Consider the following 288,358-nt stretch of genomic DNA (forward strand, 5'->3'; position numbering starts at 1 on the left):
GGTAAGCCTGTCTGCGCCCGGAGGCGTTCGGCGCCGGCAAAGCTGCCCAGTTCCCCTCTGGTGAGTTTCTTCCACTGTATTGCAATAGGGAAAAACTGCTTAGCCTTAGGCGGCTACCATTATGTCACTGTACAGCCGCTGATCCGAGGTTGGAGGTAGGCTTTCGATGCAATAAGTGCAACTGGACTCTCCTCCAGCCCAGGCAACTCTCACCCAATATCCTCCCACGCAACAATAAGTGTAAAAACAATAAGAAAACAGAGGACTTAAAGGCTACCCTTTTAATTTGTCCCTCTATACAAAAGAATGAACCATACATTTATGGCCTACTTTTAGACTAACAGTCTGATCTTTTATTTCTCACTGAGACCTGGCTGTCTGAAGCCTCCAACCCTACTATCACCTCGGCCATCCCTACGGGTTATAACATTCTTAGGAGGGACCGATCGAATGGGAAGGAGGGAGGTGTTGCCATAATTTACAATAAAAAACTAGACTGCTTAGGCTTCTGTTGTACCTTATCCCCCATCATAGCATAGCTGGATTTCTGATTTACAGACCTCCCAGTGCTATTGGAAATGTTATTACTACGCCACAGCCACCACCTCCCTAGCCTTAAAATACAACAACTGCCTCATTCTGGGATATTTCAATATATATATGGACAATGGAAAAGACCCTCAAACAATTTCCTTGTTGGAGGCGCTGCAGGCCTGCAACATGTTTCCATCTGTTTCTTTGGCCACCCAAGAGAAGGGCCATACCCTAGACCAAATCGTTCACAACTTTGACATATCAGTAAGCCTACCTCTTCCCATTACCTGGTCTGACCACCTCCTATTAAAATTAGTCATTCCCAACTCTGCCACAGCCCCTTGAGCTAACACAGGGCAGATGGTCTCTAATTACAGGACGTTCCATAAAATATCCATCCCGATGTTAGCAGACGCCCTCGGTCGTTCCTCACCAGAGCTATCTGGCTGCCCCGACTCGGACGCCCTCTTAATAGATTCATGGCTCCGAACCAACATTGATGCAGTGGTACTGGTTGTTTGCTGCTCCTCAAAGAGGTCACCCCCACCAGCTCCATGGTTTAACGATTCCCTTAGATCTCGCAACAGAAATTGTGGAACAATTGAACGGAAATGGCGTAAATCCTATGTACCCGAGGACAGGAAGGTGTATAAAGACACCTTAAAAGCTCATTACATTCTCGTGAAGGCAGCCAAGAAAAACCTCTTTCAAACCAAGATGGAAAATGCCCAAAATTAGAGTAAGGAAATCTTTAGCATAGTTAAATCCTTTACTGCGCTGAGAGCCAGCACAAAGGAAGGGCCATGCACTGAAGAATGGTCTAAGTAAATAGTTGAATTCTTCCACAAAATGATCTCCATGATCCAACAAGCCTTCACTAACATCTCAGAGGAAGAACTGACCTTCTACCTTAGTTCTAATAGCAAATTTCACCTCTTGGATCCTCCATCTTTACTAGCTTTCCCTGAGTTTCAGCTTGAAGAGTCACTGACCCCTCTCCAAAGGATTAAGTCTGGCTCTCCTACTGACCTATGTCCAGGGAATATCTTGAACCTATTAGCTCCCACCATAACCACACAGTAAACCAGCTCTTTAATGCTTCTCTCTCTTCAGGCAACATGCAGAAATTATGGAAGAATGCTAAGATTCTTCAACTGATAAAAAAGGCCAAACCGACGGACCCTGCCAACTACAGGCCAATCTCCCTGCTTCCGACCCTCTCCAGAGTACTAGAGAAGCATGTAAACAAGGCCCTCCAAAAACACATTGAAGATGGGAAGCTCCTTCATGACTCCCAATCCGGTTTTAGGGCTAACTACAGTATGGAGTCCGCTCTGCTGGAAGTGACTTAATTTTCTCAAGGGTAAGCTGGACTAGGGAGGCAAGACTGTTCTGATACTGCTCGATACGTCCGCGGCCTTCGATATGGTCCCACATGAGAGGCTCCTGGAGAGACTTGCTAACATCGGTCTGGGGGGGACCGCCTTAACATGGATGTCATCCTTCTTGGCAAATAGATCTCAGGACATCTGGCTCCCCCCTTTCTCATCGCCAGTTCCGGCCATGAATGTTGGTGTCCCTCAGGGCTCCATTCTCAGTCCTACCCTTTTTAATATATATCTATCCCCCTTGCATTTCTGGTAGAGGAAGAGGGCGCCAAAATTGTTTCCTATGCTGATGACACTCAGCTGATTTTTACGTGTGAAAAAGGAACCGGCTTTGACGGGGCAATGATTAGGTCTTGCCTCACAAAGGTTTGTAACTGGCTTAAGATCAATCAGCTGAAGTGCAATCCTGACAAAACTGAAGTTGTTTTCTTTGGTAATCCATAAACGCCTGATCGGAGCGCTTGGTGGCCAAAAGATCTGCCGCCCCCACCCGCTGAAAAGTAGAAAGTCAAAAACGTAGGAATTGTCATAGACAAGACACTCTCCATGTGCTTTCAAATTCAAAATCTAAAGGCACTTGCTTTGGCATACTCTGGATGCTAAAAAAACTCCTGCCACTGTTACCGCTTGAGAACAGAAAGATCGTGGTGCAGACTATGGTGACATCAAAGTTTGACTATGTCAACAGCTTGTACCTCTGTCTTCCCAAATCCCTTATCCAGCGCCTACAAGTGGTACAATACGCGGCGGCCAGAGCCATCCTGAGACCTAAACCCAGATCTAGTTTGACCCCTATTCTTAAGTCTCTCCGCATAAAAGAACGGATCGGCTTCAAAGCGATCTTCTTTAAAGCTTTCCATGGCTTAGGAGCCGGCTACATAAATAAGAGCGTTAATCGCTACACAACAGCTAGACCCCTAAATTCTTCCAATGCCAACCTGGCCATCATGCCTAAAATATGCAGTGCCCGCATTGGAGGCAGATCCCACGGCTTTCTAGGCCCAAAATTGTGGAATAGCCTCCCCGAGTCTTTGAGACTAACCACAGACCTTCTCTCTTTCATGAAAGAACTTAAAAACCTGGCTTTTTGATAACTGATGGGTCTTTTACGCATGTTTTCCTCCCACTGTCATGCGCCAGGACACTCTAGTCTGAGTAGCTGCGCGCTTTATTAAATACACAATTTCATTTCATTAGGTCCCTGACAGTGCAAAGGAACACTCGTCCAAATTCTAAGTGCCTTATTTATGAGGCTTTGCTTCCCTTTTATGCCGCTGGTGCGTCACTTTTTGTGACGCACCGGCAGCATAAAATATGTGCAATGTTACGCCCTATTTACAAAGTGACGCATCTAGGCAGATGCTTCACTTTGTAAACCCCTACACCGCATTATACCTGCACCAGGCATAATGTATGCAGGGTGGGTGTTGCCCCGCAAAATGCCTCGTAGAAGTGGCGCATTGAAATCTATGAGAACTCAGTGCGCCACTTCTAGGACGCCATTGCGTCAATATCTTACACCTGCCACACAGCAGGCATAAGACTGATGCAGGCCCTTTCACATGGGGCTTGCCCCATGTGAAAGGACACATTGCTGGAGTTGTGTCTATTTTCAGACACACCCCAGCAATGCATCACTTTTGCGCATACAGATTCGTCAGAAATACTGACATATCTGTAACTCCTTGCGACATGATGCGTCATACAGTAAATATGACACATCCATCATGTCGCAACGAGGGCGCACTAATAAGTGACGCATCCCTGTTTTCACACAGCAATGCATCACGTCTCATAAATAAGGCCCTGATTGTGTTTACATCTAATATTCAGGGATATTTATGTGTGTTTTCAATATTGTAACACAGCAGCAGCTCACCAATATTACTGCAAATAATCTCTGTGACGCCCTCCCATTTCTTATATGTTAGGCCTTGCTTTGATCTAAAATAAACGTTTTTTATGTATATTGCATGAAACATAAACACAAAATTTCTCTGCAAAATGGCTGTACTAGACTCTCACACATCAGGTACATAAGAAATAAATGAAAGGAAAACAGAATTTAAAACAAACTGTTTAGGAAATATTCAAGGTCATTAGGGCAAAACTCTGGAGAATGGAGCTGACTGTCAGGGGGCCCCCTGAAAGGCTGGGGCCCTGGGCCAGAGCCCACTTTGCCCATGCATTAAAACGTCTCTGCCTAATACTAGTGCATCATGGGAGTTGTAGTCTACTCAGGCAAGTGTGCATGTAAAGGGGTAAATGCAATAACCATTCACCAGATCAGTAGAAGCTGGGTATAGACAGTATATTTAGTGGATCACAGAGGGACATGTATGTGTACAACACTACGTAGGTCTAACTATCCCACTAACCATGCACTGTTTCACACACAGATGCATCACCTGGGGATTCAGATGACAGCGGCCAGCTGGTAATCTCCGAAACACCGGTTGATTCAGACCTTGAGACAGCGCAGGATGCCCTCACATCACCTACACCTGCCACCCCACCAGCACCACCAGCACCAGCAACACCAGCACCAGCAACACCAGCACCACCAGCACCAGCACCAGCCACACCAGCTGCTGCCACGACAGCCACCAAAGCGCCGCGGCGCAGGTCCCAGGTTGCGCCCTTGCCGGTGATGGAAACACCCACCACACAAACGGGACACGGTCAGCGCGCCATCACACCACCTGATGCACCACCTGTCCGCGCCAGGCTAACACAGCGGCGCAGGTCTCGCCAACGTTCGGTCTCCTCAGGCAACCTGGATCTCCAACACACTCCTGGCATTGAGGAGAGGATGCTGTCTGTACAGCGCGTGCAGAGCCGCCACATGGCAACCATCAGCACCAACATCGTGCACCTTGTTCGTGAAATGCGAGCCATGACTGCCGCAGTAACGGCCATGGGCACGGCGGTCAGGGACATGAGCACTGTGTTGGCAGAGGGCAATGCTTACCTCAGGGAAGATGTACAGGAGCTCACCAGTGCCATGAGGGAGGGCCATGAGTGCCAGAAGAGGAGGCACCGACAGCAATTGTTGCGTTCCGCTGCCGCTACTAAGGCTATCACGCGCCACAGCAACAGTACCGCAGTGTTGGCACGCCGCACTGTGTCCTTGCAGGTCGACCTTGGGCACTTCTGCGGGGATGTGGCAAAGGCATTGGGGCAGTTGACCACTGCTGTGGAACACTTCCAGAGCAGCACATGCAGTGCTGCAGCTTTGGGGGGGGGATGACGCTAGTGAGGCTGCCTCCAGTGTCAGCAGCGTGTCACTGGCAGAGGCCAGCACCAGGCGCCGCAGTTCGCGGGCATCCACGGGGACAGGCCGTGGTGAGGCAATGGAGACACCTGAGCGGAGGCTTGGGGTACGTGGCAAGCGCCACTAGACAGTTGAACATGCATACAGGACCATGGTGGGGCAACCATGGACATCCACTTACTGAGTATGCACAGGCGTGAGTTTAAGGCACATTTGATTTTAATTTATGCAATTGGAGCATGATTTACATAGCTAGTTTTGTTGCACAAACCTCAGTGCTACTGTGCATTAAACAGTTGCACCCCAAACAAAATTGTAATGTTTCATTCTCACATGTTTCAAAAATGATTTTGCATGATGTATGTCCGCCTCCTATGGCCCTCTGCTGTGTTAGGGACGTGTGCCTGTCGTTGTTGGGCGGGTGGTTGGTCATCCCGGTGGTCGTCATTCCTGTCCACCTCTATGGGTATCCCCCTTCTGGTCGCAATGTTGTGCAGCATTGCACATACAGCAATTATCCGGCAGCATGTTTCAGGCTTGTATAGCAAGGCGCCGCCAGTCTTATGTAGGATTCTGAAGCGACTCTTCAGAATCCCAAATGTCCTCTCTATGACATTCCTAGTGCTGATGTGTGCAGCGTTGTAGCGATGTTCCTGTGGGGTGGCTGGATTGATGTATGGGGTGAGTATGTATTCACGCAGGGCGTAAGCACTGTCACCTAGAAGATAGAAGCATAGACTTAGCATTGGTGATGTACATACATGTGTGGTATTGGTGTAGGGAAGCGTAATTTTTACGTACCTAGCAGGAGTCCCTCTCCAAATTCTCCGTTGATTAGTCGCCTGTGCATTCCACTGTGGCGGAAGATGTAGGAGTCGTGTGTGCTCCCCGGGAATTGTGCCACTAGGTCCGGTATGATGTTATTGGCATCGCACACAACCTGCACGTTGATTGAGTGGTATGACTTGCGGTTCCGGAATATGTACTCATTTGCTGCGGGTGGACATATGGGGATATGCGTACAGTCGATGCATCCAATTACATGTGGGAATTGTGCCACCTGGTAGAATGCCTGTTTGGTGCGGTCCAACTGCTGTGGGGTTGTGGGGAAGCTGATGTGGGTGTGCAGCATTGTCAGCATGGCATCTAGGAATTTCTTGAAGAAGCGTGACAGTGCGCTTTGTGATACGCCTCCGGACACCGCAATTACCCCCTGGAAACTCCCTGAGGCCAGTAGGTGCAGGCTGCATAGGACCTGAACGTGCGCAGGGATTGCATTGGTCCAGTGTGTCTGGTGCTGCAGTAATGGTTCCAGGTCTGCAATCAGGCGCATGATCATTGCACGATTGAGGCGATACTTCTCGTACACCTCGTCCTCATTCTGCCCGAGCAAGGTTATGCGCAGTCTGAAAACTCGCTCCTGGACCCTTCTCCTGCGCTGTCCTGCTGCATTGATACGCATCCTCCTTGCAAGCACGTAGAGGGCAGACATTTTGTGGGAGCCAACAGGGTCTCCTGGGCCACATTTAAGGGTTTTGTGATTGCCTCAATCATTTGCACATGTTGTATTATTTTTTTTGGATTCGCTTTTTTATTTTTTAACTTTACCTCCAGGATTTGATTCCCCTTATTTAGCTCGGGCAAAATAGCGATTTTTGGGATTTTCGTTATTAGCGACTGTTGTTGCATTGGGGTGCGAATCGTTATTTGCTATTGGCACTTTCCGGGAGCTAATAGTGATTTCGGTATCTGCTAATTCTGTATTTAGCGATTCGGTAATTTTGCATTTTGGTTATTAGCGATTCGGTATTTTTGCAGATTTATTTTTTGCAATTCGTTATTTGCTCACGTTTTGGGTTCATGCATTTGAAGTAGGTATTTTGTAATCGCTAACGGGTGATTTTTGCGATTCGGTATTTTACCGACTGGATTTTGGCTTGATGAATGAGGCTGCAAGAGGATTCTCCGGCTCCTGTTTCTGGCGGTGGCTCTATCTTGTGGGCGAACAGCTTCCTAGGATTCATCCTGGCAGGATAACCCTCACAGATAGGGTCAGCTTAACCTGCCAAGCTCCTCTTATACATAGTGGCCCTGCCCTACAGCGCTACTACAAGGACATCTATTTTGACACAAACATATTTTTATTTATTAAAATTAATTTAAATGTATTCAATATAATTTGAATTTAAACATTTTTAATTAATTATTTCATTTTTAAATGATAAAATAATCAATTTGTGTATGTTACATAGTTCATTTGCATTGTAAAATACCACTACCATTAAATTTAAATGACCTTACTAGCATTATACACCGCTTATACACAACCCATGCGGGAATCCTATCCTTGAGCGCTAAAAACTCCTCACTAACCCTATGCGCTACCCATTCTGTAACATTAAAAAGACAATTACTATCCATGTACAGAACCAGTAAAAAATAATGACACTATTTATTAAATAACCTAAAATAAAAAATTATTACTTACATTTAATTTAACATTAATAATTTAATTCTAATGTTAAAATTATTTTGAACTTCTATATTCACTTTAGCACTTGTGACGAAGGGGCCGATTATGATGTCGGGCGAAAAGCCTCCTCCTGACAGTCGGATTCTCCTTGACCATGTCGGAGCCCTTCTGACCGACTCGGTTGGTTCACATTCCGTCCACTAGATTACGATGTTCATAGTGGGAAGGTAAACCTTGCGGTCATTCCGAATCGGGTCTGACCGGCTCTCAGAGTATTTGCATCGGTCAGAACTGTATCGTACACCCCTATAGACAGCGTTTCTGTCCTCGGGATTACGATGTTGATTTCCAACAGCCGTTCCGTGTTGGCATGTCCGACACGAAAAGGCTGTCGGAAAGTGACTTTGGAGATCCCTAGCAGGGCCCCCTTCATCCTGCAGCCTCCAGTTGGGCGCCGAGGAGGTAACTAAGGGACCCCCCGTAAACCCCTGCACTGTGTTGCAGGCACGGTAGGTTGCCCACAGCAGGGCAGGGTTTTACACACACACCCCATCGTAGGCGCCTGTGTTACAGCTGGTTGTCGGCGTAACACGAGCTCCCATAGGAAACAATGGGAATCCGCCCACCACATTACGTTCGCATCGTAATGTGGTGGGCGGAACCGCTGACCCCGAGTCAGTCGGTCCCGATTCCGGGTCGGTGTTGGGCGGAGGTTTTCCGCCCGACATCATAATCAGCCCCTTAATGTTACATTAATTTTACTAAATTATATTTAAAGTAATTACATTTCATTTACTGTTACAACAAATAAAACATTTGCATATACATGTACATATATATATATATATATATATATATATATATATATATTATGGTGGTGGTGCAGGGCAGTAAATAAATAATTTTGCACCATATCTTTGGGTCCGCGTTCGTCTGGTCCAGGGAAACTGGATGTCAGGAGGCGAAGCTGGTGACATATATATATGTGTGTGTGTGTGTGTTACTACACTGAAAGAGTTTTATTATATTCAATTTGTTGTAATCTCATATGAATATGACCAGTACACTGCAGAATACAAATGTACATAATATTTTAGTTCACAATCCCTTTTATAGATATTATGAATATGGCATGTTCCAAAATGAGACAATGTGCTCCTATGCTTTGTAGATGTTTATGTTTATTTGCATAGTGCCCATTTATTACCAACACCAGCAACAGGCTCCTAGACCTCTGAGACAGGCCAAGTGCCGAAACACGTCAGGCCGTTAGCTTACTAGGTTGAATAAAGCACTTGGTGGGACAACACGAGGCAAGTGAGCGGGGTTTGTCATCACCATATCAAGGAGAAGCAGAATGGTTTTCGTTTTTACATAAATGGATATATTTATTATTTAACCAAAAATATATACAAAAAAGATAAGTTAAAGTGACAACACACGTTAAGACACCAATTCACCGAAAAAAGTGTTGGAAATTCACCTTTTTTGCATGGTCATTCCAATTTGTTTGCCTGTTTTTGCTGAAAGGATTTTTTGCTGGCTATAGAACTCTGTGCTTTTTCTCCTCCTTTCAACAGTATGAAAGTGGCATACCACTAAGTGGCATATTTTACTAGGAACCTATAGGGAATGACCCTGCAGAAAAAGAGGTTTTAGGCCTTTGTGGGCAGTAATGCCTACTTAAAGGTGACTTATTAATAGTTAAAAAGAGAGTTTAGGCCTTTAAAAAAGAGGTTAAACATTTGCAGTTTAAACCTACACATCCTGAGTGCTGGTGGCAGGCCTGCAGTTATGTCTGCATTGTCACTGCAGTTGGTGGCACAATGAGTGCTGCACTCTACTGGTGGTATGAGACGTACATGCCCTGGGTACCCAGTGACAATGCAGACATAAGTGCAGGCCTGCCACCGGCACTCAGGATGTGTAGGTTTTAACTGAAAATTTGACCTATCATAATAACCTCTTTTTTAAAGGCCTAAACTCTCTTTTTAACTATTAATAAGTCACCTCTAAGTAGGCATTACTGCCCACAAAGGCAGGGTGCGTGGAGTTTAAGAGTAGGAGATGTAACATTTTAATATTAAACATGGTCTTACTGTGAAAAAGGCTGAAAGACTATTTTCACTGTAGAAGAGTTAGTTGTTTGATATAAAATCATTGGGATAGAATAATAAGATTAATAAATGTCATCTCTGCCTAAGAAATAGTATTTCAAGAACTCTTTGTAATAGTTAAACAATATCCAATTTAATGGTAAAGTCGAATTTTGTCTAACTATTACAGAAAAACATATTTTAGAAAAGTTTACCTTTTGGGTTCCTAAAGCTTCTAAAACCTTTCAGTGCCTTCCAGCTGACACTTGTTTGCTGATGGCTTCAATGTGGTGAGGTGTGAACGGTCTCAGGAGCAAACAATAGATTGACCTGAATGGGAAGAGATCACCCATATTAACGTGATAGAAAATGTAGGGGAAGCTGGGAGAATCCTCTTTGACACTAAAGTGCAAAATCCTGCTTGAATGGCACATCCTGCTCGACAGTTCTGCTAGGGTTTTTCATATGGCACTTGAAAAATGATGAAAATAGAATGCTAAAATACTTTGAGCCTTATCATGATGTCGGGTGGACGCACTGTATCAGTATGGAAACCACTCGTCCATGGCTCGGCGGTTCTCCATATCTAATTAAAATGTGACCGCACATGGTGCGGTCGCAAATTCCCATTTCACTATGGGAGCTTGTGTTGCGGCTGTACATTGGCCGTAGCACAAGCTCCCATAGAGAAATAGGAGTTTGTGTGAATCCCTACACCGTGTAACAGGTACAGCACGGTGCCTGCCCCACGGTGCAGATTCACAGGGGGGCACCATAGTTGCCGCCTCTGCCCAACCTGAGGCCACAGGGTGAAAGGGGCCCTGCTAGGGCCCCCCAATGTCACTTTCCGAAAGGCTTTCCATGGAAAGCCTGTTCGAAACCGACTTCGTAATCCCAACGGTGGAAACGCCGTCCATTGGGATTACGTGCCGTTCTCCGACTGGCCGACAGGCTCCTTTTGAGCCTGTCGGGATCCAGCCGCAATGAAAGGCCAGTTTCAGTTTTGACCGCCTGCATTGTAATGCGGTGGTCCACAATGAAAATGTGATGAGGCTCGGAAAGTCTCTGACCTGCGGTCGGAGGCTTTCAAACCCTGATTGTAATCGGGCCCCTTATGTGTATCCACTCTAAGGGTGCTGAAAGCTCAGCTTTACTTTTACCGGACTTCTATCTCTGAGTTTGTTTGGGGTTCAGTGACTACCTAAAACTGGATTTCATTGTTAGATGTGGGAGGACACCGGGTTACCATATTACACTCCCCACACACACACCCAACCCTCGGAGCCCAAGTTTAATGTATCTGAAGACTTCGGCCATTTTGAAAATGCGCAAGGTGGGTAAGATTTGCTCCAGGGATCTGACCCCATTGGATAGGGCATCTCCAGGGTCATTCACACCCAGTGGCTTGTGCTAGGCATAAATGTGGCACCTCCAGGCACCCACTTAAGAAACACTCCTGGACCTTTGGAAGATCAGAAGAGGACTGAACCTGCTGTGTGAAACCTGAGAATAGCATAGAAGACAGCACCTAATCTCCCTCCTGTATGCAGGATAAAGAAGTGGACTCCAAGGTTCATAAGGCTGTCCTCCTGTTAAAGCCATGTGGGCACAACAAGCTACTAAGTGGCCTTTTCCTGCTACTGACTAGCTGATCAGTGGCAACTGGACCTATACTGACTCTCCTGTTGGCCTATGCCTGCTACCCTGGGAGTTTCTAGGTACCTCCCTCGAGGTCCTTGGGTCTTTACAAGTTTACTCCTATGGTGGATTGTGACTAAAATTAGAAGGCAAATTCCTTGACCAGGACGAGCCTGGTTAGTGTATCTGACCTCCACTCTAATGAGGTAATAGTCAAATTGTGCCTAGATCATGTTCAACGATCATTGACAATCATTGTCCCTTTTTGTCGCTATATCTCAATAAAACTTTAAAAACTCACTGGTTCCCGTCATTGAATTTATGTCATTTTGGTGTCATTCCGTTTATTAAATTTTACTCTGTTTTTCTAATTTGTTTAGGGATTTTTGTTGTTTTACCTTTAGATTTTATTACCGTTTTAGTACTGAATTAATACTTTACGCATTGCTTCTAAATTAAGCCTGTCTGCTCTATGCCATAGCTACCATGGGTTGAGCTCAGGTTTATTTAGTGCAGGGATCTCCAATCTGTGGCTCGGCAGCTACTGGTAGCTCACCAGTAACCTGGAAGAATCACACTGAAGTGTAGTCCACGATAATACCTAATTCTTAAGGTCTACTCTAGCCATGTTAAAGCAGGTCACTTTCCAAGAAAAAGGCTACATTTTCTTTTAGTCTGTTAAACCAAAATAGGAGGTGCATATTTGAAGGAATATCATCTAGAAACTGACATACTGAGGTTTGTAAACAAAAAGATTGAAAATCCAAAATACATTTGAGCTGCTCTTTGAATGATAGTTTATTCAGAGATGTGGAAATGTATAGCTTTTAGTATTTCCTTTTTGCCAGTGGGCACTTACTGATGTGACTGTGATGTCAATAGTCATGCTAAGGCATTTTATCATGATAAAACTTTCCTGGCACTGCTGTTAGCACACCTGTCTTATCCATCGGGGTGGTTGGTGCTCAATTACAATGTCGAATTTGAAATATCATCCAGCTAAAATATTTTTTGCAGCACATAGATTATTGCATTATTAAAGTAAGTATGTAAAGGTAAGTATAGTTTTATTTGTGTTTTTAACTCAACATCGATTTATCTCAAACATGTATATCTTTTAGCAACGTAGTCAATATTCTGAATATGATAGTTTGACATCACTCTAATTAGTGACATACATCTGGGTGACCAGTCCTAATAATTCTGCAAGGTGTGGCTACTATTGTGATTGACTCTGATGTGCCCAATTCTGAAACAACTGTCAAAGTCATTAGTAGCTTGGGGCAATTTGTATCGATCAGAAACAGATTTCATCATAGAAAAGGTTGGAGACCTCTGATTTAGTGACTTTAGTGGTTCACCCTGACAAAGATTGTGATTATTAATTTAGGTGGGTACTCACCCCTCTCAACTGGTAACAAAGGTTCTTACATTGGTGCTCAGCAGTGGGATCCAGGATTTGAGCTTTGCATTACCCGTCACTGATTTGTCTAAAAAACTAAACACTTTTTATAATCCATTTTAGATTTTTGAATTATCCACTTATTTTTGATTGAACATTTTGGCTTTTTCGTAAAACCTACTTCTATCCTCATATTTTGCACCGGTGATTTTTGGAAGAATTGAGGTGGATTTCACCAAAACTGAGAGCTTCAAAATGGCAGAGTTGAACCTGAGACCTGAGAAGACTTTGGGCAGCATAACCAGCACCCCCAAAAAGAATGTGTTGCTCTCTACTGAAGAAGAACAACTATCCTGAAACACGTGGCCAGAGATACACAGCACAAGCTGCACCAACAAGGATGAAAAAATAAAGCCTTTCACCAAAGTAAGTGTTATCATGCACTGCATTTACTATGATGCATAGGAGCAAACTGAGTGCTGGGATGTGAGGCAGTGTGCGCCCACCCTCCTCCTGTTTGAAAAGGCTCCCTTCAGCTATAGAGCTGACGAGCTCGGGTTGATGCACCTGCACCTAGCGAGGTGTACAGAGATCTGAGAAGACTTTGGGCAGCATTTCCAGCACCCCAAAAAGAATGTTTTGCTCTCTACTGAAGAAGGACAGCTATACTGAAACACGTGTCTAGAGATACACAGCACTTGCTTCACCAACAAGGGTGAAAAACTAAAGCCTGTCACTGAAGTATGTGTTATCATGCCCTGCATTTGATATGATGCATCGGGGCAAACTAAGTGCTGGTATGTGAAGCAGTGTGCGCCCACCCTCCTCCTGTTTGAAAAGGCTCCCTTGAGCTAATGAGCTGACAAGCTTTGGTTGATGCACCTGCGCCCAGCGAGTGGTACAGAGACCTGAGAAGACTTTGGGCAGCATTTCCAGTGTGCGCTCACCCTCCTCCTGTGCAACAAGAGAAGGTTGAACCTGGCCCAGGGCTCCAAGAAGCTGGATTATCAGACAGCCCTCTGAGTCTGGGAGGAGGTCCCCATGCTGCAGTCTACAATACAGGAATGAGAGCAGTTAGGAATTAGTGTGGGGAGGAGTTTGAGGGAGAAGAAGAAGATAACCTTGCAGTGGGTCCAGAGCTAGTGGGAGAGGAGAATACTTCTGAGGTGGTCCCAGAGCCAGAAGAAAAAGGGGGGCCCTAAGAGTAAGGTCATCTGCCCCATCCACAACTGAGCACAGTGTGCCCTCCCACAGAAGAGAAGAAGACCCTACTCACCCATGAGATGAGTCAGAAAGAGCTGGACTTGAAGGCAAGGAAAATCTTTGAGTTCAATAAAGATGTTGGCAGCATCAACAAAGTGACTAGAGGATGTAAAAGGGTCACCATTCCAGAGACCTGGGAACTAGCTTTGTGGTTGGGGATGACATTGATTTGAGGTCTATGAGGTGGCCGTTTTCATGTACAGAGTCCCAGAGGTGGACTGGCAAACTAGTCTATGCCCACTATTGACCCTTGAGAAGGCTGACAGGATGTGATGTGTCCTCATGAAGGAAGCCCTTGCTGTGTTTGATCCCTGAAAGGTATCACTTGTAGGTCATCAAGTAAGGGACTGGATGGTTAGGTGAAGAGCAGCAAAGTAAACCATTAGGATAGGTACTGGATCGGACCCTTTCTGCAGGGTAACCCCAGATTTTGGCCTTCCTCTGCTGAACCGATTTTTGTTGGCTTTAGGACTTTACCCCTATTAACTGGGAGTAAAGTGCCTGTACTCTCTCTCTCTAAGATATGGTAAAATTGGCCTTCACCTAATTGGCATCTTAAATTTACTTATAAGACCATAGTAAATGGTACAAAGGAAATAAAAATGAGAGGGGCCCCCTCAATCAAATGGGACAGGGCTCCGTATCAGACTGTAAAGTCGCAACATTTTCCCTTTAACATTATGAATCACCACAAGGACTCATTCATTATTGTTCCATCACACATAAATCTCTGACTTATCCACAACTCATGTACACAACCCAAACCTAAGTAAAGTGCCACAACAGTTACTAATCAAATATAAAAAAAAAAGAAAAGTTTTTGCATAGAACAATGAACATGTAATATAATCTGATCCTTCATGTGAATAATACAACATATATTTAAAAAAAAATCCTACTTAATTGTTATGAAAAGTTCATAGTGTCACAGAAATTACATGAGAACAAACGGGGAGAGTTCAGATGAGCGGAAGTCCAGAGAGCCCTTTTCCTGCCCAGATGTTATGACCTTTACCAGTCAGGGTCACAAGAAAGGGGACTCTAGTCTTCCTAGAAAACTTCCCACAGGCTGGCATTCAAAAGGGGTGGCCAATGTTGCCTAGTAGTGAGATTGTCTCCAGGAAGAGGGGATGGAGCATGCACTAGTGTCCCTTAGTTGGGACATGGACCCAGAAGGTAAGCTAGTGATCCCTCAGGGTGGGAGCCATCACGTCCCCCAGACCACACTGAATGTGATCTCCATCACTGCTGAGCTATACATACCCAGCCAGATCATGATGAAGGAAAAGCTGGTTTCCACAGAGTATCTACCAGCACAGGCATGTATGGTAACCCAGGCCAAGGGGCAGGACATTTTCCACCCTTGGACCTTGGTATCCCTCGAATGGTGAAGTAAAGTGGCCCAGAGGAGGGTTATTGTCATTCCCCACATGTCTTTTGACTGCATCCTTGGTAATAGGAGAAGAGTTGGGTGGGATGGCTGGACCAGCACACCAAACACTCTGACTTCTAGGGCTACTGTCTCCAGACAGAGAATATAGAGGCACAGATGGAGAGTAAAGGGTAGGAAGTGGAGGCAATTTATAGTGGGAGGATCAGTAGTTCAGGGGTTATCTGCTCAGAGAGAAGAGCACCTCATGACTGATCCTGGTGAGGCCACTTCTGACCTGGAGGTGATCATGGTGTTATTACAGGGGACCTACCTTAAAGCAGACTCCTGCATGACACAGACAGAGTTTGTCACCCATGAGGGGGCTGTGCTCTCCCAAATGCCCTGGACTGCTAGGCACCTGTCCAGTCTCTTGATACACACCCGGAACTAAGAGGTCAATCTCAGGGTACCACCTCTGAGGTGGCAGACGTAGAAGTGGAAGGAGGGTGTCTATCAACTGAAAGTGTAATCCCCCATTCTGAGAAACCTAGGAGGCCAGGAAGGTCTCGAGAGCAAATGGGACGGAGACTCCTTACCAGCCCCATAGCTAGAGGTGAAGCCTACCCAAAGTCCCAGACTGGAACCGCCCCCTGGCAGTGGTTGGCCTGGTGGCTGGCTCTTGACACTGACAGCTGTCAGTGATCTCTGATGGTTGCTGTCATTGTGGGCAGAGGTTTTCCTAGGTTGGGGCAGAAGTCTAATTTAGGGGGCAGAATGGGCCACCTCACCTTATTGGCCATGGTGGTATTATCTGCATATTGAGATGAATCTGTGAGCAGACTATGAGCCTCACAGATGTGGTGTGCAGATAAAGTGTAGGGTTCCTTCTGAGCGTGATCAGTGGCACAGGAAAATGATGACAGAGGGGCACAAATAGGTTCAGAGAGACATAGATCAGACAAGTGCCACTACAAAACAGTCAAATCGTCCACATTTTATAGCCTAAGCAGAGAACTCCATGGACGTATTGATTAATCTACCCTGGCTTTTGGCTGAAGTAGGGTGCCGGTGTTTGCAAATTTCTATTTTGGCAGGGTCACCCAGAATTGTTGCTGAACATGATTTTTTGCTGGCTATAGAATTCTGTGCACCCTACCCCTACTAAACAGTGGAAAAGTGATTGTGCTCCTCCTTTCAACATGATAGAATTTGCTACCCATGGTTGGCATATTTGCCTTACCTACAAGTCCCTACTATATGGTAACCACTGGATACCCAAGGCCTGTAAGTTAACGTCACCAGCGGGCTGCAGCACTCCTTGTGCCAACTACTGCAGTGACAATGCAAACATGACTGCAAGCCTGTCACCTGTATCATGGCTGTTCATGTGTAAACTAAAAATTAGACTTTTCAAAATGACCCCTTTTGGCAGGCCTAAACCCTCCTTTTAAATATTGATAAGTCAACCATATGTACTGCCAATACTGCAGGGTGCATGGTATTTACAAGTGGGACCTGTAAAAGCTTAATGTTAAATATTTCCTTACAGTGAAAAGGTTATTTATGCTGTAGCAGAGTTAGCTGTTCCATAAGAAAGCACGGGGATACAATATTAAGTTTAATAAATGTTATGTCCAGGAGCGAATGCAGCCAGCTTTCTGTACCATGTGTCCCATGGACCCCTCCCATTCCCTCTTCTCCTGCCCTATCGCCGACCTCAACTGCCCTGGCGGGCGCTCTGGGGCAGCCGAAGCCGGCCGTGGGGCTTGCCTGTAAGGGGTGCAGAGGTTATTTGCTCTGGAGCGTTGACGGGACTTCTATCAACGGTGGTGGGGCTGGGGGCCTCAAGGTTTCCATGAGTGCTACCACTGACCTGTCATCTGAGGCTGGTCTCATGCATCCAACGCTGCCTTTCCTTCCCAGACACACCTCCAGCATATTGGCATGAGAGCACAGAGGTAGCATTTTTGGGGAGGAGAGAGAGAAATGATTTCTGGCTTTGCTACTACCCTTGGAGGATGGATGATGTCTAGGGGGCTGTGCACAGACCCTTCACAGACCACAGTCCTCACTGACCCAACTCACCCACACGCTTGGGGAACGGCACCCTCCGTGTTTGGAACAGCCTCAAAGGCACTCCTTGCTACTTTTGCTGTCCCTACGGCAGGGGGCAAGCGGGCCAGACAACAGCTGCCTCCGACTCCTCACCCGAATTTCACTACCAGGACTCCGACAAAAGGTCAACACACCTCATGCCATGGGGAAGGAAAAAGGGTCGACGGCACACGCCCAAACCAAAATGGATAGATTCACCACTCATCCTAGCATTAACACAGGTTCACAAGGAGCAGTCCTCTCACAGCAGAGCCCGATGGAGACTACAAACCTTGTTGATGCACTGCAGTCCATCCAAGCATTTCGGGAGGTGGTTTAAACCAAGAAAGGAGAAGTCAAGGTGGAGATCACACTTATTTGCCAAGATTTTGAGAATGTGGCTCACAAAGCTACTGAAGCGGAAGTGAGGATGTCCACTGTGGATGATGATGCAAACTTCTCCAACGCAAAATTAGTTACGCTTCTGTCTATCACCACCACCCTCAACAAAAAGATCTAAGGATGCAGATAATAGATCGCAGCACAACAATCTCGATTTGTGGGCTTCCCGGGAGGATCAGAACCATCAGACCCTGCAGATGGTTGTAATCAAGGCTATCTAAGGACTCCTTGTCACAGTGGTTTGTAATAGAAAGGGCTCATAGATCCCTAGCCCAGCACCCCCCACACCCACTGGTTGCCAGGTTTCTCAGGTATCGTGACAGAGATGCTATTCTTCGTGAGACCCGCAAAGCTAGTTCACTAACTTTTTAAGTATCCCTCATTATGATTTTTCTGAATTACATCAGAGAAAGGCAATGGCGGTCCTTCGATGAAGTGAAGCAAAAACTCAGGGCCCTTAACCTGAAATATATGCTTCTGTTCCTGGCGAAACTCAGGGTGATTCACAATGGTCATTCCCACTTCTTCGACACCCCAGATGCGGTAAGTGAGAGTGTGAAAAAATGCCTCTGCGAAGCACCCAGCCGGATTGAGGGCCTCTACGTCACGTAAACCGCAGATATTAAATGATTAATTTAATTGGTATTTGTTTAATACTTTATAGATTTATTTGATACCTTTAAAATTTAGGTTCTAGGGGTTTATTGGGGGATTGGCTGAGTAAGGTTTGAATAAAATATATTTAGTATGCTAATAATTGATGAATGTATTAAATAAGCTAATTTTGTAATTGAATGTTTTTTATCTATGGGCCTGATTCACAATAGTAAACTTATACTTTGTAGCAAGTTTAAAAAATGTGGGTATTCACAAAATAAGATTGTAATTTTACTGATTGTAGTTTTACAACTGTGGAGACCTCACACTTGTTTTGGAGACTCTGTACATAAAAAGCTACGACAGGCCTTCTTTTTATGTACAGAGTTTTTTGCCCCTACTGTGGAGCATGCACAGTTGTAAAATTACAATTAGTAAAATTAAAATCATAGTTGGTGAAAACCAAAATAATAATAAACCTACTTCAAAGTGTACGTTTATCATCATGAATCGGACACAAAGGGGTCGATTACGATGCCAGTCAGACATGCATCCAACTGGCATTGTAGAGGAAGTGGGACTGCCCGTCAAGGCGTTCGAGGTCCTGCTTCCCAGATTACGATTTGACCGCTGTGTTGGATCCTGTATTTTTTCCAATGCGACTTATGCTGCCGCTCGCAGCACAAGCCGCAATGGAAAGAATGCAGAGTTTAAACATCTCTGCACCCTGTGGCAGGCACTGGTATGTTTAGGGGGGAGCTACAGGTGCCCAGGCCTCATAGCAGAGGGCCAGGGGGGGAGGAGGCCCTGCTAGGGTCCCCCAAAGTCACTTTCTGCCTGCCTTTTTTATGGCGGGCGGACCGCAATGAAAGGGCAGGCAGAAAGTGAAATTTTAACCCAGACAGCAGAGCCGAGGCTGTCTTTGCTGCCATTTGAGGATTACATTTCTGACTGCCGCCCTGACGGATTCCCCCACGAGTTTCCCTCTGACCTCCAGTATCGTAATACGGCGGCCGGATGGAAACCTCGGATGTCGGGCAGAAAGGATCCGACGAGCTGTTGGATGGCTTTCTACCCGACATCATAATGAGACCCAAAATGTTTAATTACATTTCATTTATAAAAATGATTCTTTTTTAAGAATAGTGTGATTTTTTGGAGCCTGTGTGGGTATTGTTATTTTTTAAGTGTATTTTTGCTATTTTGTTGATGTTTTAATGTTTGATGTCTTCTGTTTTGCTTTTAATCTATACAGTTTTCACTTTTATTTTGGTATGCGGAGTACATTGGGGAATGAGTGGATAGTACTTTTATTAAAAATATTTAAATTATCATTTTAAAAAAATAACTTTTTTCGTTTTGTTTCTTTATTTCGGTTTGTAAACCATAAAAGAACAGACACAGATAAGAACAAACCATGCTAAAACAGTTAAAAAGGCTAAAGGTCATGATAAAATCAATTTCAAGTTAAAATAATTATTGATATTAAAATAATGAGAAGGTCAATCACGTAGCCCAGTCCATGGTTAAACTTTAAGAAAACTCATCCGAGCCCACCACATAGAACTTGGAAAATGAGATACCGCATAGACAATAACAAGTTCAGTGTTATCTTTTAGGAGCCTGAATGCTTCTTTGCAATGTGTTGTGCCAAGGTTCCTGCACAACTGGATCAAGAATCTTTGACTAATTTTATGGTACCCCGGGCAAAAGAAGAAAACATGGAATTCAGACTCCTCACCCGAGCTACAAGCAGGACACCCCAAAGTAGTACCACTGGACTATTTATTGGTGAAGGAACGCAGGGTAAGGCAGCCATGCCGAAACTGGACATACAGTTTCCTGGCTAAGGCCAGTCAGATTTCATCTAGGCATGGCTCAATATTATACATATGCTTCATCACCAGAAAGTTTGATGTAAGAGATCCGGTGGTAGAATCTTCATGGAGTTTATCAAGTTTGCCCACTCTATAGCTGGTTACTAGTTGTTTACGCGGGATTCTCAAACAGGCTGAATCTGGTTTATACCATAAATCGTCTCTGCCAATAGAACGGAGACCTTCCCTGATATGTGCAAACCATGACAGCTTACCTATGCCGTGGAGTCTCAAAATTTCTAGGAGCTCGGACATGTATTCAGCCAGTTCAGGTGTCACCCAGAGGCGCCGCCAAAAGAGTAGAGGTCTGCAACCAATTTCCTCTGCGATGGTGCTCACCCCTAAATAACTTTTTTATCATAACAGAATATGTTACGTTTCTTTTATGTCTGTTATTTTTCAATTTGTATTTAAGTAATTGTGTGCTCTTTTTATATGTTATTTTTAAAGTATTTTATTTTGGTTTAAATTTTAATATATTTAGGATGTTTAAACTTGTTATTGGTGATTGGCGGTGTGAAAGACCTCCAGTGGCCTGACCCCACCCCAATAGAGACATTTTTTCCAATGTCCGTTAGATTGAAATTAGCATAGTGAATCTAATTGTCAAGGTTTTTGCTTTGTTGCAGAGTGCCTTGTCAGGCTGCCTTTTCCGCAGCTTGTGCCAAAATCTTTTTGGCATATCTGTGGTACAGTGAATAGGGAGGGGAAAAAGTGGTGGATGTGTCATGTTTCTATTTTGGGCTTGGTTATTGGCAATATGGAAGATCTCCAGTTGTCCTTGAAAGAAACAGGAAATGTTGTGAGACCACAGAAATGTTGGCGGCCATGTTGAATAGAGCCACATATAGATAGGGAATCGTCATAACTTACACTACTCAAGATAAGTAACTTTTGGGAGTAGCAAGACCTTCTAGAGAAGACTCAGATCCAGGAATCAAGTGAGAAGCAAAGCACTGCAGTCTTGAGGCAAGCACAAGAGCAACCAAGAGGCTGTAGTGTGAGACACCCGTTTGAAGATTTGTATTTAATGGGGAAAAGGCCATCATTTTGATTCAAAAGGCAAAGGTTTGCTGCCTGAGAGAATATTCCAGAGATATACTGACATCAGGAAATAGATTTCAATCAAACATAAACAAGACATTTTGTTTTATGATAACGAATTGGAAGGCATTTCTTAAGTGTGAAGCAACACTTCAAGGACTAAGCCAGAAAAAAACGGTGTTTGTTGCTTCAATGCATGCTTAGTAGGAGAAATGTGAAGATCTGAAAAATTTGTCATAACAATATCAGTGATACTTTTGAATGTTAAGAAGCAACTTCTAGGCGGTACAAAGAACAGTCCCTTTACTTAAAGCAATAGAGATATATATAACTAAATGTAATTGATGGTGGTCATGACAAAACACTACTTATAGTGTTCCAGATATCCCTCCCATAGTTCGTAGCCACACACCCTGAGCTTATCTGGTCGCACCGATACTCTATTGCATACAATCTGAGTTGGTGCTGACACAGGTTGTTCTGACACTGACCCCCAATCTATGTGTTTTCTTCAAAGTTTTATAGAATGGAATTTGATTAGTAAATTTGACACCCCTAGCCCCCACAATGTATCCATTTTCCTCAATTGTTTACAAAATTGCAATTAGACTAGTGGACTAGTTAACATTTTATCTTGTAATAATTTTGGAATGGAGTTAGGTTATATACATTATTTTATCATGAAGTTTCTTCTTTAAAGATATTGTTAGCATATTTAATTTAACATTATATATTTTTTAAATGTCTTTTTACATTTTTTGTTGTGCTTTGTTTTAAAAAAAAAAAAAGATATTTTCCTTAATACTTTTTAATGTATTTTTGATATATTTACATATTTATAATAGTTGAATAAATTGAAGATAAGTTTTCATTGTTTGCTTAAAATGATTAATTATGTTTATGTGATGCTTTATTCTGCAGGCAAATTACTATTTCTGAGTAAAATAAATGTATTGCAATTTATAATTTAACATTTAATTTAAATTCTTATTAATTATGTTTTGATAAAGCTATGTGTATTTTTATTTAAAAAAAATTATTCTTTATTTGCTCTATTTTCATGGTATATGCTTTTAAATCTATTCATTTAAAACAATAAACTTTAATTTGCAAATAAATATTCATACTTACCAATATAATGTCGATATTTTTTACCACAATATTTGTGTATTTTACATTAAAAAATGTGTAAAGTTGATTTTTTTGGGTCAATATTTTTACCATGGTTTGCCTACAGACCAAATGGCCTAGACCAGATTGTGCAAACAGAAAGGTACTTTCTGCGCTATCCGAGGTTTGCAGGTCACACCCAATAGATGCCTCCCATTGATTTTGACATTTGGAGCGGAGGGGCATATTTGGGAAGAAGTGGCGGAGCACGGCATTTGCCACCTTGGCTTAACGCGGTGCTCCGCCACTCCCAAAACCAGGGCTGCACCGTATTTACAAGGATACGGTGCAGCCCTGTGTTTCCCCCTGCGCTGGCGCTAATATTAGCTGCCTATCGCCAAAGCAGACACACTTGCACCATAGTGCAAGGGGGCCTGCATTGCAGGGTAAGATTGTTTATATGCAGGAAGGTCTCCCTTCCTGCACATAAACAATCTGAGATGGCATTTTGAAATTTTTATGTTTGCTGCTAGACGCAGCACATATAGAAGTTGCAAAACGTCATTTTTTAAATTGATAGTTTATGTGCAGGAAGGGTCACCCTCCAACACATAAACAATCAATGGCCTTTTGCTGTTTCTATGTGTGCTGCACAACGCAACACACATAGAAACCGCAAAAATGAGGAGAAATTAAACATTTCGCCTCGTTGTGACTGGTCTTAAATTTGGCGCTGCCCCATATTTACGCTGCCCTTGTAAATATGGGGCAGGCTCAAAATCAATGGGTGTTGCAGTGGAACGCCCACCACAACATCCATTTTCCGCCCCTTTCACGCTAAGTATAGCGTGAAAGGGGGCCTTATTCACAAGGCGGCGATAAGCCAAGTTAATTGGCTTAACTTCGCCTTGTGAATAAGGCGAAGCCCCTATTGCCACCACAACGTCAGAAAAAGTGGTGTTGTGGTGGCGATAGGGGCTTGTAAATATGCCCCTGAATGTCTAAACTGCCAGCAATCCGCTTGCACCCCATAGCTGTGGATGCAAGACAGGATGGTGCTTTCTGGCCATTAGAAGCATATCTGCCAGATGAGTGCATCATTTCACCTTGAGCGGTCGGTTGACTTATCTACAAGGGCCCTGGAATAACTGGTAAAAAGTAAAGTAGCGACAACGCACCACTGACCCCCAGCTGTGCATGTGCAGCAGATGCTTTTCTCCTAAGAATGTGTGAATCACGTGACAACCTGTACGAAACCTATTATTGAATTGTACGTACTTATCTTATTTATGTATGAAAGCACTGGAAATGACCTCTAGGGATGGGACCAGGACACGTGTGCCAAGGTGTCCCCTATCCACCATAAAAAAAACTATTCTTTTACAAGCGAGTGCGGAAGACTAGATTTCTGCGCCCACTTAATACTTTTTTTTATTTAATTTAAATATTTTTCAAGATGAAGCAAAACTTATCTACAGAGTTGTCCTCTTATTGGTCGTTTTTCCTTTCTATATATTTATTCATGATATATTCATTTTGTCCAAAGACAATATATTTGAGGCAATGTGTTGGACTTGATTAAAAAAGAAACATAACTCGCCAATAATTTACATTATATTCATGTCTAAAGAGATCTTAATGGGTCAGAACGGAGTTACGGGCCTTTTGGTCAAAGTTTTGCTGTTGGAAAGGAACACTCCAGGAAAAGTTCCAGTTCATAGAAATGGCTGCTAATGCATCCAGTTTGATAAAATACGCACAATGATTCATGTTGTTGTTATACATGTCATCGGAGTTGGTTAACTTTGGGCCGAAATGAGAAAAAGTTGTGATATGTGTGACTGCTTCCCTGCATGCCTAGTAATTTGCTTAGTTTCCATCTTGATGGCTTAACTCAATAGGTTTCACAACAAGTGCCCCTTGTACTGCAGTGCCTGCTGACATTGGTATTAGATGGCAATCCTACCTTTGCAAGCAGTCTGTTTGAGTTTTATTTGTGTTTATGCTGCCGCCTTCCCACTTCTCCTTAGGCCTGGGTGGTAAATTCCGTTCCGCTCGCGGAATTTGCGGAATTTGGGTAATTTCGCGTTCCGCGGAGAACGGGGAATTGCCCAAAATTCTGCGATCCGCGGCTTCGCGGAATTTTTTGCTTGTTCACGCTTTCAAAATGCGTGTTCGCGAGATATTTCTCCCCGAGCGTGCAAACAGCATTCGCGAACAAGAAAAAAGCATCGCGAACAGGCGGAACAATCAATTCCGCAAAATCGCTGAACTTTTCGTGCTCGCGGAGATTTTTTACAGTTTCATGGAGCTTTGCGTAGCGCGGCTACGCAAATTCCGCCCACCCCTACTTCTCCTGGTGGGGGCTGGCATCTCGGGGACTTGGGCTGAAAGGGTATAAGGAATGGCTGGGTGAAATTTGAATAGTTGTGCGTCTCAGCAGGGACATCTTAAGGATTTTGGAGGCCCTGGGCTCAACGTATTTTGGGGGACACTTTTTCCAATACAGCTTTGATTTTGTGATCCAATTTCAACGTTTTCAAACCTTTTTTGATGACTGATTCTGCACAGGCACACTGGTCGAAAATCTACTTGTGTCGATCTATTAGGGATTGTGATGGGTGTTTTCAACATTGTACTACAGCAGCAGATCACTATTATTATTGCTAATAATTTCTACAACCCCTCTCATATGAAAGGTCCTGTTTTGATCTAAAAAGATCTTTTTTATAGATGTTGCATGGTGCTGAAGAACAAACCACTTTTCTCAGCAACATGTGTGCAATAGACTTTCACAAATCAATCATATTAGAAATAAATCAAAGGCAAACGTTAATTAAAACAATTCTATGTTTATGAATCGTTCAAGGTCATTAGGGCAGGACTGTGTGGAGAACAGAGCTGGATCTATCAGGAGCCTCCTGAAAGGCTGGCCCCCGGGCCAGAGCCCACTTTGCCCATGCCTTAAAACGTCTCTGTCAGGTACTGTGAATCCACACTCTTTCTGACTGATTTACTAATTTGTCGGTAGCATTGCCTTCATGATCACTGACTGTCCCCCTTCCTCAGAACTCTAATTTTTCTGATTTGACTCATAATATTGATGATACACCTATTGCTAGGCTAGGTTTAGCTCCTCCTAAGCTAGGTTTAGAATTGTGTCGTCATAACAGAAGCTTTAATATCATACATCCACACTGCTACATCCATTATCACTTTTGTGAGTCGCAGAAAAGTTCACAACTCCTAAATTACACAAGTAGGAACTGCATACGCCCCCTTAGGTCGTTCCTGTGTACTGTGCATTAGAAGTTAAATCAGAAGTTTGTGGTCACACCAAGATGTTTGTTGTTGAACTCTACAATTAAAGAAAAAATACACTGCAAGCAGGTAAAGCATAAGAGTATAATTTCATTTATTTTTATTTAAGCCGCAAAGGTAATGTCGATTTTACATTGTGATGCTAGTCTCTATCGAAAGGGTGATCACATGCCTCAATATATTTGTTTAAAGTGATAATATGTCATCAAATAGTGTCACACAGGTGAAGACAGTCCAAACATTTGAAGACTCAGAATCTACTACTTGAGGTACAGGACTTCACCCACTCATAGGTATGCACCATTCCACAAACCAAATACTTTAGGTTTTAAAACAGAAATCTTAAAATAGAAGCAAAATGGCTGAACGAGTTAAAGGTTCGCTGCTGACGGCTGCTAAGTTCTGCAGGTCAAGAGTTTGAATCCTGGGAAAACCAACTCAGCCTTCGAACCTTCTGAGGTTGGTAACTTGAAGGCCAAGATGAAGACCAACTGGGCAATAGTAATACCTGTTATTTACAGCGCTCTGAAACAGACATTTGGTAAGAAGGGCTATATAAAACAAGAAGTTACAATGCTGACATTAAATACTGTTGCTAGGTTCCAGGAGGGTCATGAAGCAGACAGGATGCAGAAGGCATGTTTATTTGTTTTTGGTGATTAAGATTATGGACTGAATGCTAAGAGCTTTACTATTTTACAGCTGTTAATTGCTTTCTCCTCATGCACATATGGCTAAAGCCCATAAAAGCTGGATCCCAATTAAAAGCATTTTACCCTTGTACAATTTTTGGGGGGGACACTGCTTGTCATGTTGTAGGATATCTAGGTGTTATTTTATTTTTAAAAAATCTTGCATTTTAGTAAAAAGGCTAAATCGTCCTACAGGGAATCTAGCCTATGACCTTCTGGGTAGGTAGGGGGCGCAGCAGCTGCTTAACCCACTGAGATATTTTACCATTCAGCACATGGGAGTCCTGCTTCCAGAGAAAAAGATTAGCCGCGAGACTGCATCCTTTCTACGGATTCAACTTGTTTTTGCTACACCATGCAGCCTTTGAGGTGTCCTTTATTGGCAGAGGTTTTAATCGATAAGCTTAGCCTCCTGGAAACCAGACCAACAATCTGCTGACAGGCAAAAAAAGAACGAGGTTCTTAACGTGTACTCTAGTAAATTAAATCTATTTTCAACGATGCTCCTGTCCTCTGAAGCATGAATAAAACAACACATTTAAAGACCTTCCTTCAGCGCGCTGGCTTCTTTAATATTGTCGGTTACAAATGACGAATAACCACTAATGCAGGGGATGTAAAAAGCACTGATTAAATAACTAACGCAAAACAGCACTGCAGTAAAAGTGCCCTTGTGGTGCCAATGTGTTTGTAAAGTGAGAATTCCCTGTGGATCGCCATAATGTAGAGCTGTAAGGCTGAAGGGGGCAAGAGCAGGGTGACTTCTACTCTTCTCAGTTGCCGGAGCCCATTCACGTCTCCTCATTCGCCATTGTCACCCTGTATCAGGATCTTGCACTAAAATGGACAACAAAACATGCACCCCATGCCCATGTAAGCTAGACCGAGCTCAATGTACAACCATCTATCCGCATGGTTAAAAAATGTAGGCGACACTACTTGTCTAAACCTTTCCCGATGCAGGGGGTGCTAGGAATTTCACTAATATGTGTTTTCCGACCCAAGTACAATTTTATTTTATGTTGTATATATAAAAAGCCAGCCTGGCACTGAGGTTCTTCATGGTCAGACGGTGAAACAGCAATCCTTGGTGGGAGCCAAGGAGGTGAACGGGGTTTGCAAGAAGATCAAAGTGGCGTGGACAATTAATTTCTTTTTAGGTTTGATGCACAATGGCGCTTAGACCATTCCTGGTGAACATACTGTATTCTCTACAACCTCAAAGTGGCTTTCATTCAGCCTCCCTCAGCCATTGGGCTCTTTGGTTTAGGAACCTTCAGCCGTTGCCAATCACATCTTGGGCCAGCACACAGAAGAATTTTAGTCTCACTTTCTGTCAATTTGCTGCCAGGGTGTTTCCTTCCGCCCCCACTGGAATTCACGAGGCACTATTTCACAACTGTCATCACACATTTCATTCTTTAGTGTTACATTACCCAAGCATTGAATACAAAAAGCAATTCTTTAATTGTTCACCTCTGCAGTAGGCATTTTGTTATTATTTTTGTCAGTGCTCGAGTATGTGCATCACAATGTTGGCTTTGCCAACGCATGCATAGAGGACTGTTATCAAGTGATATAGTCACTGCAGTATGCTGAGTGAAAGAATGCATGCAAATATCATCAATGAAAGAGCATGTTTTTCATAAGGCACACGTTGTGAGGTGACTTATTAAATGTCCCAGGCTTTAGTAACTGAAAGGGGAGCACTTGACATCTCCGGAGACTGATGTCCTATGTTTATTTTGCATGAAAGCATGAACTGCATAACTCTGTTGCTTCCAGGCGCTTTTGAGAGAGGTAATACGAGTGCATGTACAGCTCTTCAATTCAGTGCTAACTACTCCTATGTCTGTCCATGCTAAGTGTTGAGAATGGGAGCGAAGAATGAGCTCCAGCAACAAAGGACGATGAAAGTCACTCCACTGTGTCCTCAGTCCTGGAATTACCCAAATCCCACAGGTTTTAGTGGCATCCCGATCACTCTCCCATCACTCTCCTCCCCTCGCATTACAGCTTCACTCAGCAAATTGCAGACAGGAATAGCAGGATGACACCTCAAAAAGGGCAAGTACTACTTCCTACTACTACTTCCTAGCAAATTCTTCGGAAATGTCGAGGAAAAACACCGAAGGTGAAGGAATTTTTGCTATAACTACAAAAGGCAACAACACAACAGGCACTTGGGGCAATTCTAAGTAGAGCTTTCATCCGGGCTAAAATGTTCTAACACAAAAGATCCCAAGGTGTGAGATTTACTCTCATAAATGCAGCACTGCCAGGAAGGGGAAGATCCCCCTATACTTTCCAGACAACTTCATCCACATCTTAAAACATATATCCTGAAAACATCAAATGAACATTTTAGGGAAGCCATAACTGCTCTTAGTCTAATAGCAGCCGTAAAACTCCGGATTAAGTGTTTTCTCACAGTCTCAAACAAACACAAGATGGCACAAAGAGATCACAAAAAGTGTAGATATCCCTGCCAAACTGTCATTTATATTTATACATGCCCTAGCCTTTAGGTAGAGATTTTTTAGAATTGGAAAAACCTAGATGGAAAGATGAATTTAGGCAAAATTGTGAAAAGGACATTCCACTTTACCCGATCAAATGTTTTCTCTGCGTCCAGCATTACAATGGCTGCCTTCATGCTCTGAACTGCAAAATAATCTATCGCCTGAAATAGGTAATGTATTTTGGTTGCCATCTGTCGACCTAATAAAAAAACATTCTCATCCCTATAAATAATAGATGGAACTACTAGGGCTAGATGATTCGCTAGGATTTTAGTGAACAGCTTATAATCGCAGAACAAAGTCCTGTGCACACGTATATAGATAGTGGCTTTTGTGTTAAAACCAAAATTCAAACTTTCTTGTTGCTGAAATCATGAGCATCGACATCAGAAATAGCTTAGATGAGGATTTTAATTTCAATCCAGATCAATACCAAGTGAAACAAACCAGCCGACACGTGTTTCGTCACAACGTGGTACAATTGTGACTCTTCAGGGCTGTTATGGTGGCAATTACATGGCAATTCGTAGTACCGGTGATAATTCCGACCCGGTGTCCGAAACAGGTTAGATCAAAAGTCACAACGGGAAAAGGCAAGTAAACCTCTCCCTGCGTCCACAAATTAAGGGACGTAAAAGCACAAGACGGGTGCGTCTGTACAATGGAATCTACGTAAGGAACCTGGTAGCAGGAATCACGCCCTCCTGTCTGGGTTAGCGGAGATGCGTCACTTTCCCTGCGCCACTTTGAGAAACCCTTGCGCCACTATGGATGCGCCGTATTTACAATACAAAAGACTCACAATTGATGGACGGAATGCAGAATAAATCTAAACATTCTCCCACAGTCAAGAGATCTGGGTTAAATCCATCATTCTTTTGCTCACCATGCCACCCCAGTTTAGACCTGGTCATATGCAAATCAGTCTTGACCCTGTGCCTCATGGGAACAGTCTAGCCCGAACTGCCTAGCCAGGACCTCCCTGGACCAGAAACAAGCATACTAGGACCGGTTTCAGGGTTACCAGGCGCACTTAGGGCGAGAAAGCAAAAGACTCACAATTGATGAACGGAATGCAGAATAAATCAAAACATTCTCCCACAGTCAAGAGATCTGGGTTAAATCTGGGTTAAATCCATCATTCTTTTGCTCATTTACAATACGGCGCACCATGGCGCAAGGATTGACAGATGCGTCAGAAATTCTGACGCATCTGTTGACGCAAAAGTCACGCATTGCTGGAGTCGTGTCGCAATCACGACGCAACTCCAGCAATGCAAGGGGATGCCAATCCTCATTGTGCTGCGTCACTCCTTACGCCTGCTTCAAGCAGGCATAAGAATTTGACGCAGTGGCGTTCTAAAAGTGGCGCAGTGAAATATCGTAGATTTCACTGCGTGACTTCTACGAGGCTTTTTTGCATTTGAACGCCCATCCTGCATACATTATACCTGATGCAGGTATAATGTGACGCAGGGCTTTACGGAGTGACGCATCTCCCTAGATGCGTCACGTTGTAAATGGGCCGCATTTTTACGCTGCTGCTGCGCCACAAAAAGTGACACAACTGTGGCGCAAAAATGACTCAAGGGGCTTGTAAATCTGCCCCTATGTTTGCACCCAAACCCATCGATCTCCTAGATCTCTATAAACCTTTTCTTATATCTCACATCAAATCTCTGGTAATTAAAATCACGACCACCTTGATAGCAGCATGAAATGAGGCATAAAAAGCATGTTCAATATACCCAGAATATTGAGTAAAGAAGCTTGGTACTATAAGATGTGAGACACGCCAGGGCTGCCAGCTCTCCCTTATTTTGTTTTTATTATTCATTGAGCCACTTACTTGCGCTATTTGTCAGGATCCACATATTAAAGCTCCGGTGGCAAAGACAGCTAAATTAAAACTGTTTGCCGATGACATGGTTCTTAACTTAATAGCAAATAAAACTAACAGATCAAATGCATAAAAAATAAAATAGGTGTATTCTTAAAGATGGGAGGCTATAAGATAAATCATGCCAAGTCAGAAACCCTTCTTTTTAATTGCTCTCCACATGCATTAGCTCTCACAATTCAATCTCATTATTCCCCTACCTTACCTATAAGTTATTTAGGGATCGACTTGTACATATTGAATTTGAAATCTAATTTAGATAAAATTCATAAGATATTAAGTCAACAGCAAAACTTTTCTATGACGATTATGGGCCGGGTTGCCTTGGTTAAAATAAGTATTCTTCCGTTATTATTTGTTTTTGCTAATATTTAGATTACAATTCTTCAGTCTTTTTTTGAGTTAGTAGATATCGAAATTCGACACTTTATTTGGCAGGGTAAAAAACCCATACTGAAAATGCATGCTATCCAGCTAGATTCGAAGGAGGAGGGTTGGTGCTGCCCAACATAAAATGTAATTATCAGGTGTCACTTTGTGACTGGTTGGTAAGGCCTGCTTCCAACGCCTCAAGTGATGCAAATTTGTATTTGGTGAAATCATCGAAAAATTCGCTTTTCCCATTCCTGAAAATGCCAAGGCTACCGAAGAGGTCTCGATTTAAGACACCCTGCGCCATTGAAAAGCGTTTTTACCAGGATTTCGGAAGAATGGGAAATCCCCAAGTTTCACCCCCAGCTGAAATTAGCAGAATGCATCCCACTGGGCTTGCGTCTGTCCATTCATACGTGCAGTAGGCGGGGTCAGCTGGTGTTTTTGAGCCTACTAGATTTTTTTCACAATAATGAGTTTTCACAGTGGCAGTTGTTGGTGAATGCGAACCCCAATGCCAGCACTTCGCTTTTCTTAGCTATGTCCAAATCAAGCATTTTTGTGATGGCTTTGTAATAAGAGATGGATCTCTAGCAGTTTCCCTTAGTAAAGCTACTTTATTTCTAAAATACAGGGCACAGGGAACTGGTGCAGACTACTGCACCCCAAGAGAAGTGAGGAGCTGATTGCTGACTTACTGCAGCAAATTGAATCTTCAATGGGGTGTAGACAGGAGACAGTCGCGGCCAGTGCAGGTAAACGCGGTGGGGTGGTGGAGCGGGGTGGCGGGTTTGGAGAGTCCACAGGCGATTGAATGGGGAAAATAAAGTAAATACATAAAACCACTTACCTTTCACTCGCCGCATCCCCGACTCGGCGATGCAGCGAGCGCCAAGTAAGTGGTTTCATTTATTTATTTATTTTTCCTATTCCATCATCTATTGACTTAACCTCCACCCCACCGTGCTTACCTGCACCAGCAGCGGCTGACTGGAGATCTCACAGTGGAATTGTTTTTAACCCCTTCAGTGCCCATGACGAGATAGTCTCGTCATGGAGCGCGGTTGCGCTGTGCCCATGACGAGACTATCTCGTCATGAACCCCGCCCGCTAATGAAACGCCCGGCACAGGGCGTGGAAAGGGCGGGGCACTGAAGAGGTTAACCAAATTAGTTTTAAGGCCATGCGAGCTGCTAATTTAAGAAGAATTGCCTTTTTTAGCAAGTGGATGTTATATTCTCCTCCAGCTAAGGTTCATAAAATGTATCCAGGGGCAGAGTCAAACCCACGGAAGTGTCAATTAGGCAATGACAGTTGGTATTCATCTCCACGTTGGTGGCAAGATCATTAATTCTGGAGAATTGGAAAACATACAAAGTACCCCCAGTTTCCGAAAGAATGAATAGGATGCAGAGTCTATACACTCAAAATAATGTACGCAAAAAGAATAGTGTCCACTCTGAGGGCCTGATTACGATGGCGGTTCGACATTCGTCCGACCGCCAGCGTAGCAGTATCGGGTCTGGCCACCTGTGAAGCGGCCTACCCACCTACAGCATTACGATGCGACCGCCACCACGGTGATCGCATGACCTATCTCTTGTATTGCGGCAGGGATGCGGTTTACAGACCCCACCACAATACAAAAATAATTGCATACGGTGACTGCCACATGGTGCAAGGATATGTAGGGGGGCTCCATAGGTGCCCCAAGGGTGCTTGCCCAAGGCCCAGGGGGTATGAGGGACCCGCTACAGGCCCCCAAATCTGTTTCCACCTGCCGTTTTGTGGCTAAATGACCGCCGCGAAACGACCGGCAAAAAAGGATATCATTATCCCGACGGCAGTGCCCATCACCGCCGCAATGATGGGCAATGCGGCTGCTCCGGCAGGCGGTCGGACAGACCGACCGCCACGTTTCTGCCCACCATTGTAATCTGGCAGGAGGAAAACTGCAGTACGATGGTGGAGGGCCCGCCTTTGACAGGCTGTCGGTGGTGGGCCTTCTGCCATCGTAATGAAGCCCTTAGTATTTCAAATTTGGAAAGACTGGGAAAAGCCACTTTGAATAATGTATGAGGTTTATGAGGTCACTGTGTATTTCTTTTTTGCTAGGAGGGATTTGTGCAGAAAATGATAGTTTCTTTTTTCTTCATTGTGATTTGTGCCAGGATACTTATCTGTGGTTTATATGTATGATGCTGATACATCTGTATACATAAAAACTTTAAAACCAAAAGTGTAGATATCCCAATTCAATAAAAAATATAACCCTTGCTATGACTGACATCAAGTTTAGGATCACTGAAAATAACAGCAGGTTTTATTGGCCAACTGAACACTGCTGTATTTATAGACATTAGAGGGATAACAATGTGAATCAAATACACATCTTCAGGCATGATCTGTCGGTTATACACAGGTCTGTGAACCTAGGGGTGCAACCCTTGAGCTACTGTACAGAGGGCTCCACATCCAGGGTCCTGTGAATTGTCGCAGATTAACTGATTTATGCACAGCAGGTTGGATTATATTTAATATACTCATGCATGGAGTTTTGGACCCTATGCTACTTCAAATAAATTTGGCAGAACTCTTTGACGACATCTCGTGAAGATGTAGAGTTTGTAGTGTGATGAAGTCAATCAAAACCTTCTGCCGGCCAGTTCATTTGCTTGAAAAAGTTGCCTTTCACATGTCGAGAAGTATTGTACCGTTCCAGCTCTAACCCTGGGACAGTTGATCTCCATCCAATTAACCCCATTGTTGTCTTGGGGAGGGCAGGCGATGGTGAAACCTGAAAACGAAAGACAACATGAATGCATTGTACAAACATCTATTATTTCTACAGTATACAAAATTATTTCCAATGCACAAAACCACATCACTAAGAGAGTTTCCGGTTGATGGCTTTGAGGCAAAACATGCCACATGGTCAATTATAGGTCAGTAATCACAAATGGGGCAGCTCCCAGCTGGGTGTTCTAGATGCTACAGTGTTTCTATAATGTGAGTGAGGACATCTCACAAAAAGTGACGGACTGGTCTCACACACCACCTGGTGTCATGCTTCATCATTGACCAGTCCTCGCCCTCTAAAAACTTGGTTTCATAGAGGGCGGGCATACACCTGACGACAGGGATGCACTTCAAAACTAAGTTAAATTAGCTGAGGAACTCCAATATGGCGCGTGTTATACTGAACAGCGCCTTCACCCTTTTCTATGTTTATGTCCTTTGAACTGAAACTATTTTTATACCGGAAGAATAAGCGGCTGTGCAGCGTTAGTACTGATTACTCGTACACGAGGTTTCTCTTCGTTCGACAGGTAAGATATGGGAATTGTGGCAGATTTGGAGGTCATTTAATAGTTGGGGAGACATGATATAGTGATTGTTTGCTAGATAAACGTGGTTATTTTTGTCACAGATCGGAATTTACTTGAAGCATTGGATATTGTGAGATGTGAGACTTGGTGAAAAAATTTCTGGCTGACGGTGACCTGTAAATTCGGGTAAGCACAAATTCTTCTTTTTGAGCACTACTAGGCTGATGTGGCAGAGTGGATATGTACGCGGACTATTGAGTCATCTAAGTTTCGCTACAATATATTTTTTAGGTGTTATGGGACCATGATCTTGGCGTTTAAGGACCGAAAATTACATGAGAAAAGATATTTGAGATTACTACTAGGGATTACACGGAGCTTTTGAAGGTATAGTTGTACATTTAAATATCCTGTTGGCATTGTGATACATCGTGCCTCAAGTGAGACAGAGTCAGTTTATTTGTGAGGTAATTAGATTTCATTTATTTATTTTGCAGGTTGAATATATTCCAGTTACTCAGGTATAGATTTTTATATAATATTGTTTATGACCATAAGAAGCATGTAACTCACGAGGGTGGTGAGTAAATAATGTAGGATTTAGAGAGTATTGGATTGACACAAAGTTATTGAGATACTGTATTTGTATATACAAAATGAAAGCATTGATATGTTTATGTCATAACAGTTATCAAATGCCTTAGGTTATGGGGTAATGTACTACAAGGCACCTGTATGCACGTGTGATTACTCTGCACTTGGTACACATCTTGGGGGCACATTATGTGTGATGCCAATTATTAATACTGAGTATTACAATGGTTATTCATTACTTCCAGCCCTGAAGAAGTCGTATGGGACACACCCGTAAAACGACGAAACGCGTTGGGATTGGAAGGATCTTACATGAATAATAAAAGAAGAACAGAAGTTCATATGTGTTAATATCGTTTACTGTGTATCTTTATTGTTAACAGCGTGTGCATCAATATTATTGCATCTTATCAATCTTTGATTGAGCCTGTAGGGAGTTTGGGTGTTATTCCCTAATTGATTGCACCGCTACTGATTTCTATTTTTCAATTTGCTGTTCTAAATAAGGTGTGCAATTTTTGTTTGTTGCGCCATTTAGCCTTTCACACCCACCTTAATACATCCCGTAGCTGAGGTTTACCTCTTTCCCTTACCGAGTCATGTACGTCACAGCGCTAGGGGAAATCACAATGGAGTCCGACAGATGGTCCCTATACTATAGCCACAGCCTGGAGTGGCAGCACTGCAAGGCCCTCACATGCGAACATGCATGCATGACTTCGAGAATGCAGGAAGCTAGCAGACCTAGGAATCTCAGGATCTTCAGGACTGGAACTCTTGCTTCTTGCTGAAATAAAGGCACTTTTCCTTGATGTTTGCAGAAGGAGGAAAGGTGTTTCGAAAGGTGTTCAGTCCCAATCCTATTAACTGGAGTCACTGGGAGGGCCCTTGGTGAAAATTGGGCATGTTGATCAAAAAGCTCAGGTCGAACAGAAGGATACGGTTGACTGCAGATATCATGAAGCCACCTCTGGCAAACAAGCTTTGTTCAGCTTATTCAGATAGGGAAAAATCGGAATGCCCAAAATCTGAAATGGGCCACTACCATTGCCATCACCTTGGTGACGGCTTGAGGTGCCAATGTTAAACCAAAGGGAATTACTGCCAACTGGTAATGCGTAGAACCCGCCACAAACTGCAAATACCCTGCATCGACTGTATGATTGGTATGTGGAAATAAGCATCCTGAAGGTCAGGATACGCCATTCTGTTTCCAGCTTCCAACACCAATAACACTTGTGCTAAGGTCAGCATCTTGAACTTCTCTTTTTTGAGAAACAAGCTCAACTTCTTGAATTGTAGGATCAGACTCAGACCACAGTGCATTTTGGGCACAAAGAAATAACCAAAGTAGCATCCTTGACTCTTTCCCTGCACTAGCACTAATTCCACTGATACTTTCTGCAGAAGTGCCGCCATCTTTTGATGCAATATGGCCAGGTGATCTTGAGTGGTAAAGGAAGATGGGGATGGAATGAGGGGTAGGGCCGAAGGGAAGGGAACAGTATAACCTCGTAGAGGACCCACTGGTCAGAAATAATGGCCTTCCAGAACAGCAGAAAGGAGGACACTCGCTCTCCGCAAAATCAACAATTGATGGACAGAATGCAGAACAATGTCATACATTCACCCCAGTACAGAGATCTGGGCCAAAATCCATAGTTTTTTTGCTCACCATGCCATTCCAGTTTGAAGCCAGCCATATGCAAATCAGTCTTGACCATGTGCCCCATGGGAACAGTCCAGCCCGAACTGCCAAGCCAGGTCCTCCCTGGACTGGAAACAAGCCTCCTAGGACCGGTTTCGGGCTTTCAGCCCTCGTCAGCCAGGATAGCTTGATTCTAGTGGCATGGAGAGCACGGGACTCACGTCTGAGCATACCCTTCCCACTCGGGGTGACAAATGCAAAATCAACAATTGATGGACAGAATGCAGAACAATGTCATACATTCACCCCAGTACAGAGACCTGGGCCTAAATCCATCGTTTTTTTGCTCACCATGCCATTCCAGTTTGAAGCCAGCCATATGCAAATCAGTCTTGACCCTGTGCCCCATGGGAACAGTCCAGCCCGAACTGCCAAGCCAGGTCCTCCCTGGACTGGAAACAAGCATCCTAGGACCGGTTTCGGGCTTTCAGCAGGATCCAGGTGTGGTTGTGGAAAAGAATTAAGACTGCTTTCTGGGAGGCAGGTGAGGACAAACAGGAGAAAGAGGTCGCTGGAGAGATCCTTGACATTTTCCTCTACCTCTACCCTTATAATGGTGGGCAAACGGGTTCTGAGGTGATTGACCTCGTCACTGGTAAGGCTGTTGCTGCCAAAGGGAGGAACACTTAGAAAAACCTCAAAAGCAACAGAACTGCCTGTAGTCCTCCTAGGGTTGCTGCTGTTAAAAGCCCAGTAAGCGAGCCATCAGCATGTTGGCTTTAAACCTCTCTATGACACCATCCGCTTTATCTCCAAACATATGGGCCCCATCGAATGACGGGGCCATAAGACTGGTCTGTATGTCACTGGAGAATCCTCATGATCTAAGTCAGGCATGGTAGTGAATAGACATGGAAGTGCTCACCACTTTTCTGTGGAGTCAACAGCATCCAGGCCCGACTTTATAATATGCCTAGAGGCATGTTGCCCATTTTTGATGATCGGCTGAAAGTGTGCCAGTATGCCTTATAGTACATGAGGAGCAATGAGCTGACCCATATCCCATGAATTATGGGTTTAACGGACTAGCAGACGTTCACATTTATTGCTTTGAGTGCCATACTTCCTACAAAGATGATTTTCTTCCCCCGTGCCTCCATCCATGTGAATTCTCTGTCCGACAGGACTGTTAGGTAATGACCCGGTGGGACTGGCTTGAGGAGCACGTAGCTTGGATTACCTGGCTCTCTAGGGAAAGGTGGTTGATAGAAAAGTCAGGTCTCCTGGAGCTGGACAATAGTATCTGGCTACTAGCCTGTTACAAGCTAGAGCTAAAGAGGGTCTCTCCATGCTGCCATGGTGGTCTCCTGCAAGGCATCTTTGAAGGGCAGTAATGGTTCCGATGTTGGGAGCCCTAGTTAGCAGCACGTCTGTGAGGAAAATGGTCTTAATGTTGACTGATGGTAGCTGGAAATCCAGTAACTCTGCCGCCTACGTGATCACTGAGCGAAAAGACATGACTTCAAAGGTTGGAGTTCCAGCTGAAAATGTCATGTCCATTTTTAGAGAAGAATCTAACTCACTAGCAGAGGATGACCCTGCCACTTCATCGGGGTTTTGTAAGCCACCATAATCATAATCATCGTAGTACAGTTTCCACACATAAGGCTGGGCATACGGTTGATGCATTATTTTCTAATAATACAGATATCACGAGTCTCAAAGTGCTACCTCTAGCATGGTCTGATCATGCAGCTATCGTTTTTTACGATTAACTGCCCTGCAGTTAATACACTCCAGAGTAAGAAGCATCATTCAGATCAGCACAGGGCTTTGGCTACTATTGATTAAAATCAATTACAGCAGATACTAATGTCTTCAACCCCCCGGCTGTCGAAAATCCTGAGCTTGCAGCAGTCATATTCTGACTGGCTCAATTCTGCCTTCGCACAAATAGTTCCCATAAAGAAAAGGGGCCAAAGCAGGACTCTTCCGTCTGCTCCCTTGTTTTCAGATGCCCTCAGGCTCGAAAAACAGGGCTGCAGATGCCAAGAGAGGAAATGGAGAGCCCAATATGACTCTTGTGTGAGAAAAATTCATAAACTCTCACTAACCAAATACAAATCCCTTCTGATAACAGAAAAAGAAGATTACTTCTCATCAAAAATTGAATCAGCTAAAAACTTAGCCAAAGAACTTTACCAAGTCATTAATAAGCTTACTAAACAACCAGATTACAAAGGGGACTAGGTTAGTCAGTCATTCTGCGATGAGATTGCCTCGTACTTTAAAGATAAAGTAGATTCAATTTTCAACGCCTTTGATCACATGGACAACCATTATCCTCTGTCTAACAATCAAGACAATGAGGTTGGCAGTCCTAACAATGACTTAATAATGAACACTCTCCACTCCTACTCCCTGGTTTCTTCTACGTAAATAAAAGATCTAATTTTATCCACCAAATCAGGCTCTCCAGAGGATCCCTGCCTGCCTTCAGTTATCAAGTTAGTCCCCGACATTATTGCAGACCACTCTTCAAGCACAACAGGTTTACAACAGACATCTTTCCCTCCCAATGGAAACAGGCCTCCATTTGGTCTTTTTTAAAAAAAACGAATGCAGACCCCGAAGATCCCGTCAACTACCGGCCAATCTCCAGACTCCCCTTTGCAGCTATAATAGTTGAAAAAGTGATGAACATTCAACTACATCAGTTTATCAAGAATTTCAATCGCCTGGACCCCACCCAATTTGGCTTTAGATCAGAGCATAGCACAGAGACTGCCCTGATCAAGGTCACTGAGGAACTAAAGTTTAATCTGGATGAGGTGGCGATCAGCCGCTCTCATCCTGCTGGACCTGCCGGCAGCATTCGACATGGTGGATCATTCCATCCTGATCCACCGGTTGGAAGCAAAAGGTATTAAGAACCTTGCCTTGAAACTAGTATCTTCCTTCCTGTCAGACAGGAAAAATGTGATCAATATTGATGCCTTCTCTTTGAACTCTTTCCGTCTTCTCTGTGGTGTCCCACAAGGCTTCACTCAGTCCCACCCTTTTTAATGTTTATGTTTCAGATCTGGCTCCTATGGTACAATCCTTTGGGTTTTCTCTTCCATCATATGCTGTCGACACGCAAATAGTGCTATCAGCCACTAAGAATGCATACAATACCAGCCTTTGCATTAATAACTGCATGAAACGCATCTATGACTGGATGAACAAGCACTGTCTTAAGGTCAATGCCGGGAAGATCAATGTGATCTTACTCGGCAATAACCCCAATTTCTGGTCTGCCCCTTGTTGGCCTGCAGATATGGGACCCCTTCCTATCCCCGCAAGGAAAGCCAAAAGTTTGGGGGTCATTATTGATGATCACCTACTTTTAGGGCAATCAAATCAATACAGTGGTCTCATCTTCCTACATCTTAAGAATTCTCCAAAAAATTCGAATCTTTCTGCCTATGTCAGTTAGGAAATCAGTGATCTCCACTTTAGTACTATCGAAGATAGACCATTTTTAGGGCCTCTACTTGGGCCTTCAGGCCCAATATCTGAATAAATTGCAGGTTTACCAGAATTCTGCATCCAGACTTTTACTTGAACTGCCCCGCACCATTAAGTCTCTGCTGCATTTAAAGACCTTCACTGGCTGAAGGTTAAAAACAGAATTAAGTTCAAGGCCCTCTATCTGACCTATAAAGCGCTAAATGACTCTGGACCCACCTTTCTGAAGGACATTTTTCACTGGTACACCCCAACCAGAAACCTAAGATCATCAGGCTTGTGCAAAATAAACTCTATTAGATTTAAAAATATAAATGGGGTGGCAGCAGTTTTGCGGTCAGAGTAGTTACATCCTGGAAACTCTTGCCTTTCAGCTTAAGGTCTGCCCCTTCCTTGCTTCAGTTTAAGAAACTTTTGAAAACCTGGCTTTTCAACCAGTAGGCTCTATTACTCTGCTCATCGTGGCTCATAGAATCTGTGCCAAGAAACCTTTGGGTATATGTCGCACTTTACAAACTGGGTAAAATAACAGAACATAACTATATAGGTTAAGAGGGTTGGAGTCCGAGCCAAAGAATTCACTTATCCTCGGTCTGCCCTCTTCAACTTCAATAAGACTTTGTGCCTCCCTTCTGGACCGTTTGTAAGGAGGAGACACTATGGGTGGAGGAGGCGGTGCCGCTGACTATGGCTCCAGAGGCGGTGGAGGTAGCGGTGTCGGTGGCTTCATTCATAGCGCCGGGCACAAACGTTATTATTATTATACAGTTTCTTGTAAAGCGTTTGGCTACCCAGATATGGGCTTCCCACCGCTGACAAAAATCGCAAGCAGTACAGAGGACAGAAGTTATGTAAACAAGTGGGTATTTAATTGTTTTCTAAAACTGAGCAGATTGCCTTTAGCCCTGAGATGGATAAGTAGGGAATTCCATAGCTTGGAAAACCGATAAGCAAAAAAACGCCCTCCACTTCTGACCCTTTTAATTCTGGGAACTGCCAGACGAAAACAGTTATTTGATCTCAGCTCGCATGCATTGCTGTATGGAACTATAAGATGACTCAGGATGTTGGAACCCTGAGCATGTGTTATCTTGTGGTAAAGGAAACGCTTACAGTAACAGCCTCTGGGACAGCTCCGATTCCGACCCACAGACTGTGAAGTCGACCGCTTAGGAGTACTAGAAGTCCTTGTCAAGAGCTTCATTCATCGCTTCCGTAGCGCCTTCGGTTTCAGCCATTGGCAGGCGTCGCACTCTTCAGCATTGTGGTCCTCACCCAAGCATCACATGCAGACAGCATGAGGATCCATACCTGACATCTGCCAAGCACAAGAACCACAGGATTAAAATCCAGATGGAATAAAGAGCCCTTGCACACTGTTTCATATGGAAAATCATCACAGCAGACCAAAAAACAGCCAGAGATACGCTACTTCAGATCTGCGTTACATCCCGGAAAAGAAGAAACTGACGTCTGCGTGCCAGAGGGGACTTATATGGTTCCACTAATGTCACAACTGGAGTCAACGTCATCACAGAGCCGTACAGCGCCGTTCCCCGAAACACAGAGGTACTTCTGAAAAATGTATGGACCCAGTCTGACACCTGGGGAGAATTCAAAAGTTAAAGAATTCTGCGGCTGGATGGCTCTATCAGATATCAATTATTTTCTTTACTAGCAGCCAATGAAGGCTGTTTAAAGCAGGGCATGCAGACTGACATTTAGGAAGGCTCAGCATAACATGTGCTGGGGCATTTTGAACAGTCTGTAATCTTGTTTGGACATAAGCAAGGCTGCCTAGGTAATATTCAGCTATGAACAAATGAGAGCTTGCACAACTATTCTTTGAGTTGCCGCAGGAAGCCATTTAAGCGTCCTCCTCAAGGCACTTAATGTTCCAAAACAAGTCCCTGCAACTTTTTTGGCCTGGGTATCCAGAAGACCTCCCAGGCTTTTAACTTATAGTGTCGGAGACGGACGGTCCCCCAGACATGAGGACCAGCCAAAGTGGTCCAAGAGATTGGGATTATTTCCGACCACCATGACCTCTGTTTTGTCACCATTTAATTTGAGGCAACTACAGGCCATTCAGTAGTTGACTTGCGCAAGACAGCTAGAAAAATTCACCTCAGTTTGACTCAGATTAGTGCCAAGGAGATGACAATAGGAGTGTATTCAGTGTAAGACACCATAGTCCGGTCATATGAGCAAATAAGATCAGCTAAAGACCATAGATATATATTAAAAAGAGTGGGGCTCAGGGAAGATCCTTGAGGCACACCACACTTAAGCTGGTGCACCACTGAGAGACCTTCCCTGACCTGAAAGCTTCTATTATCGAGGAAAGAGGTCCACCATTGTAATGCTTTCCCAGTTATACCTAACAACTACAGCTTATGTTGAATTATGGAGTGGACACAGTGTCGAAAGCTGCACTCAAATCCAAAAGGATGAGCGCAGCTAATCCTCCCTGGTCAAGAGTTCTCTTCAGGTCTTCTGTAGCCAGCAGCAAAGCCATCTCTATGCTGTACCACGGGCTGAAGCCGGTCTGAGTTTGATGCAGAAGATTATGAGACTCCAGAAAATAGGTCAGATATCGGTTGACTGCTTTCTCTAAGATCTTACCAATACCAGAAAGGAGAGACATCGGTCTGTAGTTTTCCGCCTTGACAGGGTCTAGGGAGGGTTTTTTAAACAATAGCCTAATGATCGCATGTTTCCATCAATCAGGAATTGGCCAATTATCCAGCGATACGTTGTAAACGTTAGTGAGAGCTGGAAGTAGAGTGTCTTACTTTCATCATGATGTCTATAGGCACTAAATCAAGGGGAGAACCAGACTTAATTGTTCTTGCTGCTTCCCAGGCAGTATTACAGCAAAGCTGGGAGAAAGCTGAAGGAACCGGGGAGATTTTTGTGTCTAGCAACCCCTCGTTCTCATTGTAATGCTGTTTTGAATCCCCTGCCAAAGAGTCATAAATGGATCTAACCTTAATGAAATGAAATTTTGTACTTGTATAGCGCACTGCTGCCCCAGCAACGGGGCGTCCTGGCGCTTGTACTCATACCGCTGTGGAACCCTTCCTGGCTTTCCCTGTGAAATGTCCACTCCCGGGCACCCCCAAGGTGAAGCCAGGCATCCCCAGCGCTGTTGGGGTCGTTGTGGAGATTAAGCAAGCTATTGCCCAGAGTTGCAGAGTGGGACCCATGATTAGAGTAGGCACCGAGGCGAGAATTATCAGGTCCGAGGAAATTGAGCCCAGGACCCGCCGAGGCGGGAATTGAACCCTGGTCCCGGGCCAGATCTCTGCATCAGGGTCTGCCGCTCTAACCATTGAGCCACACTTCTCCACTTAATAAGGAACAAAATTGGCCAATTCATTGCAGCATTCCTTAGAAAGGGGTGGGCCTGCTCCTGCCACTTTTGGTACCAGGATGGGGTTCACAATTGTGTAAATTTCCTTCGAGGCTTGAGAGGACTGAGAGAACCTTTGGGCAAAGTCCGCCAGCCTAGCTTTCCTGACAGTGCATTGATATTTTTTCAACGCCATTTTATAAATGGTCTTCCTCTCTTTATAGGGTGCCCTCCATTTTCTTTCCTATCTCTTGCAGGTCTTCTTAAGCTTCATAAGTTCTGGAGTGAACCATGTGCTACCAGGGCTCGTTCAAAAGGGTTTTTGGGGTCTTTGTGGGATAAGAGTGTCAAGAGAAAACTCCATCCATTCTTCGAATGCCTGATAGATGGTATCTATATCCCCACCCAGACTCCAGAAATAGGCCTGCAGAACTTCTGACCAGAGTGTGATGTCCAATTTGGACCACAGTCTTGACAGCCTGGTAGAGGGGGTGCTAAGTTAAAGTGGCCCAGTCCTTTGAATAAAGAACTCGATCAGCAGATAAAACCTGACCAGAGTACAGGGTCTGGCTCTTTCACTACCATATTGGTCAAGTTTGTAAAGACAGGATCCAATGGGTTGCCTTTAATGTGTGTCGAACACATAAATAACTGCACAAACTGGATTGCTGCAAGATTGTGTATAAGATTCCTAGCTTGGGAGACCACAATTCATGGTATAGCTAGCATAAATTGTCCAGAGGGCCAATAAATATGGAGGGCAGAAAATGCAAAAGAATATGAAAGTCTTACAGAGAACAACAGGTTTTCACATCCTGCAATATTTAACGGGGAGGCCCTACATTCATAAATAATACTTTTTGAAAATAATAACGACTCCAGTATCAGAAGGGCAGAGCTAAGATGGCCGACTGAACGGATGTACTGGATCGGAGCTCTGGCAATTTTTAACTCGTGGAATACCACACTTGGCTTCACAGGTTCCCCTCGGCTTTACAGGTTACTCTCAGACGCTGGAGTGATTTATTATGGAGGCCTCCCCCTGGTGTGCTAACTCGTATGGGGTGGGAGCCTGAATTGGCGCAGTCGCCTGGAGAGGCCTGGTGGATCGAACCTCCGAGCGCAGGCGGTGGAGAGATCAAGCCTGAGCTGGGGTCAACAACCGGGTGGAGAAGTGATGGCTGGACCGTTTGGCGGCCTCGGCGGTGAAGGTAAGAGCAGTTGCCAGCGGAGGCTAGTGGCGGGACAAGGTGCTACCGGTGATAACCGGAGCGGGGCTCTTGCGGCCCTGCTTGGAACCGCATGGATTGAGAAGAGTACAGCTTGAAGAGGTACGATATTGAGCGTGGGAAGGTGTGCTACGATCCACCCCTCCCATTATGCTTTTCTGGAAGTGGAAGGTGCTGCCCCTGTGCTCACTTGGCGAAGTGGTCTTTCACCTGCAGGGTGCTCCGGATGCCTGGGACATACAGACTCATCATACGCATGCCATAAGTAACTGGCATCGGAGAATTTTAGAAGGCTTGCAGCTGGAACATACACATTGTGTGTTTGTAGTGGACAAGAGGAACCACTGTTCCGGAGACTCACAATAGCAGTTGGGATCTTGCATTAGATGACCCCCCCCCTGTTTTGCTGCTTTTCTGCCAGTGGTGGCCTGGAGGGAAAGGGAGAACTTATGGGTTATTTTTTCCACCAGGTGGCAAGAGAAGGCCAGGATCCTTCCAACTGAGTTAGAAAGAACTCATTGAGAGACCATTAAGCTTATCTGGTGTGTAGTGCGGAGAGTAAAATATAATAGACCAGTGGTGGATACAAGGATGACAAGTCACCACATTGTAATATCTTGCATCGCACCTATCGGACCCCTTGAGAACGTACAGAATATTCTTGTAGTGGTCACCTAACTGCCCTAAATGTGAGAAGGATAGTCACACTCCTCCATCTGTTATGGGACTGCAGACTGGTGAGTTACTACTGGGCAGACATTGTTGCAACTCTTACCAGGGTGAAGTGTATACAGGTGGCAATGGATGTGAAACAATGTTTACCGGGACTTGTACCAAAACCCAACAAGTGCAAAATACCACAAAGATTTGCTGCTTTGGAATTTAGTCTTGGGGAAAAGGCTTATTGTGATCCATTGGAGCTTGTTGAGAGTGCCCACGTATGGTGCCTGGTTCACAGGACATGACTTAGTGAGCGCTGATTGAGGAGCGGTGCCTGAGTGAGTTCTGAACCGACGAGAAAGAATTGAATGACATTGGAAAGTTGGGGGACATGATACATAGATAGACGGAGATAGATCCACTAAGTGGTGATGGGTCTGATGATACTAATAACCTTGACTGATAACCGGTCAATAGACCAGATATTCCACCCTTTCGGCAATATAGAAGCTGTGCCATAGTATACTCCAATAGGCATAGGCAGCTGGAACCTACTGCCATGGTGAATATGTCAACGTCCATTTCAGAACCGGCGCTGTGGTCAGCACACCTACACTGGATGTCCTGCATATAATACTGCTGTTCCATCCTCCCCAGCTGTTGTTTTAACATTGACATCTAGTTGGAACTGGGAGATGGAAGGTACCTAGAGAGGAACATACGAATCTGTACGGCCAGAGACTTATTGCAATGTACTTGAGATGGTCATTCACGTATCAAACTGCATGCCTATTTACCACCGTTTATGTATTGTTACTATTGTATCGAAAATTTCAATAACAAAGATTTACAAAAAAAAGGATATACGGCTGACAAGAAAATTAATTTAAAACAATTTCACGAATGGAAAGAAAAAAAAGCATTTACAAAGTAAAGTATTGGCTCACCACCCTGGCACTGAAGAGCAATTCTTTTCAATTGGATGGTGCAGGTGTTATTAGGTAAATACTGTCACTCACTGTACAATGGCTGACCTACAGGCCCATGCTCTATGATGTAATGGGTGGAAGCAAAATGTGAGTGACAATTAAATAGACCAATAGATGGAGACTGCAGATGCAAACCCTCTCTCTGTATGCATTTTTGTATGCATTTCGTATTTATGTATTTTTTTATTGCACGAGGATGACGAGACAGCTGAAGAGGCCTCTAAATATGTGTGTATTTTTTTTATATGAGTTTGTTGCATGAGGCCGGCGAGACAGCTGAAGCTGCATTTAGGCCAGCCCTAAAACTCCACGGCATGACATACTAAAAGCATTGCTGGAACAGACCCGCAACAACCCCTTTGCTAATGTGCTTTTATCAACTACTTCATTACAAAGTGATAGACATCCCTCCATTGTTATAGAACTCTTAACAAGCTCACTGGAATACCTATTTCACTCAACAGGCAAATCAATCATACACCCGAAGGTGATGAAAACAGGTCATCTGAGGTAAGGAACATTTTTTTTATAACCTTGCTCAATGAGAAAAACTTGTCGTGCAAATGGCGAAAAGATAGCAGATGAATTCAAATTTAAACTGAGTTAGTATGCAAAACTCTCAGAACTGGTAAAAAAGACAAAATAAGGTATCTATGTATGTGGTATGTGCATAGCACCAACCTAGCCAAAAAAGGTGGCTGGTGCTGAACAGGATCAAAGGCAAGAATAGAGTAGATGAGTTATAGGAGGGGCAGCGGGCTACTGGATTGTTATTGCATTGTGATGTAGTGTTCTTTAAAGAGGTGTTTCTTCAATTCTTTTCTACATAGGAGCAGCATTGGGGCAGTTCTTATGGATATGGGAATGTTGTTCCAGATTATGTGTGCGTAGATGGAAAAGACCTACTTCCTTGCTTTTTCTTTTTTACACTTTTTGGTCTACAGTCTGATGGTGTCCTAGATGCAGGGGTGCGAATTGTGGCCAGAGATGATGAGACTGCTTGTCTGCAAGATAAGCGGAGGTGCTGGTTTAGAACAGCTTTTCCAAACTGCCACACTGGACAAAGTTGCACAGTGAAAAGTGTCCAACTGAGAAAGCACCAGCTCATTGGTGATGCAGAGTGAGTGAGTGAGTGAGTGGCGTAAGCCCAAAATTTCTTTATCATAGTTAGAGCATGTATTTCACAGGCAAATGAAAGCCTGATCTGCTGAAGTTCAGGGATCGGAGCAAGTTTGAAGAAGTAGAAATGGTTGAAACAGTAAATGTGTGCAATAGTGCATCCATTGCTTACTTTGTGCTGTTGGTGAGCACCGGCTCTCATTTTGTATTTTTCCTCATCAGACTTTAGCCAAAAGCAAGAGAAAGAGGTTGAGTAGTAAGCTAGTAAAATAGTTACATAGAGAGAAAGCAGGGGCAAACAAGCATTGGCAAAGCCAAAAGGTTTCTCCTATGCAGGATCTATTGGCTTAGTCATGAAAAAAAGTACTATGATGTGACCAACGTTAATCGCGTCATGGTGCTTTTTTTTCTTTTCAGCATCCTACATAAAAGGTCATAAGCATTAGGAGAGTTCACGAATGGTTGTTAGTGAGAAAAATAAAGGCATAAGGTTGACAGTGTGCCAATTGAATCCCCAGGCAATATGCTACTACAGCTATACAACAGAGGAACAGGGAGCTAGAAGCGGTTCAACTCTTTTGAACCAGTCAGCCATTCCATCCATAACTGGAATGGTTTTCTAGCTGTGCCAAATCAAACACTCTTCTAAAAAGCCCTATCATAATCTACAAAGATTCAACTGGCCAATAAATGACAAACTTACAAAAATATATATATGCCAGCTCCTCAATGGATTTTAGCTCAACATTTAAAAAGCGCAAAAGTCAGCTATTTAAAAGTTTTTGCTCCTACAGTTGTGCAAATTTGATAAATGAGGCAGGGCAAATTATTCTAATATCGACCAGGAAGGAGCACGTACTTAGGAAAAAGTCAAAAGGCAATAATTATTGTTGCCAATAAAAGGTGCTGCCTTGCGGAAATAACACTTCGACACAGCATAGTCTGAAAGGACCAACCCGCCAACTCTGTAAACAAAACCAAAGTTCACAGAATACGAAAAGGCAACCAATCAAAACATCTGCTTACGCTTATTTCCAATGACCGAAATCCCCAAGATAAAGACAAGATGAAAGCCCTAATTCAATAATTAACATCACACAGTTGATCATCATAGAATTACTGCACAAGTAGTACAAAATAAAAATGAACAGCAGTTTATAAATGTCAAGCCGGGTCTTTAAAATAAACATATTAGGGCATATTTACAAGAAAGTGACGCAGCGCGGAACCGCAAGCCATATGGATGCGCCGTGCTGCGTCACTTTCAAAGCACAAGTATGTGTCATATTTACAAAAATATGTCGCATCTCTGTGCTCCAACTGTGCTGGCGCACACTTGGCTGCCATGCGCCAAGCAGGCACCCTTGCACCATGGCGCAAGGGTGTCTGTGTTTTAGAGGAGATTGTTTTTGTGCAGGAAGGGATACCTTCCTGCATATAAATAATCAGGTCAGGAGCTTTCCTCTTTCTATGTGTGCTGCAGAATGCAGCATGCAAAGAAAGAGCAAAATAACTAGGATAAATATGATTTCTCCTCATTGCCCCTCCTTACACCTCTCCTGGGAAGGTGTAGGATTCTGACGCATTCCCAGGTTGGCTAAATGTTGTAAATCTGGGAATATGACAGAATCCATGTGTGTTGCATGGGAACACCCACAGCAACATCCATGGCACGCCCCTTTCATGCAAAGTGCTGCGTGAAAAGGGGCCGTATTTACAAGGCCATGAAAAGCCAGGCAGGGTGGCTTTACGTGGAATGAACTAGTTACTTACCTTTGGTAACGCTTTTTCTGGTGGATACAGTATCTGCCTGTGGATTTCTCACCTTGTGAATATCCCCTGTGCCAGCATTACACTGAATTTTTCCCCAGCTCTCCACGCCGACGTGGACGTCATAATACCTCAGCTCCGCTCGCGACTCCGTATGATGTCACCGGAGCCATAAGAGAGCCACGTCGGCGTGATGACGTCAGTTCCATCCATTTTTTCCGTGCCTCCGAGGCAAACAGGTGGACCGTCAACAGATTCAAAGTATACACAGTATACAACATTCGAACAAATATACATAGTACATATACAAAAGGAAAGCTAAAGAACATAAGCATTTCCTATAAATGTACCAGATAGAAAGAAGATACAATGTGTTAGAAAAACACTCCCACACTGGAAGGGTGGTGGTGTTCTCCCAGACATACACTGTGGTAGCTTGGCTCGAGCGGTCGGGGGTCAGGCACCGTGCTAAGCATACGTCATACCCACATAATAACCATGCGTGCATCCGTTCCAAAAACGACACTACACCTTAAAAAGTATACTGAAAATATATCTCTTTATCTTCTTTTCTCTTAGTTGCTGATTAAATAAATAATAATACAATCACAGTACACAAGGCTTTTCCTGTGGAAGGGTAAGTCAAATAAATAATACTTCAACGATTCAATAAATAAGGTAGATCATAAATAATCAAGGCATAAATATAAGTGCATTACATAAAAGGCAATTAAATATTATGAGGCAATAAATACTGCGAGACAAATACTGTGCGACAATAAATACTGTGAAACAATAAATACTGTGAGGCAATAAATACTGTGAGGCCATAAATAGGATGAATACAATAAATACAGTGCTCTCAATAAATAATAAAAAGCCAACAGTGACACTTGAAAATCAGTTCACATTCCTGAGGTACTATGGGATGATTTGGCCCAATCCCAGCTTGTAGAGTTTTGGATGACCTGAGGGGTGTACTACCTGGCTTGGACAAGGCTGAGGCCTAAACTGAGGTAGATCAAGGGGGAATCTAGAGATCTGGCTCTCCCACACTACACAACCCCTCTGTATTAGTCTCAGCTCACCCCTGGCACTATCCAGCTGGTTCCAGCACCTCTCTAGCCTCTAGGATGGTCTCTTAGGGCTTCACAGGGCCTTAGGCGCCCTCTATTCCACTTACTGCCCTTTTTATGAAGTTCCGACGCCGCCGGAGTCGTGTCGACGCCGTGAGGCGGTTCCGGTTCGATGTCGGCGGCCTCGGCTCAATGACAGTTCTTGTCGACGCCGGGAGGCGGTTCCGGTTCGATGTCGGCGGCCTCGGTTCGATGACGCCGGGCGGTCTTGGCTCGATGTCGACTTCGGGCGGCTCCGGTTCGATGACGTCGGGCGGCCTTGGCTCGATGTCGACTTCCGGCGGCTCCGGAGTGCGATCTCCACTCCCGACCTCCGGTGCTCGTTTCCTCAGGTTCCGGCGACTCCGGAGTGCGATCTCCACTCCCGACCTCCGGCACGCTTCACCTCGGTTTCCGGCGACTCCGGAGGGCGGACTTCACTCCCCCGTCGACGCCGCACACTCGACCTCAGGTGACTTCCTCCTCGACCTCTGGTGTCTCCACGACCTCCGTCGGCGCCCTCTCTCGACCTCTGGCGGCTCCGGGTACGACGTCTGCTTTCCAGTCAGCGCCGCTTCTTCACCTCCGGCCCCAGGTCTCTAGGCTTCTCGGCGTCGGACTCCAGGAAGATACCAGTAGACAGGTCAGGAACTTGCTGTTCTTTACTTTCAAGGCCTGTTCCGGCTGTTCAGGTCCTTGAATTGGTTGTTCTTGACTTTATCCCACACAGGGCTCTAGGCTGGGCTCAGTCAGTAGGGACTAGTATCAAGGGTGGGTTTCTGAACCCCACTCCAGGCACAAGTTTCCACCCCTGCTGCCTCACTCCTTCCTCCTTCAGTGTTGTGCTGTTCTCCCTTCACCAGTCAGGTGCCAACTGCCAACTCCAACTGCCAACCTGGAGATGCCTTCCCAACATTCTAAACCTGCCTCACACTGTCACAGGGTTCTGGAATGTTCTGGAAGGTGCTGGTAGGTTCCAGTGATGTCACAGGTGACAATGGGTGGCCACCATTTTGTGTTTCAGGCCCTCAGACAGAAGTTCCAGGGGTAGGGAAAATGGCTCCCTGACCCTGCATCAACACTAAAAAGTCTGGTGGTTCCCAAAAAGGAAAAAATACTAACAGGGTTTGAGGCAAGAGTGGGACAAAATAAATAATGATGAGGAGGGACCACCCAAAGGGCTGACAGGTCTAACACGCGTCCCCCCCAGCTGAAAGTGGGGAGAGCTACCCAACCCCTTGGGAGTTCTCATCACTAAGGCGGAAATACCTTGAGAGACCGTCTGCATTGGCGTGGTCCACTCCAGGCCGATGTTCCACCTGAAAGTCCATTCCCTGTAGGGAGATAGACCACCTCAACAACTTGGGATTCTCCCCCTTCATCTGCATCAGCCCACGAAGGGGTCTGTGGTCGGTCTGAACTAGGAAGTGCGAGCCAAACAGGTATGGCCGCAACTTCTTCAGAGCCCATACCACTGCAAAGGCTTCTCGCTCTATTGCACTCCACTTCTGTTCCCTGGGAAGTAGTCTCCGGGATAGGAAGACCACGGGTTGATCCAGACCCTCTTCATTGAGCTGCGATAACACTGCCCCAATGCCATGTTCCGATGCATCCGTCTGGACAATGAACTTATTGGAAAAGTCTGGGGGCCTTAAGACCGGGGCCTCGTACATGGCTTGCTTCAGCTTTACGAAGGCCTGCTGACAAGCCTCCGTCCAGACTACCCGTCGAGGTTGCTTCTTGGACGTAAGCTCCGTGAGGGGGGCCACGATGGTACCGTATCCCTTCACGAAGCGGCGGTAGTATCCGGTGAGGCCCAAAAATGCTCGGACCTCAGTCTGAGTCTTGGGGGGTTCCCAGGCCATGTTGGCCTCGATCTTCGCCTGGAGGGGTTGCACCGCTCCCCTACCCACCAAGTGTCCAAGGTACACTACCGACCCCTGCCCGATCTGGCACTTGCTGTCCTTGATCGTTAATCCAGCTTGTCTCAGAGCCTGAAGAACAGCTTGCAGGTGACACAAGTGATCCTCCCAGCTGTTACTGAAGACGGCTATGTCATCCAGATAAGCAGCAGAGAAACTCTCCATTCCGGTGAGGATCTGGTTCACCAGACGCTGAAACGTGGCAGGGGCGTTCTTGAGCCCAAAGGGCATCACACAGAACTGGTAGTGACCCTTGGGTGTGGAGAAGGCTGACCTTTCCTTGGCTCCATCAGTCAGAGAGATCTGCCAGTACCCAGAAGTAAGGTCAAAGGTACTTAGATATTGGGCAGCTCCCAGCCGGTCAATCAATTCATCCGCCCTTGGGATCGGATGAGCATCAGTCTTGGTTACTGAGTTCAGTCCCCGGTAGTCCACACAGAACCTCAGTTCCGGTTGGGCACCCGGTGGTGCGGCTTTTGGTACTAGCACCACCGGACTGGACCAGGGGCTGCTGGAAGGTTCGATCACTCCTAGCTCCAGCATCTTAGTGACTTCACTGTGAATGCTGGCCTTCACCTTGTCTGACATCCGGTAGATCTTGGACTTCACAGGTGGGCTGTCTCCTGTGTCCACGTCATGGACGCACAGGTGAGTCCTACCCGGAACAAGGGAGAACAACGAAGAGTACTGCCCCAGGACCTGGCGGCAGTCCTCCTGCTGTTCAGGAGTTAGAGATGGGGAGAGAATCACTCCCTCCACCGACCCATCCTTCTCTTGAGACGCAAATAAGTCGGGGAGAGGCTCGCTTTCCACGTCCTCTGCTCCGTCAGTCACCATCATCAAAATGACTTTGGGCCTCTCGTGGTGGGGTTTGAGGCGGTTGGCATGCAGCACCCGCAGGGGCTGACGAGGGGTCTTAAGATCCACCAAATAGGTAGCCTTACCCTTCTTCGCCAATACCTCAAAGGGTCCTGACCAGCGATCCTGGAGGGCGCTAAGCTCTCCTGGTTCGATCACCCACACCTTCTGGCCAGGCTCCAACTCCACCGGGTGAGCGTTGTGGTCATACCACGCCTTCATTACTGCTTGGCTGGCCTCCAAGTTGTCAGAAGCTTGCTTCCACAACTTAGCCATTTGGCTCCGGAAGGCCAGCATGTAGCTCACCACATCCTGGGGAAGCTTTCTGGGAGTTCTTTCCCATCCGTCTCTCACCAGGCTGAGAGGTCCACGCTCAGGGTGCCCATACAAAAGCTCGAAGGGGCTAAAGCCCACTCCCTTCTGTGGCACTTCCCTGTAGGAAAACAATAGACAGGGTAGGAGGACGTCCCATTTCCTCCGCAGGCTTTCAGGCAGACTCCTGATCATGCCTTTCAAGGTTTTGTTGAACCTCTCCACCAGACCATTGGTCTGGGGGTGGTAAGGAGTGGTGAACCGGTAGGTCACTCCACACTCCTTCCACATCGCCCGCATGTATGCTGACATGAAGTTGGTCCCCCTGTCGGACACAACTTCCTTGGGAAAACCCACTCGGGTAAAGATTCCCATCAAGGCCCTAGCCACAACAGGTGCTGTAATGGTCCTCAGAGGTATGGCCTCTGGGTACCGTGTGGCATGATCCACCAGAACCAGGATAAACCTGTGACCAGCTGTAGTAGGCGGATCTAATGGACCCACAATGTCGATGCCCACCCTTTCAAAGGGGGTGCTAACGACAGGAAGTGGTTCCAGGGGAGCTTTCAGCTTCACCCCTGTTTTCCCACTGGCTTGGCAAGACACACATGTCCGGCAGTAGGTGTCGGACGACACTTTCATCTGAGGCCAATAAAAGTGTGGGACAAGACGGGCGAAGGTCTTGTCTTGCCCTAGGTGTCCTGCCAATGGGATCTCGTGAGCCAACTCCAGAAGGAAGGCTCGATAACGTTGAGGGACTACCAAGGCTCGTGACGATCCATGTAGGGGTGCCTTGGGTTCACTGTAGAGGAGGCCATCCTCCCAGTAAACACTGTAGTTCCCTTCAACGTTCCCTGCTGCCTGGGCTTCGGCCTGTCGCCTCAGTCCCTCAAGGGTAGGGCACTCCCTCTGGCCCTGGCAGAGTTCCTCCCTGGTCGGGCCTCCCTCCACGTGCCACTCGGCCGGGATGGGGAGGTCCTCCAGTTTGGTGACATCCCCCACCGCAGACTCCTGGTCCACCACCTCCGGTGGCCTATCCGTCCTACGGGGTGCGGACGCCGAGGCAGGCTCCTCCTGTCCTCTGTTCTTCCCTTGATCGGCAGCTGGCTGGGCCTTTGTTCCAGGCTCCAGCCTGAACGAACTCCCTCTCCGGGTAGTCGCGGACCCTGTGCTCACACAGGCCCAGACAGGTGTACCCAGCATCTCAGTGTGAGTCCGGTATTCCACCTCTTTCCAAGCATTGTGCTCCATGTCATTCCCCAGCAGACAATCGACTGGCACGGCAGGGCTTACGGCAACTCGAAGTGAACCTGCAACCCCTTCCCATTCAAAGGGAACCTCGGCCACCGGATAGTGGCCCATTCTGCCGTCAGCCATCGCGGCAGGGTGGAGTACATCGGGAATCACCTGCTCTGGAGACACCAGTTGGCTACGCACCATAGTCATACTGGCTCCTGTGTCTCTCAGAGCCTCCCCTCTTTGGCCGTTGATGGTGACCCACTGCCCATACTTTATAGTATTTGCGGGCACCTGGATCTTAGGAACCATCTCCCGTTCTCCCAGGGACACTAAAGTGACACCCGCCCACTCCCTTCCCTTAATTAAAGGCATCTCCTCCCAGAGCACTACACTAGCTACTCCGGGGGCCTTTCCTCCAATGGGAGGGGGTGGTCGTTTTGGGCACTTCGCATCTCCCTTATAGTGTCCAACGCCACCGCACTCGAAGCAATGGACAACCCTTGGCTGCTGACTCTGGCCAGGATTAGGGTTTCTGGGTGGGTTAGCCCTAGGGGTGAATCCTGTTCCCTTACCTTGGAAATTATTTTGGGGGCCTTTGGAGAACTCCTTTTTCTTTTCCCCTCCCTCTTTCTTCTGGGGGGCGCCCTGTCCGGCCTTTTGAGTATCCCCTCCAGTCCCCCTTGTGGACACCCGGGTACTAGCCCAAATGTCCGCCTCCTCAGCAAGCTTCCGGGGATTGGTCAGCTTGCAATCCACCAGGTGTTGACGCAGTTCAGGGAAACATTTTTCGAGCAGGTGTTCCTTCAATACTAAATCAAACAACCCCTCGTAGTTCCTCACTTCACTGCCCTGAATCCAACCCTCTAATGCCTTCTTTGCATAATCCAGGAAGTCCACCCAATTCTGTGTGCCCAGTTTGTGGCTACCCCGGAACTTCTGTCTGTATTTCTCGGGTGTTAGTCCAAACTTTCGTATGAGCGCCACTTTCATGGTGGGGTAGTGGGTCTGCTCATCCTGCTCTAGGGCCAATAATGCATCCCTACCAGCTGGAGGCATGTACCTGTACAATCCCCCTCCCCAGTACCTCTCTGGAACCCCATGGGCCCTTAATGAGACCTCATAGGCCGCTAGCCACTTGGCAATATCGTCGCCCACACCATAGCTAGCCACTATGTCTTTCGGCAAATAGGGTTTGGGTTCCCTGGTGAACTCTCTTTCTTCGCTGCCACCATTAGGAATAGGGTGTGCCCCGACTCGTAGGATCTGGAGATCTATCTCCCTTAACCTCAACTCATGAGCCATCCTCTGTTCCTCCTTCTCTTTCTCCAGCCTTGCTAAGTCCCATGTGAGCTGTCTTTTCTCCCTCCGGTCTGTTAACTCCACTTCAGACAAGCCACCGCTAGAGGCACTGCTGCCCTTCCTGGAAAGTGTCCTGGGCCCCCCTAACAGGTTCCCCACCTCAGGTTGGTACAAACCAGCTCCCTCACTGTCGGGCTCTCTACCCCTGTCCTCCTCCTCAGCCTTGCTTTCTCATCGTGCCTCCCCCCAAGCCCTCAAGCTGGTTTGCAGTGCACCCTTCTTTGCTCCTGGGGGACAATACACCCCCTCCCGCTGACAAAACTCCCTGAGTTGGGCCACAGTGTACGTTTCTAAATTCTCCAATACAAACTCCATCTTGCCCACTCAGGTCAGAGGACAGTTATTTGCAGAAGCTATACAGGGGGGTACCTTTTATAATACCTCCTCCCACCACCAGAGTAAATTTGAAAAAACAAAACTCACAATTAGGAAGTCCGCTTGGAGAAAACTCCCGGTGTAGGCCTATGGACTACCCACAGTTATTGTCGAGCATACGTAGGCACAGCTCTATCCCACCGCTGAACACCAATTATGTTAGAAAAACACTCCCACACTGGAAGGGTGGTTGTGTTCTCCCAGACATACACTGTGGTAGCTTGGCTCGAGCGGTCGGGGGTCAGGCACCGTGCTAAGCATACGTCATACCCACACAATAACCATGCGTGCATCCGTTCCAAAAACGACACTACACCTTAAAAAGTATACTGAAAATATATCTCTTTATCTTCTTTTCTCTTAGTTGCTGATTAAATAAATAATAATACAATCACAGTACACAAGGCTTTTCCTGTGGAAGGGTAAGTCAAATAAATAATACTTCAACGATTCAATAAATAAGGTAGATCATAAATAATCAAGGCATAAATATAAGTGCATTACATAAAAGGCAATTAAATATTATGAGGCAATAAATACTGCGAGACAATAAATACTGTGCGACAATAAATACTGTGCGACAATAAATACTGTGAGGCAATAAATACTGTGAGGCCATAAATAGGATGAATACAATAAATACAGTGCTCTCAATAAATAATAAAAGCCAACAGTGACACTTGAAAATCAGTTCACATTCCTGAGGTACTATGGGATGATTTGGCCCAATCCCAGCTTGTAGAGTTTTGGATGACCTGAGGGGTGTACTACCTGGCTTGGACAAGGCTGAGGCCTAAACTGAGGTAGATCAAGGGGAAATCTAGAGATCTGGCTCTCCCACACTACACAACCCCTCTGTATTAGTCTCAGCTCACCCCTGGCACTATCAAGCTGGTTCCAGCACCTCTCTAGCCTCTAGGATGGTCTCTTAGGGCTTCACAGGGCCTTAGGCGCCCTCTATTCCACTTACTGCCCTTTTTATGAAGTTCCGACGCCGCCGGAGTCGTGTCGACGCCGTGAGGCGGTTCCGGTTCGATGTCGGCGGCCTCGGCTCAATGACAGTTCTTGTCGACGCCGGGAGGCGGTTCCGGTTCGATGTCGGCGGCCTCGGTTCGATGACGTCGGGCGGTCTTGGCTCGATGTCGACTTCGGGCGGCTCCGGTTCGATGACGTCGGGCGGCCTTGGCTCGATGTCGACTTCCGGCGGCTCCGGAGTGCGATCTCCACTCCCGACCTCCGGTGCTCCTTTCCTCAGGTTCCGGCGACTCCGGAGTGCGACCTCCACTCCCGACCTCCGGCACGATTCTCTTCAGGTTCCGGCGACTCCGGAGTGCGATCTCCACTCCCGACCTCCGGCACGCTTCACCTCGGTTTCCGGCGACTCCGGAGGGCGGACTTCACTCCCCCGTCGACGCCGCACACTCGACCTCAGGTGACTTCCTCCTCGACTTCTGGTGTCTCCACGACCTCAGTCGGCGCCCTCTCTCGACCTCTGGCGGCTCCGGGTACGACGTCTGCTTTCCAGTCAGCGCCGCTTCTTCACCTCCGGCCCCAGGTCTCTAGGCTTCTCGGCGTCGGACTCCAGGAAGATACCAGTAGACAGGTCAGGAACTTGCTGTTCTTTACTTTCAAGGCCTGTTCCGGCTGTTCAGGTCCTTGAATTGGTTCTTCTTGACTTTATCCCACACAGGGCTCTAGGCTGGGCTCAGTCAGTAGGGACTAGTATCAAGGGTGGGTTTCTGAACCCCACTCCAGGCACAAGTTTCCACCCCTGCTGCCTCACTCCTTCCTCCTTCAGTGTTGTGCTGCTCTCCCTTCACCAGTCAGGTGCCAACTGCCAACTCCAACTGCCAACCTGGAGATGCCTTCCCAACATTCTAAACCTGCCTCACACTGTCACAGGGTTCTGGAATGTTCTGGAAGGTGCTGGTAGGTTCCAGTGATGTCACAGGTGGCAATGGGTGGCCCCCATTTTGTGTTTCAGGCCCTCAGACAGAAGTTCCAGGGGTAGGGAAAATGGCTCCCTGACCCTGCATCAACACTAAAAAGTCTGGTGGTTCCCAAAAAGGAAAAAATACTAACAGGGTTTGAGGCAAGAGTGGGACAAAATAAATAATGATGAGGAGGGACCACCCAAAGGGCTGACAGGTCTAACACAATGTAAAACAACATGTCAAGCAAGGCATACATAAAGGTATAGAAAGGTGGACAACGGGGAGGCGGGTGGGTCAGTGAGGAATCCACAGGCAGATACTGAATCCACCAGAAAAAGCGTTACCGAAGGTAAGTAACTTGTTCTTCTGATGGATACATCTGCCAGTGGATTCCTCACCTTGTCAATAGATTCCCACAGCAAACCCACTCCTGGAGGAGGGTGTCCACCTTGCTATACCAAAAAGTCCTGCAAGACAGAGCGCGCAAAGTGGCCCTCCCTCCTCATCTCAGAGTCTAAGCAATAATGCTTTGCGAAAGTATGGAGGGAGGCCCAAGTCGTGGCCGTACAAATGTCTGCAACTGGAACACCCCTGGCCAAAGCAGAGGTGGAAGACTTACTCTAGTTGAATGAGCTCTAATACCCTCAGGAGGAACCTTACCAGTAAGGGCGCGGCAGATCTTGATGGTTAGGATGATCCACCTGGACAGAGTGCGCTTGTGCACAGCTTTGCCTTTAGTGTGTCCAATATAGCCCACGAAGAGCTGATCTTCCAAGCGAAAATCCTTTGTTCTGTCCAAATAAAAGCTCACTGCTCTTTTAGGGTCCAAGCGATGAAGTCTCTCCTCCTCCTTGGAAGGGTGAGGGGGAGGGTAAAACACAGGGAGAGTAATGGACTGCCCCAGATGAAAGGGAGTAACTACCTTAGGTAGGAAAACAGCCCTGGTCCTGAGGACCATCCTTTCAGCATGTAAGGATAAAAACGGGGGTTTCGAACTAAGAGCTTGAAGGTCACTCACCCTCCTTGCCAAGGTTATGGTTAGAAGAAAGACAGTTTTAAAAGACAACAGTCTCAAAGGACAGCTATGAAGGGGCTCAAAAGGGGACCCCATCAAAAAAGTTAAGACAAGATTAAGGTCCCACTGTGGCATTACAAAGAGAGTAGGTGGAAACCTGTTAGTAAGACCTCTGATAAATCTTAAAACAATAGGAGACTTAAATAACGACGGCTGATCTGGAAGACACAGAAAAGCCGATAAGGCTGATAAATAGCCCTTAACCGTGGTCCCAGCACAACCTTGCTGAGCCAAGGAAAGAGCAAACTGAAGCACATTAGAAAGATGGGCTTTTAAAGGGTCAATGGATCTCTCTCCACACCATTTTACAAACTTAGACCACCTGTAGGAGTAGATAGACTTGGTGGAGTGTTTCCTGGCCAATAAAATAACATCCACAACATCAGGCGGGAGAGAGAAAGAACTCAGGTTGCCCCGTTCAATCTCCAGGCATGAAGGTGCAGGCTCTGGAGGTGGGGGTTAGAACTTGCCCCTCTAACTGCGAGAGGAGGTCTGCCCTGAGAGGGAGACGGAGCGGAGGGTGCGATGAAAGGTGAAGTAGATCTGTGTACCACACCCTTCTTGGCCAATCCGGGGCGATCAATATAACTTTGGGCCCGGTCTTGGCGAATCTTCCTCAGAACCCGAGGAATCAAGGGTATGGGAGGAAACGCATAAAGGAGTTGTGAGCCCCAACTCAACTGAAACGCCTCCCCCAACGCCCCCTGCATTGGAAACTGGAGACTGCAGAATGACGGGCAATGCGCGTTCGAGAGTGGCAAAAAGGTCCTCCCGAGGACTCCCCCACGTCCGGAAGATGTGCTGAACTACCTCTGGATGAAGCCTCCACTCTCAGTCGGCAGAAAACTGTCAACTGAGACTATCCGCACGTACGTTCAGCACACCGGCCAGATGATTCACCATCAAGAAAATCCGATGGTCCTGAGCCCAGGACCACAGACGCCGGCCTCTCTGCAGAGACGGTACGACCCTACTCCTCCCTGCTTGTTAACATACCGCATCGCGGTAGTGTTGTCCGTCAGGACTTGTACCGACTGACCGCGAAGGGAAGGGAGGAAGGCCTTGAGCGCCAAACGTATCACCCGCAATTCTAGAAGATTGATAGGAGACAATCTTTCCTCTGGAGACCAAAGACCCTTGATCTCCAGATCCCCCAGATGAGCACCCCACCCCAGGGTGGAGGCATCCGTTATCACTGTGGCCACCGTTGGAGGAAGATGAAAGGGCTTTCCTTGAGAAAGGTTGCCCTCTACGCTCCACCAAGACAGATCCGCTGCAGCTTCTCTGGAGATCCTGATTGACTCCCTGAGATCTCCGTTGTGCTGATACCACTGCCTGCGGAGACACCACTGAAGTGCCCTCATGTGCCAGTGTGCATGGTTGACCAACAGAATGCAGGAGGCGAACAGACCGAGCAGGCGAAGGACCTTCAGAACTGGAACAACCGCTCCATTGTGGAATAAAGGGATCATCTCCTGAATGTCGAGAATTCTTTGTGGAGGAGGAAATGCTCGACACACAGTCGTGTCCAGTACCGCCCCTATGAAAAGGTTGCGCTGAGAGGGCACCAGGTGAGATTTGGGCACATTGATCGAAAAACCCAAGTTGAATAACAGCTGAGATGTTACCTCTCTCTGGGGACCAGTCGTCCAGGTAGGGGAAAACCAGAACCCCCGACCTTCTGAGATGGGCAGCCACCACCGCCATCACCTTAGTGAAGACTCGAGGTGCAGTAGTAAGACCAAACGGGAGAACCGCAAACTGGTAGAGTTGCGACCCAACCGTAAAACTGAGATACTTCCTGTGCGACTTCAGGATTGGGATGTGGAAATACGCATCCTGCAAGTCGATCGACACCATCCAGTCTTCTTGCTGTAACGCTTGAAGAACCTGTGCAAGGGTTAGCATCTTGAATTTCTCCTGTTTCAGGTAAAAATTCAAGACTCTGAGGTCCAGGATTGGACGCAATCTGCCGTCCTTTTTGGGAATCAGGAAATCCCGGGAGTAGCATCCCTGACCCCTTTCCTGCTCTGGAACCACCTCTATCGCACCTTTTTGTAGCAATGCAATAACCTCCTTCTGCAGAAGAAGCAGATGGTCCTCTGAGCAAAAACCTTGGCAAGGAGGGTAAGGGGGAGGAAATTCCCAAAAGGGAAGGGTGTACCCATTCTCCACAAGGTTTAAAACCCAAAAGGTCCGTCGTGACGGATTTCCAACCTCGCGGAAAGTGGGACACCCGACCCCCAACAGGCCTCACATGATCCAGGATGGGGGATCTAGGGCTGCTTCCCTGTAGCTTCATTGGGAGCAGAGGAGGCGGGATTGCGACCAGAACCACGCCAACCCCTTTGTCTTCCTCTATAGGATCTATAGAGAGGATTTTGCTGCTGCTGTTGCTGAGGTTGACGGAAGGAACAAAAGGATGACCTCCAAAATCCTCTATACTTCCTGAAGCCAAACCCTTTTGACTGCGTCTGCAAACCTAAAGATTTCGCAGTAGCTCTGCTATCCTTAAATCTTTGCAAGGCGGAATCCGCTTTTTCCCCAAAAAGCTTTTCCCCATCAAAGGGTAAGTCGACCAAAGAGGCCTGAACATCAGCAGAAAAGCCGGAAGAACGAAGCCAAGCCTGCCTTCTAGAGGCTATAGGAGATCCCATAATCCTAGCCACGGAATCAGCCGTATCTAGGCCCGACTGAATAACTTGCCTAGAGTCCATCAAAGCACGAACATAGCGGCCCAATAAGCAAGTGGCATTCGTTGGTTTAAGCGCCATACTTCCAGAACAGAAGACCTTTTTAGCTGACTGTTCGATCTTCTTAGAGTCCCTGTCAGCTGGAGTCTGTGGAAAAGCACCTGAAGATTGTTTCGAACAGGATGCCTGCACTACAAGACTCTCAGGAGAAGGGTGCAAGGAAAGGAAGCTCGGATCCCCCGGAGCCACTCTCCTCGCCACAGTTCTGGAAACCGCAGGTGAAGAAAGTGGCTTGCGCCAAACGCCCCTAACAGGGTCTAACATAGCCTCATTAAAGGGCAACAAAGGCTCAACAATGGATGAAGGTGAATGAAGGACTTCAGTCAAAAGGTTAGGCTTGTATTTCGCAGAAGGCAACTGTAAGTCCAACAACTCCGCAGCCTTCCTGATGACCAAATGATAAGGAGCCAACTCTTGAGGAGGAGATGACCTGGAAGAAGAATGCTTCCATTCAAGAGTAGTGTCCAACCCATTAGCCTCCTGAATGCCCTCAAATTCGTCAGTGGAGTGACCCACTTCACCTTCCTCCACTTCCTCTACCCAATATTGCTCTTCCTCTATAATCCTCTAAGCCTCTCTTCGAGATCGGATCCGAGGACACGGCGTCGGCGGCACCGAACGTGGAATCGGCAGCGCCGGAGGAGTCGGCGGCATCAGACGCGGTGCAGCTGGAGTCGGAGCCGGCGTCGAGGGAGGCTCCGATGAAGGCAAGTGATCCAGTCAAAGCCGGGAGAAAGGCTCTCCAGACGGCGCCGGGAACTGCCATGATGGATCCATCGGCAAGAAGGGCATAAAAGGTGCCTGAGCATAGTGTTGCGGCACGCCCAAACTGAACACCATTGGACGCATGGGACCTGAAGGTGCACCGGATGGCAAGGCTGCTCTTTGGAAAACACCATAAATTGCATTAAGGAAATGCGTCGGATCCGCACCCGGAGTCGAGAAATGCGGGTATGGGTACGAACCTGAATCCGGCCGAGGAGTAGCTGGAGCCGAAGTATCCTCTACTGGAACCATAGGCTCACCTTCTGGCACTGGCGAAAGATCAACAACCTGCTCCGGCTCGGCGTCGGAAGCTGGAGAATCCACCGGCGCCGGAGACTGCACCGGAGTTAACTTGGGTGAAGGTGACCTCTCCGGAGAAACACGAGGAGAAGGGGAAGGCGACGGAGATACAGAGTCCTTACTTCGACGTTGAGGCGACGGTGACCTCGAAGTCTTACTCTTCGACGATCGGCGCCGAGAGCTACGCTTCCTCTTCTTGTGTCTTCTCGACTTCGAGGAGTGCGAAGTCGACGACTCCGGCTTCGACTTGTCTCTTTTCCTACCTCTGCCCTCCTTCTTCGCCTTAGCCATGAAAAGCTTTGCTTCTCTCTTTTTCAGTGCCTTAGGATTCATTTTCCTACAGCAGGAACAGTCCTCCATGTCGTGGTCCGACGAAAGACACCATAAACAGTCTTCATGGGGGTCAGTGATGGACATGTGACTCCCACATTCCCTACACGGTTTGAATCCTGACTTCCTCGACGAAGACATGATTAATCCAGAAACAGTAACTCACAAGGAGACTACAAAGTAACAGGAGAGTGCTGGAAAACCGTTACGCGTCGACGGCGCGGAAAAAAGGTAACTAACGTCATCACGCTGACGTGGCTCTCTTATGGCTCCGGTGACGTCATACGGAGTCGCAAGCAGAGCCGAGGTACTATGACGTCCACGTCGGCGTGGAGAGCTGGGGAAAAAATTCCGCGGAATGCTGACGGAGGGGATATTCACAAGGTGAGGAATCCACTGGCAGATGTATCCGTCAGAATGTAAATTTGGAGCACCACACAGCGCCGCCAGTGCATCAAAAAACAGTGACGCACCGGCGGCGCATGGGGCTCGTAAATATGCCCCATCAGTTCTTGCTCAACTCAGTTCAAATCTCAGATGAAACTCGGTAAAACGTGCAATTCCTTTCACATGACTGGTCGTGTATATCCGTGGGCTTGAGGTCACCCGACACCTAATAACAGGGTGACCAGGCATCCTGAATTGGCCCAGACAGTCCCAGCTTTTCACCAGCTGACACAGCAGATATTGGCAATTTTGGCTCATGTCCCAGTTTTTAAAGAGGAGCGACTGAAAACAGTGAGAGGCACTTTTTTAGTTGTTCTAAAGCTGTGCTAGTTAGCAGCTGTTATAAATAATCAATTTAATTAATAGGTAAAAAAATGCTATAACACGGTCATTGTTTACCACGTCATAGCTTTTTTTTTTTTACTAAAGATATGTTGCACAGCAGCAAAGCGTTGCTGTGCAATATGTGTGAAAACAGAGCTGGAGGAAACACAGGGAGGAGGGAGGTAGGGTGTGGCACAATAAAATACAGAAAGCAGGAGGAGGGGTGGGACAATAAAGCACAGGGGGAGGGGGTGTGCTAAAGCAAGCGGGGCACTTTTTTAGGTGTTCTAAAGCTGTGCTAGTTAGCAGCTGTTATAAATAATCAATTTAATTACCAAGTATGATGCTGGTTTTAGAAATTAAATTGTACTTATTTTCTTAGTGCCTCTTCTGTTTACCTAAGTTGATGAAAGACGTCATTCTGCGCCACTCTGTTGATGTAAAATTGCAGTCCGTCTTCTATTTTTGCAAAGAGTCCCGATTTTTGGTTCTCAAGATCTAGTCACCTTACCTAACAATCTTGCCCCATCTCCACCGGTTAAGAGAGAGCACAAGGCAGACAGGAGTCAGAAACAGCTGACAGTTGAAAGCCGAAGGATCAGCAATTTTAGGGAGTCACACACACAAAGTGTGCGAACATGCTTCATGCAAAACGAGCGCACAGCTTGTATTTCTGCGAAGTAAAACAAAACGGAACTAGTACAATGGAAGAGGGTGGAGTGCCACTAAGCATGAATAAACAAGAGTGACCTCAGAAACAACCAATGGTACACAAGAGGCAGGCTTTGGGCTAGTGTTAAGCTTTTCTTTTGCTTACAAGAGATTTTGCAAGCACAGTGCAAGCACTGTGCAGGCGAAACCTAAAAAGTGGCTTTGGAGAGCCCAAAGAATAGTAGGTTGCACCGCATGCTTTGATATTCCAGGTCTAATATTTTTCTTTCCATTTCTCCAAACCTTGGTTAATAAAGAGATATATGTAATGCCTTGTATTTTGATTCTGCCAATTTGTCGACTCTGGTCATGTCATGAGGCTAGAAAGGTCAGTACAAATCACTGCAACTTATGTTTTTGCTACATCTCATGGTTTTTCGATTCTTGTTGCTGGCCCATTTAATGCTCTCATTTCTTCGAGGAGGGCTTTATTGAGCAGGTGCTTAATCACGATTTACCCAATGTTGCCAGCGCCAGATGTTCTGTTTTTTTATCTTATGTTATTTTTGGAGGTACATTTTCAATATCCTTGTCTTTATTTGAAATTAATCTGCTCTTACACACTTGTACTGCAGAATGTATCTAACAATTGACCAAAGGCCTTAGCTCCATCATTATTCTTTTGATCCTTGATCCACTGGTAATAGCATAGGAATTAGCATTTACAAAACAATGTAGTAATCCAGATTCCAGGAGGTAGAGGAAAGGTTCAGAGAGCCAATTCATTCAGGGAAAGGAGTGAGTCTTTGGGGTAGCGAATAGATATAGACTTATGTCCTGCAAAACAGTACATCTCAAATCAGCAGACTTTGCTAATGGATTTGCCTTCTACAGTAGGGTAGACCTCATTAATTCTTTTTTATAACACTATTAGTTTTGATAAGACCCTGTGGAGCAATAACTGACATTGCAGCCCCATTCAAGGGGTTCCAGTAGCCGCAGTTGCACTTGCCTGCCCATGCCATCACACCCCCTTGAGTGCATATGCTTGTGATGCCTTGTCCATATTACGCTCACCATTTCCCCCATAGACCTCATTAATTTAACCTAATCACATACGCAGTGTACAAAATGGAAAGAACATCACTGATGATAGTCCTACCCTAACACAGATATGGCTGCATTACATACAACAGGCACTGGCAACTCCAAGTTAAGACAGAGGGCCTGATGTAGATCTCGGCGGAGGGGAATACTCTATCACAAACGTGATGGATATCCTGTCCGTCGTATAATGATCCTGTTATATCCTATGGGGAACTAATATGTGGGAAGGGATATCCGTCACGTTTGTGACGGAGTATTCCCTCTGCCGAGATCTAAATTAGCCCCAGATTCCCGGACACAGTTTTGGGCTTACTGGTGTCTTAAGAAGGTGAGCTGGAGGAGCGATACTTTACAACTTTCGTTAGTAGTAAATAGTTGCTTGTCATAGTAACTTTCAAGGAATACACTGCTTTTGTTTGGAAATTTAGCAGCATTTGGTGACATATGTAAAGAAAACAACTGAATATAACAAAATAACATACACAAAACATGAAAAAAACATTTGAACGTAACCTGGGATATCACAACAAAACAGTCAAAACTGAACATAACACAACACAAATCATTTACATTGCAATGGTGCAGTAAGAAAAAATACAGCAGCACAAAAAACAAGCCTTTGCAATGCAATCGGTCTCGCCTTTGGGACCTTATCTGTATTTAGCTATGCAGCACATTAGCCTGGGTGCTGAAACATCTACTGTTCTTTAACATGGAGGGAAATTAAGCACCAAACTGCGTGACACGCCAGCTATGGGAACACATGGAGAGAAATATTGCTTTTCAGCGGGAAATGGCATAGTCCAAAGCTCTGATTTTAATATAAAATCAGAAAGTCATATCACTGAAAATACAAGCTTTGAAAAACATATTGTCGTCTACGGGTGCTCATGGAAGATAATTTCTATGGACTGGAATATAGAGAATGCTAAAGTGATTCTGGTATTTTGCAGACCTCTGCTGGTCGTTTTCTATCAAGAAAGTTAAATAGAGGCAGTTGCCAGAAAAATGAAAAAAAGAAAGTCCCTGGGCAGAAAGCAATTCTGGTATTTTTCTGACCTCTACTGGTCGTTTTCCATCAAGACAGTTAAATAGAGGCAGTTGAACAAGCAGAAAGCAATTCTGGTATTCTTCTGAACTCTACTGGTCGTTTTTGATCAAGAGAGTTAAATAGAGGCAGTTGAACAGAAAAAAAGTTCCTAAGCGGAAGCAGACAAGTCCTAGGGCTGATCTCCAGAGCCCACAAAGTCCATACACATATAAGTATATACTAAAGTATATACAAGAGATCTTGAATGCCCAACCTAAAAAGAAAACATCACTACCACAACAACAATGCCACCCAACAAATGAACATAATAGTAAGGGTGGGTGGCGAAATCTGCTCCGCCTGCGTAGTTTTGCCAATTCCACCCTCCATTGGAGCGCGGAATTTGGCAAAAAACTCTGACGTGTAGCGGAGTAGGTGCCGCCGCCCACTCCTAGTTTCCTCTCCGCAGCAGCTGCTCTTGAGGTGCAGAGGTCCGCTGTGAGGTCTCCTGGCAGACTGCTTCTCTGCTGTTCCTGTGGACTCGAGGAGCTGGATTCCCCCTGGGTGTCAGGAATTGCGCACTGATAAATGCGCTGCACGCATGCTTTTCTTGGTCCGGGAGACATATCAAGCATCATGCTTAATGCGCTGCCACAGCCAAACAAGCCTTTGTCTTCTGTGCTCACAAGAACCCAGCGTTTTGTTCATAGTACCACGCTGGTCCCTCAGTCCTGGCGCGAGAGTTAGCAGGAGACTAAGCAAGCAGTGTGAACACTGAGCCATAGCTGTCCATCAAGCAACAGGTGCACAAACTCTGGTGCGTAATAATTCACAATTAGTGATTTTATTTTTTGTGTCAGAGGATAACGTGCATGTCTGTGCTTGGACTATGGCTACTATGACCCTGCCCTGTAAAACCACTGGATGTGTTGGAAAACAGCTCCGAAGTAATAGTCTTGTAATGAAATATGGTGCAGGCACCCCCCCCTCCTTACTCACCCCACAGTGAGCGGCTCCTTCCGCTGCTGGATCTGGCATGCACACGGAGACGCGCTCACAGTGCTGCGAGCCGCTTCCAAACACGCATGTGTGGGGGACGTGATCCGCGGTGTTTCACTTTCTTCTCCTCTGTAACTAAGGAAAGTACTAGGAAACCCCTTCCTTGCAGGACTCGCGAGGATTGCGCATGCGCGCACATGGAGAGTGGAGATTGGATCTCCATGCACGCGCATTCGCAGTCTTTGCGAGTCCTACAAGGTTTTATTAGTTGCAGGAGAAGAGAAAGACCGCGGATCACCGCCATGGCGGCTCAAGGGGTGGCACAGGGAGCACCGTGCACCTAGACGGCTGAGAAGTAAGTTCGAGGCAGGTTGCGACTCTGCTGCTGCCATAGGGCGTAGCAGAACTCAGCGGAATTCTACTGAGTTTTAAGGCAACTCCACAGAATTCTGTGTAGTGCACTCCACCAACTCCGCCCACCCTTACATAATAGTTCTTGTCACACATTACCACCTCCAGAATCTTGTTTTCATAATACAGTGGTAAAAGGTGTTTGGAGAACGCACTCTCTTAATTTAGCACCATAGCTCCAGTCAAAAACATTTTGTGATCTGACGCTGTTTAATGCAGTTTTTTCTATTTTAAAGGGAAAGGGTACCCTTCACAATGCTGTTCAAACGATAACACCCTCAGTGGTAATCACGGGTAGCTAGAGAATGTGAGGCCTGTGGAATATCTTCAGATGAGGGACTATAGCACAGTCATGGCAGACCAACACGCAAAATGAATTTCCTCCCTAGGTGGCCAACAGGCCACAGGGTGAGAGTTGCTAAATACTTCCATTTTCTTGCTAAATTGAGTGAGCTTTAATTGCCGCATGGCTGTGAAAAATTAATTTTGCTCCGTGGATAAAGCATTATGGCTGGGTCTGTGATTAGGGGGTACTTTTGAGGATTGTGGCAGCACAAATTGTATCAGCAAGGGGTTACAGTAATTTACTGCAAATATTAGTTATAAAGATGATTTATACTGTGGAGCGAAAAGGCGCGCATCCAACGATCATACTAGAAGAAAGATGACTCAGCAAATCAAAAGCTCCCACTTAATCAGCAATTAAATGAGAATCGGCTGCGCAATTCACTGCTGTGTTTACTTTGCCTAAATGATCAAGGCGCGTAAAAAAGCACGCTCTGCTGCATTTAACATCTGGGGATCTGCTGAGAAGTGAGACACCCAGCAAAAAATGAAGTGTTTAAGTTCCTTTTGATTTTCTTTCTTCTTTGGCCAAGGTTAGAAGCTGTGGGGTTTCAGTGCCATTTATTCCTTTTAAAAGATCATTATTATGGCATAAAGGCCACCCAAACAGTATAAAGCTGGAACACATCACATAGCTATATTTGCCCTCCCTTCCAGTGACAAACGTAGCAGAATCAACTGCACAAGAATCTTTGTTCAATAAATAATTCATTCAGAAAAGCCGAATAAGCTACCACTGTGTGAGACAGATGTAGGTGGGTAAAACCAACGAGACAATTCTATCTTCTTATCCTGTTTTCTACATATAATTGCAAAAATGTTCCTGTCGTATCTTATTATAGAGCAAAACCAAAGGAAATGATGGACGGAGTGTTGAACATTGCAAGCACTCACCCCCAGTCAACTGATCTGGGTTTAATCCATCACCGTTCTTTAGCCCACTCTGCCACCCCAGTTCAGACATGGCCATATGCAAATCAGTCTGACCCTGTGCCTCATGGGAACAGTCCAGCCCGAACTGACAAGCCATGTCTTCCCTGGACCGGAAACAAGCTTCCTAGGACCGGTTTCTGGCATTTCAGCCGTCTTCAGCCAGGCTTGCTTGAATCCAGTGGCAAAGTGAGCAAGGGACTCACGTCTGAGCATACCCTGCCAACTTATGGCGAACAAAGCAAAACCAAAGGAAATGATGGACGGAGTGTTGAACATTGCAAGCACTCACCCCCAGTCAACTGATCTGGGTTTAATCCATCACCGTTCTTTAGCCCACTCTGCCACCCCAGTTCAGACATGGCCATATGCAAATCAGTCTGACCCTGTGCCTCATGGGAACAGTCCAGCCCGAACTGCCAAGCCATGTCTTCCCTGGACCGGAAACAAGCTTCCTAGGACCGGTTTCTGGCATTTCAGCCGTCTTCAGCCAGGCTTGCTTGAATCCAGTGGCAAAGTGAGCAAGGGACTCACGTCTGAGCATACCCTGCCAACTTATGGCGAACAAAGCAAAACCAAAGGAAATGATGGACGGAGTGTTGAACATTGCAAGCACTCACCCCCAGTCAACTGATCTGGGTTTAATCCATCACCGTTCTTTAGCCCACTCTGCCACCCCAGTTCAGACATGGCCGTATGCAAATCAGTCTGACCCTGTGCCTCATGGGAACAGTCCAGCCCGAACTGCCAAGCCATGTCTTCCCTGGACCGGAAACAAGCTTCCTAGGACCGGTTTCTGGCATTTCAGCCGTCTTCAGCCAGGCTTGCTTGAATCCAGTGGCAAAGTGAGCAAGGGACTCACGTCTGAGCATACCCTGCCAACTTATGGCGAACAAAGCAAAACCAAAGGAAATGATGGACGGAGTGTTGAACATTGCAAGCACTCACCCCCAGTCAGTGGCAGGGTATGCTCAGACGTGAGTCCCTTGCTCACTTTGCCACTGGATTCAAGCAAGCCTGGCTGAAGACGGCTGAAATGCCAGAAACCGGTCCTAGGAAGCTTGTTTCCGGTCCAGGGAAGACATGGCTTGGCAGTTCGGGCTGGACTGTTCCCATGAGGCACAGGGTCAGACTGATTTGCATACGGCCATGTCTGAACTGGGGTGGCAGAGTGGGCTAAAGAACGGTGATGGATTAAACCCAGATCAGTTGACTGGGGGTGAGTGCTTGCAATGTTCAACACTCCGTCCATCATTTCCTTTGGTTTTGCTTTGTTCGCCATAAGTTGGCAGGGTATGCTCAGACGTGAGTCCCTTGCTCACTTTGCCACTGGATTCAAGCAAGCCTGGCTGAAGACGGCTGAAATGCCAGAAACCGGTCCTAGGAAGCTTGTTTCCGGTCCAGGGAAGACATGGCTTGGCAGTTCGGGCTGGACTGTTCCCATGAGGCACAGGGTCAGACTGATTTGCATATGGCCATGTCTGAACTGGGGTGGCAGAGTGGGCTAAAGAACGGTGATGGATTAAACCCAGATCAGTTGACTGGGGGTGAGTGCTTGCAATGTTCAACACTTCGTCCATCATTTCCTTTGGTTTTGCTTTGTTCGCCATAAGTTGGCAGGGTATGCTCAGACGTGAGTCCCTTGCTCACTTTGCCACTGGATTCAAGCAAGCCTGGCTGAAGACGGCTGAAATGCCAGAAACCGGTCCTAGGAAGCTTGTTTCCGGTCCAGGGAAGACATGGCTTGTCAGTTCGGGCTGGACTGTTCCCATGAGGCACAGGGTCAGACTGATTTGCATATGGCCATGTCTGAACTGGGGTGGCAGAGTGGGCTAAAGAACGGTGATGGATTAAACCCAGATCAGTTGACTGGGGGTGAGTGCTTGCAATGTTCAACACTTCGTCCATCATTTCCTTTGGTTTTGCTTTGTTCGCCATAAGTTGGCAGGGTATGCTCAGACGTGAGTCCCTTGCTCACTTTGCCACTGGATTCAAGCAAGCCTGGCTGAAGACGGCTGAAATGCCAGAAACCGGTCCTAGGAAGCTTGTTTCCGGTCCAGGGAAGACATGGCTTGTCAGTTCGGGCTGGACTGTTCCCATGAGGCACAGGGTCAGACTGATTTGCATATGGCCATGTCTGAACTGGGGTGGCAGAGTGGGCTAAAGAACGGTGATGGATTAAACCCAGATCAGTTGACTGGGGGTGAGTGCTTGCAATGTTCAACACTTCGTCCATCATTTCCTTTGGTTTTGCTTTGTTCGCCATAAGTTGGCAGGGTATGCTCAGACGTGAGTCCCTTGCTCACTTTGCCACTGGATTCAAGCAAGCCTGGCTGAAGACGGCTGAAATGCCAGAAACCGGTCCTAGGAAGCTTGTTTCCGGTCCAGGGAAGACATGGCTTGTCAGTTCGGGCTGGACTGTTCCCATGAGGCACAGGGTCAGACTGATTTGCATATGGCCATGTCTGAACTGGGGTGGCAGAGTGGGCTAAAGAACGGTGATGGATTAAACCCAGATCAGTTGACTGGGGGTGAGTGCTTGCAATGTTCAACACTTCGTCCATCATTTCCTTTGGTTTTGCTTTGTTCGCCATAAGTTGGCAGGGTATGCTCAGACGTGAGTCCCTTGCTCACTTTGCCACTGGATTCAAGCAAGCCTGGCTGAAGACGGCTGAAATGCCAGAAACCGGTCCTAGGAAGCTTGTTTCCGGTCCAGGGAAGACATGGCTTGTCAGTTCGGGCTGGACTGTTCCCATGAGGCACAGGGTCAGACTGATTTGCATATGGCCATGTCTGAACTGGGGTGGCAGAGTGGGCTAAAGAACGGTGATGGATTAAACCCAGATCAGTTGACTGGGGGTGAGTGCTTGCAATGTTCAACACTTCGTCCATCATTTCCTTTGGTTTTGCTTTGTTCGCCATAAGTTGGCAGGGTATGCTCAGACGTGAGTCCCTTGCTCACTTTGCCACTGGATTCAAGCAAGCCTGGCTGAAGACGGCTGAAATGCCAGAAACCGGTCCTAGGAAGCTTGTTTCCGGTCCAGGGAAGACATGGCTTGTCAGTTCGGGCTGGACTGTTCCCATGAGGCACAGGGTCAGACTGATTTGCATATGGCCATGTCTGAACTGGGGTGGCAGAGTGGGCTAAAGAACGGTGATGGATTAAACCCAGATCAGTTGACTGGGGGTGAGTGCTTGCAATGTTCAACACTTCGTCCATCATTTCCTTTGGTTTTGCTTTGTTCGCCATAAGTTGGCAGGGTATGCTCAGACGTGAGTCCCTTGCTCACTTTGCCACTGGATTCAAGCAAGCCTGGCTGAAGACGGCTGAAATGCCAGAAACCGGTCCTAGGAAGCTTGTTTCCGGTCCAGGGAAGACATGGCTTGTCAGTTCGGGCTGGACTGTTCCCATGAGGCACAGGGTCAGACTGATTTGCATATGGCCATGTCTGAACTGGGGTGGCAGAGTGGGCTAAAGAACGGTGATGGATTAAACCCAGATCAGTTGACTGGGGGTGAGTGCTTGCAATGTTCAACACTTCGTCCATCATTTCCTTTGGTTTTGCTTTGTTCGCCATAAGTTGGCAGGGTATGCTCAGACGTGAGTCCCTTGCTCACTTTGCCACTGGATTCAAGCAAGCCTGGCTGAAGACGGCTGAAATGCCAGAAACCGGTCCTAGGAAGCTTGTTTCCGGTCCAGGGAAGACATGGCTTGTCAGTTCGGGCTGGACTGTTCCCATGAGGCACAGGGTCAGACTGATTTGCATATGGCCATGTCTGAACTGGGGTGGCAGAGTGGGCTAAAGAACGGTGATGGATTAAACCCAGATCAGTTGACTGGGGGTGAGTGCTTGCAATGTTCAACACTTCGTCCATCATTTCCTTTGGTTTTGCTTTGTTCGCCATAAGTTGGCAGGGTATGCTCAGACGTGAGTCCCTTGCTCACTTTGCCACTGGATTCAAGCAAGCCTGGCTGAAGACGGCTGAAATGCCAGAAACCGGTCCTAGGAAGCTTGTTTCCGGTCCAGGGAAGACATGGCTTGTCAGTTCGGGCTGGACTGTTCCCATGAGGCACAGGGTCAGACTGATTTGCATATGGCCATGTCTGAACTGGGGTGGCAGAGTGGGCTAAAGAACGGTGATGGATTAAACCCAGATCAGTTGACTGGGGGTGAGTGCTTGCAATGTTCAACACTTCGTCCATCATTTCCTTTGGTTTTGCTTTGTATCTTATTATAGTTCAAATGTTTTCAATATATTGTTATTATATTATATTGTGAACCTGCTACCTGTTATTTCCCTTTTTCCTACTTAATAAACTTAACTTTTAAAACTTAAAAACCAATGAGACAACTCATCCACGCAGCTGTGAAAAGTGCAGTAACCATGGGTGTGGCTATGTATAGTGCAAATAAAGCAAATACAAGGAGATGATGGACGGACTGCTGAATCTTTTTAGACACTCACCCCCAGTCACAGATCTGGGTTGAATCCATCATCATTCTTTAGCTCACTTCACCACCTCAGTTCAGACCCAGCTATATGCAAATCAGTCTTGACCCTGTGCCTCATGAGAACAGTCCATCCCGAACTGCCAAGCCAGGTCTTCCCTGAACCGGAAACAAGCACCCTGGGACCGGTTTCTGGGTAACACCCTTCATCAGCAAGGACAGCTTGAATCCAGTGGCAAAGTGAGTAAGGGACACATGTCTGGGCATACCCTGCCAACTTGGGGCGAACAAAGCCAACACAAGGAGATGATGGACGGAGTGCTGAAACTTTTCAGACACTCACCCCTAGTCACAGATCTGGGTTGAATCCATCATCGTTCTTAAGCTCACTTCGCCACCTTAGTTCAGACCCAGCTATATGCAAATCAGTCTTGGCCCTGTGCTTCATGGGAACAGTCCAGCCTGAACTGCCAAGCCAGGTCTTCCCTGAACCGGAAACAAGCATACTGGGACCGGTTTCTGGGTAACACCCTTCATCAGCCAGGATAGTTTGAATCCAGTGGCAAAGTGAGGAAGGGATCCACGTCTGGGCGTACCCTGCCAACTTAGGGCGAACAAAGCAAACACAAGGATTTAAGCTAGCCTGGCCGATGAAGGGTGTTACCCAGAAACCGGTCTCAGGATGCTTGTTTGAGGTGGCGAAGTGAGCTAAAGAATGATGATGGATTCAACCCAGATCTGTGACTGGGGGTAAGTGTCTGAAAAGTTTCAGCGCTCCGTCCATTATCTCCTTGTGTTTGCTATATTTATAGTGCAGCAGGTGCATTGGCGCCTGTCTGAGGAGTAAGGGGCACAGTGCTCAAAGTTCTCCAGTTACAGCTGTGTTTTTTTACTACTAAACCAAGCGATAGGGCTGGGGGGGGGGGGGGCTTGGGGAATTCCTTAGCTTGTTTCATAGCTCGTTGTGACCTTGTTTTAAAGCAACACAAAGGTCCGAGATCGTCACAAAGATGCAAAGCTTTAAATGCCACATATGAACGTTTTCTCAACCAATCTCATGCATTTTAATGTGTGCATTTAGGGAGACTGCAAAAAGTTACGTGTACAGCAGTGGAATAGTAGACACGTCCTAGGACGCCCCCACTTGGCATTGGTTGCCACAGCATACAGTAACTGGACCACTGCTTCCTATGCTGTGGCAGTAAAATGACTGAGGCTGGGATTTAGGAATGAATAAAGACAGCCTAAATGGATAGTTTCGCCGATAATCTATGGGCCCTGGGATTTTAACCTGTACGTGCATCCGGTTCTGGCTGGCATGTGCCACTCCATGTTCACCACCAGCCCCCGCATGGCCTAGTAAAGTTAAAGGGTACCGGGTTTGCCTTCTGGGAAGTACATGATGCAGTTTACCATAGTACTCCTCACATCACTACAGCATACTGCGTTTTGTTGCAGTATAATACGGCATAAAACTGCATGCATGAAGCTGCATTACACCGCATGTGAACTGAAGAACAAGTTACTTACCTTCGGTAACGCTTTTTCTGGTGGATACAGTATCTGCCTGTGGATTCCTCACCTTGTGAATATCCCCTGCGCCAGCATTCCACGGAACTTTTCTTCCCCAGCCTTCCACGTCGACGTGGGCGACGTCACAATACATCGGCTCCGCACGCGACTCCGTACGACGTCATCGGAGCCATAAGAAGCCCACGTCGGCGTGATGACGTCAGTTCCACCCATTTTTTCCGTGCCTTCGAGGCGAACAGGTGAACCAACGACAACTCCAAGTACACCCAGTATATAGCATACCAATATATATACATAGCATACAAAAACAAAGGAATGCTAACCAAACATGCATTACCTACAAATGTACAGAAAGCATCAAAACATTCCAACAAGACCTCTTTCATGGCATACAAAGGTGGACAACGGGGAGGCGGGTGGGACAGTGAGGAATCCACAGGCAGATACTGTATCCACCAGAAAAAGCGTTACCGAAGGTAAGTAACTTGTTCTTCTGATGGATACATCTGCCAGTGGATTCCTCACCTTGTGAATAGATTCCCACAGCAGTCCCCACTCCCGGAGGAGGGTGTCCACCTTTCTATACCAGAAAGTCTTGCAAGACAGAGCGCGCGAAGTGGCCCTCCCTCCTCATCTCAGAGTCCAAGCAATAATGCTTTGCGAAAGTATGGAGGGAGGCCCAAGTCGCGGCCTTACAAATATCTGCCACAGGAACACCCCGGGCCAGAGCAGATGTTGAAGACTTAGCTCTAGTAGAGTGAGCACGAATACCCTCAGGAGGAGTCTTACCAGCCAGGGCGTAGCAGATCTTGATGGTCAGTATAATCCATCTTGACAGCGTGCGCTTGTGCACCGCTTTACCTTTAGAACGACCAACGTAGCCAATAAAAAGCTGGTCATCAATACGAAAGTCCTTGGTCCTGTCCAAATAAAAACTCATAGCCCTCTTCGGGTCAAGGCGATGGAGTCTTTCTTCTTCTTTGGAAGGATGAGGGGGTGGATAAAAAACAGGGAGGGTAATAGACTGCCCCAAATGGAAAGGAGTAACAACTTTTGGCAGGAAAGCAGCCCTGGTCCTGAGAACCATCCTTTCAGCATGTAAGGTAAGAAAAGGAGGTTTGGAACTAAGAGCTTGAAGCTCACTCACCCTCCTTGCCGAGGTTATGGCTACAAGAAAAACCACCTTAAAGGACAACAGCCTCAAAGGACAATTATGAAGAGGCTCAAATGGGGACCCCATTAAAAAGGTTAAGACAAGATTAAGGTCCCACTGAGGCATTACAAATGGAGTAGGAGGAAACATGTTTGTAAGGCCCTTGATGAACCTCAGAACAACCGGAGATTTAAACAACGAAGGTTGATCTGGAAGGCACAGAAATGCCGATAAGGCCGAAAGGTAGCCCTTGACCGTGGCCACTGCACAGCCCTGCTGAGCCAAGGAAAGAGCAAACTGAAGCACATCAGAAAGATGAGCCTTTAAAGGGTCAATGGATCTCTCTCCACACCACTTTACAAACTTAGACCACCTGTAGGAGTATATGGACTTGGTGGAGTGTCGCCTGGCCGATAAAATAACGTCCACCACATCAGGTGGGAGAGAGAAGGAACTCAGGTTGCCCCGTTCAATCTCCAGGCATGAAGGTGTAAGCTCTGGAGGTGGGGGTGTAGAACCTGCCCCTCCGACTGCGAGAGGAGGTCTGCCCTCAGAGGGAGACGGAGCGGAGGGCACGAGGAGAGGTGGAGAAGATCTGTATACCACACCCTTCTTGGCCAATCCGGGGCGACCAAAATAACTTGGGCCCGGTCTTGGCGAATCTTCCTCAGAACCCGAGGAATCAAGGGTATGGGAGGAAACGCATAAAGGAGTTGCAAACCCCAACTCAACTGAAACGCGTCCCCCAACGCCCCCTGCATCGGATATTGGAGACTGCAGAATGACGGGCAGTGCGCGTTCTCCCGGGTGGCAAACAGGTCCACCCGAGGTGTCCCCCACGTCCGAAAGACGTGACGAACCACCTCCGGATGGAGCCTCCACTCGTGGTCGGCGGAGAACTGCCGACTGAGACTGTCCGCACGCACGTTCAGCACCCCGGCCAGATGATTTGCCATCAGACAAATCTGATGGTCCTGAGCCCAGGACCATAGTCGTAAGGCCTCTCTGCAGAGACAAAGAGACCCTACTCCTCCCTGTTTGTTTATATACCACATCGCGGTCGTGTTGTCCGTCAGGACTTGAACTGACTGACCGCGAAGGGAAGGGAGGAAGGCCTTGAGTGCCAAACGAATCGCCCGCAATTCCAGAAGGTTGATATGAAGCAACCTTTCCTCTGGAGACCAAAGACCCTTGATCTCCAGATCCCCCAGATGAGCTCCCCACCCTAGGGTGGAGGCATCCGTTATCACTGTGGCCACCGATGGAGGTAGATGGAAAGGCTTTCCTTGGGACAGATTGCCCTCCACGCTCCACCAAGATAGATCCGCTGCAGCTTCTCCGGAGATCTTGATCGACTCCCCGAGATCCCCGTTGTGCTGATACCACTGCTTGCGGAGGCACCACTGAAGCGCCCTCATGTGCCAGCGTGCATGGTTGACCAACAGAATGCAGGAAGCGAACAGACCGAGCAGGCGAAGGACCTTCAGAACTGGAACAACCGCTCCACTGTGGAATAAAGGGACCATCTCCTGAATGTCGAGAATCCTTTGAGGAGGAGGGAATGCTCGACACACAGTAGTGTCCAGTACTGCCCCTATAAACAGGTTGCGTTGAGAGGGCACCAGGTGAGATTTGGGCACATTGATTGAAAAACCCAAGTCGAACAACAGCTGAGCTGTCACCTGCAGATGACGCTGCACCATCTCCGGGGACTCTGCCTTCAGAAGCCAGTCGTCCAGGTAGGGAAAAACCGGAATCCCCGACCTCCTGAGATGAGCAGCCACCACTGCCATCACCTTTGTGAAGACTCGAGGTGCAGTAGTAAGACCAAACGGGAGGACCGCAAACTGATAATGTTGCGACCCAACCGTAAAACGGAGATACTTCCTGTGCGACTTCAGGATTGGGACATGGAAGTACGCGTCCTGCAAGTCGAGCGACACCATCCAGTCTCCTTGCTGCAACGCTTGAAGAACCTGCGCAAGGGTCAGCATCTTGAACTTCTCCTGTTTCAGGTAAAAATTCAAGATTCTGAGGTCCAGAATCGGACGCAATCTGCCGTCCTTCTTGGGGATCAGGAAATACCGGGAGTAGCATCCCTGACCTCTTTCCTGCTCCGGAACCACCTCTATTGCGCCCTTCTGAAACAAGGCTAGAACTTCTTTCTGCAGGAGAAGCAGGTGGTCCTCCGAGCAATAACCTTGGCAAGGAGGGTAAGGGGGAGGAAACTCCCGAAAGGGAAGGGCGTACCCAGTCTCTACGAGGTTCAAAACCCAAAGGTCGGTTGTAACAGATTTCCAACCCCGTAGAAAGTAGGACACCCGACCCCCCACAGGCCTTACATGATCCAGGATGGGGGATCTAGGGCTGCTTCCCTGAAGCCTCATTTGGAGCAGAGGAGGAGGAGGAAGAAGAGGGGTTACGACCAGAACCTCTCCGACCCCTTTGCTTCCCTCTATAGGAGCGATAGAGGGGATTCTGCTGCTGTTGTTGCTGCTGCTGTTGTGGCTGTCGGAAGGAGCGAAAGGATGATCTTCCGAATCCCCTAGCCTTACGGAAAGTTGAACCTTTAGCAGGAACCTGCAGACCCAAGGACTTCGCCGTCAACCTACTGTCCTTAAAACGTTGAAGGGCAGAATCTGCCTTCTCCCCAAACAACTTTTGTCCATCAAAGGGCAGATCCACCAGCGTGGCCTGGACATCTGCAGAAAAACCTGAGGAACGGAGCCAAGCCTGTCTCCTTGCGGCAATGGACGACCCCATAATCCTCGCCAGAGTCCGCCGTATCCAGCCCAGACTGGATCACCTGCCTGGCAGCTGCACAACCTCCATGAAGGACGACTTATCCCCTTCAGGTAACTTAGGGGCCAAAGTTTTTATAGAGTCCATCAGGGCATGAACATAACGCCCCAGCAAGCATGTGGCATTTGATGACTTCAACGCCATGCTTCCTGAGGAGAATGTCTTTTTGGCCGCCTGATCAACTTTCTTTGACTCCCTATCAGCAGGAGATTGGGGGAAAGCACCCGAAGCATGTTTAGAACATGAAGCCTGCACCACTAGGCTCTCCAGAGAAGGATGCGTGGATAAAAAATCCGGGTCTCCTGGCGCAACCCTGTACCTCCTTGCCACCTGTCTGCAAACTGCCGGAGCTGATAGAGGCTTCTTCCACACCTCCAACACTGGTTCCAAGAGAGCCTCATTGAAAGGTAACAAAGGCTCCGAAGCCGACGTCGGAGAGTGCAACACCTCTGTAAGCAGATTGGACTTGTATTCCACAGAGGGCAGCTGCAGATCTAACAACTCCGCGGCCTTCTTGATCACAACGTGGTAGGGCGCCAATTCCTGTGGTGGAGATGACCTTGCAGAAGCATGCTCTCACTCCGGGGTGGTATCCAAACCACTTGCTACCTCTATACCTCCAAACTCATCCGAAGAAGAGTCGACTTCACCTTCTTCCACCTCAGCCCGATATCTTTCCTCCTCCAAAACCCTTTGGGCCTCCCGCCTCGATCGGATCCGGGGAGCCGGCGTCGTCGACGTCGTACGTGGCGTCGGTGGAGCCAAAGGCACCGGCGTCGGAGGCGCCACAGGTGGAGTCGGCGGCGCCGGATGCGGCGTCGATGGAGTCGGCCTCGGCGTCAGAGAAGGCTCCGAAGATTGACGATCCATCCGAGGTCGAGCCGGATTCCCAACCGGCGCCGGAAACTGCCAAGAAGGCGCCATCGGCATAAAAGGCAGAAAAGGAGCCTGAGCGTATTGCTGCGGCACTCCCAGAGAAAACGCCATCGGACCCACGGGACCTGCTGGTGCTCCGGATGGGAAGGATGCTCTCTGAAAAATGCCATACATGGCATTCAGAAATCCCGAAGGATCCGTACCTGGAGCCGGGAATTGGGGATAAGGAACTGCCCCTGTATCCTCCTGTGGAGTCACCGGCGTCGGCTCCTCAGAATCCTCCACCGGAGCCGCGGAGTCACCAGGCACCGGAACAGACTCTTCCTGCTCCTGCTCATCCAAATGCACATCAGATTCCACCCGACCCGGAGTCGAAGCCTTGGACGGCGCCGGCGTCGGGGAACGAGCTGGAGTCCGCTTCGGAGAGGGAGACTTCGAAGACTTATCAGGAGAAGGCGAAGGAGACAAGACCTTGCTCTGACGTCGACGAGGCGAAGCCGACCTCGACCTCTTAGACTTCGAGGACCGACGCCGAGAAGAATACTTCCTCTTCTTGTGGTGCTTCTTCGACTTCGACGACCTCGAAGTCGAAGACTCTCGCCTGGACTTCTCCTTTTTCCTCCCTCTCTTCTCCTCACCGATCTTCTTCATGAAGAGTTTGGTCTTCCTCTCCTTCAGCGCTTTAGGATTCATGCTCCTACAGCACCCGCACTCATCCACGTCATGATCAGAGGAGAGACACCATAAACAGTTCTGATGCGGATCCGTCATGGACATCAGGCCTCCGCACTCCCTACAGGGCTTAAAGCCCGACTTCCTCGTCGAAGACATACCGATTTAAACAAAAATACACCACTAGATTACAAAGTATCTAGAGAGCACTGGGAAAAAACCGTTGCGCGTCGACGGCGCGGAAAAAAGGGAACTGACGTCATCACGCCGACGTGGGCTTCTTATGGCTCCGATGACGTCGTACGGAGTCGCGTGCGGAGCCGATGTATTGTGACGTCGCCCACGTCGACGTGGAATGCTGGGGAAGAAAAGTTCCGTGGAATGCTGGCGCAGGGGATATTCACAAGGTGAGGAATCCACTGGCAGATGTATCCATCAGAAGGTAGGCTACCAAGGACGGCGGTGAAGAAGGGTGGCAGAGGAAGGCAAAGCCCATCTAATATCTCACATCATAGGTTCCACCTTAGTCAGGGACTTGTGTCCCACCCAGGGGCGTAGCGGGGGGGTGGGGGGAGGGAAGTTGTTGGGGAGTTACACCTCCTGCCTGATAAATGTATTATTCAGTAAAATAGTTGGGTGCAGGAGCTTTCAGTCGAGTAAGATAAGGTGTCTGCCGGATTTCACCTAGGATTTTTAAATACTCATTCAGACCAAAACTCACGCAAGCTCTTCTGTTTTGAAGGTTTTAAAATGTAGGTATTTTACAAAATACTGGGTTTTGTACCCCTCACAATTCACACTCCTTTCCCTTTGCCCTTACGCCCAGTGGCGTAGCTAGGCCTTAAGTCACCCGTGGCGGCCCCTGTAAAGGGGGGGCTGCTCGGCCCTCCCGCCCACATGGCGTTGCGGCGCCCCCCCCCCTCCCCCGGCCTCTCGGTGGTGGGGGTGCGTCGCGAGTCGATAGGCTGATGCCTCCCCCGTGACCCGGAAGCAGCTGTACAGCTTCCGGGGCAGGGGGGCGGGGCGGGCGGGGGGCGGGCCGGCTGGGCCGGCGACCCCCTGGTGGAACAGCGCCTTAAAAGGCCCGGGGAGCAAGCTGGGTGCCCTCTTGCCCCTGGCTCGCTCCCCGCATACCTCGTGTGCCCCATGCTCGGGGCGTGTAATTTTCTTTCTTTGTTCGCGTCCTCATGTCAGCAGCAGCGGCGGTTCGGGCGGGAGCAGCCCAGCGACTTGCAGAGCAGCTGAGGGCGGAGCGGAGTGAGCGTAGAGACCGGCGTTGTTGTGTTCTGGGCGGCGCATAGTCCGGTAAGGTGTGGAGGGGTAGCGGGTGCCGGTCGAGCAGCGAGAGAGGCAGCAGGGAGATCGACGGCCCGCCTGCATCAGGGTTTTGTCTTTTTCACGCGCTGGGCCAGATCATTGCACGTTTGATTTTCCCTGGTGGGAGGCGAAGCAGTACCCAGCAGGGCAGCCACTGGAGGGGAGACCAATGAGTTCGTGCTTGGGTTAAACTGTTTAAAGCCGGTTTTTGAAGCATAATTTTGAGACTGGGCTAATTTTTGACACTGGATAAGGGTTTCTGGTTGCTGAAAGTTTTTTCCAGGCACTGGGATTGATTACACAAAGTCTTTTGCAAGCTATTAATATTTGTTTTTTCGTAGGAAGCTTGACTGTGGGTTTTTTCCAGTGGCAGACAACAGTTCACGGGCGCAGAGCACAGCAACGGGCTGAGGACACACGGGTCATCGGTGGTAAGGGGAGTGAGGCGGGCCTGCACTTCATTGCTTCTGGGGGGGCCGCAGGGCTTGAGACCTTCCTACGAGGGGTTGGCGCTCTCCCACACGCTAAGACTAGCTTGGTGTGTTTTGCGGTCACAGTTGCATGGTGCTTACGGCCATCTTCACATCCTCCATCTGAAAGAAGGTACAATTGCCTGGGTTGGCTAGGATTAGATTGCATTGAGTATTGTGGAGTATGCCGTGGGCACGAGTTAATAAGAGTGCCCGCATGGAGCAAATGATGCAGACTATGATGCGCAGGATGACGGCGATTGATAGGCGCTTGGGTAAGGTGGATGAGTTAGGTAGGAGTGTGGCAGAAATTAATCAGAGGTTGGACGGGCCTCCTGGTCCACAAGGCAGGCCAAGAAGGATAATCAACCCACCACCGCCTAGAGGTGATTTTGTCACCCCTCCTAAGAGGGGCAAGTCCAAGAAAACTGCAAGCACAACGCCCAAGAATACAGCTGAGGGGTAGGGAATGCCAGTGGGAGTGCCTGAGGATACTCCTGTGATGCCCCCAATGGCACCGGCTGGGCCAGCTCTTCCTACGCCAGCATTGCCGGTTGCCCCACTCGGGGTCATTGCCCCCGTCGGGGTCATTGCCCCCGTCACCCCCGTGAACATTGCCCCCGTCGGGGTCCCAACCCCCCCGAATAACTTTGTCCCGGTGGAATTTGCATCCCAGATAGCCGCCTTTTTACCCTGGTTACAGTTAGGGGGGGTATTGCCATCTTCTCAAGATCATTCAGCGGAAGCCTTGAAACTGGTTGAGATGATTAAGTTGGCAAGGGCGGGGGAAGGGGCACCATTGGCACCAATTACTCCCCTAACAGGTTCCGCCAGCGAGCAGACGGCAAAGAAGGATGGTGCTACGTCACAAGGCATTGACAGTGGTAAGGAGGTGGCTTTGCCATTACTTAAGGATGGTGCTATGCCCTCAAGGAAGGAGAATTTGGCGCAGCATGCGTCTCAGGCTGTGAAAGAGATGATCTGGGCGGGCAAATATATCATAATATTCTCCTTGCTGATTGATAATAGGGAACTTGAATATGCCAAGTCACAAAAGGAATGTATGTTGCCCAGTGAATGGAGAATAGAGTTGGTTAAGTTCAGAGTTGTGGAGACATTTGTTAACTGGATGAGGACCTTTTCCGTGTTCAGTGCCATTACAGCTGAAAGGTCGCCCCATTTACTAGCAGAAATGGCCTGCTACCAGAGCAGGATTGCCATGTGGAGCGAGACACAAGTGGGGAACGGGTGGAAGGAATATGACATTTCATTCAGGAAAGCTAAAGAATTCAATCCCTCTTTAGCATGGGATATGGTGGATTCCCTGTCATGGTACAATCAGATAACTGGGGGGGCAGCAGCGATGGGGGCAACTGGTGCACAGAAAATATACCCGGCCAAGCCCCAACAGCCCTTTCGGCATGCGCAAGGAAGTGAGGTATCAGGAAAGGGTAAGGGTTGGGGAGATAAAAAGGGCGTATGTTGGGATTTCAACAAACGGTCCTGCACTAGGGCAGCGGGCACATGTAAGTTCAAACACGCCTGTTCCTTGTGTGGGCACCCCTCACACCCCGAGACCTCCTGCAGATTTAAGGGTGGCAACCAGGGCTCCAGGGGGAGAAGGAAACTTGAATAGACAAGAGGAGGGTTTAGTGTCACACACTCCCATTGATGTCATGGCAATGATTCCCTGGCTGAACAGATACCCAGATCACGCAGCGGCTAAATTACTTCAGGAGGGATTTTCTTGGTGTTTCAGGATACCGGCAGGAGGGTACACAGGTAAGACTGAGTGCAGGAACCAACTGTCTGTAAAGCATAACCCAGGGGTAGTGGCTGCAAAAATTGAAAAAGAATTACGCCTGGGTAGGATAGCAGGACCATTTGATGAGGTGCCAGTGCCCAACTTTGTTTGTTCCCAACTTGGTGTTGTCCCTAAAAAAGAGAAAGGCGAATATAGACTCATTCATAATCTCTCAGCCCCAAGGGGGGCATCCTTGAATGATGCTATAGATGAGAATGTCTGCAGTGTAAAATATGCCTCTTTTGACCAAGCGGTGGTGTTGCTTAGGGGCCTGGGTTCAGGGGCATTGATGGCCAAGTCTGACATAGAGTCTGCATTTCGTCTTCTCCCTGTACATCAGGGGGATCACCACCTTTTGGGGTTCAAATTTGATGGGAAGTATTACATGGACAAATGCATGCCCATGGGTTGTTCGATCTCGTGTGCCTATTTTGAGACGTTCAGTTCCTTCTTGGAATGGGTAATGAGGCAGGCAACCGGGCATCAGCAGGTCATGCACTACCTGGATGACTTTCTCTTCCTGGGTGCGGCTGGGTCTCAGAAGTGTGCGCGGGCATTGCAGGAATTTTGCGTGCTCATGCGGGCTCTTGGGGTCCCGCTGGCGCCGGGGAAGACAGTGGGGCCAGCTACTTGCTTAGAATTTCTGGGCATTGAAATAGACTCTGTGGAGGGTTGTTTCAGGCTCCCAAAGTAGAAGGTGTCAAAATTCAAGGCGGCACTACGCGCGTGCCTGGCCAAAGAGAAGGTCTCTTTACAACAGCTTCAGGAAACAGTGGGCCAGTTGAATTTCGCGTTGAGGGTGATACCAATGGCTCGCCCCTTTTCTCGCTTAATTGCGCCGGCTATGAAGGGTCTGTGAGAAAAACACCACCGCACTAGACTGTCGCTTGAGGTACGCCAGGACATGCAGATATGGATGGCATTCCTGGAGGACTTCAACGGCAGGGTTGTGTGGTCCGGCCCCCCCACTACGTCAGCAGAGTTAGGTTTATGGACTGACGCTGCTGGGAGTGTTGGGTTTGGTGCCATCCTTGGAAACAAGTGGGTCACCCACAGGTGGCCGGACGAATGGGTGTACAGTGAGTTGACAACCAACATTGGTTTTCTGGAGCTGTTCCCCATATGGGTTGCATTAATGGTCTGGCCAGAACTTCTGCGTAACAAATCAGTGATATTCTGGTCAGACAACATGACGGTGGTGGAGTGTATCAATCAGCAAGCGGCACGCTGTAGGTTCATACTCCGCCTCTTGACGGAGATTGTGTTTACATGCTTGAAATTGAATGTTATATTCAGGGCAAAACATGTACCAGGTGTCCTTAATAATGCAGCTGATGCAATCTCTCACCCAAAAATGCAGGTATTCAGGGAACATCTTCCATCAGCAGAGCCTACACCGACACACTTCCCGTCAGCACTCTGGCAGATTGGTGACCCAAATTACAGGACCTCGTGGCTGCTAACTTAGCCCCCAAGACAAGGACAGCGTATGAAGGGGCGTTTGGTTCATATTGCACTTTCTTGGGGCGAGACTGAGAATCCAAATGGGCTCTAGAGAATAGTTTTACAGATTATCTGGGTAAATTGCATCAGGAGGGTCGCTCAGTGGCAACAGCTAACAGGCATAGGGCAGCTGTCTCCTTCTACGCACAGGCAAAGGGAGTAAAAGACCCAACTAACAGCTTTGTGGTGCGGAAGGGTTTGAGGGGTTGGCGCCGCTTACAGGGCAGCACGGCTGACACTAGGAAACCAATAGGCTTGGGGAGGCTGACGGCATTATTGCCTGCATTGCATGATGTCTGTAGTTCAGACTGGGAGATACAATTGTTTAAAGCAGCTTTCACATTAGCCTTTTATGGAGCTTTGAGGCTGAGCGAGTTGGTTGCAGCCTCCAAGGCAGATAGGCAGGGGGGTATCCAATTCCTGAACACAACAATACAGGGAGACACATTGTGGGTGACAATTTTGAGATCAAAAACTGATCAGGAGGCGCAGGGGGAGACTGTGGTACTGCACAGGGCGAGGGCCAATCCTTGCTGCCCGGTACACCATGTGGAGACTTTCATCAGGCAGAGAGGTGGATTGTTGGGTGGGTCGCTCTTATTACACGCTGACGGCACCCCTTTAACCAAATACCAGTTCAGAAGAGTCATGGAGTTGACTATTACCAGGGTGGGCCTTGACCCGAAGGAATTTGGCACACACTCCTTTAGGATAGGCGCAGCCACTGAGGCAATCACAAGGGGTCTGCATGTGAACAGTGTTAAAAGAATTGGGAGATGGTCACCCAATTCCAATTGCTACAAACGGTATGTGCGGGTACACATGTTGTAAAGTACCTAGAGTTTTCTGACGTTGGGTTGTTTTTTCTGGTTTTGCAGTTTCTTCGCTCTGTGACGCAGGCGGAGAACTCGTTTCGGGTCATCATCAAGATTTATCGGTGACTCATCGCGGCGTGAATAGTCAGGAACACAGGACACGGTCAGGCAGGGTTTGGATTGTTGGTCATTCATATGTTAATCGTGCTAAACATGTCTTTTATACAGGCAAGGGTAGAAGGGAGCTAGAGCACAAAGGTTTGTCCATCTCCTTCTTTGGGAGGGGGAGTCTCTGCCTCAGTCAGTTTCGGGGATTCTAAGCAAAGTTGGTCGCCCAACATGCAGCACCACCGGCGGTGGTGATTCTTCATCTGGGGGGGAATGACCTTGCTAGACTGGGTAGGAGGGTCCTCCTGGAAGAGATCATCTCAGCAGCGGGTTGGGTAAGGAGGGTGTGCCCTGACTGCACTGTAGTATGGTCCCAGCTGATACCGCGGCTGCAGTGGCGTGGGGGTGATTCCGTCAGGGCATTGAATCACACGGTAAAGAGGATCAATACCAAGTTAGAAAAACTTTTCCGAACCACGCACTTACAGACCATCCCACATGGGACTATTTGGGGGATGAATTGTACTTACAGGATGGGGTCCGTTTGACTGAGGCAGGGAATACAATATGGTGTGATAATATCCTAGCTTGGTTGAAGGGCTTTGTGAGGTAGGGATGACCTTCAGGCGGGAGTTGTGGGGGGGCCAGATCGTCGGGAAACAATGCTGGCCTGTGGCGGTAAGGTCATGATCGGTGAGCAGCAATTTAAGGTTCTAGGGGGGGCGTCACCATCCACGGAGGGGGCGGCCCAGGGTGAGGGGCCACTGGTCCCTCCTAGAACTTCAGGGACAGGAATATCCGCTAGCTGCTAAAGATGCGGGGGAAGGAGTCACGCTTTCCTTAGGCTGGTAGCCACCCCGCACATACATCATGACGTCAGCAAATGACGCAGAGTGTAAGGGCCCTCCTTGTTGGTTAAATGGAGTTCACGATGCCGACGGGGTAGGCGGTCCCCTGTCGCGCATGCGCACCTGTAAGTAAGGGCGTGGTTAGTAGGACTTGACACCGGTTAGCGACCTTGCCGTCGGGCCAGAAATGTTAGAATGCAAATTCAGGCAGGATGTTAGATTCGGATAGGAAACACGCTGTATTAGACTTTTGTTAAGGTTAGCCTTTGATATTTGTCTTCAATACTGTAGATCTAATGTCATGAATTTTGCGTTTCTTAACATAATTGATGTAATGTTGATATTCATCCTTTATTGTTTTGTATAATAAATACGACTGGGGGGTCCCTGACCCCCCGCCTTCCAAAGACAACTTGCCTATGTCAATCCTTCAAGGTGGTGTGGGAAGCTGGGAGGGGAGGGTAGCCAGTCACGGACCATGTGCATTTGCAGCCCCGTGACGGCTGCAGGTAAGGCGGGGGTGTGTGAAGGGGTCGGGGAGGCTGCCGACTGCCACCCCAAAAACTCTGGCCGCCTGGGCAGAACATACACACCCGACCCCCCCTTGCTACGACACTGCTTAAGCCCTCTTCAGGAGCTGATTCTCATACAGTTAACATAATGTGCCACTGTGATTGACGGAGAATCTAAAGCGCACCATTAGTAACTCACTGACCAAGCTACGCCCCTGGTCCCACCACACCCCTTCCCACACAAAGTGACCCATTCCCCACAATCCTTGAAATACTCAAGGGCGTTCAATGTGATTCAGCCCCTCACAGTGCTGGCCACATGTCGCAACAGAGGAAGAACATGCACATGCCATGTGTGCCAGAAATGGGCCCGAACAGCCTGCTGAGGAAGAAGGATCTCGGCCAATTTTCTGAAGCTGCAAGAATTCCAAATATCTGTGAAACAATAGTTCCAAAGGATTTGCTTTTAGACAGAAAAGAATCCTTATAACTTATCGGTCAGAGGAGACTCTTGTCTGAATAATAAGAATGATAAGAAATTAATCATTTCTATCGCTGCAGGTGCATCAATGCAAATAATAAATTGAATCATAACACTGTGAAATCTGATCATACATCAATAAATTGTGTTCTGAGCTAAATATTTACTACAAGGGTGCTACAAGACAGTTGGTTCTGGTGTGGTACACAAGGAAAGGAATATGTAAAAGTACAAAAGGTAATAAACCACTGTTATAACGTTGAAAAAAATGGTTTGGCCGTTCTATAACTTGTGGAAATGTGGATTTTCCTGGTCAGTTATGTCCCCTATCTTGGACCCCAACGGTTCTATATGCATGTTACAAGTACATGTATGTTCCCTCCAGTTCCAGTTTCTAAGACGCAAACATATGTGTGTCTACCGTCAACATGTTCTCTGTCAGATCCGCCATCTATGGGCTGGATATTCGATTCCTAGGTATGAAAGGCCACCGACTTTACATGGCTAAGTTACTCCATTTTTACAGTTCAGGCGAGTAGGCCCGATTCTGTCCTCAAAGCCTTTCTCTGCTCTCTGTCTCTGACAGCTTCAGCTTGAGCTCGCATCTGTATCCATGAACTTTGTCCTACTCCCTGTGCAGCTAACGGTGCCTGCCTCGGCCAGTTTTCGCTTGTCTGCCAAGAAGTTGTATTTCACCTTCGAATTATCTATTTTCCCCCTCAGCCGATGCATTCCTGCCTAGTGATTTAGGTAAACATTTCCTTTAGCTCACAAGCAAAGGACTCAGCCTTTCCGTCCTCCTGCAAGTGATTCATAGCCCTGTTGCTATGGAAAGTTTTCTGCCCCTCGCATCTCATATAGACACTTAGACGCTTGTACACGCACATAGTCAGTATAGAATAGATTCTGTCCGAGAGTCTCTTCCTTGTGGATAACATAGTTCTTTAAACATAGGATGTTAGATATGATTTGGGATTAGGATGACTTGACCCCAGACTTCTCGTCTCCACATGTAGAGCTAAATGTCAAATCCCCTTCACCCCCTAGTTACACGTCAATTACACGTCATGCTGCTGCGCGCGCATCTATGCCAAGTATTATCTTATAGATCCACCTATGTCTGATAATCCTAACCAATCATGTTTCTTTTATTCCTTATTACGCCTAGTTTCGATTATGTCACTGTCACGTCATTTTTCTTATCAAATGTTACGCCTTCTACATTCGTTTCATTGTAATGTACTTATTATAAAAATACATGTCTGTTAATAAATTATTGTACTTCACTTCCTGAACCCTCGTGGTGACGGAACCTGAAGGCCGCCACTCGAGTCGGCCATTTTGAATGGAATAAAGCCCATTAGAGAACCTCTTATACCACGGATTCTGCCTCTTGTTATTTTGAGCTATTTTACTTTATTTTAAGACTCCGTACGAAATTCAGTCAGGTAATATTTATTTTATTTACCACATAATGGCGCCCGAATAGGGACACTTTCTCATCTCACGCGCCGGCGGTGCGTTGCAGGCCCGGTCTCCTGCCACAGCTGGACGGACCATAAACGCGTACCAGCAGGATTTCCTGTAAGCTCCCTCCGGTCAAGCGGGGGCGACTGAGGCTGCGATCAACCCAGACGAGGCGGTGAGAAGTGCGAAGTATCCCGACCAGAGCCTAGCTGAGAGAGCAAGATCCGAGGTATACAGAGGCCCACCAGGTTTTCCGAAATCCCGATGTGCAGAGGGTCCGATGTCCACAGTCGTCGAGTCCTGTCCATTCTCTGAGGCCTTCCGTTTCAAGGAGCTACTCGGTGAGTACCATCGCCGGGGAGGCGTGTTGACGTGCACATAGGTTGTGCCGGTCAAGACGGATTTGGGTACACAAATCCGGTCTGCACTGTTTAGCAGTGTATATGTACTGTTTAGCAGTATATCAAGTATTCCGAAGTATTCAGTTATCGTCAAGAATTCAGCGTGGTGATTAGTTAAGCAGACTGTCATCATTGTCGACCATTATTAAATGTTTAATGTTTAATGTTTAAAGTATTCAGAAAATGTCTTGCATATTGTGGTATGAATGACTGTTCATTGTTCACTGTTCATTATTGTGTTTCTCGTATTAAGTAAGTTCAAGAGTAAGTATCAGATCAGGTGTTAATATGCCGCTCTTCTCGAAGTTAAGACAGATTACTACCAGAAAAGGGGTGCTTGAAGAAGCAGTTCCTATTCCTCCTAGAGACACTCCAGGACATTTCATGTACCATAAACATGGCTTAGATGCCATATTGTTTCTTGATCTATGGGTAGATTATACCAAGGGATTACCGGAAAGTCAAAGGTGGCCCGCAACGGGAACCTGGGATGCAGAGTGCATCATGAAAGTGGAGGAAGAGTTATGGAAAAGAAAGGTCAGACAGTCACAGAAAGACGCTATCGAGTTATGGCGTAAAGAATCTCATAGACGAACAGAAAAAGCACGTAGACAAGAAGAGAGGAGTAAAGAAAGTTCAAATAAAGTTCAAGAAAATCTATTAATTGAGGAAGGGATCCGAGTGAAATCAGAACAAGTAAATAGACAAAGTAATGCTCTTATGAATGGTATGTATCCCCTTCTAGCCGAAGGACTACCTAAGGCTGCTCCAGAGATGCCAAAAGACTTGCCACCCCCATTATTTCCAATTAAGGTACATCCAAAAGGGCATCCCAGAACCGCAGAAGACGTTTTCCTTTCCTCATATCTAGATGATGCAGCCCCCGAGTATGCTAACGCCACACCACATAGACCGTCTGGCGGAGGGGTTCAACGTCAGGATCAGGTATCTGTCCCCGTGCAACAGCAAGTCCCGACGCAAGCTTCGGCAAGCACATCTGTTTCCGCATCTGTCTCCGCAGTTGACTCTACAGGGGTATCGACACCCATAGTTGCGGTGTCACGTTCGACGAACCCATTCACGCCCGACGCCCCAGATGGGGCCACGGGAGGTGCTAGCAGTACTTTTACACCACCTAGAATAAATAAACTTGTCTTTCAAGAGTCAGCACATTCACGTACACCTAAGTTCGTAAATGAACGTACGCTTAAGGAACTCCTTGTAAATTGTAGATATGACCCGGTGGTTGGTAAAGAGGATGAAATGGTTCTGGCATCATTACGTATCAGGCGAGCCGCAGAGTATTTAGCAAGGTTACCAGGAATGACTACGCATCTGGATAACATATATCATTTTGTTCAAACAGGACGAGATCCAGGATGTATTAACAGAGCTATGGAATTCCAGAAAGTAGAGATACAGGGGGAACTGTTGCGTTTTCTCATAAACTGTGTGATCAGAAATCAAGATCGTCCGGGGGTAGACCGGAATGCAATGCTTATTCTTACAAGATGGAGTCAGAATATATCAGAAGGGAGACACGATAAGCAAAATTGTATAATAGCCATGTGCCGGAAAATACGTAAAGAAATAGAGCGTATTCATGAAGAGAGATTGGGAACAGACGAGTTTGAGCAAGATGAAGTGTCCGAATCAGAGAATTCCGCAAGACAGTCAGAAACCATAGCCTATGTAGGCAGAGGAAGATCCTGTGAAAATACTAGATGTTTTTCTGATCCCATACATTCTGTATGTCCAAATAATAGCAGAACGTATCCAACGCCTGTAATAAATCTGAAGTCTCCTGAACATTCGTTTCAAGCCGCAGATAAAATACTACGAGAACGAAGGGGTTACCACCTCCTCGATTCCATGGATGAGCAAGAATTAGCCAGATCAGCCGTTCACTGGATCGTTAGTCCTGAAAAATATGGTGATGAGACCGTAGCACACACGTTTCTCAATCTCAGTACAGATGAACAACGTTTAGCTGGAATCTATATGATTCAGCAACTCCTCATATTATATAAGAGCCAACATGCTGATCCTGGTCCTTTACCTGATATATTAACGGAACTACTCACGAACAGATGGAGAGGTTCTAGTAACAAGTTAATTAAAGAGATATTAGTGTCACGTAAACAGTATGTCCTTTTTGTAAGTCCGGATTCTCTCTCGCTGCCCCATAGAGAAAGAACGCCGTACTATATGGATAGACAAAATCCTTTACGAGAAGTGCACCCAATAAAAGGCGAAGACAATGAGTTTCACCGTGTATTTGTTTACACACCTATATCAAAAATGGAATTATTAGAAATGAAGAAAGTAGTACCTAGCCATGATAAAGACCCAGCGGGTTTCCACCGAGAAATTAAAGACATGTTACTGATGGGAGAGTACACCTTTCCTGATATTATGACGATATTAAAGGTGCTTTTGCCTGCTGGCATTTATGAAAAACTGAAAGAAAAAGAGTGGGAAGTGGGAGACCAAAAGATAGACTGGACAGCATTAGCAGAGGAAGAAAGGGGCCGAACTGCAGGTTCGGGGCTCGGGGATAAAGTTAAACTGTTACCAGGTTTACTAGTACAGGTACTGCCACGTTTATTAACTACAAAAAAGGAAGATTGGGGTGCAATCACAGCCTGTAAACAAAAGCAAGATGAAGACACAAGCGATTATTATGCTCGATTTGAAAAATGTTTTGGTATAAATAGTGGTATAAAAGCAAGTAGTGACTCATATCCACATTTATTTGTGACAAAATTAGTGGAAAATGCATTACCTCCAGTAAAGAATAGAATATTGAAATTCGAGAGTACCTGGCAAAGTAACACTCCGTCGCAAATGCTACAAATGTTACAGTATCATCACAATAGAATTAGGGATGAACAAGAACACGAGCATAGACGCATGAAGGATACAAAAATGAAAATGCTAGTTTCTCAGACAGTACCAGCAGATGGTCACAAAAAGGGTGTGACACATTCTGGTGATTCTGCAGTTCCTGTAAAAGGAACCTGCAATTACTGTAAACAACTGGGCCATCATGTACACGATTGTCCAGTCCTGAAACGTAATATAGCTACAGGCATTACAAAGGAGAGACCACGATTAGTTAGACAAGATCAGAATGAACAAGGAGCTATGCAGCATGGACAGTCCATGCCAGCCTCACAGCAACCCATACAGTTTGTGCCAGCTGCACCACCGTTGCCTGCTACTGCCACACAAACCGCAACACGACAACTGTATCAGACTGCACAGTATGAATACCCTGAATACCAGCGTTACGCATGAACCAGCCTAGAGAGGGAAGTTGACTTACCACTTATCGAGATTCCTGTAGATCAAGAAGGACCTTATGTACATAGTGAATTATTAGGTCAAGATAGAAAATTCTTACTCGATACAGGGGCAAGTCGAACAACTAAAAAACGTAGCGAAGTTCCAGGGGCACCCCTCTCAGGCTCTCAAAATGTTTCCCTTGGTTTTTCAGGAAAACCTATTGTTAATGAAGTATCAAAGCCTCTACCACTTACAATAGGACCTTTGACACGAACTACAGATTTGTTGCTTACTAAATCATGCCCAGAAAATTTGCTAGGAATTAAAACTCTGAAAGCACTAGGAGCCATAATATGTTGTTCTCCGGAAGGAGTAAGGTTGTTTTTACGTGATTTTAAAGGTCACTATGTGTCTAGAGACATGGATCCCCGACTACAGACTTTACCAGTACATCTATGGGCACAAGGCCCTACGGATGTTGGCTGCATGAACATTACACCCTATCGAGTCACACTGAAAGCAGGGGTGGTACTACCACGAATGCGACAATACAAGTTACCGCATGATGCTGTAGTGGCTTTGCTGAAAATCATTGATGAGCTAATTGCCCAGGGAGTAGTTGTAGAAACAGACTCCAATGTATGTAATTCACCGATAATTCCGATTCTTAAACGAACTGATCCTACTGCCCCACCAGTGTACCGATTGGTTATTGATTTGCGTGAACTAAACAAGTGTATTGTACCACAATTCCCTGTGGTCCCTGATATATCATCATTGTTGACAGCAATTGATTCCGAAGCAACATTCTTTACTGTAATTGATCTCAAGAATGCCTTTTTCAGCGTCCCAATAGATCCGGAAAGCCAATACTTGTTCGGATTCAGTTTAAATGGGCGCAGCTTTAAATTCTCACGCGCTCCTCAAGGATTTACAGAAAGCCCCAGCATCTACAGCCAAGCACTGAAACGAGAACTTGACAGTATCCACATGCCAGTCAATACTGCACTGCTTCAATATGTCGATGATCTGCTGATCACCGCGAGAAGCGAGCCAGAATGTGAAAAAGCTTCTCTGACAGTTTTACATTTCCTAGCCGACAAGGGGCACAAGGTGTCCCCTTCTAAGCTGCAATTCTGTGTTCAGCGAGTTATTTATCTTGGTCACTCGCTGTCCAAGGAGGGAAGGCAGCTTACACCAGACCGTATCCAGTTAATTGCTAACATGTCAATACCCCAGACACAAAAGGAGGTGCGGGCTTTCATAGGCCTCACTTCATATTGTAGACAATGGATCCCTCAGTACGCATTTCTAGCAAAACCACTCATTCAGTTAACCACACAGGAGGCAGCCACATCGACTGTTCTCCCTTGGACTCAGGAACATACACAAGCTTTTGAAAGCCTAAAGGAAGCTTTATGTCAAGCACCTGTTTTAGCAACACCATGTTATAGCAAACATTTTACACTCTTTGTTACAGAACGCGAAGGTACTGCCTTATCAGTACTCACTCAGGATCAAGCAGGATCACGCAAGCCATGTGCTTATTTTTCCAGTACATTAGATCCCGTAGCTCAGGCTTTGCCTGCATGCCTGAAATCAGTGGCAGCGACAGCTTTAGCAATCAGACAAAGCGATGCCATAGTTTTAGGACACCCATTGACAGTACAAGTACCACATGCAGTAGAGGTTCTTGTGAACCGAACACAAACACAACACTTGACCATAGCAAGACTTACTGGTTATGAACTGACATTGTTTCAACCACACATAGAGATCCGACGGTGTAATACATTGAATCCTGCTACACTATTACCTGTAATTGGAACAGACCCACTAGCTCATGATTGTGTTGAAATCATTGAAATAAAGACGAAACCTAGACAAGACTTGACAGACGTTCCATTGTTAGATCCAGACCTGACGTTGTATGTAGACGGATCGTGCATGAGAACAAATACAGGAGATTTAGTGGCCGCGTATGCAGTCACAACAGACACTGAAGTTATTGAGACAAATTGTATAGATACTTTGTCAGCCCAAGCAGCAGAACTTATTGCTCTAACACAAGCCTGTATTCAAGCCACAAATAAGAAAGTTAATGTATACACTGACTCACGTTATGCATTCGGAGTTGTACACGACTTCGGCGTACTGTGGCGAGAGAGAGGTTATTTAACTTCCCATGGTGCCCACATTCAGCACGGACCCCTCATTCATGCCTTGTTAGACGCAATACATCTACCCACTGCTATATCAATTATGAAATGTAAAGCACACACGAAGGTTACTGATACCATTTCTCAAGGCAATGACTTAGCTGACAGAACAGCTAAACAGACTGCTCAGAATCGCACATTAGACATGACAAAGCCAATAGTTCAGACACCAACACAGTGTATGACAATTAAGGATCCCGCACTTGACGTAATTGACATACAGACACATGCCACAGCAGAAGAAATAAAGAAGTGGACTGAACTAGGAGGGATCCAGACAGATCAAGGATGGATGACGAAGGAGAAATCTGTATGGTTTCTCCCTGATTCCATGGTTCAAGCCATTATAGCTACAGTTCACAGTCCAGCACATTTAGGAGAGAAGGCAATGCTAGACAGCATTCAGCACATTTGGTTCAACAAACATTTACGAGCAGCAGCTAAACAAAAAGTTCGTACCTGTATGATATGTTGTCAGTTTAATCCAGGAAAGAGTGTTCCCGTAGAGCAGGGTGGATTTCAGCCTCCTGACCATCCTTTTGAAGTCCTCCAGATGGATTATATTCAGATGGAACGTTGTCGAGGATTCAAATATGTCCTCGTAGTTGTCTGCGCTCTCTCCCGTTGGACAGAGGCGTATCCCGTATCAGATTACACTGCCCCGACTACTGCCAAACAGTTAGTTCGAGAATTCTTCCCACGGTACGGTTTACCACGTGTTGTATATTCAGATAACGGTCAGCCTTTCTCATCCGAATTAATGAAACATGTCTCACTCTTGTTGGGATATCAGTGGAAATTCCACTGTGTCCGACACCCCGAGGCAGCAGGTCTCGTAGAAAGACATAACCAGACACTGAAAATCAGACTGTCCAAAATATGTAGAGAGAAAGGTGTCGACTGGATAGTAGCATTACCAGTTGCACTCTTTTACATGAGAATGGTAGCACACTCTAGAACAGGGCTATCCCCGTATGAGGTGATCTTTGGTAGACCACCGAATATGTGGGGGACGCCTATACCACGTAAAATAACTGATGTTGACTGTAATATGCTGACAGATTACCTGGCTTCCTTGATGTCTGCACTACAATCTTCTCGTTCACAGGTAGCTGCAGCTTTTCCTGACAACACTGAGGTGAAACCCCATGACGTGGTCCCCGGGGACTTTGTCCTGGTTCGGAATTTTGATAGGAAAAGCCAATTGGATCCTAGGTGGAAGTTGCCTAAGCAGGTCCTGCTGACGACCAGAACAGCTGTGAAGATCGAAGGACGGAAAGGATGGGTGCATTCCACCCATATAAAAAAATTTCATGGACTTCCTCCTGACACAAACAGTACTTCCCGTGTGTCTTCCCCCATTGACTCAAAGCTACCTTTGGCTGAGGCCAGTAGCACCGAACTCTATAAACAGAAACTCAGGTCCAGATCTAAACTGTCGGACGATTTGATTGTTTAAGTCCTCTCCAAGGTGAAGCGGTTGAATCTGTCCCGACATGTATCCCTTAGGTCTGAATGATGTAGAGTCCAGAATCATAATGAAACGACATGCTTATTGTAAATTACTGCGTAACCACTGTATTGTGACTTTATTAATTTTGTTTTCCTTGAGTTTTTTAATAGTTATTGCAAGTATATTGTTGCATATGTATTATCCTGTTTCTAAACGTGTTCTCAATATAACTGATGAACATTCTTTTAGTGACCTACCGCCACATGAGTTGTCCTATAGACTTGCGCTGCGCAATAACACATTCATTAGTATGTTACATCATTCCCATCAGACTAGTAATGCCACCAATTGTTGGGTGTGTGGCCGACTCCCTCCCTATCAGAATAACAAAGGAGTTCTGCCTTTTTTTCCACATCCATTTACACGCAATGGCTCCTGTGGAGCATGGTTTAGTTTATTAAATTCCATAGACCCAGACACAGCAGTTTATCAACAACATTGGATATGGGGAAATCTGAATCTAGTTTTATTCAAAGTCTGTCACCCTAATAAGGAGGGTCACCCCAGTAGAACAGGAACTGATTTAGAAAATGAAGTGTATAAATTAGGTAATTTTACGCCTAATCTTATGATTTTGAATGTCAAATCCGAAGTTGAACTAATTCTGCCCACTATGTCAGTATTTCCAGTTAAGGGTGAATTATGTGTGAGAAAAGTTGGTTCCATACATATGGGCCATAGCCAATGCGTTACTACAGTAGAATATAGTGATCAAGGTAAATCTTCATTTAGAGCTTCTCGCCATTCTTACTTTATATGTGGTCAGACGGCATATATGCGTCTGCCTCTAGATTGGGATGGTACCTGTTATATAGCATTCCTTCTGCCACCTGTTTTCCTAGCTCCCCCTGATTATTATCGAAATGTTCATTTAGTACACAATAGAGAGCGAAGAGATCTCCCAGTTGTCGATTATACTGAGACGGCATGGGACAAGTATGTAGATTTCAATAAAGGTATCTTTCCCTATATAGGTACAATATCAAATAGTAAGCTGATACGCAGACTCACCAAGACTCTTGAAGCTGTAGTAAACGAGACTATAGCCGCCCTAGGCAATCTGACAGAGGAACAATCAGTGATGAGAATTGTTGTTCTCCAGAATCGTCTTGTCCTTGACGTCATCCTGGCCGATAGGGGCGGAGCTTGCAGGGTCATCGGATCCAGCTGCTGCATATTCATACCAGAAAATTCGCCATCTGTATATAAAGCTATAACACGCCTTCATAAGATTGTAAGCCAGATACACGAGAATCCAGGCACTTGGACGTGGTCCGGGTGGTTTTGGAATGTGATATCAGCCTGGGGATGGAGAGTTCTATCTTTCCTAGGTATTGGCCTTCTTATGCTCTTCAGTTGTTGTCTATGCCTGCAATGTGGACCAGCGATTTGTGGTCTGTGTGCCACATCGTGTATTCCACATCAAGGTTTTGGCTCAAGATCCCGGAAGAAGAAAGAAGAAGAAATGATGCTCCATGAGCAAATCGATGGAATGATGAAGATTGATATCTCTTGAAGGGCAAGAAGGGGACAAGGAGGGAATGTGGAAATGTGGATTTTCCTGGTCAGTTATGTCCCCTATCTTGGACCCCAACGGTTCTATATGCATGTTACAAGTACATGTATGTTCCCTCCAGTTCCAGTTTCTAAGACGCAAACATATGTGTGTCTACCGTCAACATGTTCTCTGTCAGATCCGCCATCTATGGGCTGGATATTCGATTCCTAGGTATGAAAGGCCACCGACTTTACATGGCTAAGTTACTCCATTTTTACAGTTCAGGCGAGTAGGCCCGATTCTGTCCTCAAAGCCTTTCTCTGCTCTCTGTCTCTGACAGCTTCAGCTTGAGCTCGCATCTGTATCCATGAACTTTGTCCTACTCCCTGTGCAGCTAACGGTGCCTGCCTCGGCCAGTTTTCGCTTGTCTGCCAAGAAGTTGTATTTCACCTTCGAATTATCTATTTTCCCCCTCAGCCGATGCATTCCTGCCTAGTGATTTAGGTAAACATTTCCTTTAGCTCACAAGCAAAGGACTCAGCCTTTCCGTCCTCCTGCAAGTGATTCATAGCCCTGTTGCTATGGAAAGTTTTCTGCCCCTCGCATCTCATATAGACACTTAGACGCTTGTACACGCACATAGTCAGTATAGAATAGATTCTGTCCGAGAGTCTCTTCCTTGTGGATAACATAGTTCTTTAAACATAGGATGTTAGATATGATTTGGGATTAGGATGACTTGACCCCAGACTTCTCGTCTCCACATGTAGAGCTAAATGTCAAATCCCCTTCACCCCCTAGTTACACGTCAATTACACGTCATGCTGCTGCGCGCGCATCTATGCCAAGTATTATCTTATAGATCCACCTATGTCTGATAATCCTAACCAATCATGTTTCTTTTATTCCTTATTACGCCTAGTTTCGATTATGTCACTGTCACGTCATTTTTCTTATCAAATGTTACGCCTTCTACATTCGTTTCATTGTAATGTACTTATTATAAAAATACATGTCTGTTAATAAATTATTGTACTTCACTTCCTGAACCCTCGTGGTGACGGAACCTGAAGGCCGCCACTCGAGTCGGCCATTTTGAATGGAATAAAGCCCATTAGAGAACCTCTTATACCACGGATTCTGCCTCTTGTTATTTTGAGCTATTTTACTTTATTTTAAGACTCCGTACGAAATTCAGTCAGGTAATATTTATTTTATTTACCACAAACTCCTTCACGTACCATGTTACTAATGACACACTGTGTTTTGGACTCAGTGGTGGTCATATTTGTCATTCAAAAATTAGATTATTCTACGTTTCAACCGCTGTATTAAACACTAGGGCTCTTCACCAGGACCAAAGGGAACGTCAGTTGGGTACCAGCCCCTAAACCAGAATGAAAATATTTTTTGGGTGGAGAGGAGGAAATCCCAAGAACTGTCAAACTAGAATAGTCGAGTTCACTTGCACTGGCAATTAGTCCGTATGTATTTAAGAATTGTCAAAATAATACCCATATTCCATGGAACAAGGGTTACCCAGCCTTTTGATATGCAAGTATTCCTGAAGCAGATGTACTAAAAAAACAACCAAAAAATCCACCTCTCCCAGCTTAGTCAAACTTAGTGCCCACAAAACTATTGCTGATGTATGGCACAGTAACAGAATATGGAGTACAAAATATCGTGCTGCAAAAATATCCTTCCAAAATAGTGAAGACCAAACTACTAGCATGGTAAGTTTAAATAGTAAGGTTTAGATATAGGCAAGTGAGAACATGTGCTCATTAATAAATATAGCAATTGACGCTAAGAAAATCTTCCTGAATTAAAAGAAAAGTTTCAATCAGCTAATCCTTATTGTAGGACCTCTCTGTTTTCTACATAGTCTCCCCTGATTTTTTGCTTTCATAGATTTTATTTTTGTTGGTTTTATGACTTTGTGCACTTTGACGCTGCCACTCAATTCAGCAGTGTTTGTACTCTGGCCTTAAAATTGTACTTTTAAATTGCCTAAACCCAAATGGTTTAGTGAACTTTCCAATAAGATCATGGCTACTGGAGCAGAAAACGCACCAATGGCAAGGAAAGGCTTCATGGAAGGGCTGCAGTGTGCATTTACACCACCCACACATATGATTATGGTATATGTCTCCGGACAGCACCACTGTGCAGTAGAGGACCTGTAGTTTCCAAAAACATTCTAGGGACATGTGGCAAGGAAAAGTGATGTATTAGGCAGGAAAACATTTTCTCTTAGGTCACCCTCTAAGTATGCCTTTTACAGGGCTGGGTGCACAATGTATGCAAGTGAAACATGCTAGATATTAAGGAAAAATGTAGCTCCGTTGTGAAAAGGTGCAATACGTCATGTATAGGTAAAGCCACATTTTCTATGAGCAGCCCTAGTTATTAAAAACATCCTATTTGTGTAACTTCACCCCCGAAAATAATAGAACTTTCATTCAAAGGGAGTTGTCAGTTGACATTAAAAATCTAAGTACGTGGTGAAAGCAGAGTTTTGAGAAAAAGCAATAAAAAAAAACCTACTTTGTGCTGCCCGGTAGCAAAATGGTATAGACCCAGTTTGTTCCATAGCGTGCCCCAAAGATGGGAGCATCCACACTGGTTGGTTTAGGACTGCCCTCCCAGAGGACAATGGTTTGCCTCTGGAGTCAGGAAGGCTGATTTGGTGTCAGCTGTGACTATTCAGCAGGTATGAGTCCTCAGGGAGGGAGGCAGCAACAGATGGATCATAACAGGCCCATACAACAGCTATTCCTTTTGAAGTGGAGATCCCACATCGGGTCTCAAGAACTAAAACCATTCAAGCACAGAGCCAACCGGGACTCTGCTTCCAAATAGAAATAAAAAAAACAGACTTAGCACTCGGATGGTTGAAGTTACCTCACTTCCATTTGGGAATGGCTATAAGGAAAGTCAAGGCTCCTGCATATGGAAGAAGCCTGCAGCCATTAGGGTTGGGTTTTGGCTGGAAATTTGCCAGGATATAGTATAGGCAATATTCCTGTCACTGGCTAATGCACAAGGTAAGACTAGTATCTCATCACCAACAATTCAGAACAGTCCTGGGCCTTGAATAAACATCTGGAAGAAAAGATTCTTACTGACTGGTGGGGAAAGAAGGCTGAAGGATCAACACTCCTGATGGCACCCAGGGTTGATACCTGACTTCAAGGGTCAAGTGGTTAGTTTCCTTTTCCTGCCACAGAGACAAAAAAGGCAGACACAAAGACACTATAGGGACGCAAAAGAATGAAGGGCTCCTAGCTCTTAAGAAGGCCTAACTGACCTGTTGAGATTGGACCCTGAAAGAAACTTAGCAGGAGAGAGACCTGGGAGCCTCCTTATGTAATTGGCACACTGTCACAGTTTATGTCTAGCACACCTTCAACAAGGGGCACAGGCTCAGACAGTGCACCCTATTACATATAATGCACTGCACCCAGGGTGGCAGCAAACTCTTGCTGTCCTCGGGGCAGCGCATTAATGAAAGGTGGACCGACCGATTGAAATAACAGGTCTGATTTTCACAGTGCAGGCAGCCTGAACCTTCAAGGGGGGACAGATATCTGCCAGCAAGTGAGTGACTGAACCCATCTGCAGGGGGGCTTGGCGTGGCGACAAGGGGCTCCCTTTCCTCCCTCCAGAGGGCCACTCTTGGTGCGCTACCTATCTATGTTGGACACTGGGAGACATCCTTTACCGCACAGTCATTACCACGGAGTTCTGCAAGTGGCAGAGTGTGAAAGATGGTGCTGCTCGCACTGATTTTTAGCGCTGGGAGTTTGTCCAGCTCTGTAAAATCACCGCGAGCAGCACTACGCATCACACCAGAAGGCTCTGCTTCTTTCTGCCACTCTAGTAGATACTCTACTCGTGCAGCAGCTTCCTCAACACAAGTGGCAGAGTTCTCAACACAAGCCACAAGGTCTATTATGATACAGGAGGCATCACACACTACCTGCACATTGAGCGAGTGTGAGCTTTACCTGTTCCTGTACATGTATTCATTTGCTGAGAGGGGGACATATGGCAATATGTGTGCCATCAACATAGCCAATAACATTGGGGAACTGTGCTACCCTGCAGAACATCAATTTGGTTTGTTGCAATAATTGGGGGATATTGGGGACTGATATATATTGGTTGACTCTGCTCACCATGATGTCCAGAAACTTGCAAAAGAACCTGGACATGGCACTTCGTAACACCCCCCTGCCACTGCTATGAACCCCTGGTAGCTGTTAGAGTCTAAGAGGAGTAGGCAACACAATACCTGCCTATGTGGTGGGATTGTGTTGTTTTGAGTGTTGGGCCCTGAGATGAGGTTGTAACACAGCAATTAAATCAAGTATCGCCTAACTACTGAACCTCCACCTCTGTCTGTCCATACAGGGTGACCCTCACCCTAAATATCCTCTCGTCCTCCTTCTCTGCCTCCCAGCCAAAATCCTCATCCTCCTTGCCAGTACGTACAAAGCCACCATTGTGAAAGATGCCCGATGCATTTTGGGTGCCTTTTAATATGTTTGCACCTGGTTACCACCTGAACCGATTCAATGGTAATTGCATTTCCTAAATGGTCATTTTGTGACTAGTCGCAATTAGGAAATCCGTTGTACATGTGGTTTGTGATTCGCATTTTATAAATCGCTATTTGCAATTTCCTATTTTGCGACTACCAAAATGTGATTTCTACTAGGCAGGAATCACATTTTGCACTACAGTAAATGCCTTTCATGCATTTTGCTATGGCATTTTGCATTTCCTAACAACCCCAAATTACGATTCACACCGTTAGGAAATGCAAAATGCCTTTGTCCATATGGGCCATTGTTCTCTTACTGAAAATGACCCTCAAGTCTCCTTCTCAAGTCCCTTTGCTCACTCATTTTTCCCACCCATGATCAGTTTTAGCTTTGTCACCGAACAGCTTTTCGCAGCATCTTCCCTTTGCACCTATAAAGCGCTTTTCTAACGTGACCTTTAATTGAAAATGAAAAATGAAATATGCTTTGTTCTCTCACCATTGGCAGCCGAAGCAATGTCAATCACACAAGACATACATCTGGGCACAGGACAAAAATCCACAGAATACAAATATCCCTTACATGACACAATCTGGGGATTAGGATACTCAAGAGACAACACAGACAGCATGGATCACAGAACTAGGAAACGGCACAGCCTGTGGGAAAAAAGATACTGTAAAAGCAGCACTTGTACTGTATGTTCATCTGCTACTTTGGCTCAGCCTCCTTCCTGTAGGACCGCACACGCTTGCACTGCCTCTCTTACTCCAGATGGCAGACGAGACAGTTTAATCATTTTCCAAAGGACTCCAAAAGATTTTGAGAGCATGTTAATTGCTTTAGAAGTTCAACAGGAATGAAGGACACTTTGTTCAGATTTCTAAAGCAAGACTACAGGACCCGTTTATCTTGAAGGAAGGCCAGGTCTGAAACAGTGGCAGCCAGCGACCACATTTCAGAGCCGTAGTGAACTGTCTGAGCAGCACACAATACCCAGAGGCCATGGTAATGCAATTAACCCCATCAGGCTCAAAGGGCAGAATATGGATGAATAATTATAATAGTTGTAAATCTAAGCAAGGTTAGTTCCAAATGACACAATGTTTCCCTCAGGATTCTGCAACATATTATGTATACATTAACCCTCAGGACAGCAATCAAGAAACAGATCATGCTGGATCGATCGAGTGTGAAGTGATCAATTAAAACACACACAAACATACACAACATCACTCTTTTCACTGAGACGCTTAGATGGAGGTGGTGTAGGTGGAAAAAACAAAGGTTAAAGTTAGGTGAATATGTCAGCGACAACATTAACGTTTTGAACAAAAAATCAAAAAAACACAGAATCTCACCAGTTATAGCTAGCAGAGCTTACTATAACTTGAACCCCGTCATGCGCTGCTCATGAACTCACATATTACATCACTCATGATATGCTCTATGACATCATTTATGAAATCACTGATATCTCAAATTACATAATTGATGACATTACTGATGACATACTCAAATGAGTGTGTTAGTTTGTTTTACAGTTTACATATTCGCAAGTAGCTACCATATAACTTTTCTACCTAATTTTGTACAGCCTGTCTTTAATTAATGGCTGTAAGTGTTTACAAAATGCATGTGCTCCTAATGAATAATAGTTGTGTAGAGGTATTAAAAACATTTTAAATATTTCCACCGAAGAGTAACTCTGTGTGACAGTTGATGACTTGTGTTCAGCATGTTCCACAAAAGTTTACATGCCAAGTATTGTAAGCAGCCTTGAGTTATTAGACAGAAACGTCACAGCATGACAGTTTCACATAGAAGACTGTGTGCTCTAGGTACTAACCTATGTACATGTGCTTCTTTTGCTTCAGAAGATCTGTCAAGTTTTCACCACAGTATGAAGGCTGCAGGTAGTATAATCTCTAGCACCTTCAGTCCTTGGTTATTTTAAACAAATAGTGTTTTTTTAACAAGTGTTGCATAGAGTGTACACTGTTCTTAGTACATAGTTAATGCTATGTGGTGTATTTATTATGAGAGTTTCACTGTCTGCAAACAGTGTTGTAGAGCGTAACCTATCTCCACAGAGTAAACACTATTCACAGTACCCATTATCTACTCATATCAACTTAATTTCTAAACGTAGGTTCGGTAACAGTGAGGGGTTTGATACAAATAAAAGCTGGCCGTAGTAGGGCATTAATTTTCTAACAGACATTGGGTATCTTGAGTATCTTGGCTTTCTTTGTATACATATTGCAGGAGCATTTCTAAAGCTCCTCCTGCTGGGAGCAGACTCTGTGTTTGCTTCCGTTTGGCAGGAGTTTTAAAAATGCTCCCACCAGGCAGAACCAAACACAAGTTTCACTGCCCGCGCTGGTGCGGGCAGGGCAATTGCTGTGTTCGGGAGTGTGCTCCCCAGAACACAGCAAGGGAGCCGGTCCAGGGGGTTAGGGTCCCCGTGGATGCATGCGGCTCATGGAGGGCACCACGCACCCTCCTCCCCTAATCATTTAAATAGGGCCGCAGGGGATGGGGTCTTCGGGGCCAAATGTGGCTCAGGAAGGGGCTGCTATTTTGTTGGTGTTTTTTTCCGATCCAGCAGGATTGTAGCAAAAATTGCAGGCTTTTTTATTTTCAATTTTGGATAGAGGGGTGTTCCCTCCGAATCCCCCCGCATGTGTCCTTTGGGGAAAGGTTATCCCTACCTTGCCCCCTAATATATTTTTTTTTTTATAATTTCAGGAAAGGGGACTAAGTCGCCGAGTCCTGTAATGGCTGCCATCAGTATTTTTCACATGTTGCTGGCAGCCACTCCGAGCGCTCCACAGGAGCAAGATGGCCAAAGGGAAAAACAGCTCCCTGGGCCAACCAGAGTGCTCTATGTTTTAAAATTCGGTTTGAGGGACTCTTGTGAGAGTCCCACAAACCCAACTGTCCAGATAAACTAAGGTTAAAAAATATTTGTATATCAAAAACTTCTGAACGGATTACACCATATCACAAAAAGCACAATCTGCAGACCAAGAACTAGCTTCCTGCCAAATTTGATGTCATTCCCTTCAGCAGATTTTGCAGTAGTGCTTCTTAAAGAAGTCTATAGAAACTACATGTACATTTGGAGGAACAAGATACCAAATTTACACTGAACTGGATTTCAAATGAGAAGGCTTAATTTAGCAGTGTAGTGCGCCCCAAAAGGTATTTTGACTACCACTATGATACCACTATGATAGTGCTTTGTGCAAACATCTTTTACCACTGTGGTACGAAAGCAGTTTTTTAGCGGTTGTAATGTACGCCAAGGTGGTTTGTGTATAATTGTTGTGTGGAATTTTGTGTGGGGATGGTTTTTTGTGCTGCATTATTGCAATGTTATGTTGCTGTGTGGTACTGTGGTTGTTGCTTCTTTTTGACTGTTTTTCCAGGGTATTAATTAATTGTTTGCTATGCTGCTTTTATAATGTTATTGTGTTGTGTTCTGGTGTTCATTTTAGAGATGTGTACAAATGGTGCTACTTTTCTAACCAAAAGAGTACATTTCTTTAAAGTTCCATTGACATACATCGTTCACCACTGTCTAAGGTGGTAAAATACTGCTCCCCAGCTCTCCAACTATTCAACATACCCATTATCCCACAACTATGGCAGAGATTGTGTCATAACTTAACAGCGGCTGTTCTCACTAAGGGGTTTATTACCTCCGGTCGGCGGTCCCGACCGCATAATTATGATACTGTCGCATACACACATTTGCCTTTTGGAGCATGTGTTACGGCCGCAAATCAGCCGTAGCACAAGCTCCCATAAGAAAACAGGAGGTTATGTTCATCCCTGCACCGTGTGGCAGGCACCTCAGGGTGCCTGCCACACGGTGCAGGGATCAACAAGCCATAGGTGGCCCCTAAACAAAGCCCACAAACAGAAGGGGGCCCTGCTAGAGGCCCCTCAAACACACTACAAGACAGGCTTTCCATGTCGGAAAGCCCGGCATGGAAAGCCTGTCTGCAACCGTGCATCGTAACCCGGATGGCGGAAAACACCGTCCATATGGATTACGTCGGAATCCAGCCAGCATGACCGGCCAGTTTTACTTCCGATCACCTAAATTGTAATTAGGCAGTCGGAAGTGAAACCAACAATCTTGGTTGGAAAGCCTCCGACCTAAGGTCGTAGGCTTTCCGACCAAGATCGTAATCAGCCAATTAATGTGAAAAGGCCGTGGGTCTGTACAGAGGTGCAATCTGAGAGCTTTGTGTACACATGTGCACAGTGTAAATCAGGAGAGGAAGGCCTTGTTATAGTTTCATGAATGCTCAGTGCTGGGAGTTGGTGCACAACATGGTGCAGGCAGAGATAGCTACGCACTGAGGGAGATCTGCATAAACATATCAGCAGCTGGCATGTAGGCACAGTAGGGGGGCGGGCATATGTGGTGTCGGTGCACACATCCATGCAAGGTGAGTGGTGTTCGTAAATAAAAACACAATTACCTTGCTTGCTGCACAACCTCAGACGTCCTCCTCGCTCTGGTCTCCTCGGGCTCCAGTAAATTCCCCTTAAGCAATCCTGGCACTGCTCTCATGCTGGTAACAGCATGAGAGAAGCGCCTGGATTGGAGGGAGCGGTGTCTCTCAGTGCTCTCAAGAGCACTGGAGGCCTGTGCTTTCTCTAACCCAGCTGTCTTAAAACAGCTGGGTTAGAGAAGTTTAAAATGTGCATGTCTGGATGGCCGTCGCAAGACAGCCAGTCAAAAAGACATGCGCACTTTAAACTAAAGGGCACATGTCCCTGCTGCCACTCAGCAGCAATGATCCCGCCCGGTCCTGACACTCAGTTCAAGAAGGGAGGGTGGAAAATAAAATGGTAATAAATTAACTTTATTACCATTTTATTTTTCATCCCTAGGGAGCAGTGGGGCAACGCTCCTCCGTACTAATAGACGAGGCGCTCCTGGATAAACATTCAGACAGGGGTGCATTTTGTGTGGTCAGCCTATATTTCAGCACTGACAGGGACATCAGTGTATACTGAAAACCATGACAAAGAGGCATTGTGAGCGCTCTATAGTCAGGTAAGCACTGAGATTTAAGTGTATACTGCATGTCAGGATGGAGGTAAATCTTTCCACTATCAGTGCTTAATTGGTAAAAAAAAAAATATATATATATATATGTGACAGGGCTCTCGTCAGGAGGCCACTGCAGCTTGCACCACACATTGCCCCTGCTTTGATGCTAATAATAGTAACAACACAACTACTAACCATCACACTCCTACAAGTGTGACAATTAGGACTATTTCAGGCCGCCATGGCTATGAGAATGGCTTGGGCGGCAGGTAATTGTCATTTTTAAAGAATATAGACAGCGCCACCTTGTGGCAGACTGTCACAAACACCGGTGTTGACATTTAAGTGCTGGTGTCAAGCTCCGGAAACCAGTAGCTCAAATTAAGCACTGGCCACTATGTAATTTTCACAGTGTTGAGAGACAAGTGAATATTGTAACTCTGTATGTGCCACTGATGAAAATAGGCGAGAACAAAGGTGCACTGTGGATGTTTTCGCAGCTTACGTCTGCTGCAAGACGCAAGTTAAAAGTGTATTGTGAGAGCGCTGTAGCTATCATACTCCTCTGATAATTGAAAGAATGAAGATCCACTCAGAGCTCTGTAGATGTCTCACAAGTGGTATATTGGTGCATTACTGTCAGAATAGATGCCCAGTTGTAAGAGCTCTATGGATGTCTCAGAACTGGGTTGCTGTTGAACGACAGGTCAGGAAGAGATTAATCCGGAGGTCTCTTTCGGTGCCTGGATACCAGACAGTAGGGCACATAGCCCTTCAGATTAGGAGACCTGCCAACTTAAACGGTGCTTACAGGTGTAACACAATATCAGATTCCTGCACATGGTCACCCAGTGAGGAGCCGATATCAGATAGTGGCAGGGAAAACAAAGCTGGAAACCACTGCAAACAGTGGATTTCCAGCCCATATTTCAAGGCTTTGAACAGCCTGGGAAAACACCCCAGGTCATCAGCACTAGTCTCACCAAGCTTTTTATTGTGGGAGGAGGAACTTTGGTGGGGAGCTAAGTGCCTTTTATGTACTCTTCGGCACAAGGACCCCACCACTCCAAGGTTCTGCAAACTCCCCAAAATGTGTTTTTTCGTATTTTTTAGTTAAGAGGTTTGGAATAGAAGGACTTTGTAAGAGCCTTAACAGCAAAATGATTAACTTAAAAGTCTAAATGTTTTCAACTCACCATGAGTGCATTGTATAAATTATTTGTGTTCAATGTAGACAACTTAGCACTATGATGGCTCATTTGTATTACAACACTGCAATGCGCCCTCAATCGTCATTTGCTCATTGTGCCTATTACCTTCTGCCGATATGGCTAAAAGGCAAAGGAATGGCTTTTGGGACAGTTGACTTGCAAAAGAGTGAGCGAGTCAGTCCTGACACTTTAAAATGACAACCACTGCGCTTTAGCCACCTGGAAGTGCTGGGACTTGGACTGAGTTAATCTAAGAACCAGGATTTACTCTCATTCTCCAAAGTGGGACAGATAAGGTGTGTTTATGTCCCGTGTGAGAGATTCCAGAGGAACAGTATCTTCTTTCTCATTGAGGAACAGATCAAACCTAGCGATGACCTCTAGCTTTTTTCTATTATATACATCCTAGAATACTCTGCAATTCAAAGGTACATTAATTAGATGATTGGAAGGTAATCTACCATAAAGGCTATTTTAATAGATGTAGAAAGAGTTCATGAAAGCCAAAATCAATACTGCTCTATTGTTTCTGGATGGAAGTGAAAAATTCTTGAACGGTTGCTACACTGAACATAAACAGTCTTAACCGCAATGCAAACACGTGGTTTGAACAACATATCTGAATCTACGAGGACGCTGGATTTTCTGAACCTATGAAAGTTGAGATCAATAGTTGTCCATGCAAGATATTTTCATGACTACCAACAGTGGCTACTTCTAGGGGATTGCACCTAACCGGAAGTTCCCTTATTACTAGATACCACCTACTGAAGAAGAACCTTCTAAACCACTGCAGCGTGGAATCTTAAGCGTGGGTTACAGTTTAGAGACGATCTACGAGTAAAGGATAATTCATAAGATAAAATACAACAAGAGAGTTGAGAAGAGCAACAATGTCCCTCACTGACTGTCCATAATGGGTGAGGCCACACTGGATGAATGGCTGACCAAGTTCCTTGTCCTTGTCTGAAACCAGACCAGTTTGGAGTCAAATATCAGTAGGTACATCTTAGTTATTCCTGGATTTGTCTGTGCACCACACAATCTATCATTTCTAATGTGAATGCTTCCCTGATAAAATGAATGCAACATCAGGTCAGTTATAGTTAAACTTGAGGACACTTCTTTACAGTTAGAGCTAAGATTGATAAGACATAGTCTGCTTTCAAACCTTAATATACTTTTCCAGTGGAGACGTGGATCGAACTTGCAAATGTTCCGGAAGATTTAGCCGGATTGGTTCCTTCTTGCGTTCGCCTGCATCATTAGACAACTAAACACAAGCAGGAATTCAAGTATTACACATTAATTTCAAGACTTTTTTTTTAATTTATACATATTTTGTGGATTTAATTAAAGGCAAAATGTATCACGGTTGCATTGCACATGGTACGATTAAAAATAGACTGATGAATGAGCAGGAATTGCTTCGATCTCAGTTCAAACCACTCATCTGCCAGGCAATTTGTCAAAACTTAGGTCGATATTTGCATCAAAAACATTACAGAAAGAATTTTACACAAGACTGTCCCCTTCTGGATGACGATTTGACGAGATGAAGTCCGTGATGAAACTAAAGCGGCTCTTCTGGAACCACCATCACTGAATACACACAGCACTTAAGAAATAGAGACATACATTTTAAAAATTTAATAAATTAGGGAAAGATTTGACAAACATGCATGAAATCATAGTACAACAGACTTTCTGGGTAAATTTTAAGCAAAGAAGCAGACAGAGAAGTGCAAGGATTGCTATCCCATTTTCACTTGAATGACAGTCTCAGAATCTTTTTTTAAAATATTCCTGTGAATATGGGGAAGAACGTTTGTTGCAGTGTGCTTTAAGTATTTTTTTCACATGGGGCCTCAAAATTACCCAGCATTCACTAACCTCAATGATTCACAATCTTGCAGCCACCCAAAGGTAAGTACATTTGCCATTGATGAAAAGCTATATTTCCATGGTTTCTTCTGGCCTTTACTTTCTCAAAGAAAGACACAAACAAAGATCTGGGACTACAGATGGGTATCTGTGCTGACCCTGTCCTGCTGCATTCACGAAAGTCCACAATTATACTAGCCAAATTAAAAAGAAAAAAGAACCTAACTATAATGGAACAACTTCTCCTAGAAACTCCTTTGGTAGACTTTACCAATTTCCCATTAACTGCCAGTAGCACACCAGTACATTAGCTTTGGTGCACCATGTTGAGCTATGTGACAACATGATTGAAAATAACCCGGATCGACTAATTTTAATTCACATTTGATTCCAACCAAAACTGTAATGGACTACCCTAGTCTATTCAAAGTCTCCATTATCGCATGTTGCTAAGTGCATTCTACCTTATAACAGTCAGCATTTATAGTTTCACAGTAAAATCCAGCACAAAAACTTTGAAGAGCTTCTATCCAACCACAGAGGGAAAACAAATTGGGTAGAGCATGTACTAGGTCTAATAAATCTCAAATAATACATTCTCAAGACAGAATTGAATGGTTTTTGGGACAGCATGTCATAGTTTGTATAAAACTTTTTGAACTTTGTGAAAGATTGAATTAACCAAAAAATTGACCCAGCTCTCCCTGCGTCCATTCCCCACCGAAGCCATCTCAACCATTCTCACTTCTCATGTGTGCAAACTATCAGTGCCCTGACCAAAATGTGACTGCATACATGGCCTTCTCATTACTGACATGAAGCCACCTAGACCACCAGGTTAGATGCAAGGAGTGTGCTACTGCCCAGGTGCATCAACACTGCATGCCAGGGACTGTGAGGAGCAGTCACTGCCTATGGTCTGCCTCGTTAAGACCCAATGGAACTGCATTTATAGTCTGACTAGTAGTGCCCACATCTGCAAGGTCTGTGGGAACAGATGGAGAGTGGTGCCACTGACAAGCTGCAGACAAGTGTTTTGAATTCCCCTCACCACAACCATAAACTGGAATTTCAGCCACAAAGGCTGCTTTCCTTATAGGCATCCTGCCACAGCCAAAAGGTTGCACAATGGACTGCGCTCAAGTCTCAAAAGCAAAAAGTACACTGTTACAGGGCTTACTCTGCATTCCTTTGTGGCAGTGCACGCCAAGGTAATGTTCAAACCAACCCTGGCTCAGATTAACAGTATAGCTGTTCTGGCAACAACTGCAATGCAGGCTATTTGTCTAATTTCATGAACTTAGCTAAACAAAAAAAAATCTTCACTCATATCATTAAAGTTCTACATGGGCAAGTCTTGCTAAAATTCCTCACTCACTTATAATCTATAAATGAGGGAGGGGACACCAGAATAATGCACAGGGGATCCTCAGTTTGGGAACAGGACCAGGTACGCCCATCTGATGTATGACGTAAAGGGGATCTCACTGAGGATGCACTACAGGCTTACGGTAATCGGCCACTCAGGAGGCATGCTCTCATACCTACCTTGCAGGATTCAGTACATGAAAGCATCGGTGCTCAGGTTGAGCTAGCAGGCAATAATTCCCAGCAAGCCTGAGCTTGTAGGCACACTCCAAGATCAGACTTCAAGCCCTGGATACATGCATGCTCTGTCAAGCCCATTTTACAAGCAACAGCTACATACCTGGGGAGTAGGTGCAATCAAGCTTACACCTCCTGCAGACAATCATTGTGTGAATGCTTACAAACCCACAGCTGATTGGATGCACGCTGCTAGGCCCTGGTGAATGCATTCTGATCTCCAACAACAAGCCTTTGGTTACAGAGGAATGCACTCTCCTCTTTATCCTCATAACTAATTGATCATATGATGTATGCTCAGTGGTTTCCCACCACCCTAAACACAAAAGAAGGCTTTTGAGAGCCCAGTAAAGACACTGGAGCATTCACCTATCTAAAGCTACAACTAAACCGGAAAGTCAAATGGAAGAGCTCACATACATCAACAAACAATGTCAATTCCAGCAGGTCTGTCCTTTGAATGATAGTGCCTCCTCAAAGATAGGTTAACCCCTTGAGTTCCCTGCCCTTTCCCCCTCCTGTGCCGGGCATTGTATTAGCGGGCGGGGTCCATGATGAGATAGTCTCGTCATGGGCACAGCGCAACCGCGCTCCATGACGAGACTATCTCGTCATGGGCACAGAAGGGGTTAAGGCATATAATAGGCGTTCATACATACACTCTGTCATTTATCTTAGCACTCGTGTCCATTTATCCGCCCACTGACTCATTCTTGCATCCACTTACACAACCACAATAAACTCACAAGCTCAACAATATATGCAAGATAAATTAAAAGTAGAAAAACAAAAAAATATGCTGGGACCTAAACATTGTAGGCGTATGCTTGCCATAACAAATAAGGTTAAGCATGGCAGCAGGTGGCCCTCTTGCAGTGGTATTTTACATGGTGTCTTGTTGTTTAAAGTTCCATCATGGCGGTTTCAGAACCAATCTGTTGGTCATCTCAGAATGGTAAAAATGAAACTATGGAGAATGACCATTCTATTCACTTGGACATGTAGCCCTCACAATTACTTATTATCCAATGTCATTTATTTGCTGTTCACTATCGTGCTGCGATACAATTATTCTCTTAGAGGGCAAAGACTCCCACAAATTAGAAGAAATATGTCAGCATGTTTGATTCCATTCTAATGAGTCTTTACTTTGTTACAGTCATCTGTGTTTGAATCAGAGTCATTAACCATTGCAATTGGCCCAGTGTTGCTTGCTTTCACCAGAATTATGTATTCTGAGCTACATAGTTTGTTTCTTCTGTTAAAACTGCGTCTTATTGCTACACTCTAAATCATAGCAAACACAAGGAAAAGATGAACAGAGCGCTGAAACCTTTCAGACACTAACCCCCAGTCACAGATCTGGGTTGAATCCACCATCATTCTTTAGCTCACTTTGCCACCCCAGTTCAGACACAGCTATATGCAAATCAGTCTTGACCCTATGCCTCATGGGAACAGTCCAGCCCGAACTGCCAAGCCATGTCTTCCCTGGACCGGAAACAAGCTTCCTGGTAACGGTTTCGGAGTAACATCCCCCATCAGCCAGGCTAGCTTGAATCCAGTGGCAAAGTGAGCAAGGGACCCACGTCTGGGCATACCCTGCCAACTTAGGGCGAACAAAGCAAACACAAGGAGATGATGGACGGAGCGCTGAAACTTTTCAGACATTCACCCCCAGTCACAGATCTGGGTTGAATCCACCATCATTCTTTAGCTCACTTCGCCACCCCAGTTCAGACACAGATATATGCAAATCAGTCTTGACCCTGTGTCTCACGGGCACAGTCCAGCAAGAACTGCCAAGCCATGTCTTCCCTGGACCGGAAACAAGCATCCTGGGACCGGTTTCGGGATAACACCCCTCATCAGCCAGACTAGCTTGAATCCAGAGGCAAAGTGAGCAAGGGACCCAAGTCTGGGCATACCCTGCCAACTTAGGGCGAACAAATCAAACACAAGGAGATGATGGACGGAGTGCTGAAACTTTTCAGACACTCACCCCCGTCACAGATCTAGGTTGAATCTACAATCATTCTTTAGCTCACTACGCCACCTCAGTTCAGACACAGCTATATGTAAATCAGTCTTGACCCTGTGCCTCATGGGAACAGTCCAGCCCGAACTGCCAAGCCATGTCTTCCATAGCTGATGAGGGGTGGAACCCCGAAACCGGTCCTAGGATGCTTGTTTCCAGTCTAGGGAGGACCTGGCCTGGCAGTTCGGGCTGGACTGTTCTCATTGGGTGCAGGGTCAAGACTGATTTGCATATGGTTGGTTCCGAACTGGAATGGCACGGTGAGCAAAAAAACAATCAATTTAGGCCCAGATCTCTGTACTGGGGTGAATGTATGACATTGTTCTGCATTCTGTCCGTTAATTGGTGGGGTGTGCAGTGTATGGGGGAAGCAGCACTCCAGGAAGAGAGCTAGAAAACAAGTGATCCAAGTTGAATCAGTAAAAAAAAAAAAAAAGTGACACAAGACAGTGGGGAGGAGAACACGGGTTAGGGAAAGACAGCAGGTGGAGGAAGCAGCATGGAGTGCAGAATTACAGAGGGCAGGGAATCAACAGGACAGCGGAGGGGAAGCAATACGGAGGGTGGGGGGAGCTGCACAGAGAGCAGGGGAAGCAACACGGTGGACACGGGAGGGACAAAGCAACATGGAGGGTGGGGGGGGAGCTACACAGAGAGCGGGGGAAGCAACACGGTGGACACGGGAGGGACAAAGCAACATGGAGGGTGGTGGGAGCTACACAGAGAGTGGGGGAAGCAACACAGTGGACACGGGTGGGGAGAACCAACATGGAGGGTGTAGGGAGGGAAGCAAATGTAGACCAAGCAATGTGGAAGGAGCAGAAGCAAACGAAAAAGAGAGTGTGCAACACGAACTCAAAGCGCAAGGTAGAGTGACTCAAAGGGCAAAGCTGCCTAAAACTAAGAGCATAAATATGAGACGGTTAAAGGACAAAGTTGTGGAAAATTAAAAAAAATATATATTACGAAAAGAAATGTACTGGGAAAGGTGGGAAAAGGGGGAGGCATGCATTCTCGTGGAGTGCAAAAAGATAAAAAAAAGTTCATGATAAGGAGCCACTTGTGGAAAGATAAAAGAAACCAATCAGTAAATAGGGTGTGCCCCACGGGGGGGGGCGGTCAAAGACTAGATTGACGGTCTAAAACAAATAAAACCATTGAATAGAAAGCAACACAATAAGAGTGACAAAACAAAAAGTCAATAGAAAGCAATGAGCAGAGTTGCTTTCCAGGTCAGATACTGATATGTCCTTAATAAGTCTTTCACAACCAGACAGCAGCACTGTCTGGCAGGCTGCCACCTAAAAATGAGGTTGGGGAGCGCAGAGGAGGGTGGATGGGATTTAGGTCTTTTTCAGAGAAGCCTACTAGTCTAATACAAAACACACACTCCTACCCAATGACAGAACCAATTCAACACAATAAATGTAGTCAAGTCCAACACAGCATCCTCGGGGCTAAAAAGAATACACAATTTTCAGTACTTTTAAAAGGCATAATTCATTTTCTCCATCCAAAGATATCTTATTGATTTTTACCTCTTGGTAAGTGTTGCTGAGAAATCCCCAGCTGTCGGGCCATTTCCTTGCAGCTTCCAACTCTATTACCACATGATCCTTCCTGGTGTTAACAAAACAAAGGTTAATTTCACATTACTTTTTTTTCAGGAATTGGGGATTTAAAAAAAAAACATTTTTCTGTTAAAGTGCGAACGAAGAAATAGGTGTTTTTACACAGAGCAGTATTATTTTCAGTGAAACGGTGCTTCTTGGTGGTCTGAATCACGGCTACAATTTTCTTTCTTTTAAAGGGTGTCTTTCTCATTCAAAATGTGTGTACAGTCGGCAACGGGCCCTTCTTTTATTGTGAATGCACCCTCTGAGGTTTCTGAAACACATGGCGGCTCAAATTGGTACAGCCCTTTTTTATTCGTTCCCAACCTCCCCATTTGAAACCCTCTGAGGAAATATAGGTCACAGGACCGTTCGAAACACTGATTGCCGCTCGTTCCAACATAATTTGCTCTGGAATTTTTCCACCCTAAGCACAGTGGTGCAGGTGTTAACGGCACTCAACATATTTCCCTTCCCATCTCCCGTGGCCATTAGACGAGTTTTTGTGTTACATCGCTGTAATATTTTCATTTTATTCACCTTTGAGTGACGCGCGGAATGTGTTAATTGTGTGGCTTGTCAGGGCCCCGGTTGTGCGCACAGCTGCTCACCGCTACGCTTGTTGTGACTACCCGTGCCATGGTTGTGTCTGTAAAACATGCTCTTTTGTTCATCTGCACGCCCTAGAGAGATGTCAACACTAATTACCCGCACACTAGAACAATGGCAAGAAACGCCTGTCTGTCGTATCTTCGGCAATGTACAGAAACCTACATATTTAGGGAATGCAATCGTGTTCGCCATCGCTGAAAAAAAGCAAAAGGCGTCGAATGCAATTAACATATTATATCAATTAGAGTCTGCGTAAAATTGAATTATTGTATTTCGCAGTTCTACTATAAATTCTCGTTTTCTGGCCAATGTAAATTTCGATCTTTTTAAATTACACGGTGTAGATTATGCACTTCATCACTGAGCACTAATTGTCACTTTGTCACTAATTGTCATCACTATGTATTTTGATGGCCTCTCCAAATGATTGTTGGATATATATGAATGACGTAATTTATATAAAAAACTGAAATTACTGGAGATTTTGTTTTTGGTCTATGTGTTACCTGTGACTCACTGAAAAGATTCTTGAATAACGTATGATTTTTGCGACGTATATAGAAAGATATATTTTTCACCCAGCAGAACCATTGTTTTTTTTATATAAAACTGCCCAGGTTCTGAGGGATACTGGGTTACCCCATTGCTTACGAAAACAGCAATTAACATATTGGCAAATTCTGTCATATACTGTATTACATTTCTAGGAAAGCACGTGTCTGAGATGGCGGCGAAGTTTTGCATAAGTTCTATAACGTCATGCGGACATTGGCTGATGTCGAACGAGAATTTTATTAAGTTTTGCGGCACCACCGGCTTGGCAATTTTTGCTGTCAAATCGCACCAGTCAACTGGCAAGCTGTAATTACTTGCTACCATCCATTCATGACAGTCAACCCTGGCAGGTACCACCAGGCATCAGTTATGTTGAATATACTGTACTCACCACCCCAACACAAAGGCATTGGAATACTCAACAATATTATAAAACCATTAAACGGTGAAGTATGTCAGTGAGATCCATTAAAACAGCAGAAAACTAAAAGTAAATGAAAGGCAAAAGCAAGTATTGAGACCTACAACCCTTCCTTGATCAATGGAGTTTTCCCGCCTCACATGATCTGCAACGGAAGGTAATATCAATGTTTGGTGAAGTCTTTGAGCAGGCCTATCCACAATTGTCCGATAAATACACCGAAGCCAGTTGAGCATGCACTGCCCTGAGGATCCATGGTCTTGGCCAGTATTGGCATGAGAGGTGGGTTGGGCCAACTAATTAAGATGACCAATGTGCCGTAGAGCTTGTTTTTAAAAGTATCACCTTTAATGTAATGTGAAATGTAATTGAAGCAAGTATAGCGAGATGTGCATCTGAAGCAAAACACATGCCTCACCAACTACTTGAGAAGCATGCTGATGGAGCTTCTGAAGGGAAATGTTGGATTCACTTAGTGTAAAAGTATTGAGGCAAAGATGTCCTAATAAATCAAGATCATGGGCTGAAAAGAGTGGCAGTACACCTCTGAATTCTCAGAGACTGCATTAGCACAATGTGACAACAGCTGTAATCTGAAATCCAGTCTCCAGACACTTTTTATTATATTTTTTTGATATGGCATACATCAGCCTATTACTTGGCTTCCTAGTGCTTTTACTTATAGTGATAAGAGCCTGCAGTTGTGAGACTGCCACAATCACTATAAGCCGTTTGCGGAGTAGGGTTGTGTTGAATCTTGGGTTTTTCTTGTGGCTGTATTCCTAAGGTGTTACTGCAACCTGCAATCCAAACACATCTGATGTGTTTTGGAGTTGCATCTGTGTGGGTGTATTACAGGGGTACATTTCAGTGTGGGCAGAGTTCATATGCCCTAACCTGCATAAGCCGTGACATTTAGCTCATCTGTGGGCAGCTCTGGTAGACCTTGTGCTGTGTGTGGTTGAAGGGTACAACTATTTTACTAGGTATTAGTTTGTGCAAATGGTGGCATGGTGCCCACGGGATCAATAGTATTACTCAGACTTTAAGTTAATTCCTATGTCATGTTACTGGGTTGGTGATCTGTGAGATCCTAGAGTATGGCTTTTAAGTTATTGCCTAGATAGGTCTAAGCAGTCAACTTACTCTGTAGTTGTGATTTGTACATGACAATGTTATCCTGGTAATCTCCTTATTCCCTGGTAATGTGATTCCCGGTCCCCGTATCTCTTGCCAGTTATCAGAGGTTTCCTTCCTGACGAGCATTTGGCTTTTCTTAAATTATTAGAGTTTTGCAAAGGACAATAATCACCAATCACTGGACCTCCTGCACTTAATGGTCGTGTGGGCCCCAAAGGTGCTAGACCCATTATTAGGTTACTGTCGCTTGTCCTACATTGCCCTAGATTGCAGAAACTCTCTAGACAAATACTTCTACTGGATTCTGATTCTGTCTAGGCACAGGCTGTCCTAGGAAGCAGAACATGTCTGCAGCTAGGCCGCCTTACGAAGCCGAATCTGTGTAGGGGTAGGCGGTCTTAGATCCAGATCCATCTAGGGGTATAGTGCCTTGGCCATAAAGAATGTACAGAGCTAGACACTAGGCCTTTGATCCTGGTTAAGGGTAGGCTGCACTGCGAGGCTGAACCTGTCTAGAGGTGGTGGTTGCTCCAACAGGCTGCAGTGTAGGCTGCACTATGGCCTGGCTGCTACCTGATCAATACATTCATCTGCAGGCACAGGGAGGCCTTGCTGCTTCCGCTGATTACTAAATACATTAATCTGCATTGCCAAGAGATGCAGAAAGAGATTATACACGAAGAGGTAGGGAACTACCAGTCACTCAATTTCCTGAAGAGTTTGGGCTTCGGAGAGGACAAGGACATAGGCCATTGTGGGTTGTGAAGCGACGGGCCCTGGCATTCTCTGATCCCAGGGAACAAGGCTGCTGTGGCTTTCACCCTGACCATGGGCTGCCAGTGTGTATTTTCCAGTGAATGTGTAGTTCTCTAGGCCCGGACAGAGGTGTGCACTTTCCTGACACACCCGCTGCTTGTTGGGATGCAATAGAGAATAAAAGGACATAGAATTGTGCGGGTTTTATTCTTGGATTTGCGAGAGGGAAAGCAGACGTCAGATGAAGCAAGCTTGCTAGTCGCCAGTGCTAGGGCCACTTCACCCATATCATTGCGCTGCAAATGATCCATTCCCATTGTATTTTTTGTCAGGGATGCACTCTGTAAGCATCTACTTTTTATTTTATTTTTTTAATAACTTTTGAAAAAATGTAAGCAGTAGGGGGTGCATGACCAATACAAAATGCCCATGACAAATACAGAATCTCACTTAATCAACCCTTCATGTAAAATTGAGAACACATTAACTTACGCCAGACCCACCAGTGCACCCAGCCCAACCTAATCTCTCATGTCTTCTATTCACATTTTGCTAGTTAAAGAGCAGATACAAGTCACCCAACTAACCATCATCCAACCAAGGACCATTAACGTTATTCAGACAGGACTCTGCAACAACATAATATGCCACGTGTCGTGGGTTATAAGTAGGGCTCCAGGTTTTATGGGATTTATTTTGCTGACATTTCTGTCTGTATATATCCATATTTATTTTTTGTCAACTTTATCTGTATGTATCCATATTTATTATGGGTTTTGTGAAAAAAACTAAAGCTGAAACTGGTATATTTCCACATTTATTTAACCAATAAAAATGCAGTCATGCTTGAATGCCTGCCAGGTTTCAGTGATATGAACACCTGCAGAAGATAAATCAATGCGCTTATGTGAAATTATGCAGTATTATGCATATTTCAGTATCAGCCTTGTGCATATCTACTGCTTTTTAAGCCTCTATACTAAAATCCCTTTCTTTTTTAACCCCCTTACCTATCAATCCACAGTTATTGGCCTGGGAGTCTTGGCAAAGTGTATTTAGAATCACTTAAAAAGCAACCTTTTTCAGTTTTTATCCACATTTAAAATAAATACAGACCATAAAATGAATGGTTTTTTGTCTGTATTTATCTGTAAAAATCTGTATAAACAGCAGTTTCAGCAAATAAACCTAACACTCGTAGAATGGGTGCCAGAGCTAGAGCCGGTTAGTAATAGTGATAGAATTTATAGAGCGCTTAGCTACTCGAAGAGTGTCCCGGCGCTATTCGGTCTATGTAAGAAAACAGAAGAAGAAGACAGTTACTGTGAGAAGAGTCAAGTCTCGAGCTTTTTCTTAAATGCAACTTCAGACTTTATTTGGCGCAAGTCTAGAGGGAGATTGTTCCAACCGAATGGGCTCAGAAAAGAGAAAGAACCTCCGCCAGCTCTAGCCAAACAATCTTTTGGGATTTTGGCAAGATTATTGGATGAACGTAACATTCTCCTCGGGCTGTAGTAGGCAATCCTGGCAGAAACATAGTCGGGTCCTGACTGATGGAGAGCTTTGTGCATTAAAAGAGCGGACTTAAAAAAAAAAAAAAAACGTTTTTCAAGGGGGAGCTAGTGCAGATTTCACAAATGCTTAGAAATGTGTTCTCGTCTCGGGAGACCAAGGACCAAGAACCAGCTGAGCTGCTGGGTTCTGAGCAGTCTGGAGTCTGCTCAGAAGATACCTTGGTAGGCCTGCATTTAATGCGTTGGCATAGTCCGATCTGGACATAACCAGGGCTAGTACCACTGTAGCATAAGTTGGAAAAGAGAGACAGTGCACACATTTTTTTGCCATGCATAAGATGCCAAAGCACACACCTACCACCGAGATAATTTGGCTGTTGAATGATATTTTATAATCAAATTCAATTCCCACATTTTTTTTTTTTTTTTTTACAGAATTTGCCTGGGGATCTGGTGGGGGCACCCCTACAAATCAGTGGACATCCAAATTAAGAGCAATGTTGTGTCCAAAACTGAGCATCAGTGGTGGACTGTAGGTAACGGTGGCAGGTGGACATGGGGGGTGGCTGGGGGGGTAGAAAAAGAAAAAAAAAGAGACTTAACTGCACAGCCTCTTCTTCATCCTGGCTCTTCTTCTTACTCCAGGCAGCACCCAGGCTCCCCTAAGCCAATCACGACATTGCTGTCACCAGGACAGCAGTTTTGTGATTGGGCTGCGTGCTGTAGTTCGGCGCTCAGACGGGGACTGACAGCCTGTGAATGTTCTCCACCCAGGCTGTGCATTACAGCCCTGGGGAGAACATGCAAAGTGTGTATGACTGTTTGGCTGGCCAAGACGGCCAGCCAAACCATCATGCGCACTTAAGGGGCAGCAACCACTTCTCCTCACTCGACGTCTTGGGAGCCCAGCCCAGCTCCACCCGCACTAACCTGGCTGCATGATACAAAAAATAAAATGATAATAGCTTCTGTTATTATCATTTTATTTGTCCTTTTACACTGCTCCGAGAGCAGTGGAGCGATACGCCTCCACCTTAGTGGAGGAGACGCCACTGCCGAGCACCTCAGTCTTCTCGATCTTACACTTCAAATGGTTGTGGGTCATCCATTGGAAGACTGCTGAGAGACAGGGTTGAATAGCATCCTGATCAATGGCCACCCATTTGCTGAAGGTAAAGAAAATCTGGGTGTCATCTGCGTAAGAAATATCCCCTATATGTAGGTCAACAGAGGCTTTCAATGTCAATGATATGTAAATGTTCTCTCCTCTCCTTGTTACTGAGTTTTTTATCAGCTAGTTTGTACCAGATCCGTCTGCGACAGTGATGCACGATGACCTTCTTCCTTTCTCCACCATACTACAATAGAATGTTTAGATGTACCGAAACACTGCCACATTCGTGTGCACTCTGCCCAGATAATGTTGGAAACCCTAGCTTGTCTCATTCACAGGAGCACTATCCCAGGGTCCTCCAATATAAACGAGACCAACACATTTTGAAGATCCCCTAGCACTTCTTTATGAAAGTGCACAATCACCAGGCACTACCACCATGTGTGTATTGCATCACTTTTTTCACCTAAACACCTCCAGCACGTATGGCAGTCTCTCAAAAGGTATAATGCAGCCTATCCGAGGTGCAGCAAAAATTGTAAATTATTTTGTAATGGAATTCTCTATTCACTACACTTTCCATAGTGTTCACAACTGTTTGTCAGTAATCATACTATCCAGACATTATCTCCCACCTCTGTTTATCAGCACTGGAGCAAGAGGATCTTGATTCTAAAACAATATTATATAATTTAGACAGGAGTCTCCCAATAGTCGCAAGATTTGTAAGAAACCTCTGTCTCTAGTGGCTGCTTCTCACAATTGGGGTTGCATCGCCTAGTGTTGGATCTGGGCGTAATGAAGGTTGTATATTTGTCAATGCCAAAGTCGGTCTTGTAATGTGCAAAAGAGTTTATCTAACCATTAGGGAAGATGCTCATAATTACCCTACAACTTTCTTCCCTCCACCTGTTAAACTCAACACATCCAAAAGCTAGTGTAAGTCCTGATTGAAATGTATATCAAAGGGAAGAACACATTTTTACATTTTATGGCAATTACATCGCTCAGTAGCAGTGTAGTTTGCACTGTGCTACTAAGATAAGTATGACTTGGTTTTAAAGTCTTTGTCAGCCAAGTCACATCCAAAAAGGTCATCCCCATTAGGGGCCTTTACATATATGGCCTTAGATTATCAGTCTCAGAACTGAACCATACAATTGACATTTTCAATTTTGCTGCCTGGGAGTGAAGCAGAAAGTCTGGGATGGACAACCATTTTTAAACCTATTCCACTGCAAACGTCTGAAATGTATTCTAGGGCGAGTGCCTTTCTAAATAAAGTGGGAAACATCCTGTTGAAGGTATTATACAAAGGTTCGCTTGAGTGTCTCTGAAAGGTCTTATAAAAGGTATAATACCCTCAGTAAAAAATAATCTTTACTGAGTCGATCCTACTCATCCGGAGACAGAGTGGAGATCACTTTCTAAAGTCAAAACAGATTTCCGTCAACAGCGGTAGAAAGTTGGCTTTCTATTGAATAGATCACCATTAATTTCAGATATTGGATGTGACTTGTGCACCATTGGTACAGAAATTATACCTTTAGGGCGCTCCATATATTTGCAGTAAGGTAAATTTCAGAATTTCAGACTTCCCATATAATTTACTAAGTAGCTAAACGTTGAAATATTTGAAGTTGTTCAAACAACGCAGGTAGTGAACTTGGCAAATCACACAATATTAATAGTGTATGGTTTACTAAAAGGGACATGTTATGTGAATCAGGTTCAAAGATTAACGCAAGGATGTCCTGGGCCTAGCAAATACAACATGCAATTAGTTCGATGTCCAAAAAACCCAGAATCAGAGATAGAGGGTTTGTTTAACTGGTCACTATCTCCAATTTAACCGTACCCGAAGTGGGTCTATTTAATTTGATCCCGGCCATAGGGTTGCCGTTATTAGCTATGACCATCTTATGGAAGGAGACAGACAATAGAAAAGCCATCAGCTTTTGTTAAAAAAAGAGCCCATCCACTTGGTGAAACGGTCTTCTACGCTTCTAATGAAATAGGGATCTATCGGATCTTTTTCCTTTTAGCCTTTTCAGTCAAAATAAGTGGGTGCATTATCCCTGGAAACTCCTGTTCCAACCTACTGCCCACATTTTGTGTATATTTTTACCTCAAGTAGGGAACCGTGGTAGTGCCCAGTCTGTAGGGAAAGCTACTCCTTCATTTGGAGCATTGTTCTTTTATTGGGAGTGCACATACAACACCAGGGTACTATAAATCTGCTCACCTCAAATCTCTGTTTTTCTAACAGAATTTTAAGCATTGGATAAACTCAAAGCTAATCACGCAAAACTGGGAAAGTGGCAAACCCTTTTGCCATTTTCAGCATGGTCTTTAAACACTTTTACTTATTCCACGTAGACTTGAATGTTATTTTACCATCCAATGTTGTGATAATGGGTCTGGAATAGCTAAATGCCTTTGTCATTTATTTAGATAGGCATGATTAGCACTTGCTAATCCATGTCTTAACCTTTTGCCATTTTTTAGCAAAGTCTTTTTGTCACTTTCTAGCTCAGTGTGAAGTCTCGGAGGTTTTGAAAATGTGCACTATACATAAGGGTAGCTTTCCACATAAGGACTGAGAATTAACCAGAGATCCCTACTTGTGTTCTGCATAATTTATGGGGCATGGCTTGGGTTTTACATCAGTGTTAAGCAAGGCAGTTGATTTGTTTGAGGAGTAAAATAGGGGTGGTTTACCTGCCTTTAGAATCATTGTCACCTCAGCCTTGCACATAGAGGACAGGAGCCTTATTATAGATGCAATATGATTCAGTAGCATGTCATCTTTGAGATCAGTTGAGGGGTAAAGGATTTATAAAAGAAATTCTTGTGAAGACATCACGCCGCAGGGCTTTAGATGGATTGAAGAAGAGAATTGCGACAGAAGCCTGTTCTTCAGATAGTGATGCTTCCTGGTCCTCCGTTCAGTGGGGCTCTGCTAAGTATAGAGCTATGTAGAATTTTCTAAACTGTACTAGTTTCCCTTCCTCCATATAAAGCAACTCCCCTGTGTCCGAAAGTACTTGTCTAACATAGTCTTTTCCCATTTTTCCTTCAACCAACACAGAAGCTGCATACCCCACTTTAATTCTTGCCTCATAAGGTGAGAGAGGAATAATTCCACCCTATTCGAAAAGATCCTATAGAGTTGCCCTTATTGAATCACCATGTTCCTCTGGGTAGACTTAAGTTCAGTTTCCAATGTTATGAAGTACAGTCCTCCTCGAAGGAAACTCACCCCTCCTGCCTTGAATGTATTCCATATTCCCTTTGGTAATAACTCCCATCCCTCACGGAGGTCGAAGTATTCTGCAATGTGTGACACCATTTCAAGAATTAGGACCCCAAGGAGAGAGTGGCGAAGATGACATCTCAGAGGTTTGTTCAAATATTGACCTTTATCAATCTAGATCCCAAATAGGACATGATCAGAGACCAACCTAATCTGTGAATTCAGCACCATGGGGATCAGAATGTTACTTACAAAAAATGTAGGTTGGTGAGAACGATTTGTGAACATGTGAAAAAAAGGTACGATCCCTACCCTGTTTGTGTTGTTTCTTCAAGAGATCTTGAGCCTGGATACCTCGAGGATTTCTTAGAGATTTTTGGAAAAGGAATTAATCAATGCAACTGTGCAAGAAGTTGAATGTTTTGATGCTTGGACATTAGTCAGATAAACTGAAAAGTGTTGGGACAGGACGGGACTGTCCTCCGCATGGTGCACAGTCATGATCCCCGGCAATGAGTGTCTGCTATCCTGGGTTTTGATTTTGGATCTAGTCTCATGTTAATCCAGTGTGTGCATGAAGGTCTAGCCCTATCCCTTAATATGAGCCATGTCCTCGACCTGTTCTGGACCTGAGGGGGCGACACAAACGTGCTCTCATTTGTCTGAAAGTGGACAATCATCACTGTAATGGGTTTAGCATGCAGAGCAGAGATGGCAGCAGAGTACTGTGTTTTGTGAATTAGTAGTTGTGACGAACCTTTTTATTTGTATCATTGGAGTGCAGCCTACAAGCCCACTCATGTAAAGATCCACTCCTACGCGCAATCCCACAACCTAGAGCTAGCATCCAGAGTGAGTGTTAAATGTGTGTATGAGGCCTGTGTGATACATGCATTGTGTGTATGAGTGAATCATAGTAATGGATGCCTGTGATTTTCATTTTGGCATGCCCTAGCCTGTTCCTCTGCACAAGATAGAAGTGAGGTTGTTTTCCCAGAGGGTGGAAGTATTGCTGACCTGCCTGAAACTGGAGGGAAGACACCTAGACACTGAAGCGGGGAAATATGAGAAAACACTTTTTTGAAATTCCATTAGGTCCTTTTGCTGAGAGAGCCTGCTGATTAGTTTTCCTGTGCAGTGCCATTTGGTAGATGGTGAGGGTAAAGGGTGGGACTGCAGTCCATGGTATTTAAAGTGAGAAGGTTCCTGTAGGTAAGACCAGCCTTTTGCCTCTTTTCTGATCAATGCTCAGTGCAGCTGTCGATCAACATTTGCAGAAAGAGGACACTTCTCTGTGCCTCTGTAATGGGTATTCCAGGATAGAGACTACTCTGCTGTGAGCATGAAGACTATGTCTGGTATACAGCCTGCAGAGAACACATTAAAGAAGAACCACCTTAAACTGATTCTGAAAGCACAGATGTAGGAAGCGGTCTCTTTATATGATATTTCAAAATGAGATCTATTGTGTATAGAGTCCAGGCGTTCCCTTATGAGTAGACAGGGGCTTGCTATGGCAATCCCAAAGTGTTCAGTTAGGGAGTAGTGTGGTCAAACAGCCTTAGGCTTATCACAGAGGAGTGCAAAACATCTGAAAAACGCACAATGGTCAATAAAAGAGACCCACGACTCAAGGAGATCCACACCAATTTATAAAAATATAAAATATCTTTATATATGTTTAGGCATCAGAAGAAAATCGTTCAGATATATAGGTTTTTAAATATTAATTATTTTTAGTTCAAAAAGTCGACAGTGCGATTTCAGGAGGCTGCATTGTTTTTACTGTGGGAGGAAACGTCAATGTGGCATTCAGGTATAGTACAGTGACTGACGGGACCCTTTTCCGGCGGCCGGGGGCAGAGGTGCAGAACAGGGTCGGGTGCCCATTGTTATTCTATGGAGAACGGTTGCGGTGAAAAGAGGCTGCAGGCTTTGAATGGGGGGCCAGTCGGGCTGAACCAACAGGGGGGGGCTCAGGCCTCACAATGCTCGGGGATGCAGCACAAGGCCCAGGGGCAACAAGTGCAAAGGTGTCTTTAGGCGTCAGGTTTTCTTACAGGGAGGAGACATCGTAGAGGGAGACCTGCGTGCAGAGGCTGCAGGCAACGTCAGAGGGTCCACAAGGGGTGAAACCACAACAGACTAAGGCTCTGGAGGGCTGTGGAACCTTGATGGCACCACTGGCCCACTTCAACTCGGACTTGGAGCAACGGGTGCAGTGGTGGCTTCGGGCATCGGGTTCTGTAGGTTCTGAAGTCCTCAGACTCCTTTCTTTGGAGTTTCTGCAGGATGCAGGGAACAATTCCGCTATTCCACTGGAAGTTTGGATTATTTATTGAAGACAGGCAGTCCACCAAGGTTTTGGAGGCACAACAGCTGCAGGACGACACGTCTTTGGCGCAGTTTCGATGAGGAACAGCAGACAGGCCGGCAGGGCTGGGGAAAAAGGCAGTTGATCTCTTCAGTCTTCTGCTTTCACGGCACTTCAGTATCTTCCTTCTTTGAAGGTCATCAGGATTTGCTTCTCTCGTGCCTGGGACCGCCCTAAATACTGAATTTAGGAGCATTAGGGGAGTGTAGGGTAGAAGCCAATAGGCTACTGAGCCTCTGGGTCACTACGCCCCCTATATGGCCACTTCCTGTGGGAAGTGGGCATAACCATGTCCCAAGTTTCCTAAGTATGCCATCCCAAAGATGGCTACTTCCGAAAGTCACCGTAGGGTTGTACTAGCCTGGGGGTGGCACGCCTACCTGACTAGCTAATTTTCCCGCCTGTCCTGGGGCTCTGGGCAAAAAGGGGTCAGCTTCCTCTCCTGTGAGGAGAGCTAGATCCACATTTCAAAGGCGGCCAGCTTAGGAAGGCTAATCAGCAGGTCATCCTGTGGGCAGGTGTGCGACACCTTCCTTCCGGACAAGCTTTGGTTCTGGGTCTCCCTTAGAGCAAAAGGCTCTCACCCGAGGAGGTCAGAGCAGTGTCTTGGGTGTCAGGCTGGCAGAAACCAGTCAGGGAGCACACCAGAGGCTGGTAGGTTTTCAGGAGGCACCTCCTGGGCGCATGTATTGGTAAATCCATTGTTGGAATCAGTGTGGGTTTATCAATATGAGATGTTTGATTCCAAACATCCCTATCTTCAGTGAAGCCATCATGTAGCTGGGGAAATAGTTTTCACCATTGTCCAGCACGTTTTAAAATGGCTTCCTTGGTCACTTGCACTGGCAGTAACAGGGCTGACCAGCACAGGGGCATATCTGCCCATACAGGTATGCCCTCACATGTAATATTCAGCACCTTGTCTTAGGGCTGCCAGGCATGCTGTAAGGGTGACTTGCAATACTTACATGCAGTTTTAGGGGACATGGCACACTGGGATGTGTGACATGTCGAATTTTCACTTTTGTCTGCCCCAAGGCACGCAGCCTGCTATGGCAGCCTTGCATGTACTTGATGAGGGGTCCCTTAGGGTGGCAAAATTCATGCTGGTGCCCTTAGGTACCCTCTTTAGTACCTCAGGCCAATTGGGCGAAAACAATTATACAGTTTTGGGAAAGAGCTCTGGCACTGGGGACCTAGTTAGCAGGAACCCTGGGGACTTCCAGTCGAAATCACATCAGTTAACATGTCAAAAAGGGCTACTTTCCTACAGCAGATATAGAATCCACATCTCATGTCTGCTTTGACTGTACAAAATGGGAGCCACTAACTCACTTGTTGTTACAACTTCAAGTTTTCTCTGGCCAAGGAAGGAGGTGCTCCGCAGAGCACTCAGAAGACTGTTTCTTCCTGAATTGTGCCACGGAAGGGAGGTGCAATCATATTTGTAAGGACTATTTCCTATCTGCTAACGTGTTTGTAAATAAATAATAATGGACATTTTCAATTCAATGCCACATAAATTTGTTCTGGTGAGGTTCAGCAGGATTCCTCTACAACTATAAGAGAAATGGCAGTTATTTACAGAGTACATAAAAGAATAATAGTGATCAAGGTACAACACACGTTAACTTGTGAATTTACACTGCACATATGTGTTTTACTAAGTCGAACTCAGGCTTACCCTGTTATTGCCTCAACTCACCCTCCAGACCCAGCATGGGAATATCTAAATGTTTAACAGCAAACAATGAAAGTAATGTCTCAAGTTGAATACTGCAAAAAAACTCCCACTTCATACAATAATGTTCAATGAAGATCATATATCCAAAGTTGTGTATATCACAGAGCTGAGGTATGATGATGCAGAGCTACGTAGGAAGAAAAGCTTCTCTCCTTAATAACAGGAAGGAACAGGCCACACACTATATGTAGCACCTTACCACATCTTCCTAAAATGTGAGCCTGCTGTGCTGTCCATGATGGGTGAGGAAATATGGTACAGATGGTGGTTCACATTTTTCAATGATTCATCCAGAAATGGAAGACTGTGCTGGTGTCAGCACATATCTGGAATGGGCAGGATGTGTCCTCGCATTGCTCGCTAGGAAATGTAGAGTTGGTGTGCTGCTGGTGATGTGTGCCAACAACCAACGGTTATGTTCTGGAAATCATTACTTAACGTAAAGTGCAAGTATATAATATTGCACCCAGTTGGAAATTATATGACCATGTATAGATAGGAAAAGAAATCGTGGTCAAAAGAAAAGAAAAAAAACGATAAATAATAAACAATTAGAAAAAAGGCCTATTGTAAGTTAGGCAGCTGCTTGCAAACAGAAGGAGGGAGGGATGGGAGATTAAATCGGAATTACTCCAGCTATCGAGGGTACAGTGTGTATATGATCATGGCACAGGCACTGTACAGTGCATGATCATGCAGTGCTAGGGATTACATCCATGAAGCTCATCATGGAAGTAACAAAGAGCTCGTTATTAAGTGACCTCAGGAGCTGGTGGACAAATCTTGGGGGATCAAGGACGGTCCAAGAAATCTCATTGTTGAGTCCTGATACGCGTGTCCCCAACTCAAACACTCATTGTTGTTCTTTTGCAAGGAATGAACAGGGACTTATCTAATATGGGAGAAGGTAAAAAAGAGTGTTCTATTATTGTCCAATGAGTATTGTCTCAATGATATGGTTTTTCCCAAAAATTATTAGTTAAGATCATTGTGGCTCGTCTACACCTGATGTTACTGTAGTGTTCAATTATATGAATTTTGAACACCTTCACTGTTGCAGTTTGTGAGTTTTCTCAGTCCACATGGGATTGAAAGTCCCATGTCTAGTTCCTTGGCATGCTAACTAAATTTACAAACATCACAAGAACCAGAAGGAAAATGGCCTGTGACCCTGGGTAAATGCCAAAGGTAGGGGTGTGCATAAGTAGGGTTGCATCCCTTGGGTCTAATGTGTACTAGTAAGTCTTTGAGATCTTGCTGCGTTTGAACCAAAACAGGGATTTGTCAAGTGCCATTTTTCCTATGTTTAAAATATGCCAAATCTTGAGAATCATTTTCTTGATGTTGTTAGCGTAACTCTAAAACACGTTAAGAAACACTGTAAGAAATTGGGTTTGAGTACCGAAGGATGCGAGCCCTTCAGAAGTAATGAGCCCACAACTGTCTTTTGACTGGGAACCAAATACACTACTGAAGCACTTGCTTCTCTCAGAGCAGCGAAGCACAGGAGTCCAAGGCCTACTCAGGAAAGGTGGTGTGGGCTAACAAACCTAGCTTGCAGGTATGCAACAACAACAGTCAATAAATCATTGTTCAGTCAATGCATCTTTTTTATGATAAGGAAAAGTACTTTTATTACACACATACACACAAACAACTAAATACTACACACAAATTACAAATATATACAATCAGGTAGATGTAAATACCTATGGTGACACCATCATATCATGTTACAACTTTGAAGGTCCTGAACCTTATAAGCACAATACCCCCACCTATATGAGAAGCAATATTAGATTATAAGGTGGGTGCCATTACTACTACGCCAGAGCTACCTTCTTTGTCAGCGTGTCACCACATAAGTCAAAGCATTTAGATGTTAGTATTCACCAATAAAACACAAGTGAAATCAATGGGGACAGTGTCAATATTCAATACATCTAATAGCCCAGCATTGCAACACCACTGAAGTCAATGTGGATAGTACCAACATTCAATATGGTTCAGTATACTGTAAAACTTTGCACTGTTAACCATCAATATTGTCAATAAAGCATTAGATTGAATAATGTTTTCCCGGAGTCTTATTTCCACTTTTACTATGCTGATACAGTAGCTTTAGGACTTACCAACGGGGGTCCCAGAGAAGCCTGAGCGAAAAGCTCTGGCTCTAGGAGTGTTTAAATCAATGTTGAAGCTCTCCTGGGATCATGAGTACAAACCTTGGGAGACACAGGGGGACAACGCACAATACTGGACTCTTTTGCGGATCGCTGTGATCCTAGCCACCCCCAACCATCCAATGGATCCATTGGTAGTGCCCTTGCCTGACTGGGACATCAGGAAATAGGGGTTATGCGTCAAGCCTCCGTCTTGAATATTTATTTGATGATCAGGTTTCACCACTGTTATAAAACAGCAGCCTCGCACCACACCTTTTCCCCTTTTTTCGGCAGCCTCGCAGCGCACTTTTGGATTTTAGGGGCCAGGTGCACTGCGGATTGTTTGCAGTAGGGCAAACAGGAACTGCTTTAAAAGTGTGAGGGATTGCTCCTAGGAACTTTCACCCCATTGATTAGGGAAGAGCCAGGAGTCACCCTAAGACACTTACTGGTGTCATGCATAAATGTTGCAGCCCATGGGACCATCTTCAGAACATGTTCTGGACCTGCAGAAGATCAGAAGTGTACTGGCCTGCTGACTTTAAACTGTGAGGAGCCCTGATGGACTGTACCTGCTCCCCAAGACCTGGTTTGATATAAAATAAACGTTTTTATGGATGGTGCTTGGTGTGGAAAAACAAACATTTCTCTGCAAAATGTCCGTAATACATCACCCACATTAAAATAAGTGAAAGGAAAACGGTATTAAAAATAATCTGTTTAAGAATTATTCAAGGTCCTCAGGGCAAGACTCTGCAGAACAGAGCTGGCTCTATCAGGTTTGCCCCCTCAAAGGCTTGGGCCCTGGGCCAGAGCCCACTTTGCCTTAATGTCTCTTATCATGAAGCACTTGCCGACAGACAGTATGGCATTCTTTGGATGTGCAGATGAAGGATCTAATTAGACATTTTGCTCCGAAGCCAGCTCAGCATCTGCAAAGGTTTAAGAACAGTAACGAAGATACGGTTGCCTTGATTCATTGTGCGTTTCGTGATTGGAATGAGTGAGGGAGCAGGATAGAAGTCAATGATTTTCATGCCCTTAACTAGTTAATGGTGACAGAGACACTAAAGGACTAGTATCCCCCACTGAAGGAATACAGTTCAGATCTGGCAGAAAGGGATCCAGAGAAACTTGCAGTGTGGGCTGTCAAGTGGTTAGATAACAGGGTAAACAAGGAGCTGAAGCTTGAGGGAGGAGGAAGAGAGGAACTCTCAACGGACAGGTTGCAAAGCACAGGATAAAGGCAGGGCAATAATCAAGGTTCCAATGGGTGGCAAAAGCAAAAAGGAAATTGGGTTAGAAGTCAGAAATCGCACAAGGAGAAGGGAGAAGAAGGTTCTTCCAAGCCCAGAGTGATTATTTGTTTTTAGGTGTCACAAGTAGGGACATTACAAGAGAGACAGTCAAGTGAAAGGCCTGCTACCTCCAAGATAGCAAGTGTGTTGACTGTTGGTGAGAGGACCCGAGAGGGCCCTGCTACACCCACCTTAGTTTGGATAACGTTTGGGTAGAAGACCCAGATGCCGTGGAGCACATACACCCAAACACAATAGGGTTTGTGTTAAAAGCTAGTGTCAATGGGAGGAAAGTTCCTGCTCTAAAAGATACAGGAGCTTGTAGAACTATTATTGAGAGAAAGCACCTGAAACCCAAGGAGGTCCTCACTGTTTACAATGGCACAGGCTTAGTAGCCAGAGGAGAGGACATGGAATACTGATTGCCCAGCTGAGGCAGAAATGAATGCCAAGTCGGCCATTGTTGATGCAGGGGTAAAAGAGAAGCAAGGAGATGGATTTCTCTTGGGCAATAATTTGATTCCTCTGATTTAGTACTTGGACGATAAGCCTACATGGCTTAGACTCCATCAGCAGTGTTGACCAGAGCACCGGCTGTATGTCAGCCTCTGGAGGAGAATGGAACCATTGGATCCACATATCCGGTGTGCAGAGACTAGTAGGTAGTAAGCTGTTGTACCCGGCCTCGTGGCGTGGTCCTGAACCCTCCTACCCGACCCGACGGGGGCAGCCCCCACCCTTCGGGGTCCCGCCGGATTGTACTTTGCCGCCCGCACCAGCCTACGCGACCCGGCTCGCCCCGACATCAGCCCCAGCGAAGCCCCGACATCGAGGCACCAAGACCCGGCCAGGGGGTACCAAGTGGCCACTCCACCGATCCCGGAGGAGGGGAGTTTCGATGGGACCCCCAACCGTCACTCAACGCCTGGGTTCCATCGCCCTCCGGCCCTCCTGGGCGCGGGCGCCTCTCCCGCTGGGTGTCTGGCCTCTCCCATCTTGGCTCCTCCGCCCCCCAGGCGCAAGGGTCCGGACATCAAAGGGGTCCAGACCTATATCCGGGGCAGCCTCCCGCCAGGACGGGAGTTGTATCCTGGAGTCAAGAGCCCTGCTGATCGGATCGCGGCTGACCCTACGGAGAAAGACTCCTTTCTTGGAACATGGACCTCTGAGCCCTGCTGACTACGTCGCGGCTCCCCCCCTCTTGCTGAGAAGAAGACACTCCCGAACCATCGGAGCCCTGCTGACCTCGTCGCGGCTCGACCTCGCAGAAGGAAACCATCGGAGCCCTGCTGACCTCGTCGCGGCTCGACCTCGCAGAGAGAAACCATCGGAGCCCTGCTGACCTCGTCGCGGCTCGACCTCGCCGCAGCAATCCCCCCTGAACCGTACGGAACCCCCCGGCTCGAGGATTGAGAGCTAGGCGCAGGTGTCCAGTACCAGGCTAAGACTGAGACTGTCCCGCTACCCCATCCCAACCAGACTTTGAGACTCTTTTGGGATCTCTCGATCCACCTGTAAATATTGCCACAGAAATCTGCCTTGCTTACCGATAAAAACGTATAAGAATTGATACCCTGGTTGTGTCCCTGTGTGGTGGTGGGGTTGCTTGGCTGTTACGAAACTAGGAGAAGGACCTCGCTCAGGAGGCTTCTCAGCGGCGCTCGGCTACTCGCCTACGGGACGGTGCTCCTCGGGGTGGTCAGTCCGATACCATCGGGCACCCGGAGGGCGCCCTTCTAACATAAGCCGACAGACTTCACGAAGGCAGTGTCCGTGGCATCCACTACCCTTGCTACTGATGGAGAGGAGAATTAATTACCTGAAGAGGACAAGTTCTGGAGTCTGGGTCACTGCTAGAGCTGCATTGGGTTATTTCCTTCTGGAGGACATGCCCAGAGGGAATTCCGTGTGGTACAAGTTGACTGCCTATGCCTCTGGGACTTCAGAAGGATTCCCAGGTGCAGGTCAGCAAAGAAATGGTTGGAATGCATTATGTTAGCTGGGAATGATGTGTTGCTGTACAGTAAGCATGCAAATGCAGGTGCTAGCAAGAGGCTAGTGCATACAAACGTCCTGTTGCTACTCGCCACAAAGTGTCCTCAGCAGGGCAACTGGGCATTGGAAAGACCCAGAACAGGCTTCACTCTCTGTTTTACTAACCAGGTATGTGCAGAGACACAGAGGTTCTGCAGAATCTGTCTCACTGGCCAACTGAGTGAACAGTCAGGAGGTAAGACCAAGACAACGTTAGTCCCCTTGCTAGTTGTAGGTGTTGTATTTGAATGGGTGGGAATAGACATTGTTGGTCCATTCCAACCTAACTCACTGTTAGATAGCAGGTATATCTTGGTTGCTGTGGATCAGATTTCCCAAGATTGACACTTCTGACCGGGGAACCAATTTCATCTTTTACATGAGAGAAAGATGTGGCACCAAGCTGGTGTGACATACAACGGAGAATTGCTGACCATCTACAAATCAATGGGTTAGTGGAGGGGCTCCAACAAGACCCGTATTAGCATTATGGAAACTCTAACAAAGAACCTCAGGAGGAAATTAGATTTTTCCCCAACATGTCTCTTATTCACTTAATGGATGACTCCACAGAAGGGAATGGATTTCAGTCCCTCTAAACGTCTGTTTGGGCAGTGAGAGCGTGGCCCGCTCACCTTGATCACAGAAGGCTGGGAAGGAACTTCTGGATCACCCTAGAAGGATGTGAGAGACTAGGTGATTGGTTTCAAGAGGTTGATAGTGCAATACAGGGGTCAGACATAGAAAACCCTTCAGGCTAGCCAGGAGTTGATGAAAGAATGGTATGACCAGAAATCTATTCTGACTGGATACTAGGAGCTTTGGAGGATGAATGGTGTGGTCCATACAAGGTAGTGCAGAAAGTATCTTAGCTGAATTACTTGGTGAGCATAGGTGCCACACAGGAACCCAGAACGATGTGCCATGTAAACCTGCTGAAGTGTTACCTCTGAACAAATTACACAGGGAACATCACAGAAATGACAGAGGAAGTTTAGGATGACAGTGAGCCTCTTACTCACTTACCTCAAAGTGGCAGGAGGGTCAGATCTGTGGAAGGGATACAACTTGCCACCGAGCTGGTGCCTGAGCAGCAGAAAGGATGTAGGAAGATGCTGGGATAATTTTCCCACCTGTTCTTACTGGCTCCACGGTTAACACCTGTCAGTATTCATGAGACTGACATATGAGATAGTTTGCCTGTCGAAAGCAAGACTGAGAGTACAGGAATGTATTACCGCAGAGATGGCCAAGATGTTTGCCTTGAGAGCGACAGATATCTCGTAGTCCTTGGGTAATGTTGGTGCCTAAACATGGTAACACAGACTTGCGCTTTTATGTGGACTGCAGAGCATTCAACAAAGTCACTATGATAGGTGCTCGTTCGAGCTCCAGATCTGATGTGGTTGTAGACTGGCTCGGCGCTGCAAAATACTTGAACATTTCTGATCTGACCAGCAACTTCTGAACGATTGTTTGAGCACCCCCTGCCAAGAAGAGACCGCATTTTTTATGCAAGAGGGGTTATTGTAGTTGTAGGTAATGCCTTTTGGTTTGGAAAATGCTCCTGCTGCGCTTTCCGATGCCTGGTGAACCATGTTCTATCAGAGCTACAAGAGGTTTCTGTTGCATGCCTGGATAGCACAACAGTGTTCAGCAATTGATGGGAAGAACACCCGAGGCACCCAAAACAGATGTCTGTCAGGATACAGGGCATGAAATCGATCATCAAGGCAAGCAAGTGCCAGGTGGGACAGTTCACTGTAGTCTACTTGGCCCTCGGGTCGGTAACAGGAAGATTTGCTAGTTAGATGCAAATATTCAACCAATATTGGAGTGGGAGGTGCCCACAACCCAGGCACATTTGAGAGCCTTATTAGGATTGACCTATTACTACTGTAATTTTGTAGCTAACATGGGTCCCCTGTGGTCTCTTTCACATACGAGAAGCAGCCCAACATTGTGATTAGGAGTTGGGAGTTTGGGAAATCTTTTTATTAACTGAAGAGAGCACTGTGCAATGTGCCTGCACTGAACCCTCCCTCCATGGTACACTCACATGCTTCAGACAAGGGAGTTGGAGTGGTGCTATCTCAATTCGATGACAAACGGAGGAAGCATCTGTTGGTCTTTATTAGTCATTACTACCAAGGTAACAGGACCTGGAGGCCACTGAAATGAAAGCACCTTGCAAATAGTGTAGGCGTCGAGAATGATCTGGTCATATCTGCTAGGTACTATGTTTGTGGTCCAGACAGATCACAAACCACTCACATGAATGGAGCAATGAAGAGTGGAAGTCCCACGTTCTTAAGATGGTCTATCTCACTACAAAGTCACAGTGGAGCACGAAGCTGGATAGAACTATGAAAATGCAGATGGCCTTTCCTGACGGATTTGCTGACTCAACAACTGAATTCCTCCAATAGTGAAATAAGGTTCTGGGTAGTCTGATCTGGGAACGGCATCTGTTGGGACAGGAATGTTCCCTACATGGTGTGCAGTTATGGTCCCATGCACTGAGTGCCCGACTGCAAGTTGATGGAATGCTGTTTTTTTATACTGGCCTCAGCATTATGCAAGTCCAGTGTGTGTGTGTGCAAAGGCATTACCTGTCCCTTCACATAACTGAGGTCCTGAACATGTTCTGGACCTTTCGGGTCACACCAAATGTGCAATTATTTCCCTGTAATTAGACTATCTTCCCTTTGATTGGTTTAGGATGCAAAGCAGTGGTAGCAGCATACTGTGTTTTGTAAATCAGTAGGTGTGACCACACCTTTTTATCTGTGTCATCATAGAGGAGGACTACAGATCCACTCATGCAACATTCTGCCTGTATGTGCTATCCCAGATCCTAGCACTAACATATAGAGTACATATTATGTATGTATGTGGCTTGCGTGGTACATGCATCGTCCGCATGAGTGAACTAGAAAATGCAGACAGAGAATCCACATCCCATTTACTTTTATTGTATAAAAGTGGGTGCTCTGACACACTGGTTATTACAGTTCCATGTTCTCTTTGACCAAGGAAGGAAGTGGTCCTAAGAGTACTCAAAGGATTGCAGTGAAATGAGAGCTGGTGCGCGCCCAACAGCCATCCTCCCAGATGTGAGAGGACATCACCTAGAATCTTACCCAGAAAGAAAAAGCTGTTACCCTGTCCTGAATTGCCTAGAAGCCAAACTGTCTGCTAACAGAGGTAGGGAGCCTGCCAGCCCAGCAGGAGGTGTGATTATTCAGGGGGAACCAGAAGCATCTTGGCACCAGACGTTTGAGGATCTTTCCACACAGGAGGATTTAAGGAAGCGACCTGCTTGCTCTAGGGAAAGTGAGTGCAGCCTTTCCAGACAAGTGGTTCCATGCTGTTGTGACCACAAACTGTGCCTTAGTAAACTATACTGCTACATCAATGAATTGTGCTGTAGCAGGTTATTGCCACCCTTAGAAGACTGCATTCAGGTAGCCTTGTGACCCATGGCCTAACTGCCCAAGCAACATCCAACGCGAAGGCCAGAGGCGGGCTGGCCGCCAGCAGGAGACCTGTGATGATGACAGAGCTCTGTACACCTGGCACACTCAGAGTGGCAGCCTCCATTGCTGCCTGTTGAGATCGCGGGCCAAGCGTGGGAGCACATTCAGCCTAGCACATCCTGTGGTCACTGTCAGTGGCAGAATGTGTCCATTGCGGTGAGAAAATAAAATGCAAGGACTGAAAAAATGGACTGAGTGCACAAACTAGTAAAAGAAAGGGGGTAATATCCACCTGCATGTAATACTCGCCCAGCAGAACCACAGCCCTGGCGATGGAGATAGAGAAAGAGTGAAAGAGAGAGAGAGAGAGATAGAGTCAGGGAAGGAGAACCCTAGCCCCAAGCGCAGTTGACCAACACCAGTGAAGCATTTAAATTGTTTGCTTGTCTTGTGTAGTATTGAATTTTCTGTGTGCATTGCAGTACTTTGGACTGGAAAATCCTTTATTGAACTGTAGGGCGATTGTTGAATTCTGAGTTTGAAGCACCCAGACACTACCTACCTAAAAATCCTGTTACTTTTGGGCATTTATACTATTGAGCTTGTGTCCCAAGTATGACGAACGTGTATATGGGCATTTTTTAGGAGAAACGTCCTACATTGTTCAAGATACATAGACGATATTTTCATTATTTGGAGAGAAGGACATCTCAATTAATTCTGTCTATGGATAAATCTTTGTGACCAAAATTTTAAATTCGGACCTAAACATAGTAGGGAACGAGTTTTGTTTCTTGATATATGGACTGAACATGAGGATCAGCAACTGCCGGTATCATTATATATGAAACCGACAGCCAGGAATACACTCTTACATTGTGACAGATTTCATCCTTGCTGTTAAAAGCAAGGAATTACGTTTAGTTTCCCCGACTTACCAGAAACTGTACCAACATTACAGACTTCGTGAAGAAACATTTGAACCAGGGGTACCCTAAAAAGATGGTTCATGATGCTCTAAAAAGAGCCAGGTATTACAACAGGGAAAGTATGCTCCAGGATAGAAGAAAAGAAAATGAGGACAAACTGGTGTGTGTAGTATGTCATTCAAACCTTGACCATAAAATCAGTCAAATAGTAAACTCCCAATGACACCTACTCAACATCAATACCTCAGTACCTCAGTGATGTTGTCTAGACCAACTTTCTCATTCAGAGAAAACCGCACCTTGTGAAATATCTTAGTCAAATCTATAATGGACAGTGAACATTACTTCATTCAGAAATGTATTAAAGGAGAGAATCCTATAAAAAGGAATCAAAAATGTGGGTCATGCAATGCATGACTCATGCATGTGAAGGAGTGATTGTTGCTGACAACATTACAGTTGCAATTAAAAAGAATCACCTTGAATAAAATGACAAATTGTAGATCTTCCAATGTGATAAACCTCATTTTATGCACATGTGGTCGGGGATATATAGGAGAGACTGGTCGAGAGTTTAGAGTGTGTTACAGTGAGCACAAATCTGCCATTCGTAACTGCAAGAACGTGGCTCCTTTAGTCCAACACTGGATTCAATTTGGTCATACGGAGAGGATCTGACATGGATAATTATTGAGAAGATTCAATCCAGCAAACGAAAGGATGAGAATGTGTTATGCAAAAAGAGAGAAGTGTACTGGATTTTTATGTTGAATGCGCATACAAGGAGCTGGAATAAGATGCTCCTGTGGGAGAATGCCATTCAGTAATCGCCTTTGCGCTGCTCGGGTAGGATGTCTCCCTTGTATGCCTTTCACTACCCATCCCTAAGATGTCTCATGACCGGGAAGGAGGTGCCACCAGCACCTCCCCCTTTTAAAATATCAGCCCTCTGTAGTCATTCTTTCTATTGTCTTTATTTTTATGGGTTCTGATAGTGTGAATGGTATTTCTTGCTTATTGAATGTTGCAGTCTAAAGTTCTTTTTTTCTTGGGCCTTTGGTTACACAGTAGATCACTTTCATTATAAGTGTTAGGGTTTAAATCCAGCTTAGCTGTCTCCCCTACAGGACACGTTTTGTAAAAACCTTTTGTAAGAGTCTATTCGACTGTCATGGTGTCCTCACTAGAATGTCTCTTTTAATGGGGAGAAGGTTCTCTTTCAACAGGGAGAAGGTTTGTCCACTCTATGTTTAGGTCTCGCCTGACCCAGCGCATGCACTGGTCTGGCGAGACTTATTGAGAGGGCTCCAAAAAGTGCTACCAGGCCAGCCTAGAGCTACAGTGCATGTGCGCGGGCGCGCGTGTCGCGCTTTACCGCGATTAATTTCACTTTCGCGGCCGCAGGGCCGCTTTGATGTTTGATCGCGATCACTTTCACGGCCGCTTTGATGTTCTCCGTGAGGCTTCAATAGATTGCAGCAGTTAAAACAAGCATTGGCATAGCCAATAGGTCTCGCTTTTGGGACCTTATAAGTGTTTAGTTATGCAACTGTTGCATGGCTAAACACTTATAAGGTCCCAAAGGCGAGACCTATTGGCTATGCCAATGCTTGTTTTGTATTGCCCCAAATTGCACTGTGTTTGAGACCGAGGCCGATTCTTAGGATGTCATCCTCTGTTTAGGTCTCGCCTGACCCAGCGCATGCGCTGGTCTGGCGAGACTTATTGAGAGGGCTCCAAAAAGTGCTACCAGGCCAGCCTAGAGCTACAGTGCATGTGCGCGCTTCACCGCGATTACTTTTACTTTTGCGGCCGCACGGCCGCTTTGCATAGCCAATAGGTCTCGCTTTTGGGACCTTATAAGTATTTAGTTATGCAACTGTTGCATGACTAAACACTTATAAGGTCCCAAAGGTGAGACCTATTGGCTATGCCAATGCTTGTTTTGTTTTCTCCCCCGTTCTGGCGTGGTCACGTGATTCGAGTCGAGCATTTAATGCGGTGTTCTCCGAGTCAACGCCTTACAGTGGTTGCGGCAGCGGGACTGCTTTGTGTATCCTTTAAAGTTACTCATCTCTGTTTTCTTGGAGATCAAGGTACGGTCTGCAAAGACGTAGCGAATCCAGCACCTTTTACGGTCTTTTTTTACTTTTTTGGGCCGTTTATGGCACTGTTTACCTGTATGGAGGACATGATGTTCTCTCCTGGGGGTGGGGAGCTTGGTCTTTGGATACTTGTGCCCGCTTCTGTAGATGCAACTGTCGTTTCTAGACTGCTATTGCTTTGCATCATTGGGACTACGTTTATCTTTGACACCTCCCTTCCCTACTTCTCCATGGGGCACACCTTCCATCAGGTGGAGGGTTCACAGTTAAAGACTTACAGGCTGATTTTATATACTGAAGCTTGTTTTTGCCGACTATGTAATCTTGTTTCTTGAGGATATTAGTTTGGCCTCTTATTTTTTCAGAATAAGGTCTATGCCCCGTGCTGTTTTTACCTCTGTACCCTTGTGGGACAGCCTCGGTCCCAGCACCATGCCCCTTGAGATCTACTCTGTTGCAGTGGCATCATTGCTGGGCCGATTATCTATATTTATATCTCTTCACTGTGAACTTCGAGAGTGTATCCTCATGATTTTAAGGGATACCGTCCACTTTACAGTGTATTGTTGGGTTTCTCTTCTTGCATGTGTGCTAATCTGGGACTCTTGCTCTGCTTAATTCTCACTTTTAGTGGCTTTACAGTAACCTGTTATGATGACTCTGATGCAACAACTTGTCCACTGTGAAGTAATTCCACTCTCTCCTATCAACCTGATGGCCTCTCCCGACCTGTGATAAGGGCTGAATTGGCTAGACACGGACTATCCGCGGTAAGTATATGCTCCTCGGTTAGGGATTTTCTGGTTCTAGTATTTCTGTTACACTAAGAGCATTGCCCTCTGCTTTTTGATGTTTTCATCTATTACAGGGGCTTTCTCAGTGGTACAGGGGATTTCGGGCCAGTCTGTTAGCCTCCTCTTTTTGAGCCTGTACCATAGACTTTAGTAAGACCATTGTCATTGGTGGTAGGTCCTCTTTATAATCTTTATATATGTTGGAGACGCACCAATTTGTTTGTGGCAAATGGGCCTGTCTGTGCACACAATGTTATTCAATATAAGTTGGCATTATCTTATGTTGCTGTCTGGCGGTTGGTATCCATGACACTTACCGATATCTACTATACGATCTGGGTAAACACAGCTCCCATAGTCTCTTTCCTGTGTTTAACTGTCTGTTGGAAATTACACATGGATATGTGACTATGAATATATGCATTACTTGAAATGCAAAATAACAAATCATGTATTATACAATAAATGTTGTTTGATATGAATTAATTTGATCGGATGGGTTATTGAACCCATTGGCTCCAATGTAATATTTGTATCCGTTCGGAGTCACACCAGTGTTAAAGTAAGGAGTGTGCAGATTTCTGTGTTTGATTTGTACTTTATTCCTTTGTTTCTGCCACTCTACATCCATGTGTTCAGGGGCTCTCTTATGTCCTCTAAGCAAACTCCTGATTAGGACATGATGCCTTCTTGGCAAACGCTTTAGCCAACCAGTGACGGTTGCTGTGAAGACAGGTAGGAAGGAACCTCTAAATTTGGCAAAATGTCCCCCCCCCCAGGTGATCAAAGGCTCTATCTCCTACTGACCAGGTTTAACAGTGGGCCCCCACCACAGTCGAAAATGAGGAATTTAGTGTATATAAATTGTGTGGATTATGGTACATTTTGACATGGAGCACTTTTTGCTACTGACGAGATGTTTAGCTACCTCCAGTTTCAAGTATAGATTGAGTAGCAAAGAATATTGGCAGAGATTTAGCCATTTCAGTCGGCATCAAAAATGAAGACGTGAGATTTAATACAGTTTTGAACACCAGGACTGAGGAGGAAGCTTATATGAGAAAGGGGAAAACACAGCAATACAGGAGCCAAATAAGGTGAATGGACAGAAACTGGAAGAGTTGGATCAATTCAGAGCATAGTGTTGAGGCTGTGCATAAATAGTAAGCATTTGTGGTAGGGAGAGGATGTACTATGGACTGTCTAAAACGCCACGGAGGATTTATAAAGAGCTCTATTCTTAGCTGTTAGTCAGCCAGCCTCTAGGTGGTAATGCAACATGTAAGGGTGGCATGAATCTAGTTAGCTTTTATAAAGCTTCTGTCAACTCCAAAAATACACAAGAAGATTTTGTTTTCTTCTGTCGTATTTTTGGAAGTGTGGAATCTTGAGCCTGGTCTTTCGAGAACTTCAAAAGACATCCTTGATTTTAGGAAACAACTTAAGTAATGGTCATTTAGGGGAGAAGGAGAACCAAAGGTATGAAAGCAGTAGTTGTTATCAACAAGCTCCCCTTGTCAATCTCTCTCAGCCTCTTGGATAGTACTCCATAATTCAAGATATCTAGATTTTTTTATTTCAAGAGTTTTTATTGGTTGTTTTCAGAAAAATCAAAACACATAATAAGCACATACAAAAGGACAAAAGCATATAACCAATATGAAATCAATAAAGACATAATACATTGAAGGTTGAGTATGAGGTGGTAACATGACAATCTAGGTTTTGCATTCCGAGTTACATGTCAGACACTTTGTTAGAGTAGACGTAGGGCTGTAGGAGCCGCCTTGGATAAACTTCTGTTGTACAATAAATATACAAAACATATTCTGTGCAGGGGAAATAAAAAGAATACAAAATATACAACTACCGGAATGCATCTATTGTGTTAAAATATACAATGACAGCATTTACCTACTAGTGTCGTACAGCGATCTAGTGTGAGAGCGTCTCATTTAGGGGACTAGTTAGACAAGCCTCTGATATTTGTGTTTCATGGCGGTTTATGTGAATTGAAATATAGATCGAGGCAATCCCACATGTCTGGGGGGGGGGGCAGGGGGGGGCGTCCATGGTGAGTTCTGGAGAGCAATGTTGTCAGCACCCCTTAGGTTGGAGACCAAGTTTAACGAACACTTGTAAGACGCTTTTCGCGTGTCTTTCCAATTGTTTAATATGATCTTAACCGCTGCTGTCAGGAGTAGGTCTAGAAGTGCCCTATCCTGGTCGTTCAGTGATTCTACCCTGAGGAAGCCAAATGTCAGCGTGGATGGTTCCCTTTTGATGGAGCATGAGAATAGTTTAGAGATAAAGCTAAAAACCCTGTCCCAAAAAGGTTCCACACATTTGCAGAATAGTAATAGATGGGCAAGGTCACCTATCTCCTCCCTACAATTCCAGCAATTAGGGTCTTCGCAAATTGTGTGTGAATGTAAACGGGCTGGTGTTCAGTAGGCCTTATGTAGGAGCCAGAATTTTGTCTGGGAAAGGGCTGGTGAAATTTTATTCCGCGAGACAGAGCTCCATGTTTTGAACCAGTCATCATCAGAGATCATGGAAGATGAGTGTGAATCCCAGAAGGATATACGCTTCTTACTGAGGGCAGATTGTTTTGGGTGGATTAATTTGTAGATCCAAGAGACCTGATGCCCTAATCTATTTATTCTTGCCACGTATTGTGGTAGGGAAGGGGGTAAGGGAAGATATCTAGATTATTACTCCCAAACCCTACACAGCCACACTGACATATTTCATGATTAAAAAAAAAATACAAAACAGATAAATTAAAAAAATTAACAAATGTTTACATTTGATATTGTATACAATGGCATGTTAGGTCTGCACATATCAAATAGTGGTCTTCCTTCAAAGCACATAAACCAGAGTGTACTTGAAAGTATTTTCTCATTGAGTAATGGGTAATGTTCTGACACTCTGAATTAGCTTTAATGATTTAAAAAACTGATTTCAAGATGATGATGATAATGTGTATTAGGAAAGCTCACAACTACTAAGAAACAGGGTGTACTGGCATTAGAAACTTATGTAGTGTGACACATAACAGAATCTAGATGAGATAGAAAATAGAGTTTTTAGAATTTGTTCAAAATAGAAAGTGTTTTTGGTCAATCAGAGAAGGGAAATCATATTCTAGGCATTTACAGACAGGTATGAAACTGAATGGTCTACAGTGCCGACTATTTGGAGTAATGAATGTAGAGGAAGATGAATTCATATTGAATCTGTGCCCAATAAATTGCTTGGGCTGCATGATAGGCAGCAAACTGACCCAAGAAGTTGCGCTTAAAAAGAGCCCCTGGAAACTGACTGTTTAGTGAAGAGACTCCACAAGGGCAGAAGTACGAGCCAATCTTCTAAGACCCAAAATGAGATAAGACACAAGATTCTGCATTACCTCGACCTTAGCCAAATATAAATAGTATAAATAAATGCAGTAATACCACCTTGACAAAATTATTGCTTGGACAATAGTTTTCCTGAACATGGAAGGCAGGAATGGGAGACTCTTTTATAAAAACGTTAAGCAGAAGAAAAAACGTGATGCATGCATTCCTAGCTCAGAGGGCCACCACTATATTGACCATGGAATGAGAGAGCAAAAAATATTGCTTCCATCTTCCTCAATCATAGTTGAAGGATGCAATGTGTCAGGGACAGTTTTTAAACTTCTGTGGAGCTACAAAAGCATTTCCCTCAATGTGAATAATCATCTGCAAAAAATAAAAAAGGACTTCAGCTCACACAGGAGCAAAGGGCGTGAGATACATATTAAATAGAGCAGGGCTAAGTGGGAATCCCTGTGGCATCCTGTACCTCAGATTTAAAGGAGGACACACAAGGGGTGGAAACAGATTAAGCCTGATCTGTAAAGGGCACGGTTCCAGTCTTTTCCTTGTATCCCAGTCTCTCATGAGCAGTTACAGAATCAGAATCCGAGACAGTATCGAACATTCCTTCTCATATGACTAGATGTGTCCTGCTGGATGGTCAACCAATGGTAATGGATATTAGTCGTTTTGAACATATCTCTTTATTACAGTTGTGATCACTTGAGGGGCGCTAGGTGGCGCACGAGCCGAATGGCCGCCATTGAGTGAGGCTCCTGCAGTCCGGCCGGACTATTTCATTTATCCTCGTCCTGACATATTGCTGTGCCATGGGGCGTATGGGGGACTGAAGCGGAACACATGAGGAGGGAGTGGAGATCAGAGGAGTTTGCAGCGATCTTCGGCAGGGAATCGTGCGGGGCAGCTGTGACCGGGCTGCACTCCTGGTCCATCTGGAGCTGTGAGTGGGGCGGAGTGCACGCCAGATGAGAGGCGCACATGTGGTGACTGGGCCGCTCTACTGACATGGCGGCGCTGCGGCAGTAACGCGGCTCTTTCAGTATCGGAGCCTGTGTGTCCACACATTGACACACATAATATCAGCTGCTCGGCCCACTTTTCTCTTGGTGGGTCCTTGATTTATCGTCCGCCGGGAGTAGCCCATGCTTTCCTTCAGGCCTGTGTGGAGGCGGTCTCCATGAGAGCCCTTCAGTTTTCCCATTATGTGATTCCAGGTGATATCAATATTCATCTTGACCAAAATAACTCAAAAGACACACGTGAATTTCTTGATATCTGCCAATCTGCACAGCTCTCTCAATGGGTCGACCAGGCTACTCATCTCGGTGGCCATATTCTTGATCCTGTCCTTTCCAACTTCCCTATCTCAGTCAAAGCTCCACTCCCTGTCCCTTGGTCTGATCATTATTTAATTCCCTTTTCATGGCTGGTGACCCCCCCCGGTGTCAGTCCAACGGTCATAAACCAGCGTTCAAGAAGGTTGACCCCCTACTTTATGCCAAGGCGCTAGCGGCCAATAGGCCACCTCTGTCACAAGACCTTGATCAGTGTCTTGCTGCCTTTTCCAACTGGCTTCGGGGCTCTTGGGCGGCCACAGCCATACCTACTTCGGCTAGACAGTCTAGGGCCTCCCCCTCCAAACCTTGGTTTACGGAGGATCTGCGTCTCCTCAAGCAGGGTTGTAAGAAACTGGAGCGCTCTTGACGTCTTAGCAATTACTGCCCTTCAGCAAAGAGGCAGCTTAGGCTGGGTCAAAAAACCTACTATAAAGCGATCTCTTCTGCTAAAAGTGCTTTCTTTGCCACTCGGATCGATCAAGCCAAGAATAATTTGAAAGAAATTTTTTCGATCGTTCAAAGTTTTCTGTCCCCTGTTGCGCAGAGCTGTATCCTACCAGCAACCACTGCTTGGTGTGAGACGCTCTCTACATTCTTCCGGGACAAGATTCTAAAGATACAAGGCAGCTTCTCTGCCCTGCCTATCTCTATTGGGCTCGTGGGTCCCTCTGTCTAATCTCTTTCTACTCCTGCTGTACTGTCTTCCATTCACTCCCTGTCCAATTTCTTTCCGGTGGATCTGTCATGCACTCTGAGAATTCTTCAGGGTCTGAAGTCTGGTTCTCCGGACGATCCCTGCTCAGCAAGACTTCTGGCTTCAGTGGCTGAAACAGTAAATGAGGAAGTTAATTTTATTATTAACTTATCCTTGCAGGTTGGCAGGGTTCCTGACTGTTGGAAGCAGGCCAAAATTCTTCCCCTACTGAAGAAATCGACTCTCGATCCTTCAGTGCCGGGTAATTACAGACCTATTTCTCTTCTCCCTAGCCTGTCTAAGGTCTGTGAGAAGATAGTAAACAGACAGCTGTCTGAGTTCGTCGAGAGCGCGGATCTTCTTCACCCTGCCCAGTCGGGCTTCCGCCCCTCCTTCAGTACGGAAGGGGCACTTCTGGAAATCTCTGAAGCCATACGGGAGTGTTTAGACGCTGGCGGGAAGGCCGCCCTGGTGCTGCTTGACTTGTCGGCGGCCTTTGATACTGTTCCCCATTCACTGCTGCTTGACAGACTTTCGAAGATTGGTGTGTCGGGCGCGGTTTGGGGCTGGATTAAATCCTTTTTGGACGGCCGCTACCAGCAAGTCTGGATACCCCCGGCGGCTTCTTCACCTCTTCAAGTTGGCACGGGAGTGCCCCAGGGTTCGTCTCTTAGCCCCCTCCTGTTCAATATCTATCTTACTCCGCTGGTCTTTCTAGCGGAGGGGTTGGGGGCTAAGGTCATTGCCTATGCCGATGACACGCAACTTCTGTTCACTTGGGACAAACAGGGGTCCTCGGTGGCCCACGTGCAGAGGTGCCTTTCCTCGGTCTTTGAATGGATGGCGTCGGCACATTTAAAATGCAATGAGGATAAATCCGAGATTTTGATGTTCGGTGACTTCCCCTCAGGATTCAGAGAGTCTATCTGGCCTCCTGAGTTCCCACCGCCTGTTTCAAACAGTCAGACCGCAAAGAACCTGGGTATCTATTTCGACAGTAATCTCTCCTTTTCTAGCCAGGTTACTTGTCTGACCGGTTGCTGTTTCGGCCTTCTCAAAATTTTGAGAAGATTGCTTCCGCTGTTGCCTCAAGCGGCTAGGGAATCAGTGGTCCGGGCTCTTATCTTGTCCCGCTTGGACTATGCCAATGCCCTCTATGCTGGGCTCCCAGCCTATGTACTCAATAAGCTTCAAGTTACCCAGAATGCGGCTGTCCGCATGCTGGGTAGGCTGGGTCCCAGGCAGAGTGTGCACGGTTACCGTCGTTCTCTTCACTGGCTACCGGTCAGGTCCCGGATAGCCTTCAAATCTCTCACCCTTGCTCACCGCGCCCTGCATAGACGGGGGCCGGGCTACCTTCAGAAACGGTTCTCTTTTTACGTGCCGGGGCGACACTTGAGGTCTTCCGCTCTCAGGCTTATGAAGGTGCCTTGCTTCCAGCGCCATAGATTAGGTGGCGCTTCTCTGGTTGTGTTTGCTGCCCGTGCCTGGAATGCGCTCCCCCTCTCGCTTCGAACTGTCGAAGACACTGGGGTTTTTAAGAAACTGCTAAAAACTTACCTCTTCTCGTAGGGTTGAGCTTTAATTCTGTCCTTCCTTGAGTCGCGCCGGGACACTCCTTCGAGTATCTGCGCGCGTAATAAAAGTAAATAACATAACATAACATATCGCGGAGCAACTAATAAAAATGGGAGAACCCCGTACTGAGGCGGTAAGCACAAACGCTGGAGCAACAGTGATATATTCAGCCTTTCTCGGAGGCGATCATCAACGGCGCTTTATACGCACCAGCTTACACAGACAGTAACGCCACTCGGCGAAGGCGGCATACCTCACCCAAATGTTGAACCGAGAAGGTGGGGGCAGGCGTAAGGCAGGCGCTATATTTCAACTACATCATCGGGTGACTCACGCACCGGTGTAACTGAGGCCTAAAGCGCGCACTTTCGCGGTTGTGTGGACGGACCAGGAGAGCGGCAATGTGCATGGCCACAATAATACCGCATAACAGGAAGGTCATCATCTGCAACGGCGCAGGAATATAAAATCTTCTGTAGCAGTGGTGCGCCGCGTGCCTAGTGTAGCTCACGAGGGTGGGCTGGGGCAGCACCACTGCGTGCGATAAAGCCGCAGCGGGTAGCGGGCCGACCTCGGATAGAGGCACAAGAAAAAACAATATACCTACAAGAGGTGGCTGTATCCATCCAGACACTTACAGGCGCCGACGAGAGGAGACAAGCTGTGGACGATTATGGTGGTTGTCCTGTAGTGACTGCGCGCAGGCCATGGGCATAGCAGCCTAATATCTCGCATCAGACCACATACTCTGAGCAAGCCCCTATGCCATAACAGAAACAAGCAGAAAACAACAAGGGCGAACCACAGAGAGCGCCTGTCTCGCTTCCCCTGCCTTTGCGTAGTACCCCTTGACAGTTTTAAGTGCCATAATGGGAAAAACAGACACACGCCAACCGCGACTCACGTTCGAGGCTAAAAAAAGCACCCGACAGCAACTGATAGAAGAAGATAACGGGGCAGAATGAGTACAACGAGATCACCCAGCGGACTCAGGTGATTATCTGAAGTCAATGCTGGCGGAGGTACGACAGGGATTCGCAACTATTGCAGACAAGATGGACACGCTGACAACTCGTATGGACGCAATAGCTCGCAAACTCGAAGGGCATGAAACACGCATAAAAGATGCCGAACAGCGAATATCCGGGACGGAAGATACTACAGCCCGCATGCAAAAAACAGTTACACAAATGGATAAGCTGTTAAAAATCATAGCAACCAAGAACAAGGACATAGAGGCATGCAGCAGAAGAAACATACGCATTTTGGGAATACCGGAGAGTACAAACACGGGCAAGATTGAGGAGTATGTTGAAAAACGTATTAGAGAGGTAGTGGGAACGGAATACCTGTCCCCACACTTCATTGTGGAACGGGCTCATCACTCGCTCGGGCCACAACCACCTCCGGGGAGCACGCCCAGACCTATCATCGTGCGCCTCTTAAATTATAGAGACAGAGATACCGCCTTACGAGTGGCCAGAGAGAAAAAACAATTGCATTATGAGGGAGTGCCCTTTACCATGTATCCGAATTTTACAATGCATGTGCAAGAGGAACGACGTAAATTTATTTCTGTAAAACCAAAACTGAGACAAGCCTAACTAGACTATGCCCTACTCTAGCCAGCTCGGCTTCGTATCACCCATCAGGGAACCCACACGATCTTCACTACACCTCAACAAGTGGAAGGATTCCTCAAAAAGATCAAGAAACAAAAGAACGTATCTCCTGCACCGGACGACTCTCTAGGAGCACAGACATCGGATGTGGAATGAGAACTAGCAAGGAAAGTTGATGGAGTATGGACAAACATTTTCACTGTGTTCCACATGAAGCATTATATCACCGTGGCAGGAGATTCCATAACTGGTTCCTGATGTTCATGGGACACACAACATGACTGAAGTGCCGCTAAGACTAACTAGGACGTACAGTGCGCAAACAGCCGGACACCCTCGGAGCTTCCCCGGGAACTTGGTCAGCGACGCTGACCACCTGGAAAGGCGAGAGGTACCCATGGGCCACCCAGCAGAACATCCCCAAAAGGGTGTACCCGACTATGTTTCTTTTGCAGTATACGTTTTTGTTTTTAGTTGTCTCCATTTCAGAACTAATCTGGGATCAGTTGGAGACTTGTATTGTAACAGGGGGATCTTTTGGTATTGGGGAGGGGGGTGGGATGGATGAACCTGGCATAATTGGGATGCTTCAGTGGGTTGGGGGAGGAGAGGGAGGGGAATTTACATGTTTTGATATCACTGGCAGGTATATCATGTTCAGGTATAATGCTTTTTTAATCCAACAATTGTTAAACATTGTCGCATTTTTATGGCATACATTTCGTAGTGGGAGGTTGCGTGATGGCTTCGGGAGATGAATGCACACTGAAGGTACTGTCATGGAATATCAGGGGCATAGGAGATTCGAGAAAACGTAGGCAGATTTTGACATACTTGGACCGACAGCAGATACAAGTAGTCTTTTTACAAGAAACACACATTAACCCAAGAACCCCAAACACATTCGCCAGCAAATGGGCGGGCACGAGATTGTTTGCTTCCTATTCCTCATATGCCCGGGGTACAGCCATACTGATAAAAAAGCAGACACCGTTTGTGATGGCTGGGGTGATAAGAGGACCCCAATGGGAGATACGTTATAGCATGGGGGCGGCTGGGTAGAGAGTCGGTTACCTTGGAAAACTGCTATGGCCCTAATGTAGATACACCTGAATTCTTCATTATGGTGTGCGGGAAAATACTCGATGTAGGATCCACTCATATAATACGGGGAGGCGACTTTAATGTGGCCCTACACCCGGCCTGTGATCGGTCTAACCCTGCACCATACCATTATAATAACTCCCAAGGGGTGATGCAGGGAATCATGGAGGAGGGCGGATTAATAGATAGCTGGCGCTACCTCCACCCACAGGTAGAAAGTAGGCACGCAATTCACGTCACATACGGAGACATGGGCGCGTATTGACTATTTTTTGTTGTCGCGGGGGTTGGGTTCCACCATCCGCAATGTTGCTCACCCTGCTAGGACTTTCTCAGACCACTGTCTCGTGAAGCTAACGCTGGCATTGCCTGGATATGATCGACCCCGCCCATGCTGGAGATTGCAGCCACACGCTATGTCGGATGCTGTCTTTCAAGCTGAACTGGGAGAGGAAATAAAAGACTTCTTCGTTAGAAATAAGGGGTCCGTGGATAGTGTGGAGGTACTATGGGAGGAGTTTAAGGTCACCATCAGAGGGTACTGTATATCCAAGAGCTTTGGAGTTCTTAGGGACATACAAAGAACGATCCAAAAATTAGACCGGGAACTGAAGGAACTAGAGAGGAGGATGGGGGGGGAGGAGAATCAGGGCAGGCACAGATGGAGACGCTGTCGGAATACGAAGAGACTGCGGCAAGGGAGGTGAAATTCAAAGGGCGATATTGGGTGGCTTGCAAATATGGTGAAGGGGAAAGACCGGGAAAAGCGTTGGCAGAGGTGACGAGATGTCCACGATTCACGACTCATATACTAGAGATAGAAGGGCCTGGGGAATTCATATTATGACACGCCTGACATACTTAAGGTGTTCACTGCGCACTACAAGGCGCTGTACACGTCACAACGACATGGAGCAGTGGAGCTCGATGACTTCATGGGGGATGTAGCGCTTGGGTGGCTAAGTGATACGCAACAGGTTCATCTCTAAGAGAATCTGGAAGCAAGTTCCAACTCTGGGCAGTCATGACAGAAAAGAAGTGCCCACCAACTGTCTTGCTGCGTAACTTAGGGACCTGCAGACTGCAGTGAAAAGCTGACCACAAAGTGCGAGAAGGGCACCTAAGGGTGAACTACTTAAGCAGACTGCCCTATGGATCAAATAAATCTGGCTATACAGGAGTCTTTCTTTCACCAGAAAGCAGCAACATTAAGCCAAAACCGGAGAGATATGAGAACTGCAATAGCCACCACAGGGTAAACTGGCTTCAAAGTGTTCTAATAGGCTGTACAGGCGAGCCCAAGTAGATGGCATTGCTGTAATCTAAGCATGATGAAATAAATGCATTGAGAACTAGTGACCTTCTGGACAGGAGTAAACTGAGAGAGAACATGGTTTAAGCTGAAACAAGCAAGATTTGACCACAAGGGCCACATTGTAGTATATACCAAGAAACCGTAACTACTGATCTTTGCCTATAATTTGCCATTCTGCCTAGTTTTAAGTAATGTTTTGATAATCAGTCATGTAAGGTTGTGCGTTTCTTTAATTTTCTCTTCCTCCTTTAATTAGTTGATATATTGTATCTGTCTGTCTTGATTTGTTCCAAACAAACAAAGCTTTAGAATTTAAAAAAAAACTGCAAGAAAGTTCAAGAGTGGTATGATTTATTTTTTGATTTTTTTTCCCCCTTTTTATATTTTTTGAAGAAAATACAAAAAACAGTTCATAGGAGCGCCCTCCCACCCCCCCCCCTCAATGAGAGAAAAAAAACGACATATAAATTAGGAATAGAAGACACAGCAAAAGAAGAAGCAAAACACATATACTGTAGAAACAACAGGAGATAAAAAAAAATAGCAGTTATTGAGAGTCATGTGGTAAAAATAAAAAGAGAGAGAGAAATAAGAAAGAAAAAACGTGGTGATTATCCTGTCTATGCCAGCCAAGAGGTAAGATTGTCACACACCTCGAGCCCCTTTTTCCGGCCTTTACTACCCTTTCTGGCGTAGACAGCGATTTCTAGGTGATAAGTTGCAATAAATCTGGCTAACCATTGTGAGAAAGAAGGGAGCTCTGGATCAAGCCAGGCAGATGCCACACAGATCCTCCAGACTGTCATTGCAATGAATGTTAGGCCATCTCTTTTCAACCGAGAGGTTTCAGTCTGTGTGCCTAACATTATGATAGTAGGATTTAAGGTTATAGGCTGAAGTGTGACTTCCCTTAGAAATTCCTGTATGCGGTTTATTGTGTAGGAAAGCTTTAGGCATGTGGCAAACACATGAATTGAGTCAGCCGCGTACTCCGAGCATCTAGGACAAAAGGTGCCTTGGCCAGTCCCCCACTTTGCAATCTTACTAGGAGTAAAGTACAGGAAAAAGATAGTTTTAAAGTGTTGCGCCTGTAGTTTGGCTGAGATTAAGATATTCTGTGATAATGTAAGTGAGTTAAACAAAAGTGCTGCTATGAGAAGTAAGTTTATTATGCCATTTGTCAGCTATCTTTTGTAAGTCATCAGGGGTCTGTCTGTTTATAGTGTTATATAGAAGGCCAATTCGAGGGGTTAGTGGATTACGTAGCATGTTTAACAAGTCGATTTCCTTGAATCCTGAGGCACCCCTGACCTTCCTAGACAGAAAGTTAGAGACAGAGAGATATTTAAAAGCGTCTTCGCTTTGGAGCTTAAATTTGGTCAATAAGTCAGAGAAGGATATTACTCCCTCGCTGGTCATGAGATCTCCTAATTTCAAAATACCAGCCTTATGCCAATTTGAAAAGTAAGCCTTGCCAAAAATGGCAGGTAAATTGCCATTATTTAACGTGGGAGTATAATGATTGAATCTGCCCAGCCCAAGAACTCTGCTGATACTACGGAAGACTTTAAAAGAGTTCAGTAGTGTCTTAAATCTCACCCGTTTGTAGTATCCGTAGGTGGTTTCTCGGAGTAGACAGCCCCAGGATTGTTCACCCAACAGTAACTGAAATGGCGAGGGAAGCCCTGTTGTTTGAGGAAATGCATCGTTTATAACAATACTGAACTGTATTGAAGTACCGAAGCCCAATGATAAAGAATAATGTTAGGGAAAGACCACCCCCCTCGTTCTTTAGGTAGGCATAATTGTTTTAAAGCCCTCCTGGATTGGGAATATGACCATATAAACTGAGTAAATATTTGTTGGAATTTTTGTAGACTTATTTTGTTAAATTCCAGAGGTATGGTTCGAAAGAAGTATAAAAGTTTAGGAAAATATATCATCTTTATGACATTACATCTGCCAACAAGGGTTAGGTGTAGGTTATCAATTTGTTTCAGAGCCTTCCTGGTATGTGTGGCCAATGGAGCTAAGTTGTCTTCAACAATCTCATCCATATTTGATGAGCTAGAGACTCCTAAATATTTAGCTTTAGAGACCACCCTGCAATCAATCCAGGGTATTTGACTGTTTGTTATTATTTGAGTTTTGTTTTGATTCAGGGCATAGCCAGAGAGCTTCCCAAATTTAGCCGTCTCGTTTTCAATGGCCACAATAGCAGTTGAGGGATCGGGTGAGGTGATAGCCAGATCATCAGCGTAGGCCATAATCTTAGTAGAACTGCCTTGAAAGTTGACTGCAGTGATCTCATTATTTCTCTGAATTTGCTTGATAAAGGGATCCAAATAGAGGGCAAACAACAGAGGGGAACAAGGGCAACCCTGCCTGGTGCCCCGGGAAATCTCAAATTGACCAGTTAATTGCCCATTAATAGTAACACAAGCAGTTGGCTTCACATAAAGAGCTTGTATCGCCTGTAAGATTTTTGGCCCGAAGCCCATTTTACTCATGACTGCCCATAAGTATCGCCAGGAGACCCGGTCAAAGGCTTTTTCAGCGTCTAAGAGTATAAGTGACATCGGGTCTCCGGCGGCCTGTGCGGCGTCAAAAAGATTAATAGCTCGTCTAACATGCTCAGTTGTTCCTTTTTTCGGGATGAACCCATGCTGCCACTCTGAGACCAAGGAATCAACCACAGAGGAGATTGAATCGCAATTAATAAGTGTGATGGGTCGATAGGAGCCCATCTCTAGGGGGGATTTATCCTTCTTTGGAAAAATAGCTATTCCGGCCATAGACCAGGAAGCTGGAGGCAAAGCCCCGTTAAATATAGAGGTTATTACTTCTGTAAAGATTGTTTTGATTTGTGGGGCAAAGATCTTATAAAATTGTACTGGGATGCCGTCAAGACCGGTAGCTTTTCCGTCGGGAAGACTGTTGACAGATTCCATTATCTCATCCCAGGTAGGAGTTAAGTCTAATAAGACCCTGTTGTCTGGGGGAAGAGATCTAAGATTGATCTCACTGAGATAGCAAGTAGTCTCCCTTGTAATTAAATCATTGGGGCCCTGGTTCTCCTCGATATATAATTTAGAATAGAACTCCTGGAATCCCTTTCGTATGAGATAAATATCATTGGTCTCATTTCCCGATGGAAGTCTAATTGTATGTATCTCGCTGTTAGAGACCTGTTGTCTAGTCCGGACAGCCAGATGATGTCCAATACTGTCGCTACACTCGTAGTTTTTTTCACGTGAGCTTGCCCATTTTGCCGCGTTTTTTTCTGCGAAGATTGCCCCAATTTCAGCTCTGGCCAACACTACCTCTTTTTGCACGGTCTCTATGTCTTGCCCTGTTTGAATACAGTAGACTAATTTAGTTTCAGCTATCCTTAGCTTCTCCTGTAAATTATTTATCAACATCTTCTCTTTTTTATTTTTGCGGACTGAGAAGCCGAGGGTTTCCCCCCTAATCCCTGCTTTTAACGTATCCCATACAGTCATAAGAGAGGCTGACCCAACGTTAATTTCTAAGAATTCCTTTAGCCATCCCTGCATGTGAGCCTGATATGATAGGTCCTGAAGCAGAGCTTTCTCGAAGCTCCAGGCAGAGACCTCTTTGCACTTACCTAGCCCTCTGATGTTAACAATGAGGGGTTTGTGATCGGACATAAAGCGTGGGGCTATTTCAATGTTGCAGTTGTTGATAATTGAGGAAGAAAGAAAAAAGTAGTCTAACCTAACAAGGGTGTGATGTGGGGCTGAGAAAAAGGTGTAGCCGGGTTGAGAGGGATTCAGTCTAGCCCAGCAATCTCTTAAACTGTGTATCTGTGCAAGATTTGTCAAGGCCTGAAACACGAGGGGCTTTCTTTGTATTTCCAATGGCTATCAGACTCCCAGTTGCAAGGCAGATGCAGATTAAGATCGCCGCATAAAACAATAGGGGTGGGCCAGTGTGCTAATTCCCCTGAGACCAGGTTGATGATTCCAGGATCATCTGTGTTGCTTCCATAAATTGAACAAAGGGTAAAAGGGGTATTATTATAGAGGTGGCACTCAGTGATAACCCATCTGCCTAGGGGATCAGACTTGACCCGGGGTGAAGAAATAGAGAGTATTCTCTCAGCGAGAATTCCAACCCCCCTGGTTTTAGAGCCTTGAGTGGTGGCCCCCAGGACTTGGAAGCCCAAGGAGTCTAGAAGATGCTTCTGGGAGCCCTCTATGTGAGTTTCTTGTATACAGTAAATATCCCCCCCCAGAGATCGAAGTCCCAGTGCAACATTTTGCCTTTTAGAGCGATCATTTAATCTGCATATGTTAACAGACACAATTCTTAATACATCTAACTTAGCCATTTAAAGGAAAAAAATGAGAAGAAAAAAATAAGTAATACCACATCAAACTCTCAAATTCTTGTCCTAATCTGGAACATGTGAATTTTAAGTGTGTATGTGTGTGCGCAGAAAGACATAAGTAACTAGAATTTAAATTTTCTGTGTCAAACTTTCCCATTGAGGTGCCATCCCCAACCCTCCCCCCTCCCCCCCCCCTTTTTTGAGCAATCAGAAAAGTCCTGAATGATGGTAATCAACCTAAGCTCGACTGCCAGCCACACCGGACTGAGAAAAAAAACTTTTACTCTAGTTTGATGAATCGACCAGGAGCCCCCTCTTACTTTTTTTTTTCCTTTTCCCTTCCCCCCCTTTCCCTCCCTCTCTTTCCCCAAGAGGGTTTATCGCTTCCCCCCTTTGGTAAAAAAAAAAAAGAAAGAAAATAAAGAAAATGTGGAAAGGCAAAGAGGCTAAAAAGAAATAGAAAAAAGAAAACAAACAGAAGTCACTATCAAGTGAAGTCATATAAAGTCAAAAGGGTTCGCATCATATGCTTAGTTTAGTGATCAACAAAGTAGTTAAATATTATTTCTTTCTGATTTTGAGTTCCTCCAAAAATTCCCCAGCTTTGATCTCGGAGAGGAAAATCTTGGTATTCCCATTGGAGATCACTTTGAGCCTTGAAGGATTCATAAGGTACACTTCCGCACCCTGCTGTTGAAAAGGAGAGATTAGCTGCCTCATACGCCATCTTCGTTCAACAGTCTGATGGCAGAAGTCAGGTTTGGAAAAGAATACTATCCCGTTGGCTCCTTTCTTTGAATTGAAACGGGCCTGGTCATATATCATCGGTCTGAGAAGGAAATTTCCGAAATAAACGAGGAACACTCTTGGTTGTCCCCCTGATGAATTGCCACTGTTGTGTTGTCGCTTTTGATGGAAGGGGAATCGATGCGCCCTCTGTACTTCATGGTCCCAATCCCAGCCTGGATGGTCGGGGAAGGAATCTTGTAATAGATTAACTATTAAGCGCCTTGGATCGTCCCCTTCCTTCCCCTCCGGAATGCCAAGTAAGCGGAGGTTGTTCCAGCGCTGGCGATTTTCCTGTTCCTCGATCTTTGCCATCATGTCCATCATACAAGCTGTATTGGACTCCCCCTGTTGTTTGGTGGCCAGGGCTTCCGTTTCCAGGTGTTCAGTTCGTGCTTCTATCATAGTAACTCTATCACAAATGTCGACACAAGTCTTATTCAATCGCCTCAGCCCGCCCTGTAGTTTCTTAGCAGCGATCTTGGCTAAACGGTTGTCCGTCTGAACCTCTTCATGGAACTCCTTGATGGATGTTAGGATGGAGGCTAGAGAAGGCTCGGAGAAGTCTGCTTGCAAACTCTTTGTGCTCCCCCACTGAGTAGCATTTAGCTCATCTTCGTCAGGTAAGTATGACATCTGGGAGTCGGAGTAGTCCCACTTAAGCTGGCTGCGACGTTTACTTTTGCTGAAAGATTTTTTGTGGCGCAAAACCGTGCCTGTATCCTTGTGTGAATCCTCACTGTCCCCTTCACTGGCATCCTCGGATCCATCCTCAAGAGAGGAAGTAGGTGTACCGTCAGAGATCGAGTAGAAGTGTTCTGCTCCTGCCTCCGGGGTCCAAGGGTTCCGGGAGCCTGAGGGCACTACCAGACTTTGAATGACTTTATTAGTCCCTGCTTCTCCAGTGTCAGGAGTGAAAAGCGGGGTCCCAGGGCTAGTATCACTGTGTAGATTGTCTGAACCCAGTGTTTGTTGGGAAGGCTGAGTCAAAAGGGTTGTGGCATCGGTGAGTAGTTGTACAAGAACAGGGGTTTGGGGGACGCCCTCTTGAATTCTTGCGGGTTCAGAGATCTTAGCAGTGTCGATGTCTGGGCTATTAGGCATGGCGTAACTGGGCCTGCCCTCTGTTGTGTCCCCCTGTTGCAGTGCACCTGTCTTTGGGCTCTCTGCTGGTGGATGGTTAGTGGAGGAAATAAGAGTTTTAGTGCTGGGGTTTAAAGGAGTTTTTTTAGATCCCAGGAAAATTTTTGCGGGTGGGGGGGGTGTGCAGTGTTAATGTTTTTAGGCTCTCCGGATGTATCCCCTACCCCGGATTTACTCCATAATTTGCCTAACACTTTTTTGTCCCCACTAATCTCAGGCTTTGTCTTTGAAGCTTCTTCTGAAGGATTACAGGCGGCACCTTTAACATCTTTGGCGTCCTTTAGATCCTTGACAGCTGCAAGCGTTTTTTGCTTAGAGCCTCTCCGTGCCCCCCGGGCACTCAATGTTTCTGCTAAGTCCGTGTAGCCTCTCACCCTGATTTCCTTTAAAAGGAAGAAACCGGTGGTTCCAGGACTTGCTTTCTGAATTTCAGGCTACTAGAGAGGCCGGGGAGAGGATTGCCGCTGCTAAAAAGTATGAAGAAATGAAATGCAGCACAGCCCAAGCTTGCGGGTCGGAGAAGGTCACCGGTGTCTTACAGATGGCACGTTTAACCCAGGCGATCCTATCCAGAATGGGACCTCCCTCGTGAAGCAGCAATCTTGAAAACAGCCTTAACACTCTTCCTGCATCCCGAGAATGGCGAGCGCGGTAATCCAACATCCCGGTGAGCACCGCAGGACAGCTAGTCGAGCGTTACACATCCGGTGTGAGCAGCCGATCAGCGCGAGCTCAGGGCGATTCCATCTTGCTCCCTTCTGCTGTATCAACTGTGAGTGGTATGATTTTAAACAGTGTCTCCTACTTCTTTTTTACAATTTGCACCTTAGCCTCCTGTGTCTCTTCTGTTTTGGGGGGAGAGAGTGTCAGAGTAATGTACAGAAGATCAAGCGGAAAAAAACAGCATGATACATAGTCTGACATGAAATATAGAAAAGGGAATGGAATGGTTAAAATAGATGTCATCCCTATACGCACAAGGATAACAAAGAACTGCAGTGCCATGCCTTTTAATGGTTTGGTGTGTTTTCATTAAGCCATGGATGCGCACGCGCAGAGAGTAATATGCTATTTATTACCGTTGCTGAGAGTGGGGAGGGACAATGACTCACAAGGCACATGTGCATATACACTATATATAAACACACACAAGACATATATAAGCAGATGAAGGTCGAAGCACGGTTCAAAAAAGCATAGGATAAAACAAGGGTATTTAGTATGCAGTGGGACGACCACATTATGTGAGTTTAGCAGTCAGTAAAACAGCTGGAGGACAGAACGCCCAAACAATAGGTGTAAATTAAGTTAGTAAACTCAAGATGACAAGAGCGGAAATGAAATGGCGATATGTTGCTTGGCTGGAGATGCACAACTAATGGTTCATGAGCAGCTGTCGGCCCGTCAGTCTTGAGGTTTTTCTCAAGCAAAAGTGTTTTTGAGACCAGTCAATGATGAGATGAGATGCAGCAGCAGGGTACACCAGATTCTTGTGAGCAGGGTGATCACAAAGGTTATGTAACGTATTGTATTGTATTGTATAGCACTTCATACACCTAAGGCTGCCAAGAGGTAATATCGTTTTCACCAGTTACCTGGCATCATTGAGGAAATGTGTGGTTCGAAGGTTGCTGGATGTTGTCTAACCTATGTGGGAGATATTGAAAAAGGCACTCCAGGATGCAGCTTGAGAAGCTAACTTAATTTTATTAATAAAAGAAATCGAGAGTATAGCATGCGACGATTAATACATGTGTGATACCCATTGGAAGAATTATTGTTAATATAATTATCACTAACAGTAACATTTGTCAAAATAACTGTCTGCTGGCGATACAGATGGCCGTGCAGCAGTAATTAAACTAAACCAGGCAGCCTGTGTGTGTTTGTATTTTTAAAACTGTACATTATGAATCCATTTGTGTCTGTGAATTTTAAACATGAAGTACAAACTTGCCAACAGGTTCGTCCTCCCATAAGGCAGATTTTGAAAGAATATAATTAAGAAATATGTAATTTAGAAATAACACTTTGATCATGCGGAACAAACTTACAATTTTGCGAAAAAAATACAAATGTTGGGGTCCGCAATTAAAATAAAAGCGTGGTTAATATTTTACAAACATGTAATACATTCTTTAATCGAGTCATTTTACCAAGTTCAGATATTTTGCAAATAAAAACAACATTTAACAACCAAGAGACATTTCTCTGTTAAAATCTTTTTGCCTTGCGATCATTTAGCATAAAAAGTTTAAAACACTGGCGTCCTTAATTAAACGGATTTTTTGGGTTGACCAGCTACACTCTTAGTAAATTACTTTCATCTACATGGGCATATTTCAAATGTAAACTACATTTAAAAATAATTTTCAACACTATTGCCCGGAAAATTTCTGATACAAAGTATGGTTTATAATATTTTAAGATAAAACATTGTAATATATTGTTAAAGCTCGAAATACCAGATTTGGTCCTGCGCCACGAAGTTACAATCCTTGCTACTATTGGGTCCAGGTGGGGCAGCTCTGGGTGTTGTCATTCTCGACTGGTCTCCCGGGGGGTTCAGCACTTTCTGCCCTAGGTCTCAAAACGCGACTCGCGCGAGTTACAAATTGTTTTCGTTACCGAGGAAACAAGCGGCGGCACGTAGTGACATCACTGTCGCTCACGTGAAGAAAATTGAGTTCTCCACAGCCAAGCCATTAATGACTAGACCGCGCGAGTTCGTTTGTATCAGACAGCGACCGGTCGAAGAATTTCAGTTTCAAGTATCATACGGATTCAAAAGTATTTTGTTTTTTAAATCGTAGCAGTAACAAATAGAATACATCTCTAAAAAGAAAGTTCTATGTAAGGGAAATCTGCTTGTTAGAAAGACTTTCTAGCCAATGTTGTAGCCATCTTGGAATGGGATAAATTTCCTGGCAAAACTGAAATTTACAGTACAGAACAAAAAACACTTTTTGAGTCAAGACTATACCTACAGTGCTGTTATCACTTGCTGTAATTAGGACGGAACTTAGTATAAAACAAAGGTCTAATGACTTGTTTGGGGGTGGGGAGGGGGGCCTAAAAAGGGGTGGGACCCCGTCAACATAGCTGCCAAGCTTTCAGATTGCTATGTGTGACATTTTTGTAATTTCAGTGTAATTATGAGTGACATTTCCACAAATATGAGTGACACTTTCTCTCAAGCATATCAAGTAATGAAGACAAGGGAAACATATAAATATCAGAAATTACACCCATTTAAGCATAACTGCTAATGTTTCAGATTGTTTATGTCTGACAGTGGATTTAGGAGACACATTCAGTGACTAAATGTGTGACACGTATAGTGACACTTTCTTGCAACCGATATCGTTCAATGAAGTCCATGGAAACAAATAAATATAAAAAAAATCACACTCATTTGTGCAACAAGAAAGTCGAACTCCGCAGCAGGTGCTTTTATAGCTATTATTTAAGTTCTGAATAATCGGCACCCTCTACCCCAACCTCAGCTCCAGGTGCGGCTGAACCACAAGTAACAAAGGGATTTCTGTGACAAAAGCAGCAACCCTCCGAGCTATCCACATACAATACAGTTCTGTAATATGCTGGTAGACTTTGTTTATAGCAGGCATATTAACCCTCTGCACTACTTTATAGTGAGATTGAAAACTGCCAGTAGAGAACACTGCGACCGCTCTCCAGTGGGAACATTAATCACCCGACTTATCTGTGACTTTCACTTAGCAAGTCTTAGTGCTGCGAAAATAAAGCCTGCTTGTAGTAACTTGGTTACTCTGTAGAGTAGAACATTAGATGTAGAACATTTGTACATCATATGGAATGTGTTTATAAGGTGGAACTTAGATTGTGTTAGCTGATACAGTCTGTATCCTGCTTGGTGCTGCCAGCACCTTTTCTGCTGTACTGTGCATCTTAAGAATAAAGAAGATACTTTTCTACAATTCTGTGTGTGAGCATCACTACAGTTTTGGCGACGAGCCGGGCAAGAATTCATCGTGTTTGCAGATTCCTATGTGCCACGGACTTTACGTTACTTGGTGCAGCCACTTACAGCATTTGAACTGCAAAAGAGAAGAAGAAAATCCTTTACAGGTGACCAAATACAACCTGCAACAATCGAGGACAGGACGTCTAACTGCGATGAATCTGTCACCTTCGACCGTCATTACAAGTAAGTGCAACGCTGCGGGGCAGGCCTTACTTACGGTTGACCAACAGCCATATCGAGGATTTTCAAATCCCGCAGGCAGCGCGCTCTCCATTCCATCTCCATGGTCCGGCTGGGTGCTGTGACGTTGTGTCCACGCAATGATGTCTGCCTTCCTGACACTATTCAAGCAGGGTCAAGTGACGCAAGCGCGTATAGAGGTCACGCACGGCGGCCATTTTGAAACACCCATTTTTCATGGTTACAGTGCATCGGCCTTTGGATTTTCACCGGAGCCGTAATTTTCCAAGGATCGAGTGCACTTCAACACAGTAAAGGGTATTTGTTTTTTATATACTTTACAACTTAGTTCAAGGGTGCTGAGCAACGCACAGTTACTGGTTTAAGTGCAATTTTTCGAGTCAATACGAGGACACAAATTACTTTGTTTCTGCGTGTCATTACTCCACCAGTTCTTCAAGTGATAATAAAAAAAAAAATTGAACTGGGTTTCAAGGAAGATTATCATCCAAGTGGAAGTATAACCATCCAGTTGGTGGGGGGCGTGGCCGAGCCGAGCAGCAAGATGGCCACTTGGTGAAGTGGCTCTGCTGGCCGAGTGCATTATCCGGCATTTATCCGAAAAACTACTGCCCATCTACCCTTCTAGCTGGAGGGAACGGATAGCATATGTGGCGCGGCTCAGTTTGATGCATTCAGCACTGCGGAGGACTGTCGCTTACCGTGGGCGGCAGACCTCGTGGACCTGAGGTCTATGCCGGGAGGCGGCTGCATGCGAGGCCGATGAGAGAAGGTGGGTCCATTGATCTGCTGTTCCGAGCCTGCTGGAACTGGGGTCGACTGCCGGGGCTCCTGAGAAGAGTGGAGAGGGCCCCAGGTGCAGGAGGAGACGTTGAGTACTGCCCCAGGGCATAGACTAACGGTGGATGCTGCCGGGGGGCTGGCCGTGCTTCAGGAGGAAACGACGTGCGGCCGCTGCTGTTGGAGACTCCGGCCGCATTAGCTGGGCGCCACGGTGCCGCTCTGAGAAGGCGAACGAAGCGGTGCGTTGACTGGCGGCTTTGCGGGCGTCTCCCCTGGTGTGGAGGGCGGCGCTGGCTGGCGGGGCCTGGGGACGGAGAACACGCTGGGACCGAGGTCGTCTGGGGGACTGATCGTTGCGGAGTGCCAGCTGAGTTGTGGCCCAGGGAGTCTGCACTGCCGACATCGGCTATGCCTGGCGTCCCCGCTCCCTAAAGGTACGATGTAAATGCGCATTGGGAGACCCTCGCGGAGGGAGACGGGGCCTCCGTTGCTGTTGGACATGCGAGTTGGGCTGCGCTGGTGGGCCCGGGGACTTCCGTAGCAGAGGAGGGACAATTGCCCCCGGCGCGCCGGCTTCCACTGCTCTCCTCCCCTCGTTCTGGAGTGCAGTTTGTGAAAAGCAGCAATACCGTCGCCGAAGGCAGGCGACATGGGGGCACAGCGTAGTGCACCTCCATACTTCTTGCTGGACTGTGGCAACGGACGGGGACGAAGCCACTTAACTGCAGTAGACTAGGAGGGAACCAACTGCGGTTGAATTGCCGGGGACCGTTGGTGGATGGGGTGGAGACCCAATAAGACGCACGCAGGCGCTGCTGGCTGGACAGCGGGGGACAGAGTGGTGACCACAAGAAAGGCATCAGAGGCCTGTGCGACCTAGTGGAAGCGGATGGTGACCATTCTGTGTCCTCCCGGATTGTGACCTACATTGCAGTGCTCCATCTTGTTTGCTGACCTCTCCGGTAGCCACTGGCGCGGTGGATATTGTTCATACCAGTAGGAGGTGCATCGCGGTCACTACGGTGCCACATGGTGGCGCCATTCCTGCATTGCGAGTTTGCTGCCGCCGTGGACCACTGGTCACAATCTGGATGACGCCCACTGACCTAATGTGAGCGGCTGAACTAACTCCTGCGGTCAGCATGGGTAGTGCAAAGTGGCTTTGGCAGTGGGAGCGCTGCTAAGACGCCCGGAACGACGCTAGGACCGGAGCCTTCCTATCAACAGGGATAACTCGTCGCAGTCCACGACGTGTACGGACTGCTCATGGGAGCTTCATTCAGAGAATTCATGGCTCTAAATGTGCGCCACAACAAGAGTGCCGTTATGGGTAAACTGGATAATAAAAAGGCCAAAATCACCTTTGAAAAACGCGCCACACGGCTACAAGATATGGGGTCGACGCCGATCACTGTGGTGCCCGAGACGCAGCTAGAACCTGAACAGGAGGAAGACATCAAAACTATGCTGAGAGAGGTGAAGGTCAGCTGGAGGGACATAGATTCTAAACTAGACTCCCTGGTGCTGCGATCATGTCTCACAAAGAGTAGATAAGCACGAATCCCGCATTGATACACTCGAAACAGGGTATCAGATTCAGATGATCTCCAAGTGGAAACGCAGGAGCGTCTACTCCACATGGACAAGGAGCTTAAAGTGATTAAAGCTTGCAACGAAGACCTTGAAGCGAGGTCAAGAAGGAACAATGTCCGCATCACGGGCATTCCAGAATCCACGAACAGCAAACGTGGAGCAATACATCAAAGGGTTACTAAGGGATCTGTTTGGTTCTGGACTGTCAGAGATGTTCATGGTGGAAAGAGCACACCACACCCTGGGACCTAGGCCCCCCCCGGCGCCCAGCCGCGGCCAATACTGGCTCATCTTTTGGATTACAGAGACAGGGACACTGTGTTACGGCTACCCTGGGAGAAAGGAGACATACACCAGGGAAATAACATTGCTTTTTACCCAGACTTTACACAGGATGTTCAGGCAGCGCAACGAGAATTCCTCCCCGCCAAGAAGCTCTTTCAAAAGTCAGGCACAAAATATGCTATGTTGTACCCTGCAAAGCTCAGGGTCCAGACTGGGGGCAAACCTATGATTTTCACCGAGGTCAGTGCTGCTTTGAAGTTTGCAAAACAGACGGCAAGGAAGCAGCAGATGAGTAATTCGGCTGCGGCGGCCTTCCCGAACAGCAAGATAAGTGACAATGACTGATGTGTTTGCACGATGGTTTATATTATGGATGTACGGTACACAGCCTGCGGCCAAATGGCCCTCTAGCTATGCTAAATGTTTACTGCTTAACTGTTCTGGTAGTAAGTAATTCTACTCGGCCACCCTGTTGTTCCTGCGACAGGGCAGTTTGCCGGCGAATCTTCGCCCCCTTGGGATGATTCCCTTCAGCCTTGAGTGTTCAGGTCCTCTGTTTGTAATTGGACGTACAGGGTATGCACAACCTCATTGGGGGGTTGGTGTGGTTGCTGCTGTTGTTTTAGTTTTTTGGTGTTTGATGCAGTACACATCAAGTTTCTGTTTATTGCAGTGCATGACTTACTTTTCTCTGGGTATTTCGGGCGTGTGGAATACTTGTCATTACACAGAGTTTGCCCCCATACAACGGGTGGGATATTGTAGGGAGCTACTGAAGGTGCACCTCGCTAACCGAGACACTGGTTGCCATAGAGCCACTTCTTACTATTACACTGAATGTCTAAATTGACTTGCATCACTTGGAATGTGCGTGGCCTAAATGACTGCAGAAAGTCACGGCTGTTGCAGTCCTACTTACGAGACATGCAGCGGATGTGTGCCTCCTACAGGAGACCCATCTGAAAAGTACCACTTGTGACAGACTGTAATCCACTAGGTGGAGCGAAATACATACATCTTGTTACTCAAACTATTCCAGAGGAGTGGCCATATTAATTAGACGGGGCATTTTTTGGCAGACGGTCAAGGTAGTTAGTGACCCTGAAGGGCGATATCTACTGTTATTGGGGACCTTATTTCACCAACGGGTTCTCATTGCCAATATATATGGTCCCAGTGTGGATGACCCCACTTTTTTCCAGCAGGTATGGCACCGCATGCAATCCATGGGTAACGCAGCGTTAATCTGGGGGGCCGATTTTAACACTGTACTGTCGCTTGAAGAGAACAGAGTAGGCACCTCATGTACACATCACCCACAGGCTGCCGCGGTTTTAAAGAGACTGCTTGCTGACTATAGCTTAATTGATACTTGGCGGGTGTTTCATCCTAGAACTCGGGAGGGCACATGCATCACACAGCAGCATCAAGCTTGGTCACGGTTGGATTTCTGGTTCACTTCCCAAGACCTCCACTCCTGGGTGACAGAGGCGACCCATCATGCTCGCACCCTGTTGGATCACTCACCAGTCGCGATGACTCTGCACGTACCCAAACCTTACATACAGCCCTTTACCTCGCGCCTACCGCCTAACGCTCTTCTCGATGCAGCTTTCCGGGAGGAGCTCCACACGCAGATTAAAGACTACTTTGACCATAACGTGGGCACCGTTGAGATCGCAGGCATGCTTGGGAGGCGTTTAAGGTGGTCATCCGTGGGCACTGCATAGCGGGGCAGACCAGGGTGTTCCGGGATATCCGTGGCAGCCTGAGCAGGCTTGAATCGGAGCTGCATACACTGGAGGCACAGTATTTCACAACACCTTCAGCCGTAATCATGGGACAGATTTGCAGCAAACTCACAGAATACCAAGACGAGGCAGACAGGGAGGTAAAATTCCTACACAAACATGCTACTGCGCATAGGTATGGAGAGGGTGACAGGCCCGGCAAGACACTTGCAAACCTTCTGCACCCACCCAGAGGCTCCACATTCATCACAGCGCTTAATACCCCTGCTGATGGTGTAGTGCACTCTCCGCCGGATATTCTCGCTACTATGCGTGATGTCTATGCACAGCTCTATACCTCTCAAACAACTCCCCCAGAATCGGTCTTTGAGGACTACTTTGATTCCATAGAGCTTCTATGGTTTAGTTAATTCCACCGTGAGTACCTCGACATGCAATTCACGGTAGAAGATGTGTGACAGGTCATCGGGAGCCTGCGGGCAGATAAGGCGCTGGGTGCGGATGGCCTCACTGCTAAATTCTACAACGAATACTCGGAGTTACTGGCTCGATGCGCGAAGCTATTATAATCACTATTTTAAAACCAGACAAGGACCTCAAACAATGTGACTCATATCGCCCACTCTCATTGATAAATTTAGATGCCAAAATCTTCGCAAAACTTTTGGCTGATAGGCTTCAGCCCTTATTACCACTGATAGTAAGGCCGGACCAATCTGGCTCCGTGCTGGTCAGATCCACATCCCACAATCTGAGAACACTATTTGGGCTGCTGCACTACCTCACCCCACATGTCTCCACGATTGCGGCTCTTTTGGACGCCACTAAGGCATTTGATTCTTTGGAATGGGGATTCCTGTTCCCGCTCCTTAGACGATTAGGCCTGAGCCCACTTTTTATCAGGCAAATTCAACTTCTTTACACGCGACCCATTGCCCGGCTAAGGATCTATGGATTGATCTCGGAGCCAATAGTCATCACACGGGGCACCAGACAAGGCTGTCCCTTGTCGCCGTTATTATTTGTGATCGCGACAGAACCACTGGCAGCTCGCCTGAGGCAGCACCACACGAACAGAGGGATAGGTTTCACAACCAGGGCACTCACCGTGTCGATGTACGCGGACGACATCACTTTATACATGGTAAACCCCAAATACAACTTGGTGCCCATGATGCGTGAGGTTGTGCGATATGGCAGACTCTCTGGAGTAAACATAAACTGTGGCAAGTCCGTAATTCTTCCACTTACACCTGGAACCCAGGCTTTCGTGACTGATTATCCATTAGTCTGGACATCCGACCCGATACCTGGGCATCTGGTTCAGCGATAATCTGCAGGAATTGTAGACAGCAAATTACGTCAAGGTGGTAGCCTGGATCGAAGAGAGGGTCAAAAGATAGAAGACTCCTCCCCTTTCTCTGGCCGGCTGCATAGCTGTGGCCAAGATGATCGCCACTCATGGTGCAATTTTTTAACCGCCTCAGGTCACTTATGATTGAATTGGTGTGGGCCGGTGGACAGCTCAGGATATCCTGGGAGGTACTGACACTTCCACAAGTGCAGGGTGGAATGGCGGCCCCTGACTTTGTGCTCTACGCCCATAGTGCACAGGTGCAATTCTTGCACTTCTGGGTGCATCCTACACCTTTTCAGCCACACGTTGCAATAGAAATCGATAGGGCAGAACCCCTTCCCATTGTCCACAGCGCTATTCCACCCATACAAACGCCCCTGCGATGAAATCAATACGGTGCAAGTTCTGAGATGGGCATGGGAGGGTCCTCACAAACGGGCACACTTAGACACATTATATGCTCCATCCATGCCACTCCCAAACAATCCACTGATCCCTCCGCTTTTGGAGCCCAGAGCGCAACACTGCACATTCACGCATAACATAAAGAAAGGAGGTGATCTCTACCCTGAAGACACGATACTCACATTACAGCAAATGGGATTCGTGTATCCTGCAAAAGCAACTTCCCCACATTTCCGGAGCCGCCGCCAATGTTGCAGGCATTAGAAAACTTATTGGTGGTGGAATCAGGGCGGAAACTCATATCCCGAATTTATACCAGCACCCAGAAAGTATTTACGATCATTGTCCCATCCGCCCGCTGTGCCTGGGAGGAGTATTTGGGAGAAAGCATCATGGACAAGCAGTGGGAACTCTGCTGTAGACAGTTAGAGCGACTGTCACCAAATTACTGCCTCCGGCTCATCTACTTTAAGTATCTTCACCGCCTCTATCGCACACCCATACAATTACGGGCTGCGCGAGGATGACTGCTGTTGGAAGTGCGAAGCCCCCCGGGTGACCTTCTTACATTTAGCATGGCAGTGTAGACCAATCGCAAACGTTTGGATAAATATACTTCGCCACATAAAAGCCATCACCGGGTTGGACCTCCCCCACACGCCACTGGTAGCCTTATTGGGGGTTATGGAGATAGTGCCACCTAAACTCCGTAAACTACCAGAAATACTACTCTTAATGGCAAAACGTCAGGTAGCTATACATTGGGGGGCGACCCTGCCTCCCACAACGAAGGAGTGGGTTGCTAGTGTGACATACTGTAGGGCACAGCTTACAACCTATTGGGAATTGCTGCCAACAAGATCTCGCCCTAGAGATATATGGGAACCCCTTGTGAACTGGCTGAATTCGGCGGATACAGAGGACTTGTGACATAACAAGATTGTAATGTATATCCATGAATATGTTATGTTCAAGAATATGATGCGTAATGTTGCCCTGTATTGTGTGCTGAGGTATAATGCTTCCCGATGTAGTTGAAAATAGGCACTTCCTCCTGTTTCAGGCAATGTAATGGTGGGCCTTGAATGTTGGGAACGTATCGGGATTTCGAACTGAATACTAGACTCAATGGAAAGTCTTGCACTGCACTTTATGTTGTACACTTTATGAGAAATGCAAATAAAAAGAATAAAAAAAAAAAAAACATCGAGTTGGTGTATACTTTTAGCATTTTTTTGTTGTTTTCTTCTGTACCACTTGGACATGTCTACTAGCACTAGCACAAGTACGGCAGCTGGTGATTTCATTGGCTCTTCAATGCACTTGAATACCCCGAGAGAATTCTTACCTGTTCCAGGGGAACCACCTGTTTCGTGGGGTGACTGGAAAGAGTACTTTCTAAATTACATTGCAAATCTTGAAGATTTGAGTGGAACCTTTTCTCCAGAAAGAAAAAAAAGAGCGCTTATGTACTGTTTAGGCCCTGGAGGTCTACGTGTGTACAATGAGTTACAAAAGCATGAAAGGGTTGGGGGAGATATGGATGTATTTAAAGCTACTATATTAGATCTTGATGATCATTTTTCTCCTAGCGTTTGCATAGCTGTAACTAGACATGCTTTCTTTCAGAGGAAGCAAGAAAAACACGAGAACATTGAAGAATACGTGTCTGCGTTAAAGAAATTGGCAAGCAAGTGCAGATTTGCACAGTTACGTGACAAATTTTTCCGAGATCAAGTCGTCATGTACACAAAAACTAAAACCATACAAGATAGGTTATGGGTAGAAGGTGAAGGTACTTTAAAGGACATTGTCACCATGGTTAAAAAGGCGGAATTATCAGAACGTTGTGCTAAAGTTACTTTATCTCATGATAAAAAAGGATGTTGAGATTGTGGGTAAAATCTCTGAAAACAAAACCAGTCACAAAGGTAACTGAGATTTCAAGGATAATGATAAAAAAAGAAAATGTGGAGCCTAGGAAGGGGGGCAATCAGGTATGCTACAGGTGTGGTAGTCACTTTCATTCAGCTAATTTTGATAAGTGTCCTGCAAGATCGTTGAAATGTCTCCAATGTGGCATTATAGGACACTTTGCGAAGGTTTGCAGAAGAAAATTCAATAAAAAAGCCAAAGGTAACGTAGCATGCGTGCAAGAAGTAGAACACAACAGTTATTCTACTTTGAGTGATGAAGAGATACAAACACAATTCAACCCAAAGAAGAATGTTGTACTGAACATTTCTGATATGTCCTCTTCTAAACCCATTTGTCAAATTTCTTTAGGTGGTGTCTCCATTCAGCTTGCTGCTGATTCTGGTTCCCCGTACACAATCATTTCTCAACACATTTGGGAGGGGCACTTCAATTCATGTATTGGTAGTTGGTTAGAACCCAATTAAATTTCTCCTGAAAGCTACACAGGAGAAAAGATCGATATTCTAGGTTTCAGAGTGCTTGTGTTTCGATTTAAAGGTAGGCACTCTACTGGAAAATTATATATTGCTAAAGAAGGACCATCTGTCCTAAGCTGGAGAGACCAGAAAAACCTAAATATTATCCTTGACCCCAATAGCAAGGAACAGCTACTAATTTCTTGCGACAGTGAAGACACAAATAAGTGGGTTTTAGAAGAGTTTCCTACAGTCTTTTCAGGCCAAATGGGTAAACTTAAAGGATTTACACATCAAATTTGACTAAAGGAAGGTGCCGTGCCAAAGGTACATAATGCACGCAACATTCCTTTTATTGTCAGAGCTGAAGTTAAAACTGATTTGGACAAATTACTTGAAGCCAATGTGATTGAACCAGTTGAAGCCTCAGAGTGGGTTTCTCCATTGGTCGTTGCCAGCAAGGCCAATGGAAAGGCCCGCTTATGTGTGGACTTGAGATATCTTAATAACAACATCTTAGTCAATCAATTCCCACTCCCCAGGATTGATGAGATGTTGTCCCTAACACGTCATGCTAGCTGGTTTTCCACATTGGATTTATCTGCTGCATACCGTCAAGTGGTTCTTGATCCTGAGAGTAGACATCTCACCACGTTCTGCACTCCCTTTGGTTGATTCAGGTTCAGATGCATGCCTTTCGGCTTAGCATTCGCAGCTGCAGTCTTCCAAAGGTTGATGTCTTAACTTTTCGGTCACATTCCGAAAGTTGTCTTCTTTCAAGACAACATCCTAATCATGGGAAAGAGTAAGTCTCACCATGATACTACTCTCAGAGAAGTGCTTAAGATCTTAGAAGTTAATGGTTTGGCTGCTGAAGGCAATAAGTGTAAGTTTGCAGAGAAAACGGATACATACTTGGGGCATGAGATTGGTGATACTGACATTAAACGCAAAACTAGTTGAGGCTATTGTAAACTCCCCTACACCCAAATCCAAGGACGAACTCAGGTCCTTCCTGGGTTTAGCCGAATTCTATTCAAAGTTTGCCAACCAATTTTCACCAAAAACTTACGAAATGCGTCAATTAATTAAGAATAAGAACCTGTTTGCTTGGAGTGATGCTTTCCAGAGTACGTTTCTAGAAATCAAAAGCGCTGTTGCCACTGCTCCAACACTACAAGGTTTTGATCCAGGTGCAGATACTTTCATCACCACGGATGCAAGTGGTACTGGGCTGGGGGGTGTTCTCTCACAATGGTCTGAGCAAGGTGTAGAGGAGGTAATAGCCTTCTCTTCACGTTCACTCCCCCCCTACTGAGGAGAAATACTCAGTCATTGAACGGGAGACGCTGGCCTGTGTGTGGGCGAAGGAGCATTTTTGGAAGTTTATTTGTGGAAAAAGTTCATTCTCAGATTCGATCACAACCCTTTAACAAAGTTACTCACTACATGATGGTTTTCGTTGTCTGACAAAGTGTTCAAGGAAAGGGGAGTGGGTGATGATTATTGGTGGTTAAGTCCTGTCACTGATTCGGATTCATTGACCGGTCTCGGCACTACGTCCAGAAATCCAGACACTGAATTAATGTCTGGTGATGTTCATGATCCTCGTGTTCATGATCTTCCCGCATCTGCCTGTGAATCTGGACCAGCTGGTGGGAAGAAAAGCATACCTGTGTCCACTAGATTTGGGGGCGCATTGTTATACCAACATCTTTGCATGGTTTCGTTTGTAAGTAAATTGCTCTCCTCATGTTAGAGGAGGTCTTTCTGTAAAGGTGCAACTGGTGTTCACTTTTATTTATTTATTTTTATTTTGTTTATTTTATTAGGAAAGGGGATGTGTAGTAACTTGGTCACTCTGTATGGAATGTGTTTATAAGGTGGAACTTCGAATGTGTTAGCTGATACAGTCTGTATCCTGCTTGGTGCTGCCAGCACTTTATCTGCTGTACTGCGCATCTTAAGAATAAAGAAGGTACTTTTCTACAATTCTGTATGTGAGCGTCACTACACTGCTGCTTCATACTGTCAAGCAAGAATATTAAACCCTTTGAACTAATAAATCAGCAAAACTGCTAGTTTAATTAGTCAAAACTCCCGCCTTAGATGGCCCTACATTTACAGCACAAACAGACAACTTTACTGTGCGTATTTGCAGCATGGCGCTGTGCTGTGCTGTAGCCCCTCCCCATTCTTGTAACAAACATTTTAAATGTCAGCCGCAGTAAATTATTATATTAAAATGTGACTTACTAACACTCTTGATAGAATGATCCACTTAGAGGAGCTGCTTGCGTGGCACCGCAGTCATCGTTAGCCTGTCTCTTCTTCAGAGTCAGAGCGAGAGGTGCTGCACTACATTAACTTGTGCCACCTGCTCCCACTATGATACTCATCCTGTACTGGTGAATCCAGTGATCGGGTCTCGAACACTGGCTTCCTCCTTTAGCTCTACGTCACGGAGCAGGGCGTGCAGCAGAACAACAATGAATTCCTGGGTGCCTTGGGGCCCGACTGGCGGGCAGGAAATTGAACATCCCGGGTTGTCCTCTGTGACAACCACTTCAGGTGAAGATGCACCCCGGCCGGGATGAGAGTGAGACTCTGCTTATGAATGCAGCTAGTCCACCCGCCGTGGGATGGTGGGTGCCAAATGAGACTCTCAAACGCTAAATTAGTTTACAATGCTTCCCAGTACTGCGCAGCAGTCTGTGGTCAGTTAGCAAACAGTTTGTGCACTGCACGCTGCCAGCAGCACACCAGGCTCATGCTGCTTCACCTAAAGGAGCACAGCTTAAACTACCATGGCAGCACTTCAAAGTCAGACACCTGCTGAGACCCTGAGCATATGCGTGACAATGCATTTCAGTGCGGAAATGCGTATTAACACACTGAAATGCGTTAGTCTAATGCCTGATGCGTGGTACTTGGCAGGACTGGGTCAAAATTCTGCAACCAAAAAGATGCTTGTTTGCTTTGGACCATTGGTATGTAGAATAATGTGATATCAAAGGGAACAACAGTAATTGCATTCGTGTCATCTCATCCTTATCTGGCAGGTGTCACCCTGCATTCTATAAGATACACCCACCTAAGAAAGCAACATGCATGCCGTGTTTAGGGCTGCTACCTTCTCGTAGCTGTCTCACGTGTTCCAGGGACACGCTTGACTATGTATCCAGCCCTTATAGTGACTTAAATAAAACTGCAAGTCCCATAATTCTAAGAAAACTTGTTACTGGCCGAACTAGTGATGCATGGAGCTGGGAAACTTGGTAGCTTCCATTTCCAGAGAGAAATACCAGCCATTTATTCACGTTTTAGATTCTGCAAAGGCCCGGACATGATGTATACATGCCAATATTTTAAAAGAGGAAAGTGGAAGATAAAAATAAAAAATGGAAGAATGCATTTCTCTCATTGACATCTATTGAGACCTGAATCTGGTCTATTGCCTTGTGCTGCTGCAGGATCAGATATCAGAAATGCAAGTATATTTTTTCCCCTTATCTTTCAGGAGCACGGAGAAACCACTATGACAGGCAGAGAAGGTGTGGCAAAATGTTGTGCACTGATCTGCAGGGAGCAGGTTACTGGCTGTGCATACTCCGAGAGCCACAAGACCAGTCCCTGATGGCTGAACCCCGCCAAGGAATCGGGTTTTTGCATGTGTGAATCGGGAGGCAGGACACTAGCCTTTTAATCGAGAGCCTCTCGCCTGAATCAGGAGGCTGACATGTATGATGATGCCTCAAAAGTACTTCGCAGAAAATCAACTGTATTCATTTTTTTAAATTTCAAGCAAATCTTATTGTGCAAGTTTTTCATAAACAAATGAACAGAGAAAAAAGGACAATCAGAGGATACAAGGGTCCAATTTAAGGTATACGTTTCAGGTGCGTAGAGTCCTGGAGGGTTAATCGTGACCGGATCATGACCTAAGGGTCTAGAATACAGAGCAAAATCCAGGTAGCAGACGGTAAGTGAGAGCAAAACCACACATGAAGATTAGATAAACCCATAGGTTGTGTGATATGGCGTAAAATTAAGCGATAGAAGAAAAGTAAAAGAAGCTAGATAAAAAGGAGAAAGAGGGGGCACTAGTAGGTATAAAGACCAATCTCATGTATCAGCATGTAAAATCCCAGAAGGTCTTAATGTATATAAGTGCAAGTGTATTCCAGGTCATGCGCTCCACTCAATCCAAGAATTCAGTTCAGTGTTTTGGGAGGAGGTGATATCAGTTCTGAATATCACTCATATTTGTATCCATGTAAGAGAGGGCAGATGTACAGGGGAATAGGGGGTGGGAAGTAGAGAATCACAGTGGTTTGGAAGTGGCAAAATAGTTATCAAGAGAGTTCCAGATAGATGTATTGCATGTAATCCACGGGGAGTTTTGTATTGAGGTATTATCTGCCCCTCTCAGAAAGGAGATCCAGTTAGTTCAAATAGATTTGCAGGCAGCAGTAAGAAGGATATCGATTAATAGACTGTCATTGCGAGAACTGATGTTTGGGTCTAAAAATTCCATGAGTAGTGTTAAAAACAATTGTTCCAGGGGGACTCCGCAGATAGAGTCAATAAAGTTAAACATTGAATCCCAAAATGAAGCGATCGCTCTACAGTAAAAGAGAAGGTGAGGGAGATCACCCACAGGGTCATTACAGTTCCAGCAACTTAGAGTATCACTTAGGGAGAGTTTGTGGAGGCATGCTGGGGTCCAGAAGGTCCTTTGTAGCAACCAGAATTTCGTCTGTGCAAGAGAGGGGGATATTTTATACGAGACCACTGATCTCCAAATCTGATGCCAAGATTGTGACAAAATCGTTCCATTGGGGTCCCATTTAGCTTGGAGTCTAGAGCAGGAGTCTCCATCCTTTTGTGTACCTATGTTCAGTGAAAATCATCCTGAGCTATTATTTTTAAATAGTGATGTAGGCAAAACTATGTTAGTGCCCACCCTATGCAAGATTACCAGCAGCGATCACCTCAGTGCATAGGACAGGGTTGCCAACAATAGTGTAAAAAGCTTTGTCAATTTGGAATGCCTTTACACAGGTAACACATAACAGCCATAGCTGCAATGCTACTGGCCCCACGGTAATTTCAGAATAAGCCTCTCCAAAACCACACGATTTAGCCCTCAAGTATCAGCTATAACTACATTTCCGAAATTCAACAATTTTTCTCCAAACATCAGCTTATCTTTTCTAAAATTGCATGTTTCAATTTGGTATACATATATAAATTCACCCAAGTAAAAAGTCCTTACTCAGTAGGCTGGGCTGCACACATGATGCTACTTACAGGTAGCTGGAGAGCTACCAGTAGCTCACGAGCTACTCCTTGGAGAAGCCTGGTCTAGAGGATGTGTTGGAGGATTTCAGTTATATAAGGTGGTAGAGCTTGGAGGCCTGGTGGTCGGATTTATTAAAGGATAGGATGATCCTGATGAGGGAAGGGTCGTTATTTGAAAACTTTAGTTTAGAAAGGACGACCTAAGGCTTCAAAAAATTGTAAAAGTCTAAGTTTTGCAGGTTGAAGTTCTTTTGCAAGTCTTTTAAGGAGAGTGGATTTTGGGAGGACCCTAGGTCTTTTAGAAAATGAATGCCCTTAGAGGCCCAATGAGACCAGCAGGCTGGAGAGCCATGGATTCTAATTTTAGAGTTGTTCCAAAGGGAGGTCAAATTCGAGTTAGAGATTGGAATTTCTAGGACTCTATCGATTTTCAAGAGGGCTCTTTTGGTATTTTGAATAATATATTTACCCGAGGACGGGGGGTTGGGGTTACTGGAAAGGAGAGAGATCGGGTGTAATTCCCCTAGAAGTTCCCTTTCTACCACTAACCACGTGGGAGTATAGTCCGGAGATTGAGTCAACCAAAACGAGCCCTGTCTGGCCAGGAAGGGGGTATGGTAGTTCTTGAAATCCGCTAGATTAACACTGCCGAGGTGAACTGGAAGGCGTAGTTTTTTATCGAGATTCTTGGTCTTTTGTTTTGCAAAAGAAATTTATTTAGTAATTTTTTGATTTTTTGTAGAAATTCCTCAGACAGGGTGATAATCATTTTGATGGTCTCAACTCGGCCTCACCACGTCAGGAATTTAGGATTCCAGCCCTCGAGAAGGGAGTTTATCTTTCTTAAAGTAAGTGTCTCATTATGTTTCTGGGATTCTAATAAGTCAGAGTTGAACTTCAGACCCAAATATTTTGCAAATTTAGGTTGCCGGCTAAGACCTGTGTTGGCGAACAGAGCCCTGGAACAGAGACTATTTAGAGCAAGGATTTCAGATTTGTCTTTGTTAAGTTTGTAGTTAGAGACTTGGGCGTATTCATCAATAGTTTGGAGTAGGGCAGGGATAGATTGGGAAGCCCTTTCAGACATTATTAAGATATCGTCCGCCTATGCCGCAACTTTCACCCTGAGATTATTGAAGGCAATACCATGAATGTGGGGGTTAGATCTGATCTTGTGTAGTAAGGGTTCAAGACTTAGGATAAATAATGAAGGGGAGAGGGGGCAGCCTTGCCTCATGCCTCTTTGTAGTTTAATTGCAGACGAAAGTAAACCACCAGTCCTGACCTTAGCAGATGGACCATTGTATAGGACCATGATCATTTTAGTGGAGGTATCCCCTAAATTAAATTTCTTGAGAGCTTCACGGAGTTAATTCCATGAGACCCTATCAAATACTTTTTCAGCATCGAGGGTAATCGCTACAGTTTCAGAGGGGGCTAAATTAGCCTTTTCAATGATATGGCAGAGGAGCTGGGTAATGTCATTGGAAAGTCTGTATTTCATGAAGCCCACTTGTGAATTTCCAATTAGTCGAGGAAGAAGGGGCTCTAGTCTCTTGCAGAGAATCTTAGCGTAAATCTTTGCATCCAGATTAATTAGGGAGATTGGTCTGTAATTTTTGACTTGAGTCGGGTCCTTCCCTTCTTTGGGGATTACAACAATAGTGGCTTCACTGGTGGTGCCGGATATGGTGCCAGAGTCGGCAAAATGTTGAAAAAGGGACAAGAGAGTTGGTTTAAGTACATGGACAAAGGTTTTGAAAAAATTAGCCGTATAGCCATCTGGGCCATGGGACTTTGTTCATTTTTAACACGCGAATTGCTAAGTTTATCTCTTCCAGAGAAAAAGAAGATCTTAGGCTAGCTTTTTCTTGATCTGTGGTGGACGGGAGTATGATGTCTCTAAGATAATCCGCACAGGCGGAAGCGTCTGTCTCAGAGTCGTCTGTGTAAAGAGAATGGTAAAAATCTTTTAGTATTTAGTATTCATTTTTAACATGGCATTTTGTCTTTACTTACTTTAATTATGAGCCAGGGATCATTAAGGCAAAATGTTGTAAAAGGGACAAGAGAGTTGGTTTAAGTACATGGGCAAAGGTTTGGAAAAAATTAGCCGTATAGCCATCTGGGCCATGGGGCTTTGTTAATTTTTAACACGCGAATTGCTAAGTCTATCTCTTCCAGAGAAAAAGGAGAGCTTAGGCTAGCTTTTCTTGATCCGCGATGGACGGGAGTGTGATGTCTCTCAGATAATCCGCACAGGCGGAAGCGTCTGTCTCAGAGTCGTCTGTGTAAAGAGAATGGTAAAAATCTTTTAGTATTTCGTTTTCATTTTTAACATGGCATTTTGTCTTTACTTACTTTAATTGTGAGCCAGGGATCATTAAGGCAAAATTGCTTTCTTATATGTACTGTTTAAATTATGTACTGATAAGTACTGATAAGTAATATACTGGCTTTAGATGTTTTAACTAATTTTTGTACCAGCTGGGACATTAAAATACTGGTTACGGCCAGGTGGTAACCCTAGTTGTGTTACATAACCACGTGCAGTGCCCCCCCTAGAAGACATGTGGACACAGATTGGTTTGCAAATGGGTTGCACTCAACTGCCTTGCGTCCCAGATCCAACTTTATTTATACCCTTTGCCGACATTCCACAGGCCAAGAAACGTGTGAACGTCTCCTCATTGTGCATCAGCAAATGTGTTTGTCTGTGTCCAGAAGATTCTTCTAAAACTTTATAGCAAACAAACAAGCATGTCTCAGGAACAAACATGATAGCACCAAACCATGTCACGAAGCAGCAGATTTAAAAGTCTTGCAACTTTTGTTTCTTCTCACTGTATCACCATTTTCATCTTGGGTACATATAGTGCCACTCTGGAGGGCCTTCCAAACAGCAAGTAAACAGGCGCACACCTTGTGAGAGTGTCTGGCATGGTACAGTATTCAGTGCTTTCAAAGGGCAGGTACTGTCTGGTACTGAGTATCTGTGCTACTTTAATTTAAAAGGGAGAGTATCTGTATGTCTCAGCACAGTTATAATATATTTAATGGGAGAGCACCCGCACTTTTCGGAAGCAAACAGCTACTTCAGACAGTGAGTACCAGCACTTCTATATTTCCATTTAAAGCGTTGACAGTATTCCCTCAGGAATTTGTACAGATCCCACTCAAAGTTATCTTTCTCGAATTCTGATATGCGAATCACTTTGTTTAGCATGCCCATAAATGTTTAATTCTCCCTGTTAGCTTGAGGGCACCTGCTGTTGATCGAGGTATTGACTGAACTGGTGACTTGAACCAAAGGTCTGTTATTAGTGTGGATTTCAGGGGGAAGCGCATATGATGTAAACATTTTATCGATTTTTGGTTTGACAGCTGCAGCTGAGGTGAGTTGCAGGAATTCCAACTCTGTATATTTGCTAAACTCATCAACAGCAACCAGATGCTGCCCATCGGGAAAACTGGAAAAGTCCATGCTAAAAAAGAGCCATGTGCCATTAGGTAACTCATCTAAAATGATCAGATCTGGAGGGTCAGGCGGCCCACCACTTGTCATGAAAGGCAGGAAGTTACAGTTCATTCTTCCCTTTTTGATGAAATTCGCATTTTGGGTTTCACAATGCTTTCATGTCCATGATGAGCCAGATTAAGAACATCAGGAACCAAGGCTTTAGGTATGACTAATCTCAGAAGCAGTCCATTATATGCAAGGCCAATTCATCTCACACTTGGTGAAGAACTCAAAGCCTTGTTTGACCATCAGGCATCCAAGTATGGGATGGTCCTTATAAGTGACCTCCAATCGTCAATGACTATTGCTTGTCAGACTAGTTCTAAGCACTCTTGTGCTTGAGAGGCAACCACTATCTCTTCAGTCGTTGTCCAGCTCGGCCTCAATTCAGCTGTAAATAATCAGGTATAATCCTCGGTCAACTCAGCTTGGTGAACAGCTTGAGGTGTCTGGACAGGTAGTCTGCAGGGTTTATTTGACCGGGCCAACACATCACTTCAAGCAAGTACTCCTGGATTTTAAGGAGATACTTCTTGATATGGGGTGGTGGTTTAACCTTAACCGCTGTCCCATTAAACGAAGGAATCAGTAGTTTGAGATCAGTTCCAACATGAAATTTGTTGCCATACAGGTTTACATGTAAGTATTGTCGCCTCATAAGATAGTGATTACTTTTTTTGTGTGGGTGTATACTTGTTCACTCTGGACCCTGGTGTCATAGGCCACTGCACCCATTATTCTGTCTTTTGCAACTGCAACTGTACAGCACTTAATCCTGTAGTGGGACTGGTATCAAAGCGGTCGGTAGGCAGGTTGCTATCATTGTTCCTCATCGTCATGCCAGGTAATAGTGCGTCCTGGGTGTTTTGCTGTTTTGCAATGATTCTTGCTGGTCACTAGCCCAAGGGGTTTCAGTTTGTAGGAGGTCCCTCTGTGTCTTGGTAAGAGTGGCCAAGTTTGAGACAATGTGTCCACAGTATGTTAACATTCTTAGAAAACATCTGATCTTTGGTGCGTTCTTGGGAGCAGCAACTGTCTTGACATCCAGAACCTCCTTCGGGATCTGGATCTACTTTCTCAAAAGTGAAACAGTGCCAAAAAAACTTGATGCTTTGTTTGAAGAACTCACACATTCTCCTATGCAAGGCCAAACCACTCTCCTTTATCTCCATCAACACGGCTCTTAGGAGACAATTGTGTTTCTCTATGGTGGTGGTATGAAGAAGAATGCCATCATTGACACTGAGTACATTTGGGAGCCGTGCTAGCCCCTCTGTGATGTGTTGTTGGAATACTTCTACTGCACTGGGTATTCCAAAGTTTAAACATCAATAGCATCGGAGCCCAACATTGGTAGAGAATGTTCTTATGTATCACAATGGCCTGTGTGGTTTTATTTGGGGTTATCAGGATTGCAGATCAGTATTGGAAAATCACGTAGCTCAGTTGACGTCTGCCACAATCTCATCTATTGTCAGTGTTATGTGCCACTCCATTTCGATTGCATTCTCTGGTAGTCTTATGTCTGCACATATTCTTACTTCTTGTGGTTACTTTGGTTTCTTTGCTACAATGATAGGTGAGACCAAGAGAGTGGGTCCTTTCTCTCTCAGAATGATGTCAGCAGCCTTTAGAGTTTCAAGTTCTTTCTCCATCTGCACTCTGACATGAAAGGGGATTTGGCCATGGTGCAGTGCTATAGGATTTGTTTTGTGTGTAACTTCACACTTTTCCTTGTAATGCCATAAAACATACCAGGAAACTAATTCACCATGTCATCAGTTCTCTCTTGCACTTAGAATGCGAAGGTAATGAACTAGAGTTCCATGATTTTACAGCTGATAGGGTGATCCCGCCCAAGCTCGTTACAAAGAAGTGAGGTTTGGCTCTGATCGACCTGGCTGCTAGGGATGCCTCAATGTATGTAGCTCAGACAGCAACATACATTATAGAAATCAGACAGGTCATTTGATCTCACTAGCACCAGCATTGCCAGCAGGGGCATCTTGTTCTCACGCAAAATGTCTCTTCTGAGATGTTTGAGAGGTACCGTTGGATGATGTGGCCCTAATTTCTTTGTCCACATTTGCAAAGCTACACATACTGGCTAGCCCTCGGAGATGGGCATCGAAGATGTCAATTGTTTCTTTCAGGCCTTGCTTGGTTTGGTGTACGATAAAGAGTTCACAGTCTGTGTTGTCTTGGGACAAGAACTGATCATTGAATAAAGTGAGTGTGACATCATTTTCATTATCCACTTTCTGTTTGTAACATCATGTGAACTTCATTACCAACAGACTGTAGGGGGTGCGCATGTTTCACGGTGGGGTCATTCCGTTTGTAGCTGCAGGGTAATTTTCAAACCTTGTGACCCAAGATTGCCACTATACAAGAATGGAGGCGGGAGCAGACATCATGTCAAATGGTTGTAGCATAGTAGCAGTTTTGGGAAACGTGGTTGAGGATGTCTTGAGGTTCCTCTACCCTCTCACAACCGTCCGATAATATCCAGCGTGTCACTCAAAAAATAAGCAGCTAGGTACAGAAGCAACCAAAAGTCTTTTGGCACAAAGTGGTGGAGTTCCACTGACTGCCGGGGGTTGATGCTGGCATAGCATTTCAGGAGTGAGGCCACGGCAGATAGACATGAACTGATTGTCTCTTTGTGCATCAGCAAATGGGTTTGTCTATGAATACAACATTTCAGCCTTCTTACACCTCGATTAGGTCACTTCCTACAAACCAGTGTCACCCTCCAAAAATGTTTTTTTCTCATTTACTTTAATGGGACCACCATCTTAATTATCTGGCCTCATCTTCACTCAACAAGTATGCAAATGACCTTCGACATGAATGACATCACTTGACCTGACACCATTCAGATCACAGGAAATGACTGATGCAGGTGCAGGCCTTGAAAAATCTACTCACTCATGCACTATTGCAAGTCAGACTACATTTGGGCTGGCTATTGTTATGGTCTCCTAACCAGTCTGGAGAGTGTTTGAGCTGGCAAAGTACAGGTGTTCTGTTCATTCAGAAAGTTATTGAGTAATTTGTTTTACTATAAGACATTGCAGCAATGTATGAAGTGTGCTGTACCTTTAAGAACTTGTTATGGGCGAGCAAGCTCTTGCTTTGCGGAGCAAGCTCACTTGCCAAAAGTAAATGCAGTTACTCAGTCTTCATTGGGCTTCTGATGCAGGAGGACAGGCTGAATGTGGGCTCCTTATTTATTATTTTGTAATTCATGAAATAATCACTGTACTTATCTCCGCTTGTTCCTGAAGATTCTATGTAACATTTGGTGACAATTTATTGAGGAATTTTAGACTTTGGAGCATTTGGAGCCTACAGCATACTCCGGATAACCCATGCTATCATCGGTATCATTTCACTCATGGAAGCCGTTACCTGTTGAGTGCTTCTTCTGTACTTCCTGGAGCCCACCCAGCCCAAGGATACTTTTGGGCTTTTTCGAAAGCAGCTCCGCCTATTTCCTCATTGTGGCTCTGTTTCCTCCGCTTCTTCCTTAACACGGGTGAGCCACTGAGCCAGCATGCACTTGTATGCGCTTAACATCATTTTTGCAGTTTACATGCCTGTCCAACAAGTGAATACTTATCTGCCCTACGTGCATATGTCCTCCTGGCACTAACTTTACATTTCTGATCTATTGCTGCTTTAATTATCGACGCTGTGCCAATACGCTTATATCCAAAGTGATAGATTGCTTTGGATATTTCAAGTTTATACCAATGTTTCTTTAAAACTTGAGAGCTTTTTGTTTGAAATGGTTCAAGTGAACTTGGAAATACTTATTGACTTCTGAGAATTCTTTCATTACCTGTATCAACTCTTCATTGGATGGTGGCATCTTAAACAATTGCTTTCAATGGCTTCTAACAATTTTGCTCAGATGTCACCATTTCTTCAACTTCCTGGCTAGCCTTTGAATAAGTGGAATGCTTAGTTAAGATCTTTTGAGAACAATTTAATCGCAGTTGGAGCAGATGGCTTTGAACCTAAAAGAAAGGCTATTTTGTTTACTCACTTGAAAAATGAAGGGCAGCAAGTTTTTGGTAATTTGCCTCTAGCTGCTGCCACATTTGGCCAATCCAGAGATTCTAATGAGTAATCAGAAGCGATTACAAGACTTAGAGTCAGATTCTCAATAGCCTTCTATTGAAGAGATTTCTTTTTTTTACAAAGAAACAGACAATTGATGATACTGTTGAAGAATTCATATCACATTGAGGACGTTAGCTGCTACATTAAATATTGGAGCTTGCATTGACACATATATTCGAGATCAGTTTGTGTATAGTGGGTTTTTCAAAAAAAAGAAACAAGAAAGGCTACTCAGTTGCAGAGACCCTCCATTGTGAGAGATTGTTGATATGGCCGAAAGCATTAAACATCAAATAATCTCTAGTTGCATGATGGCTCAGGAATCCACTTAGACGTCTTCCCCCACTGTTAATACTGTTTGGTATTCTGAACATGTTGATGGTGTACAAATTAAGGGCAAAGTCATTAAGAATGTTCAACATAATGCTAACACTTTTTGTTTCAGGTGCAATTCTAAATCCTATCCAAGCAATTATATGCAGTGTCCAGTAGTTGGCAAAAGATGTAATAAGTGCAAGAAATTAGGTCACTTTCACAGGGTTTGCAGATCTGTTAAACACCAAGTTAAAGTACACAGTGTTGACTTAAATGAAGGGGACTGTGCCATGGATCTATCAAATAGGGCCCTGAATCTGGAGATTGACTCCTTGTTTACTAACAAAATTAAGGAACCTTTATGTCAGGTAACTCTAGGTTCCAAAATACCTCTTAACATGATGTGTGACTCAGGTGTACCTACTACTATCATATCTTTATTTTACCAACAGTGGGAGTCTAATGTTATCCTGAGCACACCGGACATACATCCTAAAACTTACGGTGATCAGGATATCGATATGGTTTGGTTCTTCGGTGGCGCTGTGTCTTGTCTTGGCATGTCAACGTCAACTAAAATCTACATTGCAGTCAAGGGTAGAAATATAGTTGGCTGGCAGGACCTTGCTAAACTTGGTCTTATGCCTGCGGCTGATGCTGATCCATCAGTCAGGCTGGCAAATGTATCTCACTACTGATGATTTTAATTCCACTGAAGATATTGTTAAAATATTTCCTGGATATTTTTCTGGAAAGATTGGGCTCATTCAGAAATATTTGCATGCAATTAAATTGAAGAGTCATGCTGTGCCTGTAACACACAAAGCCAGACCAGCCCCCTTAAGTGTTAGAGCTGACTTGAAAAAACTATTAGATAAATTAGTTGGAGATAGCATTATCAAACCCACTGACTCCTCTGAATGAGTAAGTCCTATTGTAATTATGCACAAAAAGGATGGTGAGATTCACTTATGCGCTGATCTGCGTAGTCTCAACAGAAGTATTGTGGTTGATTGCCATCCTCTGCCCAAGGTTCAAGACTTACTTGCCAACATTGGAGACTCTAAATATTTCACACTTTTGGATCTCAAAAGCGATTATTCATGTTGTGTATTCCTACTTGTTGTCGATATTGGATCTATGCTCTTCTTTTCCACATGGTTTGCCCCCTGTGGAGCTTGCTATATACCTGTTTTTTGCATTACTCTCCCTGATTAAATTATCTGGGAATTATGCGATTATTCCTGCTTTGTATTCTTACTTGATGTTCGATATTGGATTCTTTGTAAGACAGAGGAAGACGGTTGTTTTTTGGCAGGTACGTGAATGGGAGACAGAAGGCAGCGGGATGCACAGTGTAGAAAGGGGAGGGGAGATTGTGTAGTTTAGTTTGGTGAAGGGGGTGGAAGTACGGAGGGGATTTAGAGGGAGAGAGATTGGATTGGGCTGAGGAAATGGAAGGGTTTGAAAGAAGGATTATGGAGGTGGTATGGGAAAGAAGATGATGAGAGGAAAGGGGGTTTAAAGAAAAGAAATAAAAGGGGTCATGATACTGGAATCAGCAACCTAATCACATTGAGTCCTATAAAAATAAGTAATATGGAAGGGACCGTGCACTGCCATAAGTACCAAGGGGATATCTATGGAAACACTGTAAATATGCAAACAGTATCAGTGATTATCATGAGTGTTAGCTAAAAAGTAGAGAGATGTAACTAAGATTATAAATACCATGTTGTATATACATGGAGGAATGGTATAATAATGCATGTTTTATTGTTATTTTCAGTTTCCCCTGACGAAGGGCCCCAGTGGCCCGAAATGCATTGGGTTTTAATAAACTGCTTTGATGAACTGGCACTGGTACGTATTCTTGAATAGAGGTTCGGATGGCCCATCTTGAATATGAGAAACTTTGGAAAATACATTTCCTTGCATGCGGATTTGAACTAATTTCAAATGAATGAATGATTGGATGACCGTTGGAGAAAAAGTAGTTAAATGGAGATCAAATTGAATAAGAAAATAAGCAGAGGCAGTATTGGCTGTGCCATGGGTTTGGGGCAAAAAAGTCGCCCCATCAAGATGTTGGATAATCTGTAGTAGAACAGACTGTTCGCTGTTCTCGGGAAAGACAGGATTCTGTGTGAATGTACTATATTTTCTTGTGTGAACGAGTGTGAATGTAAAGGCTTTTGGGTTAGTTGCGAAAACTCTAGGTTTATTTCTCAGGAGTATAGGGTCTCCAACTATGTGTCTTAAATACTAGAGAAACAATTAGCTAATGCTTGTTAGAAGGGTGAAGTAGAGGGATGTGCTACTTTATCAACGGAAGTAATGATTCCGTAGTAGGGCAGAGGTAAGCGCTGCTCTCGGGAAAGACGGAATTCTCGTGAGAAAGGTCTTTTGCTGTTCTTTGGTTAGCGAAGCGGACAATGGAGATGTTTCTATGTTGTTACTAACAGAAGTGTAGAAATTGAAACAAAAACTTACTGAGCAGGTTTGTAAAGGAGGGGTAGACAGAAGCAGGAGCAGGAGCTGCCGTAGCGGCTGCTGGCATCAGAACGACCGCGCTGGGATTGGACAGTCGGTCAGAACTGTGAAACGCTCCAGATTGGTGCGTTAGTGTACGCCGCGCTAGGATTGGAGGAAAACAGGGTGACGTAGATGCTCCTTATTGGTGCGTTAGTGTGAGTCGCGCTAGGATTCGAGGACTGTGACAGTGACGTGGATGTTCTGAATTGGTGCGCTAGTGCGAAGTCATGCTGTGATTGGATAGATTAGCGGAACAGTTGTAAAGAGGGACTAGCGTTGCGCGAAAGACAAGAAAATGTATAACGACCCACCAGAAAAGGAGAAGAAAACTTGGTTAGGGAGAATCAAGAAGTGGTTTAAGAAGGATAAACCAGTTAAGACTAGGGAAGGACAGTTACTTCCTCCACCGAAAACCCCTGCATCCTTTATGATTGCGAAATATGGGTATCATACTTGTATTTGGTTAGATAATTGGGTGAGATACACCAAGGACGACGGAGTATTAGCTTTTCCAGAGCATGGTTCATTTAATTTGGCTGTTTTAAGAAATTTAAGGGAAAGAATGATGAATTTGGAACCAAGACCTAGACCGACACAGTTTGAGGCTTTGACGGAATGGGAAGACGAAATGCATGAACGAGAGAGACAAAGAAGTGGTAGAGGATATAGGTACTGGTTTGGAAGACCATACGGACACGAAACGCATAGCGATCGAATGAAAAGATGGCGAGATGCGAGTATGACTGAGGGTGTGTTCCCTGTAAGAACTGTAGGAGAGAATGAAGGACGAAAGTGTGTAGAAAAGAGGCATAATTTGGAGTCAAGAGGGTATGGAGCGAATGAGTCTGAGGATGATGTTCTTGATGATATGTTCTATAAAAATCCACCACCATATCGACCAGAACCAGAAATGTTAACTCCAAGTACCCCAATGAGAGAAACGATGCGAATCATAAAATCGGAACCAGAATCCCTAGGTTTGAGGAAAAACAGTGGTACCAGGGAAGTAGAAAAGAGATCGCAAGGAAGAACAGATGGAGAAAATTCTGTAGAATTAGCGAAAACAACCCTGGAATTAACTGAGAAAATAAGAGAATTGACCAAGAATCTAGAAGCAGTAACTGTTCCAGTAACGATAGGTCCAGTAATGCCTATTTTTGAAAAACAGAAGGACAGTGAGCATTGTTTGACAGTCCCTTACAGAAATATTAACCCTGTAGAACAACCAAGAGTGAGTCAGAATGAGAATCCATGGAGGCAGACTATGAGTGTAATGGAACCAAATTTTACAAATAATCCATTTGTAGATCAGAATTGTGCAGAGAGACGTATGACAATGATAGAAACAGTGTCAGAAACACAAAAAGAGTTTGGACACGAAAGTGTAGAAAAACCAGTAGGACCATCAACAGACGAGTTAAGTGAATGGTTAAGATGTTTGCAGAGGAAAGACAAGGAATCCCAATCAATTGATGTGGCCAAGTTACGAATGGTATTGGAAGAATTAATCGTAGGGACTATCCCGACAGAAAAATTGAAAACCTATCAGGATGAAGAATTATTATTTCTGTGCAAAAGTGTAACCTGGAGAGTGAAAAACTTGCAGGAAAGGTTAGAAGAAGTAGCAAATGAAATTGGGATTGACATTGAGAAGGTAAAAGCCTTACAGAAACCATATTGAGTAGAATTTACTGAAAAGTACATTGAGAATATGAACACCACAGGACGAATAGGTCAAATTAAGGACATAATCATTTTGCTGAGAAAATGGGGAGATGTGGATAAATGGAGAAGCAGGTGGTATAGAAAACGAGATGATGCCTCAGATAAGACATTTTCAGCCTTTCCTGTAAGAGAAAAGGAGAAGGTAGTGACAGAGTGCCCTATGAGAGAGATTCCAGGAGGCGGATATGTGCATGTCCCATGGACGAGACAGGATATTTTGTCTTTTACGAATGATTTCCCTCGACTACGTGAAAAGCCTGTCGAGTGGTACAGACAGGTAGACAGATTTGTGAAATTATCTAAAGTACTATGGATTGATTTGAATAGTCTATTCGACATAATAGTACCGGCAGATCTATGGTCAGAATGTAAGCTGATGATAAATTGGCCAACCAAGGAATAGCCAAGGGATCCTAAAACAGGAGCACCAGACCCCGAGGTAATGAAGAAATATGAGCAGGTTATGGTATTTTTGAAAAATGCCCCCTAAAGAAACAGACTGGGTAAAGATTGATCGAACACACCAGGAAAGTAAAGAGTCAGTACATGCATATTAGGAGAGGCTAATACAAGCTTTTAAGCAGTTTAGCGGAGATGAGAATCTGAGTGAAAAGGATTTGAGCCATTTTGTATACAGATTTGTGTATGGTTTACAACCAGAAATTGGTGAAATGATTAAACAGCATACAGTAAAATAGATGAAGTATTGAGACATGCTAAATACTTCAGTGATGAAATTGAAGCCAAACAGCGGAAGTTAAAGGAGAAGGCAATGTGGGCACAGGTAAAAGTAGCCGAGAGACAGGAAGCACAATTGGTGGAACAAGCAGGGACCAAGCCAAAATTTAGTAATGGGAAGTACAAGGGGAATATTGAAGAAGCTAAAAAGAAGTTCCCGTGTCATAATTGCGGCAGGATAGGGCATTGGAAATCCGAGTGTAAGTTTCCCCCGAGTACTAACAATGAAAATCCATCATTGAACCCATAGGTGCAGCATGAGGTGAGTGGTCAACTGCAGCAACAGCAGCAAGTTGTTCCCCCACAGAATCAGGTGCCAAAGCCGCCTTTTCCACAGAGCAGAAACACACAGAAGTATAGTAGTGAATCGGGTTTCTACAATGAAGAACAGGTAAATAAGCTGCCACGTGCTAGCACTGTCTCGCAGTATTGGCTGCAACGCGATGAGAGTGACGCAGAAGAGAGCTATTGACGGTGCCGAAGGGAGGCAGAAGAGTGCGTACTTGGCGCAACTCTAGAAGTAGACCAGACAGGACCTTTTGTAGATGGGAGGGTTAATGATGAAAATATTACTTTCCTAGTGGATACTGGTGCTACTCGATCAACTGTTAGATCAGCTGATGTTAAGAATCTTCCTCTCTCGGATGAAACAATCCAAGTAGTTGGTGTGTCCAACAGACAGATTAAGACATACCTTACAGAACCAGTAAAAGTCAGCATAGGGAAATTCTCAGAAATGCACCGCTTTGTGGTGTGTGACTCCAGTCCTGTGAATTTATTAGGTAGGGACCTGTTGTGCAAAATGAATTGCACTATATTTTGTACTCCGGATGGAATAGCTTTTGAAACACCAGATGATGATGTATTGTATAAGATGACCCTAGCCAACAGAGAAAGTGAAGTTACTGAAACATATGCTGTGTTCCACCCTGATGAATTACCAAAAGAACTGAGAAAATCTGTAAAGGCAGAAGTTTGGGATTTCACTGGAGAAGATGTAGGACTAATGAGAAATGTAGATCCAGTTAAAATAACTGTAAAAGAAGGAGTAACATATCCAAATGTTCCACAGTACAGATTGACACCTGAAATAATTGAAGGTGTAACTCCTGTGATAGAGAAAATGATCAGGCAAGGAATCTTGAGAGAAATAATGAGTAGTCCATGTAATTCACCGATAATGGGACTGAAAAAGCCTAATGGGAAATTCAGGATAGTGCAAGATCTGAGAAAGGTGAATTAAATTGTAGTATCATGTTGTCCCATTGTACCAAATCCATCAGTGATTTTATATCAGATTCCCCATGATGCAGAATGGTACACAGTAATTGATCTGTGTCATGCTTTCTTTTCCATCCCATTGCACCATGACAGTCAGTAAATTTTTGCATTTTGTTTTGGTGAGCGTATTTTGGCATGGTGCCGAATCCCACAGGGGTATACAGAGAGCCCCTCAATATTCAATCAGTTATTAAAGAAGTCTTTGGAGAGTCTAGAAATGCCAGAAAGCTCTTTATTGGTCCAATATATTGATGACCTTTTGGTAGCGTCAAAAACATGTGAAGCCTGTGAGGTGGATACAATAGCCTTGCTGAATCATTTGGCAGGTGGAGGGCTTAAAGTGTCACCCGCAAAACTACAGTTTTGTAAGAAGGAAGTGCAGTATTTGGGACACAACATTGAGAAAGGACTAAGGAAAATAACCATAGATAGAATGAGAGCTCCCATGACTCAAAGAGAAGTGAGAATGTTTTTGGGAAGGGTTGGGTACTGTCGTCAGTGGATAGGTAACTTTTCCTTGATCGCAAAGCCTTTGGTGCGATTAACGAGAAGTGATGTAAAAGATCCCCTTGAATTAAACAAAGAAGAATTGGCGGCATTTAGACAATTGAGAGATGGTTTGTGTGAAGCACCTGCATTAGGTATGCCTGACTATGAGAAAGAATTTGAGTTGTATTGCAGTGAGAGGAATGGATGTGCACATTCTGTGTTGACCCAGAAACATGGAAAAATGAGAAGACCAATTGCATATTTTTCATAATGCTGTAGGTTTACCTGGATGTTTGAAAGCGGTGGCTGCAACATGTCAAAGTTTGGAGCAGAGTGAAGGAATTGTGATGGGATATCCATTGAAAGTGTTTGTACCCCATGATGTAGCAATTCTGTTGACAAGGAGTCGTACTCAATATATGACACACAGTCGGCTAACTAAGTATGAAAAGGTCATATTGGGTGCAACTAATGGGAGTCTTGCAAGATGTGTGAATGTGAATCCTGCAACTTTGTTGCCTGATGCTGAGATTGTAGAGGTAAGAGATGAAGTTGATCATGATTGTCTGGATGTACTTGATTTTTGTACCAAACCACGACCAGACATAAAAGATGTACCTTTACCAGAAAGTGATTTTGTGATGTTCGTTGATGGGTCATGTTTGAGAACAGATGAAGGAGTGCTGAGTGCAGCGTATGCAGTATGCACAGTCGCAGCAGTAATAGAAGCATCATATTTGAAAGGAGTGAAATCAGCTAAAGTAGCAGAACTTGTGGCTTTGACTAGAGCATGCAAGATTGGAAAGAGTGTGAGAGTGACTGTGATAACTGACAGCCAGTATGGCTTTGGAGTCGTACACGACTTCGGCCAACTATGGCTACAAAGAGGTTTCCTGACCTCGAGTGGAACTCCCATTAAGAATGCAGAAGTGGTTGGAAAGTTGCTTGAGGCGATACAGCTGCCTAAACAATTGGCTGTTGTAAAATGTGCTGCACATAGTCAAGGTGGTGATTATATTGCCACCGGGAACATGTACGCCAACGACATGGCACAGTATTGTGCACAAAATCAGAATTCGGTCAATCGGGCTAAGGAAAGAGAAATGTCTTCTTGCTCATTGATGTTCACTAACATTGTGGGAACTTGGGAAGAGGTAAAACAATTGCAGGATGAGGCAGGAGATGAGGAAATGAGACAGTGGGTAAAAGCAGGATGTGCCCCAAGGGAAAAGGATCATCTGTGTGTCTATCGAGATGGAAGACCAGTTATGCCTGATAGCATGATGTCTACCATGGCACGGATGTATCATGGCCAGGGACATATTGGGAGAGATGCCATGATCAGGTCATTTAAGCAGACCTGGTACAATGCAAAATTCAGACTTGTAGCAGAAAGTCTTTGTCAGAGATGTTTAATATGTCAGCAGTACAATCCTGGAAGGAAGACAGTAGTGAGTCTGGGAACAATAGGTCGAGAAGGAGGGCCTTTCACCAGAATGCAAGTAGATTTCATTGAGATGCCTCCCTGAAACAGACTGAGGTATGTTTTGGTAGTGGTCTGCCTATTCTCCAGGTGGGTGGAAGCATTCCCAACAAGAAGAAATGATGGGTTGACAGTGGCCAAGCTACTGCTGAGAGAATTCATCCCCAGGTTCGGGTTCCCAGTAACAATTGAGTCAGACCGAGGAGGACATTTCCATAATGAGATTGTAGGATTAATTTGTGAAGCATTGAATGTACAAGAAAAACTACATTGTGCCTACCGACCAGAGTCTTCTATTGTGGTTGAACAAATGAATGGTACTATCAAAAATAGAATAGGGAAAATGTGTTTGGCTACAGGTATGAAATGGCCTGATGTCTTGCCTCTAGTACTCATGACAATAAGGGCAATTCCAGACAGAACTACAGGATTGAGTCCTCATGAAATAATCATGGGACGTGCAATGAGACATGTGTTTATACCAGTCTACAAGCTGATGACAATAACTGATGACATGGTGTTGGAATACTGTAAAGGCCTGGCTGACGCAGTTCATTCTGTGTTTCATCAGGTTGGACCAGATGCCACCACACTTGAAAAGAAGCAAGCCCATGATGTGAGCCCAGGTGATTGGGTAAGGATAAAGGTCCACAGAAGAAGAAATTGTCTAGTTCCAAGGTGGGGAAAACCACGACAAGTCATTTTGACCACGACCACAGCTGTGAAGTGTGCTGGACTGAAAAACTGGATCCATGCCAGTCATACATTGAGAATTCCAAATCCGGTGGACAGCACAGGAAAAGAATACTTTGATGAATCAGAATCAAGTACTGAGTCAGATGACGAAGGGTCAAAGACACGAGGAAACTCTGAAAGGGGGGAAACAGAACCAAGTTCAGCTTTAGTCCCCAGAAGTAGCTCTCTGAGAAGAAGATTACAGATTTCTGAATCCAGCGATTCTGGAAACGAGCAAGAAGCGCAGGGTTCTAAGAAAGAACACAGAAAGAAAAGAGGAAAGAGTACTGAAGATGCAACAAGAGAAATTTGTGAAAAGGAAGTACCAGATGAGAGACTGAGAGAAATTCCACCTGAAGTAACAAATCTAAGTGAACAAGAGACAGGTACAGAGAGAGAGGGACAGATTTCTGCGGAAGACCCCCGAGGAGGTGTAGGGAACTGCAACATCCAGTTAGGTGAAGGGACAAGTAGCCAGCAGGAAGATTGCGTGTCGGAGATCCGAGGAGGGATAGAAGTAGGGAAAACAAAACAAGTGGTGGAAGAAGAAGTTACTGAAAAGACAAAGCAAGTTGAGACAGAGTCTGAAGAGAGTGAAAATGAAATACCTGAAGGTCGAGTTCTAAGAAAGAGAGCTTGGAGGAATGAAAAGAATGACAAAGGAAGCAAAGTAAAAAGAGTTGCAAGAGATGATGTTTGGCCCAATAAAATAAGGAAACTGAGATATCGACTGACAAGAGTGAATTCACCGAGAGCTGAACAGGTGAATGAAGTGACAAGTCAAGAAAAATCAAAAGAAGACGAATTAACTGAAGACAAAGAGAGTAGAAGAACAAGGAAACCTAACCAGAAGTATAAGTCACTAGAATGGACGTACGTGGCTCTGCCTGAAAAGGGAGAAGAGGCAGATAGTCAAGGAAATCCAGAGGAGGCTGTACTGAAAGCGGTTGAGGATGAAATAGAATCGGAAATCCTGAGAGTTCTCTTGTCCGACATTGGAGAAGAAGAAACGGAAGTTCAGGAAAATCCATATTTGGAAGACGAGAGGAGAGTGAAGAACGATGAGATGCCAAACTGAATAAGTTAAGAAAACTATTGATGAAGAAAAACAAGATATTGAATTAAAGATAGAGACTGGTAGAACCAAATAGGTGTTAGAACCTTAGGTTAGAAAAACTAGTTGTGAAGTAAAAGAGGCTAAGTCAAAAGACACGGTCCATTTTAACAAGATGGCTAACATAGAAAGTAGTAAAGGTAGATGTAAATTCATGAAAAGATGGTGTAAAATGTGTTGTTGTTGTACAGGATTATTAATGCTTTTATGGCGCATCCTTGCTCTTGTCATTTCCTTTAAGGCTACTATAGATACATTAGAAGGACATAGTGAGAATAAAACTAATATAGGGAAGATTTCAAAGGTAGTTCCAACTAGAATAGATAATAACTATTTACATAAAGACAGGTCAATAACAGATTTTTCTAATAATGTGTTTTCAAAATTATTGTATGAATATGTAAAGACAATGGACGTACGGGACTGCTACGTATGTATGCAGTTACCTGCATCTGTTTCTGAGGGAGTGACTTATCATCACCTTCCGGCAACGTATGGAATAACATGTAGTGTAATAGCTAGTTTATTTTATGAGACAGGGAAATTAGAATATTATTTTTCAGATGTAGATAACATTTTTGCGCAAGTGCCTTCTTATAATAAATTGAACAAAGTAAAACCTGCTAAGGTATTAGGTGAATTCTTTTTAGAAACTAAGGAACTAACATTAGAGTATATTTTTAGAAACAATCTAACATGCAGTTTGAAGAAGGAGGAAAAGACGTTCCTAGACATGGTCGAGGAAAGGAGATTGAAAATGCAAAGAAAAGCAGCAGAAGGGAAAGTGGAGAAAACAATCTGGGATATAGAGAAAGAAAAACATTTGAAAGGAGAAGCTAGTCCAACTATAGCTTTAGATTGGCCTCAGAAAGGGAAATTTTGCATTCGAAGGAATCAAACTGCGTATGATAATTATTTTTTAGGTAATAGTCAGTGCCATGTTACATATCGAATCATGGGTGGATGGGGATTCAAAGGTGGAAGAGATCCAATCTTTCCTGGATTATATTTTATTTGTGGGAAGAGGGCATATTATCGTTTGCCAGACCATTGGTATGGAACATGTTACGTAGGCCTGGTCTTTCCAAAAATCTTTCATATGGATAGAGGAGAAGATGGTGTACATAGCTTAAGTAATCATTTAGCCAGAATCAAGAGAGAATCTTGGGCAGAAATTGTAGGTGACATTTTTCAGGCATTGATACCAGCAGTGGGAATAACTCTGAATGCAAACAAAATTAGAAAATTGTCAACCTTAGTGGATTGCTTGTCAACAAGCACCGCTGGAGGGTTTTTATTGGTTAACACTGAAATGGTTGCCATGCGTGCTATGGTAATGCAAAATCGACTTGCCCTTGATATTTTATTGGCAAAAGAGGGTGGAGTCTGTGGAATGCTGAAAGTTCAACATTGTTGTACTTACATTCCTGACGAAAGCAAAGACCTGAAAACTTATATTAAGAATATTACTGAATTGCATGATGAACTTGCACCACTGGAGGTTGAAGGTGTTTGGGAAAGAATTGGAAAGAAAATAGCTGCTATTAAGAATTTCTTAGTAAAAATAGGTAGTACCCTAATAGGTGAAATATTGTTTCCATTAACATGTGTAATTTGCATAATTTTAATGATAAGATTATGTTGTATGTGCTGTAGAAACAAGGAAAATAAGAAAAGAATAAAAAGTGAAAATTCAAAAAGAAAAGATAAGAAACAAGAAAGAGAAATTGAGGAAATAGAATTGGAGGAGTGGAAGGAGAGTATGTATGAATCAGTAAAAAGAGAAGACGTGGGTGAAACTGAATTATGATTAAGAGCAAGAAAAACATTTTATAGATTCCGTAAAGAAAAAATTAAAATTTGGGTGGTGTGGTGATAAAATCACCAAAGGGGGGATTACTGGAGCGGTGGAGCGGGTTATGCAAAATTTTTTATACCCACCCCAATTTGCATGTAGTTTTATTAATTAGATTAATTAATTAATTATAATCGAACTAATGGATTGGAGTGATGTGGAAATAACTAATCAACCTTATTAATGACTGGGATTTGCATCCGCATGGCCTAATTAATTACGTGAACTAAATTTCGTATGCATACTAATGATAGACAATTAGAATATTGCATGATATATGTCGCTTTGTGATGTAATTGTGATTTGTGCTTTATTTAGTAAGTATAAACCGCATTGAGTATTGCTTTTGGCTAGATAAATACACACATATATGGGTATTAGCGAGGGAATAACATTTAATTAGTCATTTTTATGTATTAATTACGTTTTTGTGTTTCTTTGCTTAAGTTGTCCATTTTGACCTATCGAATGATGGCTGCTTTTGGTGCCTAACCCGACTGCCAACGCTGAACCAGGCTTGGGTGAAGTGCGTCTGCGCTAAGATGAGCAACAATGGCCCCGTCCTGACCCCAGGCAAGCTGTACTTATCAAGGCCGCACTGGGAATAGTGCCAACACTACAGACAAAAGACTTTATTAAAGAACCGGAACCAGCAAGTATGCTGACACCATGGACTAAACCTTATGAGAATTTTGTAGGACGACCCCTGATCAGCCAATCAGAACAGTTTAAAACTCAATTTTGTTACATTTTGTTATTGAAATTATTATAAAAACCCATAGAATAGAGAGGTTGGGAGTCGCTCCTTCGATTTCCTGATGATATGCTGACGGAGAGGACGGTGACACTGCAGGACAGCTGTTAGCCTGAATCTTTGATGGACTGAATTAATGCCCAAACTCCTGATGAACTGAACCTGCTAAAATTGATGGGCATAGATTTGCGAGACTGCCAGATTTGACATAGAGGACGACTTTAGCCAGAATATGTAAATATGAATGGCAACTTGATCAAATGAATGATTTAATTCGCAATATTAATATAAATTTGGATTTGAAAATCTACAGAAATGAGTTGGGTTGTTTATTCGTTGAAATGTGTTAATGAAAAGGTTAATTAGAGTGTTAGAAATTCACTTAAACCTACAACTAACAGATCTGTCCCATTTATGAGGGGAATACCAAAGGTGAAATCTAGGGCCTAATGAGTATAAGAAGGCTGTGTAGATTTGTTGCTCATTAGGGTAAAAGTGGTATCTTTCCTCCCTCATTATCCAGCGCTTGGAAGGATAATCGCCTCTCGCACGGACTGATGGTGAGTGTGTGTTGGTATTATGGGCCCCACCAGCGAATGTATGGATAGTATGCGAATGTGAGATCTTTTGGTCCGTGACGGTAGGGAGGGATTTTGCACTCCGCGCTGGAGCAGGATCGCCAGGCCCCACAATACACCCCTTCTTGAAGCTTAAAGAGTGCATCCAATTCTTAAACTGCCCCCATCCCACAAGAGTGAGAGCAATTCACCGCTAACTTTCTTGAAAAAGTCAGGGGGAATTTTATATGGGGTGTTTTGAAGAACATAGAGTGGTCACAGGAGGGTCATCATCTTAAAGAGAACCGCTCTGCCCATCATGGAGACGGGAAGCGTGCACCAATGGGCGATGTCACCCCAGAGGAAGTCCAGCTGCGGGTTTCTCTTGTGATTCAGATGCCCAAGTTTCGAAAGCCATCTTGCACTATTGGAGCTATACATCTTAAAGGCAATTTAGGGATACCACCCGTTAGGGAAATAAATTAGGGATTTGTCCCTGTTAATTTGATAAGTGTTCTAGATGCCAGCCCACCCGCCAGACCTACAACGCTGCCACTCTCATCGCACTCAACACCGGCCGGAACTCCGGCTGCTGCAGAGCCGCCCCAAGACGCACCCACGGACCCTTCACCTGACAATCCTGCAAGTTCTCCTGCATCCGGACCCGCACCGCACCCGCCAAGCCAAGCACCAGCAGCAACCACCTGAAGTGCATCCTGCTCAACACCCGCTCCGTCCACAGACACGCCGTGGAACACTGGAACCTGCTCGACACCACATCTCCAGACGTCGCCTTCCTCACGGAAACATGGATGAACGCCTCCTCAGCGCCCGACATCGCCATCGCCATCCCGGACTGATACAAGATCACCCGGAGGGACTGCGCCAACCAGACAGGAGGAGGCATCGCCATCGTCCACAAGAACACCATCCGCATCACGACCAACTCCGACGACACCCTCACAGCCGCCGAACATCTCCACTTCCAGATTGACACCGACCCCAAGACCACACTCAGAGGCACCCTCATCTACAGACCCCAGGACCCCGCACACAATTCAGCGAAGACATCGCAGACTTCATCAGCCCGCACGCCCTCGCCTCCTCAGACTCGCACACAACAGCAAGGAACTCTTCAGCATCATCAAAGAGCTCTCCAACCCCAGCGCCGGAAACAACGACATCACTCCCTCACAAGACCTCTGCGACTCACTCGCCTCGTTCTTTCACCACAAGATAGCCGACATACACAACAGCTTCGGCGCACAGACCACGCACCCAACCACCGAACCAACGCCTCCCCCACCACCCTCCGCACCTGGACACCCCGGTCAGCACCGAAGACACCATCCACACGATGAACACCATCCACTCCGGATCACCAACCGACCCATGCCCCCACCACGTCTTCAACAAGGCCGACTCCGTCATCGCACCCCAACTCCGGGACATCATCAACTGCTCCCTCAACACCGCCACCTTCCCGGAGAGCTGGAAGCATGCCGAACTCAGCGCCCTCCTGAAGAAACCATCAGCAGACCCCACCGACCTCAACAACTACCGCCCCATATCGCTCCTCCCGTTCCCGGCCAAAGTCATCGAGAAGACCGTCAACAGACAGCTTGCCGCCTTCCTTGAGACGAACAGATCCCTCGACCACTCGCAGTCCGGCTTCCGAGCCAACCACAGCACCAAGACCGCCCTCATCGCAGCCACTGACGACATCCGAGCCCTGCTCGACAACGGGGAAACAGCGGCCCTCATCCTCCTAGACCTCTCCGCAGCGTTCGACACTGTCTGCCACCGCACCCTAGTGCAGCGCCTCAGCAACATCGGAATCCAAGAGAAGGCCCTAGAGTGGATCATCTCATTCCTCGACGGAAGAACCCAGGGAGTCCGCCTCCCCCCGTTCAGATCCAAGGCCACCGAAGTCATCTGCGGCGTACCACAAGGATCTTCACTCAGCCCCACCCTCTTCAACGTCTACATGAGCCCCCTCACAGCCATCGCATGCCAACACAACCTCAACATCATCTCCTACGCCCACGACACCCAGATGATCCTCTCCCTCACCAACGACCCAGCCACCGCCAGAACCAACCTGCACGAAGGGATGAAAGATGTAGCCGAATGGATGATGAACAGCCGCCTGAAACTGAACTCCGACAAGACGGAAGTCCTCATCCTTGGACCTTCTCCCTCTGCCTGGGACGACTCCTGGTGGCCCCCTGCCCTGGGCAGCACACCAAAACCAACGGACCACGCTCGCAACCTGGGCTTCATCCTGGACTCCTCCCTCTCGATGACCAGACAAGTCAACGCCGTCTCATCATCATGCTTCAACATTCTACGCATGCTCCGAAAGATCTTCCGATGGATCCCCACCGAAACCAGAAAGACGGTCACCCAGGCACTCGTCACCAGCCGTATGGACTACGGTAACACCCTCTACACCGGAACCACAGCCAAACTACAGAAAAGACTCCAACGCATCCAGAACGCCTCCGCACGATTCATCCTGGACATCCCCCGACACAGCCACATCTCCGGACACCTGAAAGACCTGCACTGGCTCCCCGTCAGCAAGAGAATCACGTTCCGACTCCTCACCCACGCACACAAAGCCCTCCACGACCTGGGCCCCAGGTACCTCAACAACCGCCTGACCTTTCACACTCCCACCCGCCAGCTACGATCGTCAAGCCATGCCCTCGCCGCCGTTCCACGCATTCGAAGAGCCACCATGGGAGGAAGATCCTTCTCCTACCTGGCAGCCAAGACATGGAACTCCCTCCCCATCCACCTCCGTCTTACCCAAGACCACCTCTCCTTCAGGAAGCATCTCAAGACCTGGCTGTTCGAGCAGTATCGGACCCCCCTTCCCCTAGCGCCTTGAGACCCCCGGGTGAGTAGCGCGCTTTACAAATATCCTGATTGATTGATTGATTATTCTCCAAAAAGCTGGAAGATGTGTAAGATCCTGCCCACCGTGACGTGGGACTATGTGGCATATAGTAGGATATCATCAGCGTATAGGGAGGGGCGCTAGGTGGCGCACGAACAAGATGGCCGCGCTGTGGGGAGGCTCCCGCAGGTCGGCTCATCAAACTGCTAATTTCTCCTGAATAACCTATGCAGATCCTTCCAAATTTGTACCGTAAGGAGTTAACACCCTTTGGCACCCTCGCTGAAATCCTGGACTGAGTGGAGCGAGACGTGCCGGAGTAATACCCTCGACGGGTCTCAGCCGCGGCGCCGCCCATCCCGCCTGGAGCCGAGGGTCGGCGTGAGGAACTGCGAGAGGTCGCGGTTCCCACGTGGCTTGCGGGCCGCTGCCTGGGAAGCGGCGCTGGGAGTCCTGCCCCTGGAAAGGAGGTGAAGCTGTGGCGGCGGAGCCCCTTCAGGGTGAAATTCCCGACGTTGCTACCCACAATTAAACCGCTATCATAGCGAGCGGTTGCCCTGGCTAAAATATGTGAGCGGCTCTGCTGGCGGCCGGTGCTTTGGAGGGCTGCACGTCCGGCGCTGCACTGTGGCGGCTTGGCTGCCCCGTGGAGGATGGCCCCGGGACCTGACTCCCTGAGGGGCGTGTGCCACAATCACCCTGGCTGTACGCGACCCTGTGGGATCTCATGCCTGAGGAACAGGGACTGGGTTTACCGCGTCCTGCCATCGGCCGACACTGGTGCTGCGCGGCGGCCCCCTGCGGGGGTTCCCGGACTCCGCCTTGTTGACTGACCGCTGGGCTGTGTGAGGCGCCGCGACGTTAGCCTCACTGTGGACGCTGCCAATCGGGCATTCCTGCTGGAGGCGGGAGCGGTGCTGTTCGCGCACCGGGTGTCGACACTGGGAGCCCGGGCGTTGGTCCTGCAGAAGTGGGGAGCGTCGGGGGCACCTGCTCCATCCCCCTGGCATCACTGAGGTTAGACGCTGTGTGCAGTTGGCGAGCTGAGGGGGTGCCGGGGCCCCTGGGGAGCGTACGTCGCCGGTCCGGAGTGGCCCATCGTTGCTGCGCAGAGAGGGGGAACGATTTTCCATTGCACTGGAGGGCCGATGTTTGATGAGCCGGCGAGGAGATACCGCTATTACGGCCCTTCCTGGGTTTCTGGCGGTGGTTGCTGCTGATTGAAGCTGGTGACGACGCCCTGTAAGCTGCTGGGGGGCTCGCTGGATTGGCGGAACTTGGGGATACGTAGGTGCTGGTGTTGCACTCGCCCCAAACCAGTGCTTCTCGTGGCCGCACGCTTTGTTGGGCCTAACTGCGGATTGAGGAATGGCATGGCCTGGCTGTGGCCTGCGGGCAGTGCGGGGGCCCCTCCTCTGGGTCTGGCAGAGGCGGTGTGTGAGCTGCAAGGACGAGCGGTGATCAGAAGACACTGTCTGCTGGGGCCCCTTGGTGATGGTGAGTGGTGAAAGAAGAAGGGAGCGGCGGGGCCCTCCGGACTGGGGACTCTTGGCCTGTGGACAGGTGGCCCTTCTGATAGAGCCTGGTTTGCTGGTCTGCCGCCATGGGTAAGCTTAGGCCCAAGAACACTGACACGAGCCGTGAATCGGAGGAAGCGGCGGCTAACTTGTCGCAGGTAACCGCTGGAGACCCTATACAGCGACAGCTCCAAGAAATACTGGCAGCAATAACGGACACTAAAGCTACCCTCCACCAGGACATTACCACAGTGTCGGTTGGGCTGGGGCTGCTGCGCGACGAACATAAGAAGTTGGCAGGGAGGGTCAAGGAAGCTGAAACTAGCATAGCGGAGTTGATACCGGCTAACAAAGATACGGCCCAACAGCTGCACGCTCTCACGGCGAGGGTGAACACCTTGGAACGTAGAGCGGATGATGCGGAAGGGAGAAATAGGAGGAACAACATCCGTGTGGTAGGACTGCCGAAAGGAGTGGAGGGGGTTGACACGGTGGCGTACCTAGAGACATGGCTTAAAACTGTGGTGGCTCCGGAGGGTTTGTCTGGATTTTACACGTTGGAACGGGCCCATAGGGTCCCGGCTAGACCCCTTGCGCTGGGAAGACCGCCGAGACCAGTGATTGCTCGACTTCTGCACTACCGTGACCGGGATCTGCTGCTGCAAAGGGCGAGAACGATGGGTCCCTTCGCCGTGGGTAACAGTAAAGTAACGCTGTTTCCAGATTATGCGTTGGAGGTTCAGCGACGGCGGGCTTCTTATTTGGAGGTCAAAAAGGCATTGAGGAAAGAGAACTTGCAGTATTCCCTCTTGTTCCCAGCACGGCTACAAGTCACCCTTGATGATACATCTCATTTTTTTGACTCCCCTGCGGAGGCTTGGGAGTGGCTGGAAAAGTACACAGGTGGTCTGACAGCCGCGGACAGGCATGAGAGGTCGGCGCCCCGGGGTAGATTGGCTGGCAGGTCTGGATTGCGGCGGCTGCGGCGGGGTCCCCAGACGGGGCCCTCCACTGTGCAGGCGGGGCTGGAAAGAGCAGCTGCTCTAAGGGCGGTGGAGTCTGTGTTGGGTTCTGCCAGCCCACCACTGAGGATTCTGCAGAGAGTGGAACAGACAATTCTACAGCTAGTAGTACGAGACTTCCGGTGGTTACGCCTCAAAGTGTGGATGAGATAATCTGAAACTGTGGTGGGAAGGTTGGAACGCATTGGGTGTCTCGCTGCAGGAAATCGATTGTGCGCGGGGTGGGAAGTTCATGGGAAGGTAGCCTCTTTCTATGCGGTTGGTGATAGCTGGTTGACTGCAGAGCCGACCCTGGGTCAGCTGTGTTCACCCTTACCTCTGAAGTAGTCAGAGGGATTTGCTTATTTGTTAAATTGTATTTTGTTTGGATCGGTACTAGTTTTGAGGTAACTGTCCTTGGGAGGGGGGTTGGGGAGTTGGGGGCTGTTCACCAAGGTCTCTGGTGTGACAATAGTGAGTTGATGATGAGGCGATGGACATATCATGTACTATGGGGGCACTGAGTGACTTAAAGTGTATAACGTGGAATGTAAGGGGATTGCACACCATGAGCCGTCGACATAAGATCCATGCATACCTGGTGTGGAGGGGGATACAGGTAGCGTTCTTACAGGAGACACATATTGCGGGCGTGGAGGGGCTAGCGCTACGACGAAGATGGAGGGGACAGGTGTACCATACTTCGTATTCTGTATTTGCGCGAGGAGTCTTGGTGTGGATTAGAGCTGGAGTCCCCTTTCAAATGGTGCAGAAAATTGTAGATCCGGAAGGGCGTTATGTACTAGTGCAGGGTAGGCTGAATGGAAGGGACATCACATTGGGCAGTATTTACGCCCCGAACACTGAGCAGCAGGCCTTCTTTACTTTATTGTCCCCTAAGTTGTCATCCTACTTATCTGGCCCAATCATGCTTGGGGGTGACTTTAATTCAGTAACAGACATTGCTCTTGATAGGTCCCACCCGCCGCTCCTGACGGCGCCGACTGCTACGGTTGCCAGGGCCCGAGGTGCATGGCAGGCGAATTGGGGGTTGTTGGACTCTTGGAGGGAACGTCACCCAAGTGAGAGGGACTATTCCTTTTTCTCTCCGCTTCATGAGTTGCACGTTCGGTTAGATACAATACTTTGCTCCCCTGATATACCTATGGCGGTTCATGGTATGGTCAAATAACAGTGAATATTTGACCAGAACGATCTCAGATCATAATCCCCTGTTGCTGAGGCTTTGCTGGGTCCTGCAGTGTCCAGCGATCCCTTCATGGCGTCTAGGTCCGGAGCTGTTAGAGGACCCGGTCTTCCGCGAGGCAATCGGAAAAGGGGTGACCCAGTACTTTCAGGAGAATACGGGATCTGCCTCTTCGTTGGCTGTAGAGTGGGATGCTTTAAAGTGGTAGTGAGGGGGATATGCATTGCTCATAAGATTGGGGTGCGTAAGGCTCTCCTCCAGGACATAGATACTGCGGACCAGCGACTGCGCGTCTTGGAGCGTGCTCGTCCAGAATATCCAGAGGGGCAGGGGGATGTCTTGGCGGCCCGGGAGGCAGTGGCAGTGGGGGTTGAGAAGTTACGGTGTTACGACTATAAGCAGTATTTGACACGAGCCCACGCGGAGCGTGACAAATCTGGTGCATTGCTGGCGTGGCTCGCGAATCCCATGAAGCAGACGGCCCCTATATTGGCAATAAGCGACCCAGTGGGGGACATATGTTACACCCAGCAGGGCATTAATCATCTTTTTGCTGGCTACTACGAGAGACTTTACTCCAGTAGGGTAGACTTGGATGGGGATCGACTGGGGGGATTTTTGGCTGGGGGGGACTTGCCGACCCTTGCCAAGGGGGAGGCAGATTTGTTGGGTCAAGACATCACGCTGGGGGAAGTCAGAGGTGCAATCAAGCACATGGCGCGGAAGAAGACTCCAGGGGTGGATGGTCTACCGATTAAATTTTATGCAGCTTATGTTGAGTTCTTGGCCCCTAGGCTGGTGACCCTCTACAACGAGTCGTGGAAGGTGGGTCGGCTTCCTGCCACGACGCAGGAGGCGCTTATAATTCTGTTGCTGAAACCAGGGAAGCCCCCCTCTGATATGACTGCCTACCGTCCACTGTCCGTGCTTACCACCGACTATAAGATCTTGAGTCGGATACTGGCCTCTCGGCTCCTGCCGTATATGACTCGGCTGGTTCATGTAGATCAGGCAGGCTTTATACCCAAACGAAATACAGCCGGCAATGTCCGACGCCTGCTCCGTGTGTTAGAGGCCGTGACGAACGTGTCGCATACTGCTGCCGTATTCTCGGTAGATATAGAAAAGGCCGTTGACAGCCTGGAATGGTCCTATTTATTTCAGGTACTGCGTACCTTTGGGCTGGGGGAACGTTTCGTGGCTTGGACGGCCTTGTTGTATAGGGATTTCATGGCTCGAACTAAAACGGGAGGTCTGATATCATCTACCTGTGCGGTGGGTAGGGGGACGCGCCAGGGGTGCCCTTTATCACCGCTGCTGTTTGCGTTGGCCATAGAGCCGTTGGCGGCCCAGGCCCGAACGGGAAGTTGGTTCAAAGGACTCTAGGTACACGACGATACCCATTATATAGCCCTTTATGCGGATGACCTCCTCCTGTTTTTAGCTGATACTCAGGGGGAGCTGGTGGGAGCTAAGAGACTGCTTCGATGTATCGAAGACTTGGCAGGACTAAAGGTGAATTGGTCAAAATCATGTCTTTTTGCCGCATCCAAGGCAGCTGAGGGCCCTCGATATACGGAGGAGGTACAGTGGGAATACACTTGTATACCATATTTGGGGACTCGTATTTACCATGACCGCAAAGACCTGGTGGAGGGCAATATTGGTAGAGCTGTGCGAGGTCTTCGGGGCAGTATGGAATTTTGGCAGTCGCTGCCGCTGTCCCTGATGGAGACGGTGGCGCTTCTCAAAATGTGGTACTCCCCAGGTTGCTGTATCATTTTAGGACGCTTCCGGTTTGGATCCCTGCGTCGACGTTTAAGAGACTCCAACAGATGATAACGGGGTTTCTCTGGAATGCTGGCCGACGTCGGGTAGCTGTGCATACGTTGATGAGGCCGCGGGGAGAGGGAGGATTGGCGGTTCCGGATCTGGAGTCCTATTATTTAGCCGCTCAGCTGCAGTGGTTGACCCAGGCGGTGGCTCGGTAGTTTCAGGGAGTAAGAGATGATACGGGGCGGATCCCAGCCTACCTGCTATCTAGGATTATTTTACAACAGCCGATTCGACTTGGGGATATCTCAAGCGAAGTGCAGACCTTTCGGTTGTGTTGGAATAGGAGTCAGCGAAGAGCGCGATCACTTGTCCATACGCGCCAGAGATCCCGCTATTAATGTGCCAGCAGCTGCCACATGGGGGCAACTGGTCGGCGCTGACGGGCTGGCGTGATTCGGGATTGACAGCTGTAGGAGATTTGTATGAAGACAATGTTCTGTTGCCCTATGAGTCCATCTGCGAACGTTTTGGTCTTCCTCGGGGGGACTATCTGCTGCATGCGGCCTTGGTGTCGGCTATTCAGCGACGATGGAAGGGAGGGCTATCTGAGCCGAGGACATCCATGGCTTGCCAATATGTGGTGTTGGCGGCTGGAACAATTAAAGCTGTCGCATGTTTATATCGACGGATGCCCTGTGAAAAGCTGGCCCCCCTTATAAGGCTGAAACAGCGCTGGGAGGAGGATATTGAAGGGGACATACCTGATAAAATATGGGCTGAATTGCTTGAACGTCCCTGGAAGTGCTCCAGGAATGCTCATTTCCAACAGATCCAATTTTTTATTTTGCCCAGGGCTTATCTTACTCCAGTCAAAATCCAACACTATTTTCACACACTCGCGGCGCCCTGCCCCCGGTGTCACGAAGAGGGAGCTGACCTCCGCCATATGCTGTGGAGCTGCCCTCGGATTAGGGCTTACTGGTGGGAAGTGTGGACGCTACTTTGCGATGTTACGGACAGGGAGATTGAATTTGGTATAAGTCCATGCTTGTTACACTGGTTTCCCCACACTTCAAGGACTAAAATAACTAGTACATTTATAGATCTAGGGCTGGTATTGGCCAAGCGGGAAATTACTGCTGATTGGAAGGCACAGCGTGGGCCGAGATTGCAGAAGTGGAAGGCTGAATTTATTCGGTGGGCGGACTGCGAAGCGGTTATTCGGCTGCAAACGGCTACCCGTGCTAATAGCGATAGGGCATTAGACTCAGCCCGAGCCTGGGGGGCATTAGCAGAGCTTTTGAAATCCACAGACTCTGATATGGATGCGGACTCGGTGATTAGAGAAACACAAAATCTGCCCTCCCCTGAATCTGGTTAGAATGGTGATGGGGGAAAAAAAGAAGACACTATCTCAATTGGGTTTTCAGTAGTCCTGTGTTGGGAAAGTCTAAGGTGTACCTTGCAAAGAATTGAGTGCCTTGTTATATATCCAGCCAATAAGTCATGCCGGAGGAGTTGTGGGAAGGGGGTGGAGGGAGGGGGGATGGGATGTAACATGATACAGGTTCTAGATTTTGTGTTAGTTATCTTGATTAAGCTATGGAGCTACTGGGTAATTTTCTTGCTAATCATATACTCACAGTGTATCTTAATACGGAAATATGATGTTGAAATTTCTAGGTAGTACTCTGCAAGGTTTGCCGGGGGCGTGGGTAATTCTGCTTGTAAACCATCGGCTAAAAGTGGACATGATTGTATAAGGAATGCTGTGCATTAGAATGTTTTACGTAAGTGAAAGCTCCTGATTGCATTATTTTGAGAGATATATGATGTTAATCAATAAACATTTTACAAAAAAAAAATCATCAGCGTATAGGGAGATCCACTCTTCCCAGTCTCCTCCCATACAGATGCCCCGTATAAGAGGGTCTTGACAAAACCAGGCCACCAGCGGCTCTAGTGCAAGCGTAAATATAACTGGGGACAGTGGGCAGCCCTGCCTTATGCCCTAATGCAGAGCAGAGGATCAAGACAGCGTATTGTTGACCTGCACCCAAGCCAGTGGGTCTTGATACTGAAGCTGGATCCATTTATGAAATCGATGCCCAAATCCCAGCTTAGCAAGGGCAGCAAATAGGTAGCTCCATTCATCACCATTCGAGCAGCCAATGAGAGCAGTATAGCTTGTTCAGCTCGTAGAGTTGTGGCCAAATGTAGAACTCAATAGAGCTGCCTCAGGTTTAACCAGTTAGCCCTGTGTGACATAAAGCCAGACTGTTTCAGTGTGGTGATAACTGGCTGCAATCTGTTAGCCAGGGTCTTGGCCAAGAGCTTTGCCTCCATATTTAACACCAAGATAGGTCTGTAGGAGCTGCAGGCTGTAGGGGGCTTACCTTTCTTGGGGATAACCACTATGGTAGCAGTTCTCTGGTCTTCCGGCAGCTAACCCTCCTCCCTGGCCACCCTAAACATGTCTAGCATGTGTCCTACTTCCTTGTTTGCCCTGCATTTATATAGTTCCAGCGCGTAGGCCATTAGGCCCTGATGCCTTTCCTCATTGTAGGTCTCAAATTGCCTTTTTAACTTCTACTGTTAAGTCTTGCTCTAACGCTTCTCTATCCTCATCTGAGAGAGTTGGAAGGGGGAGTTCTTTCAGAAAGTCAGCGCAATCTTCCTCAGTCCTAACAGTCGTGGACGTTTATATGTCCTCATTGTAGACAGCAAACACTTCTGCTAATGCTGCCCCTGTATGGAGCGTTCCCTCTGTGTCTTGTATCTCCAAGACCCCGTTCCTCCCATTATCTCTCTTGTCAAGCCAGTCTATTAATTTACAGATTTTATCGCCAATATCATATAGTCTACGCTTTGTTGCTAGGGCATATGCACGTGCCTTGTTCTCTGCCAATTCCATCAGTTTGTGTTGTTTTAGGTGAAGCCGATGTTGTAGTTGAGCGTCAGACATACCCCCTCCAGTAGACGAGTTTCCAGAGCAGTGATCTATTGCTCCAATGCCTTGCTTTGTATCATCTGTTCCTTCTTTCCTCCCCCCCAATAATTGTCTAAATATATGCCACATAGCAAAGCTTTGAAAGTTTCCCATAGGACACAGGCAGACTGGACTGTTACCTTAATGTTCTGACAGTATTGGTCTACTCATTCTCATATTTTGTCCCGAAAAGGTTAATCTTTTAAATACCAGGGATCAATCCTGGGAGGCAGTGTTGTGTCCCTGGTAGAGCCATACGGGAGCGCCTCCACTGGGAAGTGGCTCAATATGCCACGTGCTTTATGGACTGTGTTGTGATATCGGCTGGCATACAGGTGCTGGGTGAAAACCTGATCCAGTGGGGAGTGACTGGCATGCACTGCAGAGAAGTAGGTGAACTGCTGTAAGCTGCTAAAAACTGGGCCCCATTTCAGGATTGGTTAGCAAATTAATAAGCTGTTTTCTATTATCAACTGTCATGTATTTCCTTTTCTGTTGCTGTTGTTTATCTTAATTTATTGTATATATTTTTTTGCATTTGTTTCTATGAAGTATAAATCGCCAATCCCTTTTTTTTCCACCACTGTAAAAATGAAAAATAAAATAAAAAAAAAAAAAAAAGAACTGCTGTAAGCTCAAGTTGTGCTCACGCCACAGGTACACCAATCCCATGGTGTCTATGAAGGCCCTTAGTTGACTAGGTTCACTGCCAGTGAGGGATTTGGATTCTCTATTTATCGAGGGGTACATTGTCGAATTAAAGTCCCCTCCTAGTAGAAGGGCCCAAAGGGGCAGCCCCAGTGTGGGACTAGTGTCCACATGGAGTTGCGGCAGTATATAAACCAAGCAGATATTGAGTGTGTGTTCCTCCCATGTACACATTTGTGGGACAAAGCACCCTAACAGGTTAGTCCATGTGAGACAAGGACTATAGGGCATTGAGGTTTTTAGTAGTATACCTGTGCCCCTGGAGCTGGTGGTAAAGCCTGCATATGCCAGCAGTGTGCACTCAAAGTGATCCATGGACTTAAAGTGGTTACCTTTCAGGTGGGTCTCTTAGATATTGTAATACTACAGTGCATTTAATTTTGTTGCAGAGGCCATTAACATTCCACATTAGGACCTTCAAAGCTAGCTAAGAGCAAATTGCCATTGAACATGGTGGTGTGTATAGAGCCGTCCCTGTGTGTAGTTGGGGATTATTAATATTACTCCTTCCAAGCATGTTACTGGTCCCCGTCCTTGTGTGCCTATGCCACTGAGCTTAAGAAAAATAATTCAGAAGGTATAACTGAGTTCCCCAATAGTATAACTCCTCCCTGTCTGCTTCCCTGCACAGTAGTCTCAAAACTGCCCACCACCCCAACAAGGAGAGCGCTTGTCGCCCTAACTGTATCATGCGACTACCTAGGGTTGACCAGCACTGCCTCGACGGGCCGAACTTGTACAAACATGTTACTGCACCTTTTTGGCATATCTTACATTTTCATGTCTACTTCAAATAAAACAACATTATGAATACCCCCTCCTTTTCATTCAGGAGTCATTGTGTCCCACTCCTGGGTAAACATGTTCAATCCTAAAATAGCGGATGGTAAGTTCTACAATCAACATCCAACCTCATCCTCGCTGTCCGTCAGGTCCCCCATCTCAATTGAGCAATGCGTTGCAGCTGCAAGGCCATTGAATCTAGTTCTCAGCTGTCTCGCTCAGCCCTATCTTTGGTCGACTCCTCGTTGGGATTGAGTCGCTTGTCTCCCAGCTGGGCAGTCGGGTGCCCCTTCTTTGCTTCTCATTGTGAGCGACGACCAGGAGTACTCCAACCCTCCAGCTAATCCCACGCATCTTCTGGAGTGGTAAAATGCCATGATTTTGCTTCTGCCACAACCCATAGCCTCGCTGGGTAGAGCATCATATACTTAAGCTCTGTGGTTTGCAGCAATTTTTTAATTTCCTAAAAACTACGGCATTAGTGCTGCACCTGCAAGGTGAAGTCTGGGAAGAAGCGTACTGTGGCATTCTCATAAGTCAGGTCACCATGCAAGCGGGCTGCCTTCAGGCTAGCATCCCTGTCACAGTAGTTGGAGATCCTGGCAATAATTGTTCATGGCGGGGCTCCTAGTTTCAGTGGTAGGATGGGTGCCCTTTGTGCACGATTGATAGAAAAGAAGTTCGAGAGGCATTTGGGTCCTAAGGTATTGACTATAAGATCTTTAAGGAATAGGTCTATGCTGGACCCCCGGCTCCCTCGGGAACCCCCACCACCCTGATATTATTTCTGCAAGTTTTGATGCAATTACGGTGTGCTGCTTCCTGAGGTATTGCACTTGCCCTTCTGGTTTTTTGGATGTAGACTGTGACAGGTTAATGCGTGATTTGGCAGCAGTGATGTTTTCAGAAATCTTTTTAAAGTCAGCCCTGAGGAGATGAACATCAACAGTCACTGCATCTAACTTAAGTTCAATGGTGCTCTTGATATCACATATGGCCACCATGATGGCACTGAGAGAGGGCTCTGTTGTCTCCATTTGTTCCGATCTCTACACGGGCCAACTTGGATATGGCATTGTGACAAGCTGGCCTGGTATATGATGTCCACTAATCGTAAGTGGGCACCTTGCACCAGTCCAGACAACCCTTGTGGTGATTTAAGAGGTCTTAGACAACCTTAGAAAGCTCTCTAAGTTTTAGCTGTGGAGAGAAGCCTTCAGGCTTAGTCTTGAAGGAGTGTAAAGCAGCTTGTTTTACCAGAATGCAATCTTATAGTATAGATTAAATGAAAAAGAGCCACACAAAGTATTTATAAAAATATGTATTTATTATATAACACTATCTAGTAAGTTACAGTATATCCCACAAGGAGATAGACACAAATCACACAATACTTAAGCAAAGAAATCACAGTAAATAGCACTAATACACAGTGGGCCCCGGGGGAGACCAAACCATATACTAAGAAAGTGGTATAAGAACCACAACTCAAGTCAGGACAATTTTGAGATGGCATAGAATCGCTGGGGAACCAAGGAACCACCAAAGGTAAGTAGAAAGGGACTCCACAGAGAGCGCGTGCAGTGTGGGAACACGACCGTGGGATCTGTACAACTCTACGTGTAAGTCGCGGTTGTCTTTTTAAAGATTAAGGACCCTTCCCAATGGACCCTGAAGAAACCCAGTGGAAGACAGAAGGTTGGAGAGCCACCCCACTCGTGGATACCCTAGTACCCACGTTACATACACCAGGGGAGCCGGGTGCCTAGGGTTGAATTGGAGTCGGAAACCGCCGTCAAACCCAATGGAGGACTTCAGCAAAGTGCAGCTGTTGGAAGAGGAGAAAGTGTCCGTGGGAATCCAAACGTGGATTCTTGAAAAAGAGTACCTGGAAGCAGAGGGGACAGAGTCTATGTCACTCAGGAGTGACCAGGAGACTTGGAAGACGAATGCCCTCCGATGTCGGATGCTTCAGGGATGATGTTGATGACCTCTACCCTGCAGCTGTGGGGACCAGGTGATGCTGAGGACGATCAGGAGCCAGATACAAGCTGTCCCACGAAGGATGTCGAGTGCTAAGCAGTCGGTGCCCGGCGGGAGCACCAACAAGCCTTGGCAAATGCAACCCATGCAGGAAAAAGAGAAAGCACAAAGTTGGAACCAGCAAGGTCCAGGAGACTCACCCAAAGCAGGGGAGTCAGGGCATGCCCCGAGCAATCAGTGGAGCCCAAAGAAGTCATAGATTACTCTCCTCAGGACCCACAGGATGGAGGCACTGGAGTCGCAGGAGGACCTCGGGCAGCTTATCAAATGCATTGTGTGCCATGGTGCACACAATGCGATGGGGCTGACGATCTTGATGGAAGGAGTTGCCAAAGGTTGGGGCTACTTGAAACCCGATGCACTTGTTGCAAAGTTGCCAACAAGCCTTTGCACTTGCAAAAGTACGCAGTGCACAGGGGTTCAGTTATTGCAGCCCCCACAAGGGATACTGGCCTCAAACTCGGTGAGAGGACAGCTTGTCCCTCGAGGGATATAGAAAACCACAACCTGTGTTGTTGAACCCTTCGGAGTCTGCAGCAACTTGGGATCAGCAGACCGGTCAGCAGTGTTGAGGTGCCTGCAAATGCCGGGAAGTGACTCCTTCACTTCAAGGGAGATTGCTTCAAGTGACTTTGATGCTCCACAGACCTTGGAGGGTTTTTGTATGAAGCACAGACACAGATGATGCAGCAGACAAGCAGGGGGACGAAATCGGGCCCTTACGAAGTCCACCGAAGTTCAGAGTGTTCAGACGGTCGAAGTTGAAGTGGTATTAGAATTTAATCTTGTCCCACGATGAATCTAGGGACCTACACCCAGGTAAGCCCTTAAGGACCCTAGGGAAAGGGTTGGGACGATTCAGGGGACCCTCATAGGGGAGGCTCTGGACAGGGGGGATGTTACTCCCATGTCCTTTGTCCAGTTTCGTGCCAGATGGGGAGCCAACGGCACCCAGGGCTGGTTTGAACTGGACTATGCACAGGGTCACCAAATGTGCCCCTCATGCAGACTTTCTGACGCTGGCAAGCGCACCCACCCAGCTCTAATACACTGAATCCTGTCTGGGAGGTGGTCACACCTCCCTGTGGCAGGATGCCTATTGTTCCACCTTCCTCTGCTCAAGCTTGGCTCAGCAGCAGGAGGGCAGAAATGTGTCTCTGGTTGGCAGCAACCATTTTGTGCTGTCCGGATCAATAATGCTAGTACTGGGAACACTGAGAGCCTAACGGAGGGCTCTTTCAGTGCTTGGAATCATACCTTCCACACTGTTTATGGTGTGGGGGTATGATTCCAACATGTATGATACCAAACTTGATAGGATTCGTTGCAGCCATTTTCGAGATGGTCATCGCGTAACTACGCAGTGCCCCTCTTTTTTGTATATGGCTGCTTCACTGACAACCCGGGAGAATGGACTCCATAGGCTGTAGAGGTGTCCTGCTCATGCAGGGGCACCCTCTGTCTTAGAACTAAGCACACGGCCCTCAGGATTGTAAAGGCCTGCTATAGGGGTGATTTATAGGTTTTAAGTGCAGTGACCCTTAGATATAGTAAACCTATATCTTTAGTAAGTGGTGAATGCAGCAATTTACACAGGCTGCAATGGCAGGCCTGTAGTTCCATTTTGCATGGTTTCTCATGGGTGGCATAATACATGCTAAGCCCTGCGTACCTGGGTACCATATTCTAGGGACGGACAAGGGTACCACATTATCCAAACTGGGTGTACCTAAGTACTGAACACAACAATTTAGGGAAAAAGCAGATAGACTGGGGTCCTGATTAGCAGTGTGCCAGTCAGACTAGTCAAAAACAGCATCACATCAATCAAAAAGTGGGGGTAACCATAAGAAGCAGATCCTACTTTCCTACAGGCATACTTATCCATTTAGTTGGTTTGTGGGTGCGCGGGTCCCACCATAGCCCTGAGGAACACAACCATTGATTCCCGTTCGAGGAGCGTGCCAGTCCCTTTGTTTGACTGTGTCTACCAGTCCTGAATGGCATCGTATAGTGTGATCAATGTCTGGCTAGTTCCTCTTGTGACTCTCTAGTCTCTCAAACACCAGAAGCTCCTCTCAAGGACACTCGGCACAGGTCGCCCGGTTTGGGTTCGCCCCACCCCTTTCTGTTAATCGTTGTTTGGGGGCACCCAGGCTCCCAGTCTGAACTCCACCGTGGGCCCTGCTGCCCCAGATGTTCTCTGCGATGCACTAGTGGACCACCGCACAAGCAGCCCTTGTCCATTCCAGCAAAGCCTCCCGCAGTTGGAGAAGCCAGTGTATAGTTTCTTGTAGCTAGAGTCAACCGTGCCCCCCTCCAGTCAGTTCAATTCAAACCTTCATTCACCCCTCGCATTGTGCAACTCCAACTCAGTGTTTGTTCATGTTACGTACGGTCTACAGCGACATCAGGGCCATGCGAGTTACACCTCAGTCAGAGCACTCGCTCCAATAGGTCCCCCCCTTAGACCAAACAGGGTGCTTCCTAGTGCCATGAGGCCCCCTCCATCTCCTCAAGTCCCCAGCCCAGAGATCCTGTTGCAGCCGAATTCCAAAGAAGAAGAGATACAGGCGAGCGAGAACAAGGAGCCAGCCACAGGACAGGCCTAAATGCTGACTTCACAGCCCCAGGGCACCTGATATCACGCTGTCTCCGTGCAGCAGTCCAAATATGTTCAGGAGGTGGAGGGGATCACCGTCTGTTCTCTCGCAGCCCAGCCTCAGCTGTCCCACTGATATGCCGCTCTACTGCTGCCTCTGCCCCAGCACCAATGAGGCAGCTCTCTCAGGACAGCTGATCAGGGCACCTGGTGCTGGCTCCCGTTCCATGCCTTCCCCAGCATCCACAATTGTCAGGGGACCCAGGGCACCTCCGCAGCAGGTGATATGCTTCTCTGTAAAAAGGGGTTCTGGTGCAAAACTCTCCCCTCCCGGCTCTCCCCAATAGGCTGCCTAACTGGAAGCAGCCAACACGTGTCGACCGCAGGCCTATGTGGTACTTCAAATCTGCTTCAGGGAAGGGTGCATTACTCCAGCCAGGGGGAGTCAGGGGAGAAGGAGGTGGGCACCCCGTTTACGCACTTCCCTTTATGAACCGGAGATTCTCCAAGGGTGCGACACGATCATGCAGGGCCCGGCGGGTCATAGCCTGCGACTCGAGACGGGTTCCCTGGCTTGCTTGGGCAGATGAACAGCGGTCTCCCCGGGCAGAGGGGGGAGTCAATAAAGACCGTTACCGGGCCGCCAGTCGCCTCAGCATGCTCTGGTGCACTTTTTACTGCAGACAGGACTGGAGATTGTACCGGATGTCGGGGATTAATTATTCGGCCGCACGAAGGCTTACTTAGTGTGCGCCCATCTTGGCTGGTGCCAAGCCACGCCCCGCTAGTACATAATGATGTGTGTGTGCCTCCTGTGACTATCAGAGATGCTATTATCAAGGAGGCACACAAGGTCCATTTAGGGGTCAGTAGCACATGCAAATATATAAAACAATTTTACTGGTGGCCCTCATTGGAAGCTCACGTTTCTAAGTTTATTGATAATTGCACCACCTGCTTGGTATCTGATAAGCACTGGAAGGTACAGTATTTTGCAGGTCTTTTTGAGTTATTGCCGATTAGCAAAAGATACATGATGGTTTTGTTTATTTTTTCAAATGGGCGTATTTTGGTTTTACCTCTGTTCCTAATACTGATGCTGTAATCACATAAAAAAAAATTCTAGTAGAAGGAGCACCCAAAGAAATCGTTACAGACAACAGCACCCACTTAACATCAGCACGCATGAAGGACTTCATTGAGGGTTTTGACATTACTCATCTCAGAGTTGCACTTTACTCACCCTCTGCCAATGGTTTGGTTGAACGCATGAACAAGTTCTTAAAAGAGAGTTTGCAAAAAGCCTTGACCATGGGTCTGGAGGTCGAAACTTTTCTCTGGGACAAAGTTTGGTCATATCTAATAACTCCACATGGTACAACAGGTATGTCCCCATTTATGATGTTACGCAAAAGACTTCCAAGGGTTTCAGTGAGAGAGATAAGCATAAAGAACACACCTGACTTACAAACTACTGCATCCAGAATAGAAGCAATGTGTCGTCAGGTTAAAGAACGGTTCGACAAAACACACCATGTCAAAGAATTAACATTAAAAGCAGGGGATTGGGTTTTGATCAGAAATCACACTAAGGTCGAGAAGGGTTTATCAAACTTGTCAAAACCAATTTGTTTTGAAAGACTGTCTTAAGGCTCAGTACTTATAAAGGACAAAGGCTGGTGAAGTAAGAGAGAGCTGGTCAATATTATCCAGATGCAGGCAGACAAAATTCAAGCTGTGTGAAGTTATAATGGCAACAATTCTTCTCTTGAAAGCATGTGGTGGCAAGCAACTCAAGAGCATTCAACTGACAGTCAAGGGTCATCTCAGATTGATAATGCAAATGAGTTGTTACTTACATAAAGGCAACCTGGTACAGACATTGTTCCTGAACAATCTAATGATTGCATTATGTCCAATAACACCAGAGCTGTACGCAATACTACTATGCCTTCTGAATTTAAGGATTACATTAAGTCTTAAAAAAATAATATGTGTAGAGATGTAAATATTGTATTGTCATGCTTATTTTAGATATTTTTATTTCATAATTTTTCCATAATAATTATTTAGCTTTGTTTTTTCAAAAAGGGAAAGGTGTTGTACCATAAGACATTGCAGTGATGTATGGAGTGCATGATACCTTTAAGAACTTGTTATGAGCGAGCAAGCTCCTGCTTTGTGGAGTGAGCTCACTTATCAAAAGTAGATGCATTCCGGTTGCTATATTTCCTTGGAGTTTACTCCTTTATGATCCGTGATACTGTCCCACATCGGTTGCTCAGTCTTCGTTAGGCGTCTGATGCATGAAGACAGGGTGTGTGTGGGCTACTTGTTACCTTGTACTTCATGAAATAAAGCCTGTGCTTATCTCCCCTTGGCTCCTGAAGGCTCTACGTGACAGTAATAAAGGTACCTTTAAATCTGGTTTTTATCTTGTCACATTTGCTGCGCATTCAAAAACAGTGTCAGGATTACTCCGTGTCCGACCGCATATTCGGGCGGGGCAAGTCTGGAATAAAGAGGGCAGGCGAAAAGGTCCTTGCCCTCTGAACTCACCTGTCACTTCCGGGGTCCTGTCAGCTGTCGATGTCGGCATTCGTCGTAGGGCTCCTCCTCGTTGGGTTTCAGTACTCCAGGGAATACTTCCACTCGGGTCATCAAAATCCTACAAAAAGAAGAACAAGCATTTACAATGCAATGGTCTCGGCATTGGTAAAGTTAGAGCTATTGGCATTGCTCATGACATTATTTTTGTTTATGTTTTTTGTTTTTAAAACATTTAAAGAAACGGCATTGTCATGAGCAATGCCAATAGCTCTAACTTTAACAATGCCGAGACCGTTGCATTGTAAATGCTTGTTTTTAGACTGTACACAAACTCCCTGAAGGGGTCTAACACACTGAGCTATCCTACACGTAGTGCAATGTGTAATATGCGAGCGTCTCATGGATTTCCGCAGCAGGCACACGACCCACTGATCTGCCTTACTGAGTAGCCTATGGCGTTCAGCAGCATAGAAGACGGAGATCTGTACAGTAGGCACCTACAACACCCTGCTGGAAGTACTGAAACACGTGGTGTGCATGTGATAGGCTGATCTCATGGGCAGGCTCAGTCCGAGTTTGGAGCGCGAGAGTTACAGCAGATTAGACACAGAAAACGGAAGCAGGCGCCTAACCCGCGGAACTATAGCACCAGCTGATCGTGAACTCGGGTTGCAGTTTGAATAGTTATTTCCTCCTCTCTTTCAAGGGATTACATCGGTGATCCAGTCTGATGGGTCGGACAGCTCTAGTATTAGAAGCCAGAATTGTAAGAGTTCTGAAATGGATATGGAGCTAAATCCCACAACAATGTCAGGGAGTCTCTGACAGGGAGTTAGCCTACATTATTAAAAGCGCCCATTGAGACCACATATGACCCGTGTCACGGCCGTTAAAAGAACATAGGGTTGGTTACAGACAGAGATAAACCTCCTAGAAATGGAGGCTAGAAAATAAAGAGTCCGTCCTTTCGCGCCTACAGTTCTACAGGCTATCTTTGAACCGGTGCGGGGTGGCAGATCTGAGGCTTAACTCACCCGCAGCCAGGAAACATGGTATATCCCGCTGATCTATCCACATCCAGAAATAGTGCTAGTTCTCACTGCACATACCTCCCTGTCCCCTCTATCCCGCCTGGAGAGGTGTGAGGATAAACAAACATCACAGGGGAGAGGCCCGCTGCTCCGGCTCCCGGGCCGGGGCCCCCCGCAGCGCTTCTCCTCGCCTCCCATGGCTTTCCCCTACTCATCTTGACTTTATCTCCTGTCGACTGCGGGAGGGGGTGTGGTGGTGGAAGTGGGAGGCCATGAGGCAGCAAGGGGCGTGGCGCATCTGCGTGTGACACAATGACGGGGCACTGGAGCAGGAACCATTTTCGAGGGGGAGGTGTGAGGGGAAGGGCAAGGAAGGGGTGAAGGTACCCGCTCCTGGGGGAACATGGGTACAGACAGTAGCTTGGGCAAACCCCGGTACATCCTCGAATTCTATACTTTCTAATGACTATCACTTTGGTGCGAATACCACCTTAATTTGCACTATATTTACAACCTGAATACTAAGAAATAAAGCAAAATTGGTCAAAACCCTGGAAATTATTGCATCCAATTTTATACCAGCGCAAAACATGGAGATAACTGGTATTTCCTTCTGGTTTTACAGGGAGCAAAGCAAACTCATTTTGCTCCACTTTTCAAATGCGTTGAACAAGTCTACATAGGTGCCACATTCAGCTTGCTTTGTGAGCACTCGATAATCACACAGCAGAAAATACAGCACAAACTGTATTTTCTCTATTTGTGCCCTGGTGCAAACCCCATAATGGAATACGCCAATCAGCAGAAGCTGGAAAAGATGCGCTTCCTTTTCGTTTCACATTCCCCAGAATGTCCAAAGATTGACGGCCCATCCGGGACACTTTCATCGCACCAGAAGCAGACCGGGGCCTCCGCGTGGGTCACCCGGGAGGCACCGAGATAAACCCCCCTCCTGCTCTTTTCAGAAACCTAAGTCCATGAAATACCTCGGAATGAGAGATGCGCCGGAGGTATGTCGGAATGCTTTTCTGCGAATGTCTTTGTGCTGCGGGTATATCGGGAACGGAGCGCGCCTGCTTTAATTCCCTGTTAACGCCCTGCTGTTTTAGAGCGGAGCGGAGACTCCGGGTTACGGAATGAGCACGGACGCTGCCCATGACGCGGGTCCGTCACCTCAGCGGCCAAGCACAGAGCTCCTGCCGTACAGTAGGAGATCAGGTGAGGGAGCAACGCCGGGACACCACCGCCTTTCTCCGAGGCACAGCAGAAAATGCCTCGGAGAAAGGGAGTGTCCTTTTCGGATTGGGGGGCGTGTTTTGCTGTTGTCTCCTCCCTGAGACTTCTCGCAAAAAACACGCCCCGATCCGAAAAGGACGGGGCAGGATTAGAGTGACGGGACCTCTTCTCCAATGGCTGGCCAGCATTTACTAGGCCAGCCAATGGAGAACAGGGAAGAAGAGGGGCGGGTTCAAGCCCCTCTTCTCCCAAGTCATTATGTCTCGCGAGCGAGACTGCGCAAGCGCAGCCATCGCTAGCCGAGACCTAAACAAGGACAATTAAAGAACCAGCAGTTCCAACTCGATCTCACGTGAGGCTATCTTATATCTTAGGTTATACTTATCTGATGTGACTCCACGGCGTTTGGAGATTCCGTTTCTTATTGTGCACCGTTGCAAGCTGCAAAAAGAAAGTAAGAATAATTTTAACAAAGCAAATCCTGAAGTTAAGGAACTAATTAGTGTGTTATATTAGCCCTGCCTATTTTGTGGTATATTTTTCTTGTTTTCCTTATTACGCTGGTCCACTCCATCATGTTGTGAAATATGTTTTTTTCCATTGGGATTATTATATTTTGGGGCTATTCTGATGAGTTAATATCTTCCTACAAAGCAAGAAAAGTGCTTCTCTGCCTCTGATACCTATAACTTTAATGGAAGATGGGAAATTCACAGTTAGTTATGTCATAGAAATAAAAACACTGCATTGGGAATGTTGTTATGTACTAGTTCTATGTAGTTGTACACATACCACTTATTGCAGGCATTCTCTGTGATCCTGAAGATTCCTATGCAACCCTGAATATTTTGGACATGTGTCTTTTGTTCCCTTGTTTTCCCCTCTTCCGCATTTCACCATTGTAGACTTTGACCTTGTTGGGCTTCTGTGGTGATTGGAGGAAGTTGGGAACTTGCTACTGGCTTTCATCTCGCCCCTGCGGAAAACACCAAAGGTGAGAATGACAGAACGCAAAGCCCATGTTTACTTTCCACACGAACAAGATAGAGACTAGTCAGATAACATTGGCTGATGTGGCCTATATGATAGAGAATTTACAAAAAGAAACTCAAGCCCTTGCACTTAGAGTAGACGCCTTACAGCAAACCTCCATTCCTGCCTCTGCAGCAGGAATCAATACCGGTACATCAGGGAATTTGTTTTCTGCTAATCCTTCCCCATCTGGAACAGATCAGCAGGTATTCCATGTAACAACTCCTTCTGCTATTACTTTAGCTCCTTCGGAGAGATTTCTGGAAGACCTATCTAAATTCACTACTTTTATCAACCAGTGTCAATTGCACTTTATGTGCAAGGCATCGTGTTTCCCTAATGAACAAGGCAGGGTAGCTTTTGTTCTGTCATATCTAGGCGGAACAGCTGCCACCTGGTCAATTTCACTAGTAGAACGTAATGATCCTTTACCATATGACTACGCATCTTTCAAAGACAAACTGCGTAGGTTGTTTGATAGACACTCCTTCATGCAATCTATTGATACAGAACTTCTAAATTTAAAGCAAGGGTCCAAGGACATAATGACTTATATCTCTAGTTTTAATAGATTAGTGCAGAGGCTCGGTGGCCTGAGACAAAAAGAAGTGCTCTTTTATTTTAAAGGGCTTTGTTATGAATTGAAGGACTCTATGTTATATTATGTTATTTTATGTTAACAGACAATCCAGTCTTTGTTACTGAGAACACCATGTACAGTCGGTTGTGATTATGGCCTTTCAGCCAACCTTCCACTCTTTCATGTCTAGGGGAGTCGAGGAGTATGAGCTAAAGCCTCTTTTTACACAGGGAACCCAATCAAAGAGGAGATACTTTAGGACTTGAGAGGAAGAACAAATGTGGAAAACAGGCCCCAACCAAGGTCACGAAGTTTCAGTAACTTCCCTGGTGACCTGCAGCCTTCATCTGGGCCATCTCAGAAGAATCATTCCCCTTCAGTAGCGGGAAGGTTTCCCCTCCTCTGCCATCATTTATCCACTACTTTGTTATAGAAAAATCCATGTGCCATTTTAGTGATGGAAACATGGATATGTTTTGAATCACCCTTTCCTAGGTCAACTTTGTATCAACCACAGAAACATCTTTAGAAGAGAGAAAGAGTCCCTTTCTTGCAAAAATTGATTGGGTAACACCCCAGGAAAGGGGGCAGGAAATCTAATTTCATTAGAAAGAAAAAGATCTGTGTTATAATATTACTTTCTCATCAAAACTGACATTCAAATTAAAATGTAAAGGGTATAAGTCCCAGGTTTTTCTTGACCAATGAAGGGAGTGCTGTAAGAACTGTTGTATAACTAGGGCTGGTGCCTGCCTGATAGCAAGTTTCTCAAAGCTGAGGAGACATCATCTGAAGAATTCACTTTCTGCTGAGGAGCTTAGAGACTGCCTTGTGCCTAGACATAGAATAAAAGCCCAACACATTCCCGGTGAGTGGAACATTGGTGTGCCCTGTGGTCCCTCCTCTGAATGGGGTTTGACAGAGACTATCCCATTCCTGACTCAAAGGAAAACATCTTAAAGATATATTTCATGGGCCATTCCACAACACTTACATCTTCCAGTCACCCCATGTAACTTGAGTGTACGTGGCATTATGGTGACTCTTGCAGAAAGGCCCACAAAAATGAATATGTCCACATCATCCTCTAACGTAATCCAGTAGATCTATATGACAATTAATATAAATAAGTTTGCCCCAAAGTTTTTCCTTATTGAAGTGAGACTCTGATGAACGATCGGTGAGCAAAACTTGCTTGTTATTTCCTCTTATGCCTTTGGGCAGTTTACTGCACAAAGTTTAGAATATCCAGGCAAAACCAGCAATGATACTGGTCAAGTATGTGACTTGGTTCTTCCAACAGCGTAACAGTAAGCTCCTGAGTGAACATCCTCTCAGACAATTCCAGTATTTGCACGTCTGACATTCTTTTGCAGGACACCAGCCAAAGGAGCATATCCAGGTGTGCCAATAGCTCTTATATTGACAATGATTTGTTCACTGGCCAAGCCAGCAAGAATGTTAGCACCAGGCGGACATCTATAAGGTACAGGTGGACAAACCAATTGAATCCCTCTAGTAGTCTACAGATCTGGGTTGCTCACCCACAGGCACAATGGCCAACAGATATGGCAGATCTGCAGAACTGTGTTCCATATGCCCAATCTACTAATTCAGGCAGGAAATTCAATGTATGGAGAAGATCTACCCCCTAGGAATCTAGATTGTACCTGGCCAATGGTCTCCAGTCCATACCATATCCCATGATTGTGCTGTGTGCTCACACTCACTGAATGAAAGCCAAAGACTGGTGCAAAAACCCAGGTACATTCTAGTGCCTCATGCAATCCCACACACCATCAGGCAAAAGGATCTCTCCAAAGTTAGTTGGTGTAATCACAGCTGACAGTCTGTCAGGATGTTTGGAATCCAAAGAAGAAGGATGCAAGAATCCCAGAAAAGTTCCAGAAGAATTGGAAACCAGACTTCAGACCTACAGAGCAGTGTCACAAGTTACAAGTTTACGATCTGTCTCCTTGCAAGGGCTGTTACGCGCATGATCTTGATAAAGGGCACAAAGAGGTAATTGCATTCCATCCCCCAATTCTGACAGAATAAGTCCACTGCTTCCTCGGTCATTTCTTGTGTGTAACTGATGTATCTGTGTCACTGATGATTAAGATTGGAGGCAGCATGATCCACATTGCATGATCCCCGCCTGGACAACAGGATGCCACATACCTCCAGATCCAATCTTTATGCACTAGAGTCTTGGATGCACCTGGAGTTCCACTGTTGCAAGGTTCTGTTGACTCAGAAGGTATTTTACCACTTCTGAGATCCGTTTGTCCAGGGAGAAATATCAGAAAATATCTTTGCATATTCCACTAGTGCATTGGTACTCTTGCCTCCTAGTCATTTGATATTACATACCACATAAGCATAGTCCATCTTTAGCAGCATGCAGCAAGTGCCCATGTCCTCATTCATACTCTTCATCACAGACTACCTCAATAGTTGTTGCAGGTAGTTGGTGGAGAGATTTAGTAATTGCTCACTGTCCTCCTGTTTATATATCCCAAAATCAAGCACCAATGTACCTGGCATCCGAACTTATAACTATGGTTGAAGTGGCAACAAAGATGGCTCTGTCATTTCAAACCCACAATTTGATCCAGTCACCACTGGATCTTCATGCTCACTTCGTCGCTGAACTGATTTTTTCTGAGTAGGTGAGTTTTTTTCTCAAATGAGAGTCTTTGAGACTTTTGTAGCCATTTAATGCAGCTTTCTGGAAATATTTCTGAATTTAGGATGATAGACGCTCCACCAGACAGCTGTCTCATCGAGATGCGATCCCTCCGAAGGGTCGTCCTTAGCTACTTCCTGATGTTCATCATATTCTTATGTGGCAACCTGAGCATTGCTGAAACCAATTCCACCACATAGCCCTGGAAAGGTATGATCTGCAACTGACTCAATGCTGATTTCTCTCGATTGATTATGAATCCCAGGACTGGTAGGAGATGCATCACATTTGATCAGTATTGTTGTAGACAAAGTGAGCATTGGTCCATTAGAAAAATGACATCCAAGTAGACAATAAGGGGCATTTCTATGGACCAAAGGAAACTTCAATCAGGGCTTCAGCAGTTTGGGGAAGAACTACAGTGCTGAAGACAGCCGAATGGAAGGGTCACAACTCCGAAAAACCTCTTGCCTCTTAAGAAATGGAGGAAGTCCCTGTGAAGAGCAAAAATGGGGGGGGGCAGCTTCACATCCTTCAGATTTAAGCAGGCCATCCAATTGCTCTGGGGAAAGACATCAGTAAGAAGACATACCAGCCACAAGTTGAACTCGCTTCGATTTAAGACGGGATGGTGGCCCTTAGCCTTCTTTTTCACCTGAAAAAAATCTCTCAGAAAACCTCAGGATACAGGGTAGACCTGACTATTATACTCTTCCTCTCCAACTCCTTCACATAGCTTACTGGACCCAGCCTGACACAGGACCCAGACAGATTAGATTCTCCAGTTCTTTGACCTCATCAACCATGTCAAGGATCTTTGTCACTGAACAGCAATATCCAGAGGTTTTTCATGGCATGTTTTCAAAGATCTGAGTATAACATTTTTGGGCTCTTTGAAAAATGTGGCCAAATAAATGACCATCTTTCTGTTGATCTCCGGGATGAGAGCCACTTTTCCCTTTAATTAATTATTCTGCCCACAGAGGGAACTGGACACATTATCTGGTAGTTTTCTGACTCTTTGACTCTGGTCCATCAGAGCCATTTCTAAGTCCTTGGGTAGTATGTGTTGGCAGGTCCAGTATACCAGTCTCCCCTCCGTCACAGGGGTGTCTGGACTCTGGGGCTATAAGGGTGGGCATAGGACTATTTACAGTTTGGCAGATGGAGTAGTGTCCAACAAGATATTACCTCCGCTATCTTGACAGACCTCAACCTGCCTAATTTAGAGTTTGCCACATGCCCAGCAGAAATCTCTGTAGACTGAAAGGAACCGCCATCACAACGATTCCTTTCAATGTACTAAAGGTTTGGTGTACGTCCGCCATCAGTTTTGACAGACATGCAGCAGCTTTCAAAAAGTTTTTTGTTTTTCAAAAACAGACTCCGACAGCGGGAGTTTGCAAAACCAAAAAACCAATAATGCTCAGGTGGTTAACCAGTTTGATATAATCTGTCCACATGAAACATGGGCTACTGAAGATATTTGCATCAAGGGTTCCAATCTTCTTTTACCAATCACGAGTGTGTTGCCATTGAGGGCATGCAAAGGTCAGATTTGCTATGGCATTATAACAACCCCACGCCATGACAGGGCTCCTTTGTCTTTTTGATGTTAGTATTTCCAGACAATTAGATTTACTAAGTGGTTGGTCTAATCTCCTTCTGACCATTAATTACGTTCCATATCATGGGACTATATCTCTGACTAAGCTGTGAAAAAAGCTGTCTTCTGTGTTCCTTGAGAGATCTGTGTTTTTTGAGTGACTTAAATGCCAAAGAGCAGGTAAAGCATGGAATCACAGAGAAAAGCTTCTGTGTGACACATCTAATGAATTTTAGAGGTGAATGAATTCCTAATTTTCTGGTGGCAAATCAAGTATTTATGGCCTAAAACCACATGAGGACAATACTCCATCAAAGGCCATGCAGGTAGGGCCTGGTTCCTCCACAGTGATGAACTATATTTTCTTTGTTGGTGTACTATGGGCAATGTGCATAGCACTTCTGCTCAATTATACATTTGTCAGTAACCACTGACTTCAGATATTGAGTTATTGCAGCAAGATGGATTAATATGAATTATGGTTATGCTAGTTCTAATTGGGCACAGACAGTTGTGTCTAATTCTTCCACAGTGATAAAAGTATTTAAATGTTCAACTACAGGACTGTATGGGCACCTCAGAGTTTACAGCATCAGAGGAGAACAAAACACATTTCAGGACAAGCAGCGATAGTGTTATTGCCTCTTACATATAGGTGTACTTCTCGAAATTATGGGATGCCCACTTGATCAAAAGATTCAAAGTTGCTTAAGACTACTAATAAAGTGACTTTTGTTGATAATGAGGGACCAAACCAGCTCTTAATCACCTGAGTGTTCAAATGCAGTAATTCAGAGCCCTTAACGCCAAAATCTATCAGTAACGCAAAAGTAGGTTTGAGAAGTCATCTATGAAAAAGGTCAGCTGTCAGGGGGAAGTAGGCGGAAATGTTATAGGTTACCTATGTGAATGACAGTGAAAATCATGGTATCTACTTGCGCTTGATGACAATCATCTTTCCCCACCTAAACATGCAACACACAGAATACTTACCTAATTGTCACAGAAACTATATCAAACTTGAACTAAACCCACTAAATGAAATTTCTCTCACTAACTCCTGTCATATTTTCTCAGCTATTGTAAAATCGCTGGGCTTCTTCGTCAACTGTTGCCTGTCCCTCATCCCTCACACCAATATAATGTATCAATCAGCTAATTACTTCCTTCACACCCTGAAAAAATAAATCATTGAGTGCAGTCAAACCAACTAAGAACTGCGGCTGATAGAATAATCACCCCCAGCTTTGACTATAGCAATGCAGTTCCTACTGGTCTCCCAAAGGCTTCTCCTGCCCCTAATAGAGCATTCCTCCTTGCAGCTGCCAGCCTTGTCTCCTGAAGGAAATTTGATCACCTGACCTGTGCTGCTAGAGCTCCACTGGCTCCCCATTCGAGCCAGAATTCAAGTCAAAATCAGATTCCTCGCTCACAAGACAATCTGTCTCAAATCCCCTCCTGATCATACAGTGCGCATGGCCATCGCTGGTGGAGAGAGTTAACATTGGAAAGATAACTTTACCCTTCTGGAAACTCCTTCTTTGAACACATCATTAGCACTAAAACAATCTTTCTCTAGAGAGCCAACCAGCTTCTGGAACTCCCTTCCTCCATTCATCAGAACCAGGAACAGGGTCTGGATCAACCTCTTTCTATCCATCAGGCCTGCTACAAACCTCTCTCCTACTAAGAAAAGGCTGAAAGTGCTCTTATATAAAGAATATCCATCCCAATGTAGGACTCGTCCACTTCTGCTCCCTGAACACACCTACCTTTCCCACCATGTGTTAACTGTATCTTTGACCCTATATAGCGCCCCACTGCCTTTGGGCAAGGTTTTTGCAGTGCAAATACACATACATACATACATACATACATACATACATACATATTCACAGACAAAATGAGGCAATGGCATTAGCTCAAGGTGGCTTCTAAAAGTTGTTTTAGGAAACACTGCATGAAATGATCAGTTCTGAATCCACCTTTTTGATTAATTGGAAGTAGAGATGCCTTTATTTCTATAATGAATTTACTGTTAGAGGTGAACAGCAACCTTATTTGTCATTAATTTTAAACCCAGATGTAAGAAAATGTCCAGGCGTGTGCACTTTGGGCAGGTACAGCCATTTCAATTCAAAGGGAGACACCTGTATCTGCCAGGGAGTGGTGAGGTATTGGAATAGGTCTGCTGCTTCATGTTTCACTAGTTAATTATTTAGTTAAAATCGTACAAAAGACAGGCATTAATTAAAACATGAAAGAGCTTAAAACATTCATGAAGCACAAGTCAAACATGGCAGTCAACAACTTTAAAGTGCAATGTGAGTTGCTTAGAGTTTATCAAGAAACCACGGGTTGCCGGGATCACTCATTGGAGGAGAAGTCATTATCCTGGACTTTCCTCTGCAGATTACAGTAGGCTCCCAGTTCTTTTAGCTGTGCTGACATGGTACAAATCCCAACATGAACCTTCACAATTACTGATCTGGTCGAAATTTTCATAAAGGTCATGCTCGGGATATCACTAGCAAATTCAAAACATCTGTTAGCTTTAAAGCATCTTTTGGAATTACAGAAAAGGGCAGCCCACATTCCTGTGCACTTTAGGTAGAATCCATTTGTTGTCATCTATATTTTGTGTCTATTGTATTGTGTTGTATTGTAGATTTATGTAGTGCTTATTACCCCTGACGAGGGGGAAACAGCCATCACATCACATGCATTACAGCGCATGCGATTACAAAATACTCATTACAACGACCGCGTGGTACATTGCAGTACCATTACAACGCAAGTCGTTACAATGACTTGCTGTAGGGGCGCTTTAAACTAAGGAATAGTATAATTTACTCTTCCAACACCTTCTTTACTGTTGCACACACTGAAGTTGGAATAGTAAATTATACTATTCCTAAATCCAGCGCTCCCCCTACAGCAAGTCGTTGTAACGACTTGCGTTGTAATGTTACTGCGAAGTAACAATGCGGTTGTTAAAACAACCACGTTGTAATCGCATGCGTTGTAAATGCATGCAATGTAAACAGCTATATTCCTGACAAGAAGTTGAGGTGCTTTGCAGATGAGTAGTACGCGTCTCCGAGGCGCGCAGTGTTAGTTTGTGTCATTAGTTCTAAATGTTGCAGTTAGTCTTATATTTTGCAACATCATTGCAGTTGGTATACTGTTTATATCCACCCAGTTTCTAGTCCAGAGGAAGTTACTTGTTAAAGACTGTCATTGATGTAGACGATTCGGTTATGTATCAATTTAAATAAAAATAAAAAAGTTTACAGTTTATTGTTTTGACCAAAAACCAGTACAATGTTAAAATACACATAAAACTGAAAATGAACAGTACTCTAAATACAGGTATTAAAACACAGTATAAAAATAAAATAGAAGTAAAGAATATTGAAACAAAATGTAGCTTCAGACATTAAGCATAAAACATAAGGTGCATAACTACCTCCTGGGGCAGCATATTTCAGCATAACAAACATACCCATAAAACAAGCACCTAGTTTTCCACCAAGCCACCCAAACATATTGTGCAAAGGTACAAAAATATGTCTTGTCTGTCCTATAGCATAGTGCCCAGGCACTGTAGTGCCTAAATAATGGCACCAATATATACCTGGATTTACCTATTGTTTTTTAGCATAATAGCATAAAGTTCCTGACTTTCTCCGGGCACACCATGCACAGTCACATTAACATGCACTTCCCTGCGGATCACATTTTACATTGCAAAAATCCAGGGGGTATTTATCATCATATCACACAACACAACGCAGCAAGTCACTTGCTTCACTGCATGATAGGGAAAGGGCAGAAATGCACCATATTTAACAGGATACGGCACGCAACCTGTGACGTTTTAAGGCATGGGCAAAGTGGGCTCTGGCCCAGGGCCCCAGCCTTTCAAGGGGACTCCTGATAGCGCTAGCTCTGTTCTACAGAGATTTTTGCCAAGATGACCTTAAATATTTGTTAAACAGATGGTTTTAAATACCGTTTTCCTTTAATTTATTTTTAATGTGGGAGATGTGTGAGAACCTATTTACAGACATTTTACAGAAAAATGTGTTTGTTTCATGCAACATCCATGAAAACGTTTTTTAAAAAGTTTTTTTTTACGTCAAAACAGGACCTCACATATGACAAATGGGGGAGTGTTGCATAGATTTGTAGTAATATTAGGCAGCTGCTGCTGTGTTACAATATTAAAAACACGTCACCATCTCTGAATATTAGATGTAAACACATGAAAACTTTGGGCAAATGTGCCTGTGCACTGTCGGTGACCTGGGCATGAAAGAGCTGTAATAGGATCATAAATTCAAAGGTCTTCCAAACAGGGGCCCCCAAAATATGTTTTGCCCAGGGCCCCTCAAATCCTTAACATGCCCCTGCATGCAACTGCCTCACAATGTGCTGCCTCACGCCACACAGGCACTCTTGCACTATGGTGCAAGGTGGCCTGCGTTCTAAGCAGGACTGTTTTTATGCACCTTCCGGAACGAAAACAATCCTCTGAGGCATTTTCCTCTTTCTATGCAGCACACAAAGAAAGTGAAAAAAACGAGGAGAAATAAACATATTTCTCCTCGCTCTGCCTCACCAGGAGAGCCATAGTAGTTTTGGCACATTCCCAGGAGTACAAAAATCTGTAAAAGCATCAAAATCCATGGATGTTACGTGGGAAAACCCATGCACCACCCATAAACCACCCATAAATTCCTACTTGGGGCAGAGTAACGCAACAAAGCGATTTGTGCTTTGTTGCGCTACCCTGGATTTGTCAAGCCACTCAGGCCCATGCATGGGGGCCTTGCGTGGCTTGATAAATCGCATCTTAAGGGTTTGGCTCAATTTGCACCCCGTTGTGTGGTGCAAAAGCAGCGCTGCCCTTGATAAATATGGCCCTTAGTCGGAAAGTGCCAAGTCTACAGTGAAACTACCATGTGCGACTTAATTGTGGGCTGATCTCATCTATATAAAGTTCATGACTCACCACTGACTAAATGTTCCTTTACTCTGACCGCAAGCAACCTCTTATACTACTTTGAAGTAGCTTTTCAAATGGACTGAGTTTACAAGTTTGGAGTTAGCCCCCAGTTCACTATGTCTTGCTAAAGCACTAAGCGGGACCCAGTATACTAAGAAATACAATGTTATCAGATGCCCCAACAGCCTGAGCTTGGATACGCCCTTAACAGGTGATGCTAAGCTCGTCTTACTGATCAAATGTTGATGATGCTGCTCTGTCTTTAACAGAACTGTCAATACACCATCTGCTTAGAGGACTTGGGGGCATATTATCAAGACAGGAGATAAAATTATCGCTGCTTTAGCGGCAGAAATCTGCAGCTAAAACGGCGATAATGGGCTTGATGATATGCCCTATGGAATTCTAATTGAAGCCCATGTTAGATGTGAAGGACATCTAACCTGAGCTTCAATTGGAATTCCATAGAGCATATTATCAAGCCCATTATCGCCGTTTTAGCGGCAGTTTTCTGCCGCTAAAGCGGCGATAATTGTATCGCCTGTCTTGATAATATGCCCCTTGTTTCTTTATGTGATGTAAGAAAGAACTTGGGGACCAATAAAGCAAAAGACACCATCATAAATGCTAAGAGATCCTAGAGAAGTCTTCTCAGATTGGGCCTGGGAATACTATTGGCTGCACTGAGACTTCACTGTGGCCTAAACTGCATATTCATTGAAATCGCACTGCGACCAGTCATGCTGGTGGATGAAATTACAGATTAAACCTTACACAGGCTGCAGGAAATGTAAGTGACTATTCCATGTATTGAAACTATTGCAGTGAATTGGCCACAGTGACTGGTATGGGTGTAAATATGCGATATACAATAGTTTCTTGTAATACATTTTAAAAATATTTTGTATCCTTTAAAGGTCATTAAATGAACCATTCAAAAAGTATGTATTAAAAATATATTATTAGTTCACTGTCCAAGTGGATTTCAGAGACTGAGTACTCCAGCGCGTTTGTGATGGAGTACCCTGTCTGCCAAACTCTAAATTGGGCGATTATGTTTTTTTATACAAGGAAATTAATTATGTATATTTTAGAAGAAATTAAAGTCTTGTAGTTCATAGAAACTGTAAATTCAAGAGAGAATACTTTAAAGAATCATACTTTTTGATGATAAAACTATCAGAGAGGGGGCATCCATTACCTCATTGGCTCATACAGTAATTTACAGACTGTTTTTTTCCAGGTATCATTTAGTTAATCTCGTTTTGTGATAAATTCCAAAAGAAAAATTCCATTTATAATGGCCAATCTTGATAAAATGTGTTTTTCAAAATAAGGCATGGGATAGTTAAAGCTCTAGTGAGTGCAGCTGTATATATGCAAGTAGTATTGTTAAGCTCACTGGGTTCCCACATTTTTTACATCCTTCAAAAATAGTTCTTCTCAAATTTTTATTTTCAGCTTTTATTTTAGTACCTAGCTAAGTAAGACTGCATAGCAGTTGCCCGGCCTGCCAGCCTGTTTGCAACTCAATCAGCCAAACGGTCCCCATGACCATCAGAGAACCCGGCAGCAGGATCACCGGACCAAATCGCTGATTCCCCGCTTGGTCTACGCAGTAGAAGGTAGCCTGACCAGAACACCTTGCTGACCACCTAAATAACACTGAAACACCTGCTTTTACATCTTCCCACAGTACATCCACACAACGGGAAATGCTGCGCTACTTCATCTGTGTTAACACTTTTTTAATTAATGTGTTTTATGAGACATCAAAAAATGTGCAATATCACAACATGGTGAAGGGAATGTGTGATGATACCACGCAGTATGTAACAACGCAGTCGTTACAACGACAGCATTGTTAACACGCGTGGCTTTACATCGCAAGTTGTTTCTACGACTTGCGCTAGATGGCGTGCTGGACTTAGGAATAGTATAAATTACTATTCCTACTCCAGTTACCACAACAGCAGGAAATGTGTTGGATTTAAAATCCAACACATTCCCTGGTGTTGTACGCAACCTAGCGCAAGTTGTAGAAACGACTTACGATGTAAAGCCACGGGTGGTAACAACGCAGTTGTTGTAACGACTGCGTTGTTACCCACCTGAGTGGTAACAACAGCATTGCAACCGCTGTTTCCCGGTAACGGAGCTCACCAGTGAGGTTCAGAGTTTCTCATCTCTGGCCATGCATGCTTGTAACTCAGCGTCGCAGCCTGTAAATACCATACTTATCTTTACGCTATGTCATTTTCAGAGGTTCAATATAATAGGACTATGTCTGGCCGGCTAAAGTTCCATCGCAAGCTGCCACAGAAGCCTGGGAGCGGGCTCTTCCGGATTAGTAAACACAGGAGCAGCACGATTCAGGTTAATTTTCCAAGCTGGTAGGATGTGTTCCTTCCTCTATTACACATGAGTAACAAGGCTGCCTCACCGTCCTATTGTGCTCCTTTCTCTCATTTCACACTGCTCTCCGATTCTTCGGGCCATATGTACGATCACATTTTCCGATAGACACAGAATGGGTAAAACCCTTTGATACATCTGGCTCTTCGTCTTTTTGCTTTATATTCCCCTTTCCACAATAGATTTTGCGATAACTGCCAGCTTTTGAAGGTGTTGTTTTCCTCCAACAAGTTGCTAAGGGCTTTGTATGAAAGTGATGTATGAACATAATAAATTATAAAAAATACCATCAGTACTTACATTATTAATGGCATGTGTGGGCAATGAAAGACGCAGGAGCCTTCACAGTTTTTTGTTTCCTCTTATATCAAGAGAGAAACAGTTGGCATGAGTTAGAACCCTTTATGAATTAATATTTTTTTTTAACTTAAAAACACCAGTCAGTGTGCTACGAAGGAAAAAACATGCATATATTGTTCAGAATAGTACCTCTAGCCTTTTCAGAGCTAAAAGCTCCTTTTGGCAGTGCTGCATTATTACCAATAATTTTTGCATCATGCAGTAAAAAGTCAAATTAATATGCAATAGTAAATATTTAGAAATGTCGGTATACAAACTTATTTAAAAATCTATTCTTACAACTGTAAAACTACTCTACGCCATGATTATAATGCTGTCATCTAGGCAGTGTTGCAGCTGTGTCCATGTTCCCAGTGGTAATTCCAGTGGTAATTCCTCATTCGAAGTCCTCTAGACAATGCTGCTAGCTGCTTCTCTGGTCTCGTTGGTAATCCCTCATTCTAAATCGTCTATGCAGTGCTCCAGGGCTTCTTTGGTCCTGTCAGTAATTCCTCCATTCTTAGTCCTCTAGACAGTGCCACAGCTGTGTCTCTGTTCCCAGAGGTAATTCCCCATTCTTAGTACTCTAGGCAGTGCTGCAGCTGCGTCTCTGGTCCTATTGGTAATTACTCATTCTTAGTCCTCTTGCCAGTGCTGTTAGTTGCTTCTCTAGTCCCAGTGGTATTTCCTCATTCTTAGTCCTCTACACAGTGCTGCAGCTGCGTATCTGGTCCCAGTGGTAATTCCTCATTCTTAGTTGTCTAGGCATTGCTGCTATCTGCTTCTCTTGTCCCGTCAGTAATTACTCATTCTAAGTCCTCTGGGTAGTGTTGCTAGCTGCTACGCTGGTCCTGTCAGTAATTCCTCATTATTAGTCCTGTAGGCGGTGTGGCAGCTACTTCTCTTTTCCCAGTGGTAATTCCTCATTCTTAGTCCTCTAGACAGTGTTGCAGCTGCTTCTGTGGTCTCAATGGTAAGTCCCCATTCTAAGTCTTCTAGATAGTTCTGCAGCTGCTTCTCTGGTCCCAGTGGTACTTCCTCATTCCAAGTCTTCTAGACAGTGCTGCAGCTGTGCCTCTGTTCCCAGTCGTAATTTCCCATTCTTAGTCCTCTAGGCAGGGCTGCAGCTGCGTTTGTTCCCAGTGGTAATTCCTCATTCTTAGTCCTCTAGCCAGTGCTGCAGCTGTTTCTCTGGTCCCAGTGCTAATTCCTCATTCTAAGTCCTCTAGTCAGTGCTGCAGCTGCTTCTCTGGGTTCCAATGGTAATTCCTTATTCTTAGTCCTCTAAGCAGTGCTGCTAGCTGCTTCTCTGATCCCGTCGGTAATTCCTCATTCTAACTCTTCTAGGCAGTGCTGCAGCTGTGTCACTGGTCACAGTGGTAATTCCTCATTCAGTGTTACTAGCTGCTACTCTGGTCTTGTCGGTAATTTCACATTCTAAGTCCTCTAGGCTCTGGCTCTGTTCCCAGTGGTAATTCCTCATTCTAAGTCCTTTAGGCAGTGCTGCTAGCTGCTTCACTAGTCCAGCCGGTAATTCAACATTATAAGTCCTCTAGGCTTGCTGCTAGCTACTTATCTGGTCCCAGTGGTAATTCCTCATTCTAAGTCCTCTACACAGTGCTGCTACCTGCTTCTCTGGGCCCAGTGGTAATTCCTCATTCTGAGTCCTCTAGGCAGTGCTACAGCTGTGTCTCTGTTTATACAACCACTACCACTACACTCCAAACCAAAACAGGTAGATAAAAGACATTGCCAATTACAGTGCCAATTGCTCTAACTCTGACAAATGCGAGACCTGTTGCATTGCAAATGCTTGTGTTTAATGCACTCCGACCACTTCTGAATGATGGGCATTGGAAAGCTACTGAAGCTGGGCTTGGGAGAAGGCGGTTGAATTCCCACTATGATTACAGCCTGTTTTGAAATGCTGAGTGATATTGGTGGTACTGGGTCACAAGAGACCCAGGCCTAACTGCGTCTGACAGTTCGTGAAATAATAAAGACAACTGAAATTTCCAGCCTGTTGAGCACATCGGCGGATTCCCATAGCTCCCAATTTAGATGAAACGCAAAGTTCTCTCAGAAAGGCAGAAGTGCTGTCGCGTTGTGTACTGGCGGTCCGCGTGCCGAGGTCAGCCTTCTGCAGTAATCAGTGTGTTCTTTCCATCTCGTTATTATGAAAAGGTGGGGAGGTCACTCTCTAAGTGGAGAGCCAGGCGCGTGGCAGAGACAGCAGCAGGCAGCACTTTAGTGACCCTCTTTCCATCCTCCGTCCATTGCGCTGTTTCCTGCTTACCTCCCCCTGCCCTGAGAATAAAGGAGGCTAGCCTGCTGACAGCCGCGCGTGGTCACGTGCGCGCTCCGGCCTGACCTGACCCTGACAGGGTCTGTGCGCTCTCTCGTCGCTTGAAAGCACTCCCTCCCGCCACCTAATGCTTTCACTCATCACCGGGGAGATAGATGTTGGCCAGCCGAGGAGAGTGTGTCCTTCACCCGCGTCAGTCAGAACATTCTGAAGTTTAGCCAAATTAAATATTATATCCGAAGTTCACGTCTGGAACAATCTTCTTGTCACTGAGGCGCCCATCTTTTTCCATAAGCACTAAAAAAGTACACACAACTGACTAACACCCTGATTCTGAGTGGTAAATTTTCTAACATTTTGTGCTGGGTTAGCGTCAGCACAAAATGTTTTTGCGCTGGAAAGTACCCTAACAGTAGGGCAAAGCACTGTTTTACATTACTTAGCGGCAAGAGGGCGTTACATGGGTGGTACATGGGCGTTCCCATGCAGCCACCCATGCTTTTTGATGGAAAACCCTATCTGTAAACAATTGCAGACAGGGTTTGGTGCCAAAAGTTAACACCACAGCAAAGTAGACGCTGACAAGAGAAATGTTTTAATTTCTACTTTTTGTCTGACATTGCACTGTGCAACACACACACAAAGCTTTAAAATGTGTATAGGCATGGTATTTGTACAGGAAGGGTATCCTTCCTGTACAAAACCTATGCTAGACTCACGGACACACCTCAGTGCTAAGGTGTGTGTGTGGCGCTCGGCAGCTGAAATCAGCGCCGACGCTAGGGAGAGGGGAGGAGAGTGCCATATCTCTGAAGATATGGCGCTCTCCTGCTCCCTCCCTGTCACGCCTCTTTGGGTGCTGCGCTGGGTTGCGTGACTTTTTGGAAAATCTGCCCCAGAGCGTGTCAAATCTTTTATTGTGTGTTTTGGAATTTACCGCACCCGGGTTGCAGTATCATCCACACTCTTTGTTAAATCTCAGCAGGTGAAACCTTGACAGTTGGGTTTTGGTGCAATAGGCACCAATTTCCACATGTTATTCTCCAGACACTCAGAAAAGGTGCCCTTTATCAAACCTGATAAATTTACGCCCCCCCTCCCCCCGTGGAGGCGGATTGTATGATGTGAGATAAACTGCACTTTCCCTGTAATCTACTCACAATTGGGGCCATCATAAAATGCTTTCTTGAATTATTCTATCTATGTCCATTTAGCCCTCATTAAGAGTTTCAAAGCAAGATTCTGATCCCTGTGCGAAATTCTGAACCCAATTACCAGTTATGTTATCAAATCCTCAGTTTCCCTGGATAAACTGGGACAGGTAATACCTGCTGAAATTTATCAGAGAGAAAAGCCCATGATAAGGCAAAACATGATGAATGTTGTTTGCTAAATGCTGTTTCTGCATGGTATGCCTCATTTTCATGTTGAAAACTCAGATCATAAAGGTACATACCACACATTGTAAATACCTCACCCTAGAGTATGGTAGAAATGGTATTTTCCACACATGGTAAATACTCCACCCTAATCCAATTAACTTGTAATGAGTACCCTAGACCTTTGGAATATTGAGAGAGCCACTGAAAACAACAGGCCTAGCTGACAGCCAATTATGGCTGGTATGGAACTCCTGCTCCAATATTCCAATCCAACCATCATTACTCTTAGGAGCTAAATTCTGATCCCTGTGAAAACGTGTTTGCACAGGTATCCGATTTACAAGTAGTGTGATAGGGTTTTGTTCTCTCCTACCTTGAGGGAGGCAGTGGACTGCTGACAGCTTACCCAAAAGTGGCAACCCACTCTTATCGGGGCTCGGCGCTCCTTGTTTTCTGCCCTTTTTAGGTCTCGCTAGAGCCAGCACATGCGCTGGTCTGGCGAGACATTTAGTAGCTGGCTTTTTGAAGTGCTACCAAAAGGCTTTCTCCGGCCACCAGTGTGCGGTTACGCGCGCGGGCGCGCGCTTACGAGCACAGGCGCCATCTCGCGGGCACCCTTACAGCCGCGATTTATGGCCACGCGGCCAATGCTTGTTTTTAAGAATTGTTGCATTTACTGGATTAACTAAAGGACTTCGTAGGTAATTTCTTTCCCGTGTAAAACTGCAATGCTCACATCGAGTGGCCAGTTTTCGGTAGTGTAATGTGAACAGTTCTGGTAATTTTGTCCGATTCTTGAGGATGTCTTAAATAGGCTTTCAATTTATGTTTCATACTAAAAGGTGCGTCTAATCTCACCAAAAAATATTTTCCTTTTATCGACCCCAGGAAATTAACAATTCTACAACTGATCACTGACATTCAAATCTGTGGTTTCAGGAGTACAGACAGAGACCACCATTAATTTAAGCCACTTGCAGTAAAGTGTAGATACGTAGTTGATGCAGAAATTGTAAATCTAATATACAGAAACACTATGGGCTAGAAACAGCCTCCATTCTTAAGAAATGTAACTTCCTATCCCTTGGTGCTCGAAATAGAATCACAAAGTACATTTGTTTACAACACAAAATCTACAAAAATATTCAATTGAATACTATGCCCCTGGATACTCAAAAGAAAAGTTTAAAATATGTAGCATTGTGGCTACAATAACAGAAACAAAATGTATTTTAGTACAAATAAACAAGTTTAATCGATGACCTTCTAACCGGTATTTCCGGTCGCTTCCCAGTCTAAGAACATGTGGCAAGGATATCGCTTTTGGAACACCATGTTCCTATCACTGTTCTGTAGCTGTCACTGACTATTTAAGCAATTCAAACAACTGCTCCTGAACATTAGTTTACCCACTGTAAGCCGAGGAGTGGAAACAGAGCCCAGAATCTAGACTCTGGGATCTAGGTGGTAACGCATGTGGAGATTAGTAGAATGTCTCTCATCACGACCCTCAAGGACAGGGAAAACATACTTTAAACTTTCTTGAACAATCACTAAGCTGGTCACCTGTTCATGTTGCGGTTTATTTTTTAATTCTCTGCAATGAGAGGATGTGGCCTAATGGCTAGAGGAGTCCACCTCGAAGCTGGGGAACCAGGTTAGGGTCTCGTCAACAACAGCTCAACATCCTGTGATTCTGGGCAAATCACTTATCACCCGTTCCTAACAAAATGAATGTGTCCATCTGTAACGCAACTAATGCTCATGTAAAGCGCTCAGATACCTGATATCTTCGGGTCGAGTTCGCTCTATGTAAAACTCTATATAACATTCAAAAACGCCCCCCACCAAAAAAACAAGCATTGGTATAGCCAATAGGTCTCGCTTTTGGGACCTTCTAAGTATTTAGTTATGCAGCATAATATCCTTGGTGCAACAACATCAACTGTTAAATGGCTAAACACTTATAAGGTCCCAAAGGCGAGACCTATTGGCTATGCCAATGCTTGTTTATTATACCAATAGTTAACGATATTCTGTTAATCACTATTGGTACAATCGGGGCCACAGGAATTCTGCAATTCTGCGACTGCAGGGTTTTCTGCATAGTTATGTATTTGTTGCATTTGCCACATAAACCAGCATCTACTGCATAATTTGTAGATGTAACTAAAAATATATATGTAGCTCAAACGGATCAAAGGTTACTGAAGAAAAAGTGCCACATCGGTTCCGCGCCTAGGCTGACCCGCTACAAAGGTTAACTGGTCACTTTCAGTTGCTAATTGCTGTGTTCTGGTGTTAAACTCGTACTAATGAGGTGGAACATTGCCCAAACAATATTATTAGATGCTAAAATTACAAAATAATACTGCTACAGACTGTGATGTATTATACTACATAATTTGCCTTTTCTGGCCACAATATATTGTCATATCTGCTGATTTATACCAGTGGCTCTGGATTTAACAAAAAATGACAACTATACTGTGAGCTACAGTCGAGCAGCAGCTTAAAGCAGTGAATCTGTTTTAATTGCTGGCACAGGTGCATATAAACATCTTAGCCAGCTCTGACAATGTCCAGAGCTGGTGAAGTCCTCATAGATGCCGCCTCATTTGTGGCATGTTAGAGAGTCTCCTATACTGGAAACATCCTTTACAACGCAGACTTTAGCACGCATGCTGTTTCCCCGCAAGCTGAACAACGCTTGCCTTAGCCATGCATATGCCTTAACCATACATATGCGTGGTTAGGGCAGTTGGTGTTCCAGCTGCCTGAGTGGGCGGGAAGAGGTACCGGAAGGATTGCTGCAGGAAGGACCGGGACTCGGAATGGTAAGATGGGCTGAGGCTGGGGCTGAGGAGGGTGAGGGGTGGGTAGGTTTTAGGGTTGGGGGTCCAATTTAGGGCTCAGGGTTGGGGGGTGAGGTCGGGTAGGTTTTAGGGCCGGGCTGAGGTTTATGGCTCAGGGTAGGGTGGGAGGGGCGTTTTTTATGGCTGGGGCAAATTATTCAGGGCTCAGGGCAAGGGGACTGGGGTCGGGTCGTTTTTATAGGCTGAGGGCCGGGCTTTAGGGCTCATGGTAGGACGTCGGGTAGTTAATATGGCTGGGGCAGGTTAATTAAAATGCAGGAGTGCTGGATTTTAGGGCTCAGGGCAGGAGGGCTGGGGTTTGGATCTTTACTACGCATATACATTTACCAAACATGCCTTTACAATGAAATTTGTTGTTGAGGCATGCATGGTAAAGGCATGCATGGTAAAGATGCGGTTGATGTAAAGACCACGTGGTTAAGGCATGCGTGGTTGTGTCATACAACTCACCTATACAGATAGTGTTGCATGATGTAGGCTTAAGCCCTGCAGTGCACAGGGCGAGTCTTCAATCATCCTGTTACCCCACTCTTTCCCATCTCGTCACAGAGTAGGTTATGTCGGGAGCCTAACTGACCCCAGCACATACTGTGACAAGTTGGAACAGAGTGGGGTGAAAGCAAGAGACTGAAAGCTATAGCCTGTGCACTGAAATCTGTGTTCACCATGCAGGCTTCAGCTTTCAGTTTCTTCAGCGACTGATGGAGGAGGGATGTGTGTTCCTGCCTGAGGGTTCATGCACCAACTGCTGAGGAGCTGAAGCGGCAGCACAGGCACCTGAAGGTTAAGTAAAAAATGTGTCTCTGCAATTCACAAAGCAATGTTATGAGTAGTATCTTTACGTCCTCGGAGTCTCCACACTTGTGCCGGAGACTCCGCACATAAAAAAAGATAGGTAGTCGTAAAGATACTACTCTTAAAATGCCTTTGTGAATTGTAAAAATTGTAACCTTACACAAAAGTGTCATTTTACCTTTGTGAATCAAGCCTAAAGAGTGCTTGTTAAACTTTTGAGTGTGAGCCATTGGCCATGGCACACCAGAGGTATTTTTTTGGCATAGGGCTACCCATTGGAAAATACTGCCAATAGTATACTAGAGGCAGTTCTTGGCAGAAGGGGGAAGTTGTTGCAAAAAGCTGGATCAGACACACTAGAGGTAATTTGTGGCATATGTGACAGCCATTGTAAAATGCTGGCACTGGCAAAGTAGATATACTTCTTGACATAACGGGCCCCTTACCAAAATTATGGTGCCTGTACATTGGAATTTATTTTTGCCATATGGTGGTGTCACAAGGCAAAATGCTGGCACTGGCATACTAAAGGTAATTCTTGACATATGGGTCACAGTCACATGTCTCGGACATTCCTGTTCTTCACCCGCCCACACCAGGCTCAATTGGTACACTGTCTTATCCGCCCGTGGGACCTTTGTACTCCAGTTTTTATAGTCTGAAACACCCGCTTTCTACCTCGGATCCTCTTGAAGTTTCACCGACATCTCGCCCTGAAGAGTCACAGGTCTCTACCTGATGACGAAACACGTGTCGGCTGGCGCTCTTTGTATTGATGAACTCATCTTGAATTAAATCAACATTCACAGAACAACAAGTGTTGAATTATTATATTTTACTGTGAATGTCCTACTTATCGTAAACGTGTGCACAGGACTTGTCTATAATTTAATGTAATCAGACACAGATCTCGGGGCCTGATTTAGAGTTCGGCAGATGGGATACACCTTCAAAACGTGATTGATATCCTGCCTGCCATATGACACGTGCCAATAGGACATAATGCGCTTGCAATACTGCAGAAGGCTTATCTGACATGTTTGTGACGGAGTAACCCATCCGTCAAACTCTAAATCAGCCCCTCAGTCTCATTGCATTGGACAACAGGGTGAGCAGCGATCAAGCATGATCAGTGTACAGAAGACCAGAAGATGCAGCTCCACTACTAAAAAGACATAGGGGTTGATCTTTGTACTATTGTAGTTAATCTACGAACTGGCGTATTAACACATTTGCTTCAAATAACATGCTTTATCCATCCACATTTATTTTCACTGGATTAATTATTATTAATAATAATAATTCCGACAGCAACACCAATAATAATGATGGTGGTGGTAATGATGGTGATGATGATAATGGTGATGATAATGGTGATAGTCATGGTGATGGTGATTGTGGTGATGATTACCAATACTGGTAGGTAACTATTATAATAATTATTATTATCATTAGGCATTACAGAGTGCAGCAAACTGCAGTCATAGCAAATATTTGTCATTTAGTAAACTTTGGGGCATATTATCAAGAGAAGTATCGCCGCTTTTTCGGCACACATTGCCGAAAAAGCGGCGATTTTTCTATCGCACTATTAACAAGGACTCGCTAACAAGCATTAGCGCTTGTTAACTTGAGTTAGCAGCCATTTTTTTTGCCACTTTGCATGTCACCGATATTTATCGCTAATGACATGCAAAGTGGGCGTTCCTTCACACAACTCCATGACACACACTCGCTGAGACAGCTTCTGGATATTAACAAGGCTGCACCGGACCCGCGATGCGAGAATGAAAACCGCGCTAAGCCCCCTTTATCGCAGGTTTTTAACTCCTGCTAAAAATACGACTTAGCCATCTTTTAAATGGGAGGTGGATTGCAAGGCTAAGTCCGAACCTGCCTATTAGCAAGGTTTTCAGTATCGCAGGAAAATTATCGCTTGTTTTCTCACGGCTATGGCTGGATTTCATATCGCCTTGGAGCAATGCGTTGTTAATACCGCGCTACCCCGGCGATGAAATCCAGCGATCGCCGGCGATAATAAAAAATGCGCTAAGCGCGCTTTGAGATAATTATCGCAATCTGTTGATAATATGCCCCATAGTGTCTGACACCTGATGTTAATCTACAGACAGTCAGCAACTATGGTGCTGGAAATTAAATGATATGAAACTCGTGTTATTTAGATAATGGTAAGAACCCTTTAACTCTCTGAATTCTGTGGTTCTGCACCTTCTCCTTCTGTGCTCTAGTTTGCTCCTACACCAATCCTGCTGCAATGGTAAAGGTTATATGGACCAGGGCGAGAATGCACATTCCAAGTGCCTTGCTTTTCAAAGACACCACAATTATCTGCAAATAAGGGAGGTTGCATGAGGGTATTGCTATTGTTTCTTCAGGCAATAGCAATACCCTCAGGCAACAGAGGGTTGTACCAATTCCTCTATGCCCTCTTTTCTAAAGTACCGCCTGTTTTATACCAGCTGTGAACATCTGTAGCTATCCACAGTGTTGCAGACCAGACTTAAACATTTACGTTTCTTTTGCACATACTACGAACATGCTTTCCTTATCTAAATCATTTATTTTAAACCCTGCCTGGTTTGGAGCGTGGCAGTTCTGAATAACACGCTCCCAGTTTATCAGTGAAAATATCAGAGTGTGGCACAAGGTGAGAATCAGGGGATCATTTATTTTAGATATCATTTTGCGCCCCACATTTTTAACATTCCAATATATATATATATATTTTATTTCACTAATGCATAGTTTGCCTGTGACTGTGATAGCGGTGAGATGTATTGCTACGATTACTAGAGAACTGGTAGGACAAGTGTCTCCCTTATATCTCCCTTATGCCCCCCTTGTGTCTCCCTTATGCCTATACCAAGGCAAAAAAGGTATATCACAGAAAAAGAGGCCTTAATCGACCATAGACATAGTACTTCCTTATTTAACAATGTGTATCATGTTTTCACATGGGACCTTTTTGGGTTTTTTACGTTGGCTCGAAGCTTTTAAAATTACTATGTGTGATACATTTTGCATCACTATCCCAAACTACATATATAAAAAACATTACTTCATGGCGGGGGCGGTCAACAAATGGGGTGCCGCAGAGGAGGAGGTGCTACGTTCTGAAGAGCTTAAAGGTACCCGCAAACATCCCATATCTATGGCAGGGGCTATCATATTACACTCCATTAAACAAGAGGCGGCGGAGGAGCCACCGTCACAGAGCGCTGGCTCCCCCGCGGTACATGCGCATACCGTGGTATCCACAGCTGTCCCCCCGTAGAATAGGCACTTAATGGGCCGGGGACAGTGGCCTGGGGCATACGATTCCTATACCGCTCCCGATCTGAGGTCCTTGCTCCCTTTCACAGCACCGCGCGCTCAGCAGCTCAACCCGGAAGTGTTCAACCGCTGGCCCTGATTATACGATACCATTCTGGACACAGTGTGCCCCTGTTCTACTCCCCAGTTTGAAGAGTTCTGATCGTTATCTGCAAGTACAACAACAATCCACCCACAGGGCTGGCGTTGAGAATTCATGTCCAGTCTTCAGTACAGACCACAGACCATCTCTCATGGACACATGCTTTATTCCCATGTACCTCTTCACTTCAGCGGCGCTGCTTACTGGACTGACAGATGGGATATGCACTATGACATTGCTATAACTGACACCTCGATATGTAACCAGCATTATGTTTATTACCTATGACATCTGATACATATTTACTGTGTTATACAATGAAATGCAAATAAAAACGATTTTTCCCAAAAATAAAACACTTTACTTCATTTTTTATCCATGCAAAACTTTACACCAATTGTTCCTATATGTGTTATTCCTTATCCAATAAATCATACAATGTTAAAAGATCAAAATCAAAAAGCAGGCATTGGAATCAATTCTGGAAGTACAAGCAATCATACGATTAGTAGGACTGCTGATAAGAATAGGGGCCAAATATTGACTCAGTTTCTTAAAGCAATGTTTGCTCCTGGAAAATTAGTATCAGACCCATTAATATATCCTTAAGAGGCTCGCAGTTCTTCATTGGTGTAGGTCTAGGGTCAAATCTTCACTTTGTAAAATCAAATATTTTCTCCAGGAAAAGTTTTCAAAATGTGGGACACTTTTTCAGCTATCTGATTCACTAGTGAGGGCCACTATCATTTTGGTGCCCAGGCCTATTTTCTATCCTTGTCTGACCATGCCAGTACCTTTTTTATCTCTTCACTCTCTACTTCACCTCTTTGTCTTTCTATCATCTTTACCTCTGACGACCACCTCCAACAACGTCTCAACCTCACCTCTCTACGGGCCACATGTAGTTAGCATTTTTTTTCCGGTCACAAACGGTCCAATTCACAGAATTGGTCCATTTCTGACTAAAAAAATGCATTTTCCAATGTACAAAACCCGATTTTGGGATTTGGAAATCTTTTACTGAATCGCAAAATGGGTTAGCGAGTCGCTGTTAGGAAGAGGCGTGTTAAGGGCACCCCCTACCCAATACAGATTCGCAGTGGAGTGTATGAATGTTTTGCAACCGACATGCGGTTGCAAAACATTTTCTTTTTAACTGCAATTTCAATTTGGTGCTAGCGCATTCGTAAACGGGACCCCTTTGTGAATGCAGCAAAAACATTTTTTAAGCGCAGACCACTGCCGACTCTTAAAAAATGATACGGAAATGTTTAGTTTTTCTTCTTGAAACACATCCAGTTTACATTTAAGGAAAAAGGCCAATTTTTTTTAATGTTTTGCTTTTTTTAAAGCAAACGTAGACATGGTGGCCTGCTGTCCCCAGCAGGCCACCATCCCTGTGTTTTTTAACGATTCACAATGGATCGCAAATTGCGACCTACCTCATGAATATTAATGAGGTGGAACTTCTGCGACCCACTGGGAATTGTAAACAGTGTTAACCACACTGTTGTAGATAGCTATTTGAAAATTCCTGATTGCGAATTGCAAAAATTTGCTATTAGGAAATCGCAAATTCAAAGCTACGTACTTGTGACCCTACATGTCTTCATTTGTACCGGAATCCCTCAGTCTGACTCATCTCTCTGTGACTCACACGTCTCCCTCCCTCACCACCCTTCTTACCCATCATCCCTCTCTCTCTCTCCCTAACTTTTTTCCTATCTTTCCCACCTACATGTCTGTGCAATTCCCTACCTGAACCTCACCTCTGTTTACCTTACTTCCTTGTCTACCTCCCCGATCCTACTTCTTCGTCTTACTTTTCCTTACCTCACATCAGTGTCTTGCTTACTCACCTCTCTCCCTTCCTTACCCATTCCTTTCTACTTCACTTCACTTCTCTCCCTACCTCTCCTTTCTCTTTAATTCCATACTCCCTCTCCTCTCTTTCTCGCCATTCTATCCCTCTGTCTCATTTCTCTTTACCACACTATCTCTCTTCCTCACATGTCTCCCAAACTCTCCCTAATCCACCTCTCAATCACTCATTCATATTTCCCCCTTTGCCACTTCCAGTTTGCAACGCCCCTTTTCTCTTACTCAGCAAGTTATTGATTTTTTTCCAAATATCGTTATTGAGGCAAATAACAAATTCTACATCAGCTCGCCAAAACGATCGTCTTTGGCAATACCTGACTTTGGGCAACGAAACATGCAATAAAGTGTTTGATAACGTGCTCTATCTCCTGGCCGCCCAGGTGTTTTAAATGGATTTATTTTGACTTCGCTCTCTTACTCCACCTGCCGGCCAACCAAGGACTGGCGCATGCATGGGCAACCAGAGGCTGCCGACTAAGAGCAGGTTACCCCAGGACATCAGCCGCACAAATCGCTTGAAACCAGCCTGCTGATATTGCCCTTTTCTGCAAACATAATATCTATTTGTAAAGACACAGGTCAGTCTCCACACGCTGCTACTTTTGATATCTGTTGGCATTTCGTTTGTGTTTTAATAACGTGTCTACAAAAGCTTGCCTTCTTGTGACAGGCGCTGAAGTGCTACATCTTAATGACAAATGTGAAATGTCACTTGGCCACATCAACATAATTTGTTTCTTCACTTACTATTTTACTTTTCGAATATATGTTTACCAATTTTGTTCTCCGCCTTCCCTCCCAGCCTAAATGTTTGATAGTTAAAAAAATCTGACATTGAAATGAAAAGTGCTTTTGCCAGAGATCTCTCTGCTCACATTCCTATCCTATTTCCCAATCAGAGGCGTAACAACAACACGACCAGATTGCACAAATGGGGGCACGTTGCTCATATAATGCAGTCAAAGGTGCAAGGTGGGCCAGTAGGGAAAAATAGCCGCCCACCCCAACCCGCCACTTAAATAAGTCATGTTTAAATTTAGCACCGAAGTTGTAGGGGTTGTGGGAGCGGTGAAAAAGTAAAATATGTAAAATGTCAGTTTCTGACAGGCAGAAAATTAGAATTCCTTCCCCGAGAGCTGAATCGACTTTTCTTTCAGTTTCCAGTCACGATGACGGGTTATCAGATTAATGACTTGAGACATTAAGTGTGCCTCCGAGTAAGAAGACAACAAATTACTGCCGGGTATATTAGTTAAGTGCGTTACAAGAAGCCGGGCCCAGGACGCGACCACGCGCCATGAGATTTCAGCTGCGCGCGGGCAGTGACCAGAAACGCGGTGTGTGCTGAAGCAAATGGCGGGAACAGGAAGAGGCACAGAACAATAGGAAGTGACAGGGTGTCATAACGAGGCTGATATGAGCTCCGCACATTATGCGCTTCGTGAGAGCGAGACGCGGTGAAGCCGAGGACTCCTACCTGCCTTATCCATGACACACTCCTTAGGGTCTATTTATGTGATTATTTTAAAATAACTCATATTTTTTCTTGAAGTACAGTGTCACCTCCTGGATACATACAACGCTGCTAATACTTAGAGACGTACAAAAATAGGCAGACGTCATCAGAGTTTTTTTTCTGAAGGGGCCAATTGCCTGTCACACCTCAAACTGATACAGTTGGATAGAAAGTTATATGCTAAGAGTATGAAAAGCTTAGAAAAACAAAAAAGTTTAAGTGTAGAATTCTTACATTAATCTTCGCCTCTGGCAACGACTGTTCTCGTTCTGAGGGCACCAGGCCTGGCATTTCGTGCTGGATTGTTCCTTTTGGAGCAGGACCGAGTCTGATTTGCTTAAAATGGCAACGTTTTGCCACAATAATCACCCTATTTAAGAACCAAAGATAGATGATCTTGTAGAAAGCAGAAAAATAAAGCTGCAGATCAGATATGGTTTCCTCATGTCTTTTCCAGTTGTCCAGTAGCCTCCTCCTTGGTTCACAGTGGTTTGAAACAAGGGGCAGGGCAAACAACGTGAAAGACAAATTATTGCTGGGGACCAGGCCCTATAAACCCTACAACGTGGTGCCTTATGTAGAAACCCATTTGCATGCAATTCCCCATTCTTCGACCAGTGGTGATGTTAATGAATTCGGACTCATTTAAACTTTGCAGGTAATTGAAAATGTTCTTCATAAGATGTATAATTTGCTCCAACTTAATATCTCTGCCACAGAAGAAATTTAGACAATGGATTCTACTCCATATTTAGAGTTTACTCCGGAAATTGAAGGATTTTCAGTTTTAGCCAACCTCTAAACAAGAGCCTCGTCATCATTCATGGCCTGGTGAATTACATGCAAGTAGAACTAACCCTGGGCGGAAAAATCCGCTCGCAGAGTTTGCGGATTTTTGGCAACTCCATGTCCCGCGTAGAACGCGGAGTTACCGAAAACTCCGCGATCTGTGGCGTAGCAGAGTTTTTCCCATGTTCGCGCTTTCAAAATGCATTTTCGCGTGTGCGGTAGCGACTTACCGGTATCCCTGCGTTCGCCGATGAGTTTTCCTATCTGTTCGCGTGCGCCATGAGATTTTAGTAGCCGGCCGCGCGATCCCGCGAACACGTCATTCGGACGCCAGATCGGACATCTGACGTAAGTTTGGTGAAGCTCGCGATGCCGAACACGCAAAATTTGCAATCTGGAGAAGAATATCTCTCGAGTAGCATAAAACCTTCTCGAAAACGATGATTTGGTTGAAAACAACTCCTCAGATTGACATTTGGCAGTACGTTTTTGTGCAAGGAGTCCTTTTTCTTTTTTTACTTTTTTTTGGAGAGGAAGGAAGTGCCCCAGAGTCTCCAACTTCCTGTACCTGTCTAGCAGGCTCCTCCCAGTGCTTTGTCCATGTCCTGTTCACTTTTCATTTGGATTTGGATCTGGAAGGATCACTCTTTGTGTCTGCTGCATCATATATCATTGGATTTGAGGACTTTTGGATTTGAGATTTTACAAGTAAGTTGGTGTTGTTTGTTTGATTAGTGCAAAAACAACAGTTGATGGACAGAATGCAGAACAATGTCATACATTCAACCCAGTACAGAGATCTGGGCCTAAATCCATCGTTTTTTTGCTCACCATGCCGTTCCAGTTTGAACCCAGCCATATGCAAATCAGTCTTGACCCTGTGCCTCATGGGAACAGTCCAGCCCGAACTGCCAAGCCAGGTCCTCCCTGGACTGGAAACAAGCATCCTAGGATCGGTTTCAGGGTTTCACCCCTCTTCAGCCAGGATAGCTTGATTACAGTGGCATGGAGAGCACGGTACCCATGTCTGGGCATATCCTTCCCACTCAGGGTGACAAATGCAAAAACAACAGTTGATGGACAGAATGCAGAACAATGTCATACATTCACCCCAGTACAGAGATCTGGGCCTAAATCCATCGTTTTTTTGCTCACCATGCCGTTCCAGTTTGAACCCATCCATATGCAAATCAGTCTTGACCCTGTGCCTCATGGGAACAGTCCAGCCCGAACTGCCAAGCCAGGTCCTCCCTGGACTGGAAACAAGCATCCTAGGACCGGTTTTGGGGTTTCACCCCTCTTCAGCCAGGATAGCTTGATTCCAGTGGCATGGAAAGCACGGGACCCATGTCTGGGCATACCCTTCCCACTCAGGGTGACAAATGCAAAAACAACAGTTGATGGACAGAATGCAGAACAATGTCATACATTCACCCCAGTACAGAGATCTGGGCCTAAATCCATCGTTTTTTTGCTCACCATGCCGTTCCAGTTTGAACCCAGCCATATGCAAATCAGTCTTGACCCTGTGCCTCATGGGAACAGTCCAGCCCGAACTGCCAAGTCAGGTCCTCCCTGGCCTGGAAACAAGCATCCTAGGACCGGTTTTGGGGTTTCACCCCTCTTCAGCCAGGATAGCTTGATTCCAGTGGCAATGAGAGCACGGGACCCACGTCTGGGCATACCCTTCCCACTCAGGGTGACAAATGCAAAAACAACAGTTGAAGGACAGAATGCAGAACAATGTCCGTCCATCATCCCCTTTGATATCGCTTTGTTCGCCCAAAGTTGGCAGGGTATGCCCAGACGTGGGTCCCTTTCTCACTTTGCCACTGGATTCAAGATAGCCTGGCTGATGAGGGTTATATACCTGAAACCGGTCCCAGGATGCTTGTTTCCGGTCCAGGGAAGGCATGGCTTGGCAGTTCGGGCTGGACTGTTCCCAAGAGACACAGGGTCAGACTGATTTGCATATGGCCATGTCTGAACTGGGGTGGTGGAGTGAGCTAAAGAATGATGATGGATTAAACCCAGATCAGTTGACTGGGGGTGAGTGTTTGATTTGCTCAAACGCTCCATCCATCATCCACTTTGGTATCGGTTTGTTTGATTAGAGCATTGCAGTTGCTGCAACTACACATTTTGTACTTTTCATCATTTAAAAAAAAATGATTGTGGGTAGCCAGTAGGCCCAGAGCTAGTCATGGGTGCATGAAACACCTGTTTCTGTGGTGTCTGTTGAATTTAAACATCATTTAGGGCATGGATGGCATTGTATTGAATTGCAAAATGTATATTTTTGGGGTATTTCACTTTTTGGTGTATGTTAAATAAATGCCTTTGTTGTGTGTGTGTGTGTGGTGTGGTTGTTGTATAACTTGCACACCTTGTTTAGCCCTGTGGATTTTCGTTTTTGCATTTTATTGCATTAAAGCTGTGTTGTTTAGCATGCCTCCTTTGCCTGGCCATTATAGGCCTGTTTCAGTTCATTGTTTTCCAGGCCTCCTTCTTGCTGTGACTGTGAGTGACCATGTGACTGGTGGCCATTTTGTGGTGGTAGTTTAGAAGTGTGCTGCTTTTGCCATATAGGCATGCATGTGTTTCCTTTGTTCCTTTTGGCCTAGGCTTCTTGTTGTTGGGGGCCTGGCCATGTGGCTGGTGGCCATTTTGAAGTCAGGCAGTGTGTTTTTGCCATAGGCCTGCATTACCTGTCTTCCCTTTCTTGTTGTTGTGGGCCTGGCCATGTGGATGGTGGCCATATTGAAGCCAGGCAGTGTGCTTTTGCCATTGGCCTGCATTGTCTGTCTTCCCTTTCTTGTTGCTGTGACTGATCTGTCCATGTGGCTGGTGGCCATTTTGTGGAGCCAGCCAGTATGCTTTTGCCATAGACCTGCAAGCTTGTGGCCTAGTCTGCCAATAGGCCTTTCAGCCAGTAGGCCCAGAGCTATTCATGGGTGCATGAAACAACTGTTTCTGTGGTGTCTGTTGAATTTAAACATAATTTAGGGCATGGATGGCATTGGATTGAATTGCAAAATGTGTCTTTTTTGGGGTATTTCCCTTTTTTGGTGTGTGTTAAATAAATGCCTTTGTTGGATGTGTGTGTGTGATGTGGTTGCTGTGTAACTTGCAAACCTTGTTTAGCCCTGTGGATTTTCATTTTTGCATTGTTGCATTAAAGCTGTGTTGTTTAGCATGCCTCCTTTGTCTGGCCATATAGGCCTGCTTGAGTTCATTGTTTTCCAGGCCTCCTGCTTGTTGTGACTGTGAGTGACCATGTGGCTGGTGGCCATTTTGTGGTGGTAGTTTAGTAGTGTACTGCTTTTGCCATATAGGCCTGCATGTCTTTCCTTTGTTCCTGTTGGACTAGGCTTCTTGTTGTTGTGGGCCTGGCCATGTGGCTGGCGGTCATTTTGAAGCCAGGCAGTGTGCTTTTGCCATAGGCCTGCATTGTCTGTCTTACCTTTCTTGTTGTTGTGGGTGGCCTGGCCATGTGGCTGGCAGCCATTTTGTGGAGCCAGCCAGTGTGCTTTTGCCATAGGCCTGCAAGCTTGTGGCCTAGTTTGCCAATAGGCCTTTCATCCAGTAGGCCCAGAGTTACTCATGGGTGCATAAAACAACTGTCTCTGTGGTGTCTGTTGAATTTTAACATCATGTAGGGCATGGATGGCATTGGATTGAATTGCAAAATGTGTTTTTTGGGGGTATTTCACTTTTTTGGTGTGTGGTAAATAAATGCCTTTGTTGGATGTGTGTGTGTGTGTGTGGTGTGTGGTTGTTGCATGACTTTCCAACCTTTCTTAGCCCTGTGGATTTTAGTTTTTGCATTTTTGCATTAAAGCTGTTTTGTTTAGCTTGCCTCCTTTGTCTGGCCATATAGGCCTGCTTGAGTTCATTGTTTTCTAGGCCTCCTGTTTGTTGTGACTGTGAGTGACCATGTGCCTGGTGGCCATTTTGTGGTGGTAGTTTAGAAGTGTGCTGCTTTTGCCATATAGGCCGGAATGTCTTTCCTTTGTTCCTCTTGGCTTACTGCTTCCATCCCCTGCCAGCTGCAGCTCCCTGAATGACGTGATGCGCAAATGAATGCCAAACAGGTTCCACTTCCATTACATTTGTATTTTTGTTTTTGTTCTTCTTCTTTCCTATCCTTCCTGAGTGTACACAGTATACCATAAAAAAGCCCTTGTTGTCAAAGTCTCACAAATGGCTACACTGTTATGTTTTTTTTATAACTTAAACTGAATTAATAAAAAGTAATAATATAACACTAACAAGTGTGACCACCACACACTAAGTTATATATTATATTTGTTTGTTTGTACTAGTAATAATTGAGCCACAACAACAAATGCAACATTTCACTGATGTTCTTCTGGCTTTTTTGCTTTTATGTGCACGAAAAGACTGAGGAGGAGGTGTCATCATCACCCGTTGTACTGCCAGACAGAAGTCCTGCTGCGCACCACGTCACGAGACGTGTGACCTGCGTTCTTCTGATATCGGAAGAAGATGGCCCCAAAGAAAGGTACCAGGTCCTCCAGTACCAAGAAAGTTGCCAGTGAGAAGAAGGAACAGAAGAAGGATGTGGCACTGCCACTTACTAAGACTGGTGTGCCGCCCAATATGTTGTTTGGGAAACAAAACATTACGCCTGCATCAGCAGGGTCCGGGGACCAAGCTGGGAACAGCACCTCTGCATCAGCGGGCCCACCCCACCAACCTAGGCCCAAGCCCATGAGTGTCGCAGAGGTAGCCAGTCTACTTGCGCAAACGCCAACGAGCAGTGATATTGAAATGTCATTATCGCATGGTAGTACCCAATCAATGCAGGCGGAAACTCAGGCGATAAGTGGGCAACAACAGCCGGAACAACAGCTGGAACAACAGTCGCAACAACAGTCGCAACAACAGCCGCAACAACAGCCGCAACAACAGCCCACAATAGTAGTTGTTCCTCCTGAAGTAGGGGCAGTTCAGAAAATTGAGCTTCCTGCAGAGGAAGAAGAGCAAGCCACTCTTTCAGAAGATCCATTGTCTTCCAGATCCCCAGCAAGGAAAAGGAGGGTTAGTCCATCAACTTCTTATTCAAGCCCCCCTTCTGATGATCTAGATACCACTTGGAACCCACCAGCTCAGCCTGAGAAGAGGCACACCACGCGGCAAGGCTAAGGAAAAGGAAGGTTCCAGAAAGCCTCAGAGTTATGGAGGAAGATGTAGAAGAGGAGGATGATGACGAGCCAGTCATCATAAAGATCACTCCTGCCCCAGTGGAGATGGAGACCGACATTATTATTACCCCATGCCAAATTGCTGTGAGGGATGTGGCACGGATACCACCAACACAGGTAACACCAACACGACCTCCAGCTTCCATATTTGCATTTGCAAAGGCCCGGCAGGGACCAACATCCAGCACAACCACCACCTCAGTAGATAGTGGTACTGTAACTGCACAGATTCAAATTCCAGGCACACCGTCCAGTTCAACCGGCTTTGCAAGTGGCACCTCCAGCAGCACAAGAAAGTTCACCTCCCCAGTTTGGGACTTATTTTCGGTCAGCAGTAAGGAGGACAACGTTGCTATATGCTCAATTTGTCGACAAGGTGTTAGTCGGGGTAAGCTTGGTACAAACTATGGTACCATAGGCCAAACAACCCATCTGAAAAAACACCACATGATCCAGTGGGAGGCGCACCTACTTAGCGCACAAAAAAGTAAAACTGCACACTTTTCTGTTAGTGGGGATGAAGAAGTAGAAGAAGATATGATCGCGTTGGAAGGTGAACAAGGGGGAGACATTTTCTCTGGTACACAAAGTAACCCTGTCCCCAGCAGTGTAGTGGTACCACCCACATCCTCAGCAACATCTCAGTGGCACCGTACTAAGAGTCAGGCTGAGACACCAAGTCAACAGAGTACCGCAATGAAAAAAAGTGCGTCGTTGAGCCTAACTGGGTTCAAGAAGTCACCTGCATCAGCTGCACCAGAAAGGAAAAAAATCCAGCCTACCATTGTCAGCATGCTTAGGTGGGAGGGGCAGTACGAACACAACCACCCTACGGCACGTTTGTACAATGCGAAGATGGCTAAAATGTTAGCGCTTGACCTTCTCCCTTTTTCTTTTGTGGAAGGGGTGAGTTTCCTTGAATTTGTGACAGCCATCTGTCCAAAATGGAAGGTTCCCAGCTCGTCCTATTTCGCCAGAGTTGCTGTTCCAGCACTACATCACGATGTGCTGGAATTACTTGGACAAGCTTTGCAGCAGAGTGCTGTACACAATATCCAACAGACATGTGGACCAGTTGCCAAGCCACTGATTACATGTGCATCACTGCACACTGGATCTCTTTTGTGGGGGTTAGAGAAAATAAATCAGGTGACACTGCTGAGATTTTTAATGCTACTCGGAAACATGAAACTGTAGCCTTGTTCGCCATGGAGAAATCTCATACTCCTGCAAACATTTTGGAAGAGTTTAACAGCAAGGTCTTTGAATGGCTGTGCCCAAGAGGGCTTAACATTGGTTTTGTTGCCACAGATAATGACAGTAATATAGTTAAGGCCATGCAAGATGGTGGCTATTTCAGGGTCCTGTGTTTGGCAGACTGCATTAACATTATTGTTTAAGATTTTCTGAAAAAAGAAGCCAGAGTCAGCAACTTACTGACCACCTGCAGAAGAATATGCACACATTTCAGCCATTCTTTTAAAACCTGGAAGCAGCTGAGGATCATTCAATGTGAGCATAGAATGCCAGTCAAAGAACTCATACAGGAGGTGCCAACACGTTGGAACTCAACTTATTACATGTTTATCGTCTGTTTGATCAGTACAGACCAATCAATGACTATGTCAAGCAAAGAATAAGGGATGCAACTGTGAATGCATGACCCTACAGATGGACCAATGAGGCCTAGTTAAATGCCTGACAGAGATGCTACTTCCTGTCTAGCTCTTCACTCGTGAAGTCAGCAAGGAGGACTGTGCTATGGGCCAAGCTATCCCATTGTTGCACATGCTAGAGCAACAGTTGAAGGAGGTGTCTGAAACGTACACTGGTGTGGAGGGAAAAAATTAAGCATAAGAGTTGGTGTAGAGCTTATCCTGTCACTTAGCTAAAAATACAAGGGTGCAAACTCGCATTGTTTCAGAAAAACATTACATTTGTGCCACAATTCTAGATCCACGGTACAAATCAGCACTGAACCCTAAGACATTAATTCCTTTTTCAGAAGTGGATGTTGCCCAGTACAAAACTTGGATAGCTGAGGCTACCAGTGGCTTGGAAAATGAACGGCTGGTAATTAAAGGCCCGCTACTCAAACCCACAACAAGTACTGCAGCAGGGCATCCGGCATCAAGTTCAACTTCAGAGCCTGAGGGCTGTGCATTTGGCTCAGAGCGGTCACCAACACTATCGACAACAGCAAGAATCGGATCATTAGCTCCAGTAAAATCGGCACGGGATTGGTATTTACAGCAAGGGCTTGCTAGGTCCAATGCTGATGCAAAGACAAAAGAGGCCCAGCAAAGTGGAGCACCCCTGAACATAGAGCAGATGGTCCAGGCCTATCTGGATGACCCAACATCTACATTGATCAAACCCCATTGCAGTATTGGTATGGGAAAAGGGGCCAATGGCCAGTGCTCAGCAGGCTGGCGATAAACTATCTGGCTTGCCCTGTCACAAGTGTCTCTTCTGAGTGTGTTTTCAGTGCAGCTGGTGCCATTGTGCCTCGGCCAAAAACGTGGAGAGGTTAACCATGATCAAAATGAATCGACACTTGATACCACCGAATTACAAAATACGTGAATCAACACAGGAAGATGAGGACAGCGACTTAGGTGACGGAAGTAGTGTGTTAGATGATTACCTACTTCTGATTGAACCACCAGAGTTTGAGGATGAGCTATACTTCACTGACAACTAGGCTTTGAACTCCTGACTTTCTTTCTTCCTTATTTACTTTTATTTGTGTGTGTCTCTGTCTTTCTGGTTCTAAACTTCGAATCACAACAAATCCATCACCATGGTCTTCTAGTCTTTTTATTGCCATATTAGAGTTGCAGCTGTGTGTATTTAACTTAAGTCCACTCCTCCGAGTCCTGCTCCATTCTCCTGACTCGCCCTAATACCATTTCCCTCAAGTCAGATGACAATTGGATGGAGAATAGTACAAGAAAATGTTGCCTCGTCGAGTCCATCCAAAAGAAGTGGAACATGATGACCACAATAGCTATCCTCCTTTCCGAGCCGAGAGAGACTGCCCCTTAACTTAAGATGAGAACAAGGAACAGGTAATGATGGCATGCATTAGATGCTGATTGGTGTTTGTGTTGTTGTTTGTTGTGCATGAAGTGAATTCATTGTGTACTATTATTTAATCTACACACTAAAAGTGACTCAAGTCAATGTTTCCCTTCTTGTTGTTTAATAACAAAATTGGACTTCTACTGCAGGCCGAACCATTGCATTTTTGAATATGGATTCTGGATTCACTCGGTACACTGCAGACTGAGTTGGACAACACTATGATAATGACCACAGTGACATAATATCTTCGCAGTCAGTCAGTAGGATCGGAGATGATTGATGGAATAACTCGTTTCTTGAGTGCCATAAAAGGTAAACAAGTCAACAACAACCACAGCAGACCTACATGTCTGTGTAGTGATGGAGTCGAGTCACAAGTGTAGTAGTGGAGGTATGACTGACAGCTGTGCATGCCATTCATTTATTTACTTACTTTGGAAAATGCTATGTTGCTGTATATGTGACGTGTGCTCTGTCTGGCTCAGTCAAAATCTAAGCTAAGTGGAAGTTGGGTGGGCGCCGTGGGCCTGCTCTGTCCTGTTTCTGTTGTAGGTTAACGCTGGAAACAGACAACAGAGTAGACATGATTTAGCCTTGCCGCTCTGAAAGTGTTTGCACTCCTCTGTTTTTTTTCTTCTTGATTTTTAAATATCCTTTTGTTTTTCCATCTACACTTACAGGCTGGCCTTTACCCTGTGCTAAACAGAGAAAAACAACTCACACTCACCTAAGAATCCGCATCCGCCAGGCAGGCAGTGGCACCCAAGACTGACGGACGCAGCGTCCATGGAAGGGAGGACCAAGAGGAATGCAGAGATGCAACTCCCCAATTTGATCAGGATAACATATAGTAACACTGTAGTATCAATATTCATCATCTTTTAAATAATTTGATTCCTTTTTTCTCTTCAATCATTACGGCTGTGTGTTGTTGTTGTTTGCTCTCTGATTATAATTGATTCCTACAGCTATTTTTCAATTTTCTTTGCTAGCTTTAAAAAGTAAGCCCGGTACAACAGAAGTAAAAATGTATGTAATTTGGGTCTCTCTGAGAGCAAACAGGCATGGCAAATTGCATAATAATTAATAATATACTGCTGCCCTGTACTGTCTACTAGTCTAGGTAGTAAGTACTACTTATCATTAACCATCAAGTCATCATCATCATCCATGCATTTCCTTTTTCTCCCTTAACAGATTTATGGATATGATGGTCGTCTGCCAAGATAGTGTTTTGTTGTTTGTCCATGCATAGTGTTTTTCTTTGTCAAACCTTTCCCCAAGCCCCCCTTACCAACCATTCATCAAACCCTAACCCTCTTCCCCCCGGGCTGTGTGATTTATATTGAGGTGTGACTAAATTAAATGTACACCAATAATTGATCACACGCTTGCTGGGGCGGAAGTGGTGAAAGCAACATTGATTCAATTTAAAGGCAGGGCGAGGATCTTCTTCTGCTTGCCCATCCATGCTCAGTATATTTACAAGTCAATTTTTTTGTCCAAAGGAACCTAATCCATCATAATTAATTGCCGGCATCGATTGGATTCATCATCTTCCTACACAGCATTAAAGGTTACGCTTGTGTCGAGTGACTCGACATAACTACAGTTTGTAACTTGTTGTACTAGGCTATCCCTACCACCATTATGTTTTATTTTACTGTAGCATTGCTAATCAGAATTATTATTATTGTTTGGCAGTCTTCTTTTGTACTGTACTGTACTTCGTTCTACTACTCCTCCCAAAAGTCTCTCTCAGGCGACTGACTGTCTCATTTTCTTTTTTTTGCAAATGCTACTGCCAGTGTCTACTACCACCACAACCATGGTATCTTGGGAAACCAAACCATCATCACTATAACCAGCCATCTAAGTTTAAACATCAATCACAGGTAAGAGAAGAAGTTTGGGGGAGGCATAATTAATAATGGAAATTAATATTGGTTCATTAATTCACAAACCCACACCCTTGAGTCCAGTGGCAGACTGCATAGACTAGGAGGAGAGACTGACAGTATTAGTAGGACAAATCACTCAGTGAGGGTACCGCATCTATCTGTTCGTGTGTTACAAAATTGGCAGATTATTTTGCAGCAGCGAAGGAAGGAAAACGTCTGACGTAAAAGAGTAACCCCCCACAAAACATTTATATTGTATGTAAAGTTTAAGTATAAATATAATTTAGTCCCCTAACAAAATAAACTATTGTAAAAAGTCCCACAACACCTGACCCACCCTTCTCCTTAACCCCAACCAATGTCCAAAAAGTCAAAAGATAGAGTCCAAACAATGTCCATGGCGTTGAATTAAGAAATTGTCCATAATAAATAATAAAAATAAACCCCAACTTTTCCCCAACGTAGCCCAATGCCCACCCACCAAAAAAAAGAATAAAAATGGGGCAATCCAATGGGATCTCAGTCTATCGGCAGGCTCGCTGTCTGTTAAGGACCTCCTTTACCTGCTCTTCTAGGCTCGCCATTCGGAGGAGCACGCAGCGCTTAAAGGCTCGGCAATTGCATCCATGGGAGGTAGCAGTGCTGGATATAGTGCGGCGGGAGGCTGCCAGACCACGGCGCCGTACCACTCGAGGGCAAGGGGCCTGGCTGGGGCCGAGGGCATTGGAGGAGGCTGCTGCCGCCTCCTCCTCCGCCAGAGCCACCAGCCGCCAATACTCATTCCGAATGGTCTCAAGCTTCCGTCGCCGGGCCATGGCTGCCAACTCCTTCCTGTCTGGTCTTTTTAGTTGGGAAGGAGTACCTATATCAAAAAAGAAAAAAAGACTATAGTAATACTGTTAGCAAAACAGTAACACAAAATGAATTCTACACATAGTGGCACAGTAGCACTAGCAAGCACATGACATAACATTTGTGGTAGTATGGACTCGAGTACACCAGTTTTCTTCTTCTCTCTTGTTTAGCTAAATTAAGTAACCTTGTTGCAGCCAGCTTGCGCTCAAGACAAACATTCTACTTGTGACGCAGACTCACATTATTTTTATTTACTACTGTCTGCACTCTGCAGGTGGGGAAGCTGACTACACAATCATCTTATTGTTTCTGTTATGGGTGGCACTGGCCATACTCTCTGTTACATCAAGGCCAGGGCAACTGCTCAATTTCACTTTCACCCTGCCTACTACAACAAGGCAGATGATATCTTATCCAAATAATCATTGCTTATATATATGAATGGGACGACATGAGGTACTTTGTTTTGATTGATTGTGTAGCCGGTTAGTAACCAATCTATGCAGCCGATAGGCCAGTGAAGGGCACCCATGGCAAGCTGAAACTGTAAAAGATAAATTCACATAGGTAGTGAGTGGGCATTGGAGTCGGAGGGAGGCATTTGATAACATACATACACAAAATATATGCTGTGCTTGCAAACTACTGTGAGTCAAGGGAGTATTGTGAACATACAACTTCTATTCTCCTTGGCTTTGCTTGCTACTCTGGCGCGGTTCCTTTTACATTCTCTTCAAAGACTCTTCATCCAGTGACAGTCTCCACCTATGCTATGAATATGATGTGATGAATACCATCCAGGCATCATCCATTCAAAGTAAACATGTCTATCATTCTTCTTAACCTCTCAACAAACCTTAGTTTGTTTTAACAACAACAAACATGTATTATTATTTTTTTTAAACCACAACCCTTGCGTCCTTCCTTCCTTGCCTTTGAGTCTTCTTCATAAAACTTTCCCAGATGAGTTGAAGTCAGATTGAAGGGGCCATTAGTTACTCAACTACTCCCACCGCTAATGCTATTGCTTGCCTCTAATGCTAAGTAAAGGGTGTCTTCTACATCTTCAACCGTTGTTCACAACAACTTAGTCTCTCTCAACATACAGTGTACACCCTTGCAGCGAGTGTGTAACTATTGTCAATAAGTAAGGAATATAAGTATAACTTACCACCGCCCACAACTGCTGCTGCCTCACCCACCCCTGTGGCAGCTGCCGCATCCGCTGCTCCCTCCTGGCTGGCGTCGCCTGTCCCGCCGCTGGCCCCGGCACTTGTGGTCGGTATGCCTAGAAAAAACATTACACATTTTATTAGAAGCCATATACGCCTCCCCCTATTTATTCTTTTTCACTAGCAAGATTGAAAAAATATTTCAAATACATATATATTCCACATACATCACTAGTACAAACCGGGTACTAGAGTAGAGAGTAGACACTAGTAGGAGTATGTCCTATCCTAACAAAAATAGTAACATATCTGGTAGGGCATTTTGTTGGTGGGAATTGTCAAAGCCTATGAAGATTAAGAAGACTGGAAGAGGACAACCCAAAGGACTGGACTCAGTGGCTAGAGTTATTGGTGAATCTGCGTTTTAAAACCTTTTAAATAAAAATAAAGAGTGGCCACCTGGGCAAGCTTAGCTACAGACAGACTAATAATACAGTAGTAGTACAGAGAGTCAGAGCAGAGGCAGTTAGAGGCAGGGATAACAAGAATTTAGAAACAGATAGTCTAGATCGAAGAAGATTTGGTAAAATGGAATTAGGAAATGGAAAAAATAGTTTGGAAAAAATAAGGTGCAGTAAAAGTTAGGGAAATATAATGATTAATGTTAACAGGAGGAAGACTTACTGGGGACAGCAGCAGAGTCCTCGGTAGAGGAGCGGTCCTGGTCCTGGCCCTGGTATTCTTCTCCAGCTGCTCCTGCCGGCTATGACCCCATCTTCTTGCCCCTGGGTGCTGATCATGTAAAGCATAATAAAGAAAGAGACAAACATTGATGATTGGTGTGAAACAAAATATTTTTTAAAACGCTCAAAAAAACATTTTTGGAAACAACAATTGCAATAAAATTGACCTATCTAATCTGATCGACTGGTAGTATTGTGGGATTCGCGGACCGTCTAGTTATTATTTATGGACACTAATCCAGTGTTCCATTCTGATTCCAGAATACTACGCCTCAGTGCCACCTGACCTTGCCCACCAATTCGGATGGGCCAATTGTTCACTAACTCTGCATTTCCATTTATTTTAGTCCTCAAAAATGCATAGATGGAGGACACATGCATACATTTTTGCATACACCAAATTGTTTGTTGGTTGCTGCTGATGTTCTGCTAAGCCTATTACTCACTCACTAAACAAACTACAAAAGGTTCTACTAAGGACTGGAGTAAGCAGCCCTCAGCAGCATGTGATGTGAGTCACGTGACAGAGGATGCGTCAAAGTCACGCAGACCGCTTAAAAATTACCAACTAATATTAAGTAACTAAGTAATTAAACTACCTATCCACCACTATCTTACTGACAGGAGGACAAATGAAGGACTAGAGTCTCTCTAGCATTACCTAACTTAAGTTCTTTAAAGTAAACTCTGACATAATCAGCCCAAGCGAGCGCAAAGTTGCAAACAAGTCAGATTAGTAGCACCAATCACCTGTGTCTAGAAGAATGATAATCACTAAAGATTTTTAAACTTAAGTTTACCTGCAATGTAAGCAGCAGCATTCTTGCTATTCGGAAAAAAATTATATTCGTAATAACAGTAACACAGTCTAGAGAACACACAATAGTATTAGCTACTCACCAAGCCCCACGACCTCTACACCTAGCAGGTCCAGCAGGTCCTGCTCCTGGTCCAAGATGTCTGACCACCGGTGGGTCAGCTGGTTATGGGTGCACCACCCTCAGAGCAGCAAAACACTGCCCGGCGCACCCACGCCCACCCGCGGTGACGCTCCTGGGTAGCGTAACCAGAGCTAGGCCTGCCGCCTGCTGGCAAGGTCAAGAAGAGGCGGCGCTGCACAAAAAAAACCAGGGCGGCCACCTCCGACTCGCTGAATAGGGAGCGGGCCTGCACCCCTGGTGGGCACAGTCTGCCGCAAGGCAGGGGGCTCTTGGGCACAGGCGCCTTGCCCTTGGAGCTGGTTCCCTTTCCCTTAGCCATGGTTCTGGCTACTGAACTTGGCAGCAGGCATTTCTCGAGGCGTGTGGCGCCCGACTCTGTCTCCATTAAGGTCTGGACAGATTTACTCGTATGTCCTACCATAAATTAATTCATTTACGGTTTTGAATACCGCTGAGGACTCCACAAGGTGGGCTTCAGGAGTGGATTTTCAGCTCACCACATTTGGAAGACCCTGACTGAGTTACTACTGAAGCTCCAGTGCGATACCTGGGATGCCTTTGTGGCACCAGTATTAGGTTGCACCCTGTCTCCCTTCGTCCTGAGGAAGACTCGCAGCGGATAGACTCGCAGCGAATATATGCATTTTATAAAATATATAAAAATGTTATAAATAATCTGTTTAGGCCAGGCCTGTTGTACTGGTCTCCTTACCAGTCCTTCGCCATAACATCAAATGTGCAATTCTAAATATCTGTGACTATTCACCTTTCTACCCTTTCACCAGCACACCCAATCTTCCCTCCTTTTATCCTTGAGCAACCTTTGCATCAAATTAACTCTGATATATTTTAAGTATATGATATTAAATATACTGAATCTAAACAAATCCTGGTGTTCTTTGGCTAACACTGTCTGTATGCTTTGATAGCAAGGTATGTTGTTGTGTTCAATTTGGTATTCATTACCAGTGTTTGACTTATGAAGCTACACACATAAGAAAAATTGTAAATTCATTTTTGCTTCAAAGCAGTCACGGACCACCTTTTTCATTACCGCATTGTACCTAGGTCCGTCGGCGATTATTGGGTTACCCCTTTATTTTGTAATGGTTCTGGGTTGGGCGGGGAGCGGAAAAGAAAATTTAGCAGGAAAAAATAAAGTTAGGAAAAGAAGTAGAAGAGTAAAGAAGGAAGTAATATAAAACTGTAGAAAAGTAAAAAAAACGCAGTAAAACTAGAAATAAAACACAAAATATAGGGGCAGAGAGGGATAGATAATAAATAAAAAAGATCAGAAAAATAGGGTAAAATACAAAGGATTGAAAAGATTGGAGAGGGATTTAAAAACAGGCCCCAGAACCATGCAAACGATAGGAAAACAAGATGGCCGCACCCATTGGCGACCGCGTGATGAAGTTCACGCAATATTTCCCCCGAAAACGTCATTCACATTGTCGAACGTCAAAAACATCTCGCAAGCATACCCGAGCACAATGCGAGCATATGCGAATATATGAGACAACACGAGCATGCGGAAACAAGCAGCTCCGCATGCTCGCGTAGCTACGCGTAGTGTCGCAGAGTTTTCGTACAAGTTCACGTAGCCTTGCGTAGCACGGCTATGCAAACTTTGCCCAGGGTTACATATGAGTAGACATAAACGACTTCTGGCAAGATGCTAGCTGATCTATTTGGAAATTTGCAAAATGCTGACTGTTGATGGAAAACAATGTAACTATTGGCAGTATTGAACTCCCTCGCCAATCAAGGCATAACTGGAAAGCCATGCCTTCTGACATACCTTGTGAAAGGAAGCTATTAGGACGAACAGCGATCCCCTAAGTGTGCTGCATTAATGTAGATAGAGGTAGACTTAGAGACCCAAGAGTAAGGTGTGTTCAGTTTCAAGAGCTCCCTGGTCCTTACTGGTGCCCTTCTGTGCTGACCCGCTGCCCTTTTGCCTGGGTGAGAAAGACTGGACCTGTATCTCTTGAACCCAGAACCCAGAGTGACTCCAAGAGCTAGTTGGCTGGCCTCCTGATCTGTAGCCTCAGGGACATAACAGGCTTCCAACAAATTTGCATCTGCACCTGGACTCTGCCATCTGTGAGTATACCCTGACAAGTGGTGCCACCCAGGTCCTGGACCCTTGGAAGTGGGCTTAAGGTGCTCTGCCAGCCTCTGTGGATCCAGTAAAACAGACTAATTATTTCTGGTGCAGGTCGCAAACCCAAGCAAAACCGACGCATCATCGCTGCTACGTGGATTGGACCCGGCGCAAATAACTGCATTGCAGCCCTTCAGAATCATGGCACTGCCCCAACTGCAAGATGCACCCTGGGAGCAGGCCCTTTCATCGCTAATCGACGGCAGCCATGAAGATGGTGATGGAGTCTGCAATGCAGTCTTGTGACTCTTCAGAACCGACACATCACCCGACTGCACAAGGGGATCCTCCGCGCTGGACTTCGCATCGCAAGCCCTGTTGATGCGATTCTCAACGACAATGCAAACAATCACATCACAGCCTTGTGGCATCTCAGAACCAACGCATTGCTTCAGCTGCACGATGCATCTTTGACGCGGATTTATTCAATCAGGGCACTAGTCTTAAAAAGAGAAGTGGGGGACTAACCTAATTAATCAGTATGCGAGTGGCATCACGGCACATGACATCAAGGCACGTGACATCACGGCGCGTGACATCATGGCGCGTGAGGCACGTGACATTACAGGAAGTGGCATCACAAGAAGTGACATCAGATCTTAAGCCCTCACATATATGTTTAGCAGGTCTATCATGAGTACATTTTAGCACATTTCGAGTATACTTGCAAACCCTCCTGATTTAGGCAGAAGATTCCCACTTTTGTAAGCTTCACATAAACCAATGTTGCCTCTCGTCAGCGTAAAGCTTCCGCTACCCATAGCGCTTTAAAAGAAAAAATAGTGATATTTAAATTATTACAACGCCTCCTCAGGGGTAGTATGTGCTATATAAATGCTATTTATTTTGCGCAAATACTGGTAAAGATCAACACATCTGATGTTCTTACAGTGCATGCATATCTCATAAACAGAGCCTGAACAAAGTGAAAAGCTGCCTCTCTTAAGTATGTGTGAAGTGCTAACAAGGTGTGAGCCTTTGTTTCCCCTCTGCTGCATTTGCCTCTAGGTGTGAGGCTCCTGACTACTGCCAGCCAGGAGACTGGAACAAAAGGAGGCCTGATGACCCCTCAAATTCGTCCTTCATTATGGGCCCAGCAGGAGTCAGAAATAAGAGAGCCCCATCTCCTCCCCGCCTTCACGTTGTTGCGGATCGAAAGCAGATAACAACGTGCAGGCGCTGCTGAAAATGTCCCGGTGTCTGGAAATTACACCGGGACGAATTCAGCATCTTTTTCAGTGGGTCCCAGCTTCTTGGCAGGGTGGACGGTGTCCACCCTGTGAAAAAAGTGAGTGGACTCCGTCCACCCGCGTGTTAACCCCCGACTTGTGCCCTGCATTCAATGCTCCGCAAACCAAGATTCAAGGTACTTTGCTCAGCAGACCGAACTGGGACCCTGTAGCTGGCCCATGCTCTGTCGCGGTCGGCCTGAACTTGTGGCCTTTGTCCAGCTTTGGTGTGACCAGATATCCTCAGTTGGCACTTTGTACTCTTTGGGGCCTTTTTATGTAAAGTTTAAAATTCAACATCTCTGGCTCTAGTAATTGGATTTTTGTCATTTTGGTCTTGTTTTTTCAAATAAAATTAAGATCAATTTTTCTAATTTGGTGTCAGATCTTTTTGTGTGGTGTCTTCACTGTTTTACTGTTTGAAGCTTTGCACACATACTTTACAAATTCCCTCTAAGTTAAGCCTGACTGCTCTGTGCCAAGCTGCCAGGGTATTGAGCACAGGTTAATTTGATGTTTGCTTGTGCATTACCCTAACAACATCTGTGGTTGCTGCTTGACCAGGGCTCACACCTCAGTCAACCAATAACCCAGTTTCTTACAGAGGTGCTCCACAAAGTACTCAAGGATCTGCTATGTGACCAGGGCTGCTGTCTACAGGACAGTCAGTCCCCAATAGGTGAGGAACAATAAGTTATGTCTGTGCAACTTGCTGGAGAAGTTGTTGGTCTGCCTAGAGCCAAAAGGTCTGCCTGCCAGCTCAGAAAGAGAAGGAGAGTGCCTGGAACATCACAAAATGAGGCTGGCATGTTTAGGAGTGTGCCCTGTGCCAATTGAAGCTGACAGCTGTCACATGGCCTCCGTTTGTGGTTTATTTGGGTAATTACATGAAGTGACATCAGCTTTAGGTATCAGCTTGCTGTTCAGTATCTCCAACATGGCTGAAGGGCCTGGTTGGCATTGCTGCCCAGCCGTGCATCCAGACATCATTGCTACTGCAACCAAGGCCTTCCCCAACTGCCCGGACGTCACAACTCCCAAGGACAAGATGACCTTTGACTCCCCGCCTGCTGTGCCAAAATCTGACTTGAAAGGAGAGGCGGGGTGCCTCCACAACCATGCTCCCTCTTCTGGAGTACTCTGCCATCTGACCATGCAGGCACAGTTCATCACAGCAAGGTCGAAAAGCACTCAGATCAGGCAGGTAGGACAAGACTGTATTTGAAAGAGTGAGACACTGCCTTGCCCTTGAACTGCATACTGAAATTCGGCATGTTTGTTGCCACAAATATAGTAGCAATATACAATTTGAGCTGCATTACAGGACCCTCACATTGGGTGATTAACTGCATAATCAAACAATGTGCACACCCAGAGCCAATTCTTCCTTGAGCGTCTTAGCTACAACCATAGTACTGGATCGATGTGTCAGAGTGGGAATGAGCATCCCTGTTCTAAAAACTCAGTGGGGTTTGGAGCTTTATGACTGATTGCAACCAGTAGTGTTGGGTAAACCCTGTAATTAAAACCCTATTCCTAAATACAGGATTCAATTTAGTCATGCTATTAAAGCACTTCTCTTTTTATAAGAAAAACAGTAGACTGGACAGCATATTATTGTGTCTGTTGGTAGACTACTGAGTTCTTGCCCTCCGCGCTTGCTCACTGAGAATCATTTCACTGCCCAGCTCTGCTACCCAGAGACCATTACAAACGAATGGGGTAACCAAGTAAACATCAGGGCCTGGGTAGCAATTGGTACATGCAAAATACACCCTCTACATTCACGCCCCCGGCACACCTGATGTCTCATAATATTCTGGCCTTTGAGCAGGTCGTACTTCGAGACTTCCTGAACCTCCTATATCACAAAGAATACCTCAGTTACAACATGAGTAAGGTAGAGAGACTGGCATTGGAAACACTCAAGAAAAATTACAAAATAGTAATCAAGTTGGGAGATAAAGGGGGTGCCATCGTGCTACAAAACATTGTTGATTATAAGAACGAAATCTTGACTCAAACTATAGATTCAAGACCATTAACAGAAACTTAGAGGGGACTGTAGTGTCGTGGCATGTGAAGAACACGGGCACTAGGACCTCGGACAAGGGAACCTGGGAAAGAGTAAGGGAAGTAAGGGAACAGAAAGGGAGAAGTCAGACAGGGATTGTATGTGAAGGAAGGAGGTTGTGACAAATAATAGAAAGAGATTAAAAGGAGATCCCATACACTTACTTGTCCGTGTCGTTTATGGGAAACAGGGAAACAACATCTGGCGATGAAGGTGGACCCTGCCTGCTGTTGGCGCCACTGTTCCTCGGCGGAATGCAGTTGGGTATTCCCCTTATAATTGGCCTCTCCACCTGGGAAGCCGCGTCCCAGTTGCCCACCTCTGCGTCCCAAGAGGTAGGACATCCCCTTGCTATGTCAGGTGTTCCTTTTCTGCGCCCACCTGAACCGTTGCCTCTCATACCTGGCAAAGGTATGGGTCTTCGCTGGCAAGAGTGGCTGGAAGACTTTGAGGACTTCATGAAAGGCTCACAAGTATCAGATCCTGGTCAACAACTCAGCGCCTTGCGCAACCTCATTGGAACGAAGTTGGCCAGATAATCAAGGAGCTTCCAGCTGCTGTTTTTTCTTCTTATGCAGATGTGTGTGAAGCGCTCAACAGAAAATTTCTTCACAAACGTAACATTGACTACGAGCGGTTCACTTTTAACCTTGCTTCCCAAGAAAAGGATGAATCGATGGGAGAATTCATCTCTCGCCTGAAACAGCTGGCGTGCTACTGTGCGTTTGACTCCTTTACGACTGAAGATGCTCTCCGCCTACGCATAATTGAAGGGTGTCAATCTGAATCCCTACCCAGACGCCTTCTAAAGAAGAGTTACTCCCTGGATGAAATTGAGGAAATGAAGAGAGTCGATGATCAGGCAGAGGAACATGCAAAACGAATGGAAGCTAGTAAAGGTGACAAACGGGAACAAGCTTTCCGAATTCAGTCTTGTCATGCGGTGCGCCGCTCTTCCACAGGTCGAAGAACGTCCATGTCCAAGGCATATCCTGAACGACCAAGTCATCGTCACAGTCCAGACCGGACTGACAAGGGTCGGGAGCGACAGCTCAAATGTTATCGCTGCTGTCAAGATTTTCCTCACACTGAGCCGTGTTCTGCACTAGGTCGGAAGAGTTGGCGATGTGGACGAGAAAACCACTTTGAAAAAGTATGCAGGGCAACGCGCAGGGACATTAACAGACCATCTAAACATCACAGCTCTCGTCAGTACGCCAAAGTGGTACGAGATTACAGAGATACGTCTTCCAGCTCATTACGGTAGAGTCTCTATTCTCATGTCTCTTGCAGATCACGACGTTCATAATCTTGAGAATCAAGGTCCCTCACACCAGTATCGCAAGTTTGTGAGGAATATGTCTGCATGGTCGCAGACACGGACAGGCTCAGGAAATACCCCAGACTGCACCTCCAAATGAGTGAACAGTCTGCCAAGTTTGTATAGACAGCGGAGCATCTCTCAATTAAATCTCAGTTGCAGAGTATAACAAAATGGATTCACGACTGCTTCTGCACAAAGCTGCAGTGCGAGTGTACACATGGTTGTCAAAGGAACCACTTCCATGCTTAGGACAATTTCAGACCTCCCTCACATAAAAAGACAGGTCTGTTTCAGCTCGCATTCATGTCATCGAGGGGCCCGAAGCTGACTGCCTTCTTAGCTTGCCCACAGAGGAACAACTTCACCTGGTGGAGATACTGTATCGAGTGGATGACGAACCTGACATAATTCACAAATTCCTGAAATTGTTCACAGGGCTCGGGAAAATGACTAATTTTCAAGTTTGTTTACATATTAATTAACGGGTGGCACCGATAGCTCAACACCACAGGAAAATACAATTTCATCTTCAACAGTCGGTGGAAGAAGAGCTGCAGGATCTTCTGAAGGCAGACATCATTGAAAGAACTTCTGGACCCACCCCCTGGGTCTCACCAGTGGTCGTGGTGCCAAAGAAAGGATCAGAATGCAAACTCCGACTATGTGTTAACATGAGGGCGCCCAACACTGCCATCGAAAGGGAAAGACACCCTGGACCCCTTATCAGTGATATGATCACGACTCTGAACGGTGCACAAATATTCTCCAAAATGGATCTCAACAAGGGCTATCACCAGTTCGAGTTGCATGAAAGGTCACGTTATATCATTACATTTTCGACTCACCAAGGTCTCTTCAGGTGTAAACGACTCAGTTTTGGGGTCTCTTCGGCTGCTGAGATCTTCCAGGAGGCCATGAGAAGAGTAATCCACCACATCCGCAACACTCTTAACTTTAGTGATGACATACTCGTGTTTGGACAACTGTACAGGAACAAAGCACTGGATCGCATATGTCACACATTATTGGAAGCAAATATGACTCTAAACAAAGATAAATGTGAGTTTCACAAATCCACCTTGAAGTTCTATGGACACATCTTCTTAGGCACAGGAATGAGACCAGATCCTGAAAAAATTGCAGCATTGAACGACACCCCTCGCCCTCGAGATGCTGGAGATGTGCGGTCCTTTTTAGGAATGGCCAGCTACTGTGCACGATATATCAAAGACTATGCTACTATCATCTATCCTCTGCAGAAACTGACCAAACAAGGCCATCCGTTCCAATGGTCCACCAGCTGCGATCAAGCTTTCCACCTGATCAAAACAGACATTGAATTGGTCAAAAACTTGGCGTACTTCAACCCTCGTCGGAAGACAGAGATCACGGTGGACGCCAGTCCGGTGGGACTGGGAGCCATCTTTGCCCAGTATGACAAGGAAAGCGACCAAAGTCACATTGTGGCTTGCGGCAGCCGCAGCCTGACAGACACCGAACGAGCTTACTCCCAGCCAGTGAAAGAAAGTCTTGCAGTAGTCTGGGCCTGTGAGCATTTTCACATCTCCATCTATGGGAAACATTTCACACTCATCACGGACCACCAAGCTCTCATAACCATCTTTGTAAATCCTCGAGCCAAGATGCCACCAAGAATAGAACGATGGAGCCTTCGTCTTCAAGAACATACCTACACCATGATCCACAAGCCTGGAAAAGCGGCCAATCCAGCAGATGACATGTTGCACCATCCCAAGAAGTCCTCATACTCTAATCCGTTGCTGGCGGAGGAATACATACACTTTGTCGTGGCTCAAGCAACGCCCCCGTCAGTTCCACTGGAAGCCATAATTGAAGCTACAGCAGGTGATGTCACATTGCAGGATGTGAGACAGCGCATTCAGACCAACAGTTGGAGACACTTAGAAGAGCCTGGACGCAAACATCCCGTGGATAGCCATGAGCTAGCTTCTTTCCGACACATAAAAGACGAACTATCCTTTGCCAACGATAGTCTCCTGTTACACGACAAAAGGATTGTTATTCCCAAGCAACTACGTCAAGGCATTGTCAATCTTGCACATGAAGGACACAGAGGCATCGTGGCCATGAAAAGAGCACTGCAGGAGTGGGTCTGGTTCCCCTCTCTCAACTCACCTTGAAGGATTGCCCTCAGTGTCAGCTGTCAGTAGGAAGGAACCTCCTGCTCCTTTACAAATGTCAGAACTACCAGAGGGTGTGTGGCAACATGTCGCTGTAGACTTTTTTGGTCCCATACAATCTGGCAAATACATTATCGTCATAATGGATGATTACTCCCCTTTCCCCATTGCTCACCTCGTATCATCCATCAGAACGGTCACCACCATACCAGTGCTAGATGAAGCCTTCGCAGCTTGGGAAATTCCCAAAGTAGTCAAGACAGACAACGGTCCTCCATTTAACGGACAGGAATTTGCCGCATTCACAAATCATCTCAGTTTTCGACATCGGAAGATCACCCCCGTGTGGCCACAGGCCAATGGTATGGTCAAAAGGTTTATGGCCACTCTGAAGAAAGCCATACAGCAGGCTGGACTCTCAAAACGAGACATTCAATTAGCACTGAATGAGGTGCTAAGAGCATATCGAACCACATCTCATAGCACTAAAGACAGATGTCTAGCGACCTTGATGCTGGGTCGCACAGTGCGCACGAGAATACCGAACTGGGAAGAGTCCACTGGGTGTATGGGTAAAAATCCAGAACATGATGATTTAGCAGCCATAGATGGTGCTAGAAAAACCAAGATGAAAGAATATGCGGACAATCGTAGGAGGGCCAAACCGTCATCCATCAAAGAAGGAGACTGGGTACTTGTTCGACAAGAACAGCAAAGAAAATCTGACAGTCACTATCACAATCATCCCTTACTGGTAATGAAACAAAAAGGGGCCATGATCACGGCTGCCTCGGAGGACAAGAGGATAACGAGAAACATTGCGCACTTTCGGAGATGCACTCCAGTCAACAGAGAGTCATTAGAAGCTTCAGAAAGTGCAGCAAACGAGGACAATCAGGGGACAGGAAGTGAGCATGGGTCTCCTTTTCTCCTGCCTGTGTTCTTTTTTTTCTTTAATTGCCTCACTATGTTGTTAGTTGATATCAGTTCCAGTTGTGTAGGGAGAGGGGAGGTGTAGTGTTGTGGCATGTGAAGAACACGGGCACTAGAACCCGAGACAAGGAAACCTGGGAAAGAGGAAGGGAAGTAAGGGAACAGAAAGGGAGGAGTCAGATAGGGATTTTATGTGAAGGAAGGAGGTCATGACAAAGAATAGAAGGAGATTAAAAGGAGATTCAATACACTTACATGTCCATGTCATTTATGGGAAACAGGGACACGACAGGGACCCCACTACTGAAGTGAGCAAATCAATTAAGAAGGTGACCGATATTGGTTTTCTTGAGGGTTTCCTAAGTGAACTTGAATATAATTATTTGAACAAAAAAAGTCCATGCATGCCTACAATCTATAAACTGCCAAAATGTACAAAAGACTTGAACAAGCCACCAGGCCGTCCTATAATATGGGGATGTGGGTCCAGGTTGGAACCCTTAGGAAAATACATAGATATTTTTCTCAAGCCTTCGGTAAGAACCACTCAATCCTACTTGAGGGATACTATGGAGGACATCACACTTATTGAGGAGTGTCCTTTTAACACTGCTGAACAAATGTTGGTGACAATGGACATAACGTTGTTATACACCAACATTCCTCATGAACCTGTTCTGGAGAGTGTTAGAAAGGTTCTTGACCAGCAAGACCACCCCTTCAGAGGTCTCGACGGACTTCATTGTAGACCTCCTTAAGATAACCATGACAAAGAATATCTTTGTGTTTCAAGGGGACTACTATTTTCAGACCAAAGGAGTTGCCATGGGGGCTGCATAAGCCCCTGAACGGGCCATTCTCTATTTGGACCAGTAGGAGCACACCCACATTTACATCAAAACCAATCCCTTCAGGGCAAATATCACCCTATGGAAGCAGTACATTGATGACGTACTTATGATTTGGACAGGTAGTAAATCCGATCTTGAACTCTTCCATGAGTAGCTTAACAATAGGTTGGTAGATATTAAATTTGCCAGATCCCAGAGTCAAAATGAGATTCATTTCCTGGACCTCTCCATTAGGGTAGATGAGGGCAAGCTGTATACCACTCTGTACAGAAAAGAGATTGAGTATAACACATTTCTAGGCACTTTAGCCATCATCCCTGAAACCTACGAGACAACTTCCCTAACGGACAGTTTTTACAGATTAGGAGGAACTGTTTCTAAAGAGTGGATTACTTGATGAAATCCGAAGTTCAGATGACCAAACTACAAGAACGAGGATACCTGAAAGCGAACATGGTAATGTCCTCACTATGTTCTGATCGAACCGAGAGAGAGAGCTGAGGGCTTCCAGCAGAGGATGAACTGCGTGACCACCTGTTGTACCAAAAGCAGTGACATAAAAAAGATCATCAACAGACACTGGGGGCTTGTATCTGATGAGTTAGATCTAAAAGAGAAACCCATGTATGCATTCAAAGAATGTAAAAACATCAACGATCATGTTGTGAGTGCTTTGCTTAAATCACAGACTAACTCTGACTTGCTCTCACACTGGAACCTTAATCCCATTACAGGGCACTTTAGTTGTGGCCACTGTAAAGCGTGTGCTCTCACTTTGACATTGAAGGATTTCACACACAAGGGGCCAGATGTATCAAGATAGCATTTTGCGGTTCCCTAATTGCGAATTACAAAGATTCCCAATTAGGGAATCGCAAAATGCAACGCATGAAGGTGTATAGTACACCTTTTGTGATTCCTAGGGGGTCACAAATGACCTACCGATTGAATATTAATGAGGTAGGTCGACCCCCTAGGAATCGCGAAAATCACGAGGATGGTGGCCTGCTGAGATCAGCAGACCACCATGTCCGTGATTGCTTTTCAATAAAGCTATCTTTTTTTTTTGTAAAGCAGCCCGTTTTCCTTAAAGGAAAACAAGATGCTTTACAAAATGAAAAGTTTTCTTTTCATTGTTTAAAGAGCAGGCAGTGGTCCGTGGGACAGCTGTCTGCTCCTAAAAATGGTATCACAAGCATTCACAAAGTGGAAGGGGTCCCTTGGGGACTGCTGCCCATTTGTGAATGGGTTACCACCTACTTGAAGTAGGTGGTAAAATGTGAATGTTTTGCGACCGCAATTGCGGTCACAAAACATTCATGCATACCGATAAGATTCTGTATTAGGAAGAGACGCCCTAAACATGCCCCTTCCTAATAGCGAATCGCACACCCATTTTGCGATTCAGTAACAGGTTACAGAATCGCAAAATAGTTGTTTGCTGCATCATAAGAGCATTTTTTGGGGTTCGCAAATGGCCGATTCTGAGAATCAGCCATTTGCGAAGGCAAAAAATGCTTGATGCATCTGGCCCAATGACCGGAAATATTTCTTAAATAGTCACACCAATTGTAACAGCATGGATGTAATTTACATCATAAAATGTTCATGTGACCAATGGTAGGTGGACCAAACATGTCAAAAGTTAAGGAGGAGATACTACAGCATTGCAGCAGGATAAGGTTTAACCCCTTCGCCGCAGGGGTAACTCCCCCGCGGCCCGGGGGGGGGGCAGCGGCGCTGTGCTCGTGACGAGCCCAGCTCGTCATGAGGCACAGTGGAGCTGTGCTCATGACGAGCTGAGCTCGTCACGACTCCGCCCACTGATTGATTCTCCCGCACAGGCGGGAAATCAATCACGCGTGGGCGGAGCGCGACCGTTGTGACGAGCCCAGCTCGTCATGAGCACACAACGGGTTAAGGTGCAGGGTGCCCCTTTAGTGGAACATTTTACTACATTAAACCACCCTATGGAGAGCCTAAAATAGTTTGTAGTAGAAATTATTACCACTAACCCCAGGGGTGGGGACATTACAAATCCCCTCCACATGCGAGAATGCAAGTGGCTACATAATTTTGATACAATTTCCAAAGGACTCGATGAGTTTGAGAAAATTGGCAGACAGGTTCCACATCAAGTAATGGTTGAGTGAACCTTTACTCCCACTAACATGATGTATTTATTTCTCGTCTTTGACGTCAGTGCGTGCTGACACTACTTTAACTACTATGGGTGCCAATAAACAGACTATGATCTAATGGTACTTCTCTTTTAATTATATAATGTTACCATCAGCATATATGAATGTATCCCCATAGACTGACACCCCTCATCATGCCTAATTCAGAGATGTCTTTATTGTGATACATAAATTGCACTTGCTGACACTACTTTAATTACTATGGGTGACAATAAACAGACTATGATCTAATGGTACTTCTCTTTTAATTATATAATGTTACCATCAGCATACATGAATGTATCCCCATAGACTGACACCCCTCATCATGCCTTATTCAGAGATGTCTTTATTGTGATACATTAATTGCACTTGTGATACTACCAATTACATGTCACCTACTTGTAAAAATTTAGGACTCCTAAGCCAAGTTAGAGTTGTGTCAGGTTGATGGCACTTGTAAAGAATTGACATATTCGCATTTCAATTTCTCCTGTGCTGAGGAATTAATGTACGAGGTACTGACTTTTGGTATTACATGGCACTACATGCCACTGCATAACTATGTAGGTTTGCCAATATATTTTCCCTTTTTATGGATTCTCAACGTTATTTTGTGAGGCACAGACCCTGTAATAACATACTACGATGTTTCATCTTAATATTTATGTCAGTGAACTAGGAGCCACGAGTACAGTACTTTCCACGGGTTTTTGACTTATTTTAAATTCTCCCATGCTGAGCTAAGGATTCTTGAGGCACCGTCTCCACTTGTCTCTGGATACACAATCACAGCCCCACAATCACATACCAGAGACAGTGGACCACACACTTCATCGGCGGCCAGTTTGGGCGTATGCAGGCGCTCCGATCACCAGTATGCACGCTCACGTCACAGTTGGCGATTCCTTATCTATGAGGGCCGAAGCCCACATCGTTGTCGTTCATTTGCACTGGTGGAAAATGAGCGCTTTAGGTGAGTTACCCTGTCTGCACCCAAAGGTCCTTTTACAGTTAAAGTTATGGAATTCCTTTTGGTAAATCGGACGAGATATTACATCGCCCTTGTGATCTTTGAAGCCCATTCAAACCTTACGTAGAAGTACGGGCTCCTTTACAACTTGTTGGGTAAGTGTTTGCTGCCTTAATTTGCTGGACTCAATAAACTGCCATATAATTTAACCTGCTGACTGGGGGTTCGTTTTAAATATTTAAATATTGACCTTGTCCCTTTTAGTATACTTTACCAGCCCTATCACCTTGAAGGGCTGACATCATTTCCGTGCGACTGGACCAGGGTGCACAGATGTGAGTTGTATTCCTTACTCTCACCGTATATTTTTTGGCTGACTCGCTGATATTTTATAATTGATTCACATCGATACATTATTCCATATACAGATATTGTCAGTACGAGCAGGCTTGTCGTCCGTCCCACCTCTGTAAATTCTCCATAGGAAGGTGCTGTTTCATTTGAATTAAGGTGAGCTGTTGCATGAATCCAGTACTCTCTCCTTGTTTTAACACATGCCAGAACCAGTTTTATTCTATTCCTACCTTACCATACACTTTGCTCTGTCTCACCTCCCACCACGTCCTGAAGAAGACCCTCCTTGATGGGTTTGATCAGACACGCAATCCATAGGGTCGAAACGTCAATGCTCTTTAGGTGTCTGGACCCAAGCTTAACTTCCCCCCTGGGATCTCAAAGGACTTCTCCTAGTTGATCCTGGTGAAGTGGATCATATTTGGACTAGCAGACAGATGTCAGGCGTCTTACACACTGTGTTTGAATTTCTCCATATTGTTATCCTCAGCCACTTCCTTTTTCACAAGTCACTCTGCATGAGCACTTATGTCACACCTCTGCACATTTGGAGCAACCATCATTGATATGTACTTAGATTTTTTCATGTACCTTGAACCTAATACATGCTGTGTGCAGTAACTTTCATACAGGTTATGTGTCTAACTAATTTATGGTTTTGGCTTTTTAATTGTTATTGGATTATGTTTTTTGGGTGAAATATACGTTGCCTAGAAACGTCTGTTGGTACACACAGGGGTTTTCTTTTCCTACCCCGAGAGTCAAATGCTGTTGGGCATACTTGACCCAATATACAGAGCTATATTATAAAGGATTGCAGTACACCAGAGATAAACAAATCCAACCACCGTGGTTGTGACCCAGTAGCCCTTCTCTGTCCTGTGGCCACCCCAAAGGTGGTCTGACACTGACACCTTGAAATATTACTTTTTTGGAGATATGTTTGTTTTCTTTATGAGAGTGTGCCATGGACAATTTGATCATTCATTGAAAGACTGTTTTGGTAAAGTCACTAGGCGTATGTTTGAACATGTCAGGCATATTGACGAAAGCCAAAGGCCATCATTATAGATTGGGAGCTGACCTGCTAAAGCCTGTAGACTTAACTTTTCATTGGTTATCTGCAAGGCCTTCTTTAGGAGGGAAAATACTGTCCCCACCATCACTGTGATTGTTCTTTACTATACGATTCTCCCAACCGTATATTGTATATATTTTTGTGATTCTGTGTATAAAACTCACATTTATGTACAGTTAAATACTTTTTATTTTAAAAAGGAAAAGCAATTGATGGGAAATTGTTTATTGAGTGGTATTATGTGTGCTACTTACTTCTAAGTTTCCAAACAACATCATCTCCCTGAGAGGGACTTGGACTTCTCTTTCATCACTACCTTGAGAGTCAAGTGCTGGAGGTGTGCTTTGACTCCAATGACCCAGGAGGGGGAACAACACACCAGAGCTAGATTCATTAGCCCACAAGAGTGGTGGTCAGGCCTAATGACACGCAACAACTACTCTAACGAGAAAAGAAAAACCGAAGTTGTATCTTTGTCATACTTCCGCTCATATGGAAATTCATACATTTGAACCAAACATTTTATACCTCTCAAGGACTTAGAGGCTTTTATACGAGGAACCTAAGACACAGTGACTCTGGAACAGGTTCACACACCAATAATGGTATGACAAAGGTTGACTATCAATGTCTAATTAGAATTCTAGGTATTTAACAATTCGGAAAAGGCAGCTGTACTCAACAAAACCATACTCCTGTGTCATTTCTGCATGTAAGAATTGGTGCAGTATCAACAGAACCCAGCTGCAACAAGAACTTCTTCAATTAGTGCAAAAACAACAATTGATGGACAGAATGCAGAACAATGTCATACATTCACCCCAGTACAGAGATCTGGGCCTAAATCCATCGTTTTTTTGCTCACCATGCCGTTCCAGTTTGAACCCAGCCATATGCAAATCAGTCTTGACCCTGTGCCTCATGGGAACAGTCCAGCCCGAACTGCCAAGCCAGGTTCTCCCTGGACTGGAAACAAGCATCCTAGGACCGGTTTCTGGCATTTCAGCCGTCTTCAGCCAGGCTTGCTTGATTTCCAGTGGCATGGAGAGCAAGGGACCCACGTCTGGGCATACCCTTTCCACTCGGGGTGACAAATGCAAAAACAACAATTGATGGACAGAATGCAGAACAATGTCATACATTCACCCCAGTACAGAGATCTGGGCCTAAATCCATCGTTTTTTTGCTCACTGATAGCCAGAAACCGGTCCTAGGATGCTTGATTCCGGTCCAGGGAAGACATGGCTTGGCAGTTCGGGCTGGACTGTTCCCATGAGGCACAGGGTCAAGACTGATTTGCATATGGCCATGTCTGAATTGGGGTGGTGTAGTGGGCAAAAGAACGATGGATTTAACCCAGATCTCTTGACTGGGGGAGAATGTATGCATTGTCAGCATTCCGTCCATCATTTGTTTGTTGTAACGCTTTTCGCCCTAAGTGGGATGGGTATTCCCAGACGTGGGACCCGTGCTCACTACGCCACTGGAGTCAAGCTATCCTGGCTGATGACGGCTGATAGCCAGAAACCGGTCCTAGGATGCTTGATTCCGGTCCAGGGAAGACATGGCTTGGCAGTTCGGGCTGGACTGTTCCCATGAGGCACAGGGTCAAGACTGATTTGCATATGGCCATGTCTGAACTGGGGTGGTGTAGTGGGCAAAAGAACGATGGATTTAACCCAGATCTCTTGACTGGGGGAGAATGTATGCATTGTCAGCATTCCGTCCATCATTTGTTTGTTGTAACGCTTTTCGCCCTAAGTGGGATGGGTATTCCCAGACGTGGGACCCGTGCTCACTACGCCACTTGAGTCAAGCTATCCTGGCTGATGACGGCTGATAGCCAGAAACCGGTCCTAGGATGCTTGATTCCGGTCCAGGGAAGACATGGCTTGGCAGTTCGGGCTGGACTGTTCCCATGAGGCACAGGGTCAAGACTGATTTGCATATGGCCATGTCTGAACTGGGGTGGTGTAGTGGGCAAAAGAACAATGGATTTAACCCAGATCTCTTGACTGGGGGAGCATTCCGTCCATCATTTGTTTGTTGTAACGCTCTTCAATTAGTGCAGCACAAAACATACAGTCTTGAGCTGGAGCAAACTTGTTGAGTAACCAAACTAAAAAAAAATATTTTTCACAGTCACTTGATCTACAGCATTAATATAGTTTCAAGGAGGGTTAGGTAGATTTAATTTTAACAACTCCTTTATTATTTATTGCATCATAGATTTTTAAAAAACCATGCTTTTCATTCCTATTTTCCTGAGGAATGTCTGCAGGACTGTAAACAACTCACATACAAAGGAGTTGAATACATGTTTGATAACAACAAATGTTTTATTTACATACTAGGAACCATCAGAGTGGTAAAATGAACTTTTTAGATCTAGGATTACATATAGGTAAAGGCAAAACGCAAGTAAAATTTACATAAAACCAACAGTGTGCAGTAGTATTTTGCAAGCAACTGGTGCACATTCCAGTTCTTGTAGTTAACGGCGTCCCATATAGGGAAATGGTACACATGAGACAAAATAGTGATGAGAAAAGGTTTAAGGATAACATAGCACACCTCAAGAATAGGTTTTTGACAAGAAACTATAGCGATGAATGTTCAATTAAAGCCAAACCGACACCTAAAAACTAAGGAGGGAAGACACTCGAAATCACAAAACTGATACCATGACTAAATGTTCAGTTAGCATTGATCACAAAATACAATAATTTGTGTAAAGAACTTTTAAAAATGTGTTAGAAACATTGGGCACTTTTGTTGGAAGTGCCACTGCTCATAGGGGAGGTATCAGACACACCAAAGGGAACGAAATGCATTAGCTGTTTTTTATGTGTGGTGCAAGAATAGCCTCTGTTACCACGCATGCCAAAACCACATGTGGCTTAACGCAGTCAATACCATGACTGTGTCATTACCACGAGTTCCATTACAACGCAAGACATTACAATGACTTGCTTTAGGGAAGCGATGGAATTTTGAATAGTTTAAATTACTATTCCAATTCTAGTCGGTGTATCAGTAGGGAAGGTGTTGGACTTTAAATCCAACACCACATTCACTAAAGCAAGTCGTTGGAATGACTTGTGTCGTAATGGAGCTTGTGGCAATGACGCAGTCGTGGTAAGGGAATCTACCTGGTCATACTTGAAACTGCCTTAACATTTTGGATCAAATGACTGAGGAAAAACAATTATTATTTTTTGGGGATACTCAACGAGTGTTCTCCAGCTGAAGATTGTACAGCATTTTAGGTACTATTTGTAACATCAATTGATGAACTAAAATTATAACATAAATAACAAAAACAATAAATAAAGCAAGAGGAAATAATACAAAAAACAGAAATAAACACAGAGTATTTCCCCCTATTAGATTCAAACCCTTTCACTGGTTGGGTTTGTCCAGAACACAATCCTAATCTAACTAGACCTCACTCTAGTTAAGTGTTAGTAACAATTTAAACCAAGGCAAGAAGACTATGAGACATACACACATAGTAATTGCTGGAGAGCAGATATACCCCAAAGAGGTATTTCATTCCAATTCTTTTACACCCCCAGTAAAGGAGAGCCAGCAGATGTGCAGCTTCTTGACTCAGATGTAAGCATGTAAGACGCAGGTGCTGGCTGATGACTTGTGTAGTGCGCTTATGTCATTGGTCCAGCAACATACTATTCAGTCTTAAATCTCTCTGATCCAGGTTTCGAAGAGGAAGAGTTTAGATAGAAGATGAATCCTCTCCTCTGATTATGGATGGATGACTCTTAGGTATTCTAATTCGCTCAGATCAAATTGCAATGACCCCGCCTTCGATCTGAGCAAATCAGATGTCTTACAATGTATCAATATCACCTTCACTGCTGGAGACACCTGAATGACACCATTTGGTTCAAACTCAGGTTGTATGGCCTGATGTCACCATTTCTGTACAAGCTTTTTTACTTCCACGGATACCTGTGTTCTATTATTCCTAGAAATATATTCCAAGATGACAGGATGCTCTTTCGTATTGTAAAATATTTTCAGTGCATGTCCTGAAAATATTCCTAGAGCACCCTATGCTTTAAACATTGACAGGACTCCACGACTCCAATGACTTTGGAAGGCAATCAAAGGATCAAGCAAACTTTCAAAGCCCAGAGAGAAGGGAGGGGGGATGCTGTGGAAGAAGGCACTATACTTTAGATTGAGCACACTAAGAGCATCGATTTCTGAGTCATCATTTATTCTGATACCATTAATATTTTATTCCCATAGCCCTAGTAGGTTAGTAAAAATACACCCTATTGTAGCACAAGGTTCATGCACTGACATCAATAATAGCTTTATCATGCTATAACGCTGATAATTTCAGCACAGGAGTGTGTTTGGGTTTCAATTTGTCATGACAATAGTACTGGTGACCCTAGGATGCCAGGGCTGAGCTGATGGTAATACTGGTTATGAAATGCCTCCACCATTACAAGTGTTGGCCTTTGAAAAGAGAAATAACCACGAAAATCGGTGTTTGCTTATGGATTTGCAAATTTTTAATTAAGTGTGAGTTTACTGCAGATATGTCCCTCCTGCTTTTTCAGTGACGAAATGTCTACCGGGAAAACCCCGAAGGGGCAGGTTTTGTTGTAAAAATTGTCATCCATTTGAGCTGCAAAATGCCAGTTGTGGTCAAACCAGCATTTTCATAGTAATGCCGAAAGGGCTTAATGACAGAAAATAAAGAGTCTCTGATGCGTTGGCTTATGTCTAGGCAAAGAAGAGCTTTATGCATTGTACTGATTCATAAAGATCTGGAGTGCACATCAAGGAAATTTATGATTTCTACAAAACTGGCATGCCCCTGTTTTCCAAACCCGCGCCTGCAGGTCCTCCATCCAATGAGGATAACCGTGGGGTTGTTGCAAGTGTGTCATTTTATATATCTGTCTTTGTTTCCTTACATGGAAAGTGTTTTTTTTTCTCACATGCACATTTGCCTTCTCTTCAAGCTGTTTAAAAAAATCTGCGTTCAAAAGCACTTTAAGAAATGGCAGCACCGCTTACTGCTGCGTAATCCACAAAGGCACTGGCGTAACGAAAAGTGAGGGGGCCTCCCTGCACGGTACGTAGAGGGGCCCCCTCTGGGCTCAATCAGGAGCTCTCCGGGCAGAGTGCAGTGCCGAGGGGGCCCCTTGGAGCTTGGGGCCCCCCACACCACTGGGACTGCGGGGGGCCTGTGTTACGCCCCTGCACAAAGGTTTATAAATCCTTGACATGGTGGAAAAGCATTGCAAATGTGTGTGAATACCACAAAGCTACGACGTTGTACGTGATCACACCATTTGTATTGCACAACCCCCCAAGTTGAGGACCCTCATTACACGTGGTCGTCCAGTGTGAAAGGGTAACTCCAAAACTGGTCTAACATACATAGGGGCATATTTACTAGCCCCTATTGCCACAGGAGCAACACTTTTAAAGATGTTCCTCTGGCGACAGGTGCTTCGCCTTATTTACAAGGTGGCGTTAAGCCACTTAACGTGGCTTAGCGCTGGCTTGTAAATAAGGCACCCTTTCACGCTATACTTAGGGTGGGCAATGAGTATTGCGGTGGGCGTTCCGCCGCAACACCCATTGATTTTGACACTGCCCCATATTGATAAGGGTGGGGTAAATATGGGACAACGCCAAAATTAAGACCAGGTTCTTAAACATGGCGAAACAAGGAGAAATGTCTAATTTCGCCTAGTTTCTGCAGCACACATAACAACAGCAAAATGCCATGAATGATTGTTCATGTTCAGGAAGGTCTCCCTTCCTGCACGTAAACAATCATTTTAAAAATGATGATTTGCAACTTTTGTGTGAGCTGCACAATGCAGCACACATGGGAGCTTCAAATCACCTGTACATAAATAATCATTCCCTCAACGCAGGCACCCTTGCACTACAAAGCGGTACAAAAGGGGGTGGTGATGGACAGAGCATCAGAACCAATTAAACACTCACACCCAGTCAACAGATCTGGGTTTGATCCATCACTGTTCTTTAGCCCACTCTGCCACCCCAGTTCAGACATGGCCATATGCAAATCAGTCTGACCCTGTGCCTCATGGGAACAGTCCAGCCCGAACTGCCAAGCCATGCCTTCCCTGGACCGGAAACAAGCTTCCTAGGACCGGTTTCTGGCATTTCAGCCGTCTTCCGCCAGGCTTGCTTGAATCCAGTGGCAAAGTGAGCAAGGGACTCACGTCTGAGCATACCCTGCCAACTTATGGCGAACAAAGCGGTACAAAAGGGGGTGGTGATGGACGGAGCATCAGAAACAATCAAACACTCACACCCAGTCAACAGATCTAGGTTTGATCCATCACCGTTCTTTAGCCCACTCTGCCACCCCAGTTCAGACATGGCCATATGCAAATCAGTCTGACCCTGTGCCTCATGGGAACAGCCCAGCCCGAACTGCCAAGCCATGCCTTCCCTGGACCGGAAACAAGCTTCCTAGTCGTTGGCGCTAGGCTGCTGAATTTAGCGCTAGCGAAGGTAGAAACGCAGGGGGCACCATATTATTGTAAATACAGTGCTGCCCTGCGTTTCTAAAGTGATGGAGCGCGGCGTTAGCTATTTTGGAGCTAACCCGCACTCTGCCACTTTTGTTGTACATATGTCCCATAGTGCTGTATTATCTCTGTATTATAGTGCTGTATTTACCATGCGATTCTGAGGTTTGACAGCTGGAATGGGGAATAATATTCTGGAATCTGAGTTTTCCCACCAATGCGTAGTGTTATTCCCTATGTAGTGGCAGTTTTTCACCCAGACATTCACCTGCTTTGAGCAGGTGCAATGCTCAGGTAAAAACCTTTTGTGTGGTATTCGCGCAGTGTTCTTGCATCATTTATATCCCAATGTGGCAGTAATTAACATTAGAGCAGGGTTCTCCAATGTCGGTGTTGGAGGGCCCAATCCATGCCAGATTTTTAGCATTTCCCCATTTAGATAAATGTAGTTATCTTAAAAATCTGGCATGGATCCTATGCTCCAGGACCGACTTTGTAGAACCCTGCGTTAGAGGATGCATGAGGGTTACCATGCCGCTTGTGATGTGTGCTTAGGAATCATTTAGGACCGAGGAACATTCAACACATCTTGGGGATTTTCTGCCATCAGATATCTACACATGTTCTAGTGATAAAGTCCTGCAAACCAGTCCCAAAAGTTCTGGAAGATGAGTGCTAAGGTAGCATATGGTTGCTGCTTGATAGAGTCAACCACCATTAAGGTGGTGGACTACGTAGACATTTTCAAATGTTTTTCCCGCCCTGCAGCATTTACACTTGT

At 45.4% G+C, this 288,358-nt stretch overlaps 1 protein-coding gene across 1 annotated transcript; it reads right to left on the reverse strand.

The window, feature by feature from the left end:
* Positions 1 to 33,672: 33,672 nt before the first annotated feature.
* Positions 33,673 to 164,093, reverse strand: CIMIP1 (ciliary microtubule inner protein 1). The gene is made up of 4 exons (XM_085619297.1): positions 163,924 to 164,093; positions 117,793 to 117,874; positions 111,899 to 112,000; positions 33,673 to 34,168 (listed from the first exon to the last, which is right to left on the reverse strand). Exons 1-4 carry the CDS (start codon positions 163,998 to 164,000, stop codon positions 34,013 to 34,015), a joined length of 417 nt encoding a protein of 138 aa, XP_085475423.1. The 5' UTR covers positions 164,001 to 164,093; the 3' UTR covers positions 33,673 to 34,012.
* Positions 164,094 to 288,358: the final 124,265 nt, after the last annotated feature.

The sequence above is a fragment of the Triturus cristatus genome, chromosome 7, assembly GCF_964204655.1.
Source record: "Triturus cristatus chromosome 7, aTriCri1.1, whole genome shotgun sequence".
NCBI classification, from domain to species: Eukaryota; Metazoa; Chordata; class Amphibia; order Caudata; family Salamandridae; genus Triturus; species Triturus cristatus.

Bases quoted from the DNA above. Each gene is read 5' to 3' on its own strand.
- CIMIP1 (XM_085619297.1), bottom strand. From the start codon at position 164,000: ATGACAACACCCAGAGCTGCCCCACCTGGACCCAATAGTAGCAAGGAT. The intron at 112,001-117,792 runs GTAAAAATCAAT...GCTTGTGTTTAG, and splicing joins TCAGCAACACTTACCAAGAG to TTGTCTAATGATGCAGGCGA. The intron at 34,169-111,898 runs GTTTGAAAGCAG...TTTCGTTTTCAG, and splicing joins CACTGGAAAAGTATATTAAG to GTTTCACCATCGCCTGCCCT.